Source organism: Chelmon rostratus, chromosome 21 (genome assembly GCF_017976325.1).
Source record: "Chelmon rostratus isolate fCheRos1 chromosome 21, fCheRos1.pri, whole genome shotgun sequence".
Classification (NCBI taxonomy): Eukaryota; Metazoa; Chordata; class Actinopteri; order Chaetodontiformes; family Chaetodontidae; genus Chelmon; species Chelmon rostratus.
Window position 1 is genome coordinate 16,121,118 of NC_055678.1, and position 288,358 is coordinate 16,409,475.

The 288,358-nt window shown below is 42.7% G+C and overlaps 11 protein-coding genes across 19 annotated transcripts; 5 read left to right on the forward strand and 6 right to left on the reverse strand.

Annotated features, from left to right (window-relative positions):
* Positions 1 to 1,165: 1,165 nt before the first annotated feature.
* On the reverse strand, positions 1,166 to 41,842 carry spata20 (spermatogenesis associated 20). Its single transcript, XM_041962378.1, has 16 exons — positions 41,544 to 41,842; positions 39,990 to 40,118; positions 39,837 to 39,901; positions 39,564 to 39,718; positions 39,319 to 39,462; positions 39,025 to 39,226; positions 38,805 to 38,935; positions 38,326 to 38,430; positions 37,645 to 37,719; positions 34,222 to 34,434; positions 33,700 to 33,892; positions 31,558 to 31,726; positions 25,903 to 26,111; positions 20,581 to 20,780; positions 18,078 to 18,158; positions 1,166 to 2,433 (listed from the first exon to the last, which is right to left on the reverse strand). Exons 1-16 carry the CDS (start codon positions 41,741 to 41,743, stop codon positions 2,239 to 2,241), a joined length of 2,466 nt encoding a protein of 821 aa, XP_041818312.1. The 5' UTR covers positions 41,744 to 41,842; the 3' UTR covers positions 1,166 to 2,238.
* A 71-nt stretch (positions 41,843 to 41,913) lies between these two features.
* Positions 41,914 to 46,428, reverse strand: LOC121625213 (PI-PLC X domain-containing protein 1-like). Its single transcript, XM_041963293.1, has 8 exons — positions 46,320 to 46,428; positions 45,024 to 45,176; positions 44,774 to 44,899; positions 44,084 to 44,208; positions 43,847 to 43,978; positions 42,866 to 43,033; positions 42,552 to 42,735; positions 41,914 to 42,306 (listed from the first exon to the last, which is right to left on the reverse strand). The coding sequence occupies exons 3-8, from the start codon at positions 44,889 to 44,891 to the stop codon at positions 42,065 to 42,067; spliced, it is 969 nt and encodes a 322-aa protein (XP_041819227.1). The 5' UTR covers positions 44,892 to 44,899; positions 45,024 to 45,176; positions 46,320 to 46,428; the 3' UTR covers positions 41,914 to 42,064.
* A 2,687-nt stretch (positions 46,429 to 49,115) lies between these two features.
* pkd1b (polycystic kidney disease 1b) lies at positions 49,116 to 74,180 on the reverse strand. The gene is made up of 41 exons (XM_041963081.1): positions 74,108 to 74,180; positions 72,740 to 72,920; positions 72,439 to 72,647; positions 72,154 to 72,272; positions 71,534 to 71,681; positions 71,182 to 71,447; positions 70,296 to 71,060; positions 69,704 to 69,829; positions 69,374 to 69,519; positions 69,112 to 69,248; positions 65,311 to 68,981; positions 64,552 to 64,692; positions 63,873 to 64,155; positions 63,679 to 63,781; positions 63,380 to 63,508; positions 62,609 to 62,759; positions 62,323 to 62,460; positions 62,076 to 62,220; positions 61,252 to 61,980; positions 59,608 to 59,761; positions 59,266 to 59,431; positions 58,914 to 59,109; positions 58,603 to 58,770; positions 58,335 to 58,475; positions 57,975 to 58,185; positions 57,482 to 57,605; positions 57,246 to 57,389; positions 56,732 to 57,161; positions 56,284 to 56,398; positions 55,991 to 56,199; positions 55,154 to 55,356; positions 54,868 to 55,065; positions 54,596 to 54,750; positions 53,650 to 53,850; positions 53,034 to 53,208; positions 52,742 to 52,924; positions 52,676 to 52,688; positions 52,061 to 52,213; positions 51,776 to 51,962; positions 50,240 to 50,351; positions 49,116 to 50,132 (listed from the first exon to the last, which is right to left on the reverse strand). The coding sequence occupies exons 1-41, from the start codon at positions 74,178 to 74,180 to the stop codon at positions 49,218 to 49,220; spliced, it is 12,213 nt and encodes a 4,070-aa protein (XP_041819015.1). The 3' UTR covers positions 49,116 to 49,217.
* A 1,750-nt stretch (positions 74,181 to 75,930) lies between these two features.
* On the forward strand, positions 75,931 to 78,248 carry LOC121624962 (ankyrin repeat and SOCS box protein 12-like). Of its 6 annotated transcripts, none has more exons than XM_041962950.1 (3): positions 75,931 to 75,975; positions 76,855 to 77,625; positions 77,925 to 78,248. In XM_041962950.1, the coding sequence occupies exons 2-3, from the start codon at positions 76,863 to 76,865 to the stop codon at positions 78,074 to 78,076; spliced, it is 915 nt and encodes a 304-aa protein (XP_041818884.1). In that variant the 5' UTR covers positions 75,931 to 75,975; positions 76,855 to 76,862; the 3' UTR covers positions 78,077 to 78,248. The 6 variants fall into 6 exon arrangements, with proteins under 6 accessions (XP_041818884.1, XP_041818886.1, XP_041818883.1 ...); XM_041962952.1 differs by having other exon boundaries at positions 75,938 to 76,007; XM_041962949.1 differs by having other exon boundaries at positions 75,943 to 76,106.
* A 739-nt stretch (positions 78,249 to 78,987) lies between these two features.
* LOC121624702 (zinc transporter ZIP11-like) lies at positions 78,988 to 191,052 on the reverse strand. Of its 3 annotated transcripts, none has more exons than XM_041962540.1 (10): positions 191,032 to 191,052; positions 189,573 to 189,690; positions 188,397 to 188,435; positions 163,788 to 163,946; positions 118,523 to 118,661; positions 92,211 to 92,375; positions 83,630 to 83,699; positions 80,332 to 80,430; positions 80,056 to 80,214; positions 78,988 to 79,953 (listed from the first exon to the last, which is right to left on the reverse strand). In XM_041962540.1, exons 2-10 carry the CDS (start codon positions 189,678 to 189,680, stop codon positions 79,875 to 79,877), a joined length of 1,017 nt encoding a protein of 338 aa, XP_041818474.1. In that variant the 5' UTR covers positions 189,681 to 189,690; positions 191,032 to 191,052; the 3' UTR covers positions 78,988 to 79,874. The 3 variants fall into 3 exon arrangements, with proteins under 3 accessions (XP_041818474.1, XP_041818472.1, XP_041818471.1); XM_041962538.1 differs by lacking the exon at positions 191,032 to 191,052 and adding an exon at positions 190,585 to 190,716 and having other exon boundaries at positions 118,544 to 118,661; XM_041962537.1 differs by lacking the exon at positions 191,032 to 191,052 and adding an exon at positions 190,585 to 190,716.
* A 5,408-nt stretch (positions 191,053 to 196,460) lies between these two features.
* Positions 196,461 to 197,480, forward strand: LOC121624703 (somatostatin receptor type 2). Its single transcript, XM_041962541.1, has one exon. The coding sequence runs from the start codon at positions 196,461 to 196,463 to the stop codon at positions 197,478 to 197,480; it is 1,020 nt and encodes a 339-aa protein (XP_041818475.1).
* Positions 197,481 to 217,771: 20,291 nt separating this feature from the next.
* Positions 217,772 to 221,035, forward strand: sstr2a (somatostatin receptor 2a). Its single transcript, XM_041962441.1, has 3 exons — positions 217,772 to 218,150; positions 218,618 to 218,943; positions 220,604 to 221,035. The coding sequence occupies exons 1-3, from the start codon at positions 217,772 to 217,774 to the stop codon at positions 221,033 to 221,035; spliced, it is 1,137 nt and encodes a 378-aa protein (XP_041818375.1).
* A 13,752-nt stretch (positions 221,036 to 234,787) lies between these two features.
* Positions 234,788 to 243,804, forward strand: LOC121624785 (tumor necrosis factor receptor superfamily member 13B). 2 transcript variants are annotated; one of them, XM_041962677.1, is made up of 7 exons: positions 234,823 to 234,851; positions 238,140 to 238,181; positions 238,465 to 238,593; positions 239,278 to 239,394; positions 240,403 to 240,519; positions 241,040 to 241,336; positions 241,511 to 243,804. In XM_041962677.1, the coding sequence occupies exons 3-7, from the start codon at positions 238,479 to 238,481 to the stop codon at positions 241,768 to 241,770; spliced, it is 906 nt and encodes a 301-aa protein (XP_041818611.1). In that variant the 5' UTR covers positions 234,823 to 234,851; positions 238,140 to 238,181; positions 238,465 to 238,478; the 3' UTR covers positions 241,771 to 243,804. The 2 variants fall into 2 exon arrangements, with proteins under 2 accessions (XP_041818610.1, XP_041818611.1); XM_041962676.1 differs by lacking the exon at positions 238,140 to 238,181 and having other exon boundaries at positions 234,788 to 234,851.
* Positions 243,805 to 245,207: 1,403 nt separating this feature from the next.
* usp22 (ubiquitin specific peptidase 22) lies at positions 245,208 to 265,669 on the reverse strand. Its single transcript, XM_041962563.1, has 13 exons — positions 265,218 to 265,669; positions 258,444 to 258,576; positions 254,403 to 254,516; positions 254,164 to 254,265; positions 251,475 to 251,641; positions 251,217 to 251,364; positions 250,775 to 250,877; positions 247,694 to 247,852; positions 247,211 to 247,337; positions 247,034 to 247,125; positions 246,573 to 246,635; positions 246,135 to 246,284; positions 245,208 to 245,984 (listed from the first exon to the last, which is right to left on the reverse strand). The coding sequence occupies exons 1-13, from the start codon at positions 265,335 to 265,337 to the stop codon at positions 245,942 to 245,944; spliced, it is 1,521 nt and encodes a 506-aa protein (XP_041818497.1). The 5' UTR covers positions 265,338 to 265,669; the 3' UTR covers positions 245,208 to 245,941.
* A 519-nt stretch (positions 265,670 to 266,188) lies between these two features.
* On the reverse strand, positions 266,189 to 275,165 carry cops3 (COP9 signalosome subunit 3). The gene is made up of 12 exons (XM_041962562.1): positions 275,007 to 275,165; positions 273,937 to 274,066; positions 272,296 to 272,408; positions 271,870 to 271,919; positions 270,598 to 270,690; positions 270,130 to 270,309; positions 269,797 to 269,937; positions 268,710 to 268,883; positions 267,799 to 267,885; positions 267,593 to 267,706; positions 267,384 to 267,464; positions 266,189 to 266,860 (listed from the first exon to the last, which is right to left on the reverse strand). The coding sequence occupies exons 1-12, from the start codon at positions 275,059 to 275,061 to the stop codon at positions 266,807 to 266,809; spliced, it is 1,272 nt and encodes a 423-aa protein (XP_041818496.1). The 5' UTR covers positions 275,062 to 275,165; the 3' UTR covers positions 266,189 to 266,806.
* Positions 275,166 to 276,450: 1,285 nt separating this feature from the next.
* LOC121625352 (5'(3')-deoxyribonucleotidase, mitochondrial-like) lies at positions 276,451 to 283,345 on the forward strand. Its single transcript, XM_041963434.1, has 5 exons — positions 276,451 to 277,217; positions 278,544 to 278,644; positions 280,344 to 280,404; positions 280,517 to 280,631; positions 281,877 to 283,345. The coding sequence occupies exons 1-5, from the start codon at positions 276,942 to 276,944 to the stop codon at positions 282,014 to 282,016; spliced, it is 693 nt and encodes a 230-aa protein (XP_041819368.1). The 5' UTR covers positions 276,451 to 276,941; the 3' UTR covers positions 282,017 to 283,345.
* Positions 283,346 to 288,358: the final 5,013 nt, after the last annotated feature.

The window sequence follows — 288,358 nt, forward strand, 5'->3', positions numbered from 1 at the left end:
CATCATTAGCGGGGCAACAGGTTCGCCGGGGTCAACCACAAGTCTCAGCACTAATTAAAATTTAGCTTGTGCAGCTCATCAAAACAAGTGCAGAACGATAATGAGAGGAGTGATGGCAGTCAAGAAGGGAGGGGATAACAAATGGTGCGTATACGTTTGTGTGAGAAGAAAGATGGCTTTATCGTGTCTACAGAGATTTTTTTTTTTTAACAACAGAAGCAGTGAAAGGGAGAGAGTCTGTAACCAAAGATAGAGGGTCCCAACCTGGTAGAGGATGATAGGGTGAGACACAGAGGGAGGGAGGGGGAGATAAGAATGTGCAGGAATTTGGTGGAAGCGCATGACAAGGAGCCTCCAAAGTGTCAAAAAGCATGACTCGATCTGACAGGTTCAGAAAAGTGATGTCGGGACACAGCGGAGCTAAAGTGGAACAGAGTGATCCCTCTCCCTCTCTCCTATCCCCGCCTGCCTCTGTGCCTCATATTCCTCCTACTGGCCCTGTTTACCTCTTTGGCAATTTCTTCTCCTTCCACAGAAGCAGCCATCTGCCAAAATGACTTCCCTCCTTCTTGAGGCAATAAGGCCCTCGCCAGGTCTGAAAGGGAGAGGAGGAGGAGGGGTTGGCAGACAAAAGCCGAGAGGGAGAGGGAAAAGGAGGGACAGCAAAAGTAAACAAGTACAGATGGTCTAGGTGTTTTCGAGGTACGTTGGTGGGGAAGATGGCGCTTCGTTTAACCTCTCGGGCAAGGTAATGGATACAAGGCTGCCGCTGTCATGATGGAAACATCAGGTTTACTGCCTCTCTCCTCCCGTCTTTTCTTCTCCTTCGCTTCCAGAGCCCAGAGCCAGAGCAGGACCCTCCGAGACAAACTCCCTCGCCTCAACATCAGCAGTCCATCTGTCTCCCTCTCTCTCGTCACACACACACACAAACACACCCATGTGCCCACAGTCGCACAGTTTACATTACCTTCATCCAGCCTGCTGGGGGAAGAGACGAGGAAAAGAATACACAGCAGTGGGTTTTCTCTGATGAGTATGATGAATATTTATAGTACAAAAGCAGAGAAAGACGAGCTGCTGGGACACATTCACTCCGCTCCTGCTGGAGCGTTCCCATCTTGGACTGAGAGAAAGAACACATCAGAAAAATGTCACAAAAATATCCAGTGTGTCATTTATTCCTGAAGTCTTAAAGCTCAATGCAAAACAACAAAAAACAACCTGAATCTTAAATTAAGCAATGTTTTCAGTGGCGTTTGAGTGATGCCACTCATAGAGAACCTCGAGAATAACAACTTCAAACCAAGAAGCATCCATTCCAAACATGAACCTTGCACTGCTTATAAGGGAAGTCTCTTTATTACTCAGGGTTGTGCGTATACATGCTGTGTATTGTTGTTGTCTAAACCTCAAGATAAAAGGTGTGAAGACACAAGTCTCTGCAGCGGTGGACAAGAGTCCTTACGTTGAATCCAATATAACAGACAAGCCAACGAGGGCGAGAGCAGATGGTAAATGAAGATTGTAAGACAGCAGCTCGTTCACTGTGACGCTACTACAAATAAAACCGAATGCACATGTGATAAAACTTTGAAATTTCGGTGCATACAAACCTGCAAACCAACCCTTTTTTTACATACAAACACGCACAGGCAAGCAGGCCTCCACTGTCAGATCCATGTGACATGAATGTGGGAGCTGGAACACAGGGCCAGAACAGGACACCGATGCAGACTGGGTCATCTGCGAATTATTCTCGGGACGGTTCATCCGAGCGGTCTTAGGTTGTGGTCTAGTAAAAGTCTGCAGTCTACTTGCGGGCTAATGGTCAGGCCAGGACACTTTGTTCAAGTGCTGCAGAGTTACAGGAGGCTGCTACTGCTGCTGTGCATATATTTCTTTATACACCTGAATTTCAATATGGGTCTGTCTCTGAAAGCCTGCTAAAAAAAACTTGAGCTGATACACGAGGTAATACTTAGCTGGTATTGCTAATAAAAAAATAGGCTGGTGTCACAGGTCTGGAATGAAGGACGGAAGCGCCACTCACCTCATGGTACTGGAACTATTCCTACCAAGGTATTGTATTGACTTCTTAAGCATTGGCATTCTGTTATGGCAAAGCCAAACTCACTAGCCAAAAACAGCAAAAATAAGCTAGGCTAGGGCTACAGTTCAGAAGAGTGCAGTCTATGAAGATCACGGCCTTCTCGTTAAATATCAGTCAGTCAGTCGTCATTCTGCCTGTGTGTCTGTGGTCCCGTCCAGCAGTAGCCTCCGTAGTTCCTGGGGGTCAGTGACAGGAAGGGAACAGGTAAAATCCTGGCAGACGTAGGCTGTGGCGACCCCATCCTGCCGGGACATGGAGGAGAGAACGGGCAGACGCTGGCACAGGAAACTGTCTGCATCGTCATCAATGAGCATCAAGACCTGCCAGAGAGGGAGGGAGGGGTACAGGAGGGAGGAGATGTAAGAAAAAGGGGGTCAGTCTAATATGTGAAAAACAAACATTTCCTATTTTGCTTATTTACCATTACACTAAGGAGGCCCAAAGCCGCTAAAAGGAGTGGACCTATCTCTGCCTGACACCTATCTCATTATTACATTAGCATTAGGAAAATTGGAAAAGTTACGTGGGGGAAATAGGAAATTAATGGATGATTAAACATGTTCTAAGGCAAAATATAAGAGGAAAACTAAAGAGTTGAAAAATAATGATGAGATAATGCAAGAGTGAAATAAATGTGAAGTATTTCATCAACTGATTGGCGGTGAGGGAAAAAACATTTTCTTATCGGTTTTGGGCTCCATATAACAAATCAGCTTATCTGTTTCCTACAATTGTTGCTGTATGGCCTCTTGGCCAATTTGCATGCATTTTGGTTCGCTCTCAGTAGAATGAGGATGCAGTGCGTTTATAGTTTACTCCTAATAAGCTAAATGGGCTTGTGACCACCTCTGGAGATGGCTTGAGAGATTGGATTGTCAGTTTTATGTTTCTTTACTGTGTATGGCAGCGGTCCAGTCACTAAAGATGAGGTTAATATTCACATCTTTAGAAGGTTTTGGATGAGTAGAGCCTCTCAGAAAGGGACTGACCCGTTCTCATAGTGATTACTTTCTAGTTTTCATTAATGTAACTATGTGGTGTTTTATACAAACACACATAAGCATTCACACACACCAAAATAAGCCTCAACATTAAACATGACAGTCGCACCACTGCTGCCCTTTCACACCCCAAACAAATCATTCACGTCTTTGTATCTGCTTGTGTGTGCGTGTGTGTGTGCGCGTCAGTCGCTGCTCTTGGACTGGCAGCCGAGCGGAGTTAAAGAGGGCTGCCCCGTCCGTCCCCGAGGAAGCTTCCTGTCAAACGCATGTCATTTCCTTCTGGCCCGGCACCGCCCCCGGCTCACAACGGAGCGAGAGATGACAAAATAAACAACGAGCGCTGACAGAGGTGATAAAAGGAGGGAGAGGAGGAGACAGCGTGAGGAGAGAGGTCTGACGATACATCTCATCTCAGGTGAAGCTCAGCCACAGAAGACTGACGTGCTGTGTCAGTATACGGTGGACTGAAGGTCAAACAGAGCGCATCAAAGGGTGCACAAACACTGACGACTGTTGGCTTGATGTAGTATCAGAGCTGGACACAATGCAGGAGATGTCCATCATTTCAATACACTTTGCAATATACATACTTTTAAAGCTTTATGTCACCAACTATATTGGAACTCCAAATTATTCAGACACTGCATCAAATGCGTCCATGTGCAAGTGGCTAAAAGGGACAGGGGCGTCAACAACTGCATGTTCCTGCCTTCACCCTGGCTCTAGGCTTGGCCATTAGACATCACTGTCTTGTAGAGCCCCCTGTAGGACTACCAGCCAGCATTCCCCCATGCCATCATGTAGAAATGTTTGCATCCTCTCCATCCTGTCTCAATGAGCCTGATGTTCTCATCCACCGGCCGTATCAATGCGCCCCGAGTGCATCGCTCAGCCATTTAGACGCTCATTTGTGCCAGTAGCCATCTGCACTTCTAATGCCAAGAGGCTATCAGTGGGTTGCGCTGCCCGTCTCCTGCCGTTGAAGACCATCTCCACAGCAGTGAGCTATGTCTGTCTCTGTTACTAAATGTGCTGCCTGGAAAATAAAATTCCTCCTCACGGGACGATGAAGTGATGCTGGTTTATCTTATCTTATTCTCTGCAGGGATGCTGCAACACCTGTTAGACAGAGCTCAGAGAATAAATAACCCTGAAACACCGGAAACTATTCACACAGAGTGCTGTAGAGGGTTGGCTGGAAACATTTTTGGGGCATTAAAACACACACACTCACACAGTCACACTCACAGGGGAAGACTGGCAAGGAGTGTGAAGGAATGTGGTCATAATGGTGTGACTGTTGCTATGGAGACAGGAGGAGGACTTCCCCACCAAGACGAACCTTTTCCTCTCTTGTCCTGACTCTTTTCGCTTGTCAGCCTCATGCAGTCCCTCCCTGGGCCCAGACCACATCCAGCCACGCGCCCTCAGCTTTAAGGTCACGCCGTAGTCTGTCTGTGTCACAACAACACTATCTGCACACACCCCTGAGGACTGGACGAGATAAGCGTGCGTGCGTGCGTGCGTGCGTGCGTGCGTGCGTGTGTGTGTGGAGGAAGAGAGCAACGGATAGAGACAGGGAGACAGATTATGTGTGAATGTATATACAAGGCTTGTGAATGTGATGCAGTGAACTCTAAGTGTGTGGTCTGTACTGCAAAATACGTGTGTGTGTGTGTGTTTTTATGTGTGTGTGTGTAGACAGCACAGTTGGCTACACATGAGAGCACAGTCAAACTCCCACGGGGTTAATCCCTTCATACACTGGGCAACCCTGAGACAAACACACATCAACACACAGACACATCAACACATACACACATTAACACACAACTCCCACCCGTTAAATGTCCCTACACTGACAGCTCCCTCCCACTCTTCCTCTCTCACCCTGCCAAACCAGTCAAGCTCAGACACTTTAAAGGAACACAGTGTACCTGTGTTGACAGTAACACACAAACACACACATATCTTCAGAAGCCATTTGAATGCCCCCCCCACCCGGTTTGTGACCCAGCTGGAACGCACACAACTCGTAGGCCGACCGCTACCGGCGAGCCAAAGAAGCACAATGAACACACCAAGCACACAGTTTCTGAGAGCCGCTGTCATACCTGAGGAAGAGTGATGACGGTGGCTGTGAATAGTGCCGGGTGCAGCCAGGCATGAGGAGATTTACTTCCTCCACCCCGCTCACGCTATTTTGTCTTTTTAACACGCACACACATAGACAGACACACACACACGAAGGGACTGGCACAATCATCATAACAACCTGGCATCTGGACCGCCACCCCAGGACACACACGCACACGCACGCACGCATGCACGCGGACACAAGGCAGCGCAGCAGGGCCACATGCAACACACACACACTGTCGGTCAGCCGTTGACACCAACTTCAACATCGGCTTCATTCGCTCAACTGAATAATGGCCAGAAGAGAGAGGGAGGGGAGGAGGGAGAGGTGAGAGCAGTGGAGAAAAACTGTGCAGGAGGTTTTTTTTGGGAAGATTTGACTGATCAGGCTGAAACTGCCCTCTCTTTAGAAATCACATATCTGCCTGTCGGTATACACTTTCAACTCCGTATTTCTGCTTTATCTGATTATCAGTAAGCTTGTCCCACACAGCTACGCATTTTTTATTATTTTAATGTACTGTATTCTCTCTCTAGTTTTTTTATGGGTCCTGCTGACGGTGGGGGAGCTCCAGCATCCCGACTAATACGTGACAGCACGGGTTGGAGGCCTGCTCCCAACAAAAACTGACTTTAATTTGGCTACATCTGAATATACAGACAGGTGGCAAATTAAATTAAAACTCTGAATAACTGAGTGGAAAATCATAATAAACATAGAGGCTTCCATTGAGGGCACGGGAGCTTGAAAATGTTTTGAAAATGATGTGAATCAGCCTTTGCAGTTGCCAGATCTCGACCCAGTAGCCACCAGAGATGCAGTCGTGTTTCGCGAGCAGCTGCCATGCACACTATGCTATTTTTCACTAGGTTCAGCAGCCAAAGTTCAATTGACTTGAACTTAGATCCCAAATACGCTGACCTCCAAAATGCACGTCTAATGGGATTCTGAAGTGACAAAAGGTGGTTATGGCAGCAGCAGTTATGGCCGAACTTTCACTTTATTCATTAGATGTGTCTGAGGCGGGAGCCAGAACAGAAACACACAGGAAGAAGGTCCTGAGGAGGTCCACTGGCCTAACAGAACATTACACTGCAAAAGTTTAGTTCCGCCCTCTGTTCATTCACAGTTGCTAGTAACTGCTAAACTGACTCATCTGTATCCCAATCTCAAACTTGCAGACTATGCCTAGTAGTTGGATCAGATCAGTCGGATTACGTTCCCACCAATGCTCCAGAATTCCTTTGGGACCAGTCCGAGACCACCTGCCCTAAAGGATTGTTTGGTCCGCAACAGGTTCGACTGACAGCTTTCACACAGGGCTTGTTTTAACCGAGGACACAGGTCCCTAACACCTAACTCTACTGTGACTCAAATAAGACAAGAGATAAAATCCTCTATCATAGTATGTAAGTATGCAATTTTAGATCAATATGGATGTTCACCATGATGTAGTCAATTTTCTGGAAAATCAGTTGTGAAGCTGTTTATTGATACTAAAAATGCGTGAAAGTTGCTATTAAATCCAGTGAATTCAATACCTGATAAAATATGAAACATGCAGCAAAAATACAACATCCCCCACAACAACCTAACAGACCCTGAAATATTAAAAGGAATAACTACGATGGAATAAACAGCATGGACAAAACCTCACGATGTGGGCACATTTATGTATCATATCAGGGTAAATATAATGTTATTGCGCAGCTCTGCTTCAAATCCTAAATGCAAATGTGATGACAACGGTGATGAAAATAAAGCAGTAATTAGAATAGGACCGATCCAGTCGGCTCATTTACCCCCCCTCGCACGTACAATCTTACTCCCACAGGGTAACACGTCCCGGCACACATGCTCTCACAACACACTAACACACATGCATGAAATAACATATAACAAATGAATCATCCGCTTTCACTCCAACTCAGCTCTCAGACCACCCGTATTGTTGAATTCAGCTTGTGAATGCAATCATTGTTGTTCATCTTATTATCTACATGTTTCATCTCTACCTTCGTGAACAGTTGAGGAACACCTTGGGTCTTAAAAAATAAAAAAAAATCAGTTTATAAGGACACTTTGAGAGCTATCACACACACACACACACACACACAGACACACGAGTCTGCTGACCTGAGCGAGAGCATGTGGGCGAGCCTGTTCCGGTGGTGTGTTCTGTCCTTTGTCACGCTGAGCATCAGTTTTCAGCTGCTGACACTCCCTACAGGACTCTCTCCACTAAATCACCAGCGTCTGCAGGGAGATGTGAGGACGCCTTGGTGCCTCAGCAGAATTAACAGCCGCTCCCCTCGATCAGGCCCCGACACCGCCGGCATACTTCATCAGTTTATGTTGCATTTAAGATGAAAGGGGACTCTCATTTGCTCAAGTCATAAAAGTCAGGTCAAGTTTAAAATGTTGAGGATATCAAACGTGACATATGAGGGTTATTAAATATCCCATATGGTACAGACTGTGAGTAAATGTCATGTTTTCAGATGACACTGTGGCCAAAAAATATAACAGAAAAATGCTATTTCAGGACAACATCATACCTGCAACCCAGCCAGAAGTTGACCATCCCCTGGTTATTCAGTTTGACTTCCAGCACAGAAACCTTTATTTCACTGACACGTTTCAGATTCTGCAAATCTATATGTGCTCCCCACTCCTTTGATTGGCATAATGGACCAAAGGCAGCTTAACCAAGTCTACACAGTTCTCTCGAATGATGAATTGTGAAGGCCATTCCCCTCTGTGAGTGAGTCATCAATGTTTTTAGGCCATACAATACGACATTCTCCAGGCAGCAACGCGGCCACGGAAGGTGGCTCTCAAATATCAGCCAACCGCTGCCATGGGAAGTACCGACCCAGAAGATGCTGAAACATGGTTTCCATCAATATGTTCAAAAAAGGTTTTATCCACTTTGACCCACTTTGAATGGAATGGAAACATATTCACAGTATCAGGATAATTGAATTTTATACTTCCTCATCCAAAAAGTTTGGATAATTCAACTTTAAGTACAAATCAGTTAACTGTAGCTATCATTGAAGAACATCATTGTTCATCCAAAAAAGCTTTTCAGTTCTAACTGATCTGGGTTCTGGTATTTATCCCTGTGGGGAGACTACACCACAGTGCACAGGGACACTGACACGTTTTTGTGTTCGGCTGATATGAGTGCATATCGACACCTGTGTCAGCCTCCTGTAGCAGTCTGACTGTAACAGACTTATTGACCGACATGCTAAACGACTGTTATGTTTTCACAAAGCTTGATCACGAGTAATCACTGTGCATGTTTTCATTTAATCAAGCGTGAGAAGATTCACAAGACAGTTAGTAAAATTCTTGTTTGGCTCCTGTTTCAGGTGGCCAGTCAGTGTCACGCTGCTCAAAGACCAAGAAACAGTCATGAGCCCTGAAGCACTATCAAGTGCTGGAATGTGTGAGATTAAAGTCTACTGGACTCCATGAGAGGTGTTTCATTAGCTCTCTGTCACACAGCAGGTCCGAATGGGAAATAAGATCAAAAATTCAGCTTTCTTTCCAGCATCATCGCAGGAAACTGCAAACTTAGGCAGAGCACAGAGTCTTATGTCATGTGTGAAAGTATGACCAGCTGGACCACGAGGGCTGTTACATCACACTGCGGAGTCATCTGTGCGCTAGCCCACATGTTATTTCATGCTACAGTAATGTATACGCACACCGACATATGCTGTCTTTTAATGACAGTCAAACGCCAAGGAAGCAAATGTCGCTTCATTTACAGTGGGAGGAAAAAATAAGCGAGAAGGGTGAGAAGAAGAGAGAGGAAGAGGCGCCGGAGGAAATGTAGCTGTGCCGTGTAGCCGTGCCAGGAAAAATATGTACTCCAGTATCACAGAGGAATCCTAATAAAATATATACATATGTTTTTTAATTACTTCATGTTATTAGGTTAGGTTATTTACACGTGAACTACTCTAAACAATCCATTTATAAATAATTTACTACATACTCTATTTAAATATCTGTTCACATAGATTGGGTCTGAATGATGTTAAAAAAAATAAACTGCACAATTTTCTAACAATATAGGAATTAGAATTTAATGTTATGGCTAGTTGTGTGTAGACAGTGAAATCATTTTTTACTTTCCCAATCCACTGAGTTAACATGAGTCAATGAAAACTGAGGACATTTGGTGGCAATATGTGTCTTACTTGGCAGCATAATTGACGGTCATCAAATAATTGACCTCTGCTTGTTAATAATTTCCTAATTACATGATTTATAGCATAAATAAAACTCCCACTCTCGAGATTCAAACATTTGTTATTTCTCAATTCCGATGCTGATTTCAAATTAAATCTTTTAAGCCAAACTGTGGTGTTTGTATCCTGAAAGATGCACAGGCAGAAACAGGGGTTTCTTAGTTTCACAGGGAGACACTGATTGGGGATTTGGCTCTCTCGCCTACACTCAGGGATCAACTGATGTTTTTCAACATGTCTGCCGCATTGAAAACATCACTAATCCTGCATTGAGCACTGATGTTTTGGAAGGTTTACAATGTGTTTAAGAGGTTTTACTTTGTGGCCATATGACTGGGAATGTTTGCACTGTATTGTATTCAATGCAGAACTTGTTCTGAGTTCCTACTGTTCCTACTTTATTGCTTTACTTATCATTCTGCTCTTAAATGTTCTTAAAAGTTTAACCGTAAATCAATCACAAATAAGTGATGAGTTGATCTGTAGGTTAGCAATGCCTGAATCCTTTCAGAAAAGGTACCTTCTTCTATGGTGGAATGAAGAGAGCGGTCAGAACAATCGTTTCGCTTCCCATTGGCTCATCAGATTCAGATGAGGGATCAAGTGAGGAAGATGGAAAGGCTGAGATTTATGAAACGGGTGACAGTGAGAGAGGTAACCACAGCAGCAGCAGTATCAGCAGAGCCACCACTGGCTTCCGTGATGAGGCAGATGATGAGGGACACAAAAACAGGATGTATAAGTGTGCATGGGTATATAGAAGGTAGGACAGAGGCAGCTAGAAAGAACAAAACACAAACTGTTAGTTTGCAGATAAATCATCTGAAGTATTTGGGCTGTGCATGTACAGAGTCTGTACGTGGTTCAGAGAAGATGCAGCATCTTCTTCAATGGTCCGTCCTCCAGTGTGTGTAAATGCGTAAATGCAAATTGAGCCTTGGCACCGCCGGCGAACAAAATGCTCAGAACTGCCTTCCTTAACTTCGACTGCCAATGAGATTTTGGCTTGGATTAGAGTGTTTCCACTATTTATGGCCACACAAACTGTTGAGTTTTTCAAATGTCCTTTTTAAAAAGTTAACATAAAGGTTTGAAACAAGGCTTATGTTTTTACAGCGTTCGCAGTTCTTCAAAACATTCCCTTACTTCTTCCAATCTTATGTATCCAGACAAGATATAAATTGTAAAACTTAAACTAAAAATCATTTTTTTGAAATAAATAATGAAGCAGGGTTTTGTAAGCTCTGAATTGGAAAACAGTGGTGTTTTTTTTAACTAACACTATGTTCTTGTCCAATAATGGATTAACGTCAGAACACTCTTTGCATATTGGCAACATTTCATTTGCAAAGCATGCTGTCGAAAAATAACTGATTGTTAATGCTGCTGCTAAGTGCATTAAAATAGCTTTTTTTTTTATTTTATTTGCATGCAACTTAAACCTACCAGGAAAACCCTCCCTCACAAATAAAACAATGGTAAAACTCAAACTGGACGACTGTGTGACCCCTACTGCATCCCTGATTATATCAGAGGGAAACATTGACAGCCTATAGAGACAAAGAGTGACAGAATGAGGAAGACATAAGCATCTGCAACTGTGTGTGTGTGTGTGTGTGTGTGGCACAGGCATCTTATCTGTTCAGCATGGTTTTTATTTACCAAGCTGAGATGTGGATAAACATGGAGCGTAAAGCACGACCGCAGCAGACGTACAGACGAGATACAACCACAGGGAGAGGATTATATCTCCAGCAACACCGCTAAAGCTGTCCACTCTCTGCTGGATCCTCACCGCGCACACACCTCCCCCATAGCTTTATGGATGTACCACGGCACATGGTGGAATTACCAGATAGAAAGGATGAGGGGGGAAAAGGAGAAAAAAAATCACTCAACGGAGGCATATGTAAAATTTCAGATTAACAAGTCCAGGAAGAATGGAGTGAAATAAATGTTAAGAGTCTCTGTGGAAGTGAATTTTAAAGCATGATTGCTTGCAGAGCAAGAGAGAAAAAGCAGGAGACAGAGGATGAGTGGCTATCTGAATGCATTACAATCTGCCTGGGAAGCACTTTCCTGCAACTGAAACCATCTGGGACCTTTCCCACAGCTGTCAATCAGCCTGGGTTCTGCTCTCTGACTGGTTATTGGACTTAGCAGGTCATTTGCAAAGAATCAATTCCTGGAACCCGATGCTACGTACGCATAAATACACAGATACAGCCTTTGATAAGAGAACAGAGGGATCGTGATGGAAGGGAGGAGGGAGTCCAGGGGCGACGAGGCAGTGGACTGAAGTGAGGGAGGTCAAAGGTCACAGAAGAGGAGTGTGAGATTCCCTGGCTCTAATCCGCCTCTGCACTGTGTTGCCACCAGCACTAGTTAGTTTCCGCTCTCTATCTCCACTCATCTCCTTCCATCCCTCCGTCTGCTTGCCCTCCCTGTCACCCTGCTAACTCTTCCATGTGTCTCTGAGGTCTTGTTAGGGATTTGCAGTCATTTCCCGATGCTTTGAAAAGGACCCTCTCTTAAAGCCCATGCCCCTCCGTGGCTTCTCCCCTATCTATCCTCTATGTCACTCTGTTCTGCTCTCTTACTCCTCCTGAGGAAATCAGATCAGGAAAGACGTAGAAGGGCATGGAAGCAGGAATAAATGGCAAACTTGTCTCCTTACACTTATCTCCTTCGAGGAATTATTCCATCTTGTTTCTTAAATCCGAAAAAATCCCTGTAATACCTTCTGCTCTTTCTGCCCCAAGCAACTTTCACACACCAGCATCTTGAGGTCCTCCTTAACACTTGCCACACTCACCTTCCCCTTTCCCCACCACATCCACTCAACTTTTTCACTTAAGTGCACTCCAGAGAGAAACCACCTGCTCTCTGTGATTGTCTGACTCTAATAACACAGACAAGAAGACTTACTTAGAGGCCAAAGCACAGTTGAGGCTGATTAATAAGCAGCACTGACAAGAGGCAATCAGGCTAACAATAATAGGAATTCACAATGGGAATTATAGTCCTTGTAAAACATTTTTCAACTCATAAAAGACCACACACGTAAATCTTGCACTGACAGGAAATCATACTTTGAACCGCTGTCAATGCTTCCACCAGGATGCTTTGTTGATTTATTACCAGAACAACCTTGAGAACACAGAAAAATCTATTCTATTAATGTAAATCATTCTGATTAGCGCTGAATGCTTTGCATTTTGTGTTAATGTGTTCCAAAAAGTGCCAAAAGAGATAAACAGAAGGAGAAAACCAAAAAGAAATGTTGGGGTGGGGGGGTGGGGGTGATTTTTAATGCAGGTATCATGAACTATTACTATCAATAGGAAATAATAACAACAATTAAAGGTGTCCCAATGTTCCAGATGCACTTTTTTGTACACATGGGGGTAATCTGGTGCTGCAGAGTACTGCTAATCTCCACAGTCAAGGCAGACCAAGTGTCAATCTTTGCCAAACCTTTACCTCCCAGCACTCCTGCTCCACTCTACCTGGCCAGCCACAATTACTGCACTGACAGGGATGTTCCTGGACACTGTAAAATACTGTACACCCAAAAAAAACCCCAAAACTGCAGAAAAAGAGAGTAAGGAGTACGTAGAGGAGTATGTTACAGAAACAGTGGGATGGGTAAAAGCAACAGCTTTTTATTGTGTTTGCGGTAAAACTGTGATTAATGAATGTAAAACCAATGTCAGTATTTTTAAAGTACAACTTCTAAGAACTCACCGATGCAGCCTTACCCGCTAACCTGATGCAAATATAGAATGAACTCTCACGGCCAAAAAAGTGACCATGACGCAAGATGAAATCAGCGATAATTTGTCATTCATCGCAATCATTCTGAAAAGTATATAAAATCCACCAGCAGGCCTGAAGTGCTGTGATGCTCACTTCTTGGTTGGACTGAGGGCTTGTGACTGACATGGTCATGAGCATTCACCCCTTTCTTGTCTCCAGCTATACGTTTAGGGTCACAACATTTTGACTTGTCACAGTAAAGTAGGTAAAGCACAGGTGTTACTAATAACAGTAATGATCACTATGTCCTATGCAGGTGTTCACAGTAAGGCATGACAGGGTGACAGTGAGCCGATATAAGGCAGGAAAACCTGGATCCTGAAACTGCAGCAGCTAAATGGAATTCAGCCATCAACATTTTTATTTGATTTTCTATTCTTTTTTTTACTGGCCCATGTTGACACGTGTTCCGTAAAAATGTCTTAATGTCGAACTGGGGGTAATGAAGAAAAAGGACCAAGTCCGATACTAAGATCCAATATGGATGTAAATAACTTCAAACACCTTCAAAACTACAAGTCAGCCCTTTAATCATGGTATCACTTGTCACTTATCACAAAGGTATAGTACAGAAAAAACAATGAAAAACATATCACTACCATAATATTCTTGGATGGCAATGTAGTTTATTGTTGTGTAACAAAACTTCTAACTGCCGACTATGTTCAGGGAAAACGGATAAATGGTGCCAGTGCCCCTTCTGCCCCTCGGCTGTGCATTTTTTCACACCTCCATACGAGGGCGACACAGAGCAGAAAAGGAGAAACATAGACACCAGTGCCAGAAAGAGCAGACAGACAGACACGCACGCACGCACGCACGCACGCACACGGGAAAGGAGAATGGTCATGAAGAGTGTGAGGGAGACAGACTGCATGTCCAGTTGTGTTCCTCTCACAATTTCAGAGCCCTTACAATCAACAAACCCCGACCCAGCTCTAATCAAGCTATATTACTGTGTAATAGAAAAATTAACCAGAATTTATTGCAGCAATTATAATCAAAAGTGATGTTTCAGTATGACTGTTAGAGCCGTAATTGATTCCAGCAAGCAAAAAGTGCAGCAGAAGCTCTGAGTGCTGGGGTGAACTGAGAAGCACGGCGTCTTGCGGTGAATTTAAATAGTAAATAAATTAAATGAAGTGAAGATCTCAGAATGTGTGTGTGTGTGTGTGTGTGTGTGTGTGTGTGTGTGTGTGTGTTTAGATTAGCATGAGTTGGGCTCTGAGCACCTCATTCAGCACAATTAGAGCACACCGGCCTCGAACCAGGGAAACAGGCGGGGAGTAATTGGGTTTAAATTAGACATGTTCTCTGCTCATAGCTACCTAATGTAACATGGAGCACAGTCCCCCCCACTCTCTCTTCCCTCTACCTCTCCCGTTTATCTCATTTAACATCCCTCCATCTCTTTCCACCCTTAGTACTTACATACAGCAAATCAACCTCTACTTGACTCCATCATACACTTTATCTTTCTCATACTGATTCCCATTCTACACCAGCCTAATTAGGTTTCTTCCAATTAATCTTATCTATTATTGAACTGTGCATTTTTTTCTGCTGCTTTCAGGGTGTCTGTTAGTACCTCTGTGATTGATACCAGGAATTAATCACAAAGTATATCTCACAACTAAATTAATCTTTCACAGTATAAAACGTCAGAAAATTGTGAAAAGTGCCAATCACAATGTCCAAGAGCCCAAAGTGACGTCTTCATATAGTCTTCAAAAACCCAAGGAGCAGGAGTGGCAACAATAGCTAAGGTAAAGAAGGTTTAATCAATTATCAAAATTGCTGCAGACTAAACTTCCCGGCAATCAACTAATCAATTAATTAAAGGAGAAGGGCACTCAGAGAGCACAGACAGTAACAGTAATTACACTTACATGATATCTGTTTTACAATTCCATTGCCACACATTTATTCTCTCTCTCCTTTCTTACCTCTTCAGTAATATCTGTGTGCGCATTCATAGCATGCACATGTGGCATCTTGCGATTATGTGTGTGGTGTGATTTGCATATGCGTGTGCGTGTACCAGAGTATGTTTACGGGTTGCAGCTTTGCTATGTGGGTATACGCTTGCAGAAATACTGCATCAGAAAGTGTGTGTGGCTGCCCATGTATGTTTGTGAGTGAGAGTGTGTGTGTGTGTGTGTGTGTGTGTGTGTGTGTGTGTGTGTGTGTGTCTTACAGCTGTTGTAGGCAGCAGTGCTATTCCTCTGGGTGGGCTGTGTCTCATCCCCAAGAAGGAGTGAGAGAGAGAGTGTGTGTGTGTGTGCGCGCGTGTGCGCGTGTGTGTTTAGTCTTGTGCTGGATCATCACATCTCAGCCTGGCCAAGATAGTTGCTACTGCCACTAATGACCCGCTGTTTTCATAACATCTGGACACACACATGTACACACACACTCTCTCTCCCTCCTCAGTCTTGTTTACTCTTTTCCCATCCCTCCCTTCTCCACACTGCTCAATGAAGGCTCATTAGAACCAAATCTGGATCTGTTGTGTCACTCTGACACAGCCGTTCAAGATTTTTTTTTTTCTTTTCTTTGGTTTCGGCATTTGCACGTGCGCGCACACACACATATACACAAATAAACACATACACACACAGAGCCGCAGGCCCTCAGGCTGAAGCATTACTAGTTAGATTTTGATCCATAAAATAGATAATTGGATTATGTTAATTGTAACAGAAATGCAAGCACTGACCTGCAAATACTTGCCTGTACAAGGTAACTGCAGGTTTCTCCCTAAGCTTATATTTGCACCACAAATTAAGTGGATTTAAATTAGTGAGTGAAAATTAAACCACAACATTTGAAAAAACCTTGAGACCTTCTCCAACCCACTTCTGTTATTTAGATTTTCTGACAGACCACTACGATGGTCGCACACCAGAAAACCCCATGTGACTAACCTGACAGCAACAAGGCCCAGCATGTGACTGGTCCTGGATCAGTTTGACAGTACATAACATACATCCCCCTTAATAATAGATCTACCCTATAATGGCTCTATCTGGTCTCTGTCTCTCTGCAGGGATCTGGCATGGCCTGATGTTACTGCAGCCACTGCCTGATACTGCACAACTCATCTATATTTCAATAGGGCACTGTTGAGTGTGTGTGTGTGTGTGTGTGTGTGTGTGTGTGTGTGTGTGAGTGAGTGAGAGTGAGAGAGAGGGGGGGGCGTGTCACTGGACAATCACCGCTTTAATTTACTGATCTAATTTCGATTACGGGCTCGTCGAATCAACAACTCAGTGAGCAATCTTACACAATCAGAATAGTGAGCATTTTGTTTGGACTCGAACAGCATGTAAAGCTTAACGGACAATCTCCAAAAAACAGTGACAAGAGAAGCAAAACATCAGACACTGATGAATATAGTTTACTCTGGACGGAGCTCTAATCCTTGTCCCTCATTTAAGATAAGAACAGCTTTATTAATCCCCAGCTGGGGAAATTTGGTGTTACAGGCAGCATCGATAAAAATGGATCTGTTGATTAACTGGGTTAGTCCCACTGAGATGAAGACCCTTTCTTTAAGAGTCCTGGATAAGAAATAAGCATCAAGGACACAATGCAAGTTGCAGACCAACTAAACAAAAAATAAAACTGGAATATAGTCAAGATTCACAATGAAGAGTAAATATTTAGAGACTGTAATATTAATATTTATTTTTGTATTTAAAAATGAGTAGAGGTGAAGAAAGTGTTTGCTATAACTCTCCTACTGCCAAAGTCCACAAAATATTACCAAACAAGCTTGTTTACGATATAGAAACATTAAAAATGTAATTATGGGTTTAGAATGTGCAGGAATGTAAGAATCTGGATTAAGGGAATAGTTTTACACTTAAGGTAATATGCCTTTTCTGTTAAGAGTCAGATGACATGAATGATACCACTCTGGTGTCTGCATTGTATATGAAGGGGTGAAAAAGGGTGAAAAAGGGTGAAAAAGCTCTGTCCAAAGGTGAAAAAAATAAATCCACCAAAACTCGTCATTTAACACGTCATATCCCTTTTGTTTAATCTGAATCTTACAGAATCTCTAAGATTCGTCTAAAAAAATCCAGGAGTCATGCTTTCAGCTCAGTCATGATTTCCTGTAATGCTGTCTTATTCCTTTAAACTACAACCTCTTGATGGGAACGAAAGACTGAAACCTCGAAGAAATGTGGCCATAGGAAACATAAATATGACAGCCTTGGCCATCCATGCTGAAATTTAAGTCTGACTCAGACTGACAGCTGTCCAGTTCATAACAAACAGGTTGTGTCAGGCTGGAAGGAAAACTCACACACTAACGCACACTAAGAATTACTGCAACTGCGGGCTAAGATTTAGCGCCACTAGGCAACTAGACGTTAGGAAAAGGCTTAAGGGTGGCTAATGCCTGAAAAGAGATATCTGGGAAGTTAATACACTGAGCAGAGGAGAGGAGAGGAGCTCAGGCTGACCTTTAAAGAACCACACTTAAACCAGCCAACACCCCGGGCACTGTCGTAGGTTTGTCTCACTCTGCATCTCTGCGTGTGTGTATGTGTGTGTGTGCATATTTCAAAGGTTACTGGGAATCTGCAGCCACAGTAACGGTGCTGATGTTCGAGTAAATTAATGCATGTCTATGTGCTCCGATCTTTGCTCTTCAGGGTTGCTTTAGGGACTGATGACACGGAAGTTTGTCAAAGATGATGCATCATTCTTCCACACACCCTTACCTTATGTGGTAGGAAGAGGGAGCTGACTGTTGCGAGAAGACTTGTAGTGTCCGGGGCATCCTTCTGGCCACAGATCACGATCTGAAAAAAGAAATAAATAAAAGTGGAGGACGGTAAAAATATGAAAGGGGGAGGACAGAGAAATAACGAGATGAAAGAGTATGAATAGAGTGAAATAAGACGGGAAAGGTGACAGATAAGAGGAGGGGAGAGGGGGAGGAAGTGAAAGAGGTCAGGACTGTGTTTGTAGCAGTAACAAGGGAGGCAGGTGTTTTCCCTGGGACTGCCTCACCCCCAAGCTTGTTACCCTCGCCCCGTAGCCTCGACTCATCCTCCGCAGGTCACACATGACGACAGGAGGCTAACTATCCCCTCCTCGCTCTGGTTCAGCTGTCGTTATTTTATTCTCAGTTCCTTTGATTGAACAGCACATGCCTTCAGTAGGAAGTTTCCTGAGGGGGGCCGAGAAACTTCGGGGTAACTCCTGCCGCGCTTTCCTAGTATGCTGGTTTCAGGCCAACTGAGGGTGTTAATATTTCAAAACCGATTATATAACTGAGGCTGAACAGCTCAAATAACCCATTAGACGCATGACGGCTGTTAAAAACCAGGGAAAAAAAGATTTTGAGAGTCAGTGTGTCCAGGGATTGAGTGTGCATGTATGCAGAGAGCTGAGATCGAGCCACTGTCCCCGGAAGGCCTGTCTTACTTTAAGCAAGGGGAAAAATATGTATCAACACATTAGTTTGTTGTTTCAGGGGAGACCTTTGGGGGAAATTATAAATCTCATAAAATGAACAGTGATGAAGTTACGAATCGCCTGTCACACTGATGTCTTCCTTCTTTCCTTCAACAATGACTTTTCTAACATAGATAAAAACAGTACAGTTCAGATACTGAATGTATTATTTACAATTGGAAAAGTTTTGGCCCCAAGGTGGAGAACACTGTAACCATGTTTCTTCCCCCAAATACGATTATGAATTTGTTTTCCACTCCAAAAAAGCATAAGTGATCGTGATCATGGCTCTAAATATTTCTTTGGACCCTCTGCAGATTACTCAGATCTTAGATTGAATAGGTTTGAACTGTGTTCATCTGATATTCTGTGATCCAATCCAAACAGTGCTAACCCCAGACTAACCCATTTCTATCTTGACGGGTTCTTTTTTAAAGAAGAAACACATCTTTGCTTAAGTCACGCCTGATAATTCCAGCTTGTTATAGGTGTTATTGTGCACTTGACACTGAAATAGAAACCTGCTCCTGTTTAGATCTGCACAGATTTGACTGGTCATTTCTTTTGCTTTTATTTAACTGTTGCTTAGAGGAATCTTTTTTCTCTCTTTGCCTTTTCAATTGTCAGTCTGGTGAACCGCTGTACAGCGATTTGTTCTCGATGTGCAAAACATGACTTTTTCTGGAAACCCTTGGTGCAAAATAACATCTATTTGTAAAGAGGACTTTCTACAACCCAGAAGCATGAAAGACCATTCAGAAGTCTCAAGCTTTTCTGCCAGGCTATTCCAAACTTTTGATCAATGGTGTATAATTCATAGGTCCTAACAATAAGTGTTATGAATAATGCCTCTTGACTTCGTGATGTGAATTTTTCTTAATTCATCATGATTAGGAGTACAACTAATACTGCCAGGGAGAAAAATGATGTGATTAACCACTAAATCTCAAGGAAAAACAATCTAACAGTTCATAAGTTAGCTGAGTAGTGTCACACCAGCATCTGGCTGATTTCTTTTCTCAGCAACATTTCAAACCTACAGTATGTTAGATCTGCTAAGAATCAAACAGGAATATAGGAAGCAAAATTGCAAAAATATCTAACCCTTCTCAAGAATGAGGATTTTAATACTTATGGGTCAGACGACCCCTTAAAAATCAAAGGAATTATTTGGTTAATCATTAACATTTTACTGGCATAAATACTGGAAAGTGTTGTCGCTGCAGCAGTGACATATGAATCAGAACATTTATCAACTTGTCAAAACATTTACTTCCTGAAAAGATAAAATGGTCTCACTGTTAAAAGGACACGGTCCTCTGCTGCACTGTGGCCTGCTGTAGCAGGCTGGTTTTCTTGCACTTCAGTGCATGCTCATTGATAATAACAGTGAGTCAGCATCACCAATATGGTGATGTTCATTGTTTCACCAGCCTCCTGCTCAGCTTTTGTTCAGTTGTTGTGCGCTGTGTGGCTCAGTTCTTGCTGGTAAATGTGATGTCGGCTGTGCTCACATGATTTGTCAGGCAAGGCGAAACACTTATTTCAGTAGGCGGACATGAAAACGATTTCAGGCTAACAGCCAGGTAAACACACCCACTCCCCAAGCACAGCGAGCCTTGAGGACTCACCACAGAAAGCCAGGGCTTAAGGATAACACTTGCTCTGTTGTCCCAGTCAAACTAATTTGGACCACTGGTTAAAACCCTTTGTTTGGTTTCTAACACAGATTAAAAAGTAAAGTTAAAAGTAAGCAAAGATAACCTGTTTAAGCGTGTAGTGCTGGGCCATAAGAGCCCGGACCATTTCAGGCAGTGCTATGGGGACCCTGGTCAGACGGTCGGAGAAGGCTGCCAGTAGCCGTTGGGACCTCTGGAGCCACTCCTGTCTTCCAGTGTAGTTAGACAGACGCAGGAGATTGGACGCCGACACCGAGTTAGCACTGGGCTCAGCTCCGTCCTGATCTGAGAGACACACAGAAAGATACACAACAGTTATACAAGGCTAAAAGAGTTTTAGACTGGCAGTATACTTTGCATCAAACAATACTGAATATACCTTAACAAAGAGGCAAAACATTTCAAAAAGCAATAATAATCAGGCTAAATGATGATGTATGTGTTTGATAGGATGAGTACACAACAGATATGTTGTCTCTACTCTTTAATGAGATATAAATCTTTTAACCAACGTGATGCCTCTTGTCCAAAAAATTCTTGCAACCATGCCAGAGTTTCTCATGTGTGGCGTGATGTGATGGGACTAACAGATGACCTCATGACTTAGCCCTGTTAAGTGATTGGTGCTTATCTCTTATCAGTGTCCAATGAGAACCTGGAGGTGATCTTCTCATAACCCATGACCCCGCAACATGTCTGCCTCTCAGCAATGCTCAGACGTCTGTGTCTGTAAAAGTGTGAGTGTGTGTGTATAAGGGAGAGAGAAAGACGTTTCAGTTGCTTTGAAGTCAAACTGCAATTTTAGGTCAAAAACTAAAAACACAACAATAGCCCCCCCCCCACCTCCCATTCACACGCACACAACTCTACTGTACAGTGCATATACAATATACTTTATGACAACCATGAATTTACAATCACATATAGATGCACATGAACATCCATGCATGACTGACCTGCAGAAATAATTTGATTTTATCCTGCAGTATGTTTCAGCTCTCCCTGAGCCCCATGGCAAGGAAGCTTCACATACACACACACACACACACACACACACACACACACACACACACACACACACACACACACACACACACACACACACACACACACACACACACACACACACACACACACACACACACACAACACACTGTAAACACACATAGAGGTTGAGCGAGCGGGTCTATCCACTTTCCACATTCCACATATTTCTCTTCATAAAGAGCCCCATGGAAGGAGGTCACATGCATACTTAGCCTTGGCAAAACTACCTCCAAACACACATGCAATGACAGACTAACCCAGAAACACACACACACACACACACACACACACACACACATATATATATATATATATATATATATATATATATATATCTCAATAAACAATCATTGGTGAAATAATTACTCAACTCATAAAATGTTATTTCATCCTTCTTATTCTTTTGTATCTTTGCCTACAATTAATTAAAAAATGCCATCCAATAAAGTTCAGTTATCATGAAAATGAATGATGAATCAACACTTCGTCATTCTAAGTCGAGCTTTAACAACGTTTTCAATTCTATCATAACTTGTTGGTTCATTTATATACTTTACACAACTTATTCATTCGATGATTTAATTTAAAATGTCTTTTATTTATTTAATATTTAACCTCTTGCATTGTATAAAACACCACTAGATGTTTTTGAACTGCAGAAACACACAGCTGATGTATCCCTTTAACACATCAAAGTGCATTTTAGCCAGAAGAGACAAAAAATATTTGAACTAACACTTTTTGATTTTTTTTTTTTTTTGAATGAATGAAAGTAAAACAGATGCTGTATATCATTTTAACTCTCCTGCTCCAAACCAAACAGGCACAGGGGAATGTGGCAGTGCTGTATGATGCAGAGTGGCAGGGCGGTGGGGTAATCTGTCTTACAGTGACAGGCTACGCTGCTGGGACAGGCGTCCACACTGCAGCGGCTGTAGCGTCACTAATGGGCTTCCACCCTACACGGAGCCGGCACCGTAATGGCACAGTCAATCCTCTCAGATGAGAAACCTCTCACACGTCAGCTCCTATAAACACACACAGATGTAGGTGCGACAGCGCGGCGACAGGCGCTCCCGCACACACGCAGCTCACGCGCACACGCGACCATCATCTCTGATTTGCCAACAGATCTTAACAAGAATAACTATTAGCTTTTTCCCTGTTCGCCCGCCCATCTGTGGTATCTCGCTCCTGTCTCAACTATTGGCACTGAGCCATTTGTCACAGGCACATGAGGTTGTGTGTGTTGTTATTTTTTTAGGTAAAAGAAATATGGAGCTGTGTCATCTGGAACATTAAAAGTGACAATCTTCCAGATAGAATTCTCAGTTCCGAGTTTGTGTTTTGTTTCTTATGCAGAGGTTAAATGCTAACACATGAAGAATAGCTTAGTGCCTTTTTTTAAGCTTGCCACTGTGAAGCTGACCAAATGACCAGTTTAATAAATCTCAAAAATGAGTTTCTCACCACGAAGAGAATGACCAGAGCCAATCATATGAAGCAGGCGGGGGGTGAATCATGAAGCACATGGGTTACTACTACTATGTGGGTGCAACAGATTTTTTCCCTTTGCCTAGACCCAAAACTCAGGCTACCCAGAATCTCAAAAAATACACATATACCCTGTAATGGAAAGAAAAAAGTGTGAGATCCATGAGGAAAAAGGGGGAAAACCAGCGTAATGGCATCAAATAATGCATTATAAGAGATATATTGCACTGAGTAGAGATGATAAGAAGAAAATAAGAATATACTGTAAATACAGATAGGAGAAGCAAGCTGTTCAAATAAATGGTTGCTGTCGGCTAGAGTATCTCAAGAGCAAAAGCAAAAAGAAGCAGGCAACGACGAGATCCAGGCTGGAAATTCAGGTCTGACAGATCAAAGGTTAATGTCTGCATGTCTACAAGGCGTCAGCTTCTCTGAACTGCCAGCGGCCATCAGCTGGAGGGGGGGACTGGCAGCTGAAGAGGAGCTGCCGTGCACTTCGAGGTCAGACCCATTTATACTTAAATCCCATCAGTCCAAAAGCACTCTTCTAGCAGACACTGGGGTAATGTAGCTTTCCAACATTATACTACACACTGAATCAAAGATGTAGTTATTTGTAAATTAGTTTGGTATATCTGATAATTACAGTATTTTCATTGTTTCACCAGTTTTAGCGTGTTACAGATACACAGATAATGGTGGATCTGTTAGCTGATACGTAACAAAGAATTGCAGTACTGAAATCTCATTTCTTTTTGAGGTAATGCCAAGACATTTTGAAGAAATTAAGGAACAGTGTCTCATTACATGTAATGCTACATCGTTTGTCCACCAGCTGCCAAGATTGTTTTCTGACTCCACAGCTGGTATTGCGCAGGTATTTGGTCATATAATTAGAATTCATCCTGAGGAGAACATGAATGTGGATTTAGGCATTTAGTCTACGCACTATAAATGTCTCATCTCATGGTGGCACTAGATCAATCCAGCAGTTGCTGAGATATTTCAGTCTGCACCAAAGCAGTGGATAAATGATCAATAGAACAAAAGAAACTGCCATCTAAAGTTAAAAATAATGCTTTGGTAACAATCCACTGTATTAGTTTATGATAAGATACATTAGACCTGAAAGTCAAGGTCTGAAGGAAGCAAAGGACACAAAGAAGGAAAACACAGCAACATAAACAAAAAAAAGGATCCAGGATGATGTTAAAAAGTAAGTGAGCTGAGAGGAGGCAGCGGCAGAAAGTGGATTTCAGATTCCCACTATACACTGTACATGCCGTTTCAATCTGTCAAAGGCAGATGGACTCAGACACAGAATGGAGATAGATTCGACAGGTATGACGATCAAAGTCGCTGAAGAATAAGAGAATCGGCCTTTGAGTGCTTTCGTGGCAGAGAAGTTCAACTTGAGTGAGAGACTGCTGCACTTCACTGAAGGTAGGTAGGGCAGGTCAGTATTTCTCCGCCCTTATCTTTTATTTGCTACCTCTTCATTCACTGTCTGGGTCAACAGGTTTGAATCCACCTCAGTTGAAAGAGCAATAGGATCAATGGGGGTGGGGCATGAATGATTAGCCAATCAGTGCTATGAGTGGGACTGACGCTGTTGTCAAGCTGTGTGCCGGAACCAAGGACGGGTTGGAACAACAATGGCAACCACGACATGTTCTCACTATCACCTGACAATGCAGTGTCTTTTAACTTGCACTGCTCCACTCTCAAAACCCCAGCAAAACCAGCATGTTGGCATGGCTACGCACATGTGTTGACTTCGGGCGGATACACTGGTTTCTGTTGATATGATACAGACGTGTTGATGAGGAAAAATCAGATCCCTCTCCCCCACAGACATCAAGTAGAGTGGGCCCAATGTCAGACTGAAGATGCTCTGTGTAACAAGTTGACAATTCAGTCTGACATTAGACAAATCCATCCATTCATCCACGCCTACCTCCTCTCCTGCGGTTCAAGTGTGGCAAACTGACAGCGATTTTACAGCAGAAGCCTCCATCTTGTTAAGTTCTGGATCAATCGATAAAATTGAAGATGAAGGCAGGAGATGCCCAGCTATTAACATTTTTTTTGTTCAAAGAAATGACAGCCATCCATCATCCATCCTTCAAATCACTGTGATCGGATTGTCGCCATGTGCTGACATTAGCAAAATGTCTGCACTATCTGCAAGCCTCAAACCCTGTACAGAGGTACACAGCAGTAGCACTTCACCTGTCTAGCAATCCTTCCCCGCATCCCTCGAATTATTACAGCCACAAACAGCAGCAGTAGCATCAATACCTTACTCTCTACAATTCAATGGCAATGATGTACTGTTGATTCGGTCTGCCCACCACTTTGGTCCAGACTGAAATATGCCAACAACCACTGAAACTAAACTGTTTTGTTTTGTTTGACTAAAAGGATCCCTCAACATTTCTTTTACAATCTTCAGGTGAAAATTTTAATTTGTCCAAATCTTTAGTTTTTGACTGACTCCCTGCATAACTAATGATATTCCCATCAGTCTCTGCTGTGATTTGTGTTTTGTGATCATTTTTAATATCAGCATGCTCACATGCTAAAGTGAGATTGTGAACATGATAAATATTATACATGCTAAGCATCAGCATGCTAACATTTTTAGCATTGTTAGCATGGTGACTTTAGCATTTAGCTCAGAGCACCGTTGTGACTGAAGAGTCTTCGTCTTGGATGATGATTATGACTTCACAAATGGCGCTCAAAATTTTGTATTCAGTGCTGTTCAGATACACATACTAAGTAGTTGATATCATTAGTGTCAGGGGAAAAAATCCAATTGTTTCAAGATCTCTACTCAAATATCAGTGTATCCATCCCTCACCTTCTTTGAGCTGCAGCAGCACCGTGCTGTCACTGGGGTCACTGCAGAAGTAGCCTCCGCCCTGCTCATCCAAGAACAGCTCGTCCTGCCTGAGCTGCAGCTCCTCGGCCCACTGCAACCACTGCGTCTGCAGCGTGGCCTCGTACAGGTCCAGCAAGCCGCAAATGATGAAGGCGTAGTCATCCAGGAAGCCTGAGATAGGTGGAGATCTGGAGAACATGGTGGGAGAAGGGAGATGAAAAGTCAGAGAAGTGGGAGAGGAGCGAGAATGAGGACATGTTTCATTAAGAATTTATTGAAAGATCAGTATGAGAATTGCAGAGATGGGTTACTGATGAACTAGTTCAGCCCCCCCAACTGCTTGTTTATAATTCCAGAGGAAGATCAAGCTATGATTTCTATCTAGATAGTGTATAAACCCAGAAGAAATGGCTTGAAAGTTAGACCACAAAAAGCTAGAAGGTATTAGTTGTGACAGTGCAGAGCCACATTACGATACATCGCAGGCTGAGTATAATCTCTGCCTTGAGCATTTTTCTCTATGTGAGACTACTCATCTGCCTTCTCTTACTGTAGAAGGCATCAGAGACATTTATACAAACACACACGGTCTTTGAAGTTTCGAGTGAAGCAGGACAGTAATTAGACAAATTTGTTTAGTTTGATCTCGCTCGAGCATCAGTGTGCCATGTCTCTCTATCTTCTTCCAGGTAACTTTTAAAATGTTTATCCTTTCAATTAAACTTACTTTATTTCACTTTGAAATCCACTCTACACCTTGAGTTTTCTGTCTGTGTCAATCTGTCTCAATTTTACAACCTGTTCTCTGTCACTGGTTTTTACACCCCAACAACAAGACCCCTCTAGACTCCCACACCGTTCCCCCTGCCTCCAATTCCCACAATAGCACCCCGGCTGGGTAAGTGCAGGGGGACTGACGGTGACAGGAAGCCAGATAGTGCTGCGTCAGGCGAGGCTGGTGGCTGGTGGTCAAGAGGCTGAAAACAGGAGGAGGCTTTTGAGGAGATGAAATGCATGAGGACATGGGGAGGTCAGGAGTCATATCTGCGCCTATCTTTGCCAGACAGACAGAGGTTGACTCATAAGTTGAAAGGAAACCGCAAGCACTCTTGGACTAGACAGGACACGGTGAGTTTAATTTAAATCCAAAGGGGCAGAAAGTATTTGGAACTTGACATCATGACAAATGAAACTTAACCTGATGATCACAAGTTCGATGGATAGATCAAACAGAGAAGCTTTGAGAGGAGTACTTTATCATAGGTGGAAAGTTAAGCAGAACTGCATTTGCCAAACGAACCAATTAGTCTTCATAAAGTCTTTCCTCTTGTAAAACTGAAACATTTTGCTTGAAATCCCTTCAGTTAAAGCATAAATGTCACCTCTGTGGTGCTCGTCCAAGTTTCCGAGCGTAGCGTCTTTTTGCCTCGTTCTGGTGCGCCACCCTGTAACAGGCTCACTATTGCTCCCATGTGGTCGGAGAGGAGAAAACACCCACCACTGCTGCGGCCAGTGACAGCCGCTGTTGTATTACATTTCTACACATAAAATTTTCTTTTTTTCTTGCAAATGAGCAAAACTTTTCTAGTCTTTGTACTCATCAAGATCATCACAGCTCTTTGTGAATAACGCCATCTGTCACGCGGCGGCATGTCATCTGGCTGAGGTGACTCCAGCCATGGGGATGACAACTTGAGACAAGACTTCAAGAGGGCCTCACCGGCGCGCAAAAAGGTAAAAGCCTTTCCGAAATACTCAACAGCCTTTTCATTCACACCTTCAACAGTGCGTGTTAAATGACTCATTTCCCTGAGAGCAAAGATAAAACGCCCTGTCAGTCTCCCGTATCATAGCACTCGGAGACAGTTTTATAATAATAGCTTCATAATGGTCCTCTCATACACTAGCTACTTCACTCGCCCCTGAAAAAAGCTTAGAGGGAGAAACCTATTGGGGCGATACGGGTCACGTAAACACATCGACTCCCATTATTTTTACAACAGCAGCGACCTTTATGTTGGAGAATAATTTAATACACTTGCTCGTGCTACAGAATGTACTGTTTAACTATTACACTGTGCCACTACATATGGAATGACACATAATAATGTCACGTAGGAGAAATAATAGGAGAGGTGAGCAAGAGAGAGAAAGATGGAAACAAAGAGACACCCACAGAGATTTCCCTTTTTGTCTCATTAATCTGAAACATATCTGGTGTTTGTTTCCATGTGACATCAGAAGACCCACAGAATTCATCTCACGTTCCTGTGCTTCTGATTGCTCTTTGTGGACTATTACATGTGATGACACCTGACACTTCATCTGCTGTCTGTCACTGCATCTGTCTCTCTTCTCAAACCACTCACTACACTCTCTCTCTTTAGACTACAGGACATACTCCTAAAAAAATGTTATGACTATCTTAATATTGTGTGTAAAAGTGTAAATGTAAAGCAGGGAGGCACAACAAAAGAGGAAAAGAGCGTGCAAACTACGCCGTGGGACTGCAGCTTAGCTTGGACTCAGGTGCAGGGATCAGGTTTGCTGACCATTGGGGCTATTGGTATTAGACACTGTCTGATAATTGTTCTTATGGGATAGGTCTGGTGATATTCTACACAATGAACTGATCCAACGAACAAGTATTATGTCTGTATCCAAAGCCTGGTAGAGCTCCTATGTTGTCCAAACGCCATTAAACACACATCAGTGCACTGGGTGACATGAACACACTCACTGTGGTCTATTTTTACTCAATCCAACATACAACCTCCTAATGCTGTCAGTGCTAACTAGTGCACCATATGTGGATTAAATCCACAGCCCGACAAATGCACTAGTGCTACTGTTTGAGTATTTGCCAAACACTCCTCTGTGTGTTTGAAGTTTTTGGGTTTTGAGCTGTAAATCCTGATTTTGGCGAAGCCCCCTCGCTCCATTTACAGGAACTGTTAAAGCCACATCCTATAATAATAGTCTAGACAATAGTGCGCCTCCAACTTGTTGGAAACAGTTCGGAAAGGCCTCTTTCAACATGACTATGCCCCCATGCACAAAGCCAGGTCCATAAAGACACAGTTTTGCCTGTTTGTTTGTGGATGAAATGTAACACCAACATACGTGGTTGACCTCACTAATGCTCTTCTGGTTGAACGGGAGTAAATCCCTGCAGCCAGGTTCCAAAATTTGTGGGAAGCATTCGCAGTAGACTCGAGGCTGTTATAACACCATATCAATGCCAGTGGTTTTGGGGAACCATGAAATGCTCAGACTACCACATGCTTTGTTCAGGTGTTCCCATACTTTGCAGCAGAAACAATTGTTTCTTGGAATTGGTTGTTACTGACTGAACACAACAACCTGCAGACACACATTACCAAAGAATCAAGTAATCACTGGTAAATGCAGTGCAGCACAGCTGCCATATGACCAAACATGTGGACAAATCAAGTCAGAGTGAGTCAACATCACCAGTGTCCCTCTGCAACCTTGCCACTGTTTCATTGTTCTCATTCTCAGTGCACCCTCTGGTCCACTCAATCATCCAGTGTCGGGAAAGGGACGTAGAAATTCTACAGCATCAGCTCCACAACACCACCACAGCCTATTAACCCAGGTACTCTAATCTACCTCACTAACCCATGGCCCATATGGAAACTAAACCAGGATCGAAAAAAGGGCCTTGGTAAGCATTCTCAATGCTGACAACGTCCTGAATTGGACAATTATGAATGAGAAAGAAGCTGTGAAACAAGGCCAGGAGTGTTTAGGCACGAGTGTGGATCTGTTCATGCCTGTGTTTAAAATTGTATCCATTTCATCATGCGTGTTGTGGGTCTCCTGGCTTTCTTTTTCTGCTGATTCCGTGGCATTTAACACTCGATCATTCACAGCAACTAGGGCACGGGGCTGGCCAGCAGAACGAGGACACCTGGAGCGGCATGTTTGTGCGAGTGTGTGTGTTGCTGTTCTGAACATTCCCAGCGTAACCCAATGAGTGAAAGCAGCCACTTGCTGAGCCACTTGCTGGCTGTGTGGAGTAACCTGATGTCTTCAAAGTCATGTACATGACTAATAAAGGGCTACATTTCTGCTGGAAGAACACGATTTGTTGGCCATGACGAATTCAACCAAAACTAGGATAAGTATATATATAAATAATTCTCCATTGATGATCAATACGCTTATTGTACTAAGCTAAAATTCTGCGTATTCTCCCCACACAGAGCTTCTCCTCTCACTGTTTCAGTCCACAAGGTCTGGGGGAAGGGAATAAACCCTTCAACTTCATATGCCATTCAACAGGCATCTATAATTCACTTTAAATATGGCCAATCTTGTTTCAAATATGCAGTATGATAGAGGCTAATGACTGACCTGTGCATGTAAATGCAGTTTTGTAGTAACCAGGTTACTGCAGTGCATGTGAACATGTTCTCTGATTTCCTGCCATAACCTGATTTATTCCAATGGCCTTGTTTCCTGTTTGTGTATAAACAGTCATCGTAGCACAGCAAAACGGCTTGCTGACCCTGAACTGTAAGTAAAGCTCTCACTTACAAAAATTGCTACATTATTTCTTTAATCTTGGAGTTAAGTGAATATAAACACATTCCTGTCTCAGTGCCAGAAAGGGACAAAAGTTCTTCCAGGCATGACTCACCAGTTTCTGACTTGTAATGGCACAATGGAGCAATGTTTGGACGAGCGGGTCCCTGCTTTGTTTGCATTTGCACATACAGACGTGAGTGCACATTCCTGCCAGTCGTTTCATATTATTGCACTGATGGACAAGCGGCGGCAGTGCAACAGGAAAAGTAGCAAAAAAAAAGGAAAGAATAAGACTTACAGTATGTAGATATGGATGTTGACAAGTCAGGTTTACTGTTTTTCAAGAAAATCAGCTTTGTCAGTGTTTTATGAGGAAAGAAATGCATTTTAAAAATGCCTAAATGTAAAGAGAACTTTGGCTGCTTAGAAGAAAACGCCACCTGCCTGATGGATTTCTGGTCTAACTCTGGAAGATACTCACTGGATTTATCTAAATCAGACTGTTGAACTCAGTAGAATACATTTTCATGTACCTACAAGTGAAATTTGTGTTGTCTCATTCTCGCAACTTTTATCTTGTCTAGACACAGTGTGGACTCACTGTTACAATACACTGATACATATCCAATAACAGTCTGGAGGACCATGACAAACTTTTGTTTTAAAGACCCTGCACACCTGTTATTTATATTTATTACAGGATTAATGCTCAAAAACTCAGCTAATGTGCTTTTGGATGACTGTGTAAGGGTGTGTTGATCAAGCTTGATTGATTGACAGTGGTCTGGAAACATACTGTAACTAGACAAGCCCACAACTGACAATTCAAATGTTACTAAATTCTGATTGGTGCACAGGAGAGAGATCACATCCTGCGCTAACCCTCATCACTCAGAAGAGTGCAAAAAAAAAAAAAAAGCAAACATAGAAATCTCTGAAGTGCAATAACCAATACTAACTTTGGCAGAAAGTAATGTGTTCTGATAGGATCATCATTCACATAACGACAAACTGATTGAGAAAACAGCCATTCGTGACCTTTAAATCACGACCGCCACATTATCAAAACTCTCTTCTTACATCTGATGCACCTCCATCTCGTCTCCATAGTAACAGGATCGGAGGATGATCTGCTGCTGAGCATCCCACAGGTGCTCCTTTAGGAAGTTGCCAGCCCGCACCGCCCTCTCCAGCAGGGCCTTGTCCCCCAGCGCAGCTCCAACACGAGCGTAGGCAGAGAGCATCAGACCTGAGGGGAGCAAAAGAAAGGTGATGGTGGAATGATTAGGTCTAAAATACTGAGTTACTCATTTTAAAGCATCATGTCCTCGCTGTGGTACCAACGTGTAGCTGCACCACAGTCCCAGCTTGGTTATTTTTCCCACTCTTTGAAGTCTCCTTGTTCCTTCTCCTTCTTTCTCTCTTGCCTCTCTCTTCCCTCTTTCCCTTCACTCCTCTTTCATGTAGTGTATCAAAGCCTGGCGAGTGCACAGCCCGGGCTTCAAAGTGTTGCAGAGGGGGACAGGTGATTAATGGAGAGGTTTCTTCATTAGAGAAGAGAAGGGGAGTCTTGCGTTTAATTGCAAAGTTCTCAGGATCTCAGAGCCTCATTACCTCACTAATACACTCTGTCTTGAGACGTCAGCCCTATGAGTAAATTTTTTTGTTGCATGAGTGTGTTTGCGTATGTGTGGTGGGCTTTTTGTTCTTGTAATTAATCACATCTGAGACAGTGTGCTCAACAAGCAATGTTTGGGGGTGTCCAAATTGGCATCAGACTAATGGGAAGTGACAACTAGTGTCTCTATAATAATCTACACACATTTTCATGCTGCTCCCAATCTATTGCTCTTCCTGACATTCTTGCTTTTTTTCACAGTTTAAGGGGATTTGAGGGAGTTTTCCCGAAACAGAGTGTCTCAGGATAGACGGTGCTGCACACTATTTAGATTGTAGAGCAAATTTGCAATTTTGGGATACGTATTTTCCGCACCATAGGGCGCACCTTCAATGAATGGCCTATATTAAAACTTTTTTCATATATAGGGCGCACCGCATAGACAGAAACTACCGTACTGTGGTGTCTGGGGTTGCGTTATGCATCCACTAGATCAGGGGTCGGCAACCCGCGGCTCCGGAGCCGCATGCGGCTCTTTCATCCCTCTGATGCGGCTCCTGAAAATAATTAATGAGCATTTATTTAAAATGTATTTTATTTTAGTTTGTTCGTTTTGAAACAAACACCGTGCGAGCTCACAGATGACAGCTTATCCTGCGTAAAGATGTAGGTGACGGCGCACAGTGCGGATGTGCAGACGCTGTGCGCTGAGGTTCAGGAGCAGAAATCACATTAACCACGTTTAATATTTTAATTGCCAATTATTTAGCATATATTCATATTTTTCATTGTTCAGCGAAATAGTCATTTTATTATTCAGGTTGACAGCTGACTGCATGCGCCATTAAAAGGATGGCGGCACGCAGAGAGTGGAATGCCCTTTACACATTTACTTCGGCCACACCCTCTGACTACGATAGCCATAATTAACCAATATTGATCCATATAAAAGGCGCATCAGATTATAAGGTGCACTGTTGGTTTTTGAGAAAATTAAAGGCTTTCAGGTGCGCCTTATAGTGCGGAAAATACGGTAAATAAAATCATCTTGATGCTTGATGTTTTGGAAAAATAGAAAAATTAAGTTCTTCAAAAACAGATCAGAGTGTAGCAGGTATTTATCCTGCCTCTGTTTGCCCTTCTGAATACACCTTGCACATGCTGTCTGTTAGAGACATGATAACTGTTATGTCTGTTCATTTTATTTTACAAAACAGTGATGTTGGGACATTTTGTAAAAACCATTTCATGTGCAGAACACTGACTCTATATGTGTCTGTCAAAGAGAGAGCTGAAACAGATGTCATGAGAATATTTCACTTTTGAAATATGTCCTTAGTGAGATTTGCTGATTAATTATACAACACCAGTGCCTCATTAAAAAGGGTAATAGGTCTGTCAGCTTTGTATATCATAAGTCAATGTCTGGTGCCAGCTTGGCAGAAATTAAAACTTCATCAATAAACTGAGGGAAAACACATCTCCCTGCACGTACCATAAGTCACCAGGAGCATTCATACTTTTACTTGACTTCACCTGACATGAGATAATGTTAACATGATTGCTGCAGTATTAACATGTGAGTAAACTTGTCTAGACTTTACCATTCCAGGAGGCCAACATCTTGGTGTCCAGGTGCGGACGCGGCCGACTCTTCCTCACTTCTGCCATTTTGGCCCTGGCGGAGGCCAGGAGCTCGTTGACCTTCTCAACAGTGATGCCAAAGTGAGCAGCCGTTAACTCCGCTGAATAACGCACGATCAGCACATTTTGGCCCTGCAGCTCCCCGTGGGGGTCCTGGCAACGTACAGTACAGGGGAGAAGAGGGTGTTCACACAAATGAACTCACACTGACTGCAACAGATGTCATGTTAATGTCGTAATGGAGCAGGTTTAACACCTTAAGTGGCTGTCAGAATAAAACAAAACAAGTGATTAAAGAGTGATTATTTTCATGACTTTCTGATTGATTTTTCCACATAAGCACAAAACACATAAGTCCACTTTGTCTAAATGTTTTAAGAGTAATTTTTCAACTTCAATCTTTCAACCCATCCATCCACCCTTTCAACTGCAATCCCAGCAAGGGCTGCACTTAAGACAAGTGACATAAAAATGAAAGCTACCTGTTCCGGAGCGACATTGCCTTGCACCTTCACCCCATAGTGGTGCATGAAGATGTCTGCCTGCGTGGCAGATCCAGTGGCACCCTCCACCACATCTGGGAGCAGATCCCGAACTTCTGAGGCTGTCCAAACGCAGAAAGCCCCTTCACGCTTTTCTGATCCCCCCGATGCTGGGACAGAGTCTGCATCCTCTGCACTGTAGAAACCCCCAGACTGTTGCAGACAATAAACAGGGACAGAGGTAGAGGGAGATGGAGAATCGTTATTTAACGGCAAGCAGATCTGAAATAAATATAGGACTTATGACGCATATGTAAGGAATATATGGGAGCCCTCAGATTTCACAGTACATATTCTGTGCAGTCACATGGTACATAGCTGATGATCCTATTTGAAGACTGCAATGTAAATAGTTGTGGATGTTAAAATCAAGCTTTCTTTGGTCAAACTAGCCTGGATAAGACCACTAAATTTAACACATCAAAGATCACTAGCATGGCACTCTGCTAAAGGAAAAGCACAGAGAATATTTCTTGTTTCACGACTGAATCAAGGCCTCAACATTACTGTGCAGAACTATAATATTCTGATTAATAATGGTGAAAGCTGGGGAACAGAGGTAAAAAGTCTGAATGTCCAGACACACTTTGTTATAAAGGAAATTGGTGATAAAGTTAACAACTGACGGGAACATTTGAGGGTGAAACACACTTAAGAAGTTTAACCACTGGTAAGCAGGTGTCACAGTGGCCCAAGATGTTTGATGTACAACACCTAAATATCAACGTCTCCAGTTTGAATCTGGCAGTGGACCTTTGAAACTACCTACTTCTTCAAAGAGTAACTTAAAACTCAATGTAACAGTACACAAAATTTACAGTTCGGTATGTCCCTCATTTCTGGAGTCATGGTTCAGTATGTTTTCAGTGCAGCAGGCAAAACAACAAAAGTGTAGAAAAGAACATTTCTCTCTTTGAAAAATGCAAACATTCCACAGTGGCTCATAAAATGATACAGTTAAGGCAATCAAATACTGGTATACTGTCAATAAGAAAAAATAAACAACAAAAATAAATAACACAGTGAAGCTTTATCGTAATACTCTGACCTGCTGATGATTCCTGAACTGTAGCCTGTGCTCTTTTGTACAGGACCGCACAACGGAAAATGCATACACAAAGGCACACTGGAGCAGGGCTCACGCCCTTTGAGCTTGTGCTATAATTACGTATTCTCTGGACAGAGGATGGTAGCATATCCACAGAGATAAACACACCAAAACGTAGCATTCGCTATTGCTTTGGCCTGAATCTGCAGGACTCTGCTGCCTGAACTCTGTTGGGAGATGGACTTGCCTCCCAGTCTGTGTTTATCTGGTCCCACTAATTGACATATTTGGGTGATGCCATCTTAAATTGTAAGTCTGAAGTGTTACCGCACACGTACTAGACTTCATTTGAACAATATCAGCATACAGTTCACATTTTTCACTAAAACTCACTGGCAATCTGTAATCCTCCCATACAGTGCATCTTAATGTCATGGGAGCATCCACCAGCTCTGGTCTCTCATTTGTGCTGGCATTCAGATGGCAGCAACACCACATGAGCTTGACCAAGCGGGCTGACCAGGCTAAACTGTAACTGAGAACTGACTATTTTGATACAGCGGATAAACAGCAACTGGAGAGCTGCCAAAACTTCAGAGTAAAACAAACAAAGACACATACCAAACTGAACGTCCTGTATGGAATGGTTTGGGACGAATACAAGCCCGCAGTAACACCGGTCTGAAAGGCACTACTTCAACACATTTCTTAATAAACTTTCCAAAAGTACTTGTGTGTCGCACTTATGTTATTTAGAGGCACTTCACTATTTTTAATAATGTCATGTCAATGCCATCCAGGCCACATTGTCTGTGACTGATCAGTTTGCTATGTGCTCTAGTGAAGGTGTTCAACTAGTGAAGCCTACTTTGTTGTTTGATAAAATGATGAAGGGCACCCAGAGGCGAAGCTATGGACAGTGCAGGCAGTGCAACCGCACTGTGCACATCCACCTCTGTCATGGAGCATCAGAAGAAAGCATAGTATAACAAAATTGTATGCTTATTCTACATATTACCATAAAAACTACAAAAAAAAAACTATTAAAAAAACAATTCAAATGAATTAATTTTTTCTTATTTCTCTGGTACTCATGTCATACACAGGTGCAATGATGATTGCTGGGTAATATGTTGTCGTGCTATCTTAAGTGTCTATTTGATCATGTGACAACACCACAAGACTGCGGCTAGGTGAAATGCACAGTAAGCAGATCGCAGATCGCAGCGCGAACAATATAATGTGCAGACCTTCGCCCTGGGGTACACTTCTACATCACTGCAGCAGGGTGAGAAGCTGAACCACCACAGGTCAGGAAAACAACATTTCGTGGCTGTGTGAAGCATTTAGCTGAAGCACAGAAACCACAAGAAACCATCTAAATCTAAAGTTACGACCTGAAAACTTGAGAAACCTGATCGTAATCAGTGAGTAAATCAAGAGGATTGAGAACTGTTGGCACAATGGTATTTGTGTAAGCCCTGAGAGAGAGTTCACATGAATACAGTTTGTGTTGAAATAACAAATTTGACAGAAATCAATGAATCAATCAACAGATTTAAAGAACATGATTATACACAATATCACGAATGCCCTCTCAGTTCCTGTATAAACCCTGTGAACAGTATTTTATAGTCGTGATGAGAACTTCAGGAGTCTACCTCCTTGAGGGAATATCCCAGCCATTGTAGAACAAAAGAAACATACAGTCTGTAGTAAATTACCGCTGCGGCATTAATTCATTAGCTTATAATTACATAATAAATCTTGGGGAATATAATGATTACAACGACTGTGGTTTTCATTGTGTGCCCTGTTCGCTGCAGTCTACTCATTAATCAAAGGGAAAAAAGGGTTGACCCTCAGAGGAGAGCAAGGGGTTTAAGAGGCTATTTGTCAACGGGGTCCCACCCCATGCCCTTGAGGATGTATGAACACACAGATGTGCACAAGCGCACACACAGGCCAACACACACACACACACACACTTATCTCCATTTGATGTTCTTGCTTTTACAGATGTGACAAATCAAACTGTAGCTCACAATCATCTACTTTTAATTACTTTCCTTTGCCAACACGCATTCCCAAATTCTCCATTAATACTACCTTTAATATACATCCTAACCAAAACCTAGACCTTATTCTAAATTTCCTTTTTCCCTTTCCTTTAATGCTAGAAAACGCCCTTACTTTAGAATATCTGCCACCACCTTGGTGCCCTAGTGAGGACATATGGTCCCCATAAAACCAGTAAAGCAAAAACATGCACACATACACACACAGAAGTCCTAACAAGGCAGTAGATGATTCACCTTGTCACTCAGGTCTCTGGAGACATAGAGCAGTATGTCCTTAGCCACATCAGCAAAGAGCTGCTCACCTGATACCTGAAAAAGCAAGAACACATAGCACACACCAGCTTAGACTCATGATTCAACCATAAGATAACCTTAAAGGTACCATCATGTGATTTATATGCATGATATTAACTGGAGAACTCGATGCAAATGCTGACGCTATACCCTCATTAAACACGAGCACGTATGTGTGCGCTGTGTGTGTGCCTGTATTAGCTTGCCTGTATGCTGCATGTCCTAATTACCTTTATGTTCGTGTCTCTGTCCACTCTGAAAAACAGGCCAGCCCAGCACACACTCGTGAGAAAACTAAAAACTATGGCATTCAGATTCCAGTGCTCCTTGCTGCATCTTAATTCAGCCGCGCAGTGCACTGGAAACAGGTTTGCATCAATCTGAACTGATCCTCTCCGTTTTAAAAATATCAGCATGCTTTTAAGTGAAAGTAAAAGCTGAATACAACACAAGCCTTTCAATTTACCCAGCTGTGATAGAATGTGTGTGTTTTGGCAACTTCACTTCCGTTATGAATATCTACATTTACTATGAAGCAAAATAAATGTCTGTCAAGTCTCACATCGATGATCTTCACTGAATGGGTAATATGGAGGGAGACGAACACACACACAAACACACCTGCGAGGCAGTTATGTAGGCTACAGCAAGCTGAGCCTGGTCGTACAACATCTTTTCAAAGTGGGGAACATGCCAGGAGGAATCTGTAGAGTAACGATGAAAACCCTGCAGAAGAGAAACATAAGGAGAAATACAGTATATACTTTTAGATGCTAATATTGAATGTTGAAATGATCTAAGAACCAATAATACATTGCTCTGGCACATAAACTCCCCCCTGTCATGGTACTCACAAAGCATATCTGAGCTGAAGTGACAGAAAAGAACTCAAAATAAAATCATGCTCATACAGAGACATACACTTCTATGTTTGTGAGTGTGTCTATGCATAAACAAAGTAATTCAATGTCGCTTAATCTGATGACAACTGGTTTCTAATTTTGTCAATACAATGTCAGAAAAGAGTGAAAAGTGTCCCTAACTTGCCAGAGTGCAAAATGATGTCTGCAAATTGCTTTTCAATTTAAACGTGTATGAACCTGCGCCACATGGTCGTGGATGCCTCCGAGCGCCATCATTCGGAGAGTGTGCAGGGCCATCTGAAGAGCCTCGGCCCCTTCTGAGGTGGAGCGATTCACACACCAGTATGACATGAGGAACATCAGATTCACTGTGGAGGGAGGAAGAGAAGGATAAATAGAGAGAAAGTGAGATGAAGAGCTTCAAACGCATGTCCACCAAGGTTCTTGCTGAGTATACCTGGTGTGGGGAACTTGGGAGCGTCTCTAAAGCCACCATACTCCTCCTCGTAGGAATGCGCCAACTGCTGGAAGCAGCGATTAGCAACATCTGGAGCCAGTGGAGGATTTTCTCCCGGGTTTGCAGCGACGGCCGTGCCTTTCTTTAGAGCTTCAAGGATCCTCTCACCACTGGACTCCAAAGCAGGACGGTTGTTCTGCCACTAAGGATTTTAAGTATGTAAGTATTTGTCATATATAGAGATGATTAAGATGTGCACACAGGCTCTAAAAAAGAGAGAGAGTCCTGTTCCACCTGGTCTATGATTCTGGTGAGAACCGTTTTGAGCCCAGGTCTTCTTCCATGGTCTCTGGGAGGGAAGTAGGTGCCTCCAATGAAAGGTCGAAGGTCAGGAGTCAACCACACACTCATGGGCCACCCTCCACCTCCACTTGTTGCCTGTTGACATTAGTAACCAAAGGTGATGAAGGAGTAGCAGAGAAAAAAAAAAAAAAAGCTTGTGTGAAAATACCCAAACGTAAGCACACCCATTCACACACCTGCACAAAGGTCATGTAGACCTTATCCACATCAGGTCTCTCTTCTCGGTCTAACTTGATGCAGACAAAGTTGTCACTCATGATTTTGCCAATTTCCTCATCTTCAAAAGATTCCCTCTCCATAACATGGCACCAATGGCAGGTTGAGTATCCCACTGTCAGAGAGAGATGTACAAATTTACAGTCCAAGCACATCAGGAAATTCAGAATGACGTGCCCTACAATGAAATGTGTTAAGCGTGTTAATGCCAGCCGTGAGAAAGGGGTTCTTACCTGATAAAAAGATCGGTTTGTCTTCATTCTTTGCCTTATCAAAAGCTTCTTGTCCCCATGGATACCTGTAACAAACATGACAGTTTATATATGACATTATATCAGCTTTCAGTAATGTGTGCCGATATGTCGTTGCAGTTAAGAGGCACTCACCAGTCCACAGGATTGTGTGCATGTTGCAGCAGGTAGGGTGACCTCTCTTTGGCTAACCTGTTGGTGTGTTTGTGAGGGGTGGATGATGACTCTTCACCCCCTGACGCCATGCTCATTAAGACAGATGAACTGGACACGCAAAGATATTTACAATTTTAGTTACTGTTTGCTGGAAATGACGCAGAAGTCTTTAAAAGCCAGAAATCTTATAAAGGTTTATTTTGTGTCCCCTTAGATTAAACAGACATATCCCATACAGTGTGAAATTAAGACTTTTTTAATTTGCCATCTTGGGTGCTTGCACACTTCTGCATGAATAAAAAAAATCACATGGGTTTGTTTTTAGTGAATGACACTCACAGTTATAGACACAAATATTATTGCATTGCTCTGCTATTATCATTTTTCATCAACAGTCCCTATGCAAATTGGATATGGACCCCCTGATGGCTACATTATTAAGCTTCATTAATGTTAAAGGCTCATGTCATTTAATGGAATACTGTTGCAAATTTGAACACTGAGAAAAGCTGTGTGTGTCCATTGGGCCTGTGCACAACTATGTCACTTCACATATCTTTTGTATGGCAAAATTTGGCATGTCTCTGCATTAGATTTAGGTGTTCCAGTTGCAGGCCGATTAAGCACGTTTGGTTACTGGGACAGTTGACTGGAATACGCCCATCACTGATCAATGTTATCAGTATGACAAGTGCTCTTCCTGCCATGACAAGTCAAACTCAGGTACATTACGGTGCTGTCATAGTCTAAAAAACACAAAGGCAGAAAAGGCCACAATTTATTGCGTTAACTATGGTAATTAACTACGCTAATTAACTGTTAACTTGACGACACTCCTGAGGAACCTTGTCAGCAGCTCCCTACAGCAGCTCCGATAGCTGTCAAGCCCTGTAACTGTTAGCCAATGTACAGCCATGTCGACCTCCATTTGAATATTTCCTAATTTATAGTAACTATGCTTACAGGTGAAGGTTCTTTGCTCAGGAAACATGACGGACAATAGTTTCCGATATGTTAGACATTTCTTTAGTATTCGGCCGAAATAACGATGACATTTGGAGTTGGACACATATCTATTTGGTTATTTAAATGAAACACAAGGGCACTTAGCTTGATTTTTACCGTTAGCAGAGGGTTAGCAGAGAGGACATTTACCAAAGAGAAGAGTTAGATAAGATGACCAATTTTTATTCATACAAGCTGCTTGCTGCCTTACGTACCTACACCGAATTAAAATACGAAGCATTTTAACATTTGTTAAATGTCTTTAATCGCAGTGGGGCTGTCTCGTGGTCATAGTTATGTTAGAAACACTTTCATTTGTATAATTTTGTAATGGGGTTTCGCTTGACTCATTTATTCGTCCAGAATCAAGACTACAATCATCACAGCAACAACAGTAACACTTCCCACATTACACGTGCCACCATTAATTGTCATGCTCAGTTTACGCTCGGCACGTTTGGCGAAACTTGTCAAAGTGACGCACATCTAGCGCTAGCGTTAGCAACCCATTAGCCATGGTGGCCTTACCTGTGGTAGTAGGCCGGCTGGGGACGGTGCTGGACCGGTGGCTTATCGCTTGGTGGGTGGGGAATTTGTCTGAAGCGCCTAATGTTACCCCCTGAGTGTTGGTGTTGACTGTCCGCTCCCGAAAAAGCTGCAGTTAAAAGGCGTGCAGGCTGTACGCGGCTATTTTTGGACGTCGACTGACGCCATGCCAGTCTCAACATCCTAATCCACCAAGTGTGGTGCTCAACGGTAGTTGGTTACTTTTGCAAGCTAACGTTAGCTATTTTGTTGACTTCCATCAGCTAAAACTTCCATGGGGTGAACACGTTATTGCACTGCCATAAATGGACACATGGTGGCGCGCCAACAGACCAGGAAAACTCCAAACACATACAGTATGACAGTTCCTTTTTTAATAAATCGTTGGCTGTGAGAGAGCAAGACAGTAAGTTGGTTATAAAGTCAAAACAGTGAACAGAGAATTATAAAAAAATGATTAAAAAAAGAAAGACAGAGATAAAATGAAATGAGACTTGTTTCCACTATGATTTCACAGGTTTTGAAATATTGAGCTTGACAACCATTGAGACAAAGCCATCACGAGTCACCAAGTCTGAGGCGATAATGTTCATGGATGTTTTGCCAGCTTGCTCTTTGACCCACTGCAGCAGCCTTGGCAGACTCCTCTGGATGACGTTGGCAAGGTTGTCACAAAGGCGAAGGACGTACTTAAGGATCCTGACGTCCTCTGGCAGCGTCAGGTTCAAGCCACAGACAAAGAAACCTGCAGGTCATGGGGGGCAAATTAAAGCTGAGCAGTCATTTCACAAAACAGGCATGTAGAGGGTTATGTATAAATAAGTGCACTGTGTGTGTTTTGTCACTGAATAGATGGTATTTGGTGAGTGGAGACATTTACAGCAGCCTAATAGAGACATGATCAGGCCTGGTCACCAACGCAAAACCCAAACCTCTTATTGTTTACATCAAACAGCCTATGCAACCCGGTGAGAAACGGATAAAACTCACTGTGAACAGACCCGGCATTTTCCAAATACTGACGAAGTTTGGATTCAACTTCTGACGGGTCCATGCTTTTGCCATACAAATAAGGTATGTTGCTCCATAACTCCCCGTGCTGAGCTGGCGGATAACCATATGAAACAATGATGTTTTTGCCTTGGCTCCAGCACCTCTGCAGGGTAGGGATGTTCTGTGGTGACACATGGAAAGATTTAGTTTCAGAAATTGTCTAAACTTAAGTTGTTTTTAGCACACAGTAGGTACACTGTTATACGGTTGACTAATTGATCTTAATGGGAAAAAAATGGGAAATTATTTACCCATTTTAGGAAGAGCTTGGCACCAAACAATGTCTTGATGTAGTTGATAAGGTGGCTGTGGAGTTGTACTGCAATCTTTTTGTCAAACCCTTTGAAGTTGGATAAAGCCAGGATGAGGATCTCCTTGGGGTGCCTCTCCGCCCAGTCATTTATGACCTTGAGAACGGTCTGATGAATGGCAAAATAGTACATCTTAATACAGCTGGCATCAAATACAGATCTATATATTCTCCATTGTATCTCTGCGAGGGATCTCGCATTTAGTTGTTTTGATCTGACCTGTTGATATGTAAGACCAAACAGAGCTCATTCATTTTTACCATCCATGTCTCAGTTGGTAATTTGGGTTATTTCTCTATCACAAAACACAAAGTAGCACAACAAAAGTACTTTTCCTGTTCAAACTTTAGTATGTTCATGGCCGTAGCCAGGGTTTCAGAAATACCGAGGCCATGAGCCCCCCAAAGACACCAAACATTAAGCCTCTGAAATGTTATTTAAAAGTACTTCTTCCAGCATCATTGAACTTTAGTTCAGGTACTGGACTCTATAGATGGGACAGGAAATTATAGGAGACAGAGAAAGTGGCATGCAATAAAGGCCAGACTCAACCAGGTGATGTTGCAATTACACGCTCAGCATTTTAAACCACCAGGACACCAACTTTCACATTTCAATAACCAGTCTAATTGCCCTAGATTTGACCCTCCTTGGATAACCATGACCTGGATGACTGAGACAGTATACATTTGGATTTGTCATATTTGATTTATTTGGTGTTCAGTTAAATTTGCGACAGGTTATTTACTTATTCATATATTTATTGGCATGAAAGTTGCTGCTTGCCTGTAAGGTAAAAATGACGGACACCACTGGTGACTAATGATCCACAAGACAGATTTACCCCGAAATGTTTATTGATGTACAAATAATGAAAAGAGGCAGTGATCTTATGGTTATATATGACATTTGCATATTTACCTCCACATCAGTCCGTGTGTACAGCCCATGGTAAAAGTAAAGCCTCGTGGGGTTGGTGTCATTTGGCTTGCGAGCAATCCTCAGGTCAAAGTAGCGGACTCCTGCATCCAGTTGCTTCGTGATGGTCTCCTCCTGTGTTACAAGCAACCACAACAGTCAAACACAAATACTCCCCTCTCTAGTTATTTTATGTACAGGCACATTCAGGACTGAGTGAGGTTTTTGATCACCATTTACCTGAGTGATCGCCCATTTGCGCACTATTTTACGCACGCAGTAAATCCTGCTGAGTCTTTTCAGTCTATCAGGCTCGACTATAGAGGAGTTGATGTCCAAGTCATAACTCATTGAGTCGTGGCTACCTAGGAATTACCAAACACATGCACATGTGCATGCACGCACACACACACACACACACACACACACACACACATACACACACATGATTGAAATGATTACCTTGAATTTTGCTGCAGACAGTCATCTGTTCCATTCAACTTGCATTCCCATCAGCCTCAGCTATACTTTGTGTTTTGTGTTGATTAGCTAGCTATTTAGCATGCTAACACACTAAACTAAAAAAGCAAACATGGTAAACATCATACCCGCCTAAGATTAGCATGTTACTGTTGTAATTGTGAGCATATTGGCACGCTGCTGTGAGCACAGCTGTGCATCAGAAAACTGCTGTAGATTAAACTTTTACTTAGTTCAAATAATTTAAAGGATATTTGGTACTGTATTTTCTCCTGCATCTTAAACTAAAAAAAAAAAAACTCTCACAAAGCTGAAAAAAAGCTTTTTTACATAGCTCATTAAAGGATGTTCTTCACATGGCAGTGGATATGTTAATGTTAAATTTCTTGATCCACAGCTGAGCAAAGTGCTGTGCATTGTGTCAGTGCAGTAGCAGTTATATGATCTTACCTGGTATGGCCAGGTTATATAGAGGAATGCTGTGAAGCTCAGCTGGCAGTTGTGACATCCAGTCACTGTAGCTCGTGACTTCTCTTTTCTTTCTGCCTTTTTCTGCAGACATTGTCATCTCAAAATCTGCATAAAACAACTCAAAGTCAACCCCCAATTTTATTTAACAAATAGACTGTACAATAATGAATGCTTTGCCATAAAAAAAGCACAGACATGAAGGTCAAAAGTCTAGAGAAACATCACTTACCCCACTGGGGAGCTTGCCAGCCTTCCTCAGGTTCCTTCTTACCTCAGGTTTGACAGTGCAGAAGTGAACAAAGGACTGATACGGTCAAGAACATGAACAGCCTTCTGCTGTTCACTGAGAGGCTGCAGTATTCAAGTTACTCTCCTAATGGTACTGTGGTGCAAGAGAAACAAGTATGTGCTGTCATACAGGTTTTTGTAGCCAGGAAGCCAGTTGTATGAGGACATCTAAAGATAGAATGACTGATGTTTGATGAAGATGGTATGAGGGTATGATGAAACTTCCTCATACCATCAGTGTGGGTCCAGTAAATTCAGTGAGAAAGGAAACTGCATGTGTTTGTGACTGTCAGTCAGACCAGGTTGTGGACCAAAAGCACTAAATCAATCCAGGTTTTGGTTAATTGACATTTTAGTCATTTCAGGCAAAAGGGGCCATGTTACTATTCTTAGCATGTTCAATATTACGTTCATTTTTTTAAATCCTTGTTACTCCAGTGTTGAACTGTTGTCCTTCAACTTGCTATCAAATCTATGGGCTAAAATAATCAAATAATAATGGTTATGAAAGATCTTTCTATCATTTAAGTATTTAAGTACATTTCATTACATTACATCTATTTAGCTGATGCTCACTCAGTAAGTGCATTCAACTGTGTACAACCCACTAATTGCAAGATTCATGCAAGTACATCAACTTCTTCAAAGACAGTGTGCTACATTATGTAAGTGCTACATTTAGAAACAATTAGAGGTAGAGATATAATTGACAAAGCCTTGAAATCAGACTGGTGGGGGTCAAGAAGGTTGTTCTGGTGGTAATATGCAGAGAGCCGAGCCAAGACAGCATGCTCATGAGCTGAGACATGGAAGGAGAGAGACAGGTCTATAATAAAAGTACAATTGTATGTATGGCACCATGGGTTAACATTGAGAACCACCTTTGCTTCAATTGTTAATCATTTGTTGAAAGCAAACAGAAAGTGATAGAAATATTCACAATCAGAATCTCAGATACACTTTATGAACACAAAGCTCATCCAAGAGGTGTATCTTACATCCACCAATCTTGGGCCATGTGAATTCAGCTTGATTTCTAGCCTTGGCAGAACCCACCATATTCTGCGCTCCGCTGAAGATGGAATAGTACTGTCTGATGAAGACATGAACCTCCGTTGCAGAAGCCAGTACAGCAGCGGTGGTAATGAGACCGTGGGAGGGATTTTGGACACGGATTTCGGATGGAGGTATAGTGAGATGAGAAAATACAAAGTCTGGCAGGGAAACAAACACTGACCTGACGGATGTAGGCAGAGGCTGGGAGGGTGAATTTCTGTCCATGGATGTGGAAGGTGACGTCAGGCATTTGGCAGTGTTGCTACAGTTGTGTACAGTCCAGCAGCATGCTGAGAAGAGAGGTGGGGAGAGACGAGAGTGAAAGGAAAATGGATAAAAGCTTTGGTTCTGCTGTTAAATTTTTGACTTGGCTAAGTTGGAATTTAGTCAATGCACTTATGTCTCTCTGGCTGCTAGCCCCCACCCCACCATTGTTGTTGAGGTCCAACAATCAGAGGAGCGCCAGTGTCCACAACAGCCTGGCAACCACCATTGCAAGCCACAATCTTGACCGCTGACAGTAACGCTGAAAGGGTAAGCATGAGACAGATGGCAAATACTTTTGCCTACAATGTCAATTTGTTTTGGACACATTTTGGAGAACTATTGATACTGTATCCATGGCTTTACCTGACCACTGTGATCTCCCACTGGAGAAATGAATCCAGGTGGTGGGACCAGAGCAGTGGTTGGAGTCAATACTAAGGGGATCACAAGGCCTCTGATAGAGTGAGGTTCCAAGTCTACCTGTCGCCCTAAACCCAACCATCCTAATCTTTACTATAGACTGTGGCAAGGTCTGTGTTCCTTCACAAAGATACAAGCCCGATTCCAAAAAACTGGGACCCTCTGTTAAAAGTATTAAAACAGAATGTGATCATTTGTAAATCCTTTTAAATGTACTCAGTTGAAAACAGTGCAAATACTATATATATATATATATATATATATATATATATATATATGTTTTAGCTCATTGATTTTTGTATACACTCATTCTGAATTTGATGCCATCAACATGTTTTAAACAAGTCAAGTCAAAGTTTATGTTAGCCCAATATCACAAAGCACGTCTCAAAGGGCGGTATATATAAAAAAAGCAATGAGCAACATTAGCATAACAAAATCCCTAATCCTAACAGTAAAATCTTACAGTCATCTCTGAAGCTCACAAAAAAATCTGTGCAAACTGTTGAAAATGTTTAAAATGCCGCAGAATAAGAGAAATAAGAAGGCAAAACTTTTCAATGGTTATAAAACCTTAGTCTAGCCATCTAGCATCTGCCTGTTCGAGGTGTCTAGTTTGTATAGTTTGGCTGGACTGCTGCAGTAGATCGACGACACCCACAGAGAGGCTCACAGAGGAGCTCATGAAGTTTAGGTAGCACAGAGTGAGTACGGGAACGTGTTGACTTACTGGATGAGGCACTCTGACAGTGCCACCATGGCACACAAGAAAGCGCCACGTCAGCGCCTCAGCTCTGCTGGCAACACCGTGCGAGGAAATGAATTTCAGTTGAGCAGAATCAAGCTCATGTCGCTCAGCTCGTTCACGCTACAAAACCACTCCAACTGAAAAACTGCTATAGTGGTACAGCAGGTCTATCCAGTCGTAAACTCACCTGAAGACTCCAAAACCTGTGCCGATTAACTGGCATGCCTCCAGGAGGGCTGGCATTTTACCATTACACAGTACGCCATTGCACACACAAGCGATCAGTGAAGATAAAAAACGTTTGTATGTATGTTAGGATATGCTATGTATATTGTGTTATGACACACACAAACTGAGACTGCATATCATCAAAATTTCAATGCGTTGTCCATGTACAATAGAATCCAGCATCTCACATTGTATTTCATTTTATTCTTTTATTTAATTCTAAACAGACCATGACCACAGTCAGTCACCTGAACATGCACAGTAAGTCTCAGCAATAACAGTGTTTGCTGCTACGTTATCATGTTTTTACTCTTTTATAAAGGTCTCTTACTTTGGATCGATAATGAGTGAATGAATGAAGTATGAATAACTGTAATATTCATGTAGCTGTGTTAGCATTTAAAATAATAATATTAATAAGAACTGTTATAGTAGGACACATGTTATAAATAAAATGTTTGAACAAATGAAACTTACACCCAGACCATGTGATCACTTGTCTTTATTCTGTAGAGTAAAACATCCACAGAGTCTCTTACAAAACTGTGTCAGCATGTAACTGCATTTATAGGCAAGTAATACTGCAAAGAAAAATATCATGTACAAAGAAAGAGAGAGAAAGGTGAAACCATGACTATCCTATAGTAACTGTACAGTTTTTACAAATATTACATTCATTACTCTCCTTTTTTCTGTCTTTACTCAGAACAGTGACCTGGTTTACCAACACCAACGCTGTCAACAAGGGGCATTTTGGCTCAAACAATTATTGGGCTTAGAAAAATTACTTCCACATCTGTTATTTTGTTTGCGTATGCGTGCATTGGAAAGGAATTAATTATTTTGTAAGCAAGCACAGCAGGGACATAAAGGTTGTTTGATGGACTAATTCAATAAATGTCTTGCGTGCTGGAATGTGAAATGGTGACAAATTCAAACTTTTATTCAAAAGTTTATTACCAATACGCAAAGTTTCCCAGTTGCTTTACTGTGGAAGGCATGAAGACTTGAAGAAGACTTTCAGTACATAAATGGTGTTGATGGTGGGCGCAGAGCTACATTTGTTTTATGGAGGAACAATTTAGTCTTGTAGTCATTACAAGAAGTCCAAGATATCCTGACTTTTAGTAACCATTGTACGAAACACAGAGTCTTACAGTTGTAAGATAGTGGTCTTAGCGACTTCCATGTGACTCTCCATGGTGTTCATGTGCAGAATGGGAGGCACTGTAACGCTACCTGAATAACACTTGCCGCCAAACTGTATGAACTCATCAAACCAGTATTACATAATGCTTTGCCAAAGACGCAACAAACAAAGCCTGGCTGTTCAACACATTGTAGCTTCAAACCACAGCAGAGATCCAGTCAGAACAGGATTTATTAACTTGGTTCACTCCCAGTGTAAACATGTGGTTAGTCTTGCTCAGTCTCTGATCCTTCAGAGATCCAAGCCTTCCTCTTCACAGGGACTGCGTCACTGATGTGTCTTCTGACCCCTTCTTCACTCCTGGGTCTGGTCTTGGTGTTGGATGCTAAGTTTCCTCCTCCGGTGCCACATGGAGCAACTCCACCTTGGGTCTGGAAGATCCTGTGAGCTGCATCAGCTGAATGCGAACTCCCAGAATGCCAAGCTCTTCTCCTGGGGAACCTGTAAATTCCGGGAGGGCCTGCAGGATACAAACCACAGATCCCAGATGCAAGCGTGGCTGCTTCAGAAGTATGGTTGTCACTAGATGCCTGAGAGTGGAGTGGAACTGATTCAGATTCAGAGTAGGTGCTACGTGTACGTGGAAAGGTGCAGATCGATGCGGTAGAGAAGTGAAGTGTCGAGGGAGTGAAAGAAAATGATGATGGAAGGGAGACTCGAGGCTTGGGGTAAAGAAGACCTGTTTTCCTGTGTCTAACATCTCCTGTGTCTCTTCCTTCTCCTTCCAGTTCCTTTGACTTTGTTGACTCTACAAATCTTTCTGCACCTTTGTCCTTGTTGCTGATCCACCTCTTCCTTCTTCTTGTCTGAGCCTCTTCCAGCTTCATTTCCAGGTTGTGAATGTCCTCAGTAAGCTGATTCACCTGATCAAAACGAGACAGCAGTGTACTGACACAGGGCAGAAGGCGCTCCATGTACGGCTGGGCGTCGAACCCAGGCTCAGACGCCGACGAGTCCTCAGACCTCGTAGAGAGAGCCGAGGACAGGGGGCGGGGGGATGAAAATGAGGAGGACAGGGAAGGAGAGCGGGAAGAGTGGAGTGTGGAAGACAGGGTCGAGAGACGAGATCGCTGTGAGGACCTGGAAGGAGGGATACCTTCAAACTTCACCCTGTGCCTGAACTAGAAAAGAAACAAATGTGTGGAATCACCGACATGTATTGACTGTGGAAGATTCTCATTTACTCTGCTCTTCCAATGAAATGCACCACGACTAATACACTACCTACCTCTTTAGCTTTGGTCAGTCCCATCCACAGCTTCAGTCTCTTGATGAAGAACTCCACCATCTCATAGTCTTGAGTTTCAATGGTTGGACGGTACAGGTCAGCCTGCTCTGCCCTTCAGGACACAGCAATAGTTAGCAATGTAGGATATTTAATGCAACATTTACCCTTCAAAACTTCTTGTTGGCATTCTGCTAACAAGCATTATTTCATAAGCAAAATTATGATCATGCATCTGATTTTCGCCATAATTTGGAATACATTCTGCAACACCTTGGCCTGTTCTACACTCAGCCTTCAAAATCTGGAGATCAGATAGCTGTGTGATGCTATGAATGGCACTGTCAGTCTGCCCACCGCTTTGGTCCACACTGAAATACCTCAACAACTATTTATTGGTTTTTCCATGAAATGTGGACAAATATTTATGGTGCCCAGAGGATGAACCTTAATGACCTCAACAATCCCCTGATATTTCATCTAGCACCAACGGCTCAAAATTTCACTCATCCAGTGAATGTCAACATCTTCTGGATGGATTTTGTACAGACATTCATGGCTCCAGAAGGGTGTAGTTGATTGACTTCAGCCTGCCGTCCCTCTGCTCTACAACTAGAAACTACTTTCAGTGATCCCCCGACATTTCTTTTAGCACCTCCATAAGGTTGACCTTTATGGTTTTTACTTGACAGAAGAAGAAAGCACTGCACTCTGTGTATCTATAAAGGACTCCTTGCCAAACAGCATCTCTCCTGTCTTGTTGACTACACAGTAAATAAAGTTTGCACTGCACTAGGACCCAAGACTATTTGGTCTTCCAGGATCACCATGTCAATTCTGAGATTGGGAAACTGACTTTAAAATGCTATGCACCACACAAACTGAACTTGCTTCAGAAACTCTCCAAACTAGACAAACAAATCTTTTTTAATCAATTGAAGTCTTTTTTGATAGACATGGAGGTTTGTGTTGTGTTAGGTGTTTTATTTGAATCATTGTTATCGCTCATGTTGTTGTCCTTGGCCTGCGAAACTTGTTGACGTATCTTTGGTGTACCTCTGTTGTTTTACATGTATTGCAATTAAGCTAAATTATTGTAATTTTCAGATTAATTATGTGTTATATGTGTTACAGTGGCCTTCCTTGTTTAACAAAAGGCAATATATAACAGAAATGTCTTTACAACTACTACAACTATTGGATGAACAACTTTGAAATTTGGTTCACACATTCACACCTCCCTCAGAAATGACTGAAATCACTTTGGAGACCCTGAAACATGTCAGGCAGTGCCAGGTCAAAATATTAATTTGTCCTATTTGTTTGTGGCCAAATACCTGCAAAACTAATGACCTTCTGTCAGCCTCAGCTTTGTGTTGAGTGCTAATTAGTAGATGTTAGCAAACTGATACGCTGAAGTAAGCTGGTGAACATAGTAGACATTATACCTACTAAACATCAGCAGACTAGCATTGTTTTTTTTATCAACATATCCACACTGCCTTACTACCAGTTACATTGTTTTCATACATTGTGTACCTGTATGCACGGATAAGAACAGCTCCACAGAGTCTGGCCAAGAGCCAAACACCTGCCCCCATCAGTAGTAGCCCATAGAGAGGGCCAAGGACTGGGTGGACCCTGCATAGTCTTTGGAGAGCCATCCGGCCACGCAGGATGGACAGCATGGAGACAACAGTCTGACATACTGTCAGGAAACCTTCCACTGAATGAGAGAAGAGCTTCAACAAAGACAGACAGAGGCGTATCAGAAACATTCCTTATAGATGAATATTAGATTCAGCTGAACTTTTCTTCTCCTACTGTGTTTCCGAGGTGAGCGCAGAGCAGCAGCAGCAACAGCAGTAGGACAGTCAGAGCCCACAGCTCCCTCCAGGCTCTCTGCAGCACTCTGCCTAACACCACCCACCTCTGCACAAACCTCAAGGTTCCCAGCAGCTGGAACACACAGCAATGGAAATAAATTGACATTCAGGAGAGTGGGGAGGCTGCTGTACAATGCTGAACGGGAGCTCACATTCACCTTGAGAACGAGTAGAGTGAGCAGGATGGCCGCACACTGAGAACACCTCTGTGACAGGAGGGCAGCACTGTGGAAGCTGATGAAGTTTTCTGGGTGGGACTGAAGCTAAACGGCACATGCATGTTATTGTAAGGTCATCAAAGCAACACATAGAATAGTCAGTTTTTACTGTAATAGTCAAATGTGGCTATTGCCATCTTATTCTTTCTAACTATAATTATAGAATATAGGGCGTGTATGTATGTCGGGGCTAAAGTAGCATCTGCCTCCAAATTTGCTGAACTGATCTGTAAGGACAAGGTGACAAGTGAAGCACTGACACTTTTTAGATGTAGGTTATCAAACCACCACTAGATCCAGAGGGGCCTTGATCAAACTGGGCTCAATAGGTTCACATATGAGAAGGGCCTGCTCAGTTGACACTCAATGGATCTTAATAGATTTGTGTCTTTGTTTCTTACCTTGGAAACACACGAGGTGGCCTGGGATAGGAAGCAGAGCTGCAGGATTGCTGTTGCCAGGGACAACAAGGCCAGGAGAAGCTGGAACCAGTGTCTGCATTGACGCAGATACGGGGCACGCTCAGTAGCCATGGACCACAGTTCTCCGAACAAGATGAGGAGAGCAGAGATGAGTAGAAGAGCCTGAGGTATAAAACAAGTGGAATCCATCGCTTTTAATCCTTTGCCTGAGAATATGCATCGCTTCTATTTTCTGTTCTGATTTATTTGAAAGGATTACAGCGTTTGTTACCGCAAGTGCCACCTGCAGGTCCAGTCCAGAGAAGGATGAAGGGATGAGGAGGGGAAGGATGGAGAGGAGGGGGGTGACTCTCTGTTTCCAAGCCCACTGTAGTTGTATGGACACACACACAAATAAGCCTGACTCTCTGTGGTGGTGTGTGAAGCTGATTGACAGAGTTTTAAACCTGGGATGAAAATAGGTTTAAAAAAAAAAACAAAGAAAGAGAAACAATCATATCAAAATCAATAATCATAAACCACTTGATATATTAAAAGTTTGCATCTTAATAAATGTCGGCTGGATATTGTAATGTCCAGAATTCAATATAATCCTCATGTGTCTCTGAAAGTGTAGATTTCATCATTGCAGTAGAGGGTAAGGTGATGCAAGAAAAAAATATGAAAATCTGATGCATGCTCCATGTGTTCCCAGAGGAAAAAAGGTGCATTGTTTTGCTTTTTGGAAAGTTTAATTGGCGTGGCATGCCTCATTATTTTCAAAAGAGTAATTCGATCTTTTCTCGCTCCCAGAGGAATGAACAATTGAAGAATGAAGGTATTAAATAAAAATGCAAGCTCAGCATGTCCTGGACATGCAGTCACCTGGCTGCAACAAATCCACTCACTGTTTCTGACTCCAGTCTGCCATGTGCAGGTCAGCTAGGAGATGGTGCGTTGTTACACTGCTGTCTCCCAGGAAAGCAGTCTCCAGAGGACTGAGAGTATGTGTGTGCTGCAGCTGTGGCAATCCAACAAGGCGCAGCGTCGGGTTTTCATGGAGGTGTGGCACCAAGGCATGGATAATCCACTGCTCTGCATCTGACCAGCTGGATGAAGACAGGACTGACTTCAGCTTGGGGTCGTGTGTGTGTCTATGTGTGCGTGCAAGTGAAAATGCAGGTTTATACACACACGTGATGCACAAGAGGAGGACAGAGCAGTTTCAAGCTTTTTTTTCTCTCGAGAGGGACTTTCTTTTGTCTTGATAATTAGACTTTATACATGTTTTCATTTTTGGAAATTAGACTTTAAAAAGTATTCTGGGTCATGAACCAAATGTGTCACCATGGCAGAATTAAGGCTTCACCAAATCACACTCATGCACACTCATGCTCAATTTTGTCTTTTTCCATGCTGATGCCTTGACACGATTAGTTTTCTGATGGCACCAGGTTGAAAATAAGTTGACTGCGTGATGAACGGGGCGACATCATGCATCTCAAAGAATTCGTTTTTTAGCTAGTAGGAGTATGCAGGGTTTGAACATTTCTGACGATGATGATATCAAAGACACAGTGGTTAACAGCAATGCATGCCACCACCCACACTACCCCCACCCTTTCACAGATCTGACAATATAATCATTGGTGTACTGCTCTTACATGTTAAAGATATCAGAGGCTCTCATATTCACAGAACTCAGCTATGTGTGGAGCTGATTCACGGCGGGTTGATGAAAAATCTAAAAGTGCAACGACGTCTACGCTCAAGGTTTTCTCCCTAGACCATACAGTGTGTGTCTGCAATAGGTATGGTGCAGTGTTTGAGAGATGAAGCTGAGTGTGTCCTTACTCTCTGAGTGTGGAGAGGTTCCGGACACCCAAGGGTGCTGTGTGAAGATGGCGTCTGACAGCAGAGTGCAGCAGCCTGCCCTGCCTCTGCTCTACGCTGTCCTGGTAGTTCACCATCAGCACCAGCAACAGGAATAACAGCTGGCACACACAGTGCTGCAGAAGGATACAGAAGATCATTTACAAAAAAAAAAGAGAGAGAGAGAGAGAGAGAGAGAGAGAACTTCTCAAGACAAATGGCCACTAAATGTTAAAGTTTGGTTTTATTCTTACCCTCATTAGTGATCGCAGAGCTCGGACTTTGCGGGCCTCCTCTTTAGCCTGCAGCAGCCCATAGCCACATGGCGGCCGAACCTTCCCGCCATGCTCTCCAAATGCCCTCACCACAGTGGTCTCCTGAGCCAGCTGGTCCTCCACCTCTGGATCCACAGGCCTCCACAGTGCTGCGCAGATCAACGTCTGCACACACACCTGAGCGAGGGAGATGGAGATGCAAATCAACAGATTATCCCCCAAAGATCTAAGACGCGAGTTAATTAGATGACACGTTTGAACTCACCTTGAGAGGTTCGAGCAGCAGAGCTGAGGTGAGGAAGGCAGAGAGAGCCGATACCAGCCACATGAGGACAGCTGTTCTGGACAAGAAGCTGCCGTAGAGTCCCACCACAGCCAGGCAGGCTCCCAGCAGCGCAGCCACCAGGGGGTACATCACACACACTGCCCAGGGAGGGAGCAGCCAGCTGGGCTGGCCTCGAGCAACGCCTAGGATCCAGAAACAGACCTCTCAAACACTAATCACACCAGATCACCACGTGTTTACTGCATGTTTTTATCCCACAGTCTACCACAGTGAATCCCAACCATAACTGTACCCCAACTTTATTGTCAGTAGATATGGAGAGATTGTGGAGCAGCTCAACAGTAACATGTAAAAAATAATAAATTCAGATTTGAATTTTAACAAATCCATCCACATATTGAGTCAGTTGTACCTTTTTGCAATAAAGTGAATAAAAACGGGTTGAAAAATGGTTAAAATACAAGTAAGGGGTAAACTACGGAGAGGCTTAGCTAAAAGTAATAGATAAACAGTCGACACAGATAGCTAGAAGTATGGAATAGATGCTGAAATAAAGAGCTAACAAAGATAAATGGTCGAAACTTCCATCTCCTGCCGCTCACCGTCACTAAAGTAGCAGTAATACGAATGCAAACTTGACACTGACAGTTCAATTGTATCAATACATTATTGTACTTTTATATAATTAATAGTCTTAAATAAGATCCAGTTTACAGTTCCATTGAACATAATTGGAAAATGCCAGGTTTGATAGATGCAGGGGTAGTTCATGCAACAGGGCCATGAGGGTACATCTGACAGGAACTGGTCCAGTACCTATGCGGGTGGCGGAGGAGGAGCGTGTGGAGTCTGGAGAAGGGCTCGGCAGGAAGGTGCTTGCCACGGAGTCTACAGACAGCACGGAGGGACACTTGTAGAGTTCGGCCCCATACAGGGAGGGGCAGGCGGCTGAAATGTGGACCTCTGCACCACAGAGGGACTTATCTTCACTCTGCGCTGACCAGCTGCTGCAGGAGGTGCTCCGCCTGAAAAGCACAAAATCACAACGACACATTCAAAGCAACACAGACATGCGTGACGTTTGCACGACGCACAGAAGCGATCCTTACGTGTTTGAGAGTGAGGATGTGGTTCGAGGGGAATCCCGGCCGCTGTCTGAGTTGTTGTTAGTTATGTCTGCTCTGTCCTCTGCTGCAGCAGCTATAGACATCAGCAGATCCTCCTCTGGTAACGAGTACAAAAATACACAATCAGACTAGCACAAACACTAAGACTCACTTTCTCTTAGACTGTTATCAGATATAAGCAGTGTGGAATTTTGTTTTCTGCAGTAAAGTGCTGTAACTTTCTTTTAAGGCATTATACTTTCCATAAATATTTCCAGAACAATTGTCAACCTTCAGAGAAGAGGTGGGAAACATTTAGATTTTTGCCATACGATACTCACTCAATACTCACTGATCACTGAGACAGACATTTCAGATGAACGTCATTTATAAACCCTGACTTACTTTCAGTGAATATTTGAATTTCTGAGTTGTTTCAAGAGTTTCTCACCAGACAGAGTCAGAAGTGTTGTAAGATTGTAGTTATGAGCTAAGTCGGTGTTCATGGCGGAGCCCTTTTGGTTTAGTGTAGCATGGGACTGGTGGAAGCTGGAAATGTCTTTTGAGAGTGGATATGTGGAAAGTGGAGAGAGAAGAGCACTGGGTGAGGCATCGGAGGAAGGTGAGGCCAGGCGGAGCTGCATCAGGGCCTTTTTTCTCCTCAGCTGGCGTATCGGGCCAAGAGCAGGTGAAGCCTCGCAGACGCTGGGGGCTGGGGTCATCTTGATGAGGCATGGGCCGACTGGTAGATTGAGGAGGCTGTCGCAGGAAGGCCATGTGCTTATGCCCTCCTCTTGACACGCTCCATCTGTCTGGGGAGCCAAGCCTGACGCAGCCCAAAAATCCAGAATGCTGGAGTCAAACGCTTTGCTCTCCAGCAACTAGAGACCACAAGAACACTTGATGAGACAGGGGGAGATGAGTAATTATTCATGTGTGTTCGTGTGTGTGTGTGTGTGTCTCACAGATGAAGGACTCTCCCTGTCTGTGCCGGAGGAGTCTGGCAGAGACAGGAAGGAAGGGCCGGAGAGATCCGATTGGCCGAGGTAGACGTCCATTTCCACAGAGTGACATATGGGGGAAGGAGGAACTGACATGTCCACGGCCACCTGCGTTACACACACATAAACGTGAGGGCAGGCTTCTTCCAGCAGTCAAATCTTCCATGAAAGTAAAGCAGCTTTAATCTGCTGGAATTTACCCGACTGTGAGCTTTTCTAAACAGGAAGCAGAGGAAACACTGGAGGGGAAACACCAGCACAGCAACAGCCATCCCCACGGCAACCGTCTCCACGTTAACCAGCAGCTGAGCTGACACCGGCCCACTTGTGGCAAAGGGACACAAGTCAGTGTCATCCTGTCAACTCTGCAGAATCTACTGACAGACTGGTGTGTATCAGGAAAATACTAATACTGACTGAAAAAATGCCATAATGCCATAATCCCTTTAAATGAGCCACACATGCTGCTATTTTTATTGATAATGCAATATTGTATTACCTGAGCCAGTGATTATTCAGTTTTAAATAGAGTACTATAGTAATTAGATTGTAATTACTAGATTTAATAATTAGATTACATTACTTGAATTTATTAGAGTGTCATTTAAGAATTACTACATTATCTGATGGTTGTCATTCACTCATTCCCTGCCATGAAATTGGGTTCATATTGCAGCCTATGATCCATCATACCTGTGCCCCTCGGTGCCAACAGCCCCGTACCACAGAGCGCCCAGCGCCAGGAAGAGGTGGAGCACGAGGGCACTGCACGTAACCCTCTGAGCCCTGCTGGAAAGGCTGTGGGCAGGGCGTTCCCACAGCGAAAGCCACAGGTGGTGCTCAACCATCCCAAACATGAGCTGGGAGACGAAGACGCGTCGAAACCGAGAGAGCTCCTCGGGACCTGGGGAGGATAGATTGAAAGATGTCGCGATCACATAAAGGTCTGTGTTGTTGTGCTCGTGTGGGACTGTGATGGATCAGTGAGTGATGGTTTGGATGATGACACAAACATTGTTTTGTGCTGGTTCAAAGCAACATGGATGAGCTTACATGAGGCGAGAACTTCCTTCTCCACTGTGCCGTTCCTCGGATTCTCCACAGAGAGCCAGTCGTCCAGCAGGAAGAAGAACATGTGGTCTGTCTGAGGGTCCCAGACCACCACATGCTGCATGTACCAAGACGGGTCCAGACCTATATTTCCATACATGATATTCAGACTACTTAAAGTATGCATAGCCACACAAACTGTTTGCATGTAAATACACACACACAAACTTGGCAGCTTTAAAAGGAGGATAATTTTGCAGTTTCCTTCTACCTGTGTTATCGTGCCAGATGCGAATTTTCCAAACTTCTCCCAGGTTGTCATCTGTCTCCACGTGAAACTGGTCCAGGCTGCCACGCTGAAAGGCTCCATCCCTCTGCAGATGGCGAGACCCACTCTTGGTCACACCGTACAGACTGATGCCAACATGTGCTGTGGTGCCTGACGGGTCATACCCCAACATTAATCATTTCCATCACTACCAGTTCGAGGTTTTGTAAATTCAGACATGATAATGCTCTTATTACTTATATTATCGTCTTCACTTTTCATTTCTACATCGTATTGACTTGTCCTCGACTGACCTGCTCCTCGCCTCCAGCCAGTCTTGACCAGCACTCTGTAATGGTACAGCCCAGGTCGGCCACACAGAGGGATCTGGCTCAGTCTCAAGCTGTCCAAGTGGTCCAGTTTATGGGCAATGAGCCCCACCAGCAGGTGAATAAGAACCAGGACAGCACATGCAATCGGCACCACCATGTTACGTACAGGACCGCCTGACTACACAGATAACACATGGTTGGAGGGAGGAGGGGAAAAGCTTGTTGATGACTATCCTCTTTTGCATCCTGACATTGCTTTTGAGGAATGGATAAGCTGTATTTCCTGTCAAAATATTCAAAAAGAATGTATATGAATATATGCATCCTCACATACCGGTGGCAGCAGAACAACGGCCCCAGGATGAACAAACAAACTGGCCCCAAACATGGTGAGGTGCTGGGTGAGACAGTGTGCTGCATGGAGTGTGCTGCCCTCCAGTGGCTGCAGACCCTGACTGCTCCAGCGCCTCTCCTTCACACTGTAGTACTGGCACAGAGAGCTGAACACACACACTGACACACGAACAGGACCGCCGTCGACCAGAGACGAGGTCAGGCTGACAGACAGAGGCTTTTCTGTCCCGTTCAAACTGTCATGGAAAAATATTCAGTCTTTAAGGTGGCAAAGTAAGCAATCAAGTGGAGCACTGAATTCCAGAAAAGAGCAGAGACTCACAGTGGAGACAAAAAGATGGATTCCTCTGTGGAGGCGGTCGGAGCAGAGAGAGTCAGAGCCCACTCTCTCACCAGGGAATCCTGGGATGCATTAGTCTCTGGCACTGTGGAGCTCACTTCTATCTTGACATGTCCCAGGCTCACTGGCGTAGCTCCTAGATATGCATAATGCAGTTTGAAAACAGCTTTTTGAATTTATAATTGATGCAAAAACTCACAGATATACAGTAAGATTAATTAATAATTATGTAGGCACTGGATGATCGACCATAGAGATAGTTCACTCTCGTAATTTAGCAAATGACTTTATACATGCTGACATGTCATGTGTACACCAGAACTTCCCAGAACTGTCACAGCCACTGTGATCATTCATGAAAATGGATCCATACTTTAATGTAAAGTCTGGCGGTCGTAACCTTCTTCAAGATGGAATTAAGGGTAGGGCAGCCCCCTAAGAATTTTTAAACTGTATTCTTATTAGATATATTTTTTCTCAATGAATAAACATTTAAAACCATTATGCGCCTGACTTTTGCTGCCCTCTGGTGGTGGTAAAATTTCACTGTGATCAGCTTTTTTTCTCCAAGCTAAAACTGAATGCAGCTCTAATCGATATAACAATGGGACTACGTGAACAGGGTCACATAGCAACAGCTACAGAGAATTATCACCTAGCTCCCTTTGCTTTTAGTGAGTTTCAGCTCTTTGTTTTGCTGGTTGATGCACAACTTTACTCTTTTGCTTCACTCTCACAGCATCATTTCTGGCTGCAGCAGCAAAAAACCCACTGTACACGACGCCAAGCAGCAGACAGACACAGTTAGCAACTAGGTGGTGAACAGAGTGGAGCATTTAGCAGCTAGAGACTGATTTTTTTTTTTCTCAGAAGTTGGTGGAGCCCAAAAACAGAGTTTACATGAAGAGTTAATATTGGACTTTCACACACTCACCAGGTAACCAGAACTCCAAATGAATGATGATGTAGCTCCAAAGCTTCATCCAAAAGTTTTTTGCTGACAAGTTTTTGCTTTTAAAGGTGACAACATCACAATGTTGTGTTCACAACTTGTTGCCCCATAGTGGCCAAATCAGTTATTGAAGGTTTAATCCATTTAAATACCTTGAAAGGTGCTAAAACCTTAGAGTGGCTATAAACATTGACATCACATTGACAAAGCAGCATTAATTGATTTTTTGGCTACTTGGCAGCAGTGGAACAAGTTGGAAACAAGGCTGATGGGGGTTATGGAGCCATAAAACATAAAATTGTGGGCCACTGCAGCTTTCAAGACGCTCTGTATAGAGTTTGAACTTTTTAGACTTTGCTGAATTCGAGTAACAACATCAAGACAGAAGAGCAGACAGCAATTTTCAATTTTCTACAAAGCAAACTAAAACTTAGAGTTATTTGAAAGATGATATTATCACCAAGGTGAGGGCTACACATACTTTTTTAAGGGCTTTAAATAGATAAGGTCTGGCTTTATAGCCATCAGAAGCAGGTACAGTAAATAGGCGCATAGCAAGAAAAAAAAAGCCATTAAAGCCATGGTCATTAGCAGCATACCAAAGAGAAAAATCTGCAAAAAAATAAAAAATAAAAAACAGAATAGGTCAAGAGAAAGATAAATATCTACTGTACCTGGGTCCAGGCTGAAGTTGAAGGAGATATATAAACCTGCGTTTTCATCAAGTCCATCCACCGCTTTGACTGTGAGGTTCAACCTTCCTTCAGAGGGCAGAGGTACAGTGAGACAAGTCTCATTCCCAGCCTCACCTCCCCTCCCATCTCCACCCCCATCTCCCTGTCCCACAGGGTACTTGTTTGGCAGGGTGACCTGGATGGCCTGTTCAGGGTCCAGATCACGGATTTGTATGGGTTTGCCCTGAGGTGTGGTGAGCTCCATGGCAACCAGGCTGGTGGAAATTGGAGGGTCGGCTGCAGTCAGCAAAGGGTTGGATCCCAATTCTGCATCCACACCAAACAGCACCTGCACCACCTCAGACTTCTGACTCTTCAGGTGAGCAGTGAGGGAGGTGGGGATATGAAAATGACATGGACGGGAACTCCTCCACTCATCAGTTGAGGATGACTGAGACGGGATGAACCGGTTTTGGTATGACCAGTTGGATCGGTTAGTGCAGAGGAGGTCCGAGGGGTCTCCACAGAAGCCCACTGTATCGATATAAGGGGTGGAGAATGAAAGCGGTGCCTCACCATGAACATGTGAATGCATCAAAGTGCGCATCAGGGCCCCTGCGTGACCCAGTGCTGACAGGGCGACTGTGGAAGCTGACTGCAGAGCGCTCGAGAAGGCTGGGTGAGAGCCGGGAGCACCGGACGACTCAGACACAGCAGCCAGGGCGTTGCCTGGAAACACACAGAACACAAAACATTGACCCGTTCTGTACGGTTCACGCTCAGTGCAGGACTGTTTCGTGCAGGACACGGGGGCGGAACAGCACCTATGATGTTAAGGATGTTCATTCCTGTTTCAGCCGCAGACAAAACACCAGGACCCAGCTGTTCCTCCATTACATGGATCATCTTCCCCACAGCTTCCAGAACCCTCTTCTGGCAGTTTCCACACACCAATTCACTTGGAACAGCCTCAGGAAGAGAGAAATTAAGATTAATAAAGAGTTTTTCAGAATAAATGGCTGATAGGTGTGAGATGAAGCAAACAAGGAGAAAAACTAGGCGAATACTTACAGTAGATTGTAATAATGCTGAGCTGATCTGATCAACATCCAGCAAGGAGGACACGCGGAGAGAGGCAAGGGCTTGAGTCACATTTTCACGGATCTCACTTCTGTCCATGAGCTCCCTGGCGGTCTGTCCAGTCTCCATCTGTGCACAGAAGGGTGAAAATCATTAGTCCATTCTGAGCAAATGCAAACTTATTGAGATTCTTCCTCCACTATGCTCATAATCTTCAGTGATAGTTAGTTAATCACAAGCAGTTTAAAGAAAATGAGATATGATGCTAACACAGTACCTGATTAAGCTGGCTGGTGAGAGCAATGGAATAAGGGATGATCTCTTGAGGGTTGCCATGTTGGACCAAAGCCCACAGCTCTGTCTGGCTCTTGTTTCTGAGCCACTGACTGGCAACTTCTTCCCTCACAGGATTATGAACTGTTAACATTCTGGAGGAACAGGAAATGTACTGAGAGTTCACAAAAACCTGACATAAAGCATTTTTATAATAACATCAATAATTATAGTAATAATCATAACCTTTGTATAGCACCATAAAAACAGGGATATAAAATGTATGGAAAATGAGATGGAAAAATAAGGTTCAGACACACAAACACATAAAACCAGGGATAAATAGATCATCCCTCCAATAAGCTGCAGAATAAAGCCCAACATAATATGGAAAATAAAACCCACTGAACAATAATAATGATAATAAAACAAGGTTAAAAAAAAGATTGATGATTAATGTGTTCCTAGGTGGCACTCAGAGGCAAATATTTCACAAACTATTCACATTTTAGCGACAGAGTTCATTTTAAAAGGTGAAAATACCTGCTGCCTCCCACAGATCCTCAAATCGTAAAATACAACATTTTAGAAGAAGTACGTCAGTGCATATGTACGAGGCGTAAACAAGAGCTTCAGGCCTGTGCCAGTGAAATCACAGCCAGTTGAAGGCTAAAATAAAGAGATTTGTTTTGAGCTTTCTTTTCAGAAGAGACAAACAAAACAGAATTATGATGCATTTTTTTGGCCTGGCTGCATCAAATCCTGGTAGCAATACCTGTTCAGAGCAATGACCTTTGCCCCCAGATGGTCTTCTACCAGCAGTGTAACTTTGATAACGGACATGCTTCTTTCTTTGCCAAAACTGCCCATTGGAACCAGGCTGCCAAATGTTGAACGAGTACCCCTAGGGAGAGAAATTAAGACATAAAGTACATAATAATAATAATAATAATAATAATAAAAAAACCTTGACAGGATTTGACAGGAAGCAAATTCAAACTTTATTTCTGAATAAGTTTTTAACACTGAGGTCAGGATCACACTTCCTTATGCATGTATGTTGATTGTATTCACCTGTACAGAGTGAGCAGGGGGCACACCATACTAACAGGCTGGCACGGCGCAACCTGTAAGGTGTAGATGAGCTGAGAGGCCCTGCTTTCATCGTCTCGCCACCCTGCCAAAACAGAACTGATGTTTGTCAAAAGCTTGCAGGATGACTCCTTTTCTCTACTGAAATTGCACTTTAACTCATACCACAATGTTACCTGAGCAGTTGTAGGTGACCACTGTCTCGAGCAGATGTATATCTGACTCTGGACTGAGATCACACAGGCCTCCGTGTGGCAGATTGTTAGGTAACATCGTCAGGCTGGCGCTGCCCCACCTCCCTTGATCAGGCTGGGATACATTGAGAGTGAAGGTATAACTCTGCCCTGGCTGCAGGACACCTGAACGCACCTCCAAGGTAGGAGAGTGTCTCCCTGCAGAGGTGGCGACCTCGTTGAGGTCAAGGGCGATGCCAGCCTGGTCCTCAGCACTCCATTTGTACTGCGAGAAGACACTTATGTGAATCATAATGACACTGAATGTTTTATTGCCTGTATATATTTATAAGATTTCTTTGCTGCAATATAACTAACAATAACAAAACATTTTTTTGTTAATTTATTTATCTAATTAGGCATTGCCAAGAGTGAATACAGATTAAACTGTGCAATCACAAATTAATCCTCTACGCAGATGGACACCAAAATTAAAAACATAGTTATTTTTAAAAATATATTTTCATGTCAAAGTTTTTTGAGAAATGGTTTGTTTAATGCTATGATTTTTCCCTTTATTTTCCATTTGCATTTTCTTCATGAAACCACCATTTAGCAGAATTGTTCAGAGAAAATGATGAAATTTGGTCTCATGTAAAAAAGTTAGTAGCGGGGTCATCACCTGAGCCTGGCCGTCACACTGTCCACATCGTCCTGAGAGGACGATGGAGGCGGTGTAACTAGTGTGCTGGGGGGAGGACGGGACAGAGCAGGACACACATTCCACAATCACAGGAAGCACAGGAGCTTCGCACACAGTCACCTAAGCATGAGAGACAGAGGCATGTGTGACCAGCGTCTCCACCAAATTCCTTAGTGTGCACGAAGTAAATTCTTCCACAACTGCCAAAGTCTCCAAAGCTATTTGTTTGCAAGCAGTATTTAGCATAAATCCATACAGCTTTTCTCAACTTAACTGCTGGTACAGGAAAAAGACAGCGAAAATCAATTTAAAGCCATCCGAAGCGTGCTTGTGTGTGAGAATGGAGTGAGATAATGTGTATAGCTCACCGTCTGGTTGACGGAGGCAGGTCTCCTCCCTGCCTTGTGTACAGTTAGAGTGAAAACGTAGACTGTGCCTGGGAGCAGCTGTGTGCTCAGCACAGTCATTCTGCTGCTGTTACTCGCAGCGGGCTGCTTTACAAAATGAGACTCTGTGGAGTTCTGAAAATACAAACACCCAGGTGTTAATCACATCGACATAGAGCTCAAGTAGGGAGATGACTGTGCATCAGTGAATCTACGCTTCTGCTGCTTTCGAATTTTGTGGTCATTTCTTATCTTATTCTTCTTATCTTATACTGTCCTTATTAAACCCGTAATAACAACGATTAATACCTTTTTCATAACAAAGGTTGTGTCAACATCGAGAGGCGATTACCAGTGTCACGAAGGTCCAGTCATATTGAAGTGTATCGTCCACTCCTTGCTCAACGTCAGGGTCGTGGGAATCCGATCCGTCCAGAACGAGGTCACTCAGGCAGTGCCACAGTCTGTGTGAGCCTCCCTTAATGACAGCTACCAGTGGAGAGTGGGCCACTGTGATGGTGGTTCTTTGTTGAACAAGTAGAGGAGTTTCCTGCAGTAAAACCGTGAATACAAGGCAATACTGTCCAATGTCGAGGGTATGCTTTGGGAGTAAGAGAATAGGTAAAGCGGTATCTATCTGACCTCTAAGAATAACCTTGTTCCAAGAGAGTTTTGAATTGGCATTGGTACAATCAGAATCTTTGAGTATCTCCCATTGATACGTGGTTTTGTAAGAAGAGCAGTTAATATCAACGATTGCTTCAAAAAAACTTGGTCTAGACCTGAAGATGGTAGAGTGGCTCTGGACAAGAGAGGCTCGAGGCCTGGAACACTGGGCCTCCTCCACCTCCATGTGTAGCTGTGTGGACACATGGCTGACATTGTTGACAACTTTGAGCGTGACGCTGTATTTTCCAGGAATATAATAAGTATGATTGACTGTGAATAAGTCTGTCGCCAATACTTCAGTGGAGTCTCCAAAGTCCCAGAGGTATGTGAGGTGGCTCCCTCCATTTACTTTTGCAGAAAGTGTCACAGCATGTCCAACAAATATTCTGTCTGAATGAGAGACTAGCTTGACCTTCTCAACAGGCCACTGAACTGTAGCGGTATCATTTACCGTCTTGGAGCAGACACCATTAGTGGCTAGCACGCTAACAGACAATGAACCGCTCTCTGGTGGAGTAAAGATCACTTCTTGTCCCGTGAGCCATGTCGGCTCAAACCCCACCAAGTGGAACATCCAGGTGTAGTTGACTGGAAGTCTGCTCTGTGTTTCTGCCTTGAAATGGATTCCTTTGAGAGCCTCAAGAGCGCCAGAACAACAGTTAACAAGTCGCAAAGCGCGGATATTCTCAGTGACCAGAAAGCTAGAAGAAACCTCGGCACTACTGACCTGGTTCCAAGCTGTCACTGTGACTAGATATGTCCCTGCTGGAAAGCTTGATGTGGTGAACCGTCCTTCGGGAACGCCCTGACTTTGAATCCAGTCTTTGTTTTTAAATGTTATAACAAAGCTTCCATTGCTTCCACTGGAGATTGTTGGAATAAAAGTAACTCGTTCCTCTGTGCAGAAAGAAGACTTAGAAATGTTCAGCATTAGATCTTTGATCGCGTCCTGGACTGTAACACTGTGTGAAACTATCTGCCAACTTATCTGATTAGAGACATTCAAAGACACCTGATAGATACCTGCACGTGGAAAAGAGTAGATAACGGTCTGCTTGGTTGCATTAAAAAGCATGGTTGTGGCACCTCCAATTTTCCAGTTCCAGTGCAGATCGCTACCCCTCCAAATAAGGCCATGGAGTGGAACGGCAGCACTTGTGGTGATATAGAATGGATGTGTCTTTCCTTCAATTTCAATGTCCACCCCTTGGACCTCCTCCTGAACGTTAAACTCTTTGGTGACATTGCTGTGGCTGAGGACATTCTGAACTGAAACTTTGACAAGACAATGACCCACACTTGTAAAAGTGTGGAGTAGAAAGGGAGTGTTTGTCTGTAGGGGTGACAGATCCGATTTCACGTACCAAAGGTACTGTAGGTCTGAGCCGGCAATCACAGACACAGAGATATTCACTACTTTTCCTAGTGCCACAGTGTTTGATTGTGTTGTAATATGCGCACTTGTTACACGCTGTACTGCAACTAAAGAAACAATGCTGGTGGTCTCACCCAACTTGTTAAAAGCTCTCAGATGAACTGAAATCCCACCGGGAGTTTCAGCCAACATGTGAAAAATATCTCCATCATCAGTAATTTGTCGGTTTACTCCGCTCTGTGTAGCAAGCCAGTGATAAGTGACATTGGAGCCTTTAGTGATAGAAGCAGCGAACAGCAGTTCCTCTTGGGTTGATACGTATTTCATGCTTGTCAGGCTCTGACATTCAATGTGAAGACCCTCTATTCTTTCAAAGGCCTCAATTAAAATAGCTGCCTCCTTTATACTCACAGAGTTATTTGCTATAACCCTTACTTGATACACTCCTGCTTCCCGGAAAGTAAATTTAAACTGATAAGCCCCCTGTTGAGTTGAGGTCATACCATCCACAGCCCAATAGTAGTTGGTGCCACTGATAGCACTGCTAATTGCTGAGATAAGAGTTTCTTCTCCTACTACAGCATAAGGCTGGTTGGTGTGAAGTGAAAGGTCTGAAATAGGAAGTAAAACTTTTACTCTAAGAGTCACAGAATCACGGCTAACAGCATTAAAAGCTGTGGCGGTGACTGTGAATTGTCCCGTCAAGGTAAAGATATGTGACACGTTTTGTTTCTGCTCCACTGGAGAGCTATCACCAAAGTCCCACAGCACTGACACATTGCTGCCAGTACAACTGGCAACCCAAAATGATGCTAATGTATTGACTGTCAGAGTATCATTTTGACTGTCGTGCTCCACAGATAGCCCACTCACAGGGTTTTGAATGGTGATGCTAGCATTAGCTGTTTGGTTGTTGACCTTGTTACTTGCCGTCACTGATACCTCTTCAACACCTTCATCTTTAAAGACGAAACAATTTTGAGTGTTTTCTGTCCTGGCAATGAGACTAGAGGGGCTGCTAAACCACTTCAATTGATAACCTGTCATCTGTTCAGGGAAAACTAACACCCTGAAGCACACCTCTTCTCCGACTGCCACTACTTCCTGTGATGACTGCAAGGTCACGTTGGTTATTGCCATTTCGACACAGATACTTGTATTAAATGATACAGATGAAGCGGAACTAAACACAGTCAGACTAATATGAAAAATCCCTTGGCTTAGAAATGTGTGCGTGGTTGTGGACTGTCCCTTCACTACAGTCAGTGGTGATCCATCTCCAAACAACCAATGGAAAGTCAGATTGGATATGTTTCCGTTCAACAGAGCGATAAGCTGTATGTCTCTGCCACTCATGACACATTCTGTGGGAAGAACTCCACTAACAGCCAATCTATAGACCTCTACACTGACTGACCGATGAGCTTGGCTGACAGAATTGGAGACAGTTACATCTACTGTATAGATCCCTGGTGACTTATAGATGTGGGAGATTGAACCATCTGTAAGGTTTCCCTGCAGGGACCCATCGCCAAAGTCAAAATTCCACATGAGACTCGTTCCAGTGGCCACCGAAGCTCTGAAATCTGTAGCAGAGCTTAGCTCACTGGGTCCGCTGTAGCTGACTGTTAATCCAGAGATTTTCTCCATGACTTCCACCATGAGCCAGGTGGTCTGGACTGTCAGAGTGTTGTTGGCACACACTGTGATGTTATAAATCCCTGCGGATTCAAAAGTGTGGCTGACTTTAGGGTGGATAACTTGGACAGCTTTGGAGCCGTCGCCAAAGTCCCATGTGAAGACAACAGCGTAGGTGGAGGGCTCTGCAGACACGTCCAGAAGGAGGGTCTGTTTGACAAGGGGCACGGGGAGGGAAGTGGAAATGAGGAGGCGATTTAATTGAGGACGGACGCTTATCTTCACGGCTGCGTCAGTGTTGTCATATGGATTGGAGACTTGGACATGAAGGGTGTAGTCGTCTGCATAAAACAAACAGGCAGGAACAAGGATTTTACCTTCATGGACTCAATAGTAAGTACAAAGCACAGTTTCTACTAATGTCAGTCTTTTAGGGAATCTAAACTTCATTATTCTTAATAGTTTATTTACTTGGGATGGAATAGGTATAGTTCACCGAGTCCTGGACATACACTTGCTTCTCTCCTCTCTCAATAAGCTCCTTCACGGTCTGACATGGAGCAGACTGGGTGTGGATCACCTTGCTACCACCATTCCCAAAATCCCACCTACAAGACAGACACCACATGGAAATTTAGAATAACTAAAACTTCACAAGTACATTTCAAGTTGCGGTCTTTGTTGCAATGTCCCAGTGGTTTTATCTGAGGATTTTTGACGTCTTACGTCTTACCTGAAGGTGACTGGCAGGGAGATGTCTACTTTGACCCGGAGGGTGTAGAGGTGTGTAGCATCCACAGCTACAACCTTCTTGACTAACAGAAACTGTGGTTCTAGCAGTGGGGCCATTTCATCAGCGGTCAGGAGGATTTGCTGGCTCTGGGAGCTCACAGGATTGGAAGCTGTCACCTAGCAGAAAGACAGGAAGTTACTTTTCCCCTTTCTTACTGTTTATGGGGTTCCTGAAAAAGACAGTGCTCTAAATGCAACTTAGAAACACATTATCATCAAAGATAAGTATCTGAGCAAATGTAACATCACAGAGACTAATGAAGTATCTCACCATGAGCTTATACTCAGCAGGCTTCTTGAACACTACACTGTAAGTTTCATGGGCAAGCCTCTCCTGGTTGTCGATCACCCATTTGAATTTTACTGAGGAGCCACTCTCCACTTTGGCAAGAAATGACTACAATGTAGAAAACATCAAAAAGACACCAATGTCAGGGAAAATATAACCAAATCATTTTTTGTTTTCCATCTTATCATTCCTTTGACAGAATGTTAAAAAAAGAGTCAACAGCCACGCTGCAGCTTTCAGGCTGCAAATTTATGATGATAAAATGCTCATAATAACAAAAAAACTGTACCAAGTTTTGTACCAAATCCATGGAGAAGACGTGGATATATGGCACGTAATCAGTGATAAATTTGGTGGCCATAGGTCTAAAAAGGGGTTTCCAATCACCTCTATGGGCCATGAATGTCAAAAAGCTAAATTGACGACTGAGATACAGTATTTCAGTCTGGACCAAAGTGGTGGACTGGCCGGCCACTGTTGCCATCTCTAGAGCCACGCTGCAAACACGGTCACCAAAAATATTGGGTCAAATATGCAGAAAGTGAGTGTTCTGAATTCATTTTTGCATTCTCACCTGTGGAGTATCTATGAGCATCCTCAGGCATCCATGTGGTACAACACTAAGCCCTGTCACTGCTTCATAGCCACAAACCCTCAGATTCACACTCTGCGAGCTGACTGCATCCATCACACTGATGTTGAGCATTTTAACTCCCACTGAAGGCAAGACCAGAGTCACAGAGGAGAACCACTCATCATGGGACTGTCTCTTACAGCCAGGCCAAGACTGAGCCATCTCTTCAGGGCAAGAAGGAAGGAAGGGGACCCCTGTCTGAAGAACTGGGGCTGACCACGAGCTCTTAGCTTTCTGTCCAGACAGGACCTTGACAATAATGAGTGTTGGGACGTTGATTTGGACATGAATCTGGTTCTTTTCGTCAGGTACAGGGTGGATGACATGAAGGGCAAATTTAGATCTCAGACTTGGAGTTGGACCAGTTGTCAGGGCCCAGATATCTGTCGCTGTGGTTGTCTCTCTTTGGGTGAAGCCGAAGTTATCATCATGCTCTGTACCTCTGTGAAGATTGTCTACGTACAGCATCCTCAGATCGCACACCACCCCATCCACCCACTGGCCTCCTTGGGGAAGAGAGGTGAGGCCTCCCTCCCACCAGCCTCCCCACTCCTTCCCCCGAAGGGACATGTAACTCTGACGCCAAGGGGAGTTTAGAGAAGCTACACCGTTCAAGCAATGTAGGAATGTTCCAGAGTCACGAGTGTGTTGTAAGGCTACGATATCATCAGGGTACACCATGATCGCTCGGTCTGGAAGAAGCAGCTGTGACAGAAAAAACAGGAAAATTAGTCAGGAATCCATTTGAATATATTTTGCATTCAAACATCATAGGCCCTTAACAGCTGCAGGAAACATCAATAAAGTGAAAGAAAAGTTAACTCACACTTATAGTTTTTAGTTCACGGCTAGGGTTTATTCTCAGAGGCATGTCTGCCACCAAGTGGTAGAAGGGTGGTATTGCAGGGTATCTGGGCGGTAAAGCAAAGCCGCGCCCCCCTGCCGCAGAGTCATATGTGCTACAGGGGCTAGTAGTGCGCACACAGGCCTCCATCAGGTGGCACCAGTACTGGCCCATGCTGCAGCCCCCTGTGGTGTTACACAGCGGTACTGCTGAGCAGCAGCTGAATGGATTAAGGAGAGAGCTGCAGCCTGAGGAGCAAAGAGGAGATTACCACCTACAGTATGGAACAAACAGGAGCTCTCAGGAAACCTACATGGTAACTACTGCACTGTACCTGGAGGCACCAGGTGGTGGTTGGGGTTGCAGTAGGGTCGGAGGATCTGGACACGGGCCAGAGAGGACTTTGGGCTGGGTTGGACCACCAGCTCCACTGACACCAACTGACCTGCATGACTGAACCACAGGCCTGGGAACAGCTGCATCTGTGGGTAACAAAGGAGCACAAGAAGATAAAGCAACAACACAAACTCTGAAATTCAGACAAGTGCTCAAGTACAGGGGGATTACACAGTGATGATGTCAGCTGTCCTTTAGTGGTGTCCAAACGTCTTTGTTCAACATTCCTCTACAGCCCTGGTATAAGATCAAGCACCCTTTCATCAACACCAACCATTAAATGATAAATGTGATTTTAAATGCATTATAATTAATACTAATACACAAAACTGGATATTGCTACAATATTTTTTTCCTACAATCGAACTGTCAAGATTTAAATTAGTTGGATTAAAGCTGAAGGTCTCTGATTTCTAATCTTTGTAGTTCTGACCCTTTATAGTAAAGCAATGCCAGCCTGTAAGCCCTCATTAGAAGCTTAATAGGTCAATCAGCTGTGAGAAATTCAACCAACCACTTGGGTCGAGAACCTCTGTTTTCGACTGACACGTTACCGACCTCCACCGTGAGCTGTCCGATGTCTGGGACGTAGGGAAAGGGCTGTATCTGGGTATGAGCATATATGCCGGTCATGAGAACCAATCCAGTCAGGTAACTGTCCACAGACGACAAAGACTCTGCATGAAAAGGGATGAACAAAAATCCCGTCATGGCACTTTCAAGACACATTTTTAATGTTGTTAACTATACATGAGGATACAACAAAACCGTCACAGTGTTGGTGAACTTTTGAGGAGTGTTTAATATAAACGTGTGGCTCTGGCGTTCTCCAGTGAGTCTTACCCCTTATTTCTTTTTCACAGAGGAAGAGGTACTGTTCAGCACATTGAGCCTTCCTCCACCGTCCGAGTGTCCCCAAGGCCATCAGAGTACACACCCCCTGACTCTCGATGCCTCCGTCCCACCATGCAGGACTCACTGGCTCCACAACCCCAACCTGCTCGGACCCTTCTCCCCCCGAGGCCCTCAGCCATACCCACACAGTGTTTTTTCTAAACCAACACAAAAAGCAGTGTCAGTAGATGTAAGCATCAGTGAAACATGAAATGAGGTATTTTTAAAGACTGCAGTTTGCAACACTCACACTGGAAAGGAGTAGTGGATGAAGTTTTGCAGCTCCAGGCTGTCAGCAGATGCCAGATCTCCTCCCTCCGTCTCTCTGCATGAATCCTGTGCCTCACGCCATGAAGATGTCATCTCAGAGAGCCAATAGCATCGCCAGCTGCCCAGGTGGATCCGACCACCTTTGGGGCAAGGAATATCCTCTGGAAAGCACAAAACAAACCCCACTGAACTGGAAGCATGCAATTTCTCGATGACGGACAGGTGTCAAAGAGTCATATCTGCTAGATATATGTGTGAATAAAATCAGCTTCAGTCTTTTTAGCATGTTGTGAGCATGGGAGGGGAGTAATTTCTTCAAGATCTGTATTGTTTTTGTGTGAACCATTTATTTCAATAGCCAAGACATGTTCAGGATGCCAATTTGTACAATTAATGAAATCATTTGAGAGGATAAGTCATATGACGAGAGGAGCAGGTTGAGCTCGTTCTCAATGAGTCTAACAGGAAGTCCCAACAGATGTTACACGACAGATGTTTCACATCTGGCATATATTCTCTGTCTCTATTTTCACTCTCGCATTTCACCTGCAGTCTTTCACTTTGATATCGTTGTCTGATAATTATTGTGACTTATCCTGTTGCTCTAATCTGGAAACCTGAGCTGAGCATATCAGTGCAGACACCTGGCCTTGACCAAAACCACAGACTTATGAAGTGAGTAGTGCTTTCTATGTAAAATGTCCCCTGTGACACAGTAGTTTAGAAATCATTTAAATTTTAGATTTAGAGGACGTTGGAAGGAGCCTGCAGCAAAAAGGTTATCAGCTCTAGTGTAAGTATTCAAATTTTTAAAAGTAAATACCTCAAAGTCAGGTAATCTTAGGTCTAAAACTTAAATATACTTTCCACCACTCGTTACTAGTGAACTAAGACTGAGATAAAAGCTTTATTAATGTAGGAAGCACTGTTTTAAATAATGTACAGCATGAGTGGCTGTTTTGATGCCCAACCAGGGGGTGAGGGTCCCCCAAGGTGCCCCAAGATAAATCTCAGGATCTCTCAGTTAAGTGTTGATTGTTAAAAATAAATGAAAGTTAACATTAATTGAAAAATACATTAAACATAAGGTCAAGACCACAGCAACCACATTAGGACGGATTTCAGTCATGACTGACTTCACATCCCAGTCAGGGGGTGAGCTCAGCCAGCTAGTACAACTGGAAATGAACTGCCTCAATAGACAAATCGGTTTCCATTACAGGGCAAAACGATGACTTAAAGCATCCACCCAAACTGAAGTAACCGGCTCCAGTGTTGCTGCAGTGAACTCTGAACCTCACCTCTCTGAAGGTCTTGTCTTAATTCAATGCGAAATGAAGCTTCTCACCTCCAGCTGCAGCGATCAAAACCACACAAAGAATCCACAGTCTCTGCTCCTGTGAGGCAAGTGGACCTGTCATCTTGTAGCATGCATCATATCCTCCTGAAGGAAAAATACTCTAATCACCACAGGAGCGCTGTTGAAATCAGTGAGCTCCCATCAGTGCGACAGCTCCCCCTCATCCTCAGTCTTCTTGTTGAAAAGTTTGCCTTAAACCCAGATCTGCGCCTTTACTCCCCCTCCCCTCGCCTCGCAGGCACACACATGAGTTATGGCGGCGTCGATGGTTTAAAGGCCTCTTCTTCACCCTCTCTGAACGCCTGGGTGACTTCTACTTTGTCTCTCAGCAACAGCTATAGAAGCAGAGTGGACAGAGGAGGCCAGCGCGGCTCATTACCATGTTGTAAAACCCCTGGCACTCAATAGAGACGGTCAGACTCACTCAGGCAGGATGCAGCTAAGGGTCCTGACAGAAATGAGCCTCAGAGACCCAAGAGTCATTGTAGTGTCTTAGTTGTTTGGCAACAAATTGTTGCGTTTTATGTGTTTAAGGAATTTAGAGGGATTGGTAGCTTTTGCTCGGCTTTCTTTTTCTTTTTAGGAAAGTAGGAAGATGCTGCATTGTGCCCACAGCCTGTTGTCCGACCTCGCTGGTCACTGACCAAACAATGGCTCTGTGACGCACATGCAGAAGAAACAGAGTTTTAAAAGAAAGGATGCCATCTGGGTTGCCGGGAGAGGGGGCAGATAAAGCAGAGGGCAGTGATAAGCGACTATGGCTGAGAATTGTTAGTCCATCGCCATGGAGACGATTGTGTTTCTCTTTGGGAGACAGAACTTTTCCCCTCAGCAGATTCAGCAGGAGGGAGCTGGATTGGTGGCATCGAATAAACTGCCAGTTCCAACAGTGATAGCATTCAGCACAGTTACTCCAGGACTGTACTGAAATTTAACTTTGAAGTAGTCTGCTTGCACTTTTCAGTGTTTCCATTTCATGCTGCATCACATGTCCACTACACTATATTTAAGGAAAATGCCCTTATTACTTTTTTTATTACTACTTTACAGCAGGGGTTCTCAAAGTTTTCTGGGGGCCACACAGGAAAACCAATCAACTTGTTGCAGGATTGATTGATCTCACAATGGTGTTTAACATTAGATGATTAAATTAAAATTCCTTGAGCACCAAAGTCTCCTGTTTGCAGATTAAGTTAAATTGCGTCATCCATCCCCCGAGGTCTGACAATGTAAGAGTTGATCAATCGTTCCTGAAATCCCCTTTTCTCCTCAACCGAAAGTGTTTTTTCTGTGGAGGCTTTTCTATCTCCCTTCCACATGAAACCGCCAAGGTATCCACTGAAATACAACGCTAGCACTGGTGACAGAACGTAATTCCTGTGAAGCCTGCAGGGTGCAGAGTCGTCATGCAACCAGGAGCTTTCTACAAGTTGGCGTTCCTAACCCAACAGAAGCTTGTCAGGGGGGCTCAGTTTGACACAAAGGCCAAGCAGTGTGTTAAATGCTGGCTACAGGAATGAAAGTATTGAAACGCAGTGATTCAAATGCAATTAATGTACTTCATGACACGTTCAGGGGTCGGCCAAAGTGTTTCCAAGAGCCAAAACTGTCCGACAGAGTGCACTTTTTTAATTAAATAAATAACGTGTTTAGTGAGCTAAAACGGCTTTTTTAAACAGACGAGACTGGAAAACTTGTTCCAGGGCCACACTCCAGGCTCCGTTCTGTTATAGCTGGCAAGAACACTAGAGGGCAGCAATGCAACGTTAACCTGAATGAGAGCCATGACACCCACACGACGAAGAAGAAGAGCAACCAGGAAGATGAAGGAGGCAGCTGATGGTGACATATCTTGGGTAGGCTAATATAAAGCGAAGAAAACATAACGGTATAGCTTATTTGTGTTGCTACAACTCAGTTATAAACAAGGACACGCGAAATTGGCATTAGTTGAATGTCTAACCGGAAATGTTGGTGTTTGTTTAAGGTCAGTATAGCGAAACTCCTCCTGTTGGGGAGCGCGTATTAGCCCTGATGCGTGATGTTGCTGTACGTTTAACGAGTCAGTAAATTCATACTGGACTTAATATTTTCAGCTAGTCACCAGTTCGGAATTCATTTTATAACTTTACACCAAGACGCAGCTAAATACGTTCTATACCGCCAATCCTTCTTATTTCCAAAGGAGACACATTTTTAGAAAATGGGATTATACTTAGTTAATTATGCATTAACTTCAATTTTTGTTTGCCGAAATTTCCAGAAAACCTTAATATTCTTAATTAAGGATAGCTTATGACCCACTGGTTTTGTATTTCAGTAAACAAGTCAATAAACATTAAATTTTGAAACATTTTGAAGGGAGTTTGGTGTAGTGGACTTCTCTACAGGAGATGCTGCGGTGTCTTGATGCTGTCTGATCGATGCTTATAGATCTTTGCACCTCAAACGCCTCCACGTTGAAAAACAGCTCCATGGAAAGATGTTACAGCTTGGAGAAATTAGTTTATAAATGGTCCCAACGCCAACTTGACATGAAAGGGCTTCATTGAAAGGCTATAGCAACTTTTCTGCCTCATTCAAGAGCTGAATTGTTTTCTGTGTATTTTAAAACCCCTCTGTTGAGGTTAGGAAGGTGTAACTACAAGCCGGGACTGCGCATATCTTAAAGTAAGCCTTTGTCAGATATTTACTTAGTGTCTTGTTCATTTTGTCCATTTGTTCACCTTTTTCAGCAGATTCTATGCTCCGATTAAGGACCTCTGAAGAAGAACAAAGCAGTTGTGAAATTTCCCAGCTCAGACAAGTAGTGTTACAAAACAATGACAGACTCCTTGATGAGATGCTCTGCCAAGAAATCTATAAGAAAGTCATCAACTGCAGAGGTGGCTGGGGCATTGCAGGCACGCCTCTGCACGCCGCAGTGTCGAAAGGCCATCTCAGCTGTCTGCAGGTTCTGCTAGCCCACGGAGCCCTGGTGGACTGTGCGGATGTCAAGGCTCAGACGCCCCTCTTCGCAGCTGTTCGTGGGAAATACCTGGACTGTGTCTTAGCGCTCCTCGCAGCCGGCGCCAACCCCAACGGGAGCGCATCCAACAACTGCTCCCCTGTCCTCACTGCTGCTCGGGAGGGCGATGTGGAGATATTAAAGGAGCTGCTCAAACATGGCGCAGAGGTCAACTCCCGCTCCAAAGTCTTGCTCTGGACTTCCCGTGCCAGGGTGTCCAGCGGGCCGCTGTACCTGGCCGCCGTTTACGGACACATGGAGTGCTTCAGGCTGCTGCTCCTCTACGGGGCAGACCCCGATTACAACTGCACAGATGCAAAGCTGCTGAGTTCCATCAAGCAGCCCAAAACTGTGCTGGAGATGTGCCTCAGGCACGGCTGCGGCGTGGAGTACATCCAGCTTCTGATCGACTTCGGCGCAAACGTCTACCTCCCTACACTGATCATCGAGAAGTCCACCAAGCAGAACGAGGCTGTGGAGCTGCTTCTGCAGGAAAGAGGTATGGAGTCCAATTGCACGGTCACACATTTCCTATGTCAGCCCTTTATGTTGTCACCACTTTATTTTTATCGGTGTGTTATTTCTGAATAATTTCTTCATTATTTCCTGATACATTTGCCAGAAAGGACACTGAAATTTAGTACTATTTATTATCAAAGTGTCTTTTTTGGGCAAGAATCTGAACCCCACAAGGCCAGATGAAAAAATATTCTTGTTAGATACTGAAATAAAACAAGAGGACATTCGTTCTACTATTATGTGACACCCTCGCGATAACTTTGTCCTTGTGGTCTCCAGGAAATCCAAAGGCCTTGACTTCACAGTGCCGACTTGCTGTCCGAAGATACCTCAAAAAGATCAACAAGATCCACTGCATCGACCAGCTGGAAATGCCAACAAGTCTCATCAACTACTTGCAACACAAGCCAGTCCCAGTCACTGTTCTGTAGCTAAAGGAGCTGGAGACACATCATACAAACAGATCTTTTTTTCAGCTAAAGCTTTGATTTGTAGACTATGGGCCACCTTTATCCTTTTTTTTAAATGATTTTTGTCTGTACGCGTGCTGTTCTTTTAAGACTGATTCTCAAGTCTAAACATTAAATGTGTGGATAAGTGGTGCGTACTTCTGTTTTATTATTAGGACTTACCCTGTAGCTAGTAGAAGAGCTTTTGAAATAGGCCGTTGCTTTCTCACATGTTCATCACGAGTTACTTGCTCCATTTAGAAGAGCTGTTTGCTCCTCTGAAAGTTATCAGGCTGGCCTCCGTCCATTACAGAACATGCAAAAGTTCTTAAAATGAATCACAGTCAGTATGTGTGAAGCCGCTCAGAGGAACATTTTGGACTTACATGTGTGAAACATCCGAACAATCAGTTGATTTTGCTATTTTTGAACCACGTGTGCATTATAGAATGTGCAATAGCTATCATGTTAGTTGATCTGTGAAATTAAAGAATGCATGTGAGTTTGAAACACATGCAGACATCTGAATGGCACAAACTGATCTGAACTGATAAACTTACGAGTAAACTTTTTCAGGAAAACATTTCATTTTGAACCTCTCAGGTTTTGGTTTTGGTACAAACCTGAAGTCTACAGCCATGCTAGCCTAGCCGCTCTGTGAGGTTGTACAGTAGTGCTTTGAGCTGAATGCTAATGGCAGCATGCTAACCAGGGCAATGTTAAGGAGGTGTGTAGCCTATCATGTTAGCATGCTTACGTTTGCTAATTAGCTCTAAACAATGTACAGCTGCAGCTGATGGGAATGTCATCAGTTTTGCAGCTATTTAGTCAAAGTATTATGAGTGTCATGTCATAGCACAATGTCTAGAAAAGGCAGACAGATAGAAAAAAAATGAGAATCACTTGGTTGTTTAATTATATAAATACTTCACATTAGCATTAACTTCATCTGCATTTAAATAATTAGACAGGATTCTTCAGACTGACCTGTAGATGGCAGGAGACTGTCTGTGCCATGAGGAGAAGAAGGCACTATGTTTGGCTAAGAAGGACGCTGTATCATTTTAGAGTTTGTTACAGAGGAGGATAAGGTAAATTATATCAAGTGTGACGTCTGAACTGGTGGATCTCCATAAAAGTCTGAATTGTGCAGATGCGTCACATCTGGAATTTCATGTTTCAGTACACCATCATCACATCACACCTGGCTGCTTTGCAGTGACAATGATAAAGTCAGAATGGAGTGAGTAAAATCGAATCATTCCTTGGCGGTCCCAAAAATGACCAAATCAAACACCAGACTTCAAGTATTGTCATGATGAGGAAAAAAACTGGAAGAAGGCAACTTAAAAAATAACATTCATTTAGCTCTCAAAAACTTGTTTCCGTTTTAAAACAATGATTTTGAAAAAGAAGAACTAAAAAGAGCGATGCTCCCTCAGCAAACCATTCACAAGCTCTCGAATCAGGAGAATATTCATTCATATTCAGAAATTTGTTAAAAAAGAAAAAAAAGTGGCAGCTGCTCTCAGGAAATAACTGCTGACATTAAAGATGAGTCTTCAAGTCCAGTCATTCTCACGACTTGTTCTACAAAACAGTTCTGTGTTTCTCTCCTCATTTCTCAATTTCAAGTAGCAACAATTCAAACAAAACGGATAAACAGTGTTTCAGAACAAACACTTCATTTGGTCCCCTTTTTAAAGACTGAGGTCAGCTGCATTGTGGTGACATCATGGCAACTGGTTGTGCTGACATGGTGCCAGTTGTCAGGGTGACCTCAGCCCAGCCCCACGTCTAGTGACATCATCACTATGAAGCCCAGGATGGCGGTCCAGGACGCCAGCTTCCCGTTCCCACTGGTGACACAGAGTCGGAGTGAAGAAAAGGGACATCGGTTAGAGACAGATGCTGAGAGTCCTGCTGTAAATCCACGACAGTTCCTCCTTTTTCATTCTCACCTGACTTGAGCCTCAGGTATGATGTCATCCACCACCACATAAACCATCGCCCCGGCAGCGAACGCCAACGCGTATGGCAACAGAGGTTCTGCAAAGACAACGGCGAAGGCGCCCAGAAACCCAGCGATAGGCTCGACCATGCCGCTCAGCTGGCCGTACCTGCAGGAAAACAGCAGCAAGTGTCCAAATTTCAGCTGAAAGTTTCTGTGCTCAGTCCGAGCTGTTTGTTGTGTCATTACTGTACAGTGTGAGACAAAAACGACCATTTCTGCTCACCAGAAGGCCGTCCACGTAGAGACCCCTGCACCCCGGAGCGGCAGGCTCACCGCCAGGCCTTCTGGGAAATTCTGGATGCCAATGCCGATGGCCAAATTTCTGAGGGGACAAAAACAAACCAACAGAAAACGTCAGTGCGTATCACTTCATGTCAAACATTAACACCTGACCTCTTGACATTGAGTATTGTAGAATTTGTGATGCTGTCTAGTTTCAACACCAACCGAATACACATCGCTGAGGACGTCATAAACGTCCTGATGAAGGGGAAGACAGAACTAAAAACCTAGAGCAATGCTAGCAGGTCTGTAAGACTAAGCTCAGCTCACAGTGATAATGCTAACACGCTAATGTGTAGCAAAGTTTGCCATGCTCACCATCATAGTTTCGCTTATTACTATGGCAACATATTGTAAGATAAGATAATCCTTTATTGTTCCCCCACAGGGGGAATTTGGGTGCTATAGTTTGCATTTGCTAATTAGCAATAACGACTAAGTACAGCTGAGGCCGATGGGAATGTCATTAATTTAGTAGTTATTTGCAGGTATTAAAATGAAAAATTGGACCTGATGTGAGGAACGTGCATGTCTGCACAAATTTCATGGCAATCTATCCGGTAATTGTCAAGATATGTCACTAAAAAACAAAAATGTCAACTTCATGGGAGCGCTAAAAGAAAAAGCCAAATGATCACCAAACCAGGAGGCTTCATCCAAGAGAGAACAAGTCAAACTACTGACTGTTTAAATCATGAGGTATATTCTTGCATAACCCTTTCAAGAACACACACTTTGCCACGATACATTTTTTACTGTCAGTCACATCTCTACCTCCCAGAAAGGTACCTCCTGCTCAACGACTCTCATCTCTCTCTGCAGTGCCATGATGTAACCACTAGATGTCAGCACACACAACACAGCAGCGGACAGCTGCCACACTCTGGCCGGCTGTCGTGCAGTCCACCATCCTGACACAGACCAACAGCGTATGGTCAGGCCAGAACAATGAGCCCACTGAGCAGAGGTAAGAAAAGAGAGGGGGCCACAGGTAAACAGGCTGATAGTATGATCGGGTATCAAAGGGAAAGGCTCAGTCGATCACAAGCAAGGATGATTCTAAAAATGATCAGTTTAGTAGTTGATTGTTGAATTATAATATGAAATGAAATAATAAATTAGAGTTTAAATAACAAGTTATATCTTGTTAGTTAAATTCATAGAAAAAGGATGGGTTTCAAGGAATTCACTGTTCCCCATCAGTAAATAGTCCTGCTTGCAATAGTCCACTCTTGGAACTGTCTACTGTATTCAGTATTAAGCTACATCCAAGAGACCGTTAGCTTAGCATAAAGACTGGAAACAGGAGGCAATTGCTAGCCTGGCTGTGTCACGGCCTCTGTACGGCTTAAACAAATGGGATTTAACATGTTAGCGAGCGTTAGAGGTGCGGATAGGTGGATTATGTTACCAGGCAGAGCCGGACTAGTATATTCAATCCAAAAGATTTGAGCTAAAAGTGTTCATAGCTGTTCTGAATAGCCACACTCGATGTCACAAACACAGATGTGACGTGATAATCTTTTAAATATGGCACACATTCTTCGACAGTCTCTCCTTGAAAGTATTCGCAGTGTCGCACTCGCTTGTCCGCAGCAGAAGTTCGAACCCTGCGTACTTTCTCACCTGCTCATCAGTGGCAAACAGCTGCGTGAGAGTGGGTGTGAATGTCTGACTGACGGTTTGCCAGAAAGGTTTGGATGCAGCTTCTCCTTTAATTACATTAAATTACAGAATATGCACAGAAGAGCAGGGCTGCAAAACAGAAAATGGGTGAGTCATTGTCTCCAGAGGAGCGACTGGTGGAACTCGGCAAGGAATTGACAGGAAGGCTCATTGCCCCTGTGTTTTAACTTTGAAGATATCAAATGGCATATAAAGTATAGAATCATACAATCACAGTGTGGGAAATCATTTGAATAAATATAGATTTACTACTTCGGTTTAGAGCGCCATCATCGGGTCCAGCTACTTATTTGATTTATTGCCAAATATCTTCAACATTCCTGTGTGAGACATGTCCGTCTCACCTCTACTTTGGGTCGAGTTGTAATTAGAAAACATTAGCATACACGCTAGGCTAAGATAGTGAACATGATAAACATGTTAGCGTGCTGATGTTAGCGCAAAGCACTGCTGCGGCACAGTACAGCCTCACAGAGCTGCTAACATGTAGTCTTGTTAAGTCACATTCAACCTTCTGGAAAATTGTCAATAAAAAAACACAATATGATAACATACGTGACATTAATATAGTAGGAAAACTATATTAAGTATAGTTAAGTATAGTTATATAACCTTTCATGTACAAATCCGGCATGGACCGCGTATAATTGTGAAGCCCTGAGTCCATGTGGCGAAGTGCAGGAAAAGGCTCACACTAAATCTGATGTTCCAATAAAATATGAAAGGTTGAATTAGTTGTTGTTTTATTTAAACATGGAGTTTTCTAAGGAGACTTTGAAGCTGGGGTATTTCCAAACGGTCAGTGAACTCAGAGAGGCTCAGTCTGCTGGATCCACAGATTTTAATTTGACACACAGACACAGCTGCTATATTCTGTCCAGCCATGCAACTGCAATTACATATAAGCAAAGCCCTGCAGAGGTCCTGCCCATGCTCTTTCCCTACCTGTACACACTAAACAGATGCTGGTTCAACAGACTGGGCTGGGTATGAACAGGCATCTCCAGCTGTTCTCTGCAGTACTGGAAAGAGACCACTAGATGTCAGCAGCACACAACAACAGCACTGTGTTCTTAACGTGACCTTAAACACACCAAACCAAATCCCAACCAGAAAAAGACCAGTTTTATCTTTATGACGAACAGCTGTTCCAGATTCGGAGAACCAATTACAGCGTCTCGGAGCACATCATCATGGTGGGATTCATAATTCTGGGTCCAGCTGTGATGCTGTACAGAGTGTCTCTGTGAAGATTCTCATTCATCCAAGGCATGGTACTTAAAAGGGCTTCACAAAGGCAGCTGGACCCCAAGCTAGTCCAGCTGCCTTTGTAAAGCACTGAGAAGTACAGAATGTCTGCATTTTTTCAATAGCATGTGCCCTGACGTTGATACTAATAACAACAGATATTGCTTAAAATACTGGAATTGCCAGACAGAGTGCATCCCCAAATTATGTCTGGATTAGCCACTTCATTTCTCACTTGCTAGTGCTGAAAGGTGACAGTTTGGATGTGTACTGCTTGTGTATCTTTCCCTTGATGCCAATCTTACCTGGCGCTTTCAAAAGTAGCAGACAAAGTCTTTCCAATGGCTCCGAATCCGACCCCCACAGCCAAACCCTCTGCGGACAAAAAGCACAGGCGAATGATCCTTGTTAGTGTACGATTTGGAAAAACAACATTTTCAGGAAGAGGGAGGAACAAAGAGTGGACAATCGAAACACAAGTGAACGAATCTTCTAAGGTGTCGTCTCTCTAATCACATCTGCAGATGCAGTTCTTTGGAGGTTACCCTGCAGAATGAACATATTTAGCAAACTACTCATCCTCAACTGAGAGTAAACGCTGTTAGGATTCACCTCTACAACTGCAACAATAGAGAAGTACAACAAGAGAGGGATTTCTTTGACTGTACTTGTGGCCGCTGTATCGAGCCTGCCTCTGCACACTCTGCTGAGCAGCATCCCTCTCCTCTGACGTCCCGTTTGTCTCATTCGAAACGCCTGTCATGCATACTTAAAGTAAACACCATTCAAATTGAAAATGAAAAGGTCACGGTGTGCGATCTATGAGTGCATTGGTGTGTTTGAGAAGTACGTGTGTGCGCGCAGTCATATCTACAGGCTATTTCTCATTTCACACCGCAAAGGCAGAGAAACGTTACCACGCTGACAAGCAGTTCTGTCACAGCTCGGGCGCTAAAGCACGCTAATTTCCAGACTTTTTCTTGATGCTTGCCGAGAGGAAGCATCAAATTGATCCCCCCACTGATCAGATCCCAAAACGCTGAAAGGACTTCCTCCCTTAAACAAACATGTTTCTGACCTGAGAGCTTATTTGGATTTTTGTAGTTCAATCCTATTAGAGTGCAGTTTATCGCTAAAACACAGCTGTAGAGCTATGCATAAAACATCGTACTGTGAGAGGGCCACAGAGAACAAACCCTTTTGACTTGCAAAACAACCTGGCCACCACTGGAGCTGCCTTCAGAGCAATTTTTTGCCTGACTAAGGATGCTTCGCCTCTTTCTTCAGTTTCTGTTACTTAATGAGCATTAAGATGCTGTCAGACAGCAAGGTGTGAATCCTGCATGGTGCAGCTCAGCCACAGCAGCTAATGGCCGCCTCCACCGCTACCAACAAAACAGTGACAACAATGATAGAAATGATAAATTATCCAAGGGCAGACAGAGGAAAAGGGTGATGTTAGGAACTATAATTCTAATAATAATAAACGTCATCATCATTACTTTGTGTTTAGTGGAAATCTGTTAAATATGGCGCACATGTTCATATGAGGATGTGTCCGTGTGTGTTTATGTGCTGATGTATGCCGAGTCTGGAAGTTGAGATTTCTCTTAAATTAGACATGTGTGTAGTGATTCTGGTTTGGAGTAAGGAGTAGTAGTGGTAGGGTTCAATGATTGACAAAAAAAGTTTGCATGGGGCGGGGCATAGCAGGAAAATGGTCATAACCCGCCAAGCATTCGTCCAATCGTCATATATCTGGGTACATATCATCAAGCTGTGTTTGGGAATGTGCGAACCAAAGCATTTTGAGTCCAACCCACAGGGGGGTGCCACAAATACCTACAACATGTACCTCACAATGCAGAGGACAGAATTTTACCCATTCAAGTTTACATGCTCTGGGGGCAAAATCTGAAGTGCCGTATTGGCTGGCGCGAGTGGGCGTGGCCTATCGCATATCTACTCATGACTCAAGATGATTTGAGCAATCCTGATTAAACTCGCAGGAGATATCACACGCTCGCTCCTCAGCATTCGCACAGAGTTTTGTTAAAACCATTTGCAGAACTGCTTTAGTCGGACATAAACTAGCTGACGTGACTTTGCTCACTTTTGTGAAATCTGAGAGCCACTCGTTGCTGCTTGCGGCTTTAATTTAGGCCCGCAGGGCTGCTGCCTTCTATTGAGTGCAAAAGGAACCCGGAATTGCCGCTTGCAGCATTATTACTTCTTGTATTATTTGATCTAATCTTAAGTAAGAGTCGATAACGTGGGTAACTCCTCACCACCTTCATCGTAGGCAGCAGGTCTGCCTCTGTGTTTGCACTGGAAGCTACTGAGTTGGTGGTAGAAACTGCTGACTGTCTGAAAGCACCTTTACAGCCTCACAGAACTACTTGTGCAATCGCAGACTTTCAGTTTTGCTTAATCTATTCCTTCCTCTTTTCATTTGGAAATTCAATCAGTGTCATAAGCAATATGATTATATATACATTATATATTATATAGTAGCAATCAGCTATCTGTGCTCTTGGATGCAAGAACGACTGATCTCCTCCAGCTCCTTTTCTCCATCCCTGTGTATACTTCCAACGTATTATCTCTCCCTCTCTCTGCAATATTAATAGCCCACACCAGGCTACGCTGCCTCAAGCCAAGAACAAGCAACAAAGACAAAAATAAGACAAAGCGAAAACGAGAGAAGTAGAGAAGAAAGAGTGGAAAGACCACGCAAAGGCAAGAAAGCAAGAGATGGGTATCCTGATGTCCCCGCAGCTGCATACTTCACGAGCCCAGAGGCCACTTCATCATAATCCAGCGCCTGCCGTGATTGCTGATAACAGTGCACACCAGTCCTAATCAAATTCCCGCAGGGCCACTACCCTGTGGCACCATTATGGGCAAAGTACCCTTCAGTTTTACTGTGGGTCGCTGTAACCATTCATCTCAATCCTCTGGAATTGTCTGAGATGTCACGGGGCCAGCAGAAACTGTGTCTGCACTGAAAAACCTTCTACTGATTTTGAATAAAACATTAGCTGAGAGGGTTTCAGTTGTTGCTGTTCCACAGTTAGTCAAAAAAAGACTCGGGGCAGATAAGGAGATTTTATAATCTTACCTGATTTAAAGACACAAGACCACAACGATAAATTTTCCAAGTTCCAAATATGACACATTAAAGGTCATTAATGTGCTATCATTTCCATTAATGGAGATGATAGCACATGTTACTGACTCTTAACCTCCAGAACATCACTGATGCTGCTATCTGTTGGACCTGTGGGAAAGTTTCTACATCAGTAAGGAAAATAGTTCTATCTGCTCTTTTGGATCAAGAATCAGGGTTTTTCCAGAACAGCTGCTCACCTGTAGCACTGCTACACAGCTGGAAATGTGAGCTGGGGGTGTTTTGTAAGCCCACTGAGCTGGAAGTTTCAGATCCTGATGATGATCTGGGTTGGTACGGGAGCACCAAACGCCCACACACCTGTGCCGTTTTACTCATGAGACTCGTATTGTAGTGTCTTTGTCCGTATCTGGTGGATGTTGAATGAATATCTCATGGATTGTTAAAATATTCTGCAAGCAGCAAGCAATCTGCGCCGGAGCAGAGAGTAGTGTTGAATTAAATATCTCAACATCTGCTTGATGGATTGCCACAAACTTCTGTCGTCGCTCACAGTAGTAGTGTGGTCTGAGGCCACATTCAGGCCAGTTTTAGCACGGGAGCTCCATCAAAGAAACACAGGGTCGTTCAGCAAAGTTGAACCTAGCTCAAGTTTTGCCACAATGCATCACCATCCAGCAAAATCCAGCACACATGAATGTGCATGTGCATGAGTATTCCTACTATTTACCGCAAGACTGTCCTGACAAAAAACAAAATAATTGCAGCCATGATTACGTTCCAGAGTTGTACTCTGTGCAGTGTTTTCATCTGATAAACCTTCAAATTCAGGGATCTGTCACCCGAAATTTTCTTTTCTTTTCTGGTTTTCTTTTCACGTCTTTCCACCACCATCATCAGACACTAAATGAGGGAATATCTTTGAGGAGAACGGTGCTCATCAACAGATTTAGAGAACCAATGCGATGGAACACTGAGGCTGTTATGGGGGCTTTTGTTGGCCCGGCACCGCACTGAGTCACTTCAAGTTGATTTTTCCATTAAATTCTCATCCAAATATATTCTTGTCAGGAGCTGCTGGGGATGCTAAAAGCAAAAAGATTTGTCTGGGAATAGCCAACGAGGCTTGAAATGCTGCTGATGTGTTTTTCAAAAGCACGTGCATAAGAGTCTGAATAAACTCCAGGAGAGAGCAGTAGCGAGAAGTGCTCGTGTCATGGCCAACAGTGAAGACTGGATGAGATAGTTCCTGAGAATGTCGCTGAGTGGGAGTCTTCATTCTGTCTGGCACAAATAAGAAGTTTTATATCGTCACCTGCATGTCTCATTTGGGCTTTTGTTTCCTTCCAAGAAAAAAACTCTTTGTGTGTATGTGTGCGTCCTGGCCCAGGCCAATTCCTGCCTCATGTTCTATGCTCTTTAAAGCCAGTCTGACGATGCTGCCGCTGACAGACCATTGTCACAGCAGCCACTCACTTCCAGTGCACTTTCCTTTAATCTCCTCTCCTCACGTGTCCACACGCTCATTTCTTCCACCGAGCCAGCCATTACCGCGCCTCATCTCTCCCACCTCCATCCCTCTTTTCTTCCCCACCGCGGAACTGTGACGGCTTTAAGTTCGTTTTATCCCATTTTTCATCTGTTTTGGGCTGAGATGTTTCTTTGAAATGACATCAAAGTCTCCTCTCGTTGCTCCTCGAGCTGCTGCTTTTTTTCATCCTGCCGTCGGCAGGGACGGCAAGGTGACATTTTGGAGTGTACAATAATCTCCAGTATCATAAAATACAAATGACTTGCTGAAAGCCATGAGTTAATCCAGTGCAAAACGACAACATCTGAAGAAATATGACTCCAAAAGACATTTGTTTTTAAAGGAGGATTCCACAGTGTGTGTTTCTGCTTTGGGCCTGATGGAAAATTCCCTGAAGTCTCCATAACTTTGCATATTATACATTCTCAAATACTGAGGAAAATGTTTTTTTTTCCTGTTTAAATTTACTTTAATCTCCAACCAGCCTCCATGTTTACCTGTTGTTAAGAAATGTTCACCCATTCATTCTACCTTAATTCAAAATATCTTGCCCTGATGTCCAATGACATAGAGAGTACTGTATAGGCCAGAGTTCAGTACATCAATCAACAAATCAATCCCCAAACAGTCGCCTGATACGTTCAGTGTATAATGATGACTATGAATAACTCCTTAACTTAAGCTTGGTGTAGTTTAGTAACAACTTTTATGCAATTACACTAGTGGCTGTTCATCCCCAAGTAGTTTATTAAAGCTGAGTCCAGGAAGGAGCCTTTCTCAAGAAAACAATAAAAAGCTCAGTCAATCTTACTGGGATATGAATATGAAAAATATTTTTTGCAGTCTATTTCCTTCAATTTCCTTAGTTTTTTTCGTGTTTCTGAATAAACTGCATTATGATATTCCTGCTTCTCTCTTATTCTGCTTAGACCAACTGCCAGCAGCAGCTGTCAATCACTGCTCCATCCGTCACACTCTACACTCTGTCTTCTATTTTCAGCTTTATCTTTTATCTTATTTTAAGAGGGTTTTAAATCTTAATTTACATTCATTTCGTATGTAAAGCACTTGGTTGCATATAATTTCTTTGTTGTAAAGCACTGATTGATTTGCATTCCTTGTATGAACGGTGCAATACAAAAAAGCATATTATTATTATTAACTTTACTTCTAACAGGAATAAACCTCCTAATGGTCGGGAGAAGGACGGCCATCGATCTCCTGCTCAGTTTGGAAGACCATCACCATACTTCTGTCACAGCTCTCTCAGCACTTAGTAAAGTAACAAAATATTGTTCAGGAGCAGTATTAAAGCTGAACCAAGGTTTTTATGCAAAACAGACCTCTTTCATCAGCCAAATCACAAAATGGGTTATCACAGAGCAGAGCCACTGAGAGGCCTGCGTTCCCCAGTGTTTGTAACTGATGTGAAATTACATTATTACTGGGTGAAGAAGCACTTCAAAGGAGCCAAACGGGTCCCTCTTACTGCAGGTTGGGGTTGAAAAAATTACACATAGCACCAGAATACACCAGGAATGGCTCACACTGCATGTCGAACTCACAAAGACGAAAGTAAAGTAAATATTACTTATTTTTTAATTCAATTAATCATGAAATGATAGCTAACAACATATTAACTTAAAAGGTTACTAGAGAAGTTGAGTAAAGGCATTTCTAGACGGAAAATCCATAAAGCAAATTCCATCTACAGCCTCTAGAGAGCATCACTAAAATCATGGACCCACTGGATCATATTCATACAGACACATGCACACTAGACACTGCTGCACAGTCTTATTGACACTCTATTTCATATGTGTCTTTCCTCTTTCCTCCCTAAACTCCTTAAACAGGTCCTGCCTGGCCTGGTACCTAGCCTTCTCTCAATTATCTCTCTCTCTCTTGTTTCTGCCTGTGTTGCCAGCAATTTTAAGACGGTGAGCATCCGTCTTGCTTGAAAAAAACAAAACAAAACTGCACTTGACTTGTCATCAGACATGAAACTGTGTCTGTGGAGTTCTGCAGGGCTCAATCCTTGGTCTCATCCCCCCTCTCACTTTACACCTGACCTCTAGGCAACCTGGTTAGCCAGTTCATCTCTTTCCTACGCAGCACCCTGTAACTTTGTTTTGAACACATGGCATAAATCTAATTAATCTGAATGTGTGTCTGATTGTATCTGCACATGCATGGATGTCTGTATTTGAGTGTGTTTGTATAGGAGCACATTTTGCATGCATATGTAACAACCATGAGACCTAAGGTGTACGGAGAGGCCAGTAAACGGTTTCCTCATTAATGAAGTGGCTTTTCACATTAAATTTATATTTATTGGAGTGCTCTCTGGTTACACAGCGACCAATTATTGTCCTCCTACACACCGCATGTGTCCCTAATTTGCCTTTTATCCACACTTCATGGAAGCAATCTCACCACAGTATTAAAATGATGTCGCTCCGACTGATAAAATGAATAGAAATCAAGTGCGTCAAATCAAGTGAAAGGTGAAAAATGATTCAAAAAAGGGAAACTGCATTTTCTCATCAATTTCATGTGAGCAAATCATTAATTGTCCATAGCTCAATGCACTGCTTGTGATTCAAATAGCATTCAATAGCCCCACATTAAATCAAGCTATCACATGAACATAGTGAAGTAAGAGATGCAACAATTTCCTCACAACTGCTGGGAAGTCGAAGGCATTGAGTCTCTTGAAATTCTATATGATGTAAGCTGCCTGACCAGAAAAACAAAATGAGAAAGCAGCGATAAAAACTGAAATCTACACACGAATAATGAGCCTTGTTGCATAACCACAGCGCGATGAAAATAGGGCACCCTTACCAAGTGTAACATGTCCTTAAAATGAAGTCAGTGAAAATTCTACTGTCTGAGATTCATACAAAAATCAGCACACTCATTGCTCTCCAACATGATCCCAGTTCAGCTGTTATTCTGTGTTTTGACGGAAATCAAAAGGGGAAAAAAATGTGCTTCCTTTTCCTTTTTTCTTTCCACATGGCAATCGTGGTGAAGTTACCAATTGATGATTGTAATGATTGTAATGTAAGGTATCTGTCTTCTGAGGACTGAGGTTCAGTGTTTTGCACTTTGACTCAAATGTTTGTTCAGAGCTGTTGTTTCATCACTGACAGAACAAAACTCCAAACATTGTCCACTGCTCCACCCTTTGCATTGTCTTTGACTGACGACATGTGACTGACATGTCATTAGTCTAATTAGATGATTAGATTTGACAGCATGGTGACCTGCTGGCCTCTGTAGAGCTGTATTCCAGGATAAACTGAGGTCTATTTGATAGGATTTTTTTTCCCCAAATTAGTCAAACCATTTAATCTAAGCAAGAAGAGAAAATCTATTTACATTCAGTGAGAATTTTAGCTTGGACCTGGCCAAGTAAACAAGAATTAGTGCAGGATGTGGCCGAGCACCTCCACTGTTGGCCCTCTGTGGAGCTCAGCTCCACGTGAGCTTTTCTAAATGAACTGCAAATTGATACTATATTTGTTCGCTACACATATTTTACTGCTACAGCCTATGTGACATTACCAGCTTGGTAAACATGGGGATGTTTACCAGGTAAAATGTTCATCATGACTAGCCGTCTTAATTTAGTGTGTTAGCGTGTTAATATTTGCTCATTAGTAATGCTACTAGTTCTGCACCACACCACAGGGATTATAATTCATTCATGCACAAAATACACAAGGCTCTCTCACAGCTTGACAGCAAACTGAAGAGCAACATAGGCCTGTTCGTATTTTGGATAAATTGTAACATTATAACATAGGCATATGTAGAGTAGAGGAATAAAATCCTGTGTTAGTCCAGTATGTCCAGCATATTGCTCATTGTGTTAAATGAACTCTTGGCTGGAACTCGTCCGTGGCTGCCACCACTCAGAATCAACCAGAGCAATGCAAAGGAAGGCTTTTGTGACCCAGGTCACAGCCGATGTTGTTTACAGAGTCAGTCATGATGGGACATATATATGCACAATCCCCCCAGCCCTGTCATATGGACCTCAGTTACATTTGTAACTGCCCTGATTGTGCGAAGTGAATTTCAGCCTCTGAACAGCAGCGATAAGAGCAGGAGTGCATTCTAACAAATCAATTTAACTTCAGCAGCAACACGTGACCAGTGATATTGACAAATGTCCTTGTCAGCTACTGTAGACAGCCCTGTGGCTTGTTCTGACCTGGGATGTTGTGGATGGTGATGGCAAGGATGAGGAGAAGAATTCGTCGCCAGCTACTTGCTGTCTGTCCGACTTCCTGCTGTCTACTTCCTGTTTCCTGTCCATCTGAGCTGCCGGAGTGAGGTCCTCTCCTCCTCTGGTACACATCTCCATTCTCTATTTTATCTGCATGAGAAAAGAGAATAATGTTGAATACAAAATGATGCAAACATTGTTCAACATTCATACGTGCTAACGTTAATAATGCTGCTGATGAAGGTCATGTTTGTGCAGGTGTGATTTTGTGTCCACAGTCTGCTAAACCTTCTTCTTTAAACGGGGGCTTTGATTTGACTTTGTTGGCTGCTGATTGTTGGGACAATGGAGTCAGAGTATTTATAAAGATTTGAAGTTTGCATCACCTGACCTTTCCTAATGAAGACACTGATGTACACACTGCATTATATTTCACACTTTCACTTCTGTACTGAATCACTTGTTATAAATGACTTAATTTCATGAGTTTTGTTCATCAGCTGAACATTTAAACATGATTTGAACTTCCGTTCAAGTTCTACAATTGTCAGAGTTCTAAAATGATTCAGGGTTGGCATTTTTACAGTGAACACAGTTCACAGCTGTGGGCTGCTTTTCAGAGTTTGCATGCGATGTTGCAGCCTAGACTGAGCCAACAGCAGGCAGCTACATACACACTCACTGTGGTTTTTTTGAGCAATGTGCACTCTGGCTGCACTCATACATAACAGACAAGCAAAACTGAGTTTGGGCATTTATGTTTGGAAACAACAAATAGCAGAACAGAAAGCTGAATGTGAATGTCACTCCTAGAAATTCCTTTTATGCACTGCTAATTAGCAACAGCGAACACACTCTGAAGGAAATGTCCAGATGTAAAGCCTGACCCACTTTTTGATCTCACTGTTTTAACCCATTGTGCAGCTTTGACAACTGGAGGTTTGGCCAGGTTAACCCGTTCAGAGGTCGCAGGCAAAATGCACATATCAAAGTACACATAGCATTATATGGACCAAAGACGAACAGCCCAAAGTACTAATATGTTGGAATAACAATACCTGCACCTCTGTTTTCTCTGTATCCGTACATCTGTGGTAACTCAATTAAACACAGCATTATATAGGAAATATGCACCATATCAGCACAATTAAACTAAAAGAACGGAGGCCGCTCTCTACAACAGGCCCATGGAATTAGGAAACAGTGCAGCACCCACTTTAGCTGATACTGGACCTCAGCGGTCCAATTTCTCACAGATGTAACCATGCTCCCAAAACGAATTAACACGCAGAGAACCTGAGGATTTCTCGGCCTCTGTCCCTGCAGTAATCCAGCCTGGGCTTGAGCAGTGACCTCTACCTCTGGCAACATTTCTCACCACAACATGCAGTTGTGTGAAAACTGCTTTAGAACAGTATTTTATCAGTGCTGGAGATGGAGAAAGACCATCCAAATCCAGCCACAAGAGATCCACGACACTCCCCACAGACATGAAACAAATATCAGACAACAGAGAGCTATTGAAGAAAAGCTGTTATGTGGGCTTGATTTTCCTAATGCACAGCTGTTGAGATGTCAGAGTGACTCTTTTACTGCATCATTGGAGGATCTTAATGGATAAACCCAACATTACGGGTTAGGTGTGATGGCTCCAAATAATAAATTGCCAAACTTTTAAAACCCATTTCTTGTGCCTTCCCCCTAAAGTCAGACTAGTGGTGTTGGATTCAGCGCTCAGGCGACAGGAGAGAGTTAATCCACAACTGAGGGTATGAGGACGGTCACACTCTGAGCAGTCCAACTCTGACTTATCACACTACAACGTATAACAATGCAGGAAAGAAGCTCAAGCCGGATCCAACTGCCTCTGTTACATTAGCCACTTGTGTGATGGACTCTTATCCCACTGTGTGTGTGTGTGTATACAGTGTGTGCATGTGTGTGCGATGGAGGGGATTTGAAAGCAGGGTTTTAGAGACCTAAATCTTTGGCCTTGCTCTCATGGCCAAGCTATTTATTTGCCACACACATCTTGCACACACCTCTCCCTATAATGTACACTCACTACAAACTATGTACAACTTCACTATCATTACACACACGGTCTATTAAAAATGAACTGTAGAGGGTGGAAGTGTGTTCAGGGGACTCCGGCCCTGGTGCAACCTAGTGCAACACTGCCTTTGATAAGAGGCTGTCTGAAAGGATGCACCATTATCCCCATTTCGTTACAACAAAAGAGTGAAGACCTGCAAATGACAGTTTGTGGAGAGATCAGAAGGCAGAGTGATGCAGCCAGCAGGCTTTTTGCCCTGCCATCGGCTGTCACCATTCAGATCAGACACCAGTTTTGCCTTTAGACTTCACCTAGTTGGAACAGCAAGTAGGTCAAGACTGCTTTGCTTAATACTCCGTTACCGAGAATGCTTGGATGCATTGGAAGTTGCTTTATATCTGATTGAGATAGCATGAGATTAAATGTGACAAGAGGCGCATCAAATAAAGCCCAACAAACACACTCAAAACTACAACAATCAGGCTGATTAAGACCTTTCTTCTTTGAAAGCTGCAGCCTGAATATCGCCAGGCAACACAATCAAAACCCTCAAATTAGTCCAACCTAGTGTAAAGCAGCCCCCCAATCACCTGAGTTTGTGTTAGACAATGAAAGGAATTGTGAGCCATTATGCTAAACGAAAAAATGCCCACGGGAAGCAGTATTTAAATCAAAGAGGAACTTAATAGACAAATAGGGTTATTACACATTAAATCAGATGCCTCTGTTGGCTGCTTCAAGTCTGATTAAGATGTCCGTCATCAAGTTGATATTTGCAGCCTGAGGGACACAGAGCTCGGATTCTCATTTAAAATAAAGAAATGTCCTGAGCCTGTCCCCGTATCAATCCAATTATTAGCACGGCAATCTCAGTTAATGCCATGACAACAAAGTTAATGGCCCAAGACAATCTAATTAGTGCAAACCCTTTGCCGGAGGTTGCACAGACAATATTGCATTTGCTTGGCATAAAAAGTGAAATAACAGTGAAAACACACCATCAAACAAATGGATGCGATGGGTCAATTCAGGCCGAGAGGAATAATCAGCGGCACGGTAATCAGCTAACTAAATGGTGAGATGTTTTTAATATTTCATGTCTGCCTTCCCAGAGGAGAGGCTGCGAATGCTGATGACATTACTCGATGCACGGGGAAGGGTTTGGATAACTGAGTGATCTCTCCTACTCTTCTCATTCCTTGGGAAAAATCACACAAAGCTTAAAATACAACACTTAAACATCACCCTGAAGACTCCATGGTCTTTACCCCCTGCTTCCCTGCAGCCTGCTCATTCTAATCACGATCTGCCTTCTTAAGTGTTGCATTTTGCCATGCACGCCGCTGAAAAGTGGAATTATCTGGCAAAGGTCAAGTGATCTGGAATTTCGCTCAAGGTGCTCTGGTTACACCCTCAGTCGGTGGACCTTTATAAAAGCCGAAAACCAAGAATCCAGTTTCATCCAATTGAACTTCCCAAACCACTTAACCACAATATCTACATCCACAAACCGCAAATACAACATACAAACAGGCACAGAACCGTACGATACGGCTAAAACCACGCTGTACATTTCCATGATGAAAGACTGATGCAATATCATAAACACTTGCAATCCAACACAAAACAGCTGCAATAAATCCTGCCTTTTGAAGCCTGCAATGTTCACTTGTTGGAAAGACTAACTAAAACAACAGAAACGGCTCCAGAGTTCAATCAGCACCTCTAATTAAAGAGTGAACACATTACTGTATGTTTCTCCCAGGTAGTAATTGCTGCTGGGTTGCTGTACTGAATTCATTGAGACCTTCCCTCAGTGTGGAAAGTCAGACAGCGACACCAACATTTTAACTTTAATTCCTTTACGATGAAATGTGGAACTTAAATGAACCACAAAGGGACGCACAGATCAGCAGGCAGATTTAGCATCTTGAATTCATCTGTCGTGCCTGGATACTCACACTTCTAAATCGCACTGCCTGCCAGCTCATACCCACGCCGGAGGCTGCCAGAGGCAACGGGGAATGTTTTGAGAGCAGCTGCTGTGTTGGGTATTTAAGGCAATAATGACAAACTGGTGAAGTCACATCTGAAAATGTTGCGATGTCAGACTGACGACATGTGAAGCTGGGCAGGCACCGAGCACGTTTTTGTGAATACTGTGAGTTGCAAAACAAAATCCTGCATCTTATCTTATCTGGTGCTCTTACTGTACATATGCAGGCAAGGAAACACCCTTTGACACCACGTCACCTCAAGAACGCCAACAAAAACTGGGAGAAACTGAAAGCCTCATATGCAATTCTACTGTGAACGGAGAGTAAGTAGAGAAAAGAGAAAAATGTGGAGCTGCAGATGAGTGGAGGATGCAGACAATATGTTCTGCAGCTATAAGTTCAGATTAGTGTCATAGCAGTCTCAAGACTACAGTTTTAGCCACGAATAAAATATTATTCCAATATTATTAAAACAGCTCACAACGGTTTCTAATGGATCTTTTGACAGCAGCCGCGTGGGGCTGCTCAAGCGGCAGACAGCCCACCAACATTCCTGACAGGCCAGAAAAACCACCCAACTGGTCTGACAGCCAGGCCGCTGATCTTTCTGGTGATAAATCAGGTGTTGTGACGTCCCTCAAACTGCACGTCAAACGACAACAACAAATTCAGTCTGATTCTAAAAGTGCAAACAATTCATTGGTCTTAATCCACACAGTGTCCGCTGGGCTTAGTGATGACAGCTCTGCACTGTGGCTGCTTTAGCTGACAGTATGACAGTATAATGAGCTTCACCAGTGATTTAATGTGTGGAGAAAAAAAAAAGTTAAAGTTAAACTGGAGACTCTGACAACTGTCTGTCCTTTACACTTAACACCTGCTGGGCTACCTGCCCGAAACTGATGTGATGCTATCACTTTATACTTTCACCACCAGCAATTTAGCCCATTTGGCCCAAGCTCTTCCCTAAAAATTGCATAAAACATAACACGACCTTTCTCAGTATGCAGTCCCATTATTCTGCCCTTGTGAAACGTAAGCACCAAAGTCCAGATGAAAAATAAAGGATAAATAGAGAGGTGACCCATCACATTGTGCCCCGGCTCTCATCCACTGCATGCTGGGACAGAACTTAGCCGTTCACAACCTCAAAAAGCAAAATAGAAAATTGATGGAGAGGTAAACAGAGGAACACCATGGACAGAGGGGGAGATGAACCAGAAGGTCACTCTCTAACTGCAGAGGTGAAGAAAAGTGGCTGTGGAGAGTGTAAACACACATGCAAGACTATGAGTGATTTTCTAAAATCTTTATTCACTCTCCAAAAAGAAAAAACACGCATTCCTGGATGTGAGATTCAGCCAATGAAAATAAGAAGTAGCTGAGCTCTACTGAAACGCTTGGCAGCTGTCAATATCTTGGTCAACAGGGCACCTACGAGAGTGGCTTCATGCAGGTTCATCTCACTGATGCCAACATTTTCAACCAGGTAGGGAGCAACTCGAGCCAGATGCTTAAAAGCCAACCCAGTAAACAGTGGCGGCATGCAACAGCCAAGCGATACACTCATAAAGAAAACTCCACCGAACCATGGCCAACCTTTAAGCTAGAAACACAGCAAGGAAAGCTTAAAATCACCAAACGGATCTTGATGATACAACTGAGCAACTCATGTGTGGAGCTGTTTAGCTTATTCAGGGAACCAGAACAAGCGACTATTCACAGCTACAACAGGACGGAGAGTGTGTGTCTTTGGGACTTTACTGAGGCACAACGGTGCTTTGAGCTAGATGCCAACGTCTGCATGCTAACATGCTAACATGCTGATGCTAAGCAGATGAAATATATAAAAAGGTATTGCTGATACAGATGTCATTATTTTTGCAGGTATTTGGTCATTAGCCAAACTATTGTTGAGATTAAAATTTTGATCTGATGGTGTCAAAATCATGACAATCTATGATATAGTTTCAGTCTGGACCAAAACGTTGGACAGAGCGATTGACTGTTATTGCAATTCCAAGAGTCATACCATGAGCATCAATGCCCACTATGAATAGCGAGAGCTTTAGCTCCTCTATGAAATATATGCCACTTCAAAGATTGAACAAAAAACACTGCAGTCTCTTAGCAACATTACTGCATGTAACTTCTGACAAGCATGAAACTAAAGTGACTGTATTTTCTCAGGAATGCATGATCTAGACTTTCATCTTTTATTCTTTAGATTGTGAATTTGTTTGTTTGTTTGCATATGCTCACACACAGCTGATTACAAGAAAAGGTGTGTGAACACTGATGAGCAGAGGTTATTCTTGTCCATGCTGCATTTGAATAGCCCGGTAATGCTGTGTGTTGGAATGCATATTTATGTACTTGTGCACACGCATGACCCTGTCAAGGCACGTAGTCTCCTATGATTGGCACATGGTCAAGACATTCAGATAAGGTGGACATGCACAGAACCATGCCAAACTGTTGAAAAGAGAGAAAAAAAAAAGGAGACTGGAGCTACACTGAAGGCCAATCACGATAATGAAGGATTACGGGAGCCACGTATCTGACATGAACCTGACAAGACTATCTGTCAGGCTGACACCACGGCCTGGAGGACTGGCATTAGGGTGGTGGTGAAATGACTCTCGCAGGATCTGAACATCAATATGTCAGTGGTTTGCATTAGGAGAAGTCAATATTGTATTAATTCACAGCCTGTTTTTTCTTCCTCACGCTTACACATTTTTTTAGAATATGATTCTTAAACAGGAGGGCATTGGTGTCATTGGTTGGGGACTGTTTTTACTGTGGATGAATACACACTTGGAGCACCATTGAGTATTTACAGGACTAGGATGGTGTAAATTGGTGTAAACATGTCACTCAGTGTGATAGTGTGACTCATTGATGTGTTTTAATAGTTTCTGGGCAACAAAGGTAGAACTTGTTAGTAGAATGAGTCATTGTTGTGGACTTTGCTGACACACTGACACACAAAAACACACACACACACACACACACACACACACACACAACTATAGAATGTCACCATATGGATCCTTTATATTCAAGCCTTGTTTCTCAGGGCTTCCAGTCCCTTATTTCTATATTTGAAACCTCACTGCATGTATGTCAGGTGTAAGGTTCCTGCAGTTTTCTTTTATTCTTTTCAAATCTGCCCTCACCCAATCAAACCTGCCCTCACCCAATCATACCCAATCATGATACTATCACCTGTTACCAATCAACCTGTTTATCTGTGGGATGTTCCAAACATTAAATATACTGTCTTCATACTGTTTTTAACTGAGTACATGTCAAAACTGAGAACACCGGAGGACTGAAAAGTTGGTCACTGCCCACATCAGAGCGGAGAAGAAAGTTATTTTTCCACCTCTCTCACAAGCGTAAACATAAGTGTAGTTGTGTACGATGTAGTGTGTTGGCCAATCGTTGTTAACCTTCCCAAGGCCAGTCTAGATGGTTAGTAAGTGCAGTACACACAGCACTCACTTGTTTCGATTTGTACAGTGTTTGTCCTTCTGCTGATGTTTCAGTGTCTTTTTTTATCGGGATTTCTTGCTTGTTTGGCTCTTCAGCTTGGTCAGAAGGGCTTTTAATGACCACTTTCTTGAGAGTTTGTGTCTGTGTTTTCTAGCAGGGGGGCTCGTTGAGGAGCAGCAGGGAACGGGTTTATGGAGTGTGGGTCAGGCCGGCACGTGCATCAATGTGCTTTTTTTACAAATTAAGTTTCTCTGGTTAAGATTTCGGTGGTGATTTTTTTGTCAGGGTGAAAAAACATGCACATTACCTTGATAACGTAGAAAGATCTCAGAGAAGATTAAAATCTTAAAGAAATGACATCAAAAATATATTTGTGATGTAATCAGTGTTGGGCAAGATTAATTTTAGGATTATTCATGACATATTAGTCACAGAAAAAGTCAATGCAGTACTATTTACTCAACAACAAAAGTAATTAGTTACATTACTCATTACATTACTTCCATTAGTCAGCCCAGCTCCATTATAGGTGCCTTTAAACAAAAAACTCCAAAGCCTGAACGCACAGATTTCATATCAGCTGTATTCAACACATGTGGAAATAGAAAACCTGAAGTGGTTTAGCAGCTACCAAGCTAACAGCTAGCTTAGCCCGCTTTGTCTGTCCACACAGTGCAGTCCCAGATGTCACACTCCCTCCAACTTTTAAGAAACCCAGGTGATCCCTGAATGTCGGCTAACCAGTGATTAGCATTAGCAAAAGAACATGCACGTGAATTAAACAACTTTACTTGTTACTGGGAGGCGCATTTCTCCTCTTTCTTTAGTGGATAAAGCTGTGCAGACTCTGTGAGTCATTATTGACATTGTGTTAACTCTCACTACATGTTTTATGGCCTTCGCGCTCAGCCATGATGCGGGGTTCACACTGAATGTAAGCATGCAACCAGCAGTCTGCATTGTCTGGTGACTCTTCCAGTACAGTTTATTCCAACAACGTGGCTGTGTCCTCAACAATGTAAACTAAAGACACAGAGAGAGAGAGAGGCTGCATTACTGTGTGCAATTGTACTGTCCACAGAAAGCGAGCAGAAAAGGAAGAGCCGCAGATGGGTGGAGAATGAAGACAGTATGTATGTCTGTCTGTTCTGCAGAAGAGTTATGTTCTGTTTTATATCACAGCAGTCTCTCCAGACAGACTACTGCAGTAAAATCAAAACAGATACAGATCCTTCGACAGCGTGTGACACTGGACTGCAGAACTGCTCAACCTGGAAGCCAGACAACCAAAATTTCTGACATGCCAGAAGACCATCTGATTGGGAGCCAGATCATCGATCACTCTGGTGATTAATCAGGCATCATGACCCCCCCCAATCCACTAAACACAAGGGAGAAAACTGACATAGCCTCCAATCAACCTCCCAGGGTTACTACTACTTGTTATTGAAGAAATGATCACATTACTGTAACATATAAGCTGTTACAGCGCTGGTTGTGTTATTGTCTTTCAGTTCCACTATAGCATTCAGTATGAAAAAAAAAGATGACGGTGAATCTTTAAAATGTATGACATTATTCAGAGCCAATCAGAAGCCAGGTGGACTTCTACCTAGGTGGCAAATGTGAGGGAACCACAGAGGTAGATTCAGAAATGCTGATGTAAATATTTAAACATGGAAATAATAACCGTGTAAACATAAATACGTTATGGTAAACCTGATTTGTGAAGGCGGCTTCGAGAAGTGGTCTGGCTTGGATTGCCACACACACAAACACACACACACACACACTCGCCTGCTACTTTGATTGACATGTGGATGGAGGCACTTGAGACAATTAGCTTAGCGTTCTGCAGTGGAAGTCTCCCACTAGTTTCAGTGACCTTGGAAACCACAAACAAAAAGTGAAAGTAAAACTCGCCATAGACGTTTTACACTTTCTTGCAAGTTAGCAACACTTGAAAAGGATGTCGTCATTGTTTTTGTAAGCAGTGGCTCGCATTTGTAACCAAAAACTACCTCCATCTCCACTTTCTTTTACCCACTTCTCTGTCACTTCCACCCACACACTCTCTCTCACACACACTTGCTGACTCAGTGTCTTTTCCTACCTCTCTCACATCTCTACTCTAGAGCCTGGCAATCAGAGCTGCATCCTCCCCTCATCTCCGTGCCCTCCGTCTGTCCATGCCGATTGCGACTTCTACCACCAGAACGCCCCCCAAGCAAAAAACTCCATCTTCCCTCCGCAAGGCGCTGGCCTGCTGACCCTAAATCATCCTTCTTTTCACTCGACTGCTCTTCAGTAATCACCCTCCACCTCCTCCTCCTCCGTCTCCCCCTCATCCTCTGTGTCACGGTTCACCTACACAGCTCCATCCTCGCTCGCCGTGGCTCTGCCTTTGTCAACACCAGAAAAATGCCAACACGAAGTATCACATCCCGATTATTAAGCTGTTATCCCACAACGTAAGGAATGGTCACACCTTCAATTGCTGCTTGAAGCAAGCAATTATCCACAGGCAGGAAACCCATGTCCACATACATTTGTGTGCTTTTGGTTTGGGGTTGTTTTTCCGGGTTCAGCATCAGTTAAGGGAAATGTAAATGCTGCAACATACAATGATATTTTACACAAGAGCATTTAGGGAAGGCCTTCTCCAGTATCAATACAGCAGAGCTTCAGTACGCAAAGCCAGGTCCGCAGAGAAATGGGTTTCAACACTTTTGCTGGAACGCTGGCTGTGAGAGAGACCTAATCACCCAGCATCAGAGGCTGACCTCACTCACGCTCTTGTGGCTGAACGGGAGCAGCTGGTGGAGAGCCTTCACGGAAGATCGGAGGCTGTCGCAACAGCGCATTAATTCCAATGGTTTTATAACGGCGTGTTCGACAGTCGCATTGGGGGGTAAATGGATGCTCAAATATCTTCTTAAGGTGTTCACAGAGTTTTGGCTACACAGTGTATGTCATACTGTGTTATAGGCAAGCATCTTATAGGTTATCGATGCTTCATGACAAAGCAAAATACAAATTAACACTAAAAAATGTCCTCCCTATATATCTGCTTACAACTAGATTGTTATAAAAAGCTAAACAATGGATTAAAGTTGTTTTTCCACGACAGGGTAATAGAAGCAAAACTTTCCTGTTTGTTAACAGAGGTAAAACTTGTCATGCATTTTTTCTGTTGCATCTACACAAGAACACGGATGGACTCCAAACTTGAACAGCCGTTTATACTATTTCACTTATTTATGCCCATTTTGCTGCGTTGGACATACTGGTTGTTGGGTGTTCATCTGCCATCCTGCAGCGCACCACATGTGTGCAAGTGCTCTCTCACACGAACACATGCCTACTTAACACAAATCTCTCACACAGACTAAATTCCCACCTGTTGTCTCTCATCACCTTGGGTACTCATTCGCAACAGCCGCCTCAGCAGCCGTCGCAACGTCATTCTGATAATAAACAGCAGCGTACCAGTGGCTTATTTTTGACTGTTAACATGCAGTCCTCCACTAATGCGCCAGCCACTCACCTTGGCTGCAGTTACCTTGACGACGGCGACAGCATTTGCTGAAACACAGGAGCATCGAATCAGAAAATGAAAACGGTTCAGGTGACCTTCTCTGACAACAGACAGCTCAAAGTGATGTGGCGAACGATATCGTTTTTATAGCAATCTGACTCCTTTTATCTTTTTGCTCCTTCTAAATGGATTAGAATTTCTAATTTGAGTTAACCGTGCCAGTCTTAATGACACTGCTGATTAAATTCTCCAGTATTAATTATCATGATTTTAATTCTCTGGCATGTCTCTGCATCTTTCTTTAAACCGTTTTGGCTGCTTGTCTGCTTATCTCTGTTGGTATCGGACCAAGTGCAGTTACAGCTAACTAACAGTGGATCCACTTAAAGCTACACTAATCAGTATTTTAATTTGAACAATCAGTCAAATGACTATGTGTTATGTGAAAGTAAATGTAAATTTAAAGATTTAGACTATAGACTATGCCCTACTGGATCATCAGCACACAAGCTGTGGGGCAGTAATATTTCTCTGCCTTCTTCTAGCATCAAACCTCACTGCATGTAAACATCTCATCTTATTCAACTTAGGGAAACTGACAAAGCCGACTTCATCTCTTTTAGCTGTGGCCAGTGATCCCATCCACCCATGACCATCTACCTGGTAGCTGAGTAGCTGAGCCTGCCGAGCAGCTTGGGGTCCAGAGTTTAAGGTCATTTCTTATTGATTCACATTTCTTATGGAACGTTCACATCGTTCGCCCACAGTCTCGTTTCTGTAATCTCAAAGATAGTGTGAAGTTAGTGAAGATAGAAAAGATAGAAAACCAGTAGACCTACCTGAACACTAAACACTGCTGAGAGTAGCATGTAAAATGTGAACGGTAAAAGGAATGATGTGAGGAAAATGAATCACTCTTGACAACCCCCATTCATTGTAGTTAGTCGGGAGGTGCAAGGCACTTATTGTTGACATTATCAGCAGTAGAGAAACTAATGGCCTGTTACATGGACTGGATAGTGCTGCTACAGATTCTGTCAAACAGAAAATGGCAATAGACAGTGTCAGATAGATCTGAACATAGGTATTAATACAATTAAGAGAAAAGTGACTGCAAATAGGCTGCGAGGAATGAAAAACAAGGTAGAAAGATGGATTTACATTTCGTCAAGGAAGCAGGAAGAACGGAGGCAAATAAAGGTAAAACAAAAAAATGCCACTAGATGGGCAACAGACTTTTCGAGTGACCCCAGACCCCAGGTCTGGGAGGATCATGCAGAGAGAAACGGCAAAAGACAGGAAGCAAGAGCTGAAGAGAAAGGTGGAGTTGAGCCTCAGACAAAGTCACTGACTGTACTGATAAACTGTCCAATGACAGAGCCAATAAACCAGTGGCAACAAATTATTTCAGCCTGGCATGAATATCTGCTAATCGTTGTGAACATAAAGCACCATGCACTGAAGGGAACAGCAGCTGGACAAAGCTTGGTCCATGCTGTTTGTGAAGGGCCATTTGTTCACTCTGGGGTCATGTATTGTCCGCAACTCAACCGTCTTTCTTGTCTTTTGTGTTCCATTTTCTCCATCTTGGAGTCCAAAGCAAACACGCTGATATAATAGAGGCTTGTGAATTTCTACTCTTCTTGACCACTGTCTTAAATCCCTAATCTGTCATTAGTTAACAGCACTGGTAAAGCCCAGCTGTCAGTGTGCACCTCTGAAAACATTGAATTCAAAAATAATCACATGGAATTTCAATTAAATTACATTCAATTTGAAAGTGCGTGTTTTCAATATAAATCAGCAATTAATTTAATGAACTAATTTTGTCATTGAGTCACAGCTCAATATGGGCATGATCAAGTCAGATTTATGCAATGAAAACTCAATAACTGTCGGAACTAATCTCAGTCAATGCAGCATGAAAAACACCCCATGAGTGAAATAAGGGAATTAGGGAAATCCTCCATAGGGAGGACATTCTGATCTGAGAGTCTGCTCTTTGGGGCTAATTGGACAACATGGTACCTTTTAGTGTCTGCATAAGACACAAGATAGACTTTTAACCAACTCCACAGACATTATGCATGGCATGGTGAGGAGCAACCAAAATAAAAAACACTTACTAGCTACACCTGTGCTTTCTCAGTGATCACAAGTCAAGATGTCTGCCATCATTTGGATCAGTTTTTAGTCTTATTGTTGGAGTTTTATTTGTTTTTGTTTGCCTGGTTAGTGGGGTTAAGTAAAAGTGGATAACAGCATTTTAACCACAGAACTACAGAGAGAAGACAGAAACATACATTCAGTGGAGAACTATGTGGAATTCTCTGAATTCCACATGGCATCGTTCAAGGGACAAAGATAGGCAGAGAAGAAGAGAAAATCGTCAATATAAAGAAACAGATGACACCAAAGGAGAGAGTGTGAAGATCAGATGTAGACAGAGCTGACGGGGCGTCCTGTGCTCCCGCTGTGACAGATACAGACAGTCACATATCCAAATATATAAACACATCACAAGCAAGGGAGCATATAGGTCGCCCTGAGACACAAGGTGTACGTCATTGGTGTACGTCACAACTCAGGAGATCCAAACTTTGAAACATTTCCTAACAGGGAGAATGCATTTTTTGTGAGATTACACACTGTGAAAACCGTTGGGGTCCTAATCAATAGAGAGCTGAAGCTGAACATTTTGTTCCACTTACTAGTACTTATTCTGCAGTGCAGTTTTGCATAGAGGGTGCATTTTTTTTGGTTTTACTGAAAGCCAATCCATGACACTTGGGTTTTCTGTCCATATTCTCACATAACTGGTATCTCTGACTGTATTTATGCTCGTATAAAAACCTTCCATGAGGTTTTGAGCTTGCCTATGTTTGTTGACATTTCTATGGTTTTGCAGCTGCCATTGGCCATCATTAGAGCTTGATAGGTAATGGACTTTTACCAAGTGCGAATGCACAAAATCTGGGAGTTTAAACATTTTACACACACTACCTGCTGAAGGTTAATGTCCGAATTCATACAATCGCAGCAAAGTTGCTGCCACTTGCTGCGTTCAAACAACAGTGAGCACATACTCGTTTCTGGGAATGGTGAGCACTCCTCAATCTAAAGCATTTGGCAATAATGAGTAAGTGCCATTATGTAATGTTTTAAGTGAATGACACATGATGCAAACAATAATACTTTTCAAAGCGTGCAGCAGCACTCTTTAGCCGGGCCTCATTGTGGGTTGTACTTTGGGTAACTAACACATTCAAATGAGAGCTACAGAAAAGCCAGAAGAGCCTCGAATGTGATTTAATAAGCTTCACACTCGTCTCGTTTTGTATTCATTAACTGATGGTTGAAAGCTGAACAAAGATAGACCTCAATAAGGTGAGGGACAGTCTTGTACAGCAGCATGCCTCAAGATCAACAACGCTGCATTGCTTTGAAAAGGATTTGGTGATTCTGCTCTGCAAGGCGCCGAAACAGCATGACAGCGTTTGTATGAACTCCTCTGAAGCACATAGAACAGAGGAACCCTTTGACCTATATCCTGACAAGACTGTCAACAGATAAAGGCAAGCGTGATTCACTTTCCACTTGTCTTTGCAGCTTGTGCTGCTGCTTCCTGCCATCGCGGCACACGAAGGACGTATAAATAAGACAGGACGCAAGAAAATGTATTCTGAAAATGTGACAGAACACCTGTCATTTTGCTGTTAACGGTCTCCATCTTGTCTTGAAACGTACACAGCGACCAGAGGTTCCTACACAGCGGGAGACGTAACACTTCAGGGGGCAAAAGAACTCCAAAACAAGCTGATAGATACACAGCCATGACGTATCATCACTTCATACCTTACACATCCAGCACACACAAAGCGACATCAGCATCCCAGAGGGTTTCTTCCTTCCTGTTTTGGCTTCTGCTTTCAGGTCTTTTGCTGCAACATGTTATTTTTTCTGCACTTGCTAACTTTGTATGTCCCTGTTCAGTGCTGGGTAGGTAGGATAAAGTGGGCTTGAGTCTTTTCTTTCCTGAAAACAGCTGCCTGCTACTGCTGCAATAAGCTAATAGAGGCTAAAAATCTCCATAGAGCTGCAGATTCTGCAGGTTTGTCACTAAATGCTAACTTCTTTCAGATGATTATTTAATAGTATGCACATTCATATCCATAGTGCATGTACAGTAAAAGACTGAAGACTGCATCTAATGTGGATAACTTCATATATATATAAAATCTGTTGCTGTACTTGTGATTCATGTCAAAAACACCCACAGATTTCAAACTGAAGTGGAACAGGGAGGATGGGTGACAGACTAGCAGCATGTCAGAGACAGGCAGCAACAGTATGTGAAGGAGAACGATAACGGGGACATGAAGACAGAGCGACAGCGAGCAAGAGAGCATGGTGGCGAGCAAATGAGGGAGAGAATCAGGAAAAAACAAACAGACAGGCTTGCTTTATTTCAAGTGTACCAGTGAGCCATGACAGTGTGTCAGAGAGCCAGCATGGGTAACACCAGCAGCCTGAAAGCGAAGCAGTTAAACGGAATTCACAATCACTCGTTTTATAATTTACACCTGTTATTTTCTTACGTTGACACGGCAACCTGTTCTCTGTGAAAAAGGCCTAAAAAGGGTAGCTAACTTGCTAAGCTAGCCAGCCTGAATAATGACCTCCATCGCAAGACGTACGGTGAAACTGCACACTGTGCCATTGTACCCGTCTCCAACTGCTGCCACGCTGTCGTGAACTCTGCATTTGTGAAACATATCTGAATGTCCTGAACATATTTCCTCACAAGCCCTTTGACTCTGTCTGGCACTTTGAATTACTGTAATGCGTACCACAGGGACAGAACCAAATACATCTGCTAAATCGAGGAATACCACATGCAAGTCTCTTCTTTCAGTCTCGGAATTTAATGCCAAATCATGCTTGTGTGCCCCAAACGTCAAGGAAAAATTGGTGTTTCAGCTTTCTGCACTAATTATCTTAATTTTTTTTAATTATTATTATTTTTTAAATTCACCTTAGTGATCCCAAACTGGGAAATTATTCTTTGCATTTCACCCATCACTGTAAACACACACACGCACATGCAACATGCAGTGAACAGGAGCAGTGTGCATATGGGGGGGTTAAGTGCCTTGCTCAAGGGCACATCAGTCAGCCAGTCCGGCGGGGGAATTGAACTGGCAACCCTCCGGTCACAAGCCGCTTCTCCAACCTCTAGGCCATGGCTGCATTCTTATATAAGTGACTAGATAATCTTTGTGTCACTGCTCTGAAGAAAATCTGACCGTCTACAGGTAGGCCTAAACTGTCCTACATCAACAGGATCTTTCTCTTGAGGAATAAAAATCTCACCTGCCATTTGCCAAGACCAAGAAATAAGCTGCTTCCTCCATGCTGCCCTAATAAACCTGCACAAAAACCACACACATCTGGAGCATTTTTGTACAGCTATAGGGCACACTATTCGGTCCAGGGGCTGATGCTGACCTTGCTCGTCTAACTATAACCTCCACTTTCAAAGTGTAGGCTGAAACATCCATTGGGTGGTCTATTGTCCCAATGGGGGGAATAACTAGAGGTAAACTGTCTGTTCATATCTATTTCTGTATGCAGCTTTTCGAAGTAAGCCTCTAACTCCCTCTCAGTCCCGTTGGCAGTCTAACCACTTTCCCCTACTAAATAATGTCTTGATAAACACACTGATATTTCTAAAAAGCTGCCCTAGTTCCTTTCTACTTTCAGCTTTCCTTAAAGTTGCCTTAAAGAGTGAATAATAAACACTGTCACTGCTTTATGACACATGCACATGTCAATAATAAAAAATTCATGCTGCTGATCAGCTTACTGTACCCACTTTTATCTGTTTGCTGAACCTACTTTCTCTCTGCCCTGCATTTTGAGTTTGTGATTTCCTTTTCAAAGCCACCAAATAAAAGGTTGGAATTTATTGCATCAGTCAGGGAGATTTTGGTTGCCAGTACCGAAAAATGTATGCTCTGTGTACGCTCTTGATCTTTGCTTGAAAAACTTTCAACAGAGGCAACATCTACACTGGTCCAATAACTTGGATCAAACTATGCGAGGTGCATCACAAACTGGGATTATTTTAAATGTCTGAGGATGGATGGTATGGTCTTTTAGTGGGAGTTGGGGATTTGTGAGAGACTGATGAAAAAAAAAGAATGAAAAATCAAAGCTGCAGAGGCTGCAATATTCTGACTTTTAGTACAGAGTCAAGCTCCAGAAACACGGGATTCTGCAGATCCTCTGTAATTCAGTCTGCTTATGTTTTATCTTGTTCTTTATCAACACTGCCTGCAACTTTTAAGTGGCATTTTAACAACGTTAATTATCATTATCATTACATTGCACTGAACAAAAAGTTTCTTAAAAGTCAACCACTCACCCGGTGTTTTCCTGCTCCGGTAATTGCCAATCAACTCGAGTGTGCAGGAAATAAACTGTCATATAAGTTAAGCTTCCAGCAAACAATATCATAATACATAATACATACACATAACTACATAGTACATAATAAAACATAGAAAAATACATATATTGATGGCAGGTGCACCTATACTGTGCCCATGTTACAGATACCTGGTACTCTGTATACCTTTTAAACATTTAATCTAAATGAAAATATATTTGTTAGAAATGTAGCTATAGAAATGGCCTGTCTCATGGAAAACTGATTTTGATATCATCTTTCCGTTTCCCTTCGTTACTTTCCATCAGCCAGGCAGTCCAAACAATCATCATTACTGAAAACGCCTGCGGTTTCCTCAAAGAGACTAATTATAATCTGAAACTGAAGGAAGTTTCACAGTGCTGGAGCATTTGATTTGTGCAGCTATATGAGGAAATGACAGAGGAAAGTTAAGACAAAATTTAAAAAAGATGGGATCAATTAGACAAAAAAAGTTGTGGACCCACAGTCGTTCTCATGTTGGATAACCTGCTGATTAAGTGGCAGCCAAGAAACCTGCTGAGCTGGGGAACAATGAAGACATGGAGAGATTTCACAAAGATTTCTTCGACTAATTAACTGCTGCAGTTTCCATTCCACCCAAGCCTCTCCAGATTGATGCACTCCAAAAAGGAACGGGAGTACGAGAGGGAAAACAAGCACGGGGTAGTTTCTTCGTCTCTCAGTGACAGGCGGAGAGGGAGGGAAAAAAAATAAAAGGGGAGAGACAGAACGAGGGAGATGAGCGACATAAATAATAGAGGAAGAGAGATGCACATTTGGACAAATGCTAAGCACAGCCAGCGAGAGTTTTGAGTGTTTACCCCTTTGGTCTCACTCCACACGGAACTATTTCTCTCTCACCTCCATCAAACCTTCCTCCCTCTGCCCTCTGAGGCTTAGTAGAAGACAAAGCAGCAATAGTGCCCCTCATAAAAATGCGATGTACCGGGGCGAAACACAGCCGACGGGAAGATTAGAGGAGCGGAACTCTGGCCAGAAGGTTGCTTGTGTGAAGCTCAGAGCAGCTGAAAAGCTCTTTGATAATGACTCAGGACAAGAATTTGAGCTTTTGTCGCTGGAGCCGTAGTCCATACAGACACCAAATGGTTCCATTTTCATCTTCAGAAGTCCAATTACGTATCTGAATTAAGCGATCAGATGACTGTGTTGGCCTAAACGTACAATCAATACTTCATTAGATACAACACTGAATTTTTCTTTTCTGACATAAGAAACACATTCGACACAGTGACCAAACGTGGCTGAGAACAATCATGGTTGCATTATCAGATCAATTCCCCTTCACCAAAAAACATGATTTCAGCCACTTTCAACACCGACTCCCGCTTTCACGCCATTATCCTGAACTCATCCTGAATTAACGCCGCAGCTGTTTAATGGCGCCCATTAAAAGCGATGTGACGTCACTCAAGACGCCTGTGCCAAACTAGGACAAACTAGTGCAGACAAGCCATCCTGTTCAGTTTGTCCAACGTAACACACTGTTATGTGTCCATATCACAGCCAGGGGAAAAAGCTTCACTCAAAACAAGACCCTGTTATAAATGTGTCAAAACAACTCCTTGACAAACAGTGCTGAAAAAAAGTACTTTTAGAACATTAGGTTTCAAATTCTTCCTTGCATTCACCACATCAGCCAAAAAGGATAAACATAAAGCACTTTGCTCTGAGAGCAAGCACAAAAAAAATGAATGGAAACATAACTCTACAGAGGACGAGAAGAACACTCCACGACCACTTGATCTGGACCTGGCCAATACCTGATCCACTTCAAAAGGACAGCATCGGTGCAGACGCTGATCAGACGGGCAGGCGGATCCCTCATGATGCTGGCCATTAGCCTCAATCAAACCTCCGACAAGCAAACATCTGACCATAGCTTTGTGTTACCGACATTTCAGCTAATCAGTGCAGAGCAGAAAATCCCTTTCTAAAGAGAACTCACCCAGCTGCAATACAACATTGTTCATTCGACCGTTAGCATCAGCTATTACAAGTGCCCCATACAGCACTTTCAAATAAAGGAATTGTTAAACCCAAAATGGAAACTCTCATTATCTACACTCCCTCAGGTCAGTGGAAACAAAGCCAAAGTGTGTATGCAAGCAGGTTAGCAAGTATCACTATTTGGCTCCAGACACTGGGATTCTGCTGCATGGGCTGTTTGCTATAAAAGTGTCATTTTTTTCCTCTCACTCTCACCAGAGCTTGAAAGAACAAATTCACGAGTATTTTTGATATTCTGATGAGGGCTGACATGCACCTGCAGTCCTATATTACCATATGTGGACACGACCACTCCTCTAAATCCGTGTCAGGATATTTCCAGAAAAAAAAAACCTGGCGCTCAGATATACGATGTGGTTGGTAAAACGCATTAAGACTTCCCTCTGATCACAAACTACAGCATCATCTCCTCCTCATTATAAAAGATAGGTCATGTCGTTGGCTGCAGCTTTTGCCCTAAGGCCTGAAAAACATTATGATAAAATTAATTTATTATTTAATTTAAGTTAGGTGGCACACAGAAAAATAAGTGTGGCGGCTGATATTCTGCCCCGTATTAGCTTCTTAACATGATCTGAGAAATTCAGATCTAATCCCATTTGTCACTTTCAAACACATTGCAAAATTCAGTCTGAAGACCTAAATAAACAGAACGCTATAAGGCACACTTTGATTCTCCTAATGCTGACTGAATTATTTAGGACATGCATTAAGCATTAGAAGGAACTGGAAGAGTTTTGTACATGCGTGTGTGTGTGTGTGTGTGTGTGTGTGTGCATGTGTGAATTCATGCATCTTTGAGTGGGTACATGCTTACAAGGGGCTTCTTGCCATCTCAAATACCTGGAGAGCAGCGGGAAGAAAAGCACTGATCTATTAAACATTCTTGACGACTTGTAGAGTTAGAGAAATAGCCTGCATCTAAAGCTGGCAGACTGAATGCTCACTTCACTAACAGACAACAGTGATGAACTGCAACTCAGTATTATTGTAAATCATCTTGCCAGCTGAGCCAAAATTCTCATGCTGTCTAATGATATCGTGATCATAGTTCTTATCTTACCTCTGAATCCATGATGCTGTTAGTACCGTTTAAATCTTTTGCAGCTTTCAAACTACATTTTGTTCTAATAAAACGCTAAATACATGTTCTGTTCAATGGAATGATTTAAATTCACCATTTCATAATGGATATTTTACATAACACCATCACAAATAGATGTATTTGGATTTAAATGGAAGTCCAATCATGTTTTTCTCGTCTTCGTGTTTCACTGATGCTGAGGAAGGCGTCTTGTCTGTGTTAGCAGTGAAAATGCTATTTAGGATTCATTAAAAAAAAAAAAAAAGGCAATACATACCAACCACATTCATATACCACACATCTGAAGGATCCAAAGGATGGGACTTTTGGTTTGTCTTCTGTGATGGCTGAAAGAGCAGTGACAGCTTTCTGGCATTTGAAACCAAGAGGGCACAGGACAAGAGGAAATAGACCCCCGAATGAATTAAGAGTCTCCAGATTGAAGAGAGAGACCAACCCCCAGTAATCTCAAACAATTCAAAGGCGGAAGCAATCCCCCCCCCCAAAAAAAAAAAAAAAAAAAAAACAGGAATCACTGAAGGACACTGAGAGGCAGAGAGGGAGCAGTGTGTGAGTTTGTAATGCTAATGTCATAGGATTTGATAGCAGATTCTGAATGAGTTTCTATACATAATGAAAAAGATATATTTGATGGGATTGTGTGCATGCCTGAAAGCCTCACATTAGACAGATGACACCTCGCAAGGTCAGTCTTAAGCTTGGAGAACATCCACAGGGCATTAACTGTGACTGACCGAACGCAAAATAAGCATGTCGTGAAGGACAGAACTGTCGATCATCTATCTACTGGAACAGATGCCCTGGACAGGAAGGGCCAAAGTTGTTCCGATCTGCTGACAACACAGAGGTCCTTCGGAGTGTGTAGGACACTGTTAAGAACATTTTATGACTCTGTGGTTGCATCTGCAGTCTTTTTTACGCAGTGGTCTGCTGGGGCTGTGGAAGATCTGAGAGGGACAGAAAAAGACTCAACAAACTGGTCAGGAGGGCCGGCTCTGTCCTGGACTGCCCTCTGGACACCACTGAGCATGGAGGTGAGAGGAGGATGTTAGCCAAGCTGACATCTATCATTGACCCCCTGCATGACACAGTGGGGGCCCTCAGCAGCTCATTCAGTAACAGACTGCTGCATCCACTCTGCAAGAAGGAACGCTACCGCAGGTCCTTCATCCCAGCAGCCCTCAGGTTATTCAACTCAGGCATTGCATAATGTAGCACTGTGTCCACACACATATTGTTTTTCTTTGCACTACTGTAAACATCCTTCTACCTCATACATGCTATAACCTGTGCAATATTACATTCCCTTTTCCATTAATACTACACAATGCATATATACTTTTATTTCCACTGTGACACATAGCCACTGTGCAATAGAGCAAATGCTGTATCCATAACAACCACATGCAATTTTTGCTTCAATCCCTGTGCAATTTTTCAATATTTCTCAATACTTTCCATAGGCAATATATTTTCTATAGTCTTTTGTATGAAATGCAGTTGATCTTATCTTATCTTACTGAAATCATGTCCACCTGTTGAGCCCCGTCGGACAAGAGACAGATGTAAAAATGAGTGTCGATCTCAACGGGCTGTGCACACGTGTGTGTGTGTGCGTGTGTGTGAACATTGGATTCCCTCCTCTCCTTCCCACCTCCTCACCTAAAAAACAAGCAAAACACTCAACATCCCCGTACAGGCCTTGTACGTCCGCACCGAGCCTCACACATTCTGAAAGCCCGCGTCACAACGATGAAAGCCTTTATCCTCGCACATTTCTGGCCCTCTCGCTACAGCGCAAATTAGTGACAAATTAGCCTCCAGGTTTAAACTAATAATGATAGCACGAGCCCTGAGGCTAGAATCAGCTTCTCCTCTGTGGCCGCTGTCGCACCGAGCAGAAACACAGGAGCTCTGACACTGATGCTGACGAGCCGTGACTGAAATACATCCACGTACATGCTCAGTGTTTTACCATCTGTTTCTTGTTTCCTGGGAAACATGAGCCAGCATTTGATATGTCGGGATGGGAACTCCTTTGAGGTTAGAGTCGTCCTCGAGGGGGGGCGCCTCTCAGTCAGACTGTCTGCTAGACCCCCTCCACCAGACAGCAACCGTCCAATCATAGCGAAGCAACCACAACGAGGCAAGCCGGGCCTGTCAAACTTTTGATTTGTCCACATGTTGAATTGGTGTACATGGGGACACCAGATGCTCTGCGTGTAACGAGTCTGGATGGTGGATTCTTTTTCCATTTCCAAAACCAGAAATACAAGCAACGGCAATGTTAGGCCTGGATTAAACTGTGTCTGCTTTAATGTGAGCTACCTGACTACCTACAGTGTTATCATGACCCAGCGTTACTTCCAAGCCAGCAGCATTGCTTACTACAGAGCATTATTTTTAGGGGATACAGGTAAAGTCAATAAAAAAGCCCCCTTCATGATAGCACATACGCTGTGTAGCTTGTATTTCCCCACTGTATGGAAGCTGGTCCTGGATGCTATTATATCAGAGTGTAGGCTAACGTAAGCAGTCGGGTTTTGCTCTGATTCGGGGAAGTTAAGACCAAAGCAACCCCCGTTAAACTCAGATTGCCTTACATTAGCCCAACATTTCAGTCAAGTGCACATTACCCTTATTGTTTTTAAAAAAGCCAGCTGCAAACATGAAACTGTCAGGTGGCGATGGTCATGATTTTGGGTGTTTGCTCATTTGTATCATGCTTGTGTCGTCACTTTTCATTTTGTTCTTTGCCGGATTGTATTTGGCCGACAGGTGTTGAGCTCCATTTGCTGATTTTCTTTTTCCTTTTGTTTCCTGTTTTAACTCTGTCCATACATCTTCTGCAGGCGGCAACATGAAATGGAGGTGGGCTGAGCAAAATGTCAATTACCTCCCGGTTGTTTTGTTGGAGCATTTTATTAAGAGACTCCTTCACAGTGTGGCTGTTGAGCTTTCTTTTTTCTTTACATGTTATTCACTCTTCTCGATGTATAAAACTGCATAACAGAATGACTTACACAAGCACGAGGAAATACGACGCCCCACTTTCTAACATCTCTGCATGCAGCAGACTGGATATGCTGCCCTCTGAAGAGCACAGTCGACACGCAGCGACTCAGGCGTCCAACGCAATGTGATCCCAAAGGGGCCCATGGGAATCGCACTGATCTCATTTATATATATGTGCTTTTTTATGTTTACTGTGTTGGCCGACTCACCACGGATGCCCTCAGGCTAGCCAGAGGGATGCAGTGGATTTGTAAATGAGCTGTAGAAGGTCCTCTGAAACATATATTCTCTAGACTTAAGAGCTGCAGGAAATGTGCCATCACTGCAAAGAATGACGGGAGCTGGGACTGGTAGCCATGTTTGACAATACCGAAAAAACAGCATTCACAAACAATGTTTCAAGGGTTGAGAAATAGTATTTGCATTGTAGCTCATCCAAACAATGCCATATGAGAATATGCTTCTTGTTTCTTCGTCTGAGTGCAAACTTGAAGTTCTTTCAGTTTTAACAAGTCTTCAAGGGTTCCTGTCTGCCTTTGTCTTGTTTTTCATTTGAGCACCTCCAACTGCTCAATGATATATCCCTGAAAATAACATCAAAGCAACTCAAGACCTCTCACCGAATTGTCTTCGGATCTAAGTCTGTTCTGCCTGACAACAACCCTTGCATCAGCCTTACAACTCCACTGAGATTTAAAATCATGGAGAATCATTAAATCTCAGGATTAATGTGAGGTCACTGTGACAATAATGGAAATGAAGAGGAGGAGTGACTCAGATTAAATGACCGAGACAGCATGCGCGCTCACAACGGAGTTAACAACCAAAAAATAACTCAATCTTCAGTCTAATTAGCAACGCTCAGGCTGCGATCTAAAAGGCATGTTTCTGCATGAATTCATTAGCAATAAGTCGTGTTTCACTTCAGATCGGAAAACACAGGTGCAATTAATAACAATAATGGTGGCTTCTCCTTTTGGTGTTCAGGCTTCAGAGCCCTGCTATTGTGTATGCTGGCTCATTAAGATGATTACCGGACATTTGATTAGAATGGAGCCATCGTGAGTTCTCTTAGCTCCACTTGTGCTTTTCCTGCTCGTCAAAATATCTGCAGGGGAAAAGGGTCTATTACTTTCCATAATTGGAAACAACAACGCTGCTAAAGAAGCACATTTTTTGCATGCAGCTACCTGCTGGTACAGGTTTTCCCATTCATGCCCTCTATATCAAAAAACACTGTCAGAATCAGCAATACTTGTATTTACACATTACATGAAGGAAAAAGAGAGCATTACCAACAAAAAGAGGAAGTGAGGTTGCTGAAGGACCTTCTTTCCTAAATTATGCATTCAAGGGAACAGCAATCAAACTGGTGCTGGCTTGTTCATTTTAAGAACAACGATTTTTTCCTCTCTTTTTAAGTAAGAACTGTTATTGCAGGAGATGTGTTCTGGTCCAGTCTTTTCCATCAGATACTTTTTAAAGGAAAAATTAACACTATAAATCTGCAGCATACAGTTCCAGGCTCCCAAGCTGGGTGGAAGGTAGACAAAAAAAAAAAAAAGGTCCTTGTCAGCCCCTATGACTCATATTTACTTATCTGGGTTCGACTGTAAAGAGCACCCAAGCATTAGACACGAACAAACTAACATAGTTTACCAGACAAATATTCTTCTCTCAGGTCAACATACATAGTCTTGAGTCTCCACGAGTAGTAGTACTAATCCTTGTGTATAATCTGCTTTGAAATCAACAGCATGTATGTCACAAAGGCTTTTTACAGTCAGCGAGTGAAATGCCACTGTATCTAAAATACAATGGCATCGTGAGGCGAGGAAACATTGATTTATCTGCCAGAAACTGTCCCAATGTGCTGACACACACACACACACACACACACACACACACACACAAACACACAAGTTTGGGCTCTTTTTTGAAATCTATTTTCCACTTTAATTGATTTGTTTTCCTGCATTTATTCGTTGTATAATTTTCCAGCACGTTGCACTCATTTGTCACAGAACTGATTATGCAGTTTGTGTGTAATTACCCATCACGCTACCGACTTCCCTTAATTTGTTGGAAAACTTCTCAGTTCCTGAGCTTTATTGTAGCACAAAATGAGTTGTTTTGTTATCTTACAGCCTGAAAACAGAACGTATGCCAAAAAAAGCCAGCGAGTTATAAAACACTTTAGATAAGTGTGACAGCGTGCGAAATGTGTAAGATGATTGCATGTAGAAAGGTTAGTGTCCCAAACCCAAACAAACACACTGAGGAGAATTTCTTGAGAGTTATCCGGATTGAAAGAGCATTCAAAGTCAGGAGAAGGCCCAGGAAGCATAAGATATGGACAGATGAGGCAGACTGAGAAAAGAGAACACAGAAAAATCAGGATGGTGACAGGAAGCCATCAGAGAAGCTCCAGGTGAGATTTTACGGCGTGAGCCAACGGGGTCCCTCTTCATGCATGTGAAACTTGAGCGGGACCACAGTGGCTACAGCTGTGGATTTTTGTGAAAGTTGTAACAGCTGATGTGGGTATATGAAGGGAGGCTTGCCTGAGAGGGGTCCAGCTCTACCTATCCTGATGGTCATCTCCTCGTCCAAGAGTTGGATCGGCGGCCTCCCTTCTTTCTCTTTGTCCAGCTTGGAGTCGGGGGGCAGAGCCAAGGCTATGTGGGGGTCAGCACCGACACCCTGCAGAAGACAGAAAGAGAGACTATGAGGGTTAAAATAAATTATATGTATAAAACAAAGACCACTGGTAATGCTTCATTTTACAGGCGGCACTAAAACAAGCTGGTATGCAGCTGTTCATTCTTAGTTTTGATATCTTGCAACAGCTCAGCGTAAAAATACTCCAATACAAGTCAAAGTCCAGCTTTCATGAGTTTACTTAAGTAGAAGCTTGTAAGTATTATCAGCAAAATGTTACAACGCATTACAGGATTATTACCTTATTGTCATGTAAGCAGCATTTTAATGTTAAAAAGGGATGAAGTGAAGTTTTTTATTTTTTATTGTTTTAAGTAATGACGAAGAAATATGAGTAAACATAGTCGCAAATGACACAGAAATTTAACTGGAAATTGACAGGAAATGAAGAGACCTGAAAAATAAAGCCTTACCAAGATCGTAAACTGACTACAGCATAACTACAGCAACTGATCATTGTCTGTTCTGAGGTCAGTTGAGGATGATGATGAAGGCCTTTAAAAAAATACCTCACTGTCACCTCTTCTATCAGGAACTGCACTAACTTAAATATCTTAAAAAGGAAGCTTCTAGCTGTATAGTCAGATATCCTGCAAGCTGACTCTCCCAGTCAGATATGACTTAGAAGGACCTCCTCAGGGGCCACTGAGTCAAAAGGAGTTGCAGGGCCCTTTTTAAGCCCCCCCATTCCAACCCTTTGTCTTGTGCAATATATTCCTACACTATAATACTACAAAGCACCATGTTCGTGGTGTATCAGCACCACCTTAAAACTAGTTGACACCAGGACCCTTTTCAAGACAGGGCCTCAAGATCATGTTTGCATGGTTGGTAATGCAGCCTTGCAGATATGGACAGCCAGATCAGCAGGTCCCTGGACTCTTAAGACTTGCACTGTGCAGCCAGATTGTGAAACTCCACCGCCTACTGCCTAGCCCCAAATGTTTGAGAACAGCTACCATATGCTTTGCCAGCCCAGTGATAATCCAGTGAGTGGTGTGCTCGAGAGTCAGACAGGAAAGGTTAACTGTGTAATAGGAAAAAATGTCGTTTGACAACTGCACAGCCTCCCTGAAATAAAATCAATCTCAAGCCGGTTGATTAATTGCTTTGCCAGAATACAATAAGACAAGCTAATGTCGTGGGACGTTTCGCTTGGCTTCTGCAGTTCACCCTTTGATAACAGAGTCTCTGAACGGAATATAAATGCAAATGATGGCTCACTGGGAATGCACAGTGGTAGGGAGCGCTACAGCTTTAAAACAATGCAGTAAAAAACTGTTTTTAAATCAGAAGTATCAGGATCAGAGTATATTGATTGTATATATTGAAGTGATAGGTTAGGAAATGACGTGTAATTCCATATTAAACATAAATAACGAGATTTTCACCTGCTCAGTAACGCACTGCACTGTGTTGTTACCGGGGACTTGCATGAAGCTGAGACACCTGAGGAAGTTGCATGAGGGAGCAGAAATTTCAACCAACACAAGAGACTCTAAATCCACCCTCACAAAAAAAAAAAAAAAATCATCCAGTCAGCTTCTTTGTCCCTGAATAGCATCTAACACGGAGAGGAGTGATGACGGTCCCATCTGCACTGTGTGTAGCAGTGACACGGCAGCAATCAGTCATCTTATTCAGGCCGGCATTGCCTGCGATGCTGCTTTGTCTGTGCCTCTGATCGAGAGCGACGCTAACATGCAGAGCCAGGTTAGTAACTTTGTGCAAAGTGACTCATCAGTGTCCATTAACACAGCCCATGTTTCAGCATGTTAACTGCTTTGGAAACAGATGGAACAAATTAAGGACAACAGTTTTGTGAAAGAAGAGCTGGAGGAGACAGTTTGACGGCCCTGTGAGATTAATTTGCACACATAATGGAAGCACTACTGAACCGCGATAACTTTTTTGGACAATGAGGTGCTTTTAAAGAGTGCTAAATTTCCTGGTAGAATTAAAAACAATCCGAATGATGTTCAGTTACAGTACACTGCAAAACACCATTAAATTCCACTTATTTCACAAAAAAGACCAAACAGAAAATCCTTTCAAAATAAAACTCACATCAGATAAACACCAAAAATCAGCGTCACCAACAGAGGTGGATTTAACTTGCCAATCTGATGAAAACAGAGCACATTTTCTGTCTTCTTCATATGTCCATCACTCCCCCCGTTTGTGTCACAAGCTTTAAAAGCTGGTAAAGCACCTGGAGAACGTGCGTCAGAATGTACTCGCATGTTTTCTTCCAATTACGAGAAGCGCACGTGCACAATCCCAAGCGGACACTGAAGAGGAAACCAGTCAACATGGTTTCATTGGACATGCTATGGACATGTTTTTCCTTTTTCAATCAGCCAAACATGCTGAAATGATTGAAGGTGAATACTGACAATAGTGATTTGTGATTCTGGGCCGTATAAACAAAACCGCTGTGACTTGACTGAAATTACACAATTTCATGGGTTCAAAACGAGCCACAAGGGCTCTATGTTTTTTCTCCTGAAGAGCTCTCTCCATGCGTTTACATAAGTACAGTGAGGTATTGTGCTAGTTAAAAAACATGTTGAAGCCTCCTCTTTTCAAGAAAAATGCATTATAACTCACTCGTAAAAAGCATTAACAGCCCCTCTCCACGCTGCTTTGATGGAGAGGTCATTAAAACAGCAAAGCTGATGGTGTAAAAAAGTGTAGAAAACATGATGGAAATGTGACATCGAATACGAATAAAGTATTATTGCTACATATATATATATATGTTTCAGTCACATTCTTCATGTACATCATGGTTTATCTGTTGCTTTTGCCTTTATCACCTGGATATTGGTGTTCTTGTTTCAAAGCTATTTCTGTGTATCTTTGGCTTTTAGTTTGGACTCAATATCCTGCTGTAATTTTTTCCCCCAAAGCTACTGGTTTCTTGCAGATTGCATCAGGTTTTCCTTCAGGACTTCACAGTATTTACCCTGCCCTGATACTCCACCACACTTCATGGTAGTGATAGTGCGTTTGTGACGATGTGCTGTGTAACATGGCGCTCTGTCTCATGCCCCAAAAAAGTCCATTTTTGTCTCATCAAACTGGAGAAGATTCTTCCAGATGACTTCAGTCTCCTGTGTTTCTTCTGGAGACGGAAGGCGAGGCGTTACATGAGATCTTTTTCTTTGCCACTCGTCCATAAATCTGTGAGTGGTGAAGCACCCAGCCAGCGGTTTGTCAGGACAGTCTCTCCAGTCCGAGCCTCCCTCCCAGTTTATAACAGAACAGCTTCGACTAAACATCTTCATTTGTGTGACTTTAAAACAAACTGGCTGCGCTTGTGATGTTTTAGGTGGTGACACTGCATTGCAAAGAGAGACTTTGATTCAATGTTGTAAGCCCGTAAAACCTGGAAGGCAGGTGAGTACTTTTTACAGGCGCTGTACATGCAGTATATTTTTGCACGGGCTATGAAATATGACAATGCTGAGGAAAAAAAAAGCATGTTTTTTAATAAGCATGAGGAACAATGCTGGAAACAAAAAGAAAACATTGTTGTGGGAACATTTTCTCTGAGATATGCATTCAGTTCAATCTGTGCGGCATTTGTCATTGGTCTTGGTCTTTGGTTATTACTTATGCCAGCGGCAATGAGGCGTATGAGAAGGATGCAGCCCAGAACAGCGCACAGGAGAAAAAAGAAAAGAGGAGATTTTCTCAGGCATGAACTAATGAGTGAGGTGGTGCGTAACATTTGGGGATGCTGTGGTGTCACTGTTAGACTGAATGCATAGAGCCTGTGCGTGAGTGTGTAACCATTGTCTCAGCCATTAAAACACATATAAATTTCTTATGAATGAATGTGGAGACAGTTTGTCTTGTGTTAAGCATGACATGTATCTCACAAGCTTCAGCGAGAGACCTCATCATCTAAATGCTTAATTATTTTCCGCCGTCGCTTCTGCACACGTCTGTAATTGAGGGCAAAATGTACCATGTCCAGCATGTTTCTTATTTATGTGCTAACTGTCACCACGCAGTGTGTTTACATATGTATGGGCCGCAGACTGTATATGAATTACTGGACGTAGCATCTGGGCCTGAAAAGTGGAGCCAATGTGGAAGTGTGTCCAATCTGCATTCTTTCGAATGGCCAGCAGGAGGCGACTCCACCGGTTTCAAAAGAAATCCGACTGACTGCAAGCTTATGAGAAAATGAACCTACTTCTCACTTGATTTATTACCTCAGTAAGCATTTCCTAGTGAGTTTATGGTCTCATTTGCGAGGTTGAAGTCTTCTTCAATACAGCATGATGTTCATTTTGCACATTATGGTCCCATTTAGAGTAAAAGTAGCAATAAAGTAGAATGTGCTTAAGAGCATGGCTACTTTTTATTGTCAAGCTGCTACCACTGCCCCACCATTGTGTCAGATCCCCTCGCTCCTCCCCAGGGCGTCATCCAAACACGGTCACTTCTGGTTCCAAAAGATGGCGACTCCCATCAAGCCAAACTTGAGAATTGAAAACTGCAGTCAAACAAACCACTGGGTCATGTCAAGGTGGCTCTGCCCACGCCTCTGTGTACTGTCTATGGTGTGAGGACATCTGAGTAAGTGTGTATTCAGCTGAGTGTCTGTGTGTGTGTGTGCGGGGGGTGTGATGGGACAGTTCATGTACCATCTTCAGGGACATTATTAACCCACAGAGACCTTTGCTGATGACCCACGATACAATCCCATCAGCAGGTCCAAGCTCACTATTAGAGATTCAACAGCAGGAGTCTGGCTCCACTGATCACTGAAAGTCACAGGGAGTGAGAGAGTCTTGTTTCCTGCTTGCATTTCCACCACATTGTAAAGAACGTGGTTTATTAAATTTACTGTGGCGTGACCATGAGGTTTGAATTGGGTGTAATGACTGAATGAAGAGTAGACATTCAGGTATAAAATGTATAATAGACTTCAGAGGATCTTCCTACAAAGTAGATATGATTCATTTCTGCTTTAGAACTGCAGCTACAACAAATAAAGTACTGTCGTTGTATAAAATAATATCTACTTCACTTCCTCCCTCGTCCAAATATTGACACTGGTGGCACCCTGGACTGGGTCTTTATTCGACCAATCAGCGACCAGTGAACTATTGGACAGGGACCACATTTAGTCCCTGGTTCCTCCAGTCAAAACACAGGCAAAGTAAAGGCAGATGCAATGGAAGATTATCATATTATAGTTCAGTGATAAATCTTACTAAATGCTTTGGGATACAGTCAGCAGTTGGCAGAAGATGATATATTAAGGTAATTTTATTAACTCATCTGTAATAGGCATCACAATAACATATTTTCAGAACAACATATAGCACTATGGTCAAATGTTTGAATTCCTTTGTTACACAATGTCAAATTCACAGCTGCCATATTAACATATATAAATGTGTATCTTGCTGACCAGTGCCATTAAGAAAATATAGTTAATTTTTAGTGATGCTTTCCTTTATAAAATTGACAATGTTTCATTTTGTTTACTGTGAAATATTCAACTATGAGTAAAAATTCTCATTTACTTACTTATAATGTGAAATATATTAAAAAACACTGTGTGTATAACTTGTAGTAAACTATTCTTAAAAAGAATGAACATTCGTATACATTTTCTCAGATCCAGGACACCAGTCCTCTCACCCATTTCCTCATTTTTTCACAACTATTACATTAATCAGACAAACGTTATATAAGCAGTAAACAAAGCTGTACAAACGGGACACAAACCTCCGGCCCTTTCAGCTGACTGGCACCAACCACAAACTCCGTCTTTTTACCAGATCACAGCTCTGGATGCTGGCCTAGCTGGGGGTGGTGGTGGTGGAGGCTCGCTGGCTCAAAATCAATGCATTTTCATTTGGCAGCTCGTTCAAATACAAGCTGTTAATTTTCATGAATTGTGTTGATTTCATCTTCCCTCAAGTGAGATAAATTGGCATTCATGTGAAAGACGAACTGTAATATATTGGCCGGCTGATAAGAATTGAAAGTATGTTTTTTTTTTTTTTTTTTACAGTGAAACAGTGAAAATAATCCACGTATCTTTACACGTTTATGGACTTTAAGTCTGGTTTACCAAATCACTCGCCAGCTGCTCTGTGTACCCGCCCACTCCTCGTGGCGAACAGAGGCCGCTGATGGCGTGCGTGCGGATCTTCCTGTTCAGAAGCAGGACTCTATATGAAAGGGCTCCAGCTATCTGATGTTCATGTGATTCATTCTGTGTGAAAGCGGCAGCAGCAGAGACGCCTCAGAGGACTTGTCACAGTTTGACGAGGAAGGCGGGAGTTGAGAAAGAGGAGAGAAAAGTCAAAGCGGCGACTGCCCCGCTTCCATCGAAAGCACCCGCACTGTCGCACATTTCCACACGTCGAGCACACAGTGTACACACACACACAAACACACACACTAACACGAAGAGCACACCCATACTGACACTCTCTCAATTACTTGAGGCTCTGATTTATACCCTCCTGCTATCTCTACTTCAGACTGTTAAATGAGGTTTGATGACAGTCTGACATTTTGGCTTTTGACTGTACAGTCAATATCACATACTGACGACCTGACGTGCTGTATGCCTCGATTTCTTTTTTCAGTTAAAGGCGACTGGGTTATGACTTGATCCATGGACCTTCCTTAAACAGATCATGCTGTTGTCATAATAAAAATCCAGGTTTTCAACTATGGCTGTGGTTCAAAAGTTTGAATTTTTATCTTTAAATTGCTTAAATTGCTCTGAGAACTGATATTACAGGTCAACAGTATGGTTTCAACATTTTTTCAAATACTTTCTACAAGGTTCAAATACTAAAAGGTGACTGCAGGTAAAATAGGCCATGACATAGAACTGTATGTATCACGTCAATGCCTGCAACTACCTGCATTGGCTGGAACGACTCATCTCATTTTACAGGCTTTTTTAGCGTTGCATTTGATAGATGCTATGTGCCGGTGTACGTGGAGTATGACACACAGGTCTAACTGCCATGGTGTTTTTCCCTCATGCTACACGGTGAATTAACAGCGCTATGAGTCTGTGTTTAATTCAACATGTGTGTATGTATTTCAATGTTAGCCTCTCATTCCCAGCTGGGAGTCGTCTCCCACTAAAATAGCACAGCTAACAAACGGAGGCCGGTAGGGCGTTGAGGTGACAAAATCCAAAATCTGTGAAGTTTGTATGGAAATGCCGTTTACCATCATGGATCATATTGATGCTGAATTGACAAGAAGACTGTCAACATATGATGTGTTTCTGCAGACACATAAGGAACTGTTAATATGTTGTATTTCTTAAGGGGAGTTTTCCGTTTAATTCAAATACTGTATGTATATTTTTAATGTTTTGACACCACCACAGAAACACTAGATGCTGCTAACGGATGATACGGTTGTCTCAAATTCATTGAGGACGGTTAGCTATTGGTTTGATTGAAGCTTCACAGTCTAGTAAAGTGTGTTATTGATTCGTGACGGTGGTTGATCAGGCTAATTATTGGACTGTACTCAGTTTCTAACAGCAGTAGGCAGTAAATGGTTTCCCTTTGCATGCATCTTTTTAAACTACTTTCTTAAACATAATGTGCTTGATGGTGTTAATAATGACTCCTGATGAAACGTGACAGCTCAGCATTCTCGTTGCTCTTTTTTGAGCTTCCCTTTCATAGCAAACATGAACGTTTTTTCACCCAGAAACAGCTGCTTTTTCTCTGTCTACTGTGACCTCCTCTTTCTGTCAGCTGCTGTGTGTCTGCAGTTTGCCTCGTGACAAGCGACAAGTAGTCTCGCCTTGAGAAGTTTCTCATCTGCGTGTTTCATGTTTAACGTGTAAAACAGTGTTTTAAGCCATCTTTGTGACTGCTCTTGTGATCAGAGACTCAAATTCTAATAGTTGCATGGGTGCTGACAACTCAGTGCTGTTTTTCAATACACTGACTCCTGATTGTTGGCTGTTTACCGTTTTACCTTTGCAATATGTAATTGTCACTTATTGCTACTGCACCACTGGCTGTGGCTGTGATGCCCCAATACGTTTGTACCTCTCAAAGGCCAAAATAACTTAATTCCAGGCCTGCACCATTGATCGGGTTTTGAAATTTCTACAACTACTCGTGTTCTCATACACACGTAATGGAACAAACACTTTCATAGGTGTCCTGCAGGTGGTGAGTAACAAACGTGAACACTGGAAAACAGCTGCAGTGAAATGGCATAATGATGTTTAATTATAAATACAAATTGTCATAATCACCCGTTTTCAGCCAAGGACCTCCAATAGCCAGCGGTGATCTGTAACCTCACATTACCAGATCCCTCATTTTCCAATCTTACAAAGCACATAAGATATAGTCAAAAGAAATGGGAGTGTGAGACTTTTAATAACCTGGATACACCTACAGCACTGATTAGCTGTGTGTTTGATGAGTCCTGCCTTTGAAGATGGCACCTCCGGTTAGTTTTCTATTCAAGTTGGAAGATCTACAGTAATTTTGTTCCTTTTAACTAACAACATCTCAAGGTGACTTTGCCCTTTTCAGACCAACTTTTGCACAGAATCGGAACGGTAGCCTGGAGAAAGCACTTCCTATCCACACTCCCACCTTTCAGCTGACAGAGAGGTCACCAGGACTGCTATTACAGGAGCCCCAGACACTATAATCACCACAGAAATTCAACTCGTCATTCATAAAGCTATGAAGAGAAATGCAACCGCTATCACGCAGGTATTAAGAGTGGAGAGCTGTAATGCATTCCCCTCTTTCATTTGCATCTCAATAAATGTTTAACAGTGTTTTGTTGCCTCTAGCAAATTACCAGTCACTCTGTCACCCTCTTCACTGATGGACATTTCAGTCAATGATGTTGGCCACAACAGTTCAATGGCCTTTTCTCCTCTGACTAAACATCTGTAATTTAGAAATAATGGAGGCAAGGATACAATGAGGCAGCGGGCCTTTTTCCGTAACATCCCATTATACTTTGGGCAGCAGTCAGCGCATGAATACGCCCATACCTGATACTGGCAGGAGTACACATACTGCTCATTTTAGTCCCTTTCAGGAAACTGCTACAAATTCATCTCTAAAACATATCTGTGGTCAGTTACCTATCGCCCCATTTAGCTTCTCTCCAAAAACGATCACCCCCCCGCCAATGGAAAAGATGGTTCAGTAAAGCTTGAAATTGAGAAGCGAGCCCTTTCGGGATGCTTTAACCATCACTAAGACAAAGACAGAGCAGCAAGCAACCAAGCAAGGAGGATGAACGACTCTCCTCTGCAGCTCAGTGCTTGAAAGGCTCGGCGTGTCTCTCTCGATACATCACAGGAATGCTGAGAAAGTGGCCGGAGCCAGCACACAGCAGGACAGCCCTCCTTCTGATCAGCACATATTTCATCTGCATCTATTCATGTACATCACACACAGGCAATCAGTCTTAAGATTTGAAAAGCCTCGGTCATCACAAGTAATCAACAGGTGTCAGCACTAAACAACATGCTGGAAAAAGTGAGAATTGCCATTGTGTGTCCTAAATTACATTGCTTTGGTGGAACTTGGCAGATAAACAAATCGAGGGAGACTGAATCATATAGAGACAAAGTCGTATTGATTCACATTTTGGTCTAGAAAGCCAAAACCCATGATACATATATGAGAATCTGCTAAGCCACAGAACTTGCTGTGTGACAAGAACTTATGTACTGCTTGCTAACTTGTCAGCATGAAAAGGTATCGCTGTGCGAGTCTGAGATTGAAAAGTGAAAGCTTGAAGGAGTGAAAGATGTTTTCATTCACACAGGAACCAAAGCCATTTACTTAACAAGACAGGAAATCAGGGATTTTACTGTTTCTTACAGGTGTGGAAGCGGTTGGATGGTTAATCGTGGTGACATGCTGTCAGTGAGAAGCTGTGTTATTTGTTCAAACAGAACGCTTTCGTGCAACAAATTCCACATTTTTTTCCAAAATAAACTAAATGAAGCCACCAGCACATGCAGGAGATGTATGAAAAAGATATAAACATTTCAGGTATGGATGCTTTAAAGGTGCAGCATGATTTTATGCTTTGAAACTTTGCAGAAATCTATACATTTGTTGACTTAGTATGATGGATTATTACTGATTGTGCAATGCATACCTAGTGGTATACAACAAGCCATTAAAATACCTACGCAACATAATAGGAGAAACATGACCTTACAGGAGCATGGACATGTTTTCTTCTTTCTGTCCTTCCTCTATGAAAACACATAACGATCATCTTGGGATCTTGAAAGTGGATATGACATGTTTGGCAATTCATCCCTGTAAATGTTTCGGTTAATTGGCACAGTGCAGTGCTGTGAGTGCAAACACAAGAATGCAGCGATGTCTCCTGTGAAACACTCCCCAGCAGCTGATAAAAGCACATTTTCCTTCAGCATGGAGGTGCTTTCTTCCAAGGCTGTTACAATCTTCCCTGGCATCTAAATGTCATGGTGCGCGCACGTATACTGTACACATAAGACTCATTGTGCTTAAGTTTCTCCATTTGTAGCTATTGAAGGAATTTGCAATCACTGCATTTTTAGTGGCACGAGGCAACGCAAGAGCCACTCGCCTCTATAGCTCAAAGAGCTATAGTGCCGAATTATCCCGCGCGTTTTTTCTTCCCATTTTTCATCTTCCGCCAGAATTTCGGCACGTAACTAGTCCCGCAGCTTGGAGAAAACCCTCGCAAACTATATATCAAAACGTGCGGCTCGATCAGGAATTATGTGCTATGTCTTTTATAGCTCTTTCGTCAATAATTCGCAAACTTATTCGCAAAAAACTGCGAAGAATTTCCCCTACGAAATAAATGGGAAATTTCCTCAAATTTTAGCCTTTTTCAATTGTCCGCTGCTTCGCCATACTTTCTCCTAGAGACTTCATTCAAACTTTAAAATGTAGATAATTTTGTCGGCTCGAAATGAACCGTGGCACATTTTTTGATATCTCTTACCGTTTTCGAGCTATGACCATCTCAAGACCATAAAGTTTCTTAAAAAATGCTCAGAATTTCTGCCCCTAGAGTGGATGACATCATCAGTTAGAGTCACAGAACCAGTGAGAAATCGCCTGAAATTTTTTTCTAAAATTGTCGTAAAATCCAAACGGTGAATAGGAGACACATAATTTTTGGATCTTTTTGTAGACAAACCTTTCTTCTCTCGTCAAAGTTCAATTTCAAAGGGTTAGCCCCCACCAAATTTAAATAAAGAGGGATCTTGCACCAGCTGCCCTGCTCTGCTGCTCCATGTAAGGTGTGCTCCAACACACCTGATTCAAATGCTCAGCTCGTTACTGGGCTCTGCTGAGGCCTGATAACGAGCCATTCATTTGAATCAGGTGTGCTGGAGCAGGGATACATGTAAAACATGCAGGGCAGTGGTACTCCAGGACCAGGCTTTAAAAACAGTGGTATAGATAACACCAGCAGCCCCCTCGTGCCACTGTCAAAATTTCGGCAGCGCTGGAATTGTCTAGTATATCATTCTACTTTTAGGAGTATTTTTTAGGACCTTAACTTCGACTGAAGTGAATTAGTTATTACTTTGTACCAGAAACTCCCACATGGAATTCGTCTTCTTGTCCAATCTAGTGCATTGCTGTGAAACACGCAGTCTGTAAATGCTTTAGTCTAGCAACAGAATCAATACAGTAAGCACTGTGCTGAGGTCAGGGTTCAGCAAACAAGCGAGTGACACTTTATTGAACGTGTGATGATTATGTGTTAATTAAAAATATTCAGGGGACAGAATCTATACGGGCACTGAGTGACAGGATATGAGCTAACTTAAAGCAAATCTGCATTGATTGAGAACATTAATAATTACTGTCACATGAAAGCCTCATCAATCCAAGCCCACACAGACACGTACATGCCCCTCAATCCACAGGCTACATGGACGCACACCACGCATGCATGTGCACATATATTTACATATAAAATGTATTCACATAAGGATGACAGCAGGCTGTCGATTTCTTCCTACACTTAACGCACACACACACACACACACACACACACACACACACTCACTATCGTTCAACACATAAGCCTTCCTAAGAGAGAGAGAGAGAGAGAGTGCATTTGGGCTGACATCCTGCCAGATAAAATGATGTCTCCGGCTCTGGCACCCAGCTCTTAATGAATGATTTATCAGACTGGGGGAAGCTAAAGTATCGTTTTTACATGAACAACACCCAACACACACGCTTGCGAGCATGCACACTGGCCTGTATGTGTAATAAGGTGTGGATCCTGTTGACATCTGAGTGGGGATGGCAATAATGAGGGTGATGATGTCAGACTGACTTCCTGCAAAGTAACTGGCCTGAAGACATGATAAAAGCCCACATTTCACACAATTAAAGAGATCCTCCACCAAACACTGGAATCAGCTGTAACTGCTGTGAATGCAGGCTGAAGGAAGCTTTTCAGAGTCACTTTCCAAACCTCCAGGTGGTGGACATGTGGTTTTCAGCGGAGTATTCTGTCACAGGTTTAAGAGACCCTTGAACACAGCCAGATTTCTTGCTTCCATCAGCTTCCAGTCTTTGTGGCTAAGATAACTGGCTGCTGGGTCAATCTTCATAGTTAGCATACACACACGAGTGGTGTCACCCATCTCATCTCACTCTCAGTTTGAAAGGTCAAACTATTCCTTCAGAGATACTTAAAGTCTCCTTCCACTCAAACATGTGTTTTGCTCATCGCTGCATCACTTGAATGTGTGATCCTCACTGTGCAGAACGATGCAAATGCAGAGTTTGACACTGGGAGCATTCATCAACTGAGGGGGCAACTTCCTCCGTGCTCGCCCTTAATCTGAGTTTAAAGGTCCCCTGCAGAGTTTTTAACCAGCCCTTGGGCACACGCATAAGGCCGCACATTTACACTTGCACACACGTGGGTGATGCGACACACATTCCAGCCAATGGTTTCACATTCCACTGATCAACAGCTGACTTTAACATGGCAAACACTATTGCGTCATCAAAGACAGACACGTCACACAAGCACAAAAAAAACATCACAACTAGTTCATAAGCCAATCACGGTTGAAGAGTGATGTGGAAACGCGAAACCTCCAGTTTACATACTGACAGTGGACCTTTCAGTGAAGCAGGTGGCACCTTGTGTCCAGATGTTCAAGCTTTGAAATGAAGAATAGCTACATATTGAGTTGTGAATTTTTAACAATGTAATTAAATATATTTGTGGAATACAAATGATCAATTAAAGGAGAATGTTTTGTTCGTTTATGTCCATCCCAACTTAATCTCAAACATTTGGTGATCTAATTGGTGCGCAAACAGTGATTTCATTACTTTTTAAAACATATCTTTGCAAATAAAGGACAGCAATCAATGTGTCATTGTTTGATAGGTATAAAAGAAAATGAAATAAAAGTAATTATGTTTACTGTTTGTCAACTGTGCATAATGCTATTGACTTGGGATTTTGCTAGCATAACAACTTGAACATGAACAACATTTCCATTACATAAGAACCTTATGGGAAGAAAGTAATTGTTCCAGGTAGTAGTCATACCCTCAGGTGTCGTGGCTGAGTTATGGTTTGTGAAAAACTTTAGATTTTAAATGTGAAAAAGACGAAAATATAAACTGATGGTCTTTTTTGGAGGGCAAGTGACCATGGTGTGAGCGAGAAAATACCCTTTGAGGTGTCCATGATCAGAAATCACTGAAGTTTCAGGGTTTTCAGACTCAAAGCCACTTGATAACAAAGGGTGAAAAACAGGGTTTTCTTCCTTTCTAAATGGACTTCCCATTCAACCTGTTTAATAAAGTAAGTATCCAGCCGCTTTCTGGTTGATTTTGAATCATATTTTGTTAATTTCATGTCAAACATCTAGGAAAAAAAAGAATAGGTAAAAAAGGGACAAAAACTCCCTCATTTTCTCAGAAAACTCAGAGCCAAATTTCACAGCATCTCAGCCAAGCAAGCTGTGCATGTTTAATGACTTGGTTATGCTTGGTGCTGGGTTTTATATACACAAAGATGGTGGTAAAACATCTTTGAGTAAATTTCAAGGAAGTAATACGATGTACAAAAAGAAAAGAATAAAAAAAAACAACAACCAAGGTTGACACATTCTCTTTAAAAAGCAGTGCTGTCGAGCAGTTCCATCTCTTTGATCCGCCAATGAAAGCCTTTCTACTAATGGAATTGAGAAAGTGGTTTCAAGAAAAAGCTTGAGAGAGCACAACAGGATAAAATCAAAGGAAGCACAGCCTTTTAACAAACACACCAAAATGAAATGAACCAAACACACACCAGGAACAAAGGTTGACATGGGTAATTAGTGGAATGCCAGATGGAAGAATTGAGTTTAATAAAATGTGTTTGTGTAGCATATGGCAGCAAGTTTTTGGGGGCCATTTATATTTCTGTCTTTTCTTCTGCACATGTGCTCTGTGTTTCTGTGTGAAACATGTAGGTGTGTGACAAAGGGGCATCTGCCTTCATTACACATTCACTTTTAAACTCCTACATTTGAATGACTGTGGGTACAGTATACACATGAAATTATTTTTCATGAAAAATACAACATACTACACATCTGGCCAGCAAGCCACAAATAAACCTAACGATCCAGGCACAGGAAGTGGACAGAAAGCCACTAAGCCGTGGGAGAGAAGGAGGTTGTCGCTGATTGGCTTTATGTTGTAAAATGTATTTTCACATCTATGTAAATATTAAAAGGTGACAACACGACCAATGAACCAGCAGCTGACAGTGATGCTGTTGCAGCTGCTGGCATTGACACTGACCCCGCTTGTAATTATGCCATGCGTTAATGCAGGCGAAATAATATGCCATGGTTCTGCTCCTCCTCTCCATCTTTGAAAAATCAAATGGAAAACTTCAGTATAAAAAACAAAAAAACAAAAGATGGGGTTTGTAGACTTTCTAGTCTGTACTCCACAAATAATAATGTGTAACTGTGCTTTTATGTATTCATCTATTTGTCTTTTTACATCAGTTTAGTTCCTGGTTGTGCACCCCTACAGTCAGCAGCAGCTCACAGGTATTTGAGTATTGGTGAGGTCACAAGTCGTATATAAACTTGTCAGGTTGGGTCAGGTCCGGAATAGACTTCAAGGTAATTGCGAGTGAAGGTTTGTGTCTGCTCTGTCTGAAGAACCGAAGAGGTGCAGGACCTCTCTGAAGATGAGAAATGTTCCTGTTTGCTAATTAGTTTTGGTAACATGTCTTACAGGATGACACATGATGCATGTTAACGTGTGGCTGATGATATTTTTTTTCAACAAAACAGTAAAGTAGGACATGTGTTACCTGAACACTGGAGGAGGTTTGTCTTAATATCCAGGCTTCATTGTGATTCAGAAAATCCAAGATTAATGTCTGGCTGCCTTGTTATGCATTTGTCTGTGTGAGCTGTGGGTTGCTTGCACACAATTTACCAGTATGCTAAATGTTCAATTACTGTACATTTCCCAGTAACTTTTGGAAGCATTTGAGCTACATTTTATTTTCTCTTGAAGAAGCCAAACCAGTGCTGGTTTAATGCACACCTGGAGGACAGGTGTGTGGGAAAATGAAATCATGTGTCTGAATTTATCGCTTTTTTCAGTCCTCTTGTCGAAAAAAAGGCTGTTCTGTTTTTTCACGTCACCTCCCAGTCACTGATTCAGGAGAAAACCAAGCAGGCAGCTGACGACAATACGGAGCAGAGAGAGATGAGGGTGTATCCTTCAGAACAGCCCACCTGTCCTTAGGGACACACTGGTCAGTGGGGTGGGAGCTGGTCTGGTGTCAGCCTTGTTCACTCTCACTTGCATCAGTCATTCAATTTCAGTTCATTTTGTCCCTACAAGGCCGGGGACACTAGAATGGCCAGAAGAAACCCACACAAACAGTGGGAAAACATACAAACTTTTTGCAATATTTGAAGTCATAAAATGCATAATAATCAATAATATCACCATTATTCTATCGTTGTCTGTTGGCGTCCCCTTTTCAAAGGTTAAGGCTGTATTTGAAGCAGTGTCACTTTTTCTAAATATCTCTGCTTTGTAAAACACAGTCGAAACACAAGGCAGAAGCTAGAACCAAAGCGCTGCAGGTGTTTCTTGTATAAATATTCTAAAATGCCTCTCTAAGGCATACCCAAAGAAAACTGGAGGCTGTTCTTGAACCATTCGGAATACATGCAAGGTTTTGGTCTCTTTTGAAAATCAACACTCTGAAGTTTTAGCCCCAGCAGTCTGAATCTGGCATTGAGTACTGGGATTGAGTAAAAGTTTGAACACACTGAGGAGAAGGTTTTTATTTCCGCCTGAATATTTTTTGCAAATACATGCCTGCAGATGAGTCTATCTGGGCCTTATTTGCTGGAAAATGCTATTGGACCACAGCATGAAGTCTCACTCTGCATCAAGTTCAATAAATATTAGTAACAACACCACAGAAAATGAATATTTTTAGATGGTGTGTCTGGGCCATTTACTACATCAATCTACATAAATATTTATTGGCCATCTATATTCATATTCAATCAATTTACTATATTTATTATTTCAGGCCTGATGTAATATTACTATTTGCACTGAATTCCTTGATTTGGCTGTAAATTACATCCTGATGCATGAATATCCTTGTTTTCAGAATTTCACTGGCTATTTGATGCACCAGTCATCTGCACAGTTGGTTGCAAATTGCTTGATCTTTATGTGAACAAAGCGGGGCAGGCCCTTCCTTTCAATGCGACTCTTGTTGCCTATTGTTGGCTGTGGACATGATATGGAAGATCCTAACTGGTCAAGTGAGGTGTCAATCAAAAGGTCAGAGTGCAGAAGACACTTTGATATGGCATATCACGACATATCGCCTATCGTCCTGTTTTGGACTAAATATTTTACTGCATCGGCTTGTCAGAGCGAGACAATTTTTGTTGCTGTGTAATCGATCGATGGATCACTGACAATTGACAGGTGAGTTCCCTTAATTTTGTAATTGATTGTTTGTTGGTGGAGTTGCTGCTATTGTTATTGTACCTTGAAGTGGTTTGCATCAATCAAATTTAAAAAAATGTACGCTTTTCAACGACATGTTGCAAACTTAATGCAGCAGTTGTGTACATAGCATAGCTGTGTACTTAACAGTCTGATAGACTATTAAGAGGTTAAAAATAAATTAATTGTCAAAATTAAAGGATAAAATGCTTAAGTTGTAAGTGCCCTTCAGAACGACAACTCTTCTACCTATATCGGCGGGGCAACATGAAAAATACAGTAAATTTGTTTTATGATGTGACAACACTGGGGTTAAACCTCTTGTGAGAAACTTCTACCTCCCCCTTCTGGTAGCGAGAGTAATTACACAAACACTGCTGATGTCCTTATGATGCCGTATGCTGTGCTGTACTCCTAGCTGCTGTAGTTTACTCCATCGCTGCACTTGCTCCCCCCTTCAGCTCTGGCAAACCAGTCGTTGCTGACTGACTTGAACGCATCACTACCGGTGCCCAGCCCAGGAGTGTCTCCACAGACGGCAGATTTCAAAATGTATCTGGCGGTGATGGGCTAAATCAGCATACGTGAACTCGTCTGGCAAGAGCTTGAATGTAACAGACGTTCATTTATATGGAAAAGTCAGATTGATTGGCTGAACAACCTAGTTATGTAAATTCATGGGTGCAAGACATGATCCTTGTTTTTAGCTCACTGGTGTGACGGGAACTTGCATAAGAGAACTTGAGCAGTGGTCCTGGCTCAACTCCGGTGTCCCTGCTCTGCGTTTGAACCACCAACACAAACTGAATATGTCACAGCAAATGTTGCCCTATTCTTGCGTTGGAAAGCATGCTGATATTTGAGTAGACAGAAACACATCAGTGGTGGAAAAAACAAATACTCTGACAGCAAAATGACCAGATGACAATGAGGCAGTGCGACTTGGCATGTTTATGCATGACTCCAATACACAGGCAACATGTCAGCACACATCCTCTCAACAATATTTCGCTTTTCTAAGAAATAAATAGACGGCTGACAAAATCTCAGAGTCTGGGAAGATTTACACGACGAACATCAGCTCACTCAGAAATGAGAAAGTACAAAAAACTGCAAAAAAGGGAGGGGGATTCAGTACATGTTACAATATAAAATGGGATTTGTGCTGGCAAAATACAAATTGCCATATGCTGCTGCTGAAATGGCATCTTTGAACAATGGTAAAATAATCACTTTCTATTAGGCTTGCTGCTCAAAACAGTAGCGGAACAGTTTTAGGCAAAAGAACATTTTCTTTCTCTACTTTTTACTTGTTCCTATTTTTGCACCAGCTTATTAGACAGTCCTGATGCATGTCTGACATTTTTTATGCCCTTGATTTGAAGGTAAACACAGAAAAACATCCTGGAGAGCATTGGCACTCCTTATCGGGAGAGAGACGTGACATCTGGATGAGAGGTTTAAATAAGGAACATAATATGGTAGCTTCATGTATGTACACTGATGCATCTGTAATGCAATGGACAGTTTTCTGAATCCACAGTCCCTTTCTCTTTTTTTGCTCTTTTGCATTCTCATATTCATGCTATCGCATCAAACTTGATTCCATACAGTTACTCGGCTATGCAGACAAATCCTGCCAACAAACAGCAGTCATTGCTTTCACAATAATAATTGAGAGACGTGTTTGCATAGACAGCCAGAGCCTGAGGAGAGCACCATAATTTGAATCTCTATCAGAATAAACACAGGTAATTCTATCTCTGCAGCATTCAGGGGGAAATTGCACTAGTGTAGGAATAAACTATCATGTAAAAATATGCAGTCATATAGACAATATAGTATTTGGGGTCATGGTGGTTCAAACTTTTTTCTAAATTTAATATAGCTAATTAGTACCTGGAAAATACAGTTCAGAAGAAGCTTTGAGAAGATGGTTTTCCATCTGCTAATATACCTGGTATTCTGTTCAATTTTCGTTCAATTCCCCTTGCTATTATACTTGGCACTTCCTTCCAGCCACACGCTGAGAAAAACGGATGTTTACTTTGCTGGGGGAAGAGACAAAGACGTGACAGATCTCGAATCTGGAGGATAATTACTATCTAAGTTGATCCCATTCTGTCAGAGCCCTTTCTTCACTCCTCTGCTCATCTTCATCAACATCTCTTTTTTTCCCCAAGCAATCACAAGGAATAGTCGTAAAAAAAAAGAATTTGACTTCAGAAATGTGGGAGCTAACTGAATTTAGCTCTGAGTGGCCTATAAAAGCCTGATAATAAATGTAACAGGTTTTAGTAATAAGATGCATTTCCACTTTTAATAGCATTTAGACAAGTCTATCATACTACATACTTACATACTACACACATACTAAATACTACAGTCTCTATGCATCATCAGAACATGTTGATGTTTGCCGATTTCATCTCCTTCATCTTGTACCTTAGACAAATGCTGCCATCCAGTTAATTTTAACACAAGATACTTGTGCTCAAAAAGAGGATTCATTCTCAGTGAAGAACCTTGGAGCTCTAATCTGCCTCTATACCTGCCAAAGAGCAGTGATTCCTAACACGTCTCTGGGGGTCATCAGGTGGAAACCTCCCTTCAACAGTGTTTCGCCTACTTAGTCCCACTACACCTCCAGGAGGTTAGGCAGTGAACTCCGGCATCCCAGAGTCACCCCCCCTAGTGCCAGTTCACACTGCTCCTACACAATCCAAACAGCACCGCCACGTTCAACTGACCCACAGATGCTCCAGGTAGTGGCCAGTACCGATGCTACCATTTAACTATTGCTAATGCTAATGCTAACCGCTAGGAAGAACAGAAGAAGACAATACAGTTCCGATGCTACCATTTAGCTAATGTTACGTGCTAACCGCTACCTGCTAAGAGGAACAGAAGAAGACAATAAAGCTATGATAAAGCATGATTGCTCATAGAGTTTGTTCCCCTTCTCCATTTTCCTTTCTCTCTGCCATGGAACCTCATTTTACTTATTAATGAGATAAATAGATCATTACACAGATCAATACATGGATTGATAAATAGACATGAGCCTCCTGTCAATGTTTTATGATGGATGAAGTGGTCCACTGTGTTTGGAAGACAGAGCAAAAGACCAAAAGAAGGTTATTTAATAAGGATCTCTGTCTCTTAATAGTCAAATCATGTTAAATATCGCACTGAGTAATGGAACAAGGAGAATCAGCCCCATCAAAACCAGCATGAGTTTGTTTGGCTGCACTGTAAACAGAAACAGAAGCTGCTTTTCTGTCCCGAGGAAGGATTGGTGTCCCTGAAATTCTGGGACCTGCAATGTTAAACTTCAACAGCGGTTTCCACAGTAACCACAGGTGACGCCAAGTCAACCAGGACTGTAATCTTTACAATTTTAAGTGCCTAGATGGACATATCATCATACAATCCAAAAAGTCAGATTCTCTCAGTTGTAATTATGACTTGGATGTTGCCATGAACGCTATTTACAATTAAAAGCTGGTTATTACAAAAACTTTGCTATGACAAGAACGCTGCATTTATCTGAAGGGTAAACCAACGGCGTATGAGCAAAGGATAGTAATGCAGTTTGATTTGATAGGACAGGACATGCAGGAAGGAATGGATGTTTTGGCTACACCAATAAATGATGCATGAAATCACCATTGAAGACTTACTGTTATTCACGTTGAATATTCATGACTGAGCGAGGCCCTTTCAGTGCAATCATGGATCCTTTTTTTGTGGCCGACATCATTAGGCCCTTTGATACTTGCCCACATTCTGTCTTGCGAGAAGAGTCCATGATTGCACATACAGAATGTCTTCTCTTCAACCAATCTTCAAAGCTCAGTGGCAGCAATTCATTTCTATTGCACTGTGCTGTTTTTCAGAAAGGTGCAAGACTGGTCTCAAACAGCCTGGTGTCAGGCCTGCATGTACATTTACACCATGTGTCTGAGAGCGTCTGAGACTTTATCAGGACTGGCATGCTGTCTTGTAAATCCTGCTCGCATCCATTGTCCCTGCACTAAGCCCTCATTTAGAGTCCTTGGTGACTTGACTGAGCCACTCGGCAAGCTGCTGGCCATCTTGCCTGATTAAAGATAACAATTTCCACAGAAGGGCATAGGGGAAATATTCCCTGAGTAAAGAGGCACAGAGGACAGCTTTGATCTGACAATGCCTTGGCATGTAAGCACTGCCAAGAGCATCCATTCAGAGGATCCATGTGGGCTGAAAAGACTCCCTTGCTGGCCACAGAGAAACACTATCTACCACAGGGAACCTCTGTCCTACAATGTCAAAAGCAGGCAAATGGGTTACAGAACTGTTGAGTCACAGCAATAGTGCCAACCACTTTACTATGCAAAACCATGCATTGGGTGCTAAATTTTGATACTCGAATGGTACATCTTAAGCTAAGCAGCTGCTTGCAACAGGCGAGAAAAACAATCCTGTCCAGACGTCACTATGCCTTAATCTCCGCGCTGTCTGGAAGTAAACAGTTAGTTGCATAAACAGTGCATCTAATTGACAGAGACAGTGCTGAGTGGAATATTTGTGACAGGAAAATAACTGTCAAGACTTCCAACACCTCGAAACTAATGAAGCACTTGGTGCTCGGCGCTCAGTGAGACGAGAGAGCTGTCGACTGTTTGACTTCAAGGGTCACGAGAGCAACAAAAAGCACTTCCAGTCAAGTCCAGTACCTGAATTACTTGTAGTACAGCTGAAATCACTATGAAACAGTTTTAATTATCACAATAAGATGTCATTTGGAAGACAGACAGGATAAACAGTAATTTACTACCTGACACACAGTTTAAGTTTCTCATAGACTTCAGATACAACAAATAAAGCAGATTTGATCCCCACGTCTTTCCAATGAGCACAGAAGTCATACGCTGCCTCTGGTGCTGAGAGGTTATTTCTGCAGAAATGAATTTTTCACAATTCTATAAATTCCCATCCTCCTTAATATTCAGAAGGGAACATCAGACCTCAATAAATGTGAACACTGAAAATAGCTACCTGCAATGAAATGTATATTATAGGAATGGGCCGAGTCCGTGGCCCCTACAATTAATAGTCGTAGGTAAGAGCAATGAAATATTGACGGCCCTGTCCTTGAAGAGTGTGTCAGGGGTGGGTTTGAGTGAAATGTGTCATGTCAAATGATCATGAGTGTCATTTTCTCAATTATACGTTAGAGGAAATTGAGGTGGCGGGTAGCATGGAGCTGTATTTCTAATGTGTTTTATGTATTCACACCCATGTCTGTTTTTATAGTGCTCTAAAAATATTGTCTTCTCCTTCACGTCATGAACATTTATTACTACTATGAGGCATTGATTGGATGTTATTTGGAATTAGCAGTTGATGGTGGTGCTGCAGGTCCGTTGGGGTTGAAAAGTGAGGTACAACTGTTTTGTCCTGTCTGTTTCTTGTTCCTATGTCTGTTATGGAATAATTCCAAATGCCTGAAACTCTTAGTTGATAAATGATTCTTTTTTTTGTTGATCGACTAACACATTGAAGTCATTCATTAAAGAAAGTAAGTAACTGTTTTGCAACTTCTCCACTGTGAAGATTTGCTGCTTTTCTTGGTTTTATATCATAAACAATGAGCACTGTTTACATGAGTATTCATAAGGTTAAAATAATTGAGACAAATTAACAACCATTCGTAAAAGCCCTGTTGTATGCAGTGCAGACAAAAACTGATTCAAGGGGGAGGACTGTGTAAAGGATTGATAACTTAGATTAGTGAGAGAGAGACAAGTGGGCACAATGTTTCTGGCTCTGTCTGGGTAGCAGAGTGCTCAGTCAGGTTAAGGTTTCACAGCGTGCCAACTGATCGAACTTGGTGGACAGAAATATAGAAGGCTGGCCCAACAACTTTTCAGAAACTTTTGAGAAATGTGCAACAACACGGTTACTGCGACTGCAGAACAAAATTTGTAGCTGGAATGATGATTTCACACTAATGGAGCCTGAATCTAGGGACATCTCACCCAGGTACAAGTCGAACTAGGAATGAGTGTTTATTTGTGTTCTGACACCAGAGTGTTGGACACGCTCCCAGTACTGAAGCAATTTGCAGCACAATGGTTCTACACCAAAGAAGGACAATGGATTTGGAATGACGTTTCCATAGCGACACTGTCCTCTCAAAGACGTGAGTGAGAATACAGAGATTGTAGCAAGGGTTGTGATGACGCGATAACCTTATGCAGACACACACACACACACACACACACACAAACACAAACACAAACACATACGCACATACCCTCGAGAAGCCTGTCTCATTTTTATACCTCAGTCTCAAGTGTTTTTAGCTCACAGTCAAGGTGTCTCTTTTATTACAGTTTCTTCCAGTATGGGTCTAGCTCCCCCTCTCCTTCACTCACACACACACACACACACACACACACACACACACACACACACACACAGTTACCACAAGCCCCTCCACAGCAATCCGCTTGAGGCCAATGAGTTTGGGAGGTGACATTTCAAAGGGGAATGATTATTCATAGGTAAGCCGGACAGCAGCCAGCGCAGTAGGAAAAACACACACACGCACGCAAGCACACGCACGCACGCACACGTGCACACACACATACACACACAGCGCCTAGCGTGCCTCTCGTCATGTGATATTCAGCGAGGAGCGTGAGCTCTGTGTCCATGTGCTGAATAAATGAGGTGGAGAACCGCTGTTGGCTGCATGAATCATGGGGCTCCACTGGACCTTTGCTACCTGCAAAGCCTGTCAGGATCTAACCGCGGGGAAAACACTGCTGCTTCAGTACACACAGATACAGCAACGCACACACTCACTACAGCGATCAGGCAATGCCACCATCACCCATTGGGGGCAAATCATCCACATCCTTTATAATCAGTGAAGGCTGCTTTTGTTGCAAGGTTAAAGAACGCTCTCGATAGCTGACACATCTGCACGTAGAACACTGAGGTAATGAGAAATTCATCTGAGATTGCTAAGTGCATCTACTACGACCTGTTCCTAACTGTTCTCTCTGACTTCAAACAACACACTATGGAGGAGTCACAACCTCATATTCCCTCCCACGTTTAACCATTAACATCTACACTACACTAAGTTAGTGCTTTTGAAGTTATTCTGACAACATTTTCTAACACCGTCCACTGAACGAGTAACAAACTGTATTGTGTTAACTGAACACATTTGGATCCTGAGAAAGATCACGTGCAACCAGCGATCCAACCTTGCCTGCAGCCTGAAGTCACAGATTACATGTTGTCAAGAAAGAGAAGGATAACATGTCCATCTCGCTCTCTTTCAAATAAGTCCACTCTCTGCATCTTCCCCACTCCATCAGAAGCCAGTCTGCCATTAAACCCGCTGACGAAGCGATACACCCGTCATTGGCCAAGTTTAAAGGAACTTAAAGGACTGGAGACACGTTAGTCACTGCTGAAGTGATCTCACGTAAAAGGCTATTGTCTGAGCAGAGACAGGTTAATAATAGTGTGTTGATGTAAGCTAGATAGAGATACCTCAATCGTGGTGCTTACTGCTTGCTTCTGTGTGCCCATGTCACAGTGATAGCTTGGGTCCATGCCGATGGGCTTTGCTTGTGTTAGGTTTCAGCCACTGTATGTAAAGCCAGTGTGCTGCATTTTGCCAGTTAAAAGACCAGTGCCACGGCAGAGGAACCCGAGCTCGCATGTATCTGTGTGATGAAGAGACAGTTATTGTGTCTTTCTGTGAAAATTAGGATCAGCTCTACCTTGCTTTGAGGCCGTCTCACATGCTATAAATGCACAGATTGCGTGGTAGCATAACTCAGCTTTCCTCCATGACATCTTATTGTCTCAGAGGAGTGTAAATCACACCCCCCCGTCTTGCGTCTCATTTATTTACTCTCACAGTCTCGCCCGCCATCTTGAATTCTCACGTGGCAACATTCGCCATCTTATCATCTCTCTCTCTCTCTCCTCCCACTCACACACACAAACTCACACACACAGTTATGGACTACTAGCGAGGTAGCCAAGTCAGGAGACATGCAGCTGTACATTCATCCCCAAAGATACAGCATGGACCTCAACTTTGGTTGAGAAAAAGAAGCAATGCCTCTGCCTCAACATGTCTGCTACTGATATCAACAGCATGTCATCTTCAGAAATAATAGCCACTTCCCACCAGAGGCCTACTGTAGAACCAAATTTCTCATTGGACCTTTTGTTTCAACGACTGGATTCAAGTGAAAGCAATTAACCACAAGTCAGCCTACCACACCACCGTTCAACTGACCCACCAGTATCCCAAAGTTTCAAGTAGTTCAACTTGGTATTGGTATCAAAGTCAAAACTCTGTTACTCAGACAACATTATGGAAGGCCAAGCACAGTACACAGCCATGTTTAGCAAAACTATATATCCTCCCCAAACACATTTCTGGTAGCTCTAACACACCAATTATCGGTTTGCCACACACCATTACACTGCACTAAAAACAAAGAAATTTTGATCTTTCCCAAACCTAAAAACATAACAGCGTAGTACTGTTGAGAGAAAACTTTCACAAACTTTTCAACATCCATGTTGCCAGGAATTATTACCTTTTACTACCTTGGCCTGAACAACAGCAGGTAACTAACACACCTGAAACAATGACGCATGCTTTCATTTTTTAATGCACCTGCCACAGCTGTAATTGAAGCTTTAAAAATTAATTTAAGTCAATTCATAAACACTTAGAGGATGTTTTCATACAGTTTCGTGGCTGGTTTTTGCTTCTATTATCATGCTAATATTACAAATGGCATTCAGTCACAACAGAAGTGGTTTGAACGACAGAAAATTCATTTAAAGTTACATTGCTCTACTTTCTCTGCCCCGCTTTTATTCAAAAGCTTTATGTCGTTGAAGAACTTGCATTTACTACAATGTAATATATAATATAGTACAAAGATTCTGCTTATTTTCTACAAAACAGACCTCACCCTGGACACATTTCCAGATGATGCAAGCAGGAACATACCCTCGTAGCATTTTATTGCGCCCTCTGGTAAACAAAATCTGAGCTGGTGCGTGTTTTGACATGAGAGCCTGAATCTCAGGTTGACTGGATCACTTTTTATCATGTCATTCAGCAGTATTTAGTCATGGGATGATGCATTCGTTCAAAAGGAGGCATCAAATACTTTGGCTTTTAAAATGACAAATATGATAAAACATCCATGTCATCTGGCAGTGTCACCTTAATGCCACACTGGAGCCGCGGGCTTGTACTTGAAGTCACAGCTTTCTTTCTTTCGAATGGAAGAAGACGTTAACTTCCTGTTGAAGCACGATGGGATGAAGCACCTCATTAGAGGACAATTAATCCAGTGTAAGCACATGTCTCACTCCCACTCACCCACGCGTGTACACATAAATATGCACTTTCCCAATACACAATACACAAACAGGGGCTGCATGTAAAAGCCTCTATTTGACACCAGAGCGAATCATACTTTAATAGTCGAGCTGAGTGATTCTGAACTCATATGTCAAATTTTGGAATGAGATAAAGAAAGTGTCACGTAACAGCATAACACTCCAGGTGGCAGCCTCCTATTGTGTTTCTTTAGACAGGCGATGACACAGAACATCATTCAATACAGCTTCAACAGTTTGGATTTTTTCCTGATGATAAATTATCGCATTAACAAACACTGATTGTATTTAAACGGATTGTATTCTTAATGATCTCAATATAATTCTGAGTATGTGGTCCAGCAATTCATTATATTGAACGTTTTTTATTACATATCTGAGCCACTTAGGAGGTATTTCAATTACAGTTTAACCAATTAAAACAATATATGATGATCGAGTTGCAACATCAACTGAAAACTGATCTTTACAACTATAATTTGTTATGATAAGTAACTATGAAAACTGGCTTCAATCAAGACGGCCAATGAAAGTGGCAAATCCATTTTCATACAGAAGCAAATACCTCCCATTAATCATCATCTCTCTTCCTCTTTTTTGTGTGTGTCACTCCAGCTCTCTTTCCCTCACAGACACAGGCACAGCAGGGGAGAAGAGCCGCTGTCTAATGACGTGAGCACGCTGAGAGGGGGTCTTGATGTGAGGCAAAGGGCCATTACTAATGCATCGACCAGCATCATCCTCAGATGACGCACCCTCTCACCCTAACGGCGGCAGGACACATTTCACTGAGATTCCTTCGCCTCGTTTCAGATGGGGGGTTTTTTTCGGCTCACACACCTGGAAAACACAATTCACCGTCTTCTGCCATCGTGTTATTGGGCATTCAAGGAAGGATCATGCAAATGCCAGGGGAGGATAATTAAGGTTCACACACTTTGTGAGTCTTAAGTTGCAAGAAAATGTCTGTCTGCGAAACGAAGGTGCAACTGGTGTTGGTGTATTCAAAAGTGCTGAAAGGAATTTCCTTGCGTAAGACAAAGCAGACAAAGACTGAACACACCACAAGTCGTTAAACAGCTGAATAGCACATGTAACCTCAAAGTTGTGCAATCAATTCATAAATCTGATGACTTTAGCCTCGGGCTGCAACTAACAAAAATTATTTTATTGATTAATCTTGTGTATGAAATGGGTGAAAATCAGTGAAAAAGTTTCATTGATGACAGTGTTTTATCCACCCAACTGCCCAAAATCCATAGATACTCAGTTAATGATCATATACGAGGCAGAAAAGCATCAAATCTTCACTTTACTTCACTTGTCATTGAGGCTTGAAAAATATGGCTTATTTTGGAAAAAACTGATTGCATTTCTTTTTCGTTTAATTTAAACTCAACTTTACAAAAACAACAACAACAAAAATACTATAGTTTGATGTTATCAATGTTTAATAACTTAATTTTGGAAGGGAAATGATTATTATTAGCTCCCAAGCAACAAAGAAAAGCCACCTTTTCAACAGCCGAATATTTAAAAAATAAAGTCTGCTAACATGAAATGAGAACTTAATAGTGCGATAAGGTGATCTTTGCATCCAACATGTGACAGCCTGTGTGTTGTCTTGCAAAAGCCAATAAACAAGCGAAGCTCTTCTGAGCAGGCTGACAGCTGTGACGGAGCTACGTCTTTAAGGCTCAGTAATCAGCCCATGGTACAGGCAGTCCCAGCCGCTGATTTTATAATTAGCAAATCGGATGCTGATTACATGCATGCTGAGAGCAAACACAATGAAAGGAGCACAGTTTTCTTGTACCTAAAGCTCAGCCACAGTTGCAGGTGTGCGTGGAGTTGAACACACCCCTGTAAACACACAAATGCAGACACAGATGCAAACATACACAGGCTGTATTTAAAACCGCCTACTGTCCTAGCAGTACATACTGATTAGCCCTAAATGTAGCATGTAATATGCAGCACGCAAATAAAAAAAAAATCTGCAGTATGCCAAAAACACCTCCAGTATGCATCAACCTCGCCTAGTGTGTCCCACAATGCAAAGTATTGTACAACAAGGATGCAGTAAGTAGTACGTGCTGCACGCTGAATTCGTTGGTACTGTGCAGTCGGCAGTTCTGCCACATTACACACAGCCACATTAATGTGGAAGCCTCCGGGAAATGCACTTCCTTAAAGCTGCAACATGTAGCACTCTCTTTGAAAAATGACAGCATCTCTTGCATTGTTGCTTCTTTCGTGCTAAGGTAAAAGTTACAACTAAGTTTTCAATTTCTGACCAACTGAAATAAAACAAAACAAACTTTATGAATTAGATTTCAAGGTGTGACGACATTATTCAGCACCCAAAACAGCAACAAAGATGACAGATAGAGAGAGAGGAAGGACTACTAGGAATGTAATGAGTTTTTAGGTTTGTTTGTTTGTTTATATGTTGATTGGCTGGTTTTCTAAATGGTGAAATCATCGATAAAAACTAGAGGAAAGAAAAAGATTTTATGCTTGACAGCGTTTTTTTTTTATTCATTTATTGCCATTTTGTGTTCTGGACTAATCATTACAATTACATCCTGTCGGCATGAGAGGTGTTCCAATGGAAAACACATTTTAATCAATGCAACTGTCACCACGAGTCATGAAACAGTTCACACTTGCGGCACATAACTGCAACCAACACTTTCTTTCTTTTAGGCTTCAGGTCAGTTTCTCTCATTCTTGCACATGCAGTTGGTGTATGGTGTTTATACTAGGTTGTAAACTTTAATCAAAATTACTGACTCTGATTGTGCAGGGGTTAAAAGGTTCTGGTGCTGTTAAACAGCCAACCAAACACTTTTTTCATACCTCGGTAGGCCAAATATACAAAGGCTGATGGACAACACCTTTCAGCTTCACACCTCTAACTAGGGTTGTATGATACTGAACAAAGACTAATTCTGGATGCCTTTGTGGCTGGGCAACAGGGATTTTCTAGTAGTTTTAGCAGCCGGGGCGGCCTCATCAAATTGTACCCTGAGGTAAATTTCCAAGTCGTCGTATTGTATAAATTTGTAGAGGGTGCTGCAGCTTAAGCAAAACGCTGCTTGCAACAGAGGGAAACATTAAAAAATGCTTAATCTGATAAAAGCAATACCCCCTCCTGCTAACACAAATACAGCGGTATAGAGTCAAAGACATGCTGCATAGCTACACAGAAGAGATGCCAGGGAAGTCCTCCACCTCCCTGACATTGTTTTGTGTTTTAATGGTTTGCATCCAGGTATTACAAGGTCACATCAGAAAAGTTGAAAAGCAACAATGACATATATAGAACTTGTCTGCTGTGCCATGAAGCAAACCCTGTGAAACATCATGAAAATGCCAGGCTGGTTTTCCTCACTGGTAGCCTTATTTCTGAAATCACACTGATAATTTGGAGTCACATTAATGTTGTAACATTAATGTTAATCAATGCTACATCCAGGAGGAGGAGCAGAGACGGGGAGGGGACGGTGTGGGGAAAGAACAGGACTAGAATAGAAGCAGCGGAGAGGAAGTGCTGGAGGTGGCCTACCTGATCGATGGAGACGGAAACAGGGAATAACGGCAGGACAGCCACACACACACTCAGTCAACGGACACGCACGAACACTCAAAATAAATGGATTATTGGAGCTCAACATGACTAAGCAGGTAGTCAGTGCGTGACTGTACAACACTAGGTGATATTTTAGTCAGGCTGTCTCTTGTAAGTCTGTAGTTCTGCAAAGAGCAGCCAAATGCAAACATTCCAGACACCAAAAAGCCAATTTTATCTTCTTCAACACAGCCTAAAAAATATATATATATACATACTAAGTTATTTTCTACAAAAAAATTAAAAACTCTTTTAAACTAAGTATTGTTTTACTTTTTTGGAAAAATCTAATAAATAAAACAATAATATGCAAATCTACTGTATGTAGGCAATATCTATCTGTCAAGGATGTAGCTATCTGTCCTGTAAATATCATTTTGAATTTGGAGCTACAAGCTTTGAACAAACCCTTCTCCAGACTTTGTGGTGCCAATAGGTGCCACTGGGGTGGGGCTAAACACGTCTATTGCCCCACTAAGAATTACAACAGCTCCGACTGTAACCCCACCTAAAACTTGCCAGACATTTGACAATCAAAATTCTTTGTGATTCTCATAACTTTCTCCCATTCTCCACTTATTTAGGTACAAAAGTGTCCACAATTGCCACAGCAACCTTCTGTCCACCTTCTGTCATTCAACATTCAGCATCCCTGTGTCCCGCCCGTATGTCCTTTTACTCTAAACACTGACAAGATAGCATATCAGTGTTTCACCAGCATCATTCGTTAAACATACACACACAGAGAGGAGCTCCACATCCCGGCCAGACGCCTCAGATAAGGAAGACATCACTTATTTACAAGCCAACATAAATCTCGATAACACCAAGGAGATAACAAACAAACTAGACGAAGCGGAGAGAGGCGACGCGCACTCATTAGACGGTCGCTGTGCTCCACTGTGCACGGTGCTGGAAGATGGAGCCCCGATGATGTATCAAGGGGCAGAAGAGAGCAATGATAGTTCAGAGATGCAATTATGCAGGGTTCACTTCAAAACAGGCAGCTGGACGAGTGAGTCAAAGAGCAGGAGGCAGAAACAACATTGGTGAATAGTTCAGAATCAAAAAGATCAAAAAGACGAACAAAGCCTGCAAAAGAATTTAAAAAAGAAGTGTGCAGAGAGTACAGAGAGGGTTTTCAAGGTGGTTTGATACTCATGTGTGTATGCTGCCCTTGTAAAAGCCGTGACCGTAAGAGTGATGAATTGGAATATCCTGGCTAACAGGTTTGTGACAGGTGCACTCAAAGGCTTTCATCTGTGCCATTCTTCTTGGTTAGAAACTGTCCACATGAATTAAACTGACTAATGGAATTACGCAAAGGTGCACGTGTGTGTGTGCACCTGTGCTTGAGGGTGTGTAAGCCTGAGTGAGAGACACAGATAAGGACAATTTTCTATAAAGAACAAAGCCATTTATAAAAAGGGATATCTGCAAAGAACAACAAAAACCTGTCATTTGTAACTGCCATTTCGACCGTTTCCTTGTGTTAATATAGGCAGGAAGATCAAATCACTGTAACAAAATATAACTGTTTTCTGATCTTCCACTGACACGGACAAGGTTTGGGTTGGTTTAGGTACAGAGACAACTTGTTTAAGGTTAGAGAAAGATCGTGGTTTGGGTTCAAAACTTGGACCCCATTGACACTGAAGATGGAATTATGCTTTTTCAAGGTAACGTCAAACCTTCCAGGGGAAGGTGATGGTGGGTAACAGTAGGTTAGCCGACACACACACCTCCCAAATCTAAACAACACAAAGCGTTGAAGAATTTGTGGAATCAAAAAGACGACATCGCTGGTTCTGCTGCATCGATTTTAACACTTGTTCCATCATGAGTCAGACGATGTTATTGTAGGATGCAGTAACTTAATCGGTGGAGTACTCTTTTGGGGAGCGATCGTGGTCATGATGAAAAGAAACCAACCTTGACTGTTGCTAAGTCAGAGACAGTTGTGGTTTCCGATCTCAAGCTACAATGTTTGTCCACACATCCAACCAGTCCAACCTCCTCACTCTGTGGACTTTCCACAAAGTTATGCTATTTCCTTTTCTGCTCCGTCAGAATTTCTACGGCCACTAGGGGGCATTGTCACTTGAACGTGAACAAATGTTTTTGGGCATGTGCAGAATGATGCTGAATTTCTTGAGAGGACAGTCTTTAATGTCCCACACTGCTACCTAGCCTCACGTGTATCTGCAAGTACCAAACAAACAAGAAACCATTGTTACAGATTACTGAGGATAGTCCCTCTGATCCTGTATCAACTTTATTGTGTCCTATTATCTCATTTCATGCAATTACATAAACATTCTCTTATTCAAACTATAATGTCTGCAGCTGTGTAACTTCCACTGTCTGAATCCCTCTCTCTATCTCTCTCTCTCACACACACACACCCACACACACAAGGATGAAGATGCTGAGAATGGCTCTGTGGCACTCACGCATTAATACTGCAGGGATTACAAGTTTCACTCCCGCTGGAGCCACTCACGTTAAAATATGCATACACACGTAATACCACAAGGCTGTATGGAGCACAGAGCTTATCGAATTGCATATGCCACATTATCAAAGCACAATTTGGTTTAGTAGTAAGTCAGACGCATTAGCCATTCATGCTAGCTGCAGTGTCTCTTAGGACCCTTATCTGTCTTGGTGCAAGACTGCCAGCGTCAGCCATTTGACAGTCTAATGGGAGACAGGAGGGCTCAATGCAGTATAAGGGAGAGAACAAATATGCTGAAAATCCAGACAGTGATAGCAGATTGCTCCCTTCAGGTCACAGGGCTGGCTGACTTGTTTGGATTAACTTGAGCTAAATATTGCCTTTTTAAGTTTTTCTTGAAGTTCGTCAGACTGAGGTTTTTTGTCCACCAGTCTTTTCAGCCTAAGTGGTGATTCACACAAACCATATTAGGGAAATGTTTTTTTCAGTGTTGGCGGAACCCATTAACACCGAGTGCAGAGTTGTGAGATCAGTCAGAGGATCCACACATACATGGTCGGGTTGACCGTTTCCAGCTCATGTTTGCACAGTAGGAACATTGGCTGTGCCTCACCCTGTGCCTGACAGTCCTTCAGAGGTGTACCATGTAACCTGAATGTCCCTCGCTCCCTCAGCCAGGCGTCTGTATTGGTACTGCAGGAATCTGAACAAACACAAGCAAAGTGAGGCTAAAAGTCGCTTCACATCAAAGCTCACTGATTGGACAGCTTTTGTCATGCTGTGTCATCAGGACCCACACTGGTGTCACAAAGAACTCATGAAGAACCAACTGATTATGAGCAAGGACGAACACAGACTGGATGAAAAGAGTATTACTCTGGGATCGCCATGTCTTATACATTTTACACATACATGTTACCATGGTTACCAAATTATTTGTATGAATGTATTCATCACTTATACAGATTGACTGACCAGTGTGTGGGATTTAGTGGCATCTAGCAGTGAGGTTACAGACTGTAACTAAGTGAAAAGAGAAGGTGGCCACAAAACTGGTGAAATACACAAAAGGCCCCTCTAAAACTGGTTTGTCCATTCTGGGCTACTGTAGAAACAAACAACATGGTGGACTCTGTGGAGGAGGACCCGCTCCCTCTGAGATATGAAGAGCTCAAGGTAACGAAAACACAACTATTCTTATTTTCAGGTAATTATACACCAATGAAAGCATACTTTGAATATTATAATATTAGATCCCCCTGAATCTTACACACTGGACCTTAAAGGATAACTTTCGTTTTTTACAACCTGGACCTTATTTCTAGCATTAAATACGACCATTTACTCACCCCGACAACTTTGGTGGCATTTGGAGTCGTTTTGAATAAATTAGCCCAGAGGAGCGGCGCGTATATCCGTATAATGCGAGTACTCGGGGCATCCATGCGCAGCCTCTATATAATGCATAATCTGCGGCAAAACTCGTTCATATTCCAATATTTTGTTGTAATATGCTGGTACTATTCCCCTCTGAGCCGGCGGTTGGCTAGTTTAGCTGTAGTTTGGCACAGCTATGGTTCATTATTGCGTATTCGTAGCTGACCGCCGCAGTCAGCCGTGTTGTGGATGGCTGCTCACAGCGCCCGGCGTTCGGTAATGACATCATCCACGTCAGAGGTAGTTGCCTAGAGACGCTGGATGTTGATAACATGCCACCACGGGCTCAGAGGGGAGTAGCACCAGCATATCATAACAAAAATATTGGAATATGAACGAGTTTTGCTGCAGATTATGCGTTATATAGAGGCTGCGCATGGATGCCCCGAGTACTCGCATTATACGGATATACGCGCCGCTCCTCTGGGGCTAATTTCTTCAAAACGACTCCAAATGCCACCAAAGTTGTCTGGGTGTCTAAATGGTCGTATTTAATGCTAGAAATAACGTCCAGGTTGTAAAAAACGAAAGTTATCCTTTAACGTTGTTTCCTTCATAATTTACGATCAGCAGACAGACCTGTACCGGTCTCTGCTTGGAAGCAGACTAAGAACCCCTCCTCTGCACCACAGTTTGATTGACAGCTTTCACATCAGCCCACACAATGTGCGGTAAAAGGGTAAACACAGGAGGTTAGGTGTGAACGCACCCTAAAAGACATTTCTGAAGCTTTATTGAAAGAAGCGGTCTCGTTAATTCGGGGAAACTGTAGGATCCAGCGCTTTGAGGGATTCAACTTGTGCTTTTTAATCCGTCTCGTGTGAGCGCCCCCAACTTTATGTAATTGCATTACTAAATTGCTGCAGTGCATGTTTAGTAATCAGCCTAACAGAGTGTCATGACTCAACAAACCAACAAAACACAATTACATCTGCATGCTTTTACATATAATTATTCTTGATGAAATCCCATTTTGCAACGCATCAACTTTCCTCATTGTATGTGTTTACGAAGCGTAAATATGGAAAAAAAAGAAAAAAAAGAAATCTCTGTTCACATGGTGTCTTAGTCTTTTGATGTCAGACTCCCCAAAGTCCCCCCAAAACAAACAACAGCAGCTTATTGTCTGGAAATGCATTTCATATATTTGCAAACCAAATTCACAACTGTTTTTTTTTTTGTTTGTTTTTAAATAGAAAATATTATTTGGTGGAGCATTTAATCATGTTCTGCGAGGTATTATAATACAAAAGACATTAAGACATTCCCTCACAGAAAGAGCACAACCATTAAACTGAGCATCAAAAAGCTAAAATATTTAAATCAAAACTCTGCTCCATTAAATCTCTTCTATTGTTTTTTTCCTCTGTCCATCAAAGCTCAGTGAATCGTCAACAGATTGAAGGAGCGTGTCAATCACATCTAGATGCGTTAAAAAAAAAATGTCTGGAATTTTACATCTCCCAACAGCCACATTTCCTTCATTATGCAGTGGCACAAGTGCACAGTGAACAAGCAGAAGGCTGATTTCCATCATATCTCATTACGTATGCAAAATAATGTAATAAAGTCAGCTCAGGTCTTTTGTGTGGAGGTGTAAGAAGATGCTGTGTACTGTCAGAACCAGAATAGGACCGGGATCCTCTCAGACAAAGGAAACCTCTTTGACAGGAGACGTAGGAGGAAAAGTAACGAGGGCACGCCGCGTCTGTTCAGCGCTCTCCTCTGATTTGTGTCTGAGGCAGAACGACCCAAACAGACAAAGAGTTTGCGTGTGTTCATTAAAGCAGGCTCCCCAGATGGCTGTAATGTTTATGCAATAACACTTCTCACAGACAGTTAAGCCGTGTGTGTATGGCTCCAGCAGGCCTCAGCAAAAAAACTTTTAAAATGCTAACCGTGCTATAAAATACGACGAAATCAGTCAGCGCGACACTGAGTTGCATTTTGACCAGCAGAACATCATCACCCGGGCCTGTTAGTGGTCGCCCAGGGTTGGACTACAAATGCACCCAACTCAGCGGGGACCCTGGTCACAACTCTGGAGTCCTGCTGACAGCTTCATCTGAGCGGGTGAATCGAGGTAAGGATCCTGATGTGAGAGAGGCCAGGCAGGAGACAAAGATGATGAGCCTTGACTTGATTGCCCAAGTCTGAACAGAAAATCATTCACATTTGTGTTAGTTCTTAAACGAGCGGGTCGTGAATTAACCCAAACAAGAATTTTGACATGGGATAATTCTGCAAAATTCAGGATTCCACTTCGGATTACAAAATGTTTTGGCATCAAACGGCAACATTTTTACAATTCTACACTATGGTTAAGGTTAGGAAAAGACTGTGGTGATGGCAAATAAACAATGGTTATGGTGCGATTAAGATTAGAGACTTAAGAACTTGGTTAAGGTTATGGAAAGATTATGAAAGGCAGATGCACCACATGCCCATCTACCACCCAGACCTCTGCATCCTTTCTTTCCGCATCACTCCATCACAGTCACACCGCTTCCTGCACTGGCACCAAACATTGCCATTGGACGGGAATAGTGAGGTGCAGAATCGTCCAAAATGAATGAGATGCGACACACAGTCCTAGTCCTGGCCCTGAATAAAAGGCTCTACAGTTCACTTTAAAGATGACTCAAATCCATAATTTCTTGTCGTGTTCATTTAGTGCCTTCTTGGTATGAATTACTTTGTCTTCGGCTGAGCAGTCAAAGCAAACTCATTGAGTAAAGGCTGCAGAGTTTAAAGAAACTGCTCAAAACAAGCTTTGTGTTACTTTACAGCTTTACAGTCTCAATTACAGAGTCCCCACAGTTGAGACCTTCAGACCGGGGTAACCATGTAACCAGTAAGCCATTCCCCAGACACAGTAAACAGTGAAGATGTCATGTGTTTGCTGTGTCTGCTGCATCTGGTGATATACTGTACACCAAGATGCAATGCTCCCAGGCTGCCAGCACTTCCTTTGGCCCCAATCATTATTTGTTGTTATGGTGATGCTAGTAGGGTGGGAAAGAGAAGATAATAATGTGAGAAAATGGCACTGTATTTCAGTCAAGTGAGAGAACACACATTAGAGTCTCTGCAAATACATACACAGACTGGATCTTCACACATATTATCTGAGCAATACAAGAGAGTTTGAAAAGAATAAGTGAAATGTTGTTCCTGTTTCTTTACTTCTCTCCCACTCATTACTCTCCTGCCACTCTCCATCTATTCTTCCAAGGTACAGTACTCTTTCTCAACCCACTTAATCCTGCAGCAGCTTGGCCCCTTATCATCCATCCTCTCTGTGACTTCAACCAAGGGACAAATGAAAGCCAGAAACTGGGACTACCCGGCCTGGTCTCGCCGAATGGAATATGAATAACCCACCAATGTCTTACGTCACTTAATTTGTTGTCATAATAATCCTAATCATGTTTTTCAAGTGTCATTTTAGGCACAAATGGTACAAAAAAAAAAAAACGTCAGGAGGTGGAGGTGGGGCGAATGGATGGCTAAAACAACGGCAGGACTTTCACCAAGCAAACTGGTGGTCGTGTCGTGCGTGAAGGTAAAAGTCAACGTTGACTGACTTCATCTTGAGTCCAGCATGTTACATCCTGTACTGTACGTAAGCTAGCTTATTTGAACCAAAACCACGATCATTGCCTAACAAAACAGTTTTGGTGCCTAAACCTAGCGTCACCTGACTATGAAGACGAATGACCGAGGTCACCTGACATTGTCCTTTTCTGCATGCCTGACATCCCATCCCATGAGATTATGTTGGACTTCCAGGGTGTACAAACAAACAAAGCAAACAAGTGATCATAACTAGGGCCTTGTTGTTATTGGGGTGCTGCAAAGACACATATATTGTTGAGGTCAGTATATCTGGGGTCCAAGTTCAATTTCATGTTTCTGCTGCTATTTGGTGGTGAGCAGGTGGTGTACTGTTTTCCAGAGACTTTTCACTGAAAACAGCTGCCTGCTGCAGCCAAAAACTACACTCTGAGAGCACTGACAGTGAACTATAACAGCAAGGTTGTGTGCTCGACAGGTAAACAATGATTTGAAACTCCATAGAAAACTCAGTAAGGCTGAGGGGAGCTGCAGATTCAGGTGGAAATCCTCTTTCACATTGTCATTTGATACATTGGTGTAATAAAAAAATATAAATTATAGCTGCTTTAAAGAGTTTCAGGCAAAAATATGAAGTGTGTGTCAGGTACTATTAGTACTGTCTTGTGGAACTTTTTTATCACTCGCCCCAAACGTAACATGAAGAAAAATGAAAGGAGAGACATAACAAGGTAGGAGTTCAGTGCAAACTAGGCAGTGCAAGGCATGGTGCTGCTAATTTAATGCAAATTGTGTTTCAAAGTCATATGAAGCATCACAATAAAGGGAGGCAAGGATACATACATGTATGTGGTGTTGTACGTTTGCCTTTTCCTTCTCGGCACCACTCTGACTTTTCCTACTTAGACAAACCAGCCTGAACTTTCCTCTCCACTGAGCCACTTCCAGCGTGCCACTCTGATTGGCACTGCTGTTGAGAGGAATAATGTGTGAGAGAATAAAATGATCAATCAAATCCAATCAAACCCACTCCTCCAAAACTCCATGGTCAAGCAAACATAATTGGTGTAATTTGCCCTCACTGTAGAGGCACAGTTAGTGGGAAGTACTGTGCTGGTGCAGTGATTGCCATATTAAAATACTCCTACGTGACACTATAAATTGGACATTTATAGCAGAGAAAGAGCACCTGGAAATTTGACATTTTAGGGCTAAATGGCCAAAATCCCACAAGCAGACATGCTGAGAACCAATTGTTGTACATCGCACCAACGCGACTGTTTTTGCCATTGCTAAATCCAATTACTCAAAAATTACAGTGCCAGGTGTGGAGATTTAAATACCCCAGCTCATACCGTTGTTTGGGAACAAAAACTGTCCGACCACTGGAGTTTACAGATAAGAACTCAATCTGCATGACATGGTTTCAAAGCAAAAAAACTCAATTTACTGCATTTAAGATATTTTAAGATGCTAATTTAATGCCGTTCAGAATTCTTGAGTGTGAGGGGTAGAAAGGCAGAGATGTGTGGGAAGAAAGAGGGACACAGGAGTGGTAATAAAATGTCTCACTGGGACCATTACACAGTGTTTTGGTAACCGGTTTCCATCACTCTCTCTGCCAATCTCTCGCTCATCCTCCCCAGTGTCTGTTATCTCCTCTCTCAACCCCTGCTCTCTCGCTCTGTCCATCTTTCCCTTCCTCAATCTTTCTTCCCATTCAGCTCCAGTGTTTGTTGAGGAGCCAGTAAAAGTGGCACCAGCAGCTGTCCAAACACTGATGGCCCCCCACTGTGTGTGTGTATGTGTGTGTGTGCGTGTGTGTGGAAGAGCCCCCTACGTGATTCCGTGCTATGGCTATTAACACACCCTGACGCTTCCACTATTGTCACTATGGCACTGAGGAAAGAAAGGGCAGAAGAAGAATGAGGAAGACAGAGGACATGTACAAAATGTGGTGAAAAGAAAAGACAGGATGGCTGCAGGCAGCTGGGGAGGAACAAGAAGTTAAAAAGAATAAAGCGGAGATGAAAGCGGGAAAGGGTGATGAAGTTGGAAACGCAAAAGAAAGCAATGACATGGAAAAGATGAGGTGAATGAAGGATAAAATGATGTTATGTCACAAACGGGAGTCAAGGAGGATATGTAATGTTAGTCAGCTAGCTTCAGACCAAATAGCACAAATACTGGTAATGAAATGGTGAAAAACAAAAAAAGAATATCACCAATTCATTGCCATACTTGCTGCAGACAGAGAGAGACCTTGTACATTAGGGGTCCTCAACTAGATTCGTCTTAGGGCCAGATTTTTTCAAAGTAGACTGAGTAGAATGCTCTCAGACCTCCACCAAGGAGGCAGTCTGTGCTCAGTACAAAACCCACAGTTCCCACAACTACCAATGGATGAGTCCTCATCTCAACAGAAGACTCCTCTTCTGGATCCCAGCAAACAAAAACACTCAGTTTGAGACTCAAAACAACAGTTGGCCAATGAAAATAAACTCAACAGATTCCTCTCGCCTCTGATTGATTCTCCAAGAACTCCAGAGTTACCTCCTGTAGTCCAGCCAGTGTGCTGCTGTCGGCTCCAGGAAATGACCAGCCTGGGAGCCGAGCAGCTTGATGGCGCATCCACATCGTGGAGAGGATGGAGTTTAAAAATAACTCCATTCTGTAGAAAGGTGAACCCTGAATTACAGGCTTCTTGCCTTGTTGCCACGGGTTGCGAAGCTAATTGCCAATCACTCTCAGGACGGACTGGGCATCTTACACTGCCGAGCACCGTTAGACGCTCTCATTTTCTGAATTCATTCATTCATTCAGTGCGGTAGTTGGAGTGACTGGAGCTGGCAAATGTGCTGGTAAAGGTATCTGAACCTGTGGTAGGCTGATACCAAGTGATGTCATGCTTGCTACAGGAGATCTGAGACAGGCGTCGAGAATATACGGCAGTTCACACACAAAAAAATGACATAACCATTGCGTTTGTTTCATAGCATTTTTTATGACCGCCAGGGAAAAGGTTCCTTGTAGGTTCAGTCTCAAGCACTCAAAACAAATAACACAACATATATGAGTGAATGAAGGCAAGACAATAGCCAATTCCTAGTGATCCAGGCTGTCACGGCTACTGCTGTGTCTTTTACGCTCCTGTCGGCCTGCGTCAATGCTCTAGGTGTGGCAACCCCTCTATCACTCTCCCGGCTCCTGGATCCCCGCTGATGATGCAAGCCTGCTGAACCTGCTCACTTGCTGTCCATCAGCTCATCAGCCCGGCAGTGCTTCAATGCCAACTCTACTCCCACTTGGCACCGAATCTTTGCTTCAACCATTCGGCCTGTTGTGCTTTTGTGTGCTAACCTGCACTTGTCTGTGCCTCCGGATCACTGCCCGTCTGCCAGTCTTCCTGCACTCACTGCCAGCCAAGCCTTCTCTTCGTTCCCTCAGCCCACACCGGCTCCCCGCCTCTCCAACTCCATTCCCCCTTTAATAAATCATCCTTAACTCACCTGAAGCCTCTGTCTGTGTTCTGCATTTGGGTCCACTTTGCAAGACCGTAACACAGGCCTGTCGTGTAAGTAATACATACTTAGTCTAGCCTTCTTCACAAGGGGTGAAGAACTTGTAGAGCTCAGAATCACTATGGCTCTTCAACATGTTGCAGAACTCAACAAAGATGAGAATAAAAACCTGAAACAAACTTGCTGCTCTGACGACAGCTGTTGGTAGGTGTGTTTATTTTACTAGTTCACTGTTTGACAGACACTGCATGTGCAGTTTCACCATTTTCATTTCAGGACCAGGATCTGGTTTTGAGGCTGCATTATCAATCTACAGAGTGTTTGAGAGCAGTGCCATAGCATTAACCATTAAACGCTGCAAGTCAGACATTATATATCTACCATATGTCATGAAGTTCTTTTTAGGTCAATTATCTCAGCAATAATAAAGATTTCTACATATTCATTTGTATGTATTCATACATCACCAGTTTAATCTAAAAGACTTGACTGACTAGCTTGTCTGCTGTGACTTCAGCATGTGCCCCAAGTGAAGACTTTAAGCCTCGAGAAATGAACCCCATTTGACATAGCTGGCTGGGAATCCTAAAAGCCTCAAGAATGGCTTGTTTGCCAATCCTGACTGATACAGATGTCTTTTCAGAGCCTTTCCTCTGTGTGCAGACTGCCAGTACAGTGCAATTACTGAACTGCTGCATGGGGTTTTTGGCCAGGAGGGTCAGCTGCCCAATCATTCCCTGCTGAGTTGAGTGGGGAAGCGGGAAATGACTGGGTGGGTTAGATCTTAATGGTGACCTGTAAGGCAGCTTTTCATTGCAGCTGTAAGTTGGACCCTAATCAATGCCTCAGAGCAGATAGTAGTCTCGTTTTTTTTGGTCTGACACAAGAGTAATTTTCATTAATCTCTTTAGTAACAAACATGTCTTTATTGTGTCAGGGCTCACCAGCTTTTTCTTCAGATTTGTGGCTTAAGAAAAAAAACAGTGAACTGAAACATTCAGTTGTGAATTAGAGAAGAAAGCTACACCCTGTATGCTGATACTGTTGCTGACTACTGGACTACATTTCCCGAATTTAATCTCTGTAGCATATGAGCAGCATCTTCAGTGAGTGAGTCTCGTTAGTGGCTGGTAGCTGCTAGAACCATCAGCTAGTCGTGTGACCGATGTCTTGTTCAAAGATGAAGTCTACCAATCAACAGACTGTTCACAGCTTCAAGTGACTGAACTTATCCCCAGCCAGATCCATATTTTGAGGTAGTTCCGCTAGCTTGCTAGCTAATGTTGCATTGATCATGCCCTTGCAGCACCCAGCACTAATCCCTTATGAAGCCTGAGGAGGTGTAGTTTACCAAAAGACTGAATCTGTACTAAAACCACAAAGATGCTTACTTCAGGTATATGTGCACCAGCTTATCTACGTAAAGATGGGATGTATCATCCCCTTCACTCTCCATTATCCTCAGTGGGCAATGCATCTGTGTGTGTGTGTGTGTGTGTTGTGTTTATATGAGTGTGTGTCATCTTGTATGAGTGTGCATGACGGTGATGTGTCAGCCGCTCCTTCATATGTAATTCGTGTCAGTGCCGCTGTCCTGGTGTGACTGCAGGAGCTTAAGGCAACAGCTGTTCTCTGCTGCTTCAGCTGTAGCGGCTGCATCACATTTCTGTCTCTCAGTCCCGCCCTTACCTTCTCCTGCTCTGTTACGCTCCGGTCAGAAGAAGGCTCAGAGGTTTAATCGTTAGACATCCTTGACACGTGCAGTTGTATGATGATGCTTTTCTAATTTAGAAGGTGTCAAATCTTAAATCTTCAAATGTGGGGGTCAGCTTTCTGTAATTTAAGGTTTGTACATCTCTCTGACATATCAGTTTCCCATTCGCCTGCCATAGGGTCATTCATCAAATTACACGCTAGGCAGGTCTGCACAGGTAACCATGTTAAATAATAATGACCTTACTTCATTTTTCAAAGTGACCTGATAATAAATGGCATTCTAGAATATCCAGGGCTACAGTCAAAACCACTTAGGCTGAGTCCAAGGTAAGTCCAAGCAGCTCCATGACCAAGTCGAGACCAAACAACAAAAAACATAGCAAGACTAAGAGTCTACAACCATGCTGGCAGTTGCAATCAATCCAGCAATACTTGAGACATGTCAAGGATCACCAAAGTCATTAGGATTCATCCTCTGAGCACCAAACTCCATGCTTATCCATTTAATAGTTGTTGAGTTATTTCAGTCTGGACCAAAGTGGTGGACCGACCAACCAACAGACAGACTGGCTGACCAACATTGCCACCTCTGAAGCTATGCTGCTAACATGGAAAGGTGTAATTAATCAATCTTGCTAATACTTGCATACATTTAGTATTTTCTGCGTCAGACTTCTTTTCCTTGTGGTGCAGTGAAGGCTTTCAAGATCCATATCTTCAGATTATTTGATGCCTTTCAAGACACACATTCAAATAATCTAGTACAACAACAATAGAGACAAATTTATAACAGTATGAAGTGCAATTCAAACCTGATACTATGAGATTTGATTCAGCTGGGATTTAATGTCGAGCCAGCTCAGAAGCCTTTTCCTTTTAAATGCACAGTTAAAGTACTAAATTAGAAATGTGGCCCATCACTTACAATAAACATGGGCAGCAATACAATGGGGAACCTTTAGGCTAATGTCCACACAGAGGATACATTTCCACTGAAATGCATCCATACCTCCTTGATTTGTTTTCGACAATGCTATGAGCAACGTATGTCCTTGTAAATACAACAGTTCATGCATTAGGTTATTACTTCAAAGTTGGAGGCGCCACTGTGGTTTGGACAGAGTGAGAAAGAAAAACGCCAACTGGACTCAAACCAGAGACTTCACAGGTGAGACCAGCGACCAAGAGCAAGACAGGCCAGAGACAAAACGCCCCAGAGGCCAAGATAAATAAAATTTTTAAAAAGTCTGGAGAAAGGACTTGACACCAAGACCAGACATGAGTACAATACAGCTCTGGTAGCATCTTAACATCAGGAGGCTATGTAAAGCTCATCTCTTCTTCAGAACTCAAGTCATGTACTTTTTCTGAAGCTCTTATCTCTTTCAGAGAGTGACTAACCCATTCTATTGGGTAGAAGTTAATGAGACAATTACACACAAGGAACCATAATTCACTGACAGCTTTTGTTATAGTTTTGAGTAATAGTTGATTGTCTGGATCCCTCATTCCCCAATATTTCCCTCGAAAGTAATTTCTCAGGAAGTTTCCACAAAGACCATGTAATTACACACTGATCACAGCAGGAACAGAGAAAATGTACTGATTGACAGGAATCCTCTAATTTGAATTGATAAGAAAAAAAACATGAAAGCACATGTCATCCTCTCTCTCGCTTTCTCTCTTTTCATGTCTTTCTTTAGCTGTCACCCTGTCCATCTTCTACTATATGAGTTAGAAATATGAACACGCAGATCATTCTCATAAATTATTGGGTTTATGGACTGCAGCAGGTAACTCCTTTGTGATGCATGCACACGCCCTTGGCAGGAATTCTCTTTTAAATTCTTACCGTACGTCTCTTCAGGGAATCAAGTGTTGTCATGCAGGTTTGTCCTTACTATTTCTTTCTAACTGAATCTCCTTGAAGTGTCAAATGTCCTTTTTTTTCATATTTAGTCAAACTCATCCTGCCTTCTTAACGTCTCATCTTAGTCATGGAAAAAAGGTCATTGACGAACATATTTCATCATAGTTTTCATTAATGAAATTAGTACTAGTTGAAGGTAAAGTGCTCTCAATGTGTCTACATGTCCCTCTAGTTCTCTGGATGATAACATAGAGGCTCTAACTGGATGGTCGACATAGTTCTTCAGCATGTGCACCTGCTACATTCAGTGCTCACATACGACTAGAATTAGAATTCCTACCATCTTCAGTACAGACTATACTGTACGTGTGTGAGTCTAAATATCAGGTTCTTACCAGCAGGGGCATCGCCAGGTCAGCAAAGTAAACAAAAGCCGCCCCAAGTGTGAATCCCACAGCCACAGGCAGGAAAGCGAATGAGCCGTACTTCCCAGAATCCTCTGCCATGTCGATCGCTGGTGCCAACAGTGACCAATAGGAAGCAGCCAACATTACCTGAGAGAGGCAAGAGAAACGAGAATGAGAGAAACTTTTTAAAAAGCTAAAACTTAGTGATACTTCACTTCTTGAATTGCTGTACAACCCAAATAAGAAATAGGCTATTAGGTGTAAAGGTTTCAAATGGTGAGTAAAACCAACACTTCACAGACAGATCTGCTGTATCATAGCAGCACCACTTCATGTGCTGATGATGTTAATGTGTTTCTAAAATAACTCATCCACTGGGCCTAATGCGAGAACCTCTGTTATGAACAGATCTTTTCTTAAGTAGAACCTCCGAGTGATTTAAGAAAACTTGCCACATTCGCAAATGTCCTCATATTTAGAATTTCCTCTTTGGTATGAACAAAAGTTGTGGTTCAGATCAGTCGTACAGGACATTTACAGCCGGTCATTGCAGGGAGAAAACACTTGTTTGACCTATAAGAATTATAAACCATTTGGGGGCGTCAACAATATGTCAAGTATGATGGAATCTTGCGAATGACAACAGGTGGCATTCATCAAGTTGTAACAAGCAATTAAGAAAAGTATGTGCATTTAATAGAGTTTGGTGAATCTGACCTGGAGGACTCATACGAACAAACCTCAAAGAACAGGGTTACGAAAACAGCACAAAATGTTCCTGCATGAGACCCACTGTTGTCCCAGATTTTACTGCTACGACAGTGAAACCAAAAATGTTCTGATCAAAAATAACATAAATACTGCCACTGAACATTAATCTGTACCGCCCTCAAAAATATGGTCTTAAATCTATTGAAGTTTCCCAAATTTGCATGAGCGTGTGTGTGTGTGTTTGGATATGCGTGCTGCGTTGTGTGCTAGTGTCCTCGTAGGCAACTCGCCCCGAAAGCATCCTTCACTCCAAAGCCCAGTCTGTTTGTGTCAGCTGTCAGAGTCCAAATAGAGAGGGAAAGGTTCTGTATGTCTGAACACGCTCGTGCGTCTTTTCAAGCTTCATGTATGCAGACAAAGTATCAGCAGATTCTGTTGTTGCTGAAGTTTGCCACGTGCCATTTTTTATTCTTTTTGGGTTCTCGCATCTCCTCTCGTAGCTGCCTCCTGACAATGCATCAGCTCTGGAAATGCAAAACACAAGTCTGCGTTCAGCCTGGCCAATCACAAGTAATGGAGGCATATTGTTAGGCTGCAGTCATGTCCAGCATTCAAAAGTTATATACGGCTAGCGTCAAGCCTAGTCAGCTTTGTCATTCAGAAGGAGTGTAACTAAATACTAGTTTTGATTGCAAGTCAATCGGTTTGGCTCAAAATAGAAGTCTGGGAGCTGTGAATTATGGTAAATGCAACACTTTCACTCCAGACTTATTCATGCACTCTACTTTCCAAAATGATCCCATCCTGTTTTCCATATCCAGTGTAACTTGCCATGTTGGCAATACATTTACTTTTGACGTTCCAGTTGCCTGCGCACGGCGATAAGCAAAGAGAGAGAGCAGAGTCAAACAGTTTGCAGCAGAAAGCTGGCTGCAAAAGACAACAAGTATGTGGAACATGAACTTTATTGATTTGTAGTTATTTGGCATCTTCATCTCTCCACTGTTAACAGAAGTAGGGCAGTGAGATCAAAGAGAACATGTGTCAAGATGGTGATTGTCAAATTGACTGTATTTGACTGCTCTGCTTGTACAATGACAACATCCCCATGTTACTGTGACTGACTGCACTCCCCAAGAATGTCGTTAATGTTTTTTCACAGTGCTGTCCTTCCCTAATGGATTTTGGCAAAGCGAACGTACTATGTGATCATGTTAACTTGAGCTCAATCAGATTCATCTCATCTCACGCCTGATGGTGTTAATAGATGATGGCAGATGACGATGGCCTTTGTTGTTTGATGTAGCACCTCTTCTCTTTTTCTTTAAAGGTCCATGTTATCACTCTTTTCACTCTACAGAAGTCAGTCTTTTTTAAACTACTTTTTATGATGGAGCCAGCATAGTTGTGATACACCAAGTGGGCTCTCTAGTTGGTCTACCTGTAAAATCTAATGCAGTCTAATGTAACAGGGGAGCCATAAGTTTAACCTTTATAAAGATAACAACGCTCAGTTTTGATTGGCAGTCAGGGAGGTATTAATTCAGCCACATGTTTATTAGTGAGGATGTAGTTTGCACTGGTGTTGTACAGGACCAAAATATATTGAGAGGCAATTCTAATGTGTTGCCCACTCCATCTAAAGACACAGGTGGGGGCAGGAATATTGGAAGCATAGCTCAAGATAATGCCATTTAGTACAACACCACAACCACTAAAAAACACTCACTACAGTTGAATTAATGCCTCTTGGAAAGGTTGAACAAAACCTGCAACTGGCTTCATAAAGGCAGAACATTTGGATGAGTTGTTGGATTTACTGACTGTGGTCAGTTATTGGTTTGATTAAAGCTTTACAGTCTAGTAATGAGTGTTATTGATGAGTGACGGTGATTGATCAGGCTAATTATCAGCTAGCTGTACTCAGTTTCTAACAGTAGGCAGTTAATGGTTTCCCTTTGCATGCCTCTTTCTAAACTACTTTCTTAAGCATGTGCACATGCTTGATGGTGTTAATAATGACTCCTGATGAAACGTAAAAGCTCAGCATTCTAGTTGTTTTTTTAGCTTCCCTTTTATACCTAACACTAACATTTATCCACCCAGAAAAAGCTAATATTTCTCTTTTTTTCTGGGCCTCGATGAATTTGTGTTTCTCAGAGGCCAAAGGGGCCTTGCCATAAAAATAACTTAATTCCAGGCCTGCTGGCTTAATGGGAGCACTGGTTTTATAGGCCTAATTATGGCACTTGAAGCAGAAGAGGCAATCTGAATAATAATTCCAAAGCTGGTTTCCATTCCACGCTGTTTCACTTGACTGAGTTTCCAACAATAGCAGGTTGGTCAAACACAGCAACCGGCTCCCACCATCCATCCCTGATTCCTATAAAGTAGCGCCTATTAGTTGCTATATATGCAACCTTGTAAACTTGTTAGAGACTTTGCCTCTTTTCTCAACTCTCCTCATAACTAGCTGTATCACCAGCATAACTCATAATGACAGAAAAAAACCCTCTCCATACCTGCTCCCTCCATATAAGATAATATATGGAGAGAGCACATTCTTTCATCGACCAATCACAGGGGCAATTCTGCAATCTGGGGAACATCATGTACTTCTAAGCCAGTTGAGCCAAGGTGGGGACCTGTCTATATGTTAATTGGGAACAATCCAGAGAGCATATACAATTGGCAGCTTGGTACACAGCTGTTACAGCTGCCAAGTCTCAGAGGTGCACAAAACAGACACACACATAAGTTTGCATGTGTGGGAATTCAGGCTTTAGGTTTCTTACAGGATTGGTTAAGCTCTTCAAATCCATGGTTTTCATTGGTTTTCCCTGGTTTAGCAATAATTTGATATTTGAGGACTTTTTTGCTTTTGACAGTTTGACAAGAAGATACCACTCTAACGTGGCTACAGTAAATAGGAGGCCAGCTAGGGACTACTTCTCGGCCCGACATAACTATCAACCTGTGGCAGATTCTAATGGTAGAAGAAAACAAAATAAAAAAAAAAACAGAAATTAATAAGATTTTAATATCTGTTTCCTAAAGTAATTCAATTTCCTACACTAATTGTCCTGACTTTTGGAAATTAAAGATCCCCTCCTGACACGCTTTAAGATGGATATGAAGCAATGTACTTTGACTAATAATGTGTGTCTGATATATTTTTCCACAAGAAAGGTTCTATTATCTTGTTAAAATCCTTAAACTTACATCTACTCCTCCCTCATCACTTCGTGCTCGTGGGCCCGCCTCTTTAAAATTGGATTTTCAATGAGCACAAACAAACTTTCCACTTTCAGCAGATGAATGTGAAATCAGTCTCCTAGTGTCAAACTCTGCACATGCATCATTGTACACAGTGAAGCTGTGCTTAAAAGCTCCTGTGCCTGCATCAGAGTAGAGGTTTCTGCCGGTCTGGCTGCCTCTCAGCCTGGGATTTTGTTTTGCCTTTTGACCTTATGTCTTTTGTTAGCTTTCATTTACTTTTTTGGTTGTTTGTCTGTCTTTAGGTTAATGAATTGCATGAATTTGGTAAAGTGTTTTTTGTGTGTGTGTGTGTGTGTGGTTGATTTGGGTCAGTGGTGGTGTGTGGGCGCCTAAGGGTAGAGCATAACAAGACTAAAATGTCAACAGGTTTCACTGACTACACGAAAGAAGTTACCGTTTTCTTTGATTAAGATAACACTAAAATGCCCGAATTTTTAGTCAACTACGACTTCACGACAAAAAACAGGATGAGGTTGAGTAAATATGACAAAATGAACACGAGTTTGTGCAGCCTCAATGTAAAAATGGAGAGCACACTTTCAGATCTACTGCTTAGTGAACTGCTGTTCAGTCCCTGACAGAAACTCCAAAAAACAGACAAAATCAGTTTTTTATTCTAAGGACAAAAGGAATCGTTTAGGCTTTGGCAATATGGTTGAAATACAAAAGAGCTTCATCACAGAAATGTGAGTGAATCTGTATTATATGGGGTTCAAAGCAGCAATAGGCAATATCACACGCTGACAGTAAGGGAGAACAGTATGAAATATTTGTCCTTCATTATTCAGAAGTGCGGGAATAACATGACATCACTTAACTTCACAAAGAACACTCAATCACCTTGGTGGGTCTGTGAGACCAGAGGGCAAAGAAAGACAAGGATTTTAACTTCACTCAGCCCAACTTTCTCTGAACACAGTCCTTGCTGGCTGCTATTCAAAAGGCAATTTTGTCGGGACAGGTATGGATGCTGATACCAGACTATCTGAGGATTTCAAGGCCAATAAGTAAATCTCACCTAATTCATCTAAGACACAACATTGGAAAATGCAGTCTCCTTTTGTTTCCATCACTCCACTTTTTCCGTGGATTTATTACAAACAGTCTTTCTTCCTCTTGTTTTTTCCGTTTCGTTATCAGCAGTAAGTACTTCTGTTCTTTCTTTCTTTATGGATCTTGTCTCTCATTTGCATTTCCAGCAGCCAAACCCCAGGTTCAGTCCACAATCTCTCGTCTCGCTCATTAAGTCTGAATTCAGCACAGCCTCAAGGCTATTGAAACACCTGTGTAACAGTGGTGCCAGCACCCAATTACTGCTCCGTTCACTCAGTCTAGGCCAAACACTAAGCCTTTTGCAACTAGTTATCGATGTATATATGGAACACTTTTCCTCAGAAGTATTATAATATGAACATGCGAACAGAGATGGAATTAATTTGCATATGCATTCAGGAGCAAAAACTGCAATCAGAAATTAACGTAGTTATTATTATTACTATTTTTACTTGATTTTGAAATGTGACCTTATTGTCGAAGATAACAATCGCCCATGTCAACTGCATCTCTGAAGCTCTCATTCACCTGGAAAATGAGCAGGCGCGTGCAGAGGTAGATTCAGCCAAACATAACATGCAAGACAGCACACGGAGCAGTGCATAGGATCCTTTCGGCTGATATCAGACCGAATTGTTGACTCCTCACGCTCAGTTTCAGTCTTCATCTTCGTTTCATCCAAGTCTTCTTCGGGTCTGAATTTATTTTTCACTGTACGTCTCCCAAACAAACAATGGGGATGAGAGCCGATGTCATGTAAGAAGGACCCCTAACTCTTTTTAAGCCATACTGGCAGCGTGACTGTTGGTGGGCAATTGGTCCACCACTTTGGTCCAGATTGAAATAACTCAGCAACTAGTGGATGGATTGTCGTGAAGTTATGTCCCAAAATTCAGGGTTTCAAAGGGATATATGCATCTGAGTTTGGCGATCCCTTGACTTTTCATCTAGAACCACCATTTTTTCATATAGGCAAATGCCTCAACAACTACTGGATAGTAGATTGCCATGAAATTATGTACAGACATTCACGGTCCTCAGAAATGATTTTGGCCTTTTCGTCTATAATCATGATCAGGTGTAGGCTGTTTAAATAAAGAGTCGTTTTGAACAACATCATACCAAGTATAACTTTGAAGTAGAACTATGATCACCTGAAAATGTGTTTCCACTTTATTTCTGATGACTAAAATTTCTGCCAAAATGGATTTGAAATACTATCTTTTTAACTTTGTTGTGATTTCTAATGTCTAACAGGGTTAACAATTTAATTGCAACAATTTGTATACAGTGTTTCACATTCAGAATTATAATTCATAGAATCATAATGATAAAATGCACAGCAGGTAGTATATATATATATATATATATATATATATATATATATATACACTGCTCACAAAAATTAAAGGAGCACCTTAAAGAAACACATAAGATACATCAGATCAAAATATGAAGTTGGATATCTATACCAATAATGACAGGGCACTGTTTTAGGAACAAAAGGATGCCAAGTCTTTTAATGGAAATAAAAGTTTTCAGCTTACAAAGGGCGCAATTGTGTAGACACCGTAAAATCAGAGTGAAATGAAGATGTTAAGGGCTAGTCCATTTTTTCCAAAACTTAATTTTTGCCACTCAAAATGCTTTTCAGTATCTTGTGTGGCCCCCACGAGCTTGTATGCATGCTTGACAACGTCACGGCATGCACCTAATGAGACGACGGATGGCGTCTTGTGGCATTTCCTCCCAGATCTGTGTGAGGGCATCCCTGAGCTGTTGTACAGTCTGAGGAGCAACCTGGCGGCGCCTAATGGACCGAAACATAATGTCCCAGAGATGTTCTATTGGGTTTAAGTCAGGGGATCGTGAAGGCCATTCAATTGTTTCAATTCCTTCATCCTCCAGGTACTGCCTGCATACTCTTGCCACGTGAGGCCGGGCATTGTCGTGCATTAGGAGGAAACCAGGACCTACTGCACCAGCGTAGGGTCTGACAATGGGTTCAAGGATTTCATCTCGATACCTTATGGCAGTCAGAGCACCATTTCCTAGGCAGTAGAGGTCTGTGCGTCCCTCCATGGATATGCCTCCCCAGACCATCACTGACCCACCACCAAACCTGTCATGTTGAACGACGTTGCAGTCAGCATAGCGTTCTCCTTGTCTTCTCCAGACTCTTTCACGTCTATCACAGGTGCTCAGGGTGAACCTGCTCTCGTCTGTGAAAAGTACAGGGCGCCAGTGGCGGACTTGCCAATTCTGGTGTTCTTGAGCAAATGCCAGTCGAGCTCCACGGTGCTGGGCAGTGAGCACAGGGCCCACTACAGGACGTCGGGCCCTCAGGCCACCTTCATGAAGTCTGCTCCTGATTGTTTGGGTAGAGACATTCACACCAGTGGTCCCCTGGAGGTCATTCTGTAGGGCACGAGCAGTGCTCAGCCTGTTCCGCCTTGCACAAAGGAGCAGGTATCGGTCCTGCTGAGGGGTTGAGGACCTTCTACGGCCCTGTCCAGCTCTCCGAGAATAACCACCAGTCTCCTGAAATCTCCTCCATGTTTTGGAGATTGTGCTGGGAGACACATTAAACCTTCTTGCTGCAGCACGGGTGGATGTGCCATCCTGGAGAAGTTGGACAACCTGTGCAACTTCTGTAGGGTTAAGGAATCGCCTCATACTGCCAGTAGGGATATTTACGCAAGCCAAAATCAGCACGAGTGGAAAACCAGCCGAAAAAGATGAAGAGGGAGAAACTTGAAATGACCTCCACATGTAAAACCAGTCCTGTTTTGAGGGTTTTCTAATTGTTGCCACTGAAGTGCACCTGTTGTTTATTCCATGAACACCAATACAGCTGAAATTGATTAACGGGGCCCTCAGCTGCTTAACCAACCAGAAAATTATCAGACAGGTTTAATTCAATTCATGCCAGGGCCAATGAAAAAGGTGTTCCTTTAATTTTTGTGAGCAGTGTATATATATATATATATATACACATATATACATATATATATAGAGAGAGAGAGAGAGTCTATTATTCCTTGCAACAGACAGAACTAATCATTTTTCCATTTCAATACATTAGGATTTCAATTTCATTTATTTATTTACTTAAAAATAAACAGGAAGACACACATCATAACGTTGTAGCTTAATCAAACTTCTCTCTGCGGTAAGTCAAAATGCTCTAATCATTAAAGACTCAAGTCAAGACACCACAGGGTGCTCTGGTCTTGCAATGCTTGAGGGCAATCATCTAGATGCATGTCACAGCATAATCAATCCTTCAATTAGTGATTACCCTGCTGAGTTTGGAGAGTCCACATGAGCAATGAACATCAATATCAGATACCAACAGAGCCATTTGATGGTGCATGTAAAACTATAGTTTTACATACAGTGGTCTGTACACACGATGCACATGGTCCCTGCATTGAAACACTGATTTATAATGAGAAGCCTACCTTTCAAAACAAAAGAATTCTCATGAGAGTGCTGTCAATTCTGATCAGATGTGGGTGTAGACGCCTTCAAATTAAAGCTGAAAATCAGTATTAAAGCCTTGTGTTCATTGATTTATTTAAAATAAAATGTGCTAGAGCATAAAGCAAAAGTCTAATTTCCCAAACAACTGCACTAATAGTGCACATCATAGAGAGCAGAGAACAGCATAATTATTCCCACTAAAAGCTGCAAGTTAGACTTTGGAGATATGGAAACTCCGGCCTATGTGTTCAGCATGCCTTTGATGTGAACTGTGATGTTCTGAATTGTTATCTTGGACCCACAAAGTAAATTAAATGATTTACTTACAGGAAGCTCGTAAATTGAAAATGAGCTCGAGGACGGTGCTGATGAGTTCTGTCCCTTTGCTGTGTGAAGCAAAAAGAAATGGTGAGCTATAGTCTTTCCTACGGGTGATTCATGGTCTTCTGAGTGCTCCAGTTCTTCCACTTTCTGAAATAACTGCAGTATTTTTTCGCCAGCGGTGGCTAGTGGCTCTATCATCTAATCACAGCCTGTGGCAAATGGAGAAATAAGATGGATAGAGATAGTTTGATTGATTGCCAAGATAAAGACAGGCATAACACGATTTGATTGCTGCCCTATACACAAGTCCTACTTAACAAAATGATCATTAGCTGGTTCTGTGAAGTACTTTGCAGGAGAGGCAAATATGTCCTTCATTAGGGGAGCAAGGGAGACTATATCACGCATGTCTTCATCTCACCATCTTTAACATTTCTCTGTCCATACCTCCCTAGCTTTCTCGAAAAAGATTAGTCTAAATTGAGTCTCGAGGTGGTGCTTAGATTATCCTCTCAATGTGTTACCCATTTCAGCATTTTTTCAATGGCCTGTATTCCCTCGTCATTGCAAAATCTCCCACTACGAAGAAGATTCTTCCATTTATTTTCCCTCTCTGATTCATCTTCCTGCCTGACATATAATCAATTGCATCCATCTCGCCACTGTTTATCCAGTAGCTTCTAACGTTTAAAGCAGTCCACTTTCTCCCACTTCATCAATAAGGTTAATTGATGTCATTCCTTGGTTCCTGCATCTATCTCTCCATGTCACCATCTCTCACCTATTCTTTGTAATCCTGCACTTCAACCATCATTCACTTTATGTGTCGTCAGCTTCTCTGTAAGTCTACTTCAGTCATTAGGGGAAAATTCCACCGTGCTGTTTATTTCTATGTTTCAGTCTCAGTTTTTCTTTGGCAAGTTTTTTTGAAAAGCCACCTGTGCAGATAGGGGGCATTCAGGGGTCACTAAAGTTATTGGGATTCATCCTCTCTGCACCATGAACGTCTGCACAAACTGTGTCCATCCATCCAGCAGGTGAGACACAATATTTCACAGGACAAATGAAAAGTCTGACATGCCGGTGGTGCTAGGGTGAAAAGTCAGAGGATCAACAAAATCATTTGGCTTCATCCCCAGGGTACACCACGGACCATGAACGTCATTACAAAATGCCATGGCGATCAATCCAATAGCTGTTAAGGCAGTTTAGCCTGGACCAAAGAGGTGACGTTACCTAGGCCAACTCCACCAGCATGGCTAAAAACGGATATGAAGGCAGTCCCCATATTAGAATCAATTAATGTTGAGGACTTTCCTCAGACAATCAGTGCTGTACTGATAAGTTCATGAGGTTCATTTGCAATCCAGCAACTACATCAGATTTGAAGTGAACTACACTGACACCGCTGGGGGTGATCAAATCCTTGAATGGTCCATGATAAATTAGACTAGATTTATGCAAAGCTTCATTTAATTACATGCAAAGCTTTTGACAGCTCTGCATACATATACATATATACATACATACACGGTGTGTGTGTGTGTGTGTGTGTGTGCGTGTGACCCTGGAGTTCAGCAACCATTTGTTTCACTGATCAAAGGACCAAAAAATGAAGACTTACAACCTACTCATTGCGTCTGTACCTTAGAGAACACCTCACTCTGTTCCTACTGTGCTTTTTGACTTCACAGAGGACAGAAGGAGATCAGTCTAAAGCAATTTGAGTTCAGATGTAAACACGAGGCCACGCTGACAGGCACGAACCGTCAATGGAGAATGGCCTCAAACGGGGTCCCGCAGATCTGCCATGCATTATTCATACATTATTTTCCAGCAGCACTGATTGGGTCGAAGCGCAACTGTAAGCTGTCAATCATCGATTAAAAACAGAAAATGTTGCTGTTTGGGGTTTGGCCGCTAGACAAATTGAGCAATTCATTTCATTTTACTCTTCAATCGGTCATGTGTCATGGACTTGTTGCATTATTAATCTGGAATATGATCAATGGATGAATCATAAGTTGCAGCCCTGTGGCTTCACACTCCACCACAGCAAAGAATCCAGCATCGCTTAAAAATGTAAAGACAACTTTTTCCAGTTATAATAATATATTCCTAGCAGAAAAGCTACGTAGATCTGCGCATATATTTTGCCACTATGTGGGATATTTACTAAGGATTTGCAGCCCTTTTTTTAAGGGCCGAACAGTCAAACTGTATATGACCTTGACTCAAAGACCAAACAAAGACACTGTGGTGCTGGGAGAATGGAAGACAACGCCTATTTGACAATTTAACATTCATAAGTGCTGTTTTGAAATATTTACAACACAATAACATTTTGGTTCCAAAGGAAAGCCCCTTTGTGCGTCTGCAATCACCCTCTGCTGGACACACATAAGAATCAGCCTTCATCAGTCTGAGCTGTGGTTAACATAAGCCAAAAAGACATTCATTATTGGAACACACACAGCAGCAAAGCAGCCTGGCAGACAGAATCATAACAGCCAGTGTGGAGACCTTTGGGAGATATACAATATTTGAAATCAAATTCTGCTCAAAACTGATCAAATAATGCAAGCGAGTTGCCTCCCTCTCCATCCTGAAATAGAGCCAAAAAAAAATGAAGAAACAAAGGCATTACGCAATCTGACAAACATCAGAACCACCAGAAACCTGAGGAGGTGGCGATCACCTGCTGAGGTCCAGATCAAATAGTATGTTAGTATGTTCCTATTCAGAGTCAAGGGAAAACAGGAAGCACTGTTCACTCTGCAAGTTGAAAACTGCCACTGCTCCTAATTCATGTGAAAGCTTCACTTCGCAATTCTACAGCGCTATGAAGCAGATGTATCAAAGCCCACGACATAATATCTTTCACAGATCACTCGCAATATCACTGAAGAAATCTGCAATATTTCAGAAAGAAATGGAGGAAAAGCTGTATCTGGTGGAAATGGAATATTGATGCAGGACAAATATACAGTATTAGGGCGGCTACAAACACAAATGCTAGCTCTGGCATAATTAGATGAAAATGGCTCAAGTTAAAGTGAAAGGCACGCATTAAAAAAGTAAAGGTAACATTAATTGTTTGCAGATGTTTACATGTGTTTACATGATGTTTACTCTTGCTCCTCTCCTGATTCGTTAAATTAAGAGTTTATTTCAACCAATCCAGAGTTAGTGATGATTGTTGGAGGAGTGGAAATGATGATAACATTACAGTTGTGTGAATGGAGTCTGGTGGCCTTGGCGGTTTCCTGTTAAACAAAACGGATCTTGCTCTTTAACATGTATCTTAAAATGTATGTGAGATTCTTGGGAAATGTTCCATGCACTGCCACACTTGTTTGGATGTTCTTTTGCAAACTTCTGATGCTGACTTACGCTGTGAGGATGCAGGAAAGGTTAACTTACATCACCTGCAATTCAAAACCATGACATTGAACAAGCCACAGCACTATCAAGCTAATGTTAACAAAAGCTATCTGAGTGCTCAAATCTCTTGTGGTGCCCAAGCCTTTGAATGGTGCTCCTTAACTTTTTCCACCCTAACATTGTGACATTGGCTGCCATGAGACCGTAATTGTGCGATGAATATTTTTCTTGACCTCAACTACAGTGGTAAAATTTGGACCACTCATTAAAATATCATTAGGCTTTATTACATCATTATGATTATTACAAATTGCTTTTGTAACGGTGTCCCGAATAATTTCCTTGACCTCAACGACAGTCATGCAATTTGAGCTTCTCATTACAATGTCATTAAATGTTAAAAGTCCAGTTTGACGACAGGGCCGAGATTAACTTTAATGAGGTGATATATGGAGTTTCCTCATGGACTGCTGACTCAGCCCTGGGCGGCCACGAGCCAAACCTGGCAAGAAAATCAGCCCAGTGCTGGACTCCCTGTTGTCAAACTGGCCTCGGTCTCAGAGCAGGAGACATATATGTTGCATGTGCATGTTCTCCTAATGTTTAATGTTTCCCCCCAAAGGAACTTTAAAGGAAATTTAATGTCTGCCCACAGACCCGACTTGTGGCCGATGACTTGAATCTTTGGATACTAGTTCTTAGTTGTACACTGCTTCCCATGATAGTGAAAATCACTGTTAAGAGTTAGAGTTGAGATATTTATACTATGGTAAACATGAATTTAATCTAAATTATATTGTGTGTATGACAATATAAATTTACTTTTTTAAATTTGTAGCTCTTTTGATGTGTAATATCAGGATGTTTTGTATTGTATAACACCTCTTTGTTATGTTCCTGCGAGTTAGCAAAAAAAAGAAAAAGTGTCTGAAAAGATTCCTGGCTAAGGTTTGGATGGTGCCCTGTTTGCAAAATTGATGTCCTTTGCCAGTCACATGCCTGTTCGAGTGATGAACTGCACTACTTGTTTTTTTAGAGATGGTAACAGATGTTTTATGGTCGTGCTTTTATTTTGGGGCCTTTTCAACCTCTGCAGCACCAGTGCAAAAGACGTTCCCGTAGAGCCCTACAGAGGCTGTGTAGGGTCATAAAGTCACATCCCAGTCCGGCAGTGTTCACTGGGAGGTAACGGAGTGCTAATTACGCGTATTTACGTTGTGCCTGAAGCTAGGGTGGGACTTGTTGCGCAAATTGATTTCTGTTTACAGTAGCCAATTGCGCTGAATGTGTGTTACGTTAACAGAAGATCCAGCAATCTTAATTTCTTGCCCTCATGTTCCAATTAGGGCTGCAACAACAAAAAAATCATGATTAATTCATCTGCCAATTATTTTCACAATTAACTTATTGTTTACTCCCTAAAATGTAAATATAAATGACGAAAAATGTTCGTCGCAATATCCCAGAGCCCAAAGAGACGTCTTGAAATGACGTCCCAAAGAATGCGTGGTAATTTTCTTTCAATTGACTAATTGATTAAGCAGCTAATCGTTGCAGCTCGAGCTCCAAGCATTGCCCAGTTTAACACATTCACACGTAAAAGTTGTCAAGTCCAATCCTGCTGGCAACCACACATTAACCCTGGTTCAACTAAGGATTAAATGCCTCTTTTAAAGGTCCTGAGGTCTATTAGTGGAGGGAGATGGCATTCTCATTCGTTTTCTCGTCACGATTTTCAGTCAATCACTGGTTCAAAGAACTTCCCCTACAGACTCGCTTCCCTATCCAGAAGGTTGCCATTTTCAACTTGGCTGTAGAGGTGCTAACCTTAGAAGACAGAGTTGAACAAAGATTACTGAGCAAATCTCATGGGAAGAGGAATAACAGTGTAACAGTCAGCATCTACAAGCTACGCTGCTAATCTTGCAGCACTGAGCTCTTACAAGCAGGGATACAAATTAAAGCTCGATATGACATATGGTATCTCTGAATGCTAATGTGATCAGTGACATTCAGCCAATATTCCAGTTGCAGCATGCAGTCGGAGGCATACAGACTGCAGCTCTCCATAATCCAAAGATAAAGTGATGTCTCACAACGGATTTCGAGCAGCAAGGAAGGCAATGAGGGTGATGACAGGGACAATGTTTACATTCATTTACTATTCTTTTTCTTTTTCCTTATGCAAACAGTGGATCCGACAAGGAATGACCATGATTCAGTTAGTTTGATCTGCACTCAGCCATGCAAAGAAATACAGATATGCTGCCTATTCATGCAGGAATAATCAGAATATTCTGCGCACAAATGCAGAAATGCCACAGTTTTCCTTCATGCTCAGTGAACTGACAATGCTGTTTGTCTGTGAGAGAGAACTGTGTGGAAAGATTCTCTCCCTATTGTCATAAACAAGATGACACCAAAATGAAAGAATGAATTGTTCACTAATAGCTGGACAGATGATAAATTATTGCACGTGGAGTGACTGCTATATTTTGTAGAGAATCTTCTTCACCCAAGAAATACGGGAAAGAAAAGCAAAGAGCAAGTAGTAAAAGTAACTAGCAAGTAATGTAACCGTCTGAGAGGATAAGAAGCATTTTGAGCACCTCCATTTATACCCCACAGTATCCTCCATGCGAAGCACGTTGCACTTCCACTATGTGACACAACTTCGTGCACAAAAAAATAATGCCGCAGCTCTGCTTCCTGCATGCCTTTTCACCCTTACACCGCATTCAATCACAGCTTCTCCTCTTATACATCCCTACAGCCGCCCAACAATGGGATCTGCCACTGAGTGGTCAATTCAATCATCTCGACGGAGCGCAAGAGACACTTATGATGGAGAGGCGGAAGGACGACTTGGGAAAAAATGTTCATTTGAATTTCTATATATGCACCCAGAGGGGACGAGCAGAACCTTGATAATTAAGTACAGCCTTGTAACACTGAATTCATTCCAATTCTTTGAGGAACACAAACAGACCTTATTGTTTCACTTAGCTTAAAATATTCTGTAAAGGACAGAATATTTATATACAGTAGGAGCATCTGTGATGGCCATACGTTCTGTAAATGCGCGTGCATGTGTGGGTACAATACTGCAAACCTTACTGTAATGGCTCATTTGCTGCTTTTCAAAGCAGAAATAACTCACTGAAATTGAAAGAAGCTGTTCATTATCACTTTCTCACAACATGCAAATATTTATATTGTGTGCGCGTCCAGGTCTACATAACAGACAGAACAACCACACAGCACGCCTGTAGTACTAAAGCATTCGTCATACTGTCTCCCCCTCAGGATGCTCATTCACCTCACACACACACTATGTGTACTTCAGTAGCAGCATTGCGACAGAAATAATGCCTACACCTCTACTGCAGCTTCTTCTGATCGTTTTTAACCTATGAACTTTAGCAGAATGCAGAAAGTCACCAAAGAACCTTTGGGAGATGGTGTGGGCTGAATTCTGTGAAGTATAACACCTTAAGAAAACCCCACACACGGTATAATTACATAAAATGCTGTGTATTGGCAGTCCCTCCCCATCACACCTGCTTACAAGTCTTTGTGCATCACACAGGTCACTGTTTTGTTTCAGCACACGAATTGCATGATAAAAAAAAAATGGGTGGGCAGTCGACCAGCTGGAGAATGACATGCATTAGGGAGTCCATCAGTTTTGGGCTGAGTAACTTTCTTTGGAGTAAACGGGCTGCCATGTACAGATTCTTCATCCAATCTTCAAAACAGATTCAAGTTAACTGTATTTCTACTGGCAGCCAATCTCCACAGTGCTTCAGTCTCAACTGTGAAAGTAATTGCAGTGTTCGTGGCTGAGAAAGCTCTCCATCACCTGTTAGACGATTTAGATTGATTTGTTTTTGCAACAGCAATAAAAAGTCTATTAAGCATCAATGGGGTGTAAACATGACTATAATAGTAAATCACATATCATCAAATGAGGAAAAAAAATGGTCTCAGCAGTAGTGCCATCAGGTTCTATATTTATAAAGCAACTCTGAATAATCTCCACAGATATTGTGTTTGACCAGGAGAGAGAAGACTACTTCCTGACAGCGGGAAGTGATAGTTATGTCAACTATGAAACTTCCTCCAAGCACTCTCAAAAAGATGTGGATCCTTTCCTATTGATTAATATTTAATAAGTGAGGCATAAAACTAAACGATTGTTCTAACTAAAACTGACAAAAATGTCTGAAATGAAATCAAATTTCTTATCTTCTGGTCATTTGGTTTTCTGGAACCTTGCACGACACTACATGCTTCGCTCAAGTGAAAACAACAACCACCTCCACGACAACTGTGCTTCCTTTCATCCACTGACGAAAGGCAAAAGATATGGCTAAAAGATGTGGATCATTTTTTTTTCCCCCAAAAGGTTAAAGAATGAGCCTTCAAGCTCAACTGACAAACTACATTCCTTACTTTTTTGGCTTCCACTAGTTCAGTCTGGCGCAGCATCTTTCACTGAGGTCTGTATTATTAAAATTTGCGTGATGCCTTGGCACTGCTGTTGGTCTCCTCTTATCATCTATGCACATTTGTGCGTCATGTGGACTCGGGCCATCCAGCTACGACATCAGGAATCACTTACATGCTGCGACACCGTGGTATTAATTAATTTAGTGTCTTCATTTACGTTCGGATCAGCGATTTTATATATTCATCGCACTGACAAGGAGACCACTCAATTTCTTCATCACGTGGCAGGGAAGTGAAAATGTGTGGTATCAGAGCTCTGATGGGCAATAAACACACTGACATCCCACTGTTTTAGGATTTTTTTTTTCTCGATGCATATTAAACATAAATTGTAAAAACTCATTTTCAGAGGATTTTTGGGTGAAGTGATACTGTGCTAAATCCTGGAAGACATATAATTCCTATCATACGGTAGTAAATGGAGCAAATATGCATTTTTGTGGGAACTTTCCTGAGAAGCATGCAACTTTTTGAACCAGTTAGAGAAACCATTTCTGCACTGTGAACGTTGGAAGATTACATTTCTGGAGGCGTGTTTCTGGTCCGTTCAGAAATAAAAATGATCACTGATCTCTGACTGTGCGAAATACAGTGCACTGCTATGCCTTCCAATCACCAGGACAGGAAACACCTGAAGTAATACAACTTATTTATATTGGCTATTGCTCTTCGAAGGAAACATAATATCGGCCGGATTACGTTCACTGGCAGCCGTTTGTTCCAATGCAACAGGTAGAGTGACGTCATAACACAGCAGTGAAAACTTATTAGCCAGTGAAAGATGTTTGTACATGATTGTAATACGTAAAAAACAGCTGGAGCCTCGAAAAACGTTCCCCGATAATAACTTACTAGACTAGAATGTTGCCCACTAACGTCATTCCCAGTAACTGCTTTCTCTCACACGTCTGTCCAAGAAAAAACAGTGCCATCACCGACAACATGCCAAGAGAGGTGGGACTGGAAGGATACCAAGAAGGAAGGACGATAAATACAGATAGAAAAAAAATGAAATTACCATAAGTTGTTTTTCATTGTCTGCAATCACAGCTGAGAGACGCAGTGTTCTGAGACAGCGTGACGTGATTTTCTGCTGTGACAAAGGCTGTGTGGCATGTCTCTCTCTCTCTGTGTGTGTGTGTGTGTGTGTCCATCTGTAGCTGAATCTGTGCGTGTCTGCATGTGTCGGGCGTGTTGAGTCGGGGGCAGCAGATGTAAAGCATGGGAACAGGATGTCATCTGAATCACATGAGATGCAATAGCATGACACACGCAGGTCATGGAACGCCCACCGAGCCCTCACGCACACTCACACGCATGTGCATACACACACAACCTTGTACTTCTATCCATGTAAGGACCCTCATCGACACATGCATCCCCTAGCTCCTTACCCTAACCTTAACATCACAACTAAATGCCTAACCCTAACGCTAACTTTGACGGAACCTAATTCTAACTTAACCCATAAAACCAAGTCCTAACCTTCAAACAGCCCTTTGAAGTTGTGAGGTCCAGCATGTCCAACTTTTCATGTTAGACTTAAAAGTGCAGACTTACTGTGCAGGTCCTGTGCATGGCTGCCCTACTGGGAAATTCATACAAGGTATAAACACAATCTTTTTGTTTATGCTCCCATTTTCCACGAGTTGAAGTAAAATATGCAAGACTTTTTCTACACATACAAAAGGCTTATTTCTCTCATATTAAAATGCGGATGAAACAGCATTATTATTGCACAGGTGTGCCTCGGGCTGGTCACAATGAAAGGTCGCTCTAAATTATGCAGTTTTATCACACAACACAATGCTACAGGTGTCGTAAGTTTTGAGTGAGCCTGCAAATGGCATGCTGACTGCAGGAATGTGCACCTGAGCTGCTGCCTGAGAACTGAATGTTCACCATGCTACCATAAGCTATTGCCAATGCCTCTAGCGTTACATTTAGATTTTTGTTTAGTTGAGGCAGAGGTTCAGCTTCAGTGCACACTGTCCTACAATGTGAACACGTAATGTGTGACATAGTGGTCTGACTGTGCAAATACAGCACATATAAAAATATGTGTAAATGGGATTTTAATAGAGTCGTGAGTGCAACACGCCAGCCCATCTGAGATGCATGGCTTTATCAAATCTGCATATGCACAACAGTAGAGGAGCATTAGCTGTTGGTTCTGCTCTCACATTTTAACCGACTGTTCTTCTTACTGACAATTATTCTGTGCATTACAGTCTCTGAGCAGGCAGCATGAGCAGCATGTCCCTATGAGTCACCTCAACATTTTTACCTGCAGTAACATTTGACTGATGAATCTCTCTCAACATGGCATTTCTACAGACTCACGCAGCTTAGAATTTTTTTTTCTTTATCTTTGCATGGATAGAGAAACAAATGCCATCATAGAGTAGATGTCAATAAAATAACCAATACCATAATACACTTTGTATAAACTTGAGTAAAAACATGTTCATCTTGTCCTGACAAGTTGGGGTGTTGATTTCAAGTTGATTGAAATGTAGCAAAATGATCAAATTTGCTGGCAGTTACTTTCAGGGATAGTTCAGGTTATATGAGGTACTTGTGCGTACTCAGTGCAAAACACAAAGTAGATGGCAGCCAGCGTGTCCCCAGTTTGGAGAGGAAGAGCAGTACTGACACGGAAGCTAAGCAATGTGCTGCTGTAGAAGGGCTCAGCAGAAAACATTAACCTAAAAAAGTTAAAGTGCTATATTTAGAGCTTTTTTAGTGTTTTACCTTGCCGTCAGACAGAGTTTATTTGCAGGCGTTAGCGCCATGAGTACAGCAGTGCTCTTCAGCAAGTATCTATCGGGCTTATTTGGCAGTATATAGAGCTCCATTCTGGGCTCTGGTTTTAATGGTTCATGTATCATTGTGCTGTGTTTTATATCATATTGTATTTTCACCTTATCTGCTTCGTCATTTTCATATTTTTGTGTGTGAAACTCTTTATAACTTTGCTATATGTGTGCAATATAAACAAAGCTTTACTCACTTTACCATTTGTTTGGCAAGGCGAATGTTCATTTACGTGGAAAAGTCGTACACCTTTAAAAGATACATCATGTATAGAGACCTGCACAGTGGCTCGGTGGTTAGCAGCGTCGCCACACAGCTACAAGATCCCCGGTTCGATCCCGCCTGGGATCTTTCTGTGTAGAGTTTGCATGTTCTCCTTGTGCAGCGTGGGTTTTTACCGGGTTCTCCAGCTACCTCCCACAGTCCAAAAACATGCTGAGGTTAATTGATAACTCTAAATTCTCCATAGGTGTGAATGAGAGGTGTGCGTGGTTGTTTGTCTATATATGTAGCCCTGTGGTAGGCTGGCGACCTGCCCAAGGTGTCCCCTGCCTTCGCCCGAGAGACGGCTGGGATCCTGCAAAGGATTCAGCGGTGTATGGATAATGGATGGATCATGTTTAGAACTGGCTAGAAGGTCGTGTGTCAAATGGCTGTCAACTAATGAAGACATCATTATGAAAAGAGCTGATGAAGGAGGAGCAGTAGTAGTGTGGAGCAGAGACCAGCACATCACAGAGGCCAGGCCACAGCTGGATAACCGTGAGTACTACGAGCCCTTCCTGTCCAACCCAATAGAACAAATTCAGCCTAAAATTACAGAAATGCTCTGACAGGCAAAGAATGAAAAGTAGATTTTGCAGGAAGACCATGTTTTCTATTGTGTAAGAGCCTAAGAGCCCCTTCTTTCTACATGCTTCCTTAAATAGACGAGAACTTGGAGAATCTGACTGTGCAAAAACAGCACAGTATGCGTAGAAAAAGCTTTTGGCAGCCTGTAGCAGCAGCTCCCGTCGAGTTTTTTAAGTTTCGTTTATTTGTCCATTCATTCTTTTTTTTCTGTTTTTCTGATATACTGCAATTTCCCAGCTTGGGAGAAATAAAGTCTATCTATCTATCTATCTAATCCACCAGGGAGACCAATAATTAGCAGAAATCAGTGAATAACAGAACCAGCATCCAAATGTGTTGATTTTTACATCTCGCCATTTGTATTATTATGTATATTATTATATATATTATTATTATATTCAAGATAGCACACACGTACTAAATAAAATCAAAGCCATAATGAACATTGGATCATCATTTTTAGTGACCGTGGATGTGGAATAACTATATACTAATGTTGATCATAAAGAGGGGTTAGAGGCTTAACCCCATTACTTAGAAAAGAGACAACCAGAACAGATGCCTGCAGCACTTGTGACACAGAGGAACAAAATGTTCAAGCAGTGAAGCAAATAAAACCAAACAAACCGGTCAAGAAAACTGTGACACACTGAAAAGTGACAGTTTTCTCAGAGAGGCTCCTCCAGATGCCCCTGCCATCAGCTTCAGAAGAGGCCCACGTCTTAATGACAAACTTCAGTCCGAGTTAACCCCACCCTGCGCAACAAAACACCTGCTGAAGCATCAGAGCAGGTGACTACAAGCGTGAAAACTGCAATCATTGTGCTAACATGGTTACAGGCAGCTACTTCACTGACAAAACATCAGGTCGTAAGAATAACATAAAGTCATTTATCAAGTGCAATACCTTGCATGTCGTCGACAGGCCTGAGTGTCCATGTGCTTGTTTTTTCATTGGGAGAACTAAGCGTAAACTGAAAGGAGGACTGGTTCAACATAAACATGCTGTGAGAGCTGGCAACCCCCAACACCCAATGGCTCTACATTATAAAGAGGCTGACGGTGGCATCTGCAGTACGCTAAAGACATCAGGCATCAGAACTCAGGGGTGCAGATAGATTTAAAAGGCTCTTACAAAGAGAATCCTTTTGGATATAGAGCACCAGAAGGACATAATTTTTTCACACCTGAGCAGCACTCCTTGCAAACTGGTTTTCTTCTTTTGCCTGAAGACATACATACATCATGCTGTCAAACATTTCTTTGAACCCATTAGGTTATTGTAAACATTTATCAAAGAGGCATTTTCATTTCTGACAGCAGTGCTAAGCACTGTGCATTCTGAATGAAGAGGTGTCCAGGGATCCAGATATAAAAGCCCAGTTGACAACATTTGAAGACTTGAAGTTTAAGCACCTCTCATGCTTGGATTAATGGGAAAACCTCCTGGTTCAATCACCACTGAGACTTGCACTAGTTGTAGTCTGGTCTAACTGATTTTTTTTAATCAGTGATTGATTCATGGTAGTTTTAACAAAGATCTATGACTGAATAATTACTTTTTCAATAAATTTAGTGCTGACATTACAAATATCGAGTTCTTCGAGATTAAAAAAATAAATAAATAAAAAAAGATATGACCATTGGAGTGCCTCAGTAGCTGAATGATTACAGCACGTCCCCCATAGCCACAACACAGCCACCATGTCACTACAACCCCCGTCTCTCCCCACATCCTGTCTGTCTTAACAATGTAAGAGGAAAAGTTAACTATATCATCCAAGGTGTAAGAAAGAAATCCATCCATCCAATCAAAGAGCTTAACATTCTGGTGCATACAAAAATATTTAACAGCAGCTTTCACCAATTCACGTTCAGATTCGAGGTCAATACTGGACGAATCCAGCAACTAAAGCTGAATTTGATTTCCTCTAATTGTCCTATAGCTTTGGTTTGAGCCTGACTGGTTTCCTCTCTGAAGCAAAGGCAGCTGAACAAACCGGTGGGAAAAAAAAGAATTCACAAAGACCGAGTTAAAATAAATAAAGTGGATGACGAATAAAAGAAACATGTGAAATGTGGATTTACAGTTGGGAAAAATACTCATGGAACCAGCTGCTCCTCCAGAGCAGCTTTCAAAGGACAGCATCATAGTGGGGTCGGGGTCAAACACATCGCATCATTAAAGAAAAAGATGTCCTTTTCTTGCTTGTCACTCCTCAGGTGATTGTGCTCGTAATGAGATTTGTGACCAAGGAAAAAGCTTATCAGATTGTGAAATGTGGTATTGCTTGAGCATTATCCAGGACTGAAAATATCACCATCACTTAATGCAGCGTCACATTTCCTTCCTCAGTATCTGCCTCCGCTCTTCAACTGGCTCCTACTCTGTTTGACCTTGTTTCAATGTGGAGCAAAAAAAAAACATTCCCAAGGCTGGTCAGGACATTCTATGAAAAGGGCATAGAGGGAAAACTTTGAATGTCTCCAGGATTATCAGGGCCGAAAACTCTAATATAATATGCAGGGAGCAGTATGAATAATTGAGTTTCCTGTTAAAATAAATTACTCGGAAAGCGTATTATCCGAACAAGAGGCTGTAAAATCGAAGAGACTCTCCCAATTTGTCTCAATTATTCATAGTATTCACGCTGAGTGGCTAAATTAATCAAAAATATATTTCAGAAAGATATGCTGCTCACAAAATTGGTGAAAAGTGCAGAAAATGTTTGACCGAATCACCTCGCAGCTTTTCCCTGTCAATTTCTGATTTCATTTGAATGTATAAGAGCATTAGCATATCCTGGGATGTAACTGAATATCTGTTAAGACCAAAAGAGATAACTGAGATAAGGGCTGACTGAGTTTAGATCCATCTTTTCAGGCATTCTCTTCCTCAAGAAAGCGTGGATGATCCTTCATCATGTGGCATTAGTCTTATCAATTCACTCATCAGGGCCGGTAATGATCACCAAACTCAGTATCACTATGGGGAATTGCAATTTAAGTTGCAAAGGGATCTAAAAACCATTCATTGAACGTGGTAATTTATTAGGCTGTCTGCATGCACGGGACAGACGCTCTCTGAAAATGAATGTTTTCATTTAACAATGCAGGAAACTGGCAAATCTAATCAATGAAAATGTTTTTGTATGTTTGGACTGAAACGACTTTTCTTATGAGCCTTTGTGCTGCGTCCTCCGTTCATCTTTACATACAGCAATCATTCGATGAGAACTATTTGTGTCAGTGACAACTCATTACTCCTTGAAGAGGAAGGAGAATTGGTCACAAGTCACAGTAACAATGGGCAGCAGGCAGACATCTTTGCACAAAAGATGAGATAAAGCCACAGGACAGTACTTATAAAGCACCAAACAGATATTTTTTCTCAGGAGTTGGTGGAGACCAAAGCAGAACTAGAAGGAGAGTGGATACTGGACTTCCTGTATGGCCAGAAAAATAACTCAGTGTGAATTCTAGTGTTGCTCTGTGTCCATATACGCACATGTCACTAAGCAACTGCTCCTGAACTCTGAAAAAATGCTTTGTTTACAGGCAGTACTGGGGCATGTGCATGTTTGACACTCTACTTTTCACCTAACACATTGTGTGTGGTTGTTTGTCCGATCATTTCCCTCTTCTGTGAAAAAGTTAAAACAGCCACGCAGCTCCTAAAAGAATCCCAGAATATTGCACAAGATAACGTTCACGGGTTTGAAAAGATTAAAAAGTCATTTTACTATTTTTTTAATAAGCATCACTCTTGTACTTCACACATCTGTACCAGTTTATATTTGCTGCTGACTTCTTGCTGTGAGACACTTCATAAACACTGGCCGTGAACCGTTTCTCCCTCGGGAAATCAAAAAACTGTAATTGTAAGAGTCAGATAGTGGGATTTAGAGGATACATTTTCTATTACAGCATAATACCTCTTTAGACACGATAAGGCCATGAATTCCTTCAGGGGAACACTTATCTCCAAACTTTATGAAATAATGTGGCATCTGGAAGTGTCTGTCTCTGGAAGAATCTCAGCCTGCCACAGTGAAACATTCAGAAACCCATCACATCACAGCTTCCTCCTACCTGTACTGTGTGTGTGTGTGTGTGTGTGTGTGTGTGTGTGTGCGTGTGTGCGTGTGCGTGGTTTGGCTCTGAAGAAATCCGACTCACCCCAGCTGCGAAGCCTAAACTTCCATCCAAGATGCGCTTCTGGAAAGGGCAGACCAGACAAGACAGATGAAGAACCTCTTACTGTTGACCTAACTGGCAAAAATGCAACATGCCCCGAGAGTTATAACAAAAGAGCAGAATCATTCTGTCAATAGACGAGCTTCATGTGATGTGCTGCAACACACTGCTCTCAAGCAGTTAAACTGGCAATCCTCAGCTCTTGGCAACAGCAGCTGAATGGCTGAGAAAATTGAAAAGATATTGTCTTAAAATAAACAGAATGAGATGAATTTATGTACTGTTTTCTGACTATTTCATCACTGTTATATCTGATCAACTTTGCGTTCAGATGTTTCACTTGAAGCTGTGCTGTGACAGCTTGTTTACACAGGAGGCGTTTCAGACACATTTTTCAGTCGTCTGTCTCATCTGTGTCTGGCCAGTTGTTTATACTGGCCACGCAAAGCCTATTCTAACACTTGAAGTCCATTTTCTTCTGTCTCAGCCGCATAAACGCAGGTGACCTACTCTCAATGCTGTGCACAGACAGAGCTGCTCTGCTAAGGTGCTGTTTTCCCTACGTGGGCTGTGTAGACATTATATAACATGAAGAACATCCACTTTGAAAGAAATATTCTGACACTTTGGGAAACAGGCTTTTTTTCTTTCTTGCCAAGAGTGAGATGAGAAGCTCGATGTCACTCCTATGTCTGTCCCTTAAATATGAAGCCATTGCCAGGAAAAGGCTTTCTTAGCTTAGCTTAGCATAAAGATTGTAAGTCAGGGGAAACAGCTAGCCTGGCTCTGTCCAAAGGTAACAATCCATTAGTTTAATCTGTGTAAAAAAAACTAAATCAAAAAACATTTTGTTTGTGCAAATTAAACAAACATGTAAATAAGTGAGATTTAGACGCAATGATGCAGTAGGCAGACTGTTTTACTTTTGGGCAGAGCCAGGCTAGCTGTTTACCCTCAGTCTTAATACTAAGCTATGCTAACCCTACTGGCTCCAGCTACATCTTTACCACACAGATGTGGGAGTAGCACCTTCTCATCTAATCCGTGCCAAGACAGTGGCTAAGCATATTTGCCAAAACAACAACTATTCTTTTAAAACAATGTATAAAGTCTTTACTCAAGCTCTGCATGTTTGTGGGCGGTGGGTTCATACATTACCTGTCGGCTGGAGAAGACAAACACCAGAGCTGCTCCGGCAGCGGTCAGACCCCAGGTGAACAGAGTCCCCAGTAGGGCCTGGGTCATGGGGCTGTAGCCTTCCAGCATGGTGCAGGACCTGGATGAACACACAAACACATTACATGGCATAATTCACATTATGTCAGAAGATGAGGCACGTGATATCTTGTTCTCATCTTTTCAGAAAGAACAGGAGGAGGAAAAACAGAATGGGCGGATGCAAGTAACTGCCCTGCTTTTACACAGCAAACAGCATTTATAATAAAGTTGAAATGTGAAAGCAACATAACACAGTAACACATCTTTTTATATGTTAAATAATATCTTTGATGGCCAAGAATGGCAAGAGAGCAGTCACAAGATCCACAAACAGGACAAAATTTACTTATGATGACTCATCTTCACTCAACTTGTGTTCCTTTAAGCCCGAACATTACCAGTCAAACACACACACACACACACACACACACACACACACACACACACACACACACACACACTGTGTTTGTTTCAGCACACAACAGAACAAACAAGAGTCATATCTTATTTGCTCAGAAGTTCAATGTCCTGCACTGTTTCATTTGCTGATGATTCATGTTTCTCAAACAATAAATGCAATGTACAGCTGGTGCTGTGAATACTAGATTGCCACTTTGTCATTCATGCTGCAAAACACTTCTCAAATTCTCAGAATTTAAGTGGCACATTCATGTCGAGTGTCTGGGAGTCCACAAACTGACTGGGTGATGTCCAAAGTCTGCTAACATTAGCTAACATAGCTAAAGAGTATTGAAATGAGTAAGGCTCAGTCTTGTAGCTCATTCAGCAGGAAGAATGTGTTATTTCTTCGTTTGCAACACATAGATATGTGTTGCGACTACTGGAAAGGTTTAAGAAATAATGCAAGCTGTGGGAAACTGCTTTCATGTCATCATCTAATGTCATTCTCAAGAGTACATGAATTAAAAAAACATGCAAAGGGAATATTTACCGCACGGCTGCTTCGAAGGCTGCTTCCATAATGCATAGACGACTGACAACTTCAGATGGTGAATATGACTTGAAAAACTTATATTCATCTCATTCATGCGGACACAGCTAAGATGTATGTTTTTTTTTTTTTTTTTATTCCTGTCAACGTACACTGCATCAACTGCATTAACACGGCGATGCGTGGTCTAACTTGTCTTCCTGTAACTGAGTTACAAACACAGATACAGGACAGCATTTCTAGGTAACCGACGTGACTAACCTGTATGCAGAGCCAACCGGCTAACTTTAAATGCTTGCTCGCCATGCATTACATAACAGCACAGTTAAATTTCACTCAAACTCTATTTGTAGTATTATAAAACAACATGCATTCATTCGGCATAGCTGAATTCCCCGGAAGTTTATATTATCGCTAATTTTTGGCATTAGTTTCAGGTTTACTCACTTCTTTCCAGCTGCACCACGACTCTTCTGTATTTACTTCCTACTTCCCGGTCCACGTGTCTATGACGGTTAAAGCCCCGCCTCTCCTCGCAGCCTATTGGTCAATCACTTTGACAGCAGGCGCAGTGGAGCAAACTTCATTCATTGAAGATGTAGGCTACGAAGAACACAACAGAGGAGTTTGGAAAGCTGAGAAAATCAGAAATTTGGAAAACTGGACAATATGAAAGTGGTAATGTCTCATGTATCATCATGGATAATCTCATTTAAATCTAATCTCAAATTAGATTTATTAGATCTGCGAAGATCTTATAACAATATGTAAAAGATGGCAAACAAAAACAGAAAAGTTCTACAAGCAGTTTCATATATTTATGAACACATGTACCACTCTCCTCAGAGACCTGTAGGAGAGTGGTGCATGAGCATGTATGTTTTTGGCAGTGCTGAGATAGCAGCATTATGTACTGTGCTTCCTGCAAGCACTAAATTTAAGATACCTGTACTCTACTTGTGTGTTTCCATTTGATGCCACTTCACTTTAGAGGGAAATATTGCACCTCCTACTCCAGTGCATTTATTTGACAGCTCTAATACTTACTTTACAAATTAGGATTATACATATAAAGCATACAATCAGTTTAAAGCCTAAACTTTGTTGCAGTATTTTATAAAAGATACAATTAGCATCACCTTGACTAACTATGATGCTACAATGTTAACAACACATGAATGAATAACAAGAATAACACCACCCTGCATATTTTTGGGCATAATAATGAATGAGTAGTAATTGTAATAGTTATGTCTTAATGTGATAAACAATTGTGTAACGATGGCAATTGTAAAAAGAGTACTTTGAGTACTTTTGCTTTTAAACTTTAAGTACATGCTGTTAATAATGCTTTTGCTTGGTTAACATTCCTATCGCTGGACTTCGACTTGTCATGGAGAATTTTCACACCGTGGCAGTTCTGGTTTTATTGAAAATACATTCTTTTTTTGGTGTGCACATGTGGACCTTCTGCTGGGTTTTGAGAAGGAGCAAATTCTGGGGACGGTGCTGGGGAATCTTCCTATTGGAAGTTTCCAGGATTGCTGCTCTCATTCACCTCTCAGCGGTAAATCACAGGCATGTTGACCTTTTACCCATACACCAATCATCAGTAACTGATTCTGCTCTTCCACGAAACACTAAATCTTCCTGTTTCCAACACTTTCTACACAGAGATTTTGCATAACCGACAACTTCAAAGATCCTATGAAACACAATCGAAATCACTTTGTAACACTGATGGTTATATTAATAAATAATGGTATAATCCTCACAATTCACCACCCAAACACTTACACACAAACACACTCACACAAAATGTGAGTATTTTTTGTACCATACCAGCCACTTTTGGCAGATTAGAAGAGTATGTTCCTTAAATCCACAATTAATCCTCCTCATTAACATCACGAGAATGAACACAGATTCTAATCAAATGGTCACTTGTCATCCACTCCAGTATTTGTGAAAAGAAAGACAGAAATCCAATAATAAATTATAGATTTAGAGAATTAAATGCCGACACAACATCCAGACCAACTAATTTCAGCATATTCTGTGTATCCATTGCATTGTGATGTTGTTATTATTAGGGATAATGTATAGAATTTGTATTGTTACATATTCTTATAATGTTATCTCAGAGGATAAAGTGGTCTGTCTGCCTCTTCTTCAGTGGATTTCTGTCCCTGCAGGGCTGTTGAACGTCCATGCAGACTAGCGGCTCAAGAAAGACTCTCTCATTCTTTTATTCTGAGGACATTAAATACTGATGCTTACCTCTGATGTGTTAGACCCCTGCTGCTTTATGCTAATACAACTTCAAAACCCTTGCATGCGAAATATCCCAACGAGACACCACCCTGCATATTTTTCGAGCAGTTTTGCATGATAACAACAGGAACAGAGCGATGCGGTGCCTCCAGCCTTTTTCTTTTCACGGGGTCAAAAAGTTTTGAGTGTCTTTCTTTTTATCCTATCGGGGCCTTCCTCAAAAATAATTGGTCAAATCATGACCAATGGTTAGGGAACACAACAGTTAATATGCCACCCTGGAAACAATAAATCCACTGGCGCGTTCAGATTATGTTACAACTGTTAATGAAACGCAGATGTTACAGTGCAGTTGGGATTATTGTTCCACCAACATTCCCTGAAATACTTTACATTTCTGTGTTGCAATTGCAGGGGGCTGGATCTGTGTTACTCAGGAGTGACTGGGTTTGTCTGTGTTGCCGGGAAACAGAAAGATGAAAACAAGCTGGCTAATAAGACATGTGGACTTTCCAGATTTCTTCCGGGGCTTCATCTCACTTCCAAGTGTGCTGAAAGCATTTGGTGCAGCATGCCGTTCCATATGTAACGTCTTTTACCGAAAATGCCCTCTTATGAAACAATTTCGTCAAAGCTACAATAACACTCTCTGATTCACATTTTGCCGGAATAATTATATTATTGCATGCAAGCTGCAGATGGTCTCTGTGTTTGGTTTACAGCGTTTTTTATTCACACGAGCAGCATAGTTCTATGGATGGTCGTGTTGGTCTGTCGGTTGCTCCACCACTTTGGTTCTGACTGAAATATATAGCTCAAAAACCGTTGGATGGATTGCCATGAAATTTGCAACAAACATTTGTGATTCCCAGAGGATGAACCCTCTGGGAATTGTTGGTGATCCGCTGAAATTTTCAACTAGTGGCAGTATTAGTTTGACTAGTTACCACTATTAGTTAGTGGTTCTGAGTAAAAACATCTCAACCATTGGATGGATTGTCATGAAATTTGCAACAGATATTCAAGGTCCCTTGAGGATAGATTCTAATGACTTTGGTCATCTTCTGTACTTTTCCTGTAGAGCCATCAGCAGATCAAAATTGCCACTCATTCAGCGAAAAAGCTGAACAGATATCTGATGCACTGTCACATAATTTTGTACTGACATCATGGTCCCCAGAGGATGGAGCCTTATGACTTCAGTGACCTCCTGACTTTTCATCGAACGCCGCCATGAGGTTCAAATTTTTGGTGACTTACCATAAAATGCACTAACTTTTCATCATCAGGTTAAAATTCAAAATTGTCCCACTCTTTGGTTTATAGAAATACCTGCAGAAATAATGACACTCCAGCCTCAGCTGCGCTTTGTGTCAAGTGCTGATTTGCAAATGTTAGCACGCTAACACACAAAACTAAGATGGTGAACACTGTAAGCCGCATACATGTTTAACACCATCATGTTAACATGCTGGTGATGGCACGAAGCTCAAAGCACCACCATCAAACACAGCTTCACAGAGCTGCTGCTGTGTCTGTAGACTTTTAAATGGCTTCCGTTTACATTTTGAGCTTCAGGGAGTCACCTTCTCATGCTCATATGATCTCCACAAGACAAAAATAAGCTTCTGTTTCTAAAGTATCAACAGAACAAGTGAACACGAGAAAGGACTTTAGATCAAAGCCACAGCTGTTTGACAGAGGAAGTAAAACTCTTTTCTTGTGAATGTATTGGAGAGAAATAAGACCTGAAAACTGACTACTCGAAGCCTTTTGTCTGGTAGATAGTGAAGCAGCCCTTAGCCTTGAGTTTTGAAAGAATTCATCTGTCTGATTGCACATGGCTCGTCCTCTTGCTGCAGACAGCTCTGCAGCACATGGATATGGATGCCAGCGTGTCTGTTTGAACACTGCGGTGAAATAGTGCCTGTGAAATACGAAGCTGTCAAACGTCTCCAAATTTAGCACCATGAAACAAAGTGTTTCCAGTGAGGTTTTTACGGGGGGCTCGGGCAGGGGCGGAGAGGTGGTCTTCATCGTATGAAGTGCTAGTCTCCAGGGGGAAGTTAAGCCACTAACTAATCAGGAGTTTGAACTACAAAGGCATTTTTTCTTGGTAATTGGAGCCCGTTAAAAGCCAGAGTGTGTCTTGAGAAACCTCTGAGGAAATCTGCGGTGTCTGATGAATGAGGTCTCAGATAAGGCGTTGAGGGTCTTTGAAATTAGATAAAATCACTGGATAAAGGCTCGATCGATGGCAAGAATTGACTGGTTTTGATGGAGCTTTGCTGGCAGTGTTGGTGGTGGGTGGCAGGACACACCGGAGGCTTTCTGGGGGATGTTCCCGGGGTATTCCAGCTATGCGTGTCAGAATGGCAACAGGACGGAGGTCATCGCTCATCCAGGGTCTTTAATCTTCACCAACCCCCCCCCAAATCTCTCCATCCCTCTCTCTTTCTCCTCTTTTCCATCTTTTTGCTCCCCTCCTCTCCGCTCTCTCATCTCCCTTTCACCTTTCACTTTTCCTCTCTCACCTCCCCCTTTCGTGATAGATGGAGTGAGAAAAACAGGGTGGAGGGGTCGGAGGAGGGCGGAAGGAGTCGAAGAAGCAAAAACAGCATCCCATGTCAAATGTCAAAAAACAAAAGCCCTGAAAAAACAGACAGCGGATTTCACTTTCCTGGAGGCAGATTTACTCTGTCCGGCTCGTAAAGGTGGGTGGGCCAAGAGACAGGATTGTGTTATTATCTGTGCGTGTGTGTGTGACCCCACACCGAACTGTGAAGTGTGGGGAGACAAAATGGATTGGAGGGGTGTGTGTGTGTGTGTGTGTGTAGGGGGGTGTTGAAGTAAACAGAAGCAAAGAGAAGGGAGAGAAGAAAAAGTGGAGAGAAAAATTTATGAAAACAAAAGTATTGTAGCAGATGGGGCCAGGATTTACCTTGGAAACAGCATTACGGGGCAGAGGAACTGGGGGAGCGCTGAGGAGGGGGCGTGAGCCAAGCTGGAGTCTATCACAATCTCTGGAGACTGATGAACAACGGGGAGGGGGGGTCCCACATACACAGCAACAGACACACTCCTCACACACTGTGGGGGGAAGAGATATAAAAGGGCTCCCAGGGAGAAAGAGCGGCCAGGCGAGCCTCAGAGTGGCCGTCCTGCTCATTTCCACTGCTGTGCGTCACTGAGTGTGTTTAGGCAAATGTGCGTGTGTATGTGTGTGTGTGTTTGTGTGACAAAGTGCACATGGTCATCTGAGAGAAGCGTGCTGTTTCTACCACAAAGGAATAAAGTCCGACAGGTCGTTTTTTTTTCCCCCCCAGAAGCTAAAAGGAAGCAACGATTGACTGGATGGGGGCAGCTGGAGGGTTGCTGAAGCCTGGCTGTTCTTGAACCTGAAAACGGTGTTTGATTTGCAGGTTTTTTCGGCTGAGCTGTTTACTCCTCTCCCTCTGAGTACTTCTTGCTTCCGCCACGGGGTGTCAAGAGTTGACTCTTGAACTGCTTGCGGAGGGATTTGAACAGACGCAGGGATTTTCATTGGATTTTTGGATTTTTTTGTCTTCCTTTCTGATCAGTCGTCGATGTGCTGAGGCAGAATGGACACCTCATTTTTATCAGACACAGACTACAATCAGACCTATGTGGACGAGCATTTTTACCTTGAGGACAATATTAATGGCTTTGGCATCACTAGGGCGATACTCTACTTGGCGGTTTGTGTCCTGGGACTTGCTGGGAACTCCCTCGTCATCGTTGCCATTTTGAAATTGGACAAAATGTCATCTTCCACGACGGTGTACATCTTCAACCTGGCACTGGCCGACGGCCTCTTCATGGTTGGTCTTCCCTTCATAGCGAGCCAGAACTTCCAGAACCATTGGATGTTTGGCAACACGGCGTGCAAAGTCGTCATGGTGCTGGACGGCATCAACCAGTTCACCAGCGTCTTCTGTCTGACGATGATGAGCATCGACCGCTACATGGCGCTGGTTGACCCGCTTCGGTTCGCCCGTTGGAGGACGCCGCGCTGCGCCAAGATGGTTTCGGCCCTCTTGTGGCTCTTTTCGCTCCTCACCATCCTCCCCATGGCGCTCCACTTCTCAGCCGATCGAGGCCTGTGCATACCAGACCTCGGCTCGGATGCCTGGTGGCTCGGCATCTTGTCTTACACCTTCGTGATGGGGTTTGCTTTGCCGTTCACGGTCATGACGGCGTCCTACGCAGCGCTGCTGCTCACCTTGAGGTCCCAGCGGCTCAGAACGACGACGCTGAACCACGAGAGCCACCGGCTGGAGCGACAGGTCACCAAAATGGTGGTTGCAGTGGTGGTAGTGTTCGGGATGTGTTGGCTGCCGTTTTACACCTTCAACTTCTGCTCCCTGTATCAGACTGGCCTGGTCCTGAACTTCGCCAGAGCTTTTGAGTTTGTGGTCCTGCTGTCATACTCATGGAGCTGCGCGAACCCCATCCTCTACGCCTGCCTCTCCGACACCTTCAGGAGACACTTCCGCACCCTCCTCTGCCCTGCTGCCAAGTCATCTCCCAGCATGCAGTGCGACACTGAACGGTATGACTTAAATGACACGGGTGTGTCGGATGTGACCATTCTGGCGTAGAGTGAGGACGAAAGACTGACTCACCATTTTACACCATTTCCTGTCATGATGCACTGCATGATACTTTTCAGCTTCTTTTATATAATTTACTCATTTGATGGTTTGTAGACATGCGATAAATTCCGTTTTTGTTTTTTTAATTTCCCAACTTAACTCAAAATTTACTGAAGGTACATTATTTGCCTCCAAGAATTAAGCTGGACATATTTTCCTTGATTTTCTTGGTCAGATTTGCTGTCGTACTGACAGTTCATTTGTGTTCATTTGATCACACATTTCACACTCTTTGCCCAGCTGAAAGTTTCCCTTTTTTTCCCTAAGGAAATGAAAAAGGCTTTTCTCAATTTATCAACAAGGGTTTCTTTAAGAGAAAAAGAAAAGTCAAAAAGGAAGAAAAATGCTCCTCCAACAGCATAATTCAATTAGACCTTTCATAACACTCTCTTCAGCTGACAAATCCCCTGTCTTGACAGTGTACAGACCCACCTCCTGCTTGGTCTGAGTCAAGCCTGTTGTAAAATTGATCTTCTAATAGCTCCGACCGCTGAGGCGACCTGCTCTGCTACGTCTCTTGTTTTGCTGCATTTCACCAGAACTAATGAAATGAGGCACAAGAGGGATGAAGTGTGGACAGGTGGAGTGTAAACAGAACAACACGGGTCACTCGCCTGTGGCCAAACACCAGCACAAAGACACACACAGACAGCTCCCCCAATCCCACAGCTGGATGATGTCCCAGTTGCTTTCAGTATACATGTGTCAGATGTGTGTGTGCTTGTGCCTGGGTGGCCACGTGCACGCACCTGTACGCATGCATGTTGGGAACCTCTGGTATTCTGCTTGATCCTGGGTGACTTAAGAGGATTTCCAAAAGCTACTTTTAAGGAAGTAAACAGGATAAAATGTGAACATCATTCACTTTATTTACTGAGGTTGTTCCAATGAAGTGAGTGAATATCCTACCAGCACTCGTCTTGTGTTACAGTGAGTGTCTTAGTCTCTTCCTAAATTGCTCGAAAATGGATTCTGGCACCCCAGCTTTTTTTCCGCTCTTAGCGGAAAACCTTGTATCTCTGAAATGTCGATAATTGAGAAATGTAAAAAGCAGTCTTGGGGTTAGCTTGATGAAAATGCATTTTGACATTGTGCTGGAAAGGTTCTTGTGAAGTCGCACAGGGGCGTGCCATCCATCAATTTTAGCCAAACCTGAAAATCAGCTACATGAAAGTAATGATTTTCATGTAACAGCAGTGACAGCACATGCCTCTCAGTTTTGAGACCCCGATCTCCCTGGAATTAGCACGCATCCCAGGTGGTTGGATTTAAAGCAGTGGGAAAAGTCACATCCAGAACATGTATGAACACACCCAAGATGGATCCACAGCATTTGGCATGACACGAAGCGGGAGACACGCTCACAGAAACACATTTTAGCACACGCATGCAAAGAAAAAGTCAGCAGAAGACGGGCTGCTCATGCTCACGTCAGAGCACATGTTGGTCGCCCATCATCAGTGATGTAAATGTGTGTAAATGAGAAAATGATGCGCGTGATGATCTTTATTTTGCCGAGAGAAACATACACCTGTTGTTAGAATGTGCACCAGAGATGAGAGGGGCTCATTTTAAAACCTGCTTTGAGTGTAATCCATTTACACCACATCTAAACACACAAAAACACATATTTTATGAAGCCTGTTGTGTCGTGATTATTACTGAGACTGCTAAACAGACGTGGGACAGAGACCTCACTTTATTGATCATTTACTCACTCTATATATGAGCATTTCTCACATGCTACTGCTCTATTGCCTTTAAATAAATATAGTTGCTCGTGTTTGATTTGGTATTCCCGTTGTCTTTTTTCAACGCAAAGGAACGAACCACAACCATGTCAGATACTCTGTTTTCTGTCATGGGTGCTAGGAAAGGTTTTGAGACTTGTCAGCAGTCTTACATTCAATCTCTGACAACTTGATGTCATGGCAGAAGTGGAAAGTAACTAAGTATATTTATTCATGTAATTACTCAAAGTACGATTCTGAGGTACTTCATTTGAGTATTTCTAGTTTATGGTGCTTCATCTTTTAATTCCACTGCATTGTAGAGGGAGATATTGTGCTTTTTACTCCACTATATTACATAGTTAGTGATAACTAACTAAAGATGATTTTACATTAAAAAACATACAGCGGGGAAAGTAACTTCATGAGTTCATTTACTTAAGTAATGTACTTAAATACAACTTTATTTCTGTTTAATTATGCCAATTTATACTTTTACTGCACAACATTTCAGAGAGAGCTAATTTTTTACCTCTGTTGTCTGACAGCTTGTGGCTTTCACATTTTACATGCAAAACAATATGATGAACGTCCGATAAAATGATGCGATATAGATTAAACTAGCCAACAGTCTGTAAAAGAACAATGTCAACATTTTCCTTACATGTTAATGCTTTCATAATGATAATCCAATACTACAAGAAAAGAAAAGAGAGGGGCCATCCTGCATGGCACTTACTTTCAGTATAGTTTGTTGTTTGTTTACCAAAGTAAAACTTTTAATGCAAGACTTTTACTTCTAGTTGGGTACTACTAATTTTACTTATACGATACATTTACAAAATACAATGTATTTTAATTGTCAAACCAGAAGTTTTCAACCTTTTCAGATGGTGGTTGTTCCTGCAAAAAATGATTTCCTCTAAGATGGGTTCATTACGATAACATTTTGAGGTTCAAAGGGGTCAAGCGCTCCAATATTTCACCAAGAAAAGTTAAAAAATTAATGCAGAACTTCTTCATTCCAAGCCAATTAATCATCTTATGAGCTGCCAGATTTACCCAAAAGGTTTACCCTGTACCTTTTGGAGCATGCTGAAATTCTCGGGAGAATTTTGAGCTTTCCAAGACACCATCCTATTCTTCTGTACGATGAACAAGCAGAGTGTCTTCTTTGACTGCCTGCTTCAATACTTTGCCCAGAGGGCATTCTGTGAACTGGAAAGAGGCGGTAAATGTCAAGCCTGCTAGCTGAGACCCACTGGAGTCTGCCGGCTTGTTTTTCAAAGAGCTAATAAACCCCTGCCACATCAGGTTTTAAAGATGCTCAAGTGCCAACAGAGAAGAATCATTTGATAGACAGTCCGAGGAGGCCAAGTTCAGCATAGCCCCAAAGCACAAACACTCACAAACAGATTTTATGGCACAGCTAAAACATTTATCATATTAAGACAGTTTTGCCATTACATCATAGGGCTAAATTAGTTAATTTGCAGCGATGGATGACTTATGGTGTCATCTTGAGTTTTGGGTTTCCGACATCCACCTAGAATCTAAATGTTGGCTGGTCAATAAATGTTTTGAATCATTTCCAGCATGCAGCTGGACACTGCTGTAAAAAAAAAAAAAGTGTTCAGGTTTACCTGAGGGTGTCAATGAGTCCTTGGTCATGTTATCTGTCTGTGAACATCGAGGTGGGGGCAGGGTGAGGTGGCTGAGTTCAGGCTGGGGAGAGTTTGGGGCATGTGTACTGTGCTGTGTCATAAACCCGTCGGCTGCACCACAGCTGCATTTTGAACCCGAAGAGCCTTGGGATGCAGTTCTTCTGATGATCACTAGATGCTGGCTTTTTGTCTAATGTGTGTCTTCTAGCTCTTTTTATTTTTCAGTTAGGAACCAAACAAGACTTAACCCTTCAAAGTCCCACTGAAAAAAAGTGTTTTTTTCTGGTTCTTGGGGCACAAAAACAACAAAAACAATGACCAGTTTTTCAACTGACCACAGTTGGCACGAAAAAAAAAAAATTATAAATTGAACAAAATACAATAAAAAAACTGGTACAAATACAAGCAACAGAGCTATAAACTGTGCCTTTCAGTCTTTGTAGAACTTGACTTGCTCACCTGTGTTATGGTGAGACAGCACAACAGTTTTTTGGTTGATATCTCCTCCTGTAATTCATAAATCATCACTGACTTGTACAGAAACACAAAAAAGGGTTTTTTCTCTACACTTCAACCTGTACGTAGTGACTAAAGTAAAGAGATCAACGTCCACCACCGTCATTCTGCTCAAATCTGGCTTTGTTTAATCATTAGTAGACCTGTCAGCAGTATCACCCTGGATTTATCTGATTTGTTGTCTCCTCCTCTTTCCAGTCTTCATGCTAAGCTAAGCTAACTGGTAGCTGGCTGGAGAGTTTTCTACTTAAAGACACATATGAGAGTGGTACCGATCTAACTCTACTGCTTTGGACTAAAGCAAAAGGCTGACTGATCTGAGAGCTAAAAATGAAACAGTGGGATTTTTCGTGGCTCATTTCGTGTGACGAAACCAAATCAGCTTCGTCACATTCTAAAAACAACCAGCTGTGGTCACAAAAGCAGGAAATACCAGCTACAAAACACAGCAGCGATGAAGTGATTCACAAAATCTGTGGTGAATTAAGCACCATTCAATCAAATGCACTGAATGATACAAAGTTTGCAATGTACTGTTAGACCACGAAAGGTCACACATACACACACACAAACACACACTGTGTTTGTGTGTGTTGGGCCTAATTAAAGCACTGGCAGACAGCAGTAATTTCCATCGGTGCTCTTTGGTCTGACTGATCCAACCTTCACCCTCTTCGTGTAATTAAGACCAGATGCAAACTGCCTGAGAGGTTTCTCAGTAAAGAATATTGATGGGACCCCTGAGAGCGAGTGTGTGTGTGTGCATTTGTGCATGTGAACGTGTGTATTTGTCTGTGGCATGATTGGAGGAACAGATCAATAAAGGTCAATTAGGCAATTTACATAGTCCACTCGCTGTCAGACATTTCTTCATTTCTTTCTCATGTCTCTTTTTCGATTTTCTCCTCCTCCTCCTCCTCCTCCTCCTCCTTCCCATTCCTGTCATTCCCTCTCCTCATTTCCCAACAATGGAATTATCTTTTTAAATCTCTACTTCCTATTTCATTCTGATTGTGCAACAGGACTGACAATCGAGCAAAATGTACATGTTTATGACAAAAGCAGTTGTTAGCCGGGGCTGCAGCATGGCAGGGGGACAGACAGCGAGCACAGCCAGCCAGGAATGACTGTCACTGCGCTGTGTTCCTGGAAAGCACAAAAATGTGAAATATAAACTGAGTGACTGGTTTCTGTCCAGAAACTGTTTTGCAGATTTTTGCTTTGACATCTGTCCAGTGGAAAGGTTTCCAGCCCGAGTAAAAGTTTTGCACAACACACGGACAGCTTTCCCTCACTGTGCAGAGCTACACCTGTCTCGAATTTCACATTTTGTAACAGTATTAGGAAAAAATAACTTTTGTCAATCTGGTAAATAGTATTCTGAGAGATACCAAAGTCTTACCTTCTGATGCAATCATTTATGATTCACTAATGTAGATTATTCCATAATAATAGTATTATCTGCAGCATTAATGCAATAGAAGGTGAATCTTAATCCACGTAATGGACTCTTCTTCAACCTAACTAAGTATTTCTAGTTTCTAAATCTAACCAAACTTTTCAGAGTGACCATTTCACAATGTTAACCACAAGGGGCACATGGCCCCTGGGAAGCCAAAGACCGGAGGGCTGGACAGAGGCAGAGCTGCAGACCTCAGGCGGCTGACTGGGGGCAGAGCTGGAGGACTGAGCAGGTAAGGAGCCACTGTGGGGCCACTGTGGAGGACGGCTAGGTGGGGGACCAGACATGCAGAGCCACTCATGTGGACTGGAGGCCGGACAGATGGACGGAGTGGCCCAGGAGGTCAACCGCATGCCCGGACGCATGGATGGGACTGCTTGGTAGGCTGGACAGCAGGAGAATCAGTGGGCAGGGATTGAAGGGTGGAGCCACGCCACTAGGACGGGCAGGAAGCTCAGCAGGTGGGCAAGACTGTTGTTGAAGGCTGGACCCCTTTTGGGCCTGGGCAGCAAGCTGGCGGTGAAGATGGAGGTCAGGCAGGATGCCGGTAGCTAAGGCTGTGCCCCTCTGAAGGTAGATAGGAAGGCGGGAAGAAGACAGAACCCCTCTGGGCATGTGCAAATTGAGATGACATCATCCTAACTTAATGTGACCAAGCAGAGTTTTGAAAATTCTGCACCTGAGGCATTTTCAGTGTCTGCTTTCTCGTCTACACGCATACGCAGACCTTTGTGTCACCGCTGCCGTGGCAGCGTGTCTTTCATGTTGTCTGCTGTGACCAGCCGGACTTGTCGAGCCAGCCCCCCCCCTTTCTTATCTTGTCTTATCTCGCCTTGCTCAGATACGTGCAGAGCGTGCAGATAGCAACCAGCAAGACAATCAGATGCTGCATATGTGCATATCATGGCCATGCATGCACATTTCATTATTTTTCCACATTGGTAATTTATGGCTGAGGTCCTTGTTGCTGCGTCATGTCAAGTAAATAACCCTGTGTTTATTTCGCACCTCAGATGAGCATCAAAGAGAATAAAGAGAATTGTAGATCACAGGGAGACAATGGATCAGAGAAATGTGAAGACTGAAGTAATGGACTGACCTTACAGCTGAATGTCATTTGTACTTGAAGTTAGCGATGAGGGGGATATTTGATTACACATATTCATATACATATTATGCACATACAGATTTTCAAAGCCGTACAAACTTTATTTTCTCAGTGAAGAATGACATTTTTAATGAATACGATGAATGTCCCACACATCTTAAGAAATTCATCACCAACAAAACAACCCTCAAAACAACCTGCCTTGAATTTCAATTGCATTGTTTAAATTCAAAACAACCCTCATGTGTACATTAATAAACTTCTGAGGTAAGCATAGCCAAGACGGACGTAATGATTCACCATGGAGCTATAGACGGGTCTGGTGTACGGTCTTGGTTGGAAAAGGCGGCAACAAGGTTGTGTAGCCTGCAGCGGTTCACGTGTAACACGTTTCCCTCTCTGCAGGCGAATTTCAAGGACCAGAAGATCGATTTGTTCATTTGGATGAAAGCTGCATTGGCACCTGTCTGATTCTTTTCACCTCTGATTGTGAAAACGAGTTGATTTTTGGACTCTTATGTGCTTTTTATGTTTCGAACACAATCTTTTAGCCACAAGTGAGCATAAAAGAACAGTTGGATATTTTCAGACTGGGCTGCAAAGTGAGTAATGTCTGCCTTCCTTTCAGCTGGAGAAATAACTGCGCTGTGTTTTTGAGGGAATTCAGCAGCGTGCCGAGACAATGCTGCTGCTGCGGCATAGAAATGTTCACCACGAAGACGAAATCAATGTTTCAGCAGAGCAGAACAGCGAGACCTTTGGGTGTGTCTCTTTGTCAGAGCTTAAACGTGGATGTTTGTGTTCTCTTTCTACATGATCTAAAAGTCTTTCCACTTCATTCTGCATCTTAAAACATCCATCTCAATTAATGTGCCCCTCAGGAAGGAAACAACATGCTCCACATTCCCACTGGAGATCGTCCAGCACTGGGGAAAGGGCAGTGCATCGGACCAAGTGGGGTTTATCAATGAGCTGTTTTTGGTGCTATGGGGATCCGATGATGGGCTGACTCTCACAGTGATAAGGTGCTCAGTTTTGTCTAACTTGGCCCCGTAAGACTCCGTAGGCTCTTCAGTCTATGCTAAATACAGAAACAGCTGCAGAAAACTTATCTATTTCGCTTCTTGCTGCTGCATTCTGGAAAAGTTTTTTTCAGCTGTCAGAAGGTCCAGATAAGATAAATATAGTGACAATCTGTGAGATCCTCTGTTTTCCTCTGCTCTCTGTGATGTTGAGGCTGCACCATGATGCCTTCCTGTTGATGGTATTTGATTTTAGAGTTAGTAGAGAGTAGAGGTGGCTGATGCTGTAACTAACAGTTAGTAAGCAGGCCCCTCTTACACCAACCACTGGTTTTGTTGGCTGAAAAGAGGACTGTGGCAAGCTTCATCAGCTGCAAGCAGCTAAAGCTTTGTGAGCCCCGTTTTTTTTAATGTTTGCAGTATAGAGTCCTTTGAAAGGGTGGTAAATAGCCATCTCCTTATATTATAACACTGAAAGAATGAAGCTTTCGCTGCATGTCCCAATCAAAAAGTCAGCATCTTCACTGGCTGATTCCTGGATGTCAGCCAGTACAACTAGTTGCATTAGAGACAGTATGATAAATACAAATGTAATGAAAAATGGTATTTGTTCGAATATAACCCTTGGATGGTTTGGATGCTTACGACAGTGTAGAAAAACAAACAAGCAACAAAGCACCCTAACCCTGCACCAATTTTCACTTGGATTGTCTCATTTAACAACAAATTGAGTGATCTGAAAGGTAATGGAATTTCATGGCTTCGGTCGAATTTCTGCCAGATTGGTTGTCATCTGACGTGCATCTTGAGGGGGGTTACGGTGCCTGATTAAGTATGGATTGGTTGTTAAGGGACAGTTTCTGGCATGTCAGAAAATTTCTTGCCATTTGAGCATGTCTGTGGTCGGATTTCACGCGTTGCTGTTGAGAAAAGATCCATTGCAAACTGCAGTGACCTTTAATGTACTTGGTGCATATTTTGCTGCATATTAAGCTTTTTTTCCTCTTATTTTCAGTTCATAATAAAACAGTTCGATGCTCACGTTCAGACTGAGCTCCGCTTCGTGGCCGGTCAACTGATCCGTACAGTGAGGGCGTAAAAGTTCCAGATTGTGGCCATGCAGGCAAGATAATTAAAAATCACTGTGTCCGCCTCGGTATGACAGTAGCTTTTAAGTGGCTTTGACGACGGGGAAAATGATTTTGTCAAAGTACTTTGCACGTATCTCTTTGGATCTGTGACAGCTCAGCCGGAGGTAGCATCTCACAAAATGAACACAGCCCGGCCTCCCTGTGTCTGCGTCAGCTGCGTCTCCTCCACTGAATCAAAACACGGCCAATGATTTCTCACTTTTTGAAGGCACTACCGTCTGTTGGACTCTTGGGTCAGCAGAGGTTTAGTGCGTGCTGAACTATGGTTGTTTATTCTAGTACGGGTTTTCAATTTGTTTTGTTTTGGACTTCATTTCCTGTTTCCCATTCGCCTTTTGTTTTTCACCAAGGTTTCTTTCCAATATGTGGTTGAAATGTATAGTTGTTTGGAGAATTATTCCTGTCTCAGGCTTAAGGAGGGCTTTCAGAACCAGCCAGTACATCTTGTCTTGTCTCTTCAGTTGTTTGTACAGATGACACTTGAGTCCAGTGGATTGGAGAGCCTCATAAACCTTGATGACTCACCTCTGAGCTTTGATAAGCGGAAGTTATATGAAATACTGGCTGCTTTGTTGGCTCTAAGAATAATTCTGCAGTGCTCTGTATGCCATTCTTGCAGCAGGTGATTTTTAATTATTGAACAAATCTCTCTGGTTAATTATTGTTAACGATCATTTAATACAAGCAGATTGGGGGATTTTTTAAATTCCAGTTCTAATTATGTAATTCTCTCACTTGCATTGCAGCTCTGAAATCATGGTGATAATCACTTTCAATTTATCTGTATTATGCATGTACTTAATTACTTTACTATCTCGTGAATTTATTTGGAATTGGTTTTGAAAAGGGGACTTTTTGTCTGATTGGTCAAATTTACTTTCATTACTTTTTCTAATAAGGCCACAGGTGAATGGCCAAGCTTTGCCTTACAAACCATCTTTTGTGGGAGAATTCTGGCAAAAAGCTAATATTATGCCTGCTTTGATTTGTCACTTTTACACTTTCTCTAGCTTTTTTCAGCTTTTTGTCTCTGTTACTGTCCTTTTCTCTCTTCTCTTGGTTTACCCTCTTTATGTACTGTATGTACAGTGAGTACTGGATTTGACTCTAATTCTGCAGAGCTGTCTGTCTTCTTCAAGATTTGAACACAGCAGGATGCTGTTAACATCACACTGGATGCATGATGGTAATGATAACCTAACTTAGCTCCTGCAGACATTTTCTGTTTTCTCTAATCCAAAAAGGTCTCTGAAAAACGTCAACTGCAGCCACAAAGAGATGGTTGACTGGTCAGCAGCGATGTCTTCAGCCTTGTTCAAATTTCACAGTTCAAGTCAGCTCCAAGCGAAGTCCCAAGTGTGGACCAGCAAGGTCCAAGTCAAAGCTGACCGGTCTAATCAAAACCAATCACTTTCAATCTGAAGACTAGACCGACAAATCCCATATCACGTCAAAACAAACAAGTCAAGTCAACGCCAAAACAACTTAAGTCAAGACCGACATGCAAGTCCCAAGTTAGTGGAGGTCCCAAGTCTTTTTTGATTTTATCTTAGGCATTCATGACAGTCCAATGAGAAGGAGAGCCAGATGATGGGATGATTTTGAAAAGGTGATACATCACAACATCTATTAAGAGCTACGAGCTATTGACAGTGACACCTGTCAACCTACCACCACAGAGCCACCTTGTCAAACCGTTTCCAAATTCAAGAATGAAGTTCAGTGCTCAGCAGTAAATCTCTTGGCTGTCTGCCAGCTCTGTGCCGTACAAACACACTATGTCTAATAAACGCTGATTCCAGTTGAACATCAGTCTGAGATCTGAATGTTTTACTTGTGCAAATGTGGATACCTGGTGTTCTTTCGCTCTTCTCTTTTTCTAAGTATTGAAGGAGAGCAGCTGTGGTGCTGGAAGTGTATACACATTATTGGAAAAAGCAGAATTACATATAATTACATACATAATTCTTTAGGTCGTTTAGTCTTGTTGAAGACTGAAATGTGAGACCTATCTGTGAGAGGACTGAGACACCCATGATCAGAGGGAAGGACCTCCTTGTGGGCAGCATGGATCTCTATATGGAAACTAGTATGTCATCTCTCTTTCATCAGGGCTACATACAATTTACACACACTAGCAATGTGATCAGATATGTGAATAGGAAAATTAATTGGCTTGCTACTGTGCCCTTAGTATACACTGCCACATTGAAGTACTGTTCTACTGAAGAAGGTAAAAATGCTTTAAAATCTACTTCAATGTACCACCCACTGTCAGTAAAGTAGATCATTATGGTTGTGAGCTCTTGGCACCCCTTTGCAGCTTTCAGTTTTGGATCATGCACGTGCTCCATTAAAGCAATGCGATAAGCAAACGATTATTGTTCCGCTAAGTGGTGTTTCGCATCAATGCACCGAGCATGTGACCGCGCAGGCCCTCAGATCGTGTGTGGGCCGACACAGTCAGCCCACGGTCCGGCCACGGCATCGACACAGCGGCATGTAGTACACTTGTCATCTCAGGATGATTCACATTCTGAGAAATGTTTTCGCAGAGCCTCCAAGGTTTGTCCCCGAAACATATTCAAGCGGTCATGATATCATCATATGTTGTCCGGGTGAGCGGAGGTTTCTTATGTAAGCTCACAAGTTGCTTATGTGTGGAGACGAGAATGTTTGAATTTTAATTCATTCTGAATTCGGCTTTGATTAAATGATATCTGCACAGAATATTATGAATTATTAGAACTCATCATCTGTATCTTACTGCTCTATTACCACTGCCACTATTACTATTATGGCCTATACACTGGTATATTCCCCTTAATGCTGTCAATGTCACATATTTAACTCCTTTCTTCTCTGTCTTAGGCAACATTTGCACTTGTCACTTCAAGTGTCTTGAATCTGAATAAAATCCACTCCACTTACACTTAGCTGCACGTATCCATCACTGTTGGCCAGATAACAAATCTTATTAGAGTCAGCCTTGGTTTTCCCGGGCTACATGCACATTAGGATCAGCCTTCCTCTAGTCCAGGGAGACGTGGTAATGCACCTGAGGCAGCTGCACTTTCGCATTTTTAGTAAGAAAAACACCTAACAACATAACACATCGCCTGCTGTTGTTCACTGGAACCATACATTAACACGGCCGCCATATTGGTACAGGGAAGCCACACACCCCCGATGCATGCATGTCTATGGAGGCAGGCTTTCTATTCACAATTAAAATCCTTATAACTCTGCTGACTCTACTTGTAATAACTCAAGGTTCAAGGTTCATTTATTGGTATTCTGCAACACAGGGTTGCACAACAAAATGCAAGCTGCTGGCTCTTCATGCTATACACACAACAAGACAAAACAAATTCAGGAGTCAGGAGTCTCACCGCCTGAGGAATGAAGCTGCTCTGTAGTCTGGTGGTGCTTAAGGTTGGGTACCGTTCATGTTTGAACCGATACTGGTATCACTCCCTCCCCCATACAGATCGATGCTGTCTCACCCAAACAGACCATTCAGCAACTGAACTGATCAAGGATCAGATAAATAATACTGCAGCTCAGTGCACCTTATATTTGACGTGTGAGAGTACTGATCTTTGCGCACCTTGCATCACTGTCTGTCAATGTTTAATCTTCCGAAACCTGAGCAAAAACAGCCACGCAGCCACCACCGGAATCTAATTCAACAAGTAGCATAATACTAATATTAGTTTAACCTGAGCTTTATCCGCAGCCGTGCAGAAAAACCAGGTTCGAACTGAATGACTCGATATGCCAAAACAAACAAACACAAGAAAATACGCAGCGTCCAGATGTTGATTTAGAATGTGAATGTCAACGTTATAAATGAAGCTTTGAAGCTACACATGATCCGGTACAGCCTGAGTAAGCTGTAATAATTTTACATTTGCCACAGCTCTTGCGGACAAGTCCAGGTCATTCTAGACTTGCCTGTTTTGACTTAAGATCGTACAAAACTTCAGGATTCAGGATGTGGGAACATTCCACACTAGCTTAAATATTGAATGAAATATCTACTGTCTTTCTCGGTTAGGACTAGCACCCAGCTACACCAGTCTTCAAAATGTGAAACTTCATGGTAAAATAAATTTCTTACAGTGGATTAGCGGTGATTTGTGAATTTGCTCACGGGGTGAAGTAAACCCAAACACAATTTTCATGCTGAGCACAACTTTGGGGAAGTTTGACACAGGAATTTACGCTATTGACCGATAGCAAAACATCTCAGTCTTTTGACTGTCTTCAAATCCAGTCAGTTTGATCAATTATAGCCAAATGTCACAAATCAGGATCATTTGCCTCAAGGGGCTTCACAATCTGCACAGAGTACGACACACATCTATCCTAACAAGGAAAAAATCTCTGGACAAAAAAGACTTTTAACTGAACCCCCCGCTGAAAACAAGACAGCAGAATGCACCACAATCAGAAAAAAAAGAGAAAAAAAATCCAACAACACACACTCAAAGTAACATCAGGTGTCTCTCGGCCAGTGTTTGTTGTGTCTGATTGTCTTATGTTTCTTTGCTGCTACACTATTTTCAGCCTTCACGTTTTTTCAACTGTACTGCATCTGCGCTTGAGACTGTGAATTTTTAATATTCATTTATGGCCACACAACATTCACCTTTCAATTGTCACCTTCACACACACACACACACTCACACACACAGAGAGAGAACTAAATACAGTGCAAATGAACATCGAGAAGCACGCGATATGGTTGACGTGACATGTGGCATTTATGTGAAGACAAGCATTTAAAAACGTGCCTACAGGCTAATCCGTGTGAGTAGAATCACTTACAAACTATATGAGCTGCAGAGCTGCATGAGCATGTTTCAGAATTAATGATATAATAATAAACTTTACAGCACACATCAAAAACGTGCGTACGTGAAAAGCACCAATAAAACATTTCTATGTACACAAATACACACTCGCTGATGGAGCCAGCACTGGTTGGCAATTTAGAATTAAACTGTAAGAAGGATCCTGGCTGAAGACCTCACACTGCATGCAGGGTGATAAGGAGAGAGTTGATAAAGACTGAGATATAATCAGGGGCCAAGCCATGAAGTGCTTTAAGGGTAATGAGTAGGATCTTAAAATCGATTCCAATGACCTTAGAAGGAGGCTGACATTGACACTTTTCCCCAAGTGTTGGTTAAGAGTCTAACTCCTGTCAATTGTTTTCTGATTCACACCTGTTAAAAGACCATTACAGTAATGAAAATGACCGAAAAGAGACACAAAATGACTTAAAGGAGACACAAAAACAACTACAAATGACACACCTGTGTCTTTTGCATGTCTGTGCACTGGGTAATGGCCTGTCTTATCATAGTGTTCACTAAAATAAGGTAATTTAACATTTTAGATGAGGCGAGAAATAAAAAAAAGAAAGTGCGTTTTGACACCTTTTTTCCTCGTGGCCAAGCAGCAGGAACATTATCCTCTTTTGGGGTTTTGCTGGGGGTTTATGGGTTCACAGTGGTCGTAAATGAACTCAGGTAGAAAAGCTCTTTGACCTTTAGGACTAGCCATTATGTTTTTGTTTGTCCATGCTGTGTGATGCAGATGACGGGCAGCACCTTTGCACTTTCTCTCAGCGCCGGGGGCGTCACATGATGTGTGCGATACCATGTGCTGCAGCACTGCGCTGTCGCCACATGTCAGGGTGATTAACAGTAAATAAATCACATCTTCCTCGCTCCCAGGAAGAGTTTCACGACGGGCGCAGCATCAAGGTCCTGCGTTCTGCAGCGGCATCGAGTCAGTCGCGCTTTGGAGATGTGTTTTTGCCGTTAGTGTGCCAGAGGCCGTGAAGTGTATGGGAAGCCGAACGAGAAGACGGCAAAAAGAGTGCTCACGACAGAGTAACAGGCGAGAGGCACTGGGCTGCAGAGGGAAAAGCAGGCATATCTGGGCTGACACATTTCTCTAGCTGCTCAAGTCCTTCCACTAACACCTTGTCGACACAGTGAAAACAATACGTCAGCGGCACAACATCAGCGGCTGCGGTCTTCAGTCGTCAGTGTCTGTCCTGAATCTGTTCAAACAGATCTGAGTGACCTCACAGCCAAGCTCGCGTTCGTGGACTTAAGCAGCTAAATTAGACATGAACCGTCACGTCAGCTTCTAGGCAACTTTGCGCTGCTGACATATTGCTCTTTCTGCACGGGCAAGAAGAAAGAGGGCAGAGAATGTGGGAGACTGTCTGATCTCAGGTTTTGATCTTTAAGCCTTATCTTGAATGGACCTTTACCCTTCAAACTAGGCTTCATATTGACTTAGACGCGTGTCAGAGTTGAAGGCCGAATGGAGAGTTATTGACCAACGACATTCAAGGCTAATGTGTGTGTTTTTGTTGAGTGGAGAGCAAAGAGGACGTTTGAGATTCATTATACTGCGTGCTAGCTATTTAAACACAGTTGAGATCATTGCCCAGCAAAGACCACTTGCTTCACAGTTCCAGCTTTGACCATTTTCACCGACTCTGTCCATTTTCTTTCAGCAGGACGCTCAGTGGGTGGTGGTATTCAGCGGTAATATCAGTTTTAAAAACTGACATTTTATTGAAATGAGTGCTGCTTTGTGAGTCCCACATACAGCAAACCGACTCACTTTATTGCTGTGGTGTAACGCTGTTTTAACACTGCCAAATTAATTTCATAGCATGACGTATGATGCTATTATGACGTTATTAACATGTGAGATCAATGATAAAAACAACTGTGTTGCTCTCAGCGCTGCTGAGACCTCCAACCCATCTTTAAATCTTTAAATAAGACTGATTTAAAAGTAAACTGGAAAATGATTCACTGCACGGCCACAGTCAGCAGGTGGTTAGCTTAGATTAGCATAAGGCTAGACACAGTTAGCTTGACTTTGGTCAAATGTAGCTCACAAATTAAACTGCTGTATCTTGTCCGTTCAAGCCCCACTAATGCCAAAGTGTAAAAATAACAATTTGCGGTGTTACACAAGGTTACGAGAGGGACTATTTCTTGGCAGTAACTTCCTGTTAGGCTAAACTTATAGATATTTCATAAAATGTCAAACTAATCCTTTAATGATGCTAAAATGCTAGCATGCTAATGGTACTTCTTCAGTCACTGTGGCCTTGCTGATCACTGAAAAATGAAAAGCTGGCAGGTTGAATGCAGTCCTGGGTGAACCCACCCACAGGACCTCAAACCAGCAGCAAAACACACCTGAAACAAACCCCCCCACCCTGACTGGACGCTGATTTAAACGGGCGGCATTCATGCACAGAATGACTGGAAAGACTCGAACCCTTTCACAAACCCTTCTTCCCTGGGCTTCCCCCTCTGAGCAGCCAGGATCGGGACATAAATAGAACAACAGCTGGTTACAATAATAGACACTTTTGTGTTGCCATGTGCAGAGAAATAACAAGACATTTTCTCATGGAGCCGTGCCCTGAGAGAGGTCGCGGGGGATGCCCTCCATCCGCACTGGCGTGATAACTCCTTCCACGTATAAAGACAGAAGACTGCTGGATCCGAGTGTCACCCCTGGCAGCTGACAACGTGCACCATTAGCTGAGAGCTGCATGTGGAAGGCCTGGATAACGCTTGGAACAACTGCAGTAAGCTGACGGATTTGGAAAGAAAGCCTGCTGCAGCATCCCGCATCGCAGCTCAGGGTTGGTGTTTGGTTCTTCTGCATGCAGTCTCTAAGAATCAACAAAAAGACATGTTTGGATGCATCTGCAGGTCCAATGAAATTAAGCTATTTCTCATTAATGCAGAGCTGCAAGGTCAGTTATGCCCTATAGGTGGAATATTCATTTCTAATTGATATGTTGGAGACGTATATAGGCCTACACAATTAGCAGGTAAATAAATGAACTGTACTTTTAATGACATGAGGCACCACAAAACTCATGGGCCTATACGTGACTCAAACTCAGAGATCTGCAGGACACCGACGCGCACAGAGTGACGCGCTTAGGTCTCTCTCCCTCTCTCCCTCCCTCTCTCTCTGGTGCAGTCGTGCGTCCTGCCGCTCTGCCTGACTTGTCGCGGGGGATTCGGTGCCAAGACCGTCTGACCGGACGCAGCGCACCGTGAGCGCACAACGGCGTTTTTTTTTTTTTTTTTTTTTAAAGACGCGGTCTGCCTAAGTTTCGGTTAAAACAAAAGCGGAATATTTCATGGAGGTAAAATGACCTGAGACCAGTCGTGTATCCACCAACGAAGGTGGCGAGCGGGCGCTTGAACGCCAGCCCCGTGCGTAACACCGGGAGAGCAGGTGGATGGAGAGGCTGGCGGGATGCAGCGTTCCAGCAGGTCGGCGCCGCGTCGGAGCGGCTGGAATCCGTATTCTCTGCTGAAAGACGCCTCGCCACGATGGATTTAATATGAGGATGAAGTTTTCTCCTGAAAAGTAAGAGCTTCTTCTGGGGAAGGGGGTTTTGCGCAGAGCTTTTAGCAGCGCTTATTAAATTTGTCTCCATCCCAGGCATTTCTGTACGGATATGGTTTGCTTTTTGCGCGCTGTAACGCAATCCTTACATAGTCAGGTGCATTTTCTCCATTAAAAGTTACATTTTTAGCAAATCTATCACATAGACCACGTACCAAATCGTGGCTACTCAAAGTCCAATTATAATATTAAACAATAAATAATATCGAGGTCTCGTTTTCTCTCCATTCTAAGATCTGTTTCTGTATGTTGGCTTCATTAGAGGGTGATGCGTGCGCCTGCCTTATATTTGTACTGCTGAAATAACTAAAACAAATCTAATGTGGAAACGCATCAATGTGTGAGTGCACGGGAAAGAAGTGCCTAGAAAATATGCCAGGGTGAGCTCGGGGGGGGCTCTGTCTTTCAATTAAGAGGTCAAAGGTTTGACGCCTGGCGCAGCCATTTAATGTCAATGTGTCCTTGAGAAGAGAGATAAACCAATCTGCTCACTAGTGGATGAGAGTTTCCACTTAACTGTGACTGTCACAAAGTGTCCTGTCGAGCTTGACATTTGTCTCACACAGCCTGCAGGTTGTTCGCGCGGTGCTGCTTCCCTGCCATCATCACTTTCTCTGTTCTCACAGACCGCAAAGCTCCTGACATCCGTCCGCATTTTAGGTTTTTCTGTGAGTCTGGAGTAGCCTGCTGGGCTTGTCCTTTGCAGGAGTTCTAACAGACCACCAAATCCTCCTTTGCATTTAATAATACAATTACACCGCCTGATATTTAAAGTGCAAGATCTTACCGAATAATAATGAGAGCTATACAGCACTTAGTCGACACCTCCTGCTAACAAATAACAGTGGCAATCCTTTCAGTAGTGGATGAATTATTGGAGATTGCTTTTCTGCGCACTTTCTCTTGTCGCTCTCTCACTCACTGACTCATGCACACACAAGCACACATGCACATAACCAATACTTGTTCGTAAAGGCTGATAAATATTGTTTTGTTACACTCAGATTTTTGCTCTTGAAGTAAAAGTCCTTAAGATTTTCCTAAAATCACAAGTTATTTCTTATCATATTTATGACAGTTTTTTCCAGCAGTAACCATTCAGTGGAATTACAATCAGTCTACGTAGTAGTTTTCATAGTCAGTGGCGGGGTCCGCCATCCCTGCACTTGCTGTTACCACAGGTGTCGCCAAGTGAGCCAGCAGTTAAGTCTTAAGGATCATCATTTAAGATATTGACTATATTCTAACCCAGTAAAATCCCTTAAAATTGAAAGAATACAATGAGTCTGCCATGTAGGTTTCTCTCACAAGGGTGAGAAAATGAAGAGCTGGTACATCATTTTTGCCTCTAACATTGTGCACTGAGACGTTTTAGGTTGGTTGGCAGCAGATTGCCACCCTTGCGGCCGTCTGAGTCACTGCTGCTACTCAGTATGCAACAAACCCATGGTTACTGCGTCCAGCAACGTGAGAATGTTTGAGCCTCCATTGTTGTCCATTTGCCAGACTCACTGTGCTGAAATTGATTAACATACCCAATTAGTGATAATTATGATAACTGAATTGATTGGAAACTGATTGTTTTAGCCTAAAACCCAAAAAGCTTTGGGTTTTTCGTCTGACGGTCAGGTTAAATACAAAGTTTAAAGACGTCCTCTTTAGCTCTGTTAATTACTGATGGCCATTTGTGGTATGTTTTTTTTAATTATTTTATTAAATTAGTCATTTATTTATCGAGGACTCGATATCGAGAACACTTTGTAGATGAATGACAGTAATCCTCAGCAGTCTAGCCCGTGCATACACACACATTCACCACACATAGATGCAAGTGTGCTGTTCGTCGTTGTCTGTGATAACATGTAACTGTACCCAGCCTTTTTTCTCAAGACCCCTGATTAGCACAAAGTGGACTGTCCAAAGTGGGCCCATATGAGCCAATCACACGTAATCCAGGTAAGTTATGAAAGCAAGAACTGGACTAATGTCCCTGTCGAGCCAGCTGCTGTCACTGTTGGGGAAGAGTGAGTGATCCCGCCACAGTGTCAGAGCTGTTTGTCCCCGAGATCAATTGAATAAACATTTGTCTTCAGCAACACGGTGCCCTCATCGTTCCCCCGCTCAGGCGTACCTTTTTGCATGTATGCACGTATCTGTGGGGGAGGCGCCCTCACAGATACATGCACACACATACACACACACCTGACCTGGACAACTGGACGAACAGCACTGGGGGGATTGGTGGTCTGGACTGAGCTAAGAAAGAGCACAAGACCAGATGAGATCCAGCTGAAATTTTGATATCATATACAAGCATGCCTGTAAAGTGGGAATCATGACGAGTGTTGCAGTCATCCACGCCTGCGCGTTTTTGTGAAATTTGAAACTTGTGCTTCGTGCAAAAGAGCGCAAACCAATGTCATGGCACTAAAAGTGTGATAAAAGTCTCGCCTGTGACCCTCCCTGTTTTTCTGTCTTCCTCTGCTGTGTTTCTCAGATGAAGGAGACAATGTCCAAAAGTTATTTTTAGAAAGCTGCACTTGTTTTTTGCCTGGATTTGGCCATCTCCTCCATATCTCTGCCAAATGCTTGCTGTGAGGGGAATAAGTAACATTGAGGATAATCAAGGAGAGGAAGAACTGAGCGTGTTCTCTGAGGAGAATACCTTCATGTTACCCTGGCTGAAGGCGTGAAAACAGTTCTGTAAAGTAACCTTGCAACTGTTGCCATGGATCTCGACGGGCTATTATTATTTGTGAAAGAAAATACTCTTTCTCAGCCATGCTCACTGTTCTTTCACTCTGTTGTCTCTCTCTCCATAGATCTATGTTGTTCTTCAACAGTTTCTCTGCAGCTGGGATGTGATACCTTTGGTTCCTCGTTAATTAAAATCCCCAGTCATCCCAATCCCCAGAACCCCAAACCCCAAGACCTCAAAGTCTCAAATTCCCAGTACCCCGGGCTTATCTTTACTTTGCCTTTATTCCAGGCCTGTGCAGTACAAAGCCAAACCTGAAGCCCAGCAGTATCCACCTTCTCCAGACCCCTTTACGATTACGCCCTACCTCTTACCTCTTGCTATCAGTAGACACTCTCAGCCATCATGGCCTTGGATCAGTGGCCCTATCCCCCCAACATCTCCATTCCGGAGCCCCTCCTGTATGACAGCTACATCCAGGGGAACGAGTCCGACCTGGACCTGAACATCTCCGAGACCAGTGAGCCTCACCAGGACAAGACCAGCTCGGTGGTCATCACCCTCATCTACTTCATGGTATGTGGCGTGGGGCTGTGCGGCAACTCCTTGGTCATATATGTAATCCTGCGCTACGCCAAAATGAAGACGGTGACCAACATCTACATCCTGAACCTGGCGGTGGCCGATGTTCTTTGCATGATGAGCCTGCCGTTCATCGGCCTGCAGCTGGCACTGGTGCACTGGCCCTTTGGAGAGGTGCTTTGCAGGGTGATCATGACAGTAGGTAGGTGGAAAGAAGATGGCTAATGGTGCACTCCAGAAAGCAGCAGCAGTTTTACTGGGCAAAGAAACAGTTTTGGGTTCCTGAAATCTGCTGGTTGCAAATTCTGAAAACCTAGATAAACATTGTATTTTCTGAAATGTTAAGACTTCAGCTGCAAATTACAGAGTGTTTCCAGTCATTATGGGAAGCTATGCTATCCATCTTGAGGCTGTATCACCATCTTTAATGTAAAAAAGGCAAATAAGCATATTTTATGCTGAACTATTGCGTTCAGTGTCTATTCTAGATATTTAAACAGTAGCTGTAATTCAGACTGTGTTCGTGTGCTTAGGTTTATTAACAGCCTTTATTACACTCAGTTCACCTCCTGCTATAATAAAAAGAACACGCAATTAGTGATATTGTGATATCCTCACCTCGCATTTCTTTCTCCATTCCTGCACTCTTTCTCCTATACCCCCTCCCAGACTCTCTCAATCAGTTCACCAGCATCTTCTGTCTGATGGTGATGAGCATCGATCGATATTTGGCTGTGGTCCACCCTATTAAGTCCACAAAATGGCGGAAGCCCCGCGTAGCCAAGCTAATTAACCTGACAGTATGGGGTGTGTCGCTGTTAGTCATCCTACCTACGATGATCTTCAGCGGCCTTAATAAGGTGCCAGTGTGTGGGATCGTGTGGCCGGAGCCCCAGGATGTCTATTACAAAGCCTTCATATTCTACACCTTCTTCATTGGATTCTTCCTGCCACTTGCAGTCATATGTCTGTGCTACCTGCTCATCATAGTCAAGGTGAGAGCCCGCCTCTACCAGGGCTGCCAACTCTTCAATTTTGTTTGGAGTGGTGTCGGTGAAGTTTTACGAGTAGGCCTTCTGTGGCATTACCCACCGCAGGGGTCGGGGTCATCACTGCTTTTAAAGTTTAGAAAGTTCAGCAAACGACTTCACAGTTTTAAAGTGTTCATAGAAGAAAAGCCAAGTCAGTAATTATGGTCAGTGATGAATAAGTATGGTTGATAAGCAAACCTGCAACAACAACATTATAGCAACAGGAGACCAAACCCAACCAGGGTACCAGGGGACCTCCACCCCCACAAAACTTCATTCCAGACTGTTTTCCTGCATTCTGAATTTATGGAGTCGGGAGGACAGGAGGGAAGGTAGCACTGAAAAATGTGACTCTTAGGAGAGTCTGGAGGGTTGGCAAGTAGCTAAACAAACGAACAGCAGCATTGTACAAAAAGCAAATGAAGGAGAAAAACACATTGCTCAGAGACGCTGGATCCAACAGGGTCGTTTTGTCCAGAAAACAAACAAAACAGACTTTATTAAACTGGAAAGAAGAGAGGGCAAGGGTTCTACACAGGATTAATTGGTTTAGATTTGTCAGAAGTGCTTTCGCACATACTTACTGACAAGCCCACAAAGGTAATTTTTTCTTCTGACACCTTGGTAGCTAAATGATGCTATTAACGAATGGTGCTGTCTGATAAATAGCAGCATGATAAATGCATGATGCACTCTTGCAGCGTAATGCATTCATTAGACGATGGAGTGTCTAGCCTGTCTGGACTCCAGCCTAAGTGACTTGTTGCAGCAATGCCCTCATTTGCATGAATGTTTAGATGTTCAGCTGTTCTAGGGTCAGTGGAGATCCGGGGCTTCAAAGACCCTCTTTACTCCTTTTGGTAGATTCTTTATATTTCTCCTTCTTTCATAAAAGAGTGGCTTTGAGTCTTCCTCTTATTTGACTATGTGACTCTATAATTGAACATAATTTCTGTTTTTGCATTTACATTTTCTTCTAAATTCAATGACAAGATATCTTTATTTCCGGCTCCAGAACTATAATGTTTAACAGAAGCCTATAATAAGGACTGTGTTTCCAGTGTGTTCCCACTGAAAGCCATGTGGCTTTGGATGGCCCCGGAACAGCTAACTCGCTCTTAATGATGGTTACATTTCTAACATTCCAGCTTTGAACGTGTAGCATTAAGAAAGACAGTTTTTCCAATCTGTTTCCGAGACTCTCAAAGGAATTGTCTGACATTTTGGGAAATACATTTATTAGCTTTCTTGCCAAGACTTGAGACCTGAATACCTACAGGCTAGAAAACCACAACGTGATGTTTTTGCACTTCAGTTTGGTCACAGATCATTTTTTTTTGGAGAGAGTGGAGCTGCTTTCAGTCTTTATGCTGAGCTAAGACACGGTCTCCAGGCTGTAGCCTCATATTATTAGACAGATATTAGAGTGATATCAATCTTTTCATCTAACTCACAACAAATAGAGAGATGGATCGATCATATTGCCTCTGTGCAGAGTGCATTATGGGTGCCAAAGAGAAAGCAGGTATTCCAAAATGTCAAACCATTACTTTAAGATGTCTCCGTGCCTCACAGCGTGAATATTGTGAGATCTTAAACAGCTGACAGTCCATTCTTTTGCCAGGTGAAGTCGTCTGGCATGCGAGTGGGTTCCACCAAGCGCAAGCGCTCCGAGCGCAAGGTGACGCGGATGGTATCCATCGTGGTGGCGGTGTTCGTCCTCTGTTGGCTGCCTTTCTACATTTTCAACGTCACCTCGGTCACCGGCTCCATCAAGCCCACGTCTGCCGTGAAGAGCACCTTTGACTTTGTCGTGGTGCTCGGCTACGCCAACAGCTGCGCCAACCCCATCTTGTACGCCTTCCTGTCGGACAACTTCAAGAAGAGCTTTCAGAACGTTCTGTGCCTGAAAAAGGTCGCAGGCCTGGACGAGATAGAGCGCAGTGACAGCCGGGCAGACAGGAGCAGGATGGCTAACGATGCTGCGATCATCAATGCCAACTTGGAGACTCACAATGCTGCCCTGTTGAACGGCGAGCTGCAGACCAGCATCTGAGGGTAAAGGAGCTGCAATCACGTCCAGGGGGGCCAGGGAGGCTGAGCAGCGGTGCTTGGGGCTTCCAGACTAATAGGCCGCCAGCGCACTGCTAGTGACCCCTGTTCAAAGATGCGGGGGCAGGAGGATGATGTAATAGCTGCTGCTTGTGGACATTGACACATGAACAAAGTCCAAGTGAAAAATAAACAATTTCCTAAGGGTTTTCAGAGGTCAGGGAAAGTACACTGACTCCAGCTCAAAACTCTTGATATTTGGGTTAACGAGGCAGCTTGAGATGGTTCGCCTTGAGGCGAAAAATGCATTTTGACTTGAGTGGTTTCCAACACCGTACAGACAAATGATGCTGAAATCGAACATGAAGAAGTGAGCCGTTCATGCTTGCCAGCTTGAGGTTTGTGCTGGGCTGTCAGAAGCCCTGCACACTGAACCAAAATTGAAACAAGACTCAGGGTCGGAAAGTGGATCGCTGTGGACCCAGAAATACCAGGGCTTGTTCACCCACGGTAGAGAGATATGAGGGGATTGAGCACCACCCATGCCCTCCTTGACAGAGTTAAGAAGGGTCGGAATTGATTTCTCTGAACGCGGAAATACTGTTCAAGACACTGGCCAAACATGTCAGTGGAAAACAGCCTGCACTGTGACCAGAGAGAAAAGTCTGAAACCTCAACCCTGAATAGTTTCATGATCATGTTTTATTCATACCAGCTAAGTCTGGTCTTACGTAATCAGCAGGGCAAGAAAACGGCAATGCCCTCCTAACACGACATCTTATTTTCTGGCAAACGAAGGAGGCTCTTCTCCCTCTCTGGCTGCCTCCTTGGTGGGAGGAGCTGCATTGATGCATGAACTCTGAATTTAACATCCTGGATTATTGATTATGCGGCAGGATGGGAAAACATCTGGGTGGCTGCTCTGACCTCTCCCTTTAAAACAGCTTGACTTTGTATAAACAAAATGTTTTTCTGTCAACCTCTGGGGGAAAGTTGTGGACATGGACAACTCCATGGACCAACCAAAATGACTGGATGGATTTCAGAGGCAGTAGTAGTGCTGTAGATTTGGTATTATTGCGATGCATCAAGGACAGCTCTGAAGCTGCGTGTGTGAAACCCACTGTATGTACTTTATACTGCATCCTGGTCTTCACAGTAGTTGCTCCCTGTGCCAGCAGTGCCATTGTAAAGAGCCCATTTCTACTTGTAAAGTGGTGTGTTTTGACAATGTGAGATTTCCTCCTGAGTTCATGTTCACATTTGGTTCAGCCAGCGTGTGCTTGCAGAATTGCCTGAATTTCACAGACGGCAGGAAAATGTGTCACGCAGTCAAAGAGGGAGGGAGAGAGGGGGAGACAGAATGAACCAAAGCATGTTTTTGCATTTTATCTAGCAAGAACACAACACATTAAGACAAAAGAGAGAGAGAGATTGTAGTCGACTGCATAGATGCAATGCGATCACGCTACATGGCATTTAAGCCTAAAGATGTACACCAGTGATTTTGTTTTACACTTCCATCAAGAGATCGATTTTTAAACAGAGGGTCAAAATCGAAGCAGCAGAAGCCGAGATATCAGAAATTAAGTCAGTACACCGGATGACTACTTAATGAACAGGCAGCTATAGTTAAGTGCACATGCAGCTCCAGTGTATTCCTGTACTCTGTATATTTAGTGGCTTCTTGTGATGCACAGTAATGTCAGGATGCCAGATTGATGAATGAAATAATCGATTAGTCAAGCAGTAGAACGTCACAGAGGCTCCCATGTTTTTACTTTCAGCCACGCACATTCACAGTCCCCACAGGATGAACTGTAATAACTCTGGCGATCCCTTAAATTTCCACCATCATCAGTTGGAGTTTTAAATGCATCCAGTACTTTTTGTTAGCGTGCTAACAAGCTAAACAAAGATGGTGCACATGGTAAACATTATACCTAATTATGGGCATGGTAGCATTGTCAGTGAGAGCATGTTAGCATGCTGATGTTAGCACTGAGTCAGAGAACCGCCAGTGGCTATTCATTATTGATGTGATTTGGAATGTCTTCATACATTTTTACATACTGTCCATATGGAACAGCTCCAATGAACATATTCGTATGGTTATCAAACTCTGACCTAAATTTACCCCATTTGACAACACAGTCATCTTTCAGAAAATGGCTTGTTTGCTTAGTTTACTGGGGTGACCAATGAGCCACAGCTTGTAGTACAGTGAGAGCTACAACAAAAGACCTTGCCACAACAACCTGCATTCGGAAACCTTATCACTCCATCAGTGCCGGCTGAATGAGCCCGTCCACGGCATCTATTTCCAGGCTGTTTGTGCACAGTTACTTTTCCAATGGACCTCGATGATGGAGCCACGCCTGGTTGCTGGGAGATTTGTCAAACAACTGCAGAGCCTCCACAGTAATAAGGTCAGCCGCCATATGCTGCAGTGTCAGATTCACTTCGTCCCAGCGTATCAGTCAAGTCAGGAGCCATCAATCAGTGCAACCAAAAGAGATGTGGAGCCAGACAGGGCTCGTCCTGGGAGGTCACTGCAGACAATAATTAAGTGTAGCCCACACGTACACACACACACAGATAGCTGTGGTCGTAGTGGACCACACAGCCTATAATTTGTCATGACAATTTCTCTATGCTGTCACTGCTCGGTGTTGCAAAGTGGCGATCAATTCTGCATGATACTGATCCAGTGTGTGTGTGCCCTGCAGGGTTTATGTGAGCGACTGGAATGTCTGGAGTAGAATTTGATCATCGTATGAAGAAGACCTGTGAACCACCCTGAAACATGCAATATCTTTCTGTATATCTTTATCAGAAGTGTGTGTGTGTGTGTTGCAGTGAGAAACTCCTTTCGCAGCCTCAGCCATTACAGTTAAGGTATTTAGCGCCTTCAAGCCTGAAGTGCAAGAACTATTCTCTCATCATCCACGACTAATTACTGTTGCTGCCTCTGTTGTTCTATCTATTCCCCAATCTCTCTCTCTCTCTCTCTCTCTTTCTTTCGCGTGCACAGCTGAGAAGAATACGAGCTGACACACACTTTACACCCACCCAAACTGAACTGAAACCCACTGAACCACACTGAAGGAAACACACGATGCCTGCCACTGCCGCTGGCTATTTGGACACACTTAATGGACTTAATGTACTAAATGGATCGTTCTGATGTTTAATAGATGTTGATAAGGCGGTTTGTGCCGAAACCAGTGTAACTGTAGCTCTAAAAGGACAGCTGAGGCAATGAGACGGCGCCCGTACTCCAACCTTTGCCATCTCGTGAAATCAAGACCTAAATGTCTCTCTGAAATGAGGTCATGTTCTGAAAAAGTTGTGCTCATTCGGGTTGACACGGGGCTTGGCTTGTTCCTGCCACCGCACAGTGTACAGACGAGAGGCAGAAGGGGAGGAATGGGGAACCTCTGCCTGCTCTGTTTCTTTTTGCGCAACACAAGTTGATTTGCGAAGGGCTAGAACGTGCACTACTGAGGATGCACCGTTCGATATTAACTCTGTGTACTTGTGGTATCCTCCGCTTGTTCTTGCATGGGCACTGTCCCCGTCACCTCACGAGTTAAAACCAGTTTACAGGGCGCCATCTTTTTTTTTTTTTTTTTTTTTTGCAAGATGCGCTCCTGGAAAAAAATTCGGGTTCAACTCTTTGGCCTTCTGAGTTATGATCAGCAGCGAATACGAGTCATTGTTCTGGTTAAAGACATAAAATCAGATGCGGGTTTTCAACACTACACATTTCAGATTATAATCCTGATCAATTAAAATTTAGCCAAGATGGTTGTAACGTACGTGCGTGTTTCTGACAATGTACAGCCATGGATATGTATTTTTCTGTGCAGTTACTTTCATCTATGTGCCTTGAACTTAATATAAAATTGTGTGATGACGTCAGTGTACAGCAAAACAACATTGTGACCTGTTTCTCCAAAAGCCAAACAACCAAAGGCCTTTGTATTGTACAGACATGTTGGTAACCAAAACACGACAAGAGACCTGTTGTATATCATTTTTAGTACTATTTCCCCAGCTTACATGGCTTACGTTTGTGTGATATGATGTCAGAAGCCGATGTTTATTTGTGACTATTGTTGCATAGATTATAAAGTGATCATTGATTGTAATAGAGAAGCAAATGTCCGTGTCTCTGCAATTTAAATGCAGGCCAGTTTCTGCTCTTGTAGTCAAACCTTAGTATTTCTTTGTCATTGGATGTGCATATGTAGCCTGTGTGTGGGTGTGTGTGAGTATGGACTCACTTGGCTGAATGCAGTATTTAAGACGACTACTGTACATCTTAGAAGGTTCCTGAAATTGAAGGGCCCGTCCGCTGTTTATTTCCTCCAGGAATATGTTACATGGAGGAATTCTGAGTTTTTTCTTTATCCTTGAACACATCATACAGAATACACTATGTTGTATACAGATGATACCCTGTGTGGCATTCATGAGTTCCAGGATTTTTCAAGATGCTGTGAAGGCCCAAGTTTGGACAAAGCCGGGAGACCACACATGAGTTTATTTAATATTAACCAAAAGTCAAATTAGATATAGCTAACAACCCAGATGAATGGTTTTCCAATTGTCAGGTGATCATCTTTGCATGGTTTGGGTATGAGTGGGATATTTACAAGTTCTTTATTAACACTGTGCTATGATCTTCTATAGTGCAGCTGCATGGCTTATGTATTAGGTGTATGATGTTAACTGTTTACCAATTTGCAACGGCATCATTCAACATTTTATCAAGATCAAGCATCTTTAATTTGTCTTGTTGCTTATTGCTGCTGTCTGTGTTTTGCTGCGTTGTGTTGCTTGCTTGCATGGCTACATGGAGTGGATATTGTTGCTTCCTGTTGCTCTGCACGGCTCATGCACTGTCTTGAGAAAGCTCGTCTTGTCTGTGTTCCTGTCTTTGTGGTGTCTTCTGTCTGTAAACTCCAACCGTCACCTCCCTGGCTCTTGCCAAATGACCAGCTGAGGATTAGCCCCCTTGTTATCGCTGGCACATTTACAGAGGCACCCGAAATGTTATTACAATTAGAAAATGTGTCCAGACTGTTTTTTTGGTCCACCGCTTTGGCCCCGACTGAAGGATGCAGATAGACGGTTTGCCATTAAATTTGGTACAGACGTCCATGGCTGTATCATCTTTGGTGATCCCCTTATTTTTCATTCCGCCATCAGCACATGATACGATTTATACATAGACAAACACACACACACCAGTCAGAAGCACTAACAAAACAGCAAACTAACCCGCTAAATCGGAACAAAACCAGGCAGCTGATGATCAGCAGCTTTCTCTCATTCATATAGGGTGTGACTGGGGGAGGAGGGAATATGAAAGAGTCGTGTATGCTGTCGCTACAGCCTCCATATTTTCCATCCAAAATATATAGAATAAGTCGTATCTGACAGCTGGCTGGGAGCAGTTCAAAAATTGCATCAGAAATGGTCTCAAATCATTCAGTGTATGCCCAGCTCCAGTTGTACTTTGTAACTAGTGCTAATAAGCACATGTTAGCAGCTACTACATTAAGCGACAACCCAGGTTAAAAAAAAAAAAAAAAAAGTTGGGACATTCTGTAAAACACAAATGAAACAGAATGTGATAATTAACTTATTTGACAAATACTCAATTGAAAACAACACAAAGAATATATTCCTCGTGTTTTAGCTCATCAGCCTCATTGATTTTTGTAAATATCTGCTTATTCTGAGTTCTATGCAGCAACATGATTCAAACAAGTCGGGACAGGAGCAACTAAAGACTGGGAAAGTTGTGGAACGCTCCAAAAACACCTGTTTGGATCATTCCACAGGTAAACAGGTTGATTGGTAACAGGTGATAGTATCATGATTGGGTATGAAAGGAAAGGTTGAGTCGTTCACAAGTGAGGATGGAGCGAGGTTCAGCACTTTGTGAACACATGATTGGATAAAGGATGTTACTACATGGGCTCAGGAACACTTTGTGAAACTGTAATGAGTAAACACAGTTGGTTTGCAAATGATTGCATTTTTTTTGTAGCATCCCAACTTCTTCAGTGTGTTAACATTACCAAGTTAACATGAAGACATTAACATTTTGCACAAGTCTCTGCTGTAACCTAACCCTCACAGAACCGCGAGTGTGGCTGTGGAGATATTTTGGTGCTTTGCAGGAGTCTGTGTGTACGTACGCCTCAGTTCTCTCAACAACCGATCAACTGATCGACTTCACACTTGGCAGACGTATTGCTGAGCTTTTGCAACCAGAAGTTTTTAATATAGCATCGCTCAGGGACGCAACTATGCCACGCTCAGGACCCGAGTGTTAGTGTGAAGTTGTTCGGACGAGCGGTTCTCAAGAAAGCTGCGAGCTGCAATGCCAGAGGCCAAGCGATCGGCCTGTCCCGAACTGGTATGTGTTTGAACGGGCGCTTACTTACTCTCATAACTGTGGGCAGTCTGGCTATGGGTCATGATGATTTCACACGTTAAACACACGCTAAATCAATCAACAGCCTCACACATGTAACATGCAAATGTGCATAACACAGTCAATCTCGAACTTAAATGTCTTGATGTATTTTAAACTCTAAATCTCAAAATGAATGCTTACAAGGCGTCTGCAGTTGTTTCATTTTGTATCAAGTGATAGCGGACAATCATCGAAATCATATTAAATGCATGTTTTCTTTGGTTTAATGTGTATTTATTGAGACATCCCCTAACATGTGGAACATGTAGGCCTAAAGCTCAGTTTAATACCTTCCACACACGAGCCCACGTGCAACAACGCTCCCTCACATCACCTTTCATTTTCTCCTGTCTGAGTCGCCTCCGTGTGACTCACGACGACGAACGCCGCGCCAATCTGCACTGCCGAGGATTCACTTTGTAATGTATTCTGAAATTAATGTCGTGCCTGGGGGTGTTTTATTGTGCGGTGGCAGGTGAGAGGATGGAAACGGAGATTAAATGCACGAAGCAGAAAGTGAATAGCACCTCCAGCCAGCTAAATACCAGCTTTGGGAGAATCAAGTTTGAATGTCAAAGTAAAAAATGACAGTGAACGCAGCAATGTAGTTATTATAACAACTGAGCGCTGAGTGTTTGCTCAAGCATTCCTGAAAAACCTAAAGGCAAGTAGGCCAAACTAGACTCCGTGTGTGAAAAACTACAGAGCACAGCATCAGGTATTTTTACTGAACAAGATGGAAAAGCACACAAGATGTTCTGAGAGTGAAGAGGCTGGACAAAGTTCCTGAGGCTGAATTTAGTTTCTGGTGAAACTCCTTTGAACCAAGAAATCTTGGTTTCAGCTTGACTGTCACATTTTTTTCTGAAATATTGGATGTCCGTCACACAGGACTTGAACGCAGATGTTAAAAAACCTGCAATAGCAGAAACAAGCGGTGAACGCAACATCAACATATTACACGAGCAATGAGTTCGCAAACAGTTGCCTAGCTACACATTCAGCAGATATGGAGTGACATTATTTGTCATTCGGGGTCATTATTGTTTTTTGTTTAACTCTGTTTTTGGTCTCCATAACTTCAGATATGAAGCAAAATGCTCCACTATGCTAACCAGCTAGCTGCCAACTTTGTCTGTCTGTTGTGTGGGGCACAGCAGGTACTGTACAGTCAGGGGTTTTTTTAGAGCCTTTTCACTGAAAAAAGCTGTGTACTGTGGACAAAAATGACACAACGACAGCTGTCAGAGTGAACCATGACAGCGAAGGTGGAGGCCCGAAAACCCAAACAGGAAGCCGAAACACGCCGCAGAGCCGAGTGGAACTGCAGACATCGGTGATATTTCTGTTGATCACCACTGTGAGCGACCACTTTCACGTATGATTACTCATTTGATCCATGCTAATAAAAACCAAATTGATCATAGCTGCTTTATTTTTGGAACTGTCAAGGTGAAACCGCTGACTCCTTAAGTAGTTATCAAATCCTAATCAGGGTGATTGATCCACAGTTTGATCTGGTGAAAATGTCGCAGGATCAGACTGAACATTACAGGTGGAGATGGAGTTTTGTGTTGTCACCTGCCTTCAGCTGTACTATTCATGAGAACAGAATCTCAGCACCACGGAAAGAACGCCATGAACGACAGCACCAAAAACAGATTTTTTATTTTCCAGTTCACAACCTCTGGATGGTGTGTGTTCGGGTTTTCCACCCTTCAATAACGAACCAAGCTTTCCTCAACACAGGTGAAACCAGACATTGTGTCTGTATTGTAATGCTAACAGCTAAGAAAGCAAATGTGGAAGTGCTGCACAGTCCGTTTGATCTGACAAAGACGGAAACTTTGTTCAGGGGTCTGGCTGCACAGCATGTGGGCTCACATCCTTTGATCACACTGTACATGTTCATACACCTGCCAATACTCTCTATATCTCACAGCTAGGCTGCTCTCATATCCTCCAAATCCCTTATCTGTGACTCGGTACAGCCCCAACACCCTTATCATTCCCCCTTCACCTTCTCACCAAAGTGAGAAAAGTGTAATTGTTTCTGTTGTTGCCGCTGCTCTGCCTCTCTGCATAATCAAGAGTGAGATTAGGAGTGTTTCTAGGAGATAAAGGCAGTATTCAGCGGTGATAATGGTACATGTAAGATTCTGTCAATCTATGACAAGTACATAGAGATAAGACTGGAAATAATTGCTGATCCCCATTTTCAAATGTTGCAGGCTGTCTCCATCTACTGGTCCGACTCTGGTACTGTTGGAGGGAAGGTGCTGTTATACACGGTGACAGATGTACCCCAGCCTGATTGTGGTTCAGCTATAAAACGATGGACAAGCCTAATTTTGTGTTGCACGCAGAGGTCTCTGCTCCCTTGAGTTTCCGAAAACTTTTCCAAAACCAACAAAAAGATATTTGCCGTTTGGTGTAAAAAGCTCGAGTGCTCCTTGCTGATACATGCAAATATTTCAGTCAAACAAGACCGTTGAAAAACTTGTCTTTAACTCACCGAAAAATTAGCATAGTCTGCCAAATGAGTGATGATCTCCTGATTTGGCCATTTTATGTTCTGTTTTTTACTCATGTGTACTGGCTTCCTTTTTTCCTTTTCTGAATTTGACTACCCATCTGCAGTGAGTCTATTCTGGGTGTTCAGGTTTCTGAAGGTGGTTGTTTGGTTGAAGGTGTGATAGGGGCTACGCACGTACGCAGGCAGAGGCTTTTCTGCTATTTTTCTATGTCTTTGACACAAACTCATGTCTGTAGACTGGACGGCGGTTGTTCTGCACCCTTTAACGCATTCTGATATTAATTACTAGTTTTTGATGAGGTAAGCAGGAATGCAAATATGCATGCTGTCATATGTGTATGTGTGCCTGTCAGGTGCCATGCATGCCACTCTGTGGGCCTTTCTCTGCCACCATGTCGCCTCCCCTCCATCCTTACCTAGCATGCTGTAATCATTGTATTTAACATACAGTAGTCATTAGTGCACTGAAATGATGAAAATGCACTTTATAATGAAAATGATCATACTACACTAACAAGTTGGTTGTGTGTGTATACCTAACCTTCATTCCAATTGCTTCATTTTCTTTCTGTCAGCAAAACAGATTTACAACATGAATGCATGTTACTTATTATGCTAATATATTCCTTCTTGTCTTTGCTGTGACCTCACTGCGTCTACAGTAATTCCACCCAGATTACAGTAAATGTAAAATGTGAAGGAGCCTGGTTTCACTGTGACTCAACATGTAGCCACGTCACGATCTTATTTGTGCTTCCTCAAATTCAACGTCTTGGTTTTCCTGGATTTTTGTGTTTCACACAAGGTTGCGTTCAGGTGATTTACATACAGATGTACCCGAAGTGAAAGTCTCACTTATTTACTGCAAACTTGCTCAGGTGTCGTTCTGCAGTTTAAATGCCAAAGATATATGTATGTAAATGGCATTGCTTCTTGTTTTAATACTTGGCTTTCAATCTATTAGAGAAGCCCTCTACAACTTCCTGGACCAATCAGAAAGCGTGCTACTGGACTGGTCTTCTGCAGAGACCAGGGTCAGTTCTAAAGAGCTGCATCTCAGCTTGTTTGAGGGTGGGAAGCCAGTACCATGTCCTTGTCAGTCCATTTGTGACGTCTACTGGTTGGTCATAAAAGTCAAAGATGGGTGACTGCTGTATACACAGTGGCATGTAAAGGTTTGGGCACCCCTGGTCAAAATTTCAGTTTCTGTGAAGAGCTAAGCGGGTAAAAGATGAGCCGATTTCCAAACAGCATAAATTTAAAGATGACACATTTGTTTAATATTTCAAGGGAGATTAGTTTTATTAGTTTTAAAATAACAAACATGGAAAAGGACCTGAAGCTAAGGCTTGAGACCCTGCATGGTCAGTACTTAGTAACAGTAACCATTTCCAAAATGCATCAGACTTGTTCAGATGTTCGGCAAACTTCTGACACTGACTGTTGTGGTGAGGATGCAGGAAAGGTTTTCTTCTGATGACTCTCGGTCATGTTTGTGTAGGTGTGTGTGCGTCTGCTGATTCTTCATGAAGGTCTTTTACAGTCAAGCGGGGGCTTTGATGTGGCTTCCTAGCAATCCATTGAGCGGTTCTCTGAAAGTTTTCTTGGTCTTCCAGACCTCAGCTTGACCACCGCAGTTTCTGTTTACTGGCATTTCTTGAGTACATTAAGAACTGAGGAAACAGCCTCATGAAAACACTTTGCTGTCTTCTCCTGCTTTGTGGACATCAATTGTCAGGCAGCTGCTTAGAGGAATTCCTCAAACCATGTCCCAACAATCTGATTGTAGGTTTGAAGAGAGAAAGTATCTATAAAGCTCTTAAATTTGCATCACCTGACCTTTCCTAATGATGACTGTGAACAAGCCATAGCACTATCAAGCTATTTAAGGTAAGAGATGTTATTAAAAGTTAGCTGAGAGCTCAAATCTCTTTTGCACACTGCTCCTGTCCTTTTTTCCCTCCAAAACTGTACAAAACAAATCCAAAACCCCAATTTTGCTTAAAATGACGAAGAGAATGATTCATATTTAACATGCTTTAGGGTAGTCTGTCCAGTTTCTTCTCACTTAGCTATTCACAGAAGCAGAAATTCTGACAAGGGGTGCCCAAACTTGTATGCCATACGCGTGTGTGTGCAGGTGGTTATTGCTTGATATATGCACCATATGCATCAAACCTGCAGCATAACAATTCATTTTAGGGCATCCATCATTAACATCCACAGCTCTGTGACCATTTAACTCTAACATATTAACGTTAACCAGGACAACTGCACCTGCTGATCCCAGCAGCTGCTTTTGTGCCTCTGACGCTCACCTGATCTGCAGCAAACCTCTTGTTCTCAAAGCGAACACCCTCATCCGCTCCTTTTGTTTGACTTTCTCGAATCTGCCTTTCTGTTCGCGGCGGCCTCCAGGTAATTGTTTTAAATGTCACGAAGTTCAACCAAATTAGCCTGTTGTAAAACAAAACTAACACCTTTTAATGACTTGTCACCCCAGAATTTCCGGTTTCTTCATGCAGCTGCACAGCAAAGCCTCCCTGAAAATCTCACCGACAAAGTGTGCTTATTGTTCCACACCTGAAGCTTCTCATCAATGTGCTTTTCATTCTTCATCTCCATCCTGATTTGTTGTGATCTAACATTATTGTCTCTCTTATTGAACTTTAAATTCTACTTTTTATTAATTTCCTCTACATATTTTGATTTATTTATATGAATACATGAATAATTACTGTTGGTATTAGCTGAGAAAACTGGCACTGTGTGAGACCTCATTACGTTCTATCATAAAAACGGGACCAAAATAAATCTCTGGCTCACATGACTACTACCTTCAGGTGGTCATGCTGTTTAAAAATATTCACTCTCAGTCTAAAACTGAGCTGCACATGGCCAGAAAGATCCCGGTTCCTATGAGAACTTGAGCAGAGATGAAACACTGAAGTCTCTTTTTGTGCTCAGTGGAGAGTGAAACACATGGTGTGGAATTGCCCGACAGTTTCACACAGATGTTGAGAAAGTGTGTTTAGTCACATCTTCTGTTTGACACTCACAGCAGCACATTAATACCTGTCAACAGTGAGTCACTGTGGTCGTTCTGTGTATGCAAACCGTAAGTTAGGGCCCCTGCCATAATGACTTTTTGAAAACTGAAACAAACATTGGTAGCTTTATTCTAATATTCAAGCCAATTTCTGAACATCAATTGCAAGAAACCAAAATGATCAAAATATAAAGGCAGCATCCAAAAGAAACTCTTAGAAGTGACGCGATAAAGCGAATGGGGATCAACTTATGACGGTGATTCGAGTTCGAAGCCCACCTCACAGTCGACATCTTTAATTTGTCATAGCGGGGAAAGTGCGTGTACGAGTAATTAACAGCGCCTCACCTTTAACGTGAGCCCGCGGGTACAATGGCGTGATCTTGGAACGGGTAAACCTAAACAGATTGCAGTCATTGTTAAAGTCGTCAGTTACGCTTGTGCTTTTCTAAAAGCTAAAAGGTCTATTTCCTGGAATAACAAAGTGCGTCATGAAGACAACGGAACATTTCAGAGTATGAGTCAGGTTCAACAGCACCAGTAGCACTTTATATGAAGGTGCAAATACTTGCCATTTATTAGTTGCTTACTAGAATGATCATCAGTAGCGTATTGGCAATTTATCGGTCATTAAGGCCTTATTCTGAATGACCATATTCTACTACCGCTAGTCCATTAAGTTTTCACTGAATAACCTTGTAATTACTGCTTATTGATAGTAAGTTGTTATACATGAATCATAGTCTTAATAATCTAACCCCCTAGTCCCCAGAAGGCATTAATAAATGCTTTATAACAATAAAGAGTCAATATGCTATTTATATGCATGCTAATTAGCAACTAGTTAATAGAGAATATGTGGACCTTAATAGAAAATGTGATCAAAGTACCGATCAGGGGCTACCACAGTTTCCCCAACACTCAGCGAACAGTAATCGGGGTCTGAGTGAGATGAGGATGAGTGAGGTAAGCCACCAGGAGACCAGAGGGAGCTACAGGGTCCCGTGGCGAACATGAGGGACACTGTGTGTATAATAAGTCTCGACCGGGTGCCTCATCAGTCAAAGCGAGCAAAGCGTCTCTAAGGCCAGATCTGACAGAAGAGGAGCTGTGTGCCCGTCACGCATGCATCCGGCACGAAGCAAAAGCTGCATGTTCCAGCGTCAAGCTCAACTTTACCAACTGCAACATTAAAGCGATGAACACATTCATGCGTCAGCAATTACAATCCAGGAAAATAATATATATGAGTCTGAAATGCACCATTCTGCATCATGAAAACTTTTAATTTTGGTACCTGAAGTATATTTTGATGCTCATATTTGTGTAATTTTGAACGCAGGAATTGTTCTGCATATACTTTGCATGTTTTCATATTGCAGTATTGCTATCTCAAGAAAAAGATCTGAATATTTCTTCTACAGCCATGATTTTGCATATTATTATTTTGCAGTTATTTCGACCAATTTGTTTTTAAAGTCTATTTTCTGTTTGACTTCATTAAAACATCTTAATTCCTGTGCATCTCTTGTGATTCGATGTTAGAAAAACACGCTTTGACGAAAAAGCCTAACATTGGTGTGTCAGTGTTCGGGCGGGGGGATCCTCCTCATGCAAAGGGGGAAGTCCCAGATCAGACAGTGAGTTCATACTCAAATAAGCTTCCATGTTAAAATGCAGGCCTCTCTCACTCTCATCTTCAAACCAAGGATTCTCCCACCGCGTCTTCATCTCGCCAGGTAAGTGATTCCTCTAAACATCGCTTTCGACCCACAGCAGGAGAACACCAGCAGACCGAGCGCTGTGTTTTCAGTATTTGGGGTCCGGGTGGGAATGGAACCCCTCAGCTTCAGCCAGCGTTGTCACACTTTCTCACTAGTGTGGGCTTGCGGCGGCACACACACAAAGTCTCTCAAAACGGAAAAATGAGAAATTGTAAAAAGGACAATAACAAAAAGCGATAAAGAGGCACAAAAATATCTCACGCATGAAAAAGAAGACGGGTAACTCCAAGTTCTGGTTTTGGTTTGCATGGAAATAGTTTGTTTTAAATATAATCGAGCAGAGATAATATGTGTTTAAGATAATCACACATTGTACTACCTTTACATGAAAGCTGACAGGGGGGCCTGAGTAAGACAGTGAGTGTGGATCATCAGGGCGTGACAAATATACTCAAGAATAAATCACGCAGTTTTGTGTGTGAAAGCAGTGGGGGGGCGGAGGAGGTGTAGCTCTGTGTGTCTTTCACAGTCGGTTGACTCAGTGCCCGATGGAGCGGAGAGGACTGTGTTCAAGAACAAAGCCACGATTTCTCAGAGGATGGAGGTTTACGTGCTGCAGCTACAGCGAGGCTGCGTGTTGCTGGTGGCCTTTAATCTTTGATTTACTGGACTTTGGACGTGCGTCACGAGGTCTGAAGGAAATTGGCCTGCTTTGCTTTTGAAGCGGAGGCAAAAAGAACTCATCCAGTACACCAGATAACAGTGTTTAACCGGTGCAGACTTGGCAGTCTCTGCTACTGTCATGCATTAGTAAAGTTCACACATCTTCCTGCATCATGCTTTAAAGAGATGGGATCCCATAGTATTATCCCATGTAGGTTAGTAGTGCATCATACTACACTCCCACTACACAACAATCCCTCAAACTCAATCTTGTATGCTATAGCAAAGCATAGTTTAGTATAACCATGCCATCTAGAGATACAGATGCTGGTGTACATAGACAATTCAGGGCTGCTTTCAGCGCAGTAATAAAGCCTGCTGACTGTGGAAAGGCCTTCAGACCATCACTGACTACAAGCCCCACCCCAACAACCGGTTTCAATTCAATTTTTATTTCAATTTTATTTATATAGCGCCAAATCACAACCGAAGTTGTCTCAGGACACTTTACATTTAGAGCGGGTACAGACCAAACTCTTTATCTACAGAGACCTGACGACAGTGGCGAGGAAAAACTTCCAATATGCCGGCAAAAGTCTGCTGTTTCCCCCCCGAATCAGTGAGCACGTAGACAAGTAGCTCCACTGCTGAAGTCAGGAGGACCCACTCACACACAACGTACCAGTAGCGGTGGTGTAGTGTAGCTTTCTGTATGTGAACACGCTGCCTATCTGTTGCCTGTTTTCAGGGGAATCTGCTTAAGGATTACGTTATGGAGTTATTTCTAAAATATTACTCTCATCTGTATGAACAATATGATCACATGTTTCAAATACACAGATAGGTGAAGTTCTTGTGATGTCACTCATTGAGCCTGCCATATCGTAACTCTATGCTATAAAGGTATGAAAAAACTGACACAAAATGCATCACTCCTGTAACATTGCTCTAAATAAAAAAGTATTGTTCAGTAAACTATTGACACATAAATATACAAACTCAAACTCGCACCACACTTCATGAGGCAGCTGGGTAGCACAGACAGAGAGCACACAGGGGGGATTTTATGTACGAGCTGACTCTATTTCTGCTCATCTGCAACACGTTTGCCATCTTGCATAACTTTTTAAGGCACCCACGAGGTGTATACTTTGAGACAAAATCCATGTTTTGAAGACTAGTGACCACGACTGCAGGTTAAATGTCTGAAACGGTTGGCACAGAATGGTGCATGTGACCCACAAACACGCTTGAAATTGGGCGCCTGTACCCAACAAGTGGCGTGGTCTGTGCCCTGCACCGTCTCTGCACACGGTGGCAGCGGGAAGGGGTTTTGGGTGGAGTTAGGAAGGACAAAGAGTCCCTGCATGTTCGGCAATGTCATCTCTCCACCTGGTATTTGCAAAGACAAATTCAAACTACAGTACATGGTTATGTAACCTTGCACATTTGTAAGTGGGGAGCAAGAAATCCTGAAGCTTTTATGGTGGGTATACACTGTATACCTGCATATCACGCAGACTACACCCCTGTACCATCAAAATCTCTGTAGCTCCGTGACTCAGCGACCACACTCACTTTCAGCTCCAGCATTGCCCACAGACTGGCTGAGAGGCTGGTTCTGCGGTGTGAGCGTTCCACTGCGGGACTGGATTGTGGATCCTACAGGGTTCGGACTGGCAGTAACACCTCCGGCGCCATCACCACTGAACAGTGCTCTGCTTCTTAACATTGAAAAGATGAGAGAGATCATTTTTGACTTCAGAGGAAAAATACTGATCACTCCCCGCTTCTCGCCAGTGCATCTGCAGCAGATATAGTTCATCATCACAGCAATCTAGGATGTTCATTCATGCCTCCGCAGTCAAGAAAGCACAACAGCTGCACTTCCTGTGTCGCATGAGGAAAGCCAGGCTCACTAATGAAACTTGTCAGTGTCCATCAAATGTCTTTCTGCTAACTATCTGATAATAACGTATGTCACCTTTATATATATGTGATAAGTACAGTCGTGCAACACTTCAGCCCTCAGTGATGATGCCAAAAGGTGATGATTTATGAATACTGAGGGGAGGAAATAGTGAAGGGGGGAGTCATTCAGGACACACTTCACTGAAATGTGTGTCTCTCAGAGAACATCACAACGACGCTGATTTAACCAGAGAGCTGCTTTTTGTTCCGTATCTTGGTTACTGGGCCAATGCATTTCCAGTTTGTTTGAGTGATGTAACCTAAGCCAATCGGTTTTCTGGGGTGCTGCACCCTAAGCCAATCAGAGATCACTGTGGGTGGGTGAGAAGGATTGAGGAAAGCGTGATTAGCTATCAACACACAACACACCTGGACACTGCTGCACGTAAGATACATACAAAGAGATGTGTTAGTGTGAAGGTTACAGGTGAACTGCGATGCATTTGAACCTTTTATTTTGAAAAATAAAAAAAAATACATTTTTTCCTTTTTTATTTCCTTTGACATTGTCCTCCTCAATATCTTATGTTGTTTTTATATCTTATATTGTATATATCATTTATTACCTCATCATTCTTCATACATATTGTTTATTTTATATTTTTTGCACTACCTAACTTATTTGTGTGTTTATTGTGCCACTTCATGTACTTATACCACTATTTCTAGGGAAACGTGTATGTGCTGTTGCCGTCTGTGGTCAGTCATAAGGTAGTAATTACTTTAGGTTTGCATATGCTTATTCCCTACATTCATCCCTGTACTGACAGCGTCTATTGGTAAATGGGAGATTTAGCCAACTCAACATCAATCACAAAAATTCAGGATAGTAGCCCATTCCGATAACTGATTGGCTTGATTGTGCTGGTCAGAGAACATAGCTGTCTAACAGGGGTTAAATAGTTACTCACATTCTACCACTAATTCCCCTGCACTTATCTTTCTATGCATGTCCGTGTTGTCGCTTGTGTGTGTGTTTGTTTTGTGTGGTGAGGGTTATCAGGGCTGATGGGTACGAAGTGCCGTGCGGATCAGTACTGGGACACCTTGATCAAAAAATGTCTGTCCTGTGACGTGGAATGCAGGCGGCCATACGTCATCCCCAAATGCACCAGTTACTGTGGTGAGTACACACATACATTAGGTCATGAGACGTTAGTTCACAGGAACATTTTCTCGCATTTATTTAGGGGGCTTAGTGGATTGGACCATTGAAAGCTGTATATATACAGAGTACACTGTTGATCGTAATCAACCGATACACTGCATGCAATCTTGTTCTGCATGTTTGTCCATCCTTCTCATGCAGTTTCTGATTATGCACGAAGCAATGCTCCAGCAGTTCTGCACAGCCCTGACTGTCCTGAGGACAGGCGCAATAGTTGCAAGGCTGACATTGTTATTACGAGTGGGACCAGGTGCAATTCAGTTTGATTTATTTCATTGATTTTCACTTAATTTCGGGGGATTATTTCCAGGAGGAGACCTGCATACCTTCCTGTCAAAGACACTGCTGATTAGCATTGGTAACACCAGAATTATCCTTAAAATCCCTGCGGCAGCAGTTCATACGAACTCGGCTTGGGAGGGTGGCTGATTCAGGTCCAGCCCATACCTATGTGTGTGTGTGTGCATATGCTTGTACAGTATATTTGGCTAATGTGCCTAATGAATAATGACAGTGAAAAAATGGAATTTCCCCAATCAGGGATTAATACTTAAGTACTTCCTTAAAACACTGAATACAATTCAGAAGTGAGTTCAGCTCTTCCTGATTGCTCTCACACTGTGTGTCCTCCTGCATTAGTGTCTGCACATTGCATGGCCCAGCCTGGCCACTACTATGATGGGCTGCTGAAGAAATGTGTGAGGTGCGATGAGGTTTGTGGCAGACATCCAGCAGAATGCTCCCAGCACTGCCAGAGTGAGTACTGACCACGCAGTTATAGCGTTAATTATTCTGTGACTCTTTTTTTTCTGTTGCCTCTCCGTTTCTTGGAGGCAAGCGAGTCATTCCATGAAAACTGGAAAGTTTGGGTCCTCAACAGTTAAAGGGGAATAACAATGTAGTATAAAACTGTTAGTATTGTTTTCAGTGGCTGAGGACACTAATTCAAGTGTACTTGTTAGCATGCAGCATAATTAAATAAAAAAAGTACAATTTTAATTCATTCAATAAATAAAATAAAATATCAGACTTTTTTTGTTTTTATGGGCATATTTCTGCACCAAAGTGCTGTCCTGTTCCTTTAAATGACATCACCAAGAGGAAAGGACACGGTATATTTTATTATTTTAGGATATTTTTATTTCTGGTATATTTTTACTTCCTGCATATTTTTTATTGCATTTACTCATATTTTTACTGCATGTTAGTTTATTTTACTCTCTTATCCTTATTTTATTTTATTTTATCATCTTTCCTTTTATCTTGTTTCTAATAAGGGGGTTGCAATGCAAATTTCGTTGACATGCTCAATGACAATAAAGGCAATCTTGAATCTTGAATCATTTAAGACTTTCAAGGAGACAGATTCAAATGTTGGTGACTTTTGATTTTATTTAGAAAATTTGTTGGTGCATTTTTCTGTCAAGAGCTTCCCTGTCAAGCAAACATATCCTCCCCTTCACTTAAAAAACACGGGAAAACTATTTTTAATGACATTTTCAAAACGCATTTGTATAAATCATGATTTTTTATTATGATTTTCTATTTAGATGCATGCTAAGTGTGGTGTTAGCTTTGACTAGAGAGAATTGCGGCCATACTACTTTGAATCCTTCCCCTCCGTCACAGGGGTGGAAAGATTCAGGGGTGGGATGTGTTAAAAAAAAAAAAGTGCCTGATCTTGCAAAACATGCTTTATTGCAGGTCACATAAAACAATTAAATTCTCTTGACCGCTCTCACACTGTGTGTCCTCCTGCATTAGTGTCTGCACATTGCATGGCCCAGCCTGGCCACTACTATGATGGGCTGCTGATGAAATGTGTGAGGTGCGATGAGGTTTGTGGCAGACATCCAGCAGAATGCTCCCAGCACTGCCAGAGTGAGTACTGACCACGCTGGCCCGAATTAGAGCATTAATTATTCAGTGACTTTCTTTTTTTCTGTTGCTTCTCTGTTTCTTGGAGGCATAAGTGTTTTGTTGAGTTAGGCCGCAGAGGGTGAAGTTTTCAGAGTACAAGCTGGCTAAGTAGAAAAATGTTAATGGTAAAGGAGGAACTTTTGTCAAACTACAAATAAATCCCTACAGCAGGGACTTTTTTTTTGGAAGGTCAACAGCTACCAAGCTGACCTAAATACATTCACTATAGCTAGAAGGCCACAATTGCACAGTGGGGCTGAATGCTGTTTGGTTTGCGTAGTTAGAGGGTGCGCTTAGTGAGAATGGAGGTACTTTGGGGCCCTGGAGGCCTACTGTAAGGGTCAGGGTACTGCCCATCAGCCGCAAGGCTACCAGTTTTCAGTTGGCTGGGGATCTTTGTTGCGTGGCACTCCTTATCTCTTTCTTGACTCAAATGACTAAGAGACATCACAGAGATGTTCTTCCCATCTATGCCCCCCAGCTTCGCCACCCCCTGTGACAGGCAAGAAGCTCCTGGTTGATGCTACCGCACACGTGTCGTACTCCAAAGTGTCCACGGCCATCGAAGACTCCACTATTCTGCTGTACCCCATGCTGGCCGTGTGCATGGTGCTGCTGCTTTCGAGCTTGTCTCTAGCCTTGGTTGTCTTCCTGAGGGGATCCAAGGCCAAAATCTCCAAGCCGGGACCCAAGGAGCCTAACCCCGACCGGGAGTGTGTGGTCCAGATGGGCCAGGGGGTTGGCCAGTCAAGCTGTCAGCCCGGGCAGAGCTCCAAAGGTTAGTGTGGCATGGATACAAATCAAAGGCCCCAATCAGTGCTGTCAATGAGTCCTTTAGCTGAATAGCCTGTTAGTCAAGCAGTAAAATGATGTACAAATTAATGTACAAATAATGATGCAGCTTGCATCTATCTCATATATTTTGCTCCAATGTGCGTTTGTCTTTCTACAGATTTTGTGACTAAGTTAAGCCACCCCACTGCCCGTGAGGCATCGGATGACTCAAGCCCTACTGAGACCTGCATGTGCGTCCACTGCTTCCCCGATCTGAAAGCACTAGGCCAGGGCAATGACAGGCCGCCGAGGGCACCTTTCTCATTCTACCCGCAGGCTGTCCTCCACAGAGCACAGGTCCAAAAGGGAGAGCCTGTCTGGACCGAGGGCAGCTTATACACCTCTGGAGGGCAGGTGCAGGAGGCTGTGGTGGGATGAGGCTCATTTGCCGTCTCATGGGGGAACTGGAATCGCAAATGTTTTCCCCAGCTCATAGGAGAAGATTGCCAGTGTATTGGATTCACAATCACCATGTAATCTGTCACAGCAAAGGTTTTTAACTGTTTGGATTGTGAAAAAAAAAAAATGTTTAAAGAGGAGTATGCTCATCTATGACCCCTATTAACCTTTTAACATTGGCAAACAAGTGAAGGACACATTTCAAGGCTGTTGTGTGGTTGATTCATATTAAACAAACTGAAGCAAATTAGGCAGCTATTTACGCGTAACCGTGGATCTCATTAAATGATCTCGTCAAACGCGAACTGAGAATACAAATCGGGAATAGGTCTGTAAAAAAAAAAAAGTTTCTACTGGCACTGTTACGCTTTGCTCTCCAGCCCACGGTCCTTTTATTTTGGAAGAACAAAGACAGGGTGGAGGTGGAAATAAGGAGAAAGTGGGTCAGCGCTTCACTGGGCTGAACAGCCAGTCACACAAACCAAATGGCTGTGACAAGTGCTGACTCGTGCCAATGGCGGCACAATGGAAAAGCACAGGTTATGGTCGCCCACGCAGGCTCAGCGATGCCCGACAGCATTCCACTGCTAACTGCCGTCATCTTGGCTTGTCAGATCACATAAGAAATCATTTCATAGAGCTATAGTCACAGGGAGACTTGCCCGGGTGTGGAAGTTTATGACTCCCGCTCTCTACACGTTTGTTCCTTTTCCCGCCAAAACAAGTGAAACACACCGTACTTAACAAGATATTTCAATGACAACTATTTGAGTTATACTATAGGAGACTATTATGGGTAGTAGGCAATGCCAGAGTCCACATCTAAGGAGGAGACAGCACTTAAAGCCGAATGAGTGACTCTGAAGAAATTAATTGGTAATTCCTCATGTCACCACTGGGGGTCACCAAAGTCAACAATGTTCAAGTTTTACTGATTCATCTATTGGGAAATCTAAATGTGGAGGCATGGGCTCATTCTGGGCACTTACCATCTGCATAACTGTATATGTACAGTGTATGTATGTAAATTGTGTGCACAGTGTTATGTATATATTTGTGGGGTGATTTTATGTGTTATGATTCAGAATCTCCTTGTACTTGCTTTGCCTCCAATAATAATAATAAAAAAAACTTAACAGCAAAAATATAAACAAGTGGAGAAGCTGTTTGTAAGTCTGTCATCACTTTAATCCTTGCTAGGTACTGTGATATGTATAGTGGCATGAAAAAGTTGTCACTGTGAATAGCAAAGTAAGTAGAAGATGGACCGATTTCCAAATTAACGATGACACGCTGAAGAGAATTTCACTATTTGAGCAAGATTAGTGTATTTTTAAGTTGTTTTCTCAGTTATTAAATGTCATTAAGAAATGGCAGTTAACAGGAACTGTGGAGGTCAAGCTGAGCTTTGAGAGAACTGCTTGTGGAATTGATTGTTTGACTGACAAAGATCTTAATGGAGGTTTAGCAGATTGTGGAGTGGTGGTGCGCTGTTCCACTGTGCAGCAACACCTTTACACATATGACCTTCACGAAAGAGTCATCCGAGGAAAACCTTTCCCGCGTCCTCAGCACAGAACTCAGCATCAGAAGTTTGCAAAGGAACATCTAAACTAGCCTGATGCATTTTGGAAACGAGTCCTGTAAACTGATGAAGCTCAAACAGAACTGTCTGTTTGGAGAAAAAAGAAACGAGAAGAACACTTCACCAACTGTCCAGCACGAGGGTGGATCCATCACGTTTTGGGCTTGTGTTGCAGCCAGTTGCACAGGGAGCGTTTCACTGGTAGAGGGAAGAATGGATTCAATTAAATAGCAGCGAATTGTGGAAGCAAACACCACACCGTCTGTAAAAAAGCAGCAGACAAAAAGAGGATGCAACAGAATAACAAACCTAAACACGCCTCAGAATCCACAATGGTCGACCTCGAGACACACAAGCTGAGAGCTCTGCCAGAAGGAGAACGGGAGAAAAATAACCCAACAAAGAACTGAAAGACCGCCAAGACTTGCCAAAGGGGGTGTTACTAATTACTGCAGGGTGTCCAAACCTGTGCTTCAGGCCTTGCATCTTTTTTTTTGTTGTTATTTTGAAACTGTAAAAGATGGAAATAAAACGTATTCTTGTTTAGAACATTGAAGAAATGCATCAACTTAATGTTAAGGTGTATGCCGACTGGGAACCAGGTCATCATCATACTTGCTAAGCTGTTCGCAGAAACAGAGATATTGCCATTCTTCAATAAGCACTCTGAAATATTTGCAACTAACGTACATTCACGAAGAAAATTCAACAAAGATCAAACTCATGCTATCAAGGACATAAATAACAGGCACAAGGTGTTTACAGATATAGATTTTTCTTTATTTGAGTGTCTTTTCAATCACTGTGTCCAGTTCTTGCAGCAGTTACATGTGCGAGTGCGAGGAATGACTGACCGGGTCAAGACGAGTTTCTTCTGATTACGACCACGTGTCCGGATCCAGCAATATCGAAGAACAAATCGACTTTGAGGTTTCACCATTTGTCTCTTACATACAAACTGTACATATATACTTTTACATACATCATCAACATGTGGAGAAAAAAAAAAATCCCATCAAACTGTGATACCCAGCTCAGACGGCATGCTGAATGCAAGTACTGATTCAGTACACGAACATACGGTACATACGCACGCGCACGACACACCCCCCCCCCCCCCCCCTCCCGGGGCACATACACGTGCACACACACGCACACACTCACAGCACAAACACACCGAATTAGAGCAACATGCGGCCGACGGTTAACACTGCAGGATCGAGCTTCCGACCCAGTGCGCAGAGAGTTACGCTCTCCTCTTTCCTTTTCGTTTTCTTTTACCTGAAACAGCATCACGACGACGAATCATGAATGTGGAGAATATGCCTCTGTGATGCCAAAAAAAAAAAAAAAAGAAAAGCGGCAAAAAAAAAAAAAAAAGGAGCCAAATCAAAGTTAAATCAGAGGAGACGAAATTAAGTTTAGCCGCCACGGCAGCATTTTCATGAACGTCGTCAGCGCTATTTTGCTTTCGTGTGTACAAAAAGTGTGATTGACGGCACAATGTTACACAGACGAACAACGTGAGAGTTTAGGGAGAATGCAAAACTGTAAACAAACCTTTTAATTACAGTATGTATAAAAATATATTCACTGTGTAATTTATTTCCCCCACCCGTGACTGTTGGAAGCAGCATGAGAGGCAGAGGACAACACATCCTTTGTGTACTCGTCCTTGTTAAAGACAAGGTTTCCTAAAACTATCTGACAACTACAAAGTCACGAGTAATGAATGGAATTAACTGTCTCTCTCTGTACAATGTTCATAACACCGTTTGTCAGGTGACCCCCCCCCCACCCCCCACCACCACTCTTTGCATTCTGAGCAAAAATGCATAATAAGACAACTTCCATCCATGAAATATTTGGTCATTTGGAGGAGTGTGGTTGTGTCAGACAGGTGTGCTTGTGTCCAGAAAGTTGCCAGTTTAGCGAAAGGAAAAAAAATAAAAAAATAAAAACACTTTCTTCGCTAAAGCGGAGCCCCGAAGCCCTGTGGAAGGCTGCGAGTCCACTTCTTAGTGCATTCAGGTGGCACGAAATGCAGCTGCGCGAGCATGAAACAGGACTTTGGTGAAGAACAGCATTTGTGATCAAGTAAACCTTCCCCGGGGAAAACGAAGGTACAAAAGAACCTCCTGCCCTTCTGAAAAGAAAAAAGTAGGGAGTACAGACCGATTCTGCAGTACTTTCTGTCTCATAGAAGAATATCACAGCTGCTTCCTTCTACTTTTCTTTAAATTCAAGTGAAAAACGTTTGCAAGCCTGCGATATTCAGCTAGAGCGCGTACAATTCTCCCCTCCAGATTCCTTGCATTTTCTTTGAATCTTGCACTGCACTATGCTGCACAGTTCTTCCTTGAATGTCATTACAGTGGAGCTCGATTAGTATGTAGTGAGGGTTGTTCCATGTTAGAGTGAGAGTGGCGACTTAAGAGTGATTCAGGTAGGCTTGTGTTTCTGTTTCCAGGCCTCTCTCATCACTCTGTTACCTTTTCCCATGCAACTACTGTAATCCTTGCATCATCCCTGGTCTCCTCCTGCAGGCGGTGCTGATGGAGGGAACTACTCGTACTCCAGGAACTGTTTGTGGTAAAACAAAAGGTACCTGGGGAGACAACAGTAGCATGAGGTGAGATTGCGTCACTAATAAGGGAACAGTTGCTGTCAAACAGATATTAGGAGCACAAAGGCAAACTGTATTTCCAGTATTTACATGTGAAACATCTAAATTCAGTTTGAGCATGAGGTGGCTCACCCTTCACTATCCAGGACGTCCTTGATGCTGGCCTTGGTGATGATGGCATCGTCGCATTTGAACCACTGGTCCTTGTGCTGGCGGATAAAGGTGGTGTAATGGCCGCTCTCTAGCGTCCCCTGGTGGTTCACCACTGCAAATAGACTATACCTGAAACGGAGGAGGAGAGATGCTGCAGCGAGGCTGAACACACGTACTGCACTTGTGCTGCAACTACAAACAACTGATACGCTTGGGAAAAATAGGAGAAATGCATCTTAAACATACAGACAGTATAGATTCACATCATGATGTTTCTGTGGTGGACTCTCCCGACTGAAATGAGTGAAAATTGGTGAGAGCAGTGCATTGAATGCACAATTCTATGATCCGTTTGCTGCACAAAACCCACAATGCATTCTGTCAGGTGTGCTGTCAGGTGGCAGATGTTTGCCTTACTTATTGTCATTGTTGAAGGGGTCCACGGTCTGCTGGTACTGCCCGTTCATCCTGCTCTCTTTACTGAAACACAGAACGAATTTTGTCACCAACTTTGCTTTGGAGTGGAAAAAAAAACAAAAAACAAAACAAAAAACAGGATTGTTTGCTCTACATATCCAACAAAACAGGAAGGAAGCATTTACTGCAATGTGACTTTGTTTTGTGCTCTTCATCTTTCTTTTGATCGCTGTATTTTTAAGAGTATACCAGCGTTTAAGCCCCTCGTGTTCAGCCAGTCTCGCACACAGGAGCGAGAGCCAGGATGCACAGTGCTACGAGCATGCTAACGCCATGCAGCAAGTGGCCAGAAACGGGCCTTCCTTCCAGCTTCCCATTTTTTTCCAGTCTTTGTGCAACTTACTTCTTTTTTTTCCTGTTTTGAGCCGACTGCTTCCAGTCTCTGTTTGGATTGTGCTCACCTGGAGGCCATGAAGGGGGTCATGTCCAGCTCCAACGGGAAGGACACATAAGTTGTGATCTTCCGCCGCAGTTTGGCTGAATGTTCGAACCTCTGGAAACAAAGAAACGAGTGTCAGGACTCTGCTCTGATAAAGCAGTATGACTGAAATGAGCAAACCACACCCGCAGAGTCTTACTTTGAGGTGAAAGCAGGCCACGATGGGCAGCTTCTTCATGGTCAGCTGCTTGGTGGACTCCTGGTAACTATGGCAACCGCTGCACTTGATCTTGGCGCTGCTGCCGAGGTGCTCTGGCCTGGTGAACCTAGACAGGAGGGGATGAGGTTTAGTGCCCGTGTGTTTGTGTCTATGTGTGTGTGTGTGCTTTTATCCCTGACGTCTCTGCTCCAGTGGATTTGGGTAGAACAGGAATTCGTTTTCAGAGCATTGTGGATGTGTGTGTGTGTGTTACTCACTGCTCTCTGAAGGGCTCTGATGTGATGATTCTGGGAACCGCTTTAGATTGCTTGTGCCTCTGAGTTTGTCAGTGCATGCATGCGTTTATTTTTGATTTGGATTTATTTTTGTTTCTGTTTTGGAGGCGTGTGGCAGAGAAAAAGAAGATTTGAGAGGGAATTTATCAAAAAATGAGATAAGACATGTTGTTGGAATGCCGGTTACCTGCGCAGACAGTCGGTGAGTGTCGTGGCTCCAGTGGTGTGACTCTCTCCGTTGAGTGCTGATCCGTCTCCTCCGGGGCTGAGGGGCCAGAATGGGGTGGAGGAGCCGGGCAGGTCCAGGCTGATATCCCAGAACGGGTCTATGGTCGTAGAAACACCGCTAGGAGGAAGACAGACAGACACGTGCGAGATGCTGAGTCCATCAGACATCTTATATAGTTTGGAGGAGTTGCTGTGTGTTGATTTTTGCATCTCCCAGTCTATTACCCACTTCACAGGAGGCGCAGTGAGACACTGCACTTTGTAATTTTCCTTTATTCAGGCAGACATAGAAGTGAGAGGAAGACAAAAGAGGGAGATAGAACAAATTCTGGCATCAACTCCATCTTGGCACCGTGGCTTAGACCCCTGCACTTCTTTATGTTGGCAGCTAAGCCTCTTTGTCTGGGCGGTGAAGATAATTCTACTGTTGAGCATCATTCAGTCGTGAGCGCTGCAGCTTAGTGCTGGCAGTTAAGTGTAAAAAACAAATTAGGTCTGCCGATAGCTTTCGCGACCTGAGAACATTTGGGTGGAGATCTCCTCTGAAGAACTACCTTGGCTACCGACGAGCATTCCTTTAAATCGCTTATCTCGCGTTGGGCTCGCGGGGGGTTGGAGTCTGTTCCAGCTCACGTTGGGTGCGAGAGGTGGGGTGCGTGCTGGGCAGGTTGCCAGCCTGCCACAAACAACTACATTAACACCCACATTCACACATCCAGGCAATTCAAAGTCTCTAAATCACCTCTACTGCGTGTGGGAGGAAACCTGGAGCGGATGAACCCCACATAGGTGCAAGGAGAGCATGCAAAGTATTGCAAAAATCCTCATCCTGCAGGGGGGCTCAAACGCACAACTTTCTTGCTTGTGTCTGGTCCCCACAGTTAGCAGTTAGCACAGTTCCAGTTGTTCAGTTAAGACACATTGACAAGCTATTTGCAGTGTCTTTTCTTCCTCCATGTTTTGTCTCCTCACGTTTTGACTATTCTACTTTTTATAAATGTGAAGCACTTTGTTACCATGGTTTTGAAAAACATTTTCTAAAACTTTCAAACAGCTACTTTTACAGGTTATGTAGAGGACAAACAAGTGGTTCGATTCAAAAACTGGAGAATCTCCCCATGAAATTAGAACATGCTTATTAGTTTGTTGAGAGTGTACAGAGAAAAAAAGGTCCTTAGTAGCTGCAGCTGCTTCAAGGAATGTACTTTACCGCAACATGACACAATCATTCAATATAAAACTTGTTAACGACGTCAACTAGCTTCACATTAGCCACAGAAGGGAGAGTTCGAGCTAATTTCCCGGTGCAGGAAAAGAGGCCTTGAGTTGGACTGACTCTGTGAATACTGGCCAGTTGACCTAAATTCTTATTATTGTCCATAAATGGTGAGCAGTGTGGTATCAGTTGCTCAGTGCTTTGAAGAATGTCTGCGATCCGTTTTCTTTGATCAAAAGCGATGGACGAGTCGGCACCGTGTTAGGCTTGCATTTTAAATGGGGAACGTCAAGTGAATAAATCGTAAGATGGATTTCCTTTAGAAATATGGTCTGGGAAAAAAAAAAAAACTTTCTTCTGATATGGACAAACACAGAGCGTTAGAATCCCAGTTTGTGCTCCTCAGCTGCAATAATAAAGAATTATTTCAAAGGATGCTTCAAAATTCTTTTGATAACTGTTTCATAGTTTCCTGCTTATTTCTCTCACCAATCATCCCATTTTAGACTCTAAGGCAAACCACACTGCTTCTTTCAGCCGGCCTGAATCACTTGCTTTTAGATTTAAGGGGCACACTGTGTTTTCATGTGGCCAAGCAAACCCAACTCAGAGAGAAACTGCATCACTACTCCTCTATCTACTCAAGGTAACTTGAAGGTGGGCTGCTAAATCATTTCAGGTGAACCTGGAAAAGAAACACTGGATGCTAGTACATTTTTTCAGGTAGTCTCTTATACTCCAGTTTATGTTATTGACACTGCTGCTCCACAACATTTTTAGTCTCCATTTACTCTATTTGTGCTCTGAAAGTCTGATTTTCTGAGAGCAATTGGAATAATCCACCACTGTGGTAAGATATCTTTAACAGAAATCACCTGCTTTCATCATTTAATTTATTCGAAAGAAGCAGTCCCTTATTGTGTATTCTTTCAAGATTCTCTCACTTTTTCTCCAAACTTCTTGATGCAAGTTGATTTTTAAAGGAACTTTTATTGGAATAACTAATTAATCATGATTTTGTGAGATGGAGAACGCTTTTGCATCATAACAAATAATTAAAATGAGCTCCAAAGTGTCCGGCTACAACATTAAAACAGTGCTTACAGGTGACTGCATTGATATTATTAATCCAATATGTTATATAATATCATAGATCCAGTGTGTAGGATTTAAGTGGCATAAATGGAATATTATATTCATACGAACGTTTTCATCAGTGTATAATCCCCTGAAAATAAGACTTGTTTCATTCCCTTAGAATAAGCTTGAAAAGGATTTCAGTCCTTCTAACTGCTCATCAAGGTTATGCTTTATAAAGTGAAGCAGGTAGATCATGGTTCCATATCCACTGCAGTGCATCAGCTACTGTAAATTCCTGAATGCCGTCAATGAAAAACGCATCTCAGAGCACGAAGACCCCACACTTTCTTCAACCACCACAAGGTGGAGCTACAGAGCTGCCGTGAGCCATGAAAGGGTTTCCTGTTGCTGCAGTGTGGGGCTTCAGTGCGTGCGTGTGTGTGTGTGTGTGTGTGTGTGTGTGTGTGTGAGAGACTGATGGTGCACTGTGTGAATGATAGAGGCAGGAGGGTCACCTCAGGGCAGGGAGTTACGCAGTTCTAATCCGGGATGGTGAAAGACAAATGTAGTGTGTGATTTTTTTTGGTCGAGACAGGCACACGGTAACATAATGGACCTGGACTGGAGGACAAGGCAGCAGTGTAGTTCGTGGCTTTGTTCTATCAGGCCATCTACAGTTAGGCCTAAAAGGCTTTTTGTGTTGTGTTTTTCTCCTGGAAAAACCTCACCCACGATCACACTTACTGGCAGACTTGACAGGTGACGTCAGACTGCAGGCCCCCTGTGAAGATTTGGTCGATGATGCAGTTACAGTGGTTGGGGTTGTTGGCTTTCTTCCCGTTGTCGTCTGCGCGTAAAGAAAAAACACACACACACAGTCACTAAAAGCAATGCTGTGTAACTTCACAGCCAGCCCCTCTGCTTATGAGCTGCAGAGAGAGACACAGAGATCCAACAGAGATCAGTACTGTGTCTCTCCATCTCTCCGTCAGCCGGTGCATCTCTCTCGCTCTCCTCTTCTCATCTCCACTCATCCCAACCCAGCCTCTCCTCCTGTCACTCCTACACTCAGCTAAAAGCCTCCTTTCTCTGTCATTTTTCTTGCTTTTTCCCTGCCTCCTTAACATCTGTCTCTCCCAGTTTTTGGTGTTCGGTTCTTTTTCTCGTTATATCGTCCGCGTCTAACCTTTGCAGTGTCTGTGCAGCACGTCCAGAGCTGCGATGAGGAACTCGTGGGCGTCCTGCTGCTCGTAGCCGGCCAGGTGACGGGCGTGAGTCCACACCAGATGGAGAAGACGGAAGGGGATGTGTGGCGACCGATGGCCTGAGTAGAACTGGAGAGGGTGAGGTGCGCGTGTGAGAGAGAAACCCCTTCTGTGGGTTGACTTATGGTGCTTTAATTCTTATTAAAAAACAAACAAAACCAAAAAAAAAAGACGATTACCTCCTGGAAGAGTTGGGACATCTCACACACTAAACAGGAGTTGCTCTGCATCTCGCATTTGTGTCGGTCGGACAGGAAGAAGTCGCGCAGCAGCGGGGTGTGCGTCAGCGCCTGGACGATGCAGTTCATGAAGCATGTGTTGCCCAGGTTTATCAGACCTCGCAGGCCTGAGGATCGAGGGGGGAGAAAAATGAGATGCAGGTCGATGGCGAGGAGACAAAGAGAGAGAATAGGTGGAGGGAGGATGGAAGGAAAAAGGGAGGACGGAGAGAAAGAACTGAAGAGAGCCAGATCATTTTTCTTGGCTGCTGCAGTGGGGGCAAGGAAACTGCAGTGCTGCTAACGCCACACACACACACACACACACACACACACGTGCACACGCACTCACACACGCACACACACAGTCATACATGGATGTCCCTGAGGCAACGTTGGACTGCACGCAGGGAAACCCTTGTCAGATTACAGCAGACCAAACCACACAAACACACACACACAAACACACACTAAAGCAGGAGAGAAGGAGGATGGACAGTCTGGAAAGCGAAGAGGACAGAGGAGGAGGAGGAGGAGGGAGGAAGGTAGTGTTCTCACAGATGAGCAGCCAGGCCTGTAATTTCCCCTCACCTAAGACAGTGCCAGGGATGTTAATGATGCGAGAGCAGATTCCTGCGGGCTGCTACGAGGTGTTAAACGTATGGCAGCTCTCCTCGGTCCCACGCGCTGCCAAAGCCCAACGCTGCTTCATTCTAATATTTCCTGCTGCTGCAAATCTATTCTGCTGCTCTTCCCTCCAGACAATAGGTCTGCCCGCTTCTACCTGCAAGACTGACCGGCGATCACAGCCAAGTGCAGTCTGTCATCGCGTAGGATGTCAGTGCTGACCATGATCTCAGTGTGAAATAGGGCTGCGACTAATAACTTCCACCAATTAATGCTTCAGAAAAATCACAAGATCACGAATCGTTCCCGGTGTCGAACATGACTTGTGTTTCTGCCTGTCCAACTAATCTCAAATGGACAATGATAGAAAGTAGAGAAGACCAGCAAATTCTCCAATTTTGAAGCTTAATAAGCGACATAAGTTATTTTTCTACTCATCCAAATTGCTGTCGGCTACATTTTTGTCATGCTAGTGTGCTTGAGAATTTCTTCGTTTACAGTTCAGACTGTTTTCAACAATAAGACAAAAAGTGCTCTAGCTAAGAGTCTTAGGTAAGGCAAAGGCATCAGGACAAGAAACATTCAAATGGGATTTGAAAGAGTAAGATAAAACAAAAGATAAAAAGGAGGAAATAGATTAAAAAGTAGGACAAAAATGTGTGCGGTGCAAGATACGTAGTCTAAGATGTTATTGTAATAAAATGCAGCGGCAAACAGTTCAGGACTTAAGGCTTTTTTGAGTTTGAGACTTTCCTTGAGCTTTTCTGACCTCACGTTTTCTGGGAGTACTGTTCCCAGTATGTGCTGCTTCTCCATGTTTAGTTTCGACTCTGGGAACAGTGAGCAGGGCTGTGTCAGACTACCTGAGAGCTCTGGGTGCTTAATAACGTAGCAACAGATCAGAAATAAACCGTTCAGCCCTTTATAAACCATTAGCAGTATTTTTAAGTCAGCTCTTGGACAAACAGGAGGCCAGTAACAATCTGAACTGGACTGATGTGGTCTCTCCTGTTGCAGCTGTCTGATCCACTTTCTCCTGAGAGCTGTGAAGACGGCGTTCCACTAAATCCTGCTGAGACATAAATTGTTTAATTCTTGATAGATTCTTAAGGTGATAGTTGACTGATTTTGAAACTGTCTTATTGTGGATGTTAAAATTCATGTCTGAGTCCGTAACTGCCTCAAAGCCTCTGGTCTTGTTTGTGGTCTTGAACGTGAGCAGCTGAAAGGGAGCGCTGACTTTCAGTCTTTGACTCGAAAAACAACCGTCTCAGTTTTCCTTTGCTTAACTGAAGGACATTTTGGCGCATCCAGTGAGCGATTTGTAAAAAATCATGTTCAGTGTTGGTGGACGTGTTTTTTGTATGGATCACAGTTACTAAGTATCAATTGTCTCTTCCTTAGAAACCAGGAGAAAATGTGAGACTTCACATATCTCGGCACAATGGTTTCATGATGCTACTTGACTGTGGTCAAATTTTGTTTTTATATTCTGGTTTTCTTTGGCAATGTTTTGGGGACTTCTGCATATTTTAATCAAATCAAATCAAAAGTCAAATCCTGAACCTCTTTATATTTAGGGTACTTTCATTTGTATGATGTTTTATTAGCGTGTTGTGCTAAATGTTGCCCTGTCTGTCCTGCACTTACTGTTGTGATGGGTTAAGTTTTATAAGAACAATAATAATTAGAAAGTGACTCAACTCTCTGCATTTTGAGATCTGACCTGACTTCACCATGATACCACCTATCCACACATACAGTTTGATGCTGCATGTCCTGTTATTTGACAATCTTAAATAAGTTCTGTAGGAAAAGCAGAGATAAAGCAAGAACTTCCAACAATATAGCAGCACCACGAGATCAACCCAGCTGCAGCTGACATTCTGCTATTCCCTCTGAGCTCCAGTCTGTCCCCCTCTATGAACCTGAGCTGACATCCAGCTCTTTGCATCTACACAGTTATCCTTTCTAACACGTGCGTGTGTGTGTGTCTGTGCAAAAGACACAAAGAGATACTGACCAATAGTACAGTTGGAGGTGATTCTCCTCCTCTTGGGGTTGTGGCGGAGCAACTCCAGCTCCCTCTTGGTGGGCTCCCATGTTGAGTATTTCTCCCCTATGCCTGGAACACACACACACAGACACAGACACACACACTTTAACCCTTAGACTGAGAGCTGTTGCACTCAGTAACACCCATTGGAGACATCCTGAAACTCTGGCATGGTGTGATGCTGCACTGTGTGGTATAATTAATACCTTGCATTTTCCAGGCTTTCCTCTGTTCCTCTTTGGCAATCTGTTCCATGTCTTTGTCATAAATGTAGTCTTGGCACATAAAACAGTAAATTCCTCCGTACAGCAGGTCAATAGCTGGAAAGAAAAAGAACACAATGCATGAGGAAGCCGTTTTATTCTTATTCAGGGACAGTTTATCTGTTAGTCAGAGGGTGAGAAAGGCCTATGCATCGCTGCAAGCGGTGTGAACTGCTAACCGCTCCATCACTCAGTCTTTGTCTCGTCAAGCCACGTTGCCATGGTGCTGCGATGCCAGGCAGCTGGGCTTATCTGCTGACATATCAGCCATCTCTTAACACCACCCTGGAATGATGGAGAGACTCCACGAGAGATAGAGAACAGTGACAAGTCAAAAGGTGAGGAGGATGGAGGGAGGCGCACTCACTTAAACGTTTGAAAACCCTCTCTCCCTTCTCTCCTCACCTGCTCTGTACCCTGCAGCTACCTGTTTGCTGTTGCCATGACAACCTGCCTGTCGGCTTCTCCAGGCTGTCATCCTCTGCAGCAAAAAAGCGGGAGAAGGACAGGAAGGAGGAAGGGAGGGAGCTAGGGAAGGAAGGAAGTACAGAACTTGACTGAATTAAGAGGGGAGGGGGAAAAAAGGCAGCAAGAAGGCGGTGCTGATGGTACACGTGCAATTAGATGAAAAGCTTTTACAATTGTGAATATCCAGAGGGTCGTCAGGTAACCAAGGGAACAAGGGGAGGGCAAAAGAGATGAAGATGGAGCATGAGATGGGCCCAATACCAGGCTGCAAACAGCACTGACCAAATCACTGCGCAAATCCATAAAACTGTTGGATGAAAGAGATGGGACGGCAAAAAAGAAAGGAGGAGGAACAGCAGGGAGGAGGAGGAGGAGGAGGAGGAGGAGGAGGAGGAGGAGGAGGAGGAGAGGCCGGGGCTTTTAATGGAGGCTAATTCCACAGGGTTGGTTAAAGATGCCTTAATTACCTCCTCACCAGTCTGCTGAGATCTTTTCCCTCCCTCTGTATTAGTCTGCTTCTCACTATTTTTTGCAGCATTTGATTTAGCGGCTAACCTAATTACACACACACACCAGAGGGGGGTCTTCCTGGGCTGAGTGATAATGCACAGCAAAGGAGGCTTCATAAAAACAAACTGGCAGATGCTCAACATCTGCCAAAGCCAGCCTTTGTCATGGATACCCTGAGCGTCTTTGCCGCAGCACCGCTCTCCTCCGAACACTGTTGGTGTAACGTGCTTCACTCGCAGCTCGGACAGCCCAATTGTATTGTGTGGAGAATAAAAGAAAAAGGGTGTAGAGCTGGTATCGCAGCATTAAGTAAGTCTAACAGGATGACGCTTTGTGTTGAAGATAATATGCTGTTTTCAGTATCGTCTCTGAGGTTTTTTTCATTGAGTGTTGTTACAGACAATGAAAGGTTGTGCAAATGTCTGCACAGCACATCTCTCCGCACCTTCAACCTCAAATTCAATGCCCGCGTTCCAAAGCTGTGTGCTGTGCATTTTCAGCCTGCCCGGCGCTAAATGTTACATGGGGACATGGCTGCCACCTACTGCATTGCTTCATGGATGCAGTGTTAACCCTATGGACTGAAATCTTTGGGAATCTCTCAATTCAATTTAAAGTCTTGAGGTCCTGTATGATGCAGAATCAGAGTCACTGGGTAAAATGGTTTGAGTGTGTGCCAGTAATCTGACCTCCATGGAGAGCATGTGTCTCCTCTGACAGCTTTACTGTAGGAATTCAACCTGCAGCAAACTTAACTTTATGATGGTGCCGCTCTTGGCACTTTCGTACTGCAGTTTCTGGTTAAGTAAAGGCTGGCATGCACTCTGATGGCGATCTACCTTCTGTGCGCTAATGTCAGCTGATTTATCAGTCTAGCTCGACTTAGAGGTTGCTGTGCATCATGTAGGTGGGTACAATCTCCCCTTTATTCTTGACTGCTCAGGCCTACAACAGCATGGGCAGACAACCCTAAAGAGCTGAGCACCAATCAGTATTAATATGCATAATTTATGATTTATTGTTCTCTTTTATCTGGCAATGTAATATGTATCAGAGCACCATACGAAGCCTTTCTGCATATGGAAACAGCATATTTCAGCAATAAAAACGCACAAAACAGAGCTGACAGAGAATTCTTCACCAACTTTGGATGGAATCATATTGTGATGTGTTTTAAAAAATCCAGCTGACATTAATGACTTTCAGCAAATTAAAAATGAACAAAATGAGTTTCTCTTTCTCATTTCTAACAGTGACGCAAAGGAGATTCTTTTGCTTACACTTGCTAAGTCATGACAAAGAAAGGTGACAAATTAAAGGGGCGAAAAAAAGAAAATGGAAGAAATGAGTAGAGATACAGAACAAGTGCAGATGAATCCACAAAGGACACGAGGGCTCACTGAGTGTTTAAATGACAGAAATACTGTGCTTTGGTCTTCTCAGCCCAGTTGAACACCAATGAGAGGCTGTGGAGCAAGATTTTAAAAGACATTCTTCGTCATCATCGTTAAAAACACCAACCGAGAGATATCTTTCCAGCGGTAGAGTCCCAGGGACTCTTTGTCAGGGAGCATCAGACAGAGCAGACAAAAACCTGACTGAGACTCCTGTATTATCATTTCACTCGCCAATCATCCCCACATCACTATCATCCATTCTTTGCACAAAGTATAGATGCACAGGCTATGCATTCTGCCCAGGACAGCCCACATTTAGCAGTTGTTTCACTGGGTGGGATCAGGTAATACACAGCAATTTTCTCTGCAATAACTCAGTCACTTGTGTGCGATGTTTTGATGATCGCAGGCCGTGTGTCTCTGTGGGAGTAGCATGGATGGGGAAAAACAGCCAACTGTTCTTAGTGTTCAGCGAACACCCACGTCTTTGTTCGAATCTGGAGCCATCCAGATTGTGTCTGTTTGATGCAAATATCTAATTCAGTGAAGTGAAATACAACTTTCCCATTTGTCACTACGAGCGCTCGCCAAACAAAGCGGCCTCCGTGCGAGCTGTGGTGAGGAACACGGTGCTGTTGTTGCATTTCTGAAAATAGAAGCCATCTCAGTCGTTTTCGAAGGAAGAATATTTAAACAAATGTGACACAGATAATCGCTGGAATCACTGATGTGCAATGTTTCAGGTTACCTTCGATGACCTGGAATAATAATCCTGTCAAAACAAGGCAGAGGCAAATCTCCTGTTCGTGTCCTACCCAATAAACACACACACCCCTGACTGTTTTGAAGGAAGCTGATTGTAAAACAGGGTGGCGCACCAAATAAAGTAGATTCTTAGGCGCTTAATTTTAATCAGCCACCAAGAAAGACCTCGGTCCCTGTTCATTAGCAAGTTCACTAATGCATACATTCCCTCTAATGGGCTACATGAGGCCAAATACACAGGTGACATTCAAATCCCCCATGAGGCCAAGCATTTTAGACTGCGTTACAATCATGTTGCACCAGGTTGCGTAATACCTCTCTGTGTCGCTCTCAATTATATTGCTTGATTAAATGCATCACAAAAGCACAACTGTGTCACAGTCAAATATATATAAGTAACTCACAGCCGGCCTTGAATACAGACACACGAACACACACACACACTCCTGTGTTTATGAACTGTCAGCGCTTTATGCAATCACACCAGGCTACGTCTTCATTATCCACTCAGCTGTATAATTACCCCTTTTAGCAGCCTTTGTTTTACGCATGTTTTAAGCATTACTGACGGCACGTGTGTGTGGGGGTGTGTTTGTGTGTGTGTGTTGTTTGTGGGTGTGTTTGTGTGCGTGATGTATATAGTGTGAGTGTGCCTGTTTAGGAGGCAGGGACCGAGCGAAAGGGGCTCATTGAGGGTCTGGATGCCTGGTGTGGCACCCTGTGCATAACAGAAGCCTCAAAACAAACCTGCTCCAACTACACTCTGAATCCCTGTGTGAAAGACAAAGAGTGTGTGTGTGTGTGTGTGTGTGTGTGTGTGTGTGTGTGTGTGTGTGTGCCATACCTAGGTTATGCCTTTTGCTCTTGGCATGCTCGTGGATGTGTTTTTTGGCAAAGCAGGCGAAGAAGACGCAGTAGAGGCAGGAGTGGAGTCTGTTGAGGTGGGCGCCGCACATGTGGCAGATACATGACTTGGCCTAGAGGAGGAGAGGGGGCAGAGGAAAGGCATGAACTCAGAGATGAGGACATGATGACACACATTTGCAAAATCAGTAGATTCCATCAAACTAATTTTAGGAAATACATAAAGGAAGGAATAGGAAAAAGCAGCTCAGATTAAAGCTGCACTTACTGATATTCTTATGTTAACAATGGATCACATGACTGTCTCGCTGGTAATGAATACACACAGAAGATCACCCAACTCTGTGGTTCTCCTCAGCTCTATGGAGTGCTTTAGCTCCTCTCAGCTCATCGTTTTGTTTTTCCACGCTGCAGCTTTAAAGTTAAGCTGAAACACACATTAGAGCGTCCTTTCTGTCATGGGACACATTTCCGAGTGCGACCAAACTCTGTGGGCAGAGTCTCGTTATGAGGTGGAGGTGAATCAGATCGAGAGGAGGCATAGCCTAACAAATATAGGATATTTAGAAATGAGGCCTCAACCACACTTGTTTTGGAATTGTGAACAAACCTCCCGTCAACTAAAATCCAAACAACTATGATTCCGCTCGGCCAAGACGCAAACGTTCATCAGTTTTGTACGATGGGTGGCGTGGGCTAGTCGCCCCACGTTACATTTACTTGGATGAATTTATGTAGAAGCCCTGAAATTCAGACAGATAAAAACAAGAGGGATTTTGATATAAAAATACTGAAAACTTAACTATGCATACAAAAAGAAATAAATGAACAACTGACACATGGACACAGCATCAAAACATAAAAACGTAGTTTTCATTTGTCTGTGTCTTCACTCTTCTGGTTGAGTCTCACGGCTCTCACCAGCCGTGCTTTCAGCTAAAAAGCTCTGATAACCCCACTGTGTGACGGACAGACAAAGTACGCGACTAGCTGGAAAGTAATGCTGAAGTGGTCGTTTTTGACATTTAAAAATGTCAAATGTCCCTCAAGAACAACTTTGTAATGAAATGTAACCGTTTGTTATGGCCCTTGCTGGCATGTCTACATCAACTTTGGCTTCCAACACTATTTCAACTACAAGGGCACTTGGAGAGCACAGCCACTGCCAAGGCCAATAGTCCCCCCTTTGATATGCAAATCTCACGCACAGCCCACATTACAGTTATGTCAATATATATAAATATAAAATATTTCACATACTACAAACCAGATTTTACATTTCCACAGCCACACCTTAATTTGTGAAAAAAAGCATTGTTACGACTGTGGCGGTCATCATATTTCTACAATTGGCTGTTTTGTCACTGCTGAACTCCACGACCATGTACTGGATTTCAAGATGTATGGCATTTATTGCAACAAGGCCAAGACTTTCACCCAGCAAGACGTTCGACAGCGAAACCAAAAATGTCAAACTAACTAACTAACTCAAACCAAGAAGTTTTGGTGGCTAAACTTAACCAAACTGCAACCGTTTCACAACCGCAACCCTATATTAGAAAGGCTTTGTTGCAGGAAGGCTTCGTGTGAATGTGAGCAGTTGCTCTGCAGGTCTAATATTGTCACAGATGGATTTACATTGGATTCAGTTGAAAGCCCGGTGCATCTCATACAGACTGTTAAGGATACCTTGTGCATCTCTCTATGAGACGTCGCGGGGCGTGGCAAAGCATCAGTATTTGATGCTCTCGGAATGAGAACGGGCTGCGTTTACACAGCCACATTGTGGGGACTCGCCTTTCTTACAGGGCCAAAACATAACTTGACGAATGTAAATCATTAAATTTCAGGGTGAAGAGGGGTAAGGGTTAGGCAAGTTGTAGTTACGGTTGTGGTGAGGGTAAGTCTCCAGGAAATTAATCTAAGTCTATGTGATTTCTGCTAAAGTTATTGAAGCTTGACTGTGTGTGTGTGTGTGTGTGTGTGTGTGAGGGTGAGAGAGAGGGTGTCTGGAGAGAGACACACTGCTTGAGACTTTGTCTTTAAGTTACTGAACATAGGCCAAAAAAAGGCCTCCTACATGTTTACACACACACACAAACACACACATATCATGTATGATTGTTAATGATTAATACGGTTCTACATATTCTGCTTGATAGTCACGTTGCAAAGACGAGGGAGGGGCGCATGACTGTGGATGAGGGCTTGATAGCTGCAGTTCAAACGCATGCAGATGAGAAGCTGGCATGCCAATGAGCCGGCATGAATATGAGGAGGTGAGAAGAAATGAGCAATGCCTGAAAGAAGAGAGAAGGGTAAATAAGAAAAGACAGGAGGGAGAGGAAAGGAGTTGGAAGGAGGGATGTGGGCAAAGAAGAGGGACAAAGAAACACAAGCAGAAAAATTGAGAAGATATTTCAAATGTAGAGGCTATTTGGATGCCACCGCAAAAGGTTGATTTAAAAGTCAAATTTCAGGTTTGGTGTGTTAACAAAACATGTTCTGCTGACTTACAGGTCAGATGTAGGATTTAGTGATATCTAGTGGTGAGGTTGCAACCAACTAAATACCCCCCATCCCTACTGAAGTGGCTAGGAGAACCAACGGTGACACGCACTTAAACGAAAAATGCAAAAAGCGCTCTCTAGACACAGTTTGCCTGCTCCCTCTGTAGATATAAAGAGCTCATTCTAAAGGCAATGATCACATTTCTTATTTTCAGAGAAATAAAAACATACTGATGAATAGTGTATTCCATTTCTGCCAATAGATGCCCACACACCTTCAAACATCACTTAAGAAATCCCTCCAAATAACATAAACGTGCAGAACAGACAGAGACTGGAATAAGACCACTGGTCCGTCTAAAAGCGGACTGCAGTGGTCAGAACTGGGGTGTAGTGTCACTTGAACTGAATCCCAGTCCACTTGTACCAGCTGTCAAACTCCTGCCAGTAGTAAAAAACCTTTCCAGAATGACTAACACCCAAGTAAATGACATCAAAGTGTCAGTGAAGCACATGCTGTGAAGCACAAATAGCGTAGGGAACATTTTGAAAGAGACTGAGCAAAACATTTCAGTGTTCTGCTGCATTGCGGGGTGCCCGTGCCAATACAATTTGTGTATTGTTAGCTAATGTTGGTTAATACCCTGGTTAGAGGGCGGAGAGGCGGTGCAACAGTAGCATCTGATGTATCATTGCTGCAACCTTTAGTCTACAAAATGTCAAACAATAGTGAAGAATGCTATCCAAATTTACCAGAGCCCATGGCAACACAGCTTGTTGTGTGCGACCAACAATCCAAAACCTGGTTATATTGAATAGAAATTAGATAATTGGTGATTTACAGACAGTTCTATTCGGAGGGGGGGGGGGTATCTGCACACCTGAGCTCACAAATTGACACATTAGAGCTTGTCGGTGTAATCTGTACCCCCGCCAAAGAACTAGCCTTTTTGAAGCCCTTGTGCTAAGCTAAGCGAATGGTCCCCTGGCTGTACCTTCATATTCGACTGACAGACATGGGGAAGAAACTGATCTTCTCATGTTTGTAACTCTCAGCCAGAAATCAGACCTGCATTTTTCCTGTCAATTCCATTAAACAGATTCATGTAATGATTCTGAAGACTCTCTCCTAACAAAAACCACCTGGCAATGAGTCGCCTCAGAAAACCTTTGGGTGAAAACCTTTCCAGTCATGCATACGGATAAGAAATTCTATATTATTTTTGCATATACTTGGCATACCAGCCCAAACATAGACATAGCCGGTACAAAACGGAAAAATAAGACAACCAAAAACGCTGATTCTTATTCCAGTCACACACACCCCTCTGTGCATTAGTGCTTAGACAGCACATGAATTATGAAAAGGCATCAATATGCAACAATCCCTCCTCACTCATCCCTCCAACTGTCAGTGGTACAGTACGCATGTGTATTTTTCTGGTCCCTGAGAACATTGTATTCACGTAGGAATTTGTGTCTGCCCGCTTGTCAACACATGCTCACATCCTCTGCTGTCATGCCAGCAGGTGTCTGAGCACACGTATGGGGAAGCCATGGACGTGCAGCAGTTCCGCTTTAGCACAACGGCCTTGTGCAGACTAAGAGGCCACACGCTCAGAGAGGCTTTGTTCCCAACACCCAGAGAACACCCCGAGCTCTGCTCATGTCATATTTCTCCGAGCGCTGCCATGTTCGTGACGAGCCGGGGGAAGCGCAGGAGAGGGTAATGGGCTGGAAAGATCCTGGTAAGAAGTGTTAGCAAGGACATTACCACACTGCGAGCCAAGCGCAACATCTGTCTCATCCATTGACGGGAAAGCCCTGCATCGAGCGTAGATGTCTGGAGAGGTGGTTTAAAGGACTATTCCCTCCAAAAGAGAGGTTACAGCAAATACTGTGTATTCCTTGCAAAAAAATAAGAAAACAACTGTAGGGAAATGGGAATGAAGTCACTTTAAAAAAGAGGAACAACAACAAAATTCACTTTCCACAATGATTGTGTTGCTGAACTGAATGGAGGAGCTAACAACAGAGAGCCTCAGTGGACTGAGAAATGTACTGTTGATTCTGGCACTAAGCTCAAGAGTCTGAATAGGACTGACTCACATGATTTAGCAGGTCTTTGGTCTTATTTTTTTGGTGGCTTGGTGCACACATATACACATGTAAAGCTCATCCTGGCTGATTAAGTATGATTATTACCTCCGCCAAGAAGGTCATGAACTGGGTGGTTCGATTTGTCAGCAGGAAAACTTCTGGCTGGTTTTCATGAAACACGGTGGGAGGGTGTGGGATGGGCCGAAGAAGAGCCTATCACATTTTGGCGCAGATCTGAATCATGTTCACTTTTATTGCAAGATCGGGCACTTGGCCATGGTGGAACAGATGTCATACACCTTAAAATCCTTTAGATAGTGGTTAAATTGAACAGTGACCAAAAAGGCCAATTGTATGATGCCTCCGTGTCACAATCATTCATTCACATTCATGGGTACCGGTAATTCTTTGGGGTAGCCGACACATGTAGCTGCTCAAACTTCACACAGAAAGCCTCAATTGGAACTACGACTACTACTTTCTTGATTAACCAAGGTGCCGATACGGAAACGTAATTTCTGGTTTTCACGAATGTTTGTCAAGCATGTGAAACACATTCAATTCAAAGTACATAATAAATGCACAGCTGAGTTTATGAGGCTTCAGCTGGGCACAACAAGTTTTGGAAAAATATTCAGATATATATAGCTGTGGCGCTTTCAGATTTGCATATCATGCAAGAGTGGACTACTGGCCTCAGCAGAGGTCTGCGCTGTCCAACTGCCCTTCTAGTTTGTAAATAAAACATATAGACGGGCAATTAGGAATTTACCTGTGGCGTAATTAAATGTTATAACACGAAGAAAAGGAAATGCATCATGCTACAAGGCTCCAGTCATCGATCTTCATTGCCGTGTCTTGGGAAAAATAAGTTTGTTTTGCGGTGGTGGACTGATAAAATCCAATGCACCTGTCATTCAGATGTGATTAAGACACTTTTGTGATTGACAGTGTCGCCAATCAAAGTGTGGAGCCTCTGAATACTCAAGGTGAGTGAATGCTTAAAATTCAGTCCGCGTCAGAAGGTCAGTGGACTGTTTGATGCAGACTGAATGTTGATTGTGACCATCTGAGGCTGACGCAGTCAGCATGGAGTGGAGGGTGAATAACAGAGGAGTCGTCTGATATGTGTGTAACTGAAGCCACGATCAATAATAATGTAGTGCCACAGGGAGGTGATGCGCAGTAGGGATGTGAGCCCTCCTGCCAGCCTTGTCTGCTCTTCAGGGTAGGGTGGGGGCAAGGGCAACTACGGCAGGAAAAGACCCTGCAAACATTTACACCATTCATTTCAGTCAACACGCGTCCTGGACTACCAGCTCCCGCTGATCCCCAGCAGATGACAGGGGACAAGGGGCTGTCCCAGAGCACATTCAAGTGCAGGATGCACGCAGCCAAGCACAAACAAGCACACTGCAGATGCAAGCACTCCACGCTACTATTGTGCACATCTGCTCTACACTCGCGTCATGTGAATCCTTACAATCAACATGGCTCAATGAGAGACACCGCTTTTCCCGCTGAACCTTGTAGATACTGCCATGCAGTGCAGAGATGGCGATGATGCACCTCTGGTATCGTGGCTTGGCGTTTGCAGGATAATTGGCTGCGGGGAAAGATTCATCACTGCTTTGTTGATTTTAAATCAATTAATGCCCCCACCAAAGCGAGGAAATACCACCGTGTAACGCTGGCCTGCGGTCTGCTGGTGGGAGGAAGTAGAGCCACTGCAGGCGCAGTGCCAATGCAAACAGATGCACATCAGCTTTCTGATCTATTATGCGGCGTCTGTCTTTGAAGCAGGCTAACGCTCGGCTGTGCGGGGTTAACTGGCTGCTAGTTTGCTTCAGTTTGGGCAGTTTTGAAGCTGCGGCGAGCTGTCAGGTGTTGGGGTGGGCATTTAGGCTGGTTCGAGCCCGGTCCCGAGGAAAAACTAGTACTGATAGAATTTGACTAAGAGCAAACAGTAGTTTGGCATACAGGCTGTGTGCGTGTGTGTGTCGGATGTTTGTGTTGTTAAAGAAGGGCGGGGGACTGTCCACGCACGCGACCGCAGTTCACACATAAGCAAACGCGCGCGCATACACACTCCGTCGTATGATAGAGTCCCTTCTAAACACTCGTTCCCCTCTGTCATTTGTTACCTTGCGTTTTCTGGTCTCGGCTGAGCCACTCCACACGAAACACTGATAGATGACCCTCAGGTTCTGCTTCCAGTTGTCCACTTTGAAGCTGTTGACATGGGGGCAGCCTGCGGGACTCATGGTAGTCACAGCATCCGGCTTTACTGTCCTCTCGGCGGTGAAACCTGTTCAAATCCCTCAACACAGACCCCGTCCAAACGGGTTGGCTGGTTAGCTTGCCAGGTTCGTTAACCACCGATTGCTGCGCTCTGGCTAACTGGACATGTCCTGGTTGCAGTAACGGAGACACGCGCAGTAGCAAACATCAAGGCGATTTTTCCAATATTCCTCTATTGGACATTAAATATTATGTATGCATTTAAATCCTGAACAGCTCTGTATATGCACTTCTTAACATACGCTAAATTACATGTTAGCAAGCTGGCTAAACTTGGTTAGCACTGGAATTTCAACAGTAGCTTACATGGTGAGTGTCGTAAAGACCCACCTCATTCAAATCGGTGGACCAATGAGGAGCCAGTGCTGCGCATGATTGGCGTATGCCTATTTTCTTTTCCCGGTTAAGTCTCGCCCCTATGGACTGGTTCCTGCATCGTGATTGGTGTAATTTTCCTGCAACCCACATCCGCCTGTGTGAGGACGTTCATTGGCTAAGACACAAATCAGCTTCATTGTTATTAGACAAGTATGTTACAAAGTGACAATCAAGAGTGGATGGAAATCCAAATCCACCTCATACCACAGGGATGAGAATCTTTTAACAAAGGCATGAAACCCAGAGCTATATTCTTAAACAATTTATTATTAACAGATCCACAATCGCAAAGCTCAAGCTCCCAAATGACATGACACTTTAGTTTCATCTGTTGACTTCACCTCCTGTAATAACAAGCCGTCGGTTTTCTATACAATGCTCTAGCGACCTCTAGTGGATCCGGCCTAAAAAAAAAAAAAAAAAAAAAAATAGAGGGGGTGAGGGGGGGGGGAAGAAAAAACAAAAAACAAAAAAACAAAACAGTGCACCAGATTCTCCGCTGTGCCGAGTTTGGTCAAGGGCATGTCCAGATACAGATTCGTACAGGTTTGCTATTGATGATATCTACATTCTAACCATAGGGAGTGAGAGGGTAAACGATCATTGCAGTCTTTACAAATGTAGAATATATCAGATTTATTCCTCGTCAGCCATAGATGTTTCTCATATGTAATGCCCTCTTGTTACGGCCATCATGCAGCAGAACCAAAACAAACAGTGAGATTATTCACACATATGTTTGGAACAAATAAGTCCAGTTTTTATTATTGTGGTTTCTGTTAATGTAGCAGTGGCGCTCCAACCTGAACATTGATAAATAAAACACTGACAAAACTGTAATCTTTTTTCCTTTTCTGTAAGGATCTTTTGCTGTCCTTAAGACACTGTGAAGAAAGAATAACCAAATTTATCATCATTCCACACAATTAGATTTTCCTTGACCAATGTCCTTATGCAATAGAATGTTTGTTTGTTTTCCTCTTTAAAAAAATCCAACTCATCCTGGGAAGAACGTGTTGGGTGGCTGCAGCGTTCTCTCCCTGTCCAAGGCCCCTCAGGAGTAACTTGATGTTTTGCTACCAACATCGTCCTCCTGCGATCCCATACTCTGAAAAAAAGTGTCACATGTTGAGAATGTTACCTGTTAGATGATATACCAAAGAACTTGTTTAAAAACAGGTTCCTACTGCACTGCAATTAACAATGGCCGACAATGACTTGTTGTCTCTTAAAGCTAACCAAGGGCCACTTCCAGGTTTGCTCAGAAAAATTGCCCACTCCATAAACCTGCTTCTTGGAACAACCCCCAAAAGACAACCACTGACTTCTTCTAGTTTTGATTATTATGTATGTGCAGTGGCCATCTATAAGGGCATGTACAACTGTGGTTATGTTTTTTCGGTTATTCCAACACTTGGTACATACTTCTAATGTACTGTACCATGTTAATATTATACATATACAAAGCCTCTGATTAATAAATTAATGTACATCCTGCACTGAGACACAAGGTACATACCATGACATTCAAATGTAAACATGTAGCACACCATGCATTATGCAACATGTCATACAAATTACAGAAAAAAAAAGAAATATATTTTTGGATTTTACGCTGTTAAATGTCTCACCTTCTGCACAAATTGTGGGTTTACTGTGATTTCTTGATCCATTGACTTTAGTTTCTCATCCAGCTCTATACATTTCAACATCTGAAAGGAGACAAACAATGTAGCTTCACATTAAAAGTCATTAACCACCAAACATACAATCAGGCTTCATGCTTTATTATGACTCTGCAAAGCAAGATAATACTGTAAGTAGAGCTGGACATCTTCACCTCTTGATCAATTTTGTGGAGCATTGCTGGGTTGTTGTATTTTTCAGGGTTGTCGTGGAAGCAGACCATGCCATCCTTTTGGTTAATGCTAGCATAGATCTCACCATCTTCAATCTGCACAGAAGCACGAGGAGGAGCATGATGGAAATTAAACAGAAAATTTATTTTATGTATGTATATATATATTTCTTTCTGGACCAACTCACCATGTGTAAGACGTATTTCTCTGCTTCCTGGGGGCCTGACAGTTGCACTCGACTCGCCATGTCTTGCAAAGACAGTGTCAGGAAGGTCTGCGGGAGGCGGATAAAACAGAAACTGATAAGAAAAGAGGTTAGGCTAAAAGATTTGCTCAAGCTATGAGTGTAAGCACCTTGTTTATTGTGCAGTTTCTGTACAGCCAATTTATGTTTGACTTGATCGCAATTATATCGTGATCAATAAGACCAAAAATCTTATAAAAGTATATATTGATATATGGCTACATTAATCTATTTCAGGGAATACTTACAGGAAGGAATATTTTAACACATAAAATCGATAAAAAAATGTATGTGAATATGATGAGCAAACAGGTCGAGGCATTATTATTCCTTTCAGTCAGAATGGCTCAGGATATTACAGCTAACGGCAGCAAAGCCTTTAAAAAACAAAAACAAATCAAAGCTAAATCATCTTACAATGGTCAAATACGTCTCCTTTAATTTCACGACGTGGACATTAAAGTGACAACAATGTCAACCAGCTGCAGCTGAAGACAGCAGGATCTTCATTTCATTTCTGAGTTTCTCAGTTTCCGAGCACGAATAACAGCTGGCTATCAGTTGTCTGAATCTGTCTTCACTCAGCCATTTTCTCGGATGTTTCCTGTCATTTTGATTTCTGTCACTTCTAATGACATGCAGCACCATTGTTGTGGAGGGGGACTGAGACACATTCCAGCCAAGATACTGAATTTTGCTTATTAATACATAGCCACGGCCCTCCCATGTACTGTATGCATGCCATATACTGAACTTTTATCTTTAACCCAAGTCTAAACCCCAGTTATACAGCACATGATCGGAGAAATGTCACTCATAATTTCATTGTGTCTGACATTAATATAGAAACCCACCTTTGTTAACCTCTGGATGTTCTTCTTGTAGAGGGAGGAGAGGCACTGTTTGACCAGGCCTGTGTTGTTGTCTCGTGTGAAGGTTTCACTGTGTTTGTTGACCAGGCTGCGCAGCTCGGCCGGGTTGTTGGTGGTGTAAACCTGAGCCAACTCGTGGTATGCGTTGCTCAGGGGCTGTGGGCCGCAGCAAGAGAGAAAAAGAGCAGAAACGACAGAGAACGAAATCAACTGGATGACTGGATCTTTTTTTTTTTTTTTTTTACAATGCCTTCACACTGCAAGCAATGTGATTGCTAAGCCCCTGAGGTTTCTGTGGTAGCTTACAGTAAAAAAGTGTGAGCTTCTCATGGTCAATGGCACGTTTCTGCAGTCATTCATTTCTCTTGAACAACAGTTCTGCTTACAAGTGCAAAGTGGAGAAGCTAGGAGCTGCCATACTAGGTTGTTTACAGCTAGTTAACTAAGTACTTTGGACTCTGCAACAACAATGACTGAATAACTACAACAGATTTGGCAGGTTCATTGATTATGAAACAAACAGCTCCTGTCTTGTTTGATTACATGATAGATAAACAGCAATTAGCTATTCGTGATGGCAGAACCTTGTGGGCGACTGGGGTCTAGATTTTCAAGTCAACATTATTGTTAAAAAGTTACACCATCTGGCATGACACTAATCTTTGTGGACATCCTCATAGATGGAGTTATGTATATTTATATATTAACTAGGGTTGTCAATTAGGGTTGCCTAATTAACAACATAGGTACTACTTTACTGCTATATACTGTTGCTATCCTGTTACAGTTCGTCCTGCCTGTAAACAAGGTACTCATCAAAACTTTTTTTGAATTTTTCTTGTATAAAGATTTCAGTATTAAAAATCCCACAGCCAGATGCAAAAGAGCAGTAACAAACTTCTAATATATGGCCTTGGAAGTGGACCTATTATTTAGTGCTGATGGTCTACCAATTATTATATTCTAGTTATAATGAGCTTACTTGCATCAGCTGAGAATCAGGTTACTTAAATGTCTGTACATGTAAATGAAATAGCTGTACCCAAAGAGTAATGCTATTTGTCCTTACCTTGATGAACCTCCCTACTATTTGTGAGGTGTATTTGGGCAGCGGCTGCACCTTGCCATGGAGAATGAGTGACACCAGGATGTATTTCTTATAGGCTTCCAACATGATGTGGCTCACCGCCATGGCTGGAGTGGTTATTGCCTGCAAGAGAAAATGAGAAATACATGGTCATCTGCATATAAACCAGAGATGAAGTGACAGATTATTGTACATTTCAATTCTGAAGAATTCATTGTTACATGAGAGACAAATTTTCAAAGAAAGTATGCTGCGCCATTACATGCATACATGTCAGTACATTTATGTGAGTGCCCATAAAGCACAGGAGAGTACCTGTTCATAAAAATACAGTGCTCTTTCGAAGTTTTTGAGGCCCGTGTAGATCATGCCACCATAGTAGTAGTAACATAAAAAGTGCTTTGCGTCGTAAGCTCCGTTCTCCTTACAGATGTCCATCATGTCCAACTCCAAGAAGGGCAGGGCAGGCTTGAAGCACTTTGCTAACAAGCACAGCTGCAAGAAGACAGGTACACTTTGTAGTGAGTATGACTAACAGGGTTTCACTGGACAGTCACACTGGAAAGGAGCTGTGCTGGGACTAAGCCTGCGTTTGAATTATTTAACACAATCCCTTAAAAGACATATTCAACAAGTATGCATTCAGGTGAAAGACGACGAGGCAACTAATATACTGGGATAACTTTGATGGTGATTACAAATAATACGATTAAATAGATCACACTTAGTCTCAAAATTCAGGTTTACAGCTGTGGTGATGATGTACCAGGGCAAGTGACTCACCTGACACAGGTCTGCATGAACTGAGGTAAGTTGGTTTGTGTTCATCTGCATTTTGTCTATTGCCTGTTTTAGGACGACAACACCCCTCAATGGCTGTCGGAGAAGGAAAAAATGTTCTGTTATACAGTTGCTTTCTTGAGACATCCAAACACAGGGAAAATGGCCCAGGCCCTTAGAGCACTTGAAAATGCTTTAAAATATTTAGATCAAGAAGGAAAAAGGAAAACATGCTACTCTTCAATGCTGAAACTCCTGAAGTGAAGTAAAAGCAATAGGATGACTCATTCTTGTCGGACAGTGATGAAAAATGAGATTAAAATGAACTAATTTCACTATCACCAAGGGTGCATACAACATTATGACAGCTTGGCCCACTCACAAGCTACACTGTCAAGACACTGCACAGTGCCACACACAAGTTGACAAGGACTCTTGACATCACAAAACACACAGAAAACCAACACTAACACTCTTTAAAAGGAGGCAAGAATTTTTTCCCTGTTATCTCTATTAGACAACATAGACAAGAGTCATATGATCCTACTGCTAAAGTTTGGAGGAGCTGATGTAGCATGGTGGGCTGCACTTTGTCAAGTGCTGTTCAGAATTTGAATGTGTGTGTGTGTGTGAATATATTTGTGTATATCAACATGAGCACAGGTCAACACACAGATACAGTAAATGAAAACCGGCTTATGAGTTAACATTATAAAGACTACGGCCTTATTGCTTTTGGAGCTGGTATTCTACATCAGTTAAACAGCTCTCTGTCAATGATTGCACAATATTCACACGATGATCAGTTGTACAGGTAATCTTTGATGGAAGCTGGAGGTGTATGTCTCGCAAAGCAAAGGCTGAATAAAGGGTAAAGAGCTAAACAACCTAAGAAGCAATAAACCTCATTTGCATTGTGTATTCTCATCTGATATTTAAAACTATTCAGTCTTAATTAGCAACCACAGCACTGCAGACTACTGCAGCTGTGCGTCGTGAATGAAAACAAACAAGCATAAACAGCACTGTAACTTGTACAATCTATGAAGGGATAGCCACAAAAAATGCAGCATTTCTCCTCTTGGATTTTTATCTAGCATTTTTTTTTTACACTTTATACACTATACCTGTGTTTTTAAAAATACCTCCAGTTGAACATCAAACATCTACGGCCACTGATTCATGAAGAGTTTAAAAAAAAGATTAAATTAAAGCTCTGTGGTGATGTGTAGTGTGGCATTTCCCTCCCACCTAAGTCAGAATCAACAGATTTACCTGTTTCCGCTCTACAAGGGCGTTTGTCAACTGGTGGCAGAGACCAGCAACTGTGAGAGGAAACAGAACGGAAGGAATGTGTTTGAAATTGATGATTGACTCTTTTCGTGGTAAAGCACTGCTTTATGCTTTGCATAAACTGCCATCATGTACAAAACACACAAAGTTGTCATTTTTTCATTTTTTTTCTTCAGTTTTCAAAACTGAGTAAGAAAGACTGGGTATAAGTTAGATAACATGTGGCATAGTTTAACTGGCAACAGTGCATATTTTAGCAGAGTACAAGCTCTCAACACAATGAGTAACAGAACACTAATCAGTGAACAAATCTGCTCTTATTTAACTGGAAACCTATGAACAAACAGCAGGATATAAATATGCTTCAAAAACATCTAGGGGTGAGAGGTTTGGTTAGTGTGGACTTACAAGTGTCTGTTGCATATCTAATGTGCTCCCCATTGCAGGTACTGATGAAGAGCTGTACTTGGGAGAAGAGCGTCTCAAAGTCAGGGATGTTTGGCATGGAGAACTTCACAAATCTGGAACAAAAGAGAAGGAGGTTAGCAAAAACCTTTCAGTGAAGCGCTGAGACCTTATACGGCCCTCATGCTTAACTGGACATGACAACACTTTATCATGTGGGACAAAGTGAAAAAAGTGAAAGTGAAAAATGCAAAATTAATTAGTTTAGTTTTTAGGTGATGCCCATATGCAGAGGAATATCTAGTTTTTCCATATGAAAAAAACATGTCAAATGACATCCAAGGAACATTTTTTGACTTACACCTTCGAGGTTTGTAATGCAGACATGAATTCATACCATTTTATGTTTTCTTAAAGGACAAAAACTACTTAATTTTGCATTTTTCCCACTTATGGGTTTTGTAATAAAGTGCAATCAAGCTCAACTGCATTTTTATCTCTTTAATATTCAGTGCAGTATGAGCATTTCTTGATTCACTAAATTACAAGAATAAAAAAACACTTTCTTTGCTACAAACCCAACCCCTTGGGGTGCTGTTGACACTGCACAGTGCCACACACAAGTTGACAAGGACTCTTGACATCACAAAAAAACAGGATGTTATCTATTACAAACAAACTGTGCTTACTGAAAAAAGTTCAACAAAGTCTTCCCGGGACCATGTTGTAATATCTTTGATACAATCATGTGTTCCCAAAGTGGTGTACATTGCTCCATCCTCGCTTGTGAACGACTGAACCTTTCCAGGATGCTCCTTTCATACCCAATCATGATACTATCACCTGTTACCAATCAACCTGTTTACTTGTGGAACGTTCCAAACAGGTGTTTTTGGAGCGTTCCACAACATTTCCAGTCTTTTGTTGCTCCTGTCCCAACTTGTTTCAAACATGTTGCCGGCATCAAATCAATCAGTAAATTTTGACAAAAATCAAATAAGTTGATGAGGTAAAACATTAAACATATTGTCTTTGTACTGTTTTCAATCGAGTATATATATCAAATGTTTTACACAGCTTCCCAACTTTTTGGGAATCGGGGTTGTACAATGTTAGTTCATGTCTACATTATCAGCTGTACACAAAATACTGTAGGTAACCTTCAGCTGTTTTGTGACTACATCCCATTTGCTATGCTCCAGATAAGCAACATAAGGCTCCCTTTACATGACATGCAAATGCTGGATCATTTATGTGTTTTGTTATTACCAACTTGGCAACTCACATTTTTCACCTAAATCTGAGCTAGCACCAAAGCTGTGTGCAGTGCACCATTCCCTCCTTGTTAACTATCTATCTCAAAGGCACCACCACCTCTATCCTATTCATCACAAAAAGTACAACGTGACATTCAGCAGACACAACAATAACAGAATCTCTTGGCCTAGTTCGGAAAAAATGGAGAGGGAGGTGGTGGCATAATGAAAGAGGGAGAGTAGAGGAACACAAGACTGTACAGAACTAAACACAAAAGCAAAGTCAGAAAAACAGCAGCAGACGTCACTATGACTGAGGTGCTCTTGGCTGGTGCTAACAACACTGAAGGTGGCAAACCTGGAAAGAATTAGGATGCAGGCTACTTACAGCACAGCCAGCACGCCCAGGGAGTGCTCCTGGATGTCCAAGGCCCCCAGCACCGTGTCCAGGTGGGACAGATTTTTGGCCAGCAGCTCCCCACTCTTGTTGATCAACTCACACAGCTGAGTCATCTGGCCTGGGGGGTTGGAGGGCAAGAGAAGAGAGAAAAGGTAAACCACTTTGGACCTTCTTGCATTCCCTTCAAATCTTCGGAACTCACTGCTTTCAGGGTTCATTGTTTTATAATTAAATCAGGTTTTTACACTAGGATTTAATGTCAAATTTCGACTTTCAAATTTCTTATTAGAAGCTGTGCACACAAGAGGGACACATGCACAAAGATGTTAACTGCACTGGTTACAAAACTGTTAAATGTAACTAAAATGTTATGATAACATTGGCCCCTGTCACAATCATTGTTAATGGTGAGATTAAATTAGTCAAATCTACAAAGGAGAAGGGGGCAGTACTTTTTCCAAGTATGTTGAGGCATTTTCTTCATTGTTTAAGTAGTCAAATTAATAATACAATTTCATTTAGTTGTCTATGACTGCCAAGAGGCTATTCTTTACAAAAGGAGAAAACGAAATGACTTACAAAACTGTTTATAATCATCGTGCAGTGGCTGAGTATTTCAATATAAATCGGCCGGTCAAGTGTCCTGTCAAGGCCTTGCAACAGAGGTAATGCACGGGGGATTGACAGCCGACTTTGAACCAATGATATTCGTTAATTCAGATCGCCAGCCAATCATGTGGGGCTAGGGCGGGACTACCGGGAGGCAATCCCCTGAAATAATTTTCTAGATCAAAAACAAAAAGTATGATTTAGACAATTTCTTTGGTAAGCCAACTTGTTCACGGTTATCCTTGGCGTCCCTGTGTACTAATGCATCTCGTGGTGATACTTTACAGGACTCTCGCAGCCAGAGAAAGTCATTTTTGCGGTGTGTTTACATGATAAAGCAAAAAGAGGGCTCTGACCAGTTTGGCTGCTTAGCTATCGGCAAGGCACTGGATAGCATATGCTAGCTAACTAGCTAATACTTCCCACTCGAATGAGTTTAGCAACCCTACCTTGAGCGGAGAGCTGCCGCACATTGTTCACAAACTGCTCCAAGGCTGAAGCCATTATTTCCTGGGTCCAGAGTGGAGGTAATTTGCACTGTTTTTCATTCAAACGTCAGAAACAACTCCGTCCGGACTGAGACAGGGGGCCACACAGCCGCCACTGAGGTGAAGGTATCGCGAGATCATAAGAACAGAGCAGACTGCAACGAGTTTACGATTTGACCATTGGATTCTTAAAGGGCCAGACAACCAATTTGTGGAAAGTGTTAGTAATATAATTGTCATAATTTCTACAATTGTATTTTTATCAAAAATTGTAAGTTGTTGTGCTTGTCTTATCACTAAAGGGACTACAGCTGTTTATTTCATACTGCAGTGCCAGTACTCCCTTTAAGAGAACAGAAATACAGGAACTGACGTACAATTTACCGGTTCTCAACAAAGATGTTATAAGATGTAAGAGCTCCTGTCTAACTGAGTTTTAAGCAGCCAATGTGAGCTGAACTGAGGAACTGTGTAAATTTCAGTTTTGGCATCAATCCATCCATCTATTCTCCAAACCTCTTGTCATGTCATCAGGACCTTGCTCTTTGGAGGAGTACACACCTTAGGCAACAATGCCAATTTCCAAGCCACTGTGCTGCCCTTATAGTTTTGGAATTACTTCAGTTTATATGAAACTGTTGAGAAAATCGAATATATTAATAAAGAGATGTCCTGATAGCTAGATTGAATTAAGTAGAAAGGGAACATTAACAGCACAATTATTCATTGGTGGCTTAAGACTGATAAGACTGTGTGTTTTTGGTCCACTGTTAACAAAATGATACCGTTAAACACTTAATGTCTTTTCCTTCAATAGAGACGCCTGTTTTGCGCTGGTTCATCACCTTCACCATACACTTGATTTAAATTCCATTATCTTTGATAATACTTACTCTGATATATTTTAGTTTCATTACTGTACCACTACGCCTTGCTCCCAACAGTGTGATTTGTGGCAAAAATAATTTGCAATCACTGAGGATGACAACAATCATCACAAAAATCACAACTCAAATAGAGAAAATGAAACATTTATTTTGGAACATTTTTAAATGACATACATTTTGTGTACAGCTGATTCAGTGTTGTATGCAGAAAGTTACATTGACTGACAAAATACAGACATTATATATATATATATATATATATCAATTCAGAATTATTTAAGTATTATTCCTTAAATGCATAATATAAATGCTACTACTACTAATAATAATAGTGCATTTGTTATATTGTAAATAGTAATGGTGCTTAAATGTTTTTACAAATGTGCAATATTGTAAAACTGCTAATTATGACATGATTATTATGTGCATGGCTCTCATACGTTGACAACACCGGTGGAGTGGGCCATCTCGTTCACCTACAACATCTCTGCCGCGAGCAGGCTGGTGGTACAGTTTGTTCTCGCTATTGAGCTTTCTCCCCTTGCTGCTGCGGTGTCACATATGTACCACTTGTAGTTCAGGTTGCCCCAGCAGCCGCCGTTACAGATGCTGAGGGTTTGAGAAAAGCTGTGGGTAATGCACAAGGACAAACGATGCAAACAGATGCCAGTACACTGTGGTCAAAGGCATGTCACATTTGACCTGCCCGCAGCTGTGCCTAGCTAGCCTGTCAGCTAAAGTTGGCTACCGACCGTTAGCTCAACTGCAGCTGACAAGCGGAGGGGCGCCCAGAATGATAAAGTTAAGCTAACAGTGAAACAAAACCTCACAAAAATACACGTTACAACACATCCACTGCTAAGTGCTGCAACGAGGCGGGTTAAGGGCCGCAGTATTTTTGAAACTTTTCGACTCCCATGTGGACTTTATCCAGAGTTTCCAGCCGTCGTTTGAAGAGGGTTAGCGACAGTGACAGCCCCTGCAGCAGCCACCCAGCCAGGAACCAACAATGTTGCTGCTGTCCGGTTCCACACGCATACTCGGAAGAGGAACAACTTCGCTCCGTGATCCGTTTAAGAGGATTTGCGCAAACATGTCGTCCTCCTCTACCTCGGGTAAGAGACTGCGGGTTCTGGTTGACATGGACGGGGTCCTGGCGGACTTCGAGGGCGGGTTCTTGAAGAAGTACCGCACCAGGTACCCGGACGAGCCCTACATCAGCCTGGATGACAGGAGGGGGTTTTGGGTGTCGACGCAGTATGGGCGGCTGAGGAGTGACCTGTGTGTAAGTGACCTGATTGTGCAGAAAAATGTTCAGTAAAATAGTTATTTTAGCAGAATGTCATTCACAAGAATATAACTATATCCTGTCAGAATGATAACAAGTAGGAGTTTTGCAGTTGAAGTTGAAGTCCTGATATTAACAGGAAGTACTGCTGCTCCCTCAGAAACACTATTAAATAGGCTGTATATTAATCAGCAGTCGACAACCTTGTTTTGCCTGTGGTCCACTGAAATAAAGCAATGCACCCCTCAAAATGTCAAATTTGAAGAGTGCTGTCTAGTTCAAACACAATCTCATCCAATATCTTAAACGATCAAACTGCAGAGGAAAGTATGGAGGTCCCAATGACCACATTCTCTGATCAGATACAGTAAATAAACTACAGCCACACTAAACCAGTAAACATGTTTATTTTTAGTTGGCTAATAGAGATCTATTGCCACCCCCCCTTCCCTTTTTTTTTTTTTTTTTTTTAGCCCCCGGCCTCATCTACAGTATCTTGCCTGTTCTGCCCTGGACTGACAGGGTTTTGCAGGTTGATCCTGATGCTGGTTCGTCATCATGTGTTCCTCAGTTAGTCACAGGCTTGTACTTAAAGATAGCCCAACAGAGGCTCTTTTATTTCCAGCACTTTAAGACCCACAAGGGTTGTTTTCACAGCCAAGTGTGTCAGTGTCACAATAATATTTCTAGTTTTTCTCTGGAAGAACTTATTTTCTCAAAGTCTTTGGAGTAGCGATAAGGCAGAATACTGCATTAAAAGAGACTATTTAAGGGCTTTTATTAGTACTGGAACGTTACTGGTGTATGCATGTCTACTTATACTACACAAGCAAGTGTAGCAAGATTGAGCCTATAACATAATCCCTCACACTACAGTGGCATGTTAAACCCAAGCCAATCCTTTTGTGACAATGCAAAAATCTGCTTCTTCGCCCCATTTTCATAAGACATTAAAAGCTATCTAAAATAGCTTTTAATGTTTTATCCAATTTGATTTAATAGCTCATTTATGTTATATCATGCAAATAAAATATGTCACAAAATTGTAAAGCAGGTCAGAGGAATGAGGTACAATGTTAAATGTGAGCTAAGCATGAGGAGATAGTTTTCCTGGGTTCATGCTTTGTTGTATATCAGCTTTTCATGCCTCTGGACAACCGAATGTCTACCTGACCTTGAAAAAGTTGCCTTTTGGACACTTCTCCTTCGGAGCACATGCATGCTCACATGGATACGCACACACGTACATACACCTTATCAATGTCCACTGATAGGAAGCTGTGTGTGAGTGTTTTTGTTTGGCTTTTATTGTATTTACTCCAGGAAAAAGCCATGAGTATCTGGGAGTCCAAGGACTTTTTCATGGAACTGGAGCCGCTGCCAGGAGGAGTGGAGGCTGTTAAGGAGATGACCAAGATGGATAAGTAGGTCTCGAGGATGCAGTTCACTCATCTGTAGAGCTGCAACAGTTAGCGGATTAATCCATGAGTCGAGTGAAAGAAAATTAAATGACTGTTTTCATAATCGATTGATCGTTTTGCTCATTTTTCAACCAAAAATGTCAAACATTTGCTGGTTCTAGCGTCTCACCTGTAAGGACGTACTGCTTTTCTTTATCATTTATGACAGTGAGTGAAGAGTCTTTGGGGTGTGGACTGTTGGTTGGACAGCAGAAGCAATTTGACTTTGTCACATTTTATACACTCAACAGTTATTCAATTTAATTGTGAAAGTAATCAGCAGATGAATCAATAATGAAAATCATTTGACGCAGGCATACTCCTCTAATATAAAACCTGATTTGGCTGCTGCTGGTGTAATAGTAAAATGTGATATAGACAGGTTTCTGTGAAACGTGTGCACACACGGGGAGCAGAAAACAAAGCGGAATGACCGAGAGCTTATGAGGACAACAACACGATGAGTTGATCACGTGCCTTAAAATGCACAGAGTGCAGAAGTAACAGGTGGAAAAGAAGATGCAGTTTGCATGCCTTGCCTGTGTTTTAATGAGGTGGTGGAGAAGAAATGCTGAGGAAGAAATGCTGTTTTAAGGTTAGACACAAGCTCACACTCTAACTGCATACTGATGGATGTTTAGTGAATATTGCTCAGGGTTGGTGCAGGTTAGGCTCTATGATCACTACATGCAGTTTCAGGGTGTGACAGTAAATGGAGATGCAGACTGATGGGTGGAAAAGGTGTCATGTTATTAGGCTTATAATTTGCAGGGAACACGAAATCATGCAGCAAGGCACCAGGTTTGCTGTGATCATCTATGGTTTGACTGTTAGTTTGGGCGTATATGAAATGTTGGATATTGGCAGGTCACCGCTGTGTGCTGTTCCTTGCTACAGCTGCAAAAAAACACTAACATGTAATCATATTTGTTTTTATATACACATGATGAGGCACTTTCAGACTTGGGACGCACCAATATGGAATTGTTGACAATGCTCACCGGTTATTGTGTTGCTATGTCAGATACACAACGATGGAGAAGCTGTGTGTCCTGCCATGTCGCTGTTTCAGAGGCTCCTTCTGCCCGACAACTGTAATAGTGAGAAACACAGTCCAGAGCTTTCACTTGACTCTCAGCGTTAATGTATATCTGTCACACGCTAGTTATGGCTGTGATTCCCTGTAGAACCGGCCACGTGCTTGTGATGCACTCCGCTCTTTGTGCTTTGCCGACAGCATCCCGTAGTGAGACATTCAGGTGTAATCTGAATCAACGTGAAGGAGGCTGTGATTGCCATTTCCGGCAGAAGCAGGCGACACACTGGAATAGCGTCTAAAAATAGCCGCTGGAGTTATGAAACCGTGTGTTTACGTTTCCTCTCCTGGTGGAAGTGAATGGCTCTCTTTCACTGCCAGCACCTGAATCAACCTGTTTTCTTATCAGGGAAATCTGCCATATGGTGTGATCTGGTATTGTTCACTTTTGTTTCTTACCTCTTTGTTGTTTTACCAGGGAAGTGCCACTGCCTGTCTCCGCTCTAATTGCTCATTCCAGTTACTAAGAGCCAATGTGTCTGTCAGGTATAAGCAGCTGGAGTATAGAAATGGTTGTATGTTTTTAATCTTTCCACTCCGGCCCTGTTTTTCCCTTTCTCCCCACAGCACAGATGTCTTTATTTGCACCAGCCCTATAAAGCATTACAAACACTGCCCGCATGAGAAGGTGAGCACTCTGCCCATCAACAGCATCTATACTGTTCCCGTTTCAGATTATTACCGTTCCCTTTGTCTAATTAGATCTCATCTGCTGCATGTGTGTGTGTTTGTTTGTCCAGTATGCCTGGGTGGAGAAGCATTTTGGCCATGACTTTCTGGAGCAGGTCATCCTGACCAGAGACAAGACATTAATCACCGGAGACATCCTCATAGACGACAAGCCCGACATTTTAGGTGAGGACTGCGTCCGCATCCATGCGTGTGCACGTGCAGCCTTGATCTCGTCACAGTAACAAAAGTGCCTGCTAATTAACATTTTAATTTCCTTAATTACATAACAAATGGACATTCTGTGTTGTAATCCTATTCAGAATTATTTTCGTATTGATATTGATGACAATGCAGCTCTCAGATCAAGAGCTGACCGTCAGCTAAGCCCCACCCCTCTCGCACGTCACATATGGAGACAATAACAGTGGCAGATTTACTGCTCAGAAGTCTAATTAACTAAAGCACGCACTTGGTGCCGACACACTGTACATGATATTGAGCTAAAAGACTGAGACTAAAGCTACGTGTCACAGGCAACACGTCAGCATCCTCACTAGCTGATGATCTATGCAGAAGACATGGAAATACAGAGATAGCATTGTGTGTGGATGGCAGTTTTAATTTAACCTGTAACTCCCACAGTTAGTTAATGATGCGTTCAATGGCCTTGGAAGTAACACTTGGTCACTACTGTAGGTAGTAAGCAAGTTAGCGTGACTTGCAAGCTGCAAACAGACAAAGCATTTCTTACACTTTTCTCCATGTCTTTGGTTTTATAAATGCTTAAAAAAAATGAGGCAACCCTCTGCTTTAATGGCTTTGAATGCCGAGTAGCGATCTTCCAACAGCCCAAAGTAATGTGCTTTAGCCTGCGAAGAAATCCACAACCTGACGAACCCTGCCATGCCTAGTTACAGATGCTAAGCTATGATTGGACAATCGCTGATCCATGGGATGGGTTTAGCCAACGGAAGCACAATATTGCAAGTTCTCTGATGATAAAAACTGCAGTTGATGTATTTTTGCTGACTGACATCTGATAACTGAAAAGCCATGCTGTTTATAATCATCACCGACTAACAAAAAAGTCATTAGATAACATAATCAAAATGCAAATATGTTTCGTAATTAGCTTTAATGTGATCAGCATTCTGCCTGCATGACAGCGTGTTTCAAAGATTAAAAGGAAGGAAAGAAGGAAGGAAGGGAAAAAAATGAAAGGATTGCATAATCCTGTTTGTGTAACGTCTTGTGGGTGTAATTATTTGTATACATTTTCTGCAGTGTCTCATTTTCACCTTTTAGAACAGCTGTAATCAGTGTATGCACTATTAGTCCGGCCTGCTGGGCTGTTTGTACCCTCTACACAGTGAAATGTGAGTGGTTGTTCCTTACATAATATTTGTGTCCAACGTGCCTCCTCATCAGGCGTGGAGCCCAAACCGACGTGGGAGCACATCCTGTTCACCGCCTGCCACAACAAGCATCTGTCCGCCAGCCCCTCCCAGAGACGGCTCCTGTCCTGGTCGGACGACTGGAGGGCCATCCTGGACAGCAAGCGGCAGTGAGGGTCTCGCCCTCGGGGCCCAACATCCCCACCGCGCCGGTGGGCGTTGAGGCTCCGAGGGATGGCTTGTCTTGCAGAGCCAATGGCAGAATGCATTTCTGAAAAGAAGGAAGGTTGAATATTTAGATGGGAGTGATGATCAGCCACATGAACATTAATGTACACGCCGGATGTTTTTCACAAAGGAGACACTTTTGAGCTGAGGACATTCACTTGTTTGGCCACAAGGGGGCACTCTAAGACTGAGGGTGAGGTGGGGTTTGACGACCAGCTCTCCACCAATTTCACTGAAACAACTGTGACAGAGTGAACTCGCCGTTGACTGATCTGTGTCTGTTTTTTGGGTTCTTATTGTGGACATTTTATTTTTTGAGCCGCTGGAGGAGTTCATCTGAGGTTTTCTTCACAAAAGGCTCATCAGTAGTTGACAGTTCTGAGATGCACTAATGAGTCAGTGGACTGGAATCACTCACAAAAACAGGGCACTCCACTACACACGAAACTCCACAAAACATATGCTCCACGGGTCGTAGGTACTGTCGAGTATGTGCAATACGTGAACACAGGAAGGTGGCCCGGACTCGCTGTTATGCGAGGTGATGTCCTCTTTCTGCGAGAGGACTGCGTTGTGTCTCGGTCACAGAATCACATGCACAGAGATATCTCTTAGTGTTTTTAAAGAATCGATATGGTGATGTTGGTGCTTTTTTTTGTTTCACTTATTTCCTCTCTCCTGTTTTTCAATGATCTATGCATCTCTGCTCACACACCGATGGGGAAAAAAAAACTTCCATACGAACTGCACACATATAAATGCATGTTGCCAAAACCATGTTGAATATATTAGAGAAACAGTCACTGAAAAGTGTGTGCTGAAAATGTTTAAAATATTAAAAGATGTGAAGATTGTTTAAAAGATGGATGTCAGACTGATTTCTAGATGTAAGAATGAACTAAACCTCAGAACAGAAGATGATTTATGTTGTCAGATGCTTCTTGTTTTTACAAGACAAAGAGTTTTTAACTGCATATTTTATTAATTTCTGACAAAATATCATGCAGTTTGCCCATTGTAGGCACACTGAAATGAGAAAGTAACATTGTCAATATGTCTAAAACCAATACACAGCACTTGCATGTGTTTTAAAACCAACTCTTCACCACACTTGTTAGATAGTGCTCATGCCATGTGGGATTATGTCCGCATCATTTCTGATAAAACAAACTGTGACAAATAGTCATGACTTTGTTTTACTTATATTTTCTCCTTTAAGCATGTTCACATAAACCCATTGCACCAGATTAAAAAACAGGCAGAGTGCCTCTACGACACAGCGCAGTCTGTCTGGATTTATTTTAGCAGGTCATGGTGTGATTTAAAAAAAAACATTTTGACTGAAAAGTCTTGATACAGTATATCCACATACATTTCATTGAGTCACGGTACAGCGTTTGGCTGCTTCATCCAAGAGCTGCGGGACTCTTCATCACCATCTTCTGTCTGCGGCGTTTTTAAGCAAGCGAACATCTCAGAAAACATCTTCCTGTCTGAATCTGCACTGGTTCGCTTCACGGTCAGAGACACACTGTAAGTCCATTTGGATCCAGCTATTTCTGGAAGGTCAGTCACAAATTTGCCCGCTGCTGCTAATGTGTTTTTGGAAAAGGAAGCGTTGGATGCTGAACATGTGTTATGACAAGTGTACTTAGCGCTGAGTGCCGTGTTACTGTGCCCAGTCTGATGTGCATATTCAGACACGTTCATTTCTGTCCACAGGTTGTTGAAATGCTTTGTTTTATTCCACCTGGCTTAAAACGCGCTCAAAGAAAGGAATAACAGGATGGCCAAGCAAATTTTAATGGCTCTCTTTTTGTGCAATTATAGGTGCACTTCATTTTCCTTGTTTGTTTAGTTTTTAATGTCATGTTCATTTCGGCCCACGCTGCCAAAGGTCACATGCACTCACCAATAGCTTTTTACAGAAGTTTGGACACGTGTCATCCCTCGCGGCACGACGTTCTGCCAGTATGGGCCTGTTAAACCAACATGATGTTCTTGCCTCTCTGTACTCTGTGTTGTAATTTCCTCTCTCCGCTGATCATATCAGTAACTCAGAAACAGCCGAATATGAACATTAGTCTCGACTGCAGTTTGCCCTCAGTCCATTTTATTATAGCCTTGACGCATGAGAAACTGCTGTATCAAATATCAACATCTGCCTCCTTATACCCGGAAATCCTTGCATTTTGGTGTTGGTTTCTGTATGAACTGCCGACGACGCTCATTCCTAATAAAACCCACTCCAGTTCTCCAGTGGGGGATGAAAACGTGGGCCCACATCTATCAGACTTCTACGAATTACACCGAAGAATGCTGTTCAGGGCCCATTTAGGAGCGACAAAAGAATCTTTACTGGGAATAAAAAATGAGACACATTTATCAGCCAGCCTCTTTTTTTGATGGCAAGTGTAGGAGTGACCTTTCAGAACATCATCATATAATTGATCACATGCATGCCTGGAGAGGAACGGCCAATCAAGAGACAAGGATTTAAAATACATCTGCCCAAAGGTTCATTCTTAAAAAAAAAAAAAGAGAGAGATATGTTGTTCAGAAAATGCATATGTATGATTTAATTTATTCAAGTTTATTTTGTTTAATATCTCCAACAGGAATAAACAATCTGATACTTTTATGATATATGAAGATTTCTCGGTCAAGTAAAATTACTATTTTGTTGGTTACATGTTCGAAATAAAGACTTCATGCATTCATTTATTCAAATTCAGCTCAAATAATAGGAAATTGGCTTGAATTAAAAAAAAACTGGAGGAGGAAGACTACATCAGAGAACAACAACAACAACAGGGAGTAAGTGACGCAATGTCAAGTGCTTCACATAACTAGGGTCATAAGGTGTCTCCATATCAGTCATCCACAATCCCTCACATGCTTCTCTAAACCAGCTGAAGACACCTCGAGAGCCCCCTCAAATTCAGGAGCATTAGAAATGATTATGTGTATAAGTTGGGATCGACACCGACTCAAGTGACATCACTCGAGGCAGATCAGATTTGGTGCTGCTCCCTCTGGAGACACAACAGGCTTTGATGTGTAAAGCAGTGGAGCTCCCCATAAGCAGCATGATACATACGGGCTCTATCTTTGTAGGAGGTTAACTGATGCCACCTGAGTTTCACAGGCTTTGTTCTCACCTGTCCATCGTGGGGCTAACACACATACACATTCACACCACTGCAGAGTTTTCACTTCACGCCGGACTGGAGGGGCGAACCCGAAGAGGAAAGCGTGAGCTGCACGCTGGAAGAAGCAGGGCCAAGGTTGCTGTCAGGATACATGAATAATTTTATTTTATAGAAAGAATATTTGACATGCATCCCTGCAGCTCCCTCATCTTTTCTTCCTCTGGCCTGAAACCCTCCATCCACACCCTGTTTGTGACCCGGGCCACTCTCAGAGTCAAGCCGTTGCTTACCGCCTCTAACTGGTCAACTAGGTCAGCTGTCTCTCACAAGAGCCGGAAGCGTCTGTGGAGGAACTTGACGGAGGCGCTGCCCGTTCCATGTGACCACCCAACTGACAGCCATGTTGTTGTTAAAATGAAGCTGCATGACGGCAAAAAGCCAGCCAGCCGTTGCAAAAACGCTGCATGTGTGTCAGTTTGCAGTTGTCAATGAATGTCCGGTGCTTGTCGTGCTGCTAATCATATTTGACAGCAGCGACCGCGTGTGTGGCAGGAAAATGTGAAGCCACAATGCAGAATTAATGGATTCAAAGAATTCTAAAAGTTTCAAATCCATTAACGTGACACTGTCTCTTTTGCACCACGTCAGAGTCCTTGAATGAACCATAACATCATCTCGTGGCTCGGCGTGTCAGTGGTGCACAGCAGATGGTGCAGCTGCGGAGCCATTAGTGTGCTATCAGTCTTCATTATGCTTTGTCAACAGGACAGCATGCGTAGAGAGAAGCTAGACACACAGCACTGGATCTTGGGTCCTTTCAGGTCTTCCGTTCGCTCCTTTGGCCGTTAAAATGACACTCAGATCTTCACCTCGGCGCGAACCTGAGGTCTGCTTCGCTGCTCAGTTGAGCTCCGTCTCTTGGGTGTAATTTTAGAGTCGTGCTGAATGGAGCAAAACCTTTACAGCATGGCATTCATGTATTGTCAGTGTAAGCCTTTGCAGGGGGATGACGGGCATTGGTAAAGGGCAGGAAGACCCTCTGAATGATTCCTGAATAGTCCACCACAGGACAAATATAAATAGAGGAAGTTTCATTTTGTATTTTCACCCTGTGAGCTACATGGTGTGTTACCATTATCTAGCAAAGGCTGGACTGATGGATGTAGCTGATCTCAAATCACTGTTTTTGTGTTTCTTATCATACGTTGGACTAAGCCAAACCTATAAAAATGAATGGCTGACATTTACCATTCGTCATATTAACATGTTGCGAATGTCTGTGAAACAGATTGATGTAGTAATGAAGTTAAAAATCTGTCTGGCATAATTATGTCTTCGGCCAAGTTTTCCCAGCTTACTAACTTATGTGTTGGGCTCAGATATTAAGCCAGTGAATAAACATCTGATGACTGTCCGAATGTTTCCAGTCTGACTGTGGATGCGTGCCAGCTCCACTCAAACCGGGAGCCCCTTGCTGACAGCGTCAGACACTGAACCGTCGGGCCAAATTTGAATGCATGTTTTCTGCCGTCAGTGCTGTGTTCGCCGGCATTTAGCAAATGTAGCTAATGGAAACGTTCAGTGCCAATCTAGGATATATGGTGTTCCCCCCCAGGAAGCTGCTGGAAAGAATTTGTACTTTTGCAGAATTGTCCAGCATTAGCATTCCTGTCCATCCATCCATCCATTCATTGTCTTCCGCTTATCCAGGGCCGGGTCACACAGTGTAAGCTGGGATGCCCAGACTTCCCTCTCCCCAGACACTTCCTCCAGCTCTTCCGGTAGGACTCCGATGCGTTCCCAGGCCAGCCGAGCGACATAGTTACTCCAGCGTGTCCTGGGTCTTCCCCGGGGCCTCTTGTCCGGAACACCCTCCCAGGAAGGCGTCCAGGAGGCATCCGATAAAGATGCCTGAGCCACCTCAGCTGGCTCCTCTCGACGTGGAGGAGCAGCGGCTCTACTCTGAGCTCCTCCCGAGTGACAGAGCTCCTCACCCTATTAACATCCCCTTCTTGAACCGCCACCTTATTGTGGTGGAGGGGTGTGAGTACTCGAATGATCTTAGGAGCTATGTTGTCTGGGGCTTATTGCCCCTGGTAGTGTCTCCCAAGGCAAACAGGTCCTAGGTGACGGGTCAGACTAAGAGCAGTTCCACAGCCCCCAATGACTGATAGAAAAGCAAGGAAGACTATGTCGCCGGGCGAGTGCCTGGTGGCCGGGCCTTCGTCCACGGGGCCCGGCCGGGCACAGCCCGAAGGAGCAACGTGGGCCCGCCCTCTAGTAGGCCCATCACCTGCAGGAGGGATCAGAAGGGGCCGATGCGGTGGGATTTGGGGGGCAGTCGTGGGCGGGGGCCCGACGACCCAATCCCTGGATCTGGCAATGGGGACATAGCATTCCTGTCTGCTGATCAAATCTGGGTATTTTTTCAAGATGAAAACACTGAAATCTGAAGTTGTTTTCATTCGGCCACGCTGCCTGGATTTTTATTTTCCATTGCTGTTTGTTATTTTTATTGATGCTGCCTGTAACACCATCTTTCCCCAGCTGGGGATTAATAAAGTTGATCTTATCTTAAATCAATTGGTTATCTTCCAAAGTTACAGTCATTTTGCTCTGAAATGCTGTCTTTGTGTTACCAACGCCCCCGCTGCAGCTCAACAGGTGAACACTGTCGGGGGAAACACAAAAAGGGAATTATGTGCTTAGAAAAACACTGGAACATAGACGATGCTGCTGACGTCTCATATTCACTCCACATAAACTTCAGATTATATTTTTTTGCTCAGAATAAAGACTGTGAATTTTGTACTCCGTCACTTCCGCTGGAAGCTTCCTGGGGAGGGATCTCTTAATGGCCAGTATGAATAGCACTTATGCATGCAGTGACAGATGACACAAAGATGACATACAGTAACCTCAGGTTGCTCTGTAAAACAAATTGTGGCCCTGTAAAATGAAATTAGGGTGTGTGTGTTTGGGGGGGGTCACGTGGCTCTTTGTGTTTGTATGTAAATTAAAAAGTTGTCAGTCATCACCCAGACACCCACACAGTGACTCACTTCCACCCATAACACCAGCCCAGTATAAAACAATGATTTGTGCTTGGGCCCTCGCTCTCCGGCTCTGCAGTCAG

Bases quoted from the DNA above. Each gene is read 5' to 3' on its own strand.
- spata20 (XM_041962378.1), bottom strand. From the start codon at position 41,743: ATGTTGAGACTGGCATGGCGTCAGTCGACGTCCAAAAATAGCCGCGTA. The intron at 33,893-34,221 runs GTAGCTTTCATT...GTACGTTGCCAG, and splicing joins GCAATGTCGCTCCGGAACAG to GACCCCCACGGGGAGCTGCA. The intron at 20,781-25,902 runs GTGAGGGATGGA...TGTGTCTCTCAG, and splicing joins GCTGCTGCAGCTCAAAGAAG to ATCAGGACGGAGCTGAGCCC.
- LOC121625213 (XM_041963293.1), bottom strand. From the start codon at position 44,891: ATGACAATGTCTGCAGAAAAAGGCAGAAAGAAAAGAGAAGTCACGAGC. The intron at 44,209-44,773 runs GTAAGATCATAT...GGTAATTCCTAG, and splicing joins ATATAACCTGGCCATACCAG to GTAGCCACGACTCAATGAGT. The intron at 43,979-44,083 runs GTAAATGGTGAT...CTTGTAACACAG, and splicing joins GCAAATGGGCGATCACTCAG to GAGGAGACCATCACGAAGCA.
- pkd1b (XM_041963081.1), bottom strand. From the start codon at position 74,180: ATGACAGGTCCACTTGCCTCACAGGAGCAGAGACTGTGGATTCTTTGT. The intron at 71,448-71,533 runs GTACAGTGCAGT...TTTGCTCCTCAG, and splicing joins CCACCACCTGGTGCCTCCAG to GCTGCAGCTCTCTCCTTAAT. The intron at 68,982-69,111 runs GTAAATAAACTA...TGTTTTATGCAG, and splicing joins CTATACCTATTCCATCCCAA to ACGACTACACCCTTCATGTC.
- LOC121624962 (XM_041962950.1), top strand. From the start codon at position 76,863: ATGCTCCGATTAAGGACCTCTGAAGAAGAACAAAGCAGTTGTGAAATT. The intron at 77,626-77,924 runs GTATGGAGTCCA...TGTGGTCTCCAG, and splicing joins GCTGCTTCTGCAGGAAAGAG to GAAATCCAAAGGCCTTGACT.
- LOC121624702 (XM_041962537.1), bottom strand. From the start codon at position 190,613: ATGGAAGCAGCCTTCGAAGCAGCCGTGCG. The intron at 189,691-190,584 runs GTAAATATTCCC...GTGTTCATCCAG, and splicing joins GCCTTCGAAGCAGCCGTGCG to GTCCTGCACCATGCTGGAAG. The intron at 80,215-80,331 runs GTGAGCAGAAAT...GTTTTCCTGCAG, and splicing joins TCTACGTGGACGGCCTTCTG to GTACGGCCAGCTGAGCGGCA.
- LOC121624703 (XM_041962541.1), top strand. From the start codon at position 196,461: ATGGACACCTCATTTTTATCAGACACAGACTACAATCAGACCTATGTG.
- sstr2a (XM_041962441.1), top strand. From the start codon at position 217,772: ATGGCCTTGGATCAGTGGCCCTATCCCCCCAACATCTCCATTCCGGAG. The intron at 218,151-218,617 runs GTAGGTGGAAAG...ACCCCCTCCCAG, and splicing joins CAGGGTGATCATGACAGTAG to ACTCTCTCAATCAGTTCACC. The intron at 218,944-220,603 runs GTGAGAGCCCGC...TTCTTTTGCCAG, and splicing joins ACCTGCTCATCATAGTCAAG to GTGAAGTCGTCTGGCATGCG.
- LOC121624785 (XM_041962676.1), top strand. From the start codon at position 238,479: ATGGGTACGAAGTGCCGTGCGGATCAGTACTGGGACACCTTGATCAAA. The intron at 238,594-239,277 runs GTGAGTACACAC...CTCCTGCATTAG, and splicing joins CAAATGCACCAGTTACTGTG to TGTCTGCACATTGCATGGCC. The intron at 240,520-241,039 runs GTGAGTACTGAC...TATGCCCCCCAG, and splicing joins ATGCTCCCAGCACTGCCAGA to CTTCGCCACCCCCTGTGACA.
- usp22 (XM_041962563.1), bottom strand. From the start codon at position 265,337: ATGAGTCCCGCAGGCTGCCCCCATGTCAACAGCTTCAAAGTGGACAAC. The intron at 247,853-250,774 runs GTAAGTGTGATC...TCTTCCTCCTAG, and splicing joins GTCACCTGTCAAGTCTGCCA to CGGTGTTTCTACGACCATAG. The intron at 247,126-247,210 runs GTAAGACTCTGC...CTTTGTTTCCAG, and splicing joins TGGCCTGCTTTCACCTCAAA to AGGTTCGAACATTCAGCCAA.
- cops3 (XM_041962562.1), bottom strand. From the start codon at position 275,061: ATGGCTTCAGCCTTGGAGCAGTTTGTGAACAATGTGCGGCAGCTCTCC. The intron at 267,707-267,798 runs GTGAGTTGGTCC...GCTTCTGTGCAG, and splicing joins AGAAATACGTCTTACACATG to ATTGAAGATGGTGAGATCTA. The intron at 267,465-267,592 runs GTGAAGATGTCC...GTCTCCTTTCAG, and splicing joins TCCACAAAATTGATCAAGAG to ATGTTGAAATGTATAGAGCT.
- LOC121625352 (XM_041963434.1), top strand. From the start codon at position 276,942: ATGTTGCTGCTGTCCGGTTCCACACGCATACTCGGAAGAGGAACAACT. The intron at 277,218-278,543 runs GTAAGTGACCTG...TATTTACTCCAG, and splicing joins GGCTGAGGAGTGACCTGTGT to GAAAAAGCCATGAGTATCTG. The intron at 280,632-281,876 runs GTGAGGACTGCG...CCTCCTCATCAG, and splicing joins CGACAAGCCCGACATTTTAG to GCGTGGAGCCCAAACCGACG.